General features: G+C 34.2%; 25 protein-coding genes, 1 long non-coding RNA gene, 1 other non-coding gene and 1 pseudogene across 56 annotated transcripts; 10 read left to right on the top strand and 18 right to left on the bottom strand.

Annotated features, from left to right (window-relative positions):
* Positions 1-9,765: 9,765 nt before the first annotated feature.
* On the top strand, positions 9,766-17,466 carry LOC18105842 (homeobox protein knotted-1-like 6). Its single transcript, XM_006374467.3, has 5 exons — positions 9,766-10,611; positions 11,224-11,349; positions 11,691-11,826; positions 16,813-17,051; positions 17,192-17,466. The coding sequence occupies exons 1-5, from the start codon at positions 10,228-10,230 to the stop codon at positions 17,348-17,350; spliced, it is 1,044 nt and encodes a 347-aa protein (XP_006374529.2). The 5' UTR covers positions 9,766-10,227; the 3' UTR covers positions 17,351-17,466.
* A 10,745-nt stretch (positions 17,467-28,211) lies between these two features.
* LOC7457753 (serine/threonine protein phosphatase 2A 55 kDa regulatory subunit B beta isoform) lies at positions 28,212-36,290 on the top strand. Of its 2 annotated transcripts, XM_024586951.2 has the most exons (14): positions 28,215-28,437; positions 28,521-28,624; positions 28,771-28,878; positions 29,000-29,119; positions 31,034-31,225; positions 31,342-31,433; positions 31,550-31,668; positions 32,316-32,439; positions 32,547-32,670; positions 33,224-33,292; positions 34,556-34,647; positions 34,745-34,822; positions 35,625-35,701; positions 35,780-36,290. In XM_024586951.2, exons 1-14 carry the CDS (start codon positions 28,323-28,325, stop codon positions 35,914-35,916), a joined length of 1,551 nt encoding a protein of 516 aa, XP_024442719.1. In that variant the 5' UTR covers positions 28,215-28,322; the 3' UTR covers positions 35,917-36,290. The 2 variants fall into 2 exon arrangements, with proteins under 2 accessions (XP_024442721.1, XP_024442719.1); XM_024586953.2 differs by lacking the exons at positions 35,625-35,701; positions 35,780-36,290 and having other exon boundaries at positions 28,212-28,437; positions 34,726-34,822.
* A 4,183-nt stretch (positions 36,291-40,473) lies between these two features.
* LOC7457754 (protein MICRORCHIDIA 6) lies at positions 40,474-55,149 on the top strand. Of its 7 annotated transcripts, none has more exons than XM_052447581.1 (22): positions 40,492-40,642; positions 41,058-41,153; positions 42,482-42,808; positions 43,047-43,121; positions 43,208-43,242; positions 44,182-44,260; positions 44,386-44,475; positions 44,552-44,627; positions 45,056-45,161; positions 45,628-45,759; positions 46,566-46,664; positions 46,877-46,978; positions 47,167-47,313; positions 47,637-47,729; positions 48,955-49,009; positions 49,117-49,228; positions 50,120-50,313; positions 50,451-50,563; positions 51,418-51,497; positions 51,779-51,821; positions 54,666-54,761; positions 54,895-55,149. In XM_052447581.1, coding segments are annotated over exons 2-21 (2,034 nt in total). In that variant the 5' UTR covers positions 40,492-40,642; positions 41,058-41,152; the 3' UTR covers positions 54,741-54,761; positions 54,895-55,149. The 7 variants fall into 7 exon arrangements, with proteins under 7 accessions (XP_024442453.2, XP_052303541.1, XP_024442451.2 ...); XM_024586683.2 differs by having other exon boundaries at positions 40,494-40,642; positions 54,666-54,815; XM_024586687.2 differs by having other exon boundaries at positions 40,494-40,642; positions 45,056-45,134; positions 54,666-54,815.
* A 5,035-nt stretch (positions 55,150-60,184) lies between these two features.
* Positions 60,185-67,752, top strand: LOC7457755 (altered inheritance rate of mitochondria protein 25). The gene is made up of 12 exons (XM_002321579.4): positions 60,185-60,351; positions 60,448-60,815; positions 60,955-61,041; positions 61,771-61,812; positions 61,935-61,979; positions 63,034-63,099; positions 63,209-63,265; positions 63,373-63,434; positions 65,929-66,049; positions 66,745-66,822; positions 66,928-67,034; positions 67,298-67,752. Exons 2-12 carry the CDS (start codon positions 60,474-60,476, stop codon positions 67,326-67,328), a joined length of 1,038 nt encoding a protein of 345 aa, XP_002321615.2. The 5' UTR covers positions 60,185-60,351; positions 60,448-60,473; the 3' UTR covers positions 67,329-67,752.
* Positions 67,753-70,574: 2,822 nt separating this feature from the next.
* Positions 70,575-72,445, bottom strand: LOC7457756 (40S ribosomal protein S4-1). The gene is made up of 5 exons (XM_002322139.4): positions 72,344-72,445; positions 72,170-72,247; positions 71,899-72,079; positions 71,363-71,460; positions 70,575-71,209 (listed from the first exon to the last, which is right to left on the bottom strand). The coding sequence occupies exons 1-5, from the start codon at positions 72,344-72,346 to the stop codon at positions 70,778-70,780; spliced, it is 792 nt and encodes a 263-aa protein (XP_002322175.1). The 5' UTR covers positions 72,347-72,445; the 3' UTR covers positions 70,575-70,777.
* An 8,956-nt stretch (positions 72,446-81,401) lies between these two features.
* Positions 81,402-84,997, bottom strand: LOC7453778 (uncharacterized). Of its 3 annotated transcripts, none has more exons than XM_024585918.2 (5): positions 84,709-84,996; positions 84,055-84,121; positions 83,286-83,419; positions 82,502-82,957; positions 81,402-82,133 (listed from the first exon to the last, which is right to left on the bottom strand). In XM_024585918.2, exons 2-5 carry the CDS (start codon positions 84,079-84,081, stop codon positions 81,719-81,721), a joined length of 1,032 nt encoding a protein of 343 aa, XP_024441686.2. In that variant the 5' UTR covers positions 84,082-84,121; positions 84,709-84,996; the 3' UTR covers positions 81,402-81,718. The 3 variants fall into 3 exon arrangements, with proteins under 3 accessions (XP_024441686.2, XP_002322176.3, XP_024441687.2); XM_002322140.4 differs by having other exon boundaries at positions 84,055-84,162; XM_024585919.2 differs by lacking the exon at positions 84,055-84,121 and having other exon boundaries at positions 84,709-84,997.
* A 2,324-nt stretch (positions 84,998-87,321) lies between these two features.
* Positions 87,322-96,935, bottom strand: LOC7453779 (protein MODIFIER OF SNC1 1). 2 transcript variants are annotated; one of them, XM_024586675.2, is made up of 11 exons: positions 96,588-96,935; positions 95,293-95,369; positions 94,801-94,884; positions 94,661-94,705; positions 94,119-94,494; positions 92,509-92,611; positions 91,923-92,000; positions 90,448-91,759; positions 90,099-90,363; positions 87,661-90,005; positions 87,322-87,583 (listed from the first exon to the last, which is right to left on the bottom strand). In XM_024586675.2, the coding sequence occupies exons 2-10, from the start codon at positions 95,322-95,324 to the stop codon at positions 87,741-87,743; spliced, it is 4,560 nt and encodes a 1,519-aa protein (XP_024442443.2). In that variant the 5' UTR covers positions 95,325-95,369; positions 96,588-96,935; the 3' UTR covers positions 87,322-87,583; positions 87,661-87,740. The 2 variants fall into 2 exon arrangements, with proteins under 2 accessions (XP_024442443.2, XP_002322177.4); XM_002322141.4 differs by having other exon boundaries at positions 90,105-90,363; positions 96,588-96,934.
* A 2,081-nt stretch (positions 96,936-99,016) lies between these two features.
* Positions 99,017-102,405, top strand: LOC7453780 (probable apyrase 7). The gene is made up of 2 exons (XM_024586031.2): positions 99,017-100,517; positions 101,377-102,405. Exons 1-2 carry the CDS (start codon positions 99,404-99,406, stop codon positions 101,913-101,915), a joined length of 1,653 nt encoding a protein of 550 aa, XP_024441799.2. The 5' UTR covers positions 99,017-99,403; the 3' UTR covers positions 101,916-102,405.
* A 533-nt stretch (positions 102,406-102,938) lies between these two features.
* On the bottom strand, positions 102,939-105,133 carry LOC7457757 (uncharacterized). Its single transcript, XM_002322142.4, has 2 exons — positions 104,869-105,133; positions 102,939-103,714 (listed from the first exon to the last, which is right to left on the bottom strand). The coding sequence occupies exons 1-2, from the start codon at positions 105,075-105,077 to the stop codon at positions 103,261-103,263; spliced, it is 663 nt and encodes a 220-aa protein (XP_002322178.2). The 5' UTR covers positions 105,078-105,133; the 3' UTR covers positions 102,939-103,260.
* An 831-nt stretch (positions 105,134-105,964) lies between these two features.
* LOC7453781 (CRAL-TRIO domain-containing protein C3H8.02) lies at positions 105,965-111,580 on the bottom strand. Of its 3 annotated transcripts, XM_002322143.4 has the most exons (6): positions 111,340-111,577; positions 110,920-111,075; positions 110,577-110,723; positions 109,713-109,865; positions 106,937-107,059; positions 105,965-106,244 (listed from the first exon to the last, which is right to left on the bottom strand). In XM_002322143.4, exons 1-6 carry the CDS (start codon positions 111,466-111,468, stop codon positions 106,158-106,160), a joined length of 795 nt encoding a protein of 264 aa, XP_002322179.1. In that variant the 5' UTR covers positions 111,469-111,577; the 3' UTR covers positions 105,965-106,157. The 3 variants fall into 3 exon arrangements, with proteins under 3 accessions (XP_002322179.1, XP_024441984.1, XP_024441983.1); XM_024586216.2 differs by lacking the exon at positions 110,920-111,075 and having other exon boundaries at positions 111,340-111,580; XM_024586215.2 differs by lacking the exon at positions 109,713-109,865 and having other exon boundaries at positions 111,340-111,579.
* A 2,568-nt stretch (positions 111,581-114,148) lies between these two features.
* LOC7453782 (plant UBX domain-containing protein 10) lies at positions 114,149-116,782 on the bottom strand. The gene is made up of 4 exons (XM_002322144.4): positions 115,774-116,782; positions 115,261-115,494; positions 114,998-115,180; positions 114,149-114,909 (listed from the first exon to the last, which is right to left on the bottom strand). The coding sequence occupies exons 1-4, from the start codon at positions 116,332-116,334 to the stop codon at positions 114,682-114,684; spliced, it is 1,206 nt and encodes a 401-aa protein (XP_002322180.1). The 5' UTR covers positions 116,335-116,782; the 3' UTR covers positions 114,149-114,681.
* Positions 116,783-120,737: 3,955 nt separating this feature from the next.
* LOC7453783 (uncharacterized) lies at positions 120,738-124,059 on the top strand. Its single transcript, XM_024586093.2, has 7 exons — positions 120,738-121,305; positions 121,420-121,506; positions 121,608-121,820; positions 122,309-122,473; positions 122,559-122,612; positions 122,704-122,850; positions 123,437-124,059. The coding sequence occupies exons 1-7, from the start codon at positions 120,913-120,915 to the stop codon at positions 123,812-123,814; spliced, it is 1,437 nt and encodes a 478-aa protein (XP_024441861.1). The 5' UTR covers positions 120,738-120,912; the 3' UTR covers positions 123,815-124,059.
* An 887-nt stretch (positions 124,060-124,946) lies between these two features.
* Positions 124,947-130,817, bottom strand: LOC7457758 (arginine-specific demethylase JMJ20). Of its 2 annotated transcripts, XM_024585896.2 has the most exons (9): positions 130,182-130,816; positions 129,764-129,934; positions 128,702-128,864; positions 128,429-128,546; positions 127,841-127,910; positions 127,671-127,751; positions 127,086-127,142; positions 126,873-126,984; positions 124,947-125,909 (listed from the first exon to the last, which is right to left on the bottom strand). In XM_024585896.2, the coding sequence occupies exons 1-9, from the start codon at positions 130,389-130,391 to the stop codon at positions 125,425-125,427; spliced, it is 1,467 nt and encodes a 488-aa protein (XP_024441664.1). In that variant the 5' UTR covers positions 130,392-130,816; the 3' UTR covers positions 124,947-125,424. The 2 variants fall into 2 exon arrangements, with proteins under 2 accessions (XP_024441664.1, XP_024441665.1); XM_024585897.2 differs by lacking the exon at positions 128,702-128,864 and having other exon boundaries at positions 129,811-129,934; positions 130,182-130,817.
* An 847-nt stretch (positions 130,818-131,664) lies between these two features.
* LOC7453784 (cell division cycle protein 48 homolog) lies at positions 131,665-136,329 on the top strand. The gene is made up of 9 exons (XM_002321582.4): positions 131,665-131,825; positions 132,121-132,286; positions 132,367-132,595; positions 132,708-133,474; positions 133,566-133,787; positions 134,285-134,356; positions 134,481-134,762; positions 134,923-135,282; positions 135,665-136,329. The coding sequence occupies exons 1-9, from the start codon at positions 131,782-131,784 to the stop codon at positions 135,962-135,964; spliced, it is 2,442 nt and encodes an 813-aa protein (XP_002321618.2). The 5' UTR covers positions 131,665-131,781; the 3' UTR covers positions 135,965-136,329.
* A 3,188-nt stretch (positions 136,330-139,517) lies between these two features.
* On the bottom strand, positions 139,518-143,904 carry LOC7457760 (leucine-rich repeat receptor-like serine/threonine-protein kinase RGI4). The gene is made up of 2 exons (XM_002322146.4): positions 140,686-143,904; positions 139,518-140,214 (listed from the first exon to the last, which is right to left on the bottom strand). Exons 1-2 carry the CDS (start codon positions 143,516-143,518, stop codon positions 139,706-139,708), a joined length of 3,342 nt encoding a protein of 1,113 aa, XP_002322182.4. The 5' UTR covers positions 143,519-143,904; the 3' UTR covers positions 139,518-139,705.
* A 7,740-nt stretch (positions 143,905-151,644) lies between these two features.
* Positions 151,645-157,022, top strand: LOC7453785 (kinetochore protein SPC25 homolog). 6 transcript variants are annotated; one of them, XR_002977985.2, is made up of 10 exons: positions 151,647-151,901; positions 152,056-152,121; positions 153,153-153,299; positions 153,912-154,025; positions 154,113-154,202; positions 154,358-154,480; positions 154,765-154,970; positions 155,426-155,471; positions 155,966-156,076; positions 156,628-157,022. XR_002977985.2 is itself a non-coding variant. In XM_024585908.2 (9 exons), the coding sequence occupies exons 1-8, from the start codon at positions 151,733-151,735 to the stop codon at positions 155,435-155,437; spliced, it is 927 nt and encodes a 308-aa protein (XP_024441676.1). In that variant the 5' UTR covers positions 151,647-151,732; the 3' UTR covers positions 155,438-155,471; positions 156,628-157,022. The 6 variants fall into 6 exon arrangements, 5 of the variants coding, with proteins under 5 accessions (XP_024441677.1, XP_024441676.1, XP_002321620.2 ...); XM_024585908.2 differs by lacking the exon at positions 155,966-156,076; XM_002321584.4 differs by lacking the exons at positions 155,966-156,076; positions 156,628-157,022 and adding an exon at positions 155,550-155,932.
* Positions 156,108-160,432, bottom strand: LOC7457761 (short-chain dehydrogenase TIC 32 B, chloroplastic). 2 transcript variants are annotated; one of them, XM_024585906.2, is made up of 9 exons: positions 159,816-159,963; positions 159,240-159,316; positions 158,440-158,671; positions 158,221-158,300; positions 157,362-157,515; positions 156,971-157,049; positions 156,790-156,880; positions 156,656-156,702; positions 156,108-156,547 (listed from the first exon to the last, which is right to left on the bottom strand). In XM_024585906.2, the coding sequence occupies exons 3-9, from the start codon at positions 158,616-158,618 to the stop codon at positions 156,365-156,367; spliced, it is 813 nt and encodes a 270-aa protein (XP_024441674.1). In that variant the 5' UTR covers positions 158,619-158,671; positions 159,240-159,316; positions 159,816-159,963; the 3' UTR covers positions 156,108-156,364. The 2 variants fall into 2 exon arrangements, with proteins under 2 accessions (XP_024441674.1, XP_002322183.1); XM_002322147.4 differs by lacking the exon at positions 159,240-159,316 and having other exon boundaries at positions 159,816-160,432.
* Positions 160,433-163,686: 3,254 nt separating this feature from the next.
* On the bottom strand, positions 163,687-165,285 carry LOC127904393 (uncharacterized). Its single transcript, XR_008057523.1, has 2 exons — positions 164,739-165,285; positions 163,687-164,378 (listed from the first exon to the last, which is right to left on the bottom strand). It is a non-coding gene; the product is annotated as an uncharacterized LOC127904393 (long non-coding RNA).
* A 14,726-nt stretch (positions 165,286-180,011) lies between these two features.
* On the top strand, positions 180,012-182,314 carry LOC7457762 (high affinity nitrate transporter 2.5). Its single transcript, XM_002321586.4, has 2 exons — positions 180,012-181,325; positions 181,714-182,314. Exons 1-2 carry the CDS (start codon positions 180,175-180,177, stop codon positions 182,087-182,089), a joined length of 1,527 nt encoding a protein of 508 aa, XP_002321622.3. The 5' UTR covers positions 180,012-180,174; the 3' UTR covers positions 182,090-182,314.
* A 570-nt stretch (positions 182,315-182,884) lies between these two features.
* Positions 182,885-187,413, bottom strand: LOC18110501 (uncharacterized). 10 transcript variants are annotated; one of them, XR_008057445.1, is made up of 6 exons: positions 187,322-187,407; positions 184,974-185,135; positions 184,356-184,501; positions 184,206-184,240; positions 183,302-183,382; positions 182,895-183,006 (listed from the first exon to the last, which is right to left on the bottom strand). XR_008057445.1 is itself a non-coding variant. In XM_052447457.1 (5 exons), exons 1-5 carry the CDS (start codon positions 187,351-187,353, stop codon positions 183,356-183,358), a joined length of 402 nt encoding a protein of 133 aa, XP_052303417.1. In that variant the 5' UTR covers positions 187,354-187,407; the 3' UTR covers positions 182,885-183,355. The 10 variants fall into 10 exon arrangements, 4 of the variants coding, with proteins under 4 accessions (XP_052303417.1, XP_052303419.1, XP_052303418.1 ...); XR_008057446.1 differs by having other exon boundaries at positions 182,896-182,969; XR_008057447.1 differs by having other exon boundaries at positions 182,896-182,975.
* A 17,924-nt stretch (positions 187,414-205,337) lies between these two features.
* Positions 205,338-209,969, bottom strand: LOC127904357 (lysM domain receptor-like kinase 3). The gene is made up of 10 exons (XM_052447448.1): positions 208,590-209,969; positions 208,280-208,477; positions 207,972-208,108; positions 207,798-207,887; positions 207,600-207,705; positions 207,312-207,463; positions 207,056-207,153; positions 206,778-206,916; positions 206,102-206,200; positions 205,338-205,734 (listed from the first exon to the last, which is right to left on the bottom strand). Exons 1-10 carry the CDS (start codon positions 209,257-209,259, stop codon positions 205,570-205,572), a joined length of 1,854 nt encoding a protein of 617 aa, XP_052303408.1. The 5' UTR covers positions 209,260-209,969; the 3' UTR covers positions 205,338-205,569.
* A 943-nt stretch (positions 209,970-210,912) lies between these two features.
* On the bottom strand, positions 210,913-211,407 carry LOC7453788 (oleosin H2). The gene has a single exon (XM_002322150.3). The coding sequence runs from the start codon at positions 211,405-211,407 to the stop codon at positions 210,913-210,915; it is 495 nt and encodes a 164-aa protein (XP_002322186.3).
* A 9,893-nt stretch (positions 211,408-221,300) lies between these two features.
* Positions 221,301-223,748, bottom strand: LOC7453789 (protein LATERAL ORGAN BOUNDARIES). 2 transcript variants are annotated; one of them, XM_024586466.2, is made up of 2 exons: positions 223,363-223,748; positions 221,301-222,273 (listed from the first exon to the last, which is right to left on the bottom strand). In XM_024586466.2, the coding sequence occupies exon 2, from the start codon at positions 222,266-222,268 to the stop codon at positions 221,711-221,713; it is 558 nt and encodes a 185-aa protein (XP_024442234.1). In that variant the 5' UTR covers positions 222,269-222,273; positions 223,363-223,748; the 3' UTR covers positions 221,301-221,710. The 2 variants fall into 2 exon arrangements, with proteins under 2 accessions (XP_024442234.1, XP_002322187.2); XM_002322151.4 differs by having other exon boundaries at positions 223,416-223,738.
* Positions 223,749-232,790: 9,042 nt separating this feature from the next.
* On the bottom strand, positions 232,791-240,387 carry LOC112324293 (putative pentatricopeptide repeat-containing protein At1g64310; annotated as a pseudogene).
* Positions 240,388-240,851: 464 nt separating this feature from the next.
* Positions 240,852-240,923, top strand: TRNAG-UCC (transfer RNA glycine (anticodon UCC)). Its single transcript has one exon. It is a non-coding gene; the product is annotated as a tRNA-Gly (tRNA).
* Positions 240,924-247,685: 6,762 nt separating this feature from the next.
* Positions 247,686-250,346, bottom strand: LOC112324319 (putative pentatricopeptide repeat-containing protein At1g64310). The gene has a single exon (XM_024586400.2). The coding sequence runs from the start codon at positions 249,577-249,579 to the stop codon at positions 247,918-247,920; it is 1,662 nt and encodes a 553-aa protein (XP_024442168.2). The 5' UTR covers positions 249,580-250,346; the 3' UTR covers positions 247,686-247,917.
* Positions 250,347-250,472: 126 nt separating this feature from the next.
* Positions 250,473-251,702, bottom strand: LOC7453792 (uncharacterized). The gene has a single exon (XM_024586807.2). The coding sequence runs from the start codon at positions 251,700-251,702 to the stop codon at positions 250,566-250,568; it is 1,137 nt and encodes a 378-aa protein (XP_024442575.2). The 3' UTR covers positions 250,473-250,565.
* Positions 251,703-252,306: 604 nt separating this feature from the next.
* Positions 252,307-256,343, bottom strand: LOC7453794 (histone deacetylase 6). Its single transcript, XM_002322156.4, has 6 exons — positions 255,649-256,343; positions 254,532-254,972; positions 254,289-254,431; positions 253,307-253,397; positions 253,080-253,213; positions 252,307-252,634 (listed from the first exon to the last, which is right to left on the bottom strand). Exons 1-6 carry the CDS (start codon positions 256,189-256,191, stop codon positions 252,583-252,585), a joined length of 1,404 nt encoding a protein of 467 aa, XP_002322192.2. The 5' UTR covers positions 256,192-256,343; the 3' UTR covers positions 252,307-252,582.
* Positions 256,344-266,365: the final 10,022 nt, after the last annotated feature.

The raw sequence follows: 266,365 nt of genomic DNA on the forward strand, positions 1-266,365 counted from the left end.
TCGAAAGCCAATGAAACTTACACCGGGATATATATTTCATTTTTAAATAAAATAAAATAAAAAGGGACAAGGCACATTCTTTCAAATTTCAATGTCTCATAAAGCATGTGTTCATAGTCGAGACCAATCAATGTTATATATATATATTTTGATTATTTTCTTTTCTGTGAAAATTCACTAGTAGAGGATAGATTGATTTTCTTCCTTCCATCACAAAGAAAGAAAGAAAACAGTTCCACGTGCATGGACGACCTTCCATGGACAGAGACCATGTTATTCTTCCACTGCAGTTAATTCTTTATCATCCGTCCCTAACAAACATGTTGTTTGCATTGCTAGCAGATTCGAACCACCAACCCCACCTTTTTTTATTTTATGTGACTCAAACCAGCTAGCTTCCTTGTCCAGAATCTTTGCCATTGATCATACTATCAATCATTCATATTTCGCTTGCTGTTGCTATGGCCATTGTTACATTAAAAACTTGCCATGCTGAAGGGTTCTCTTGACCAAGTTTCTGTAATTCCTCCCAAAGAAGGGAGAATCCAAGAAGTCAAGAATCAATTTCTCGACCAACTTGTTTCTTAACTTTTTCAGGGATATAATTATGAACTTCTTGTGAAATGGATGAAGGGTCTATGTGCAGTTAATTGGAAGCATTTACTATTTACCTCGAAGATAAATGCAAAGCCACAACTATTTCGTTAACCCTCGAAATGTTGTCCTCTGGTTGTTCAGGCGGGGAACCAAAGACAACAAATTATGAACTTCTTTACCCATCTCTCTAGCGACATATGAGCGGCGGTGGTTGTCACTGTGAGATAAACCAACTGTCTTCAAAGCTCAACCTCAAAAACATTATCTCTTTAGTTCAAGAATAGCATCCTCTGTCTTAGGCCATGGTGTCCAATTCTAACTCTTTCCAAGCAGAATCAAGAAGAAAAAACAAATAAAGAATAAATAGGGGAATAGAAAGAATAAAAGACAGGACAACCCTGAAGAATGTACTAGTAACTAAGGATAGAATGAGCTAGCTGGCCTCAACCACTGCAATACACCCATGTCTCGACATGGGTATTTGAGGTGCCTGACTTTATTGTCTGTGGTAAAAAGATATTCTCTTGGACAAAAAAAGGGACAGAAACGTTAAATCCCAGTCTAGGACAACACAAGAGTCACAAGACCATGGATAACTGGACCACAATCTCACTCAAAATGGAGGCACATGAGTGAAATATCATCCCCAGTTGATGACAAAACATGAACAGAACAGCCCATTAAAGTTGGTTAGGCACGAGACTAGGATAAACCAGGCCTTGATCACGGAAAGATCTCCAAAAGCCCGAACGATGCTTAGGTAAGGGCCATAGGGAAAGAAGACTGCAATGGTGGAACCCAGCCCAGAAGCTCTTCCTACAACCTCCAAGCGTTGAAAGTGCACCTTTTGTTCTCTCTATACAAGGTCAAAACTCGAACCAAAGTGAACCAATCTAAATGGCCATTGACAGGGTTGGGTGATGTAGTAAAGGTTCTTTCTGTTTCCAATACAAGGAAAGCAGCATCCGCCAAAGCAATATGAAGTGCAAATATTTTACCACCGGAAATTTCGATCGCTTTAACACCAATGATAGGTCCATGCTTTGCTCTCCAATTCTATTATTAGATGATGATGATGGAAGTGACTTGATCATAAGAGTTTGTGGAGTCCACAAATTATGCCAGAGCTGACATAACATACAGACCAGGAATAAGTGAAGAAAGACCCACGACCATAAAGAGATCCTAGCTAGGAATTAATAACAATTTCAGTAGTTGAATAAGAACAGATGAAAAGCAATGTCTGCTACTCCCATATGCGTAGGCGTCATAATGAAAGCTCACAAAGTAAACATTGAAGCATACCAGGACCCTTGTTTTAGGGATGGCTGCCTGAGCACTACTTTGAATAAACAATCACAAATACTGGAAATTTTTATTCTTATTTATTATGCTAACACGAAGGAGTAAGAGTTTGATGGCATGAATGATCCACACCCAACAAAATATGATAAAGCATCCCCAAAAGTAGCAGCAATAAATCTATCCAGAATTTAGTACGAAGATGTACTAAGTACTGTATCAAATTCATTAAACAAAACTGTTTTCTGGCATCTGTATCTGAAGAAGCTGGTCATAAAAGGAACAAGTCAGCTTCATAGCTGTTTTGTTTAACCTTCTGAGAGATAACTCCCCTATCTTCCATTCTGCTTGATACAGGTTTCCATCACTTCACCTTTCTCCTCGCCAATCTTGACAACTGCAAAGCCATTAATGTGCATGCAAGCTGCCAAGACCCGCGCCTGGTACATTTTGGTGGTGCTTGACTGTCTAAACTCCTCCCCCTCAACAAACTGAAGTTTCACTGACTGGTTTTGAAATTGATGTTACACCCCATACTAATCATAACTACCAGTGATTAAGATATTAGGACTATATCTCTTCGCAATGCAACAGGCACCCATCATATAGACCTTAGAATCCTAAAATAGCCCTTAGAAAGGACCATCCCTTAAATCCCAACAACTAGATTTAAAATCGTCTGAACCAGTGTATACCAACTCAAACGAAGCAGCCCGTAGCTCAAAATCATGTGCTTTCTACTCTTGAATTATATCTAATTAATAGGACTCCAGAAAGGTGATTACAGATACAGGACCATCTGAAAGCCTCACTAATATTGGACAGACCACCCTCATTTGTTTCTAAGAGTATCCATGTTAACGGACACTAACACTCGTAAGATTAACTTTTTTTTATCAAGAATTTCTTAATCAATGTTTATCATACTTAATCGAAGGATGCCTTTTTTTCTCGTAAATATTTTCATATTAACGAATTATTTCTTTCCTTTTGTTATGTAACTTGAAGCAAAAGTTCAAAATAAATTGAAAAGAAACATGGAAGTTATGGGGGAAAATTAAATTTTTATAAAGAATTTAAAACATAATTTAATAAATTAAACATGGAAGCATTGTTGAAAACATTAAGACATATAAATATTTAACCTCTCAATTGATATTCAACACTATTATGCACATAATTTAATAAAGAATCTAACTAACTAGTAAATAAAAATCTTTAACATAACTTTTTTTTATCAAGAATTTTTATTACACTAAAATTTTAATTTATATATATATATATATATAGCTCAAAACTTTGAAATTTTATTTGCTCCTCCAAGTGGGATGTTAGCCTTAATATATAGACACACACACACACACACACGAGATTGAGAATGTGTAGGGTTTTTTTTTTTCCTCTCTCTTTTTTGTTCTTTTCCTGCTCTAGTGGGCAACTAGTTATCATTAGAGAAAGGGAACATTGGAGTTTGGGCAGATATTCTAAGGTTTGTGGGGGAATCGGTTCTATTCTTATTAACATTACTGGTTTAATTTACGTTTGTCGGCCCCAAATTCAGCCATCTGCTTATTAAAAAGTTTAAACTTCGACTGCTACTTTACTGTCGTAAAATAAAGTTCACAAGTATTGCATATTCCTCTCATAAAGGTATGGAGAAAAAATAAAAAAGAAAAGAAAGGTTGCCTCCTGTGATTTTCATACATCAATGGCTGCTAGATAGCTACTTTAGGGGGAAAAAACTAGGTTTTTTAAAGGAGAAGGAGACGTGATGATAGCTTATTCACTCAATTAAGCTAATATCAAATACAGCCGAAGCTTCTCATCTCTAGTTTCTTGGGCAACCGACGGTCTTAACATAGAAGTGATGTTGATGATGTCTTTTTATTGTTTAATGGAAAGTAAGTTCCACTATGTGCATGAAGCAGCTAATGTAATGATGCAGCAGGTATTCTTTTCGTCAGCAGCTAATGTAGAGATATATTGTTAGAATATTTGTAATAAATTAATTTGATTTATAAATGGAATTTAAATCATAAAAAATTGATAAAAATAAATTAAATGAGAGATCTTACCTTCGATTTGCAAGTCAATTTCTCTAAAAATTAAAACTGAAAATAATATTTTAAAAATACCTATCGACACCCATAATCTTGTTCATGGCTAGCACCGAGAGTTCATCTGCGTATTTTTCCTCTGACTCCCAAAAACTTCTGATCAACATGAGATTACAGGATCCATCCAAGCATTGAAGAAGATGATCTTGAAGTGTGAGGTTATCATTTTCATAGCTATGTTCATGTATATAGTTAGAACTCAAGGGGAGAGCAGGGCCACCTCATTTCTTTAATAAATAAAGGGTCAAATGCGGTACAAACCGCATTCTTTGAATTCTGAATTTTTTTTTTATGTTTTTAAATTATGTGAATATCAAAAATAATTTTAAAAAATTAAAAAATATATTATTTTGATATATTTCTAAATAAAAAATACTTTAAACTACAATATTTACTGTTATAATTCCAAAAAATAACTAAAACAATCTAACCATGAACTGAAGAATTGGGTTTTTTACCTCAACATTTCAGTCCCAATGAAATGTCTAACTGCACCAATAATTTCTGGCCAATCTGTGCTGTTTTTTTTTTTTTTATGTTTAGGAATAAAAAATAATGCCCCTTTCTGATTCTCCCCCTCTTTATCATAGTGGAGTTTTGACTTCTTAGTAATGCATAAATTAATTGAAGCACCCATATTTAACAAATGAATTCAATTTGTCTTCTCAAGTTTTCAATTGTGTCAGTATCTCTCTCAAATATTAATCATATAACAAACGTTTCTCTTTCATTTAGAGAAACTCGTAAAAAAAAAAAAAAAACAGTTTAAAACTCTAAACTTTTTTTTTATGTTAAATATGTGTGTACACATGCATGAGTGCCTATGTATTTAATATTTTATTATAAGTAAATTAAAAGGTGCGGGGAATTTAAAAAATACAGTGTGGATCTCCTATATAACATGGTGATGGTGATGTGAACAACAACACCTTTTTTTATGCTTTTGTGTTTTAATTTAGCAATTATTGGACTAAATTGTAGGTTAATTTAGACTAATTTGTTAAGGAATGGTGAGATTGAAAGACATGAAGTCAAAGTGAAAACAAAGGATTGATTGGGTGGCCTTTCTAATTTTTTTTTTTTTTGGGAGAAATACCTATTCTGCCTAAAAAAAAAAAACATTATCTATTGAGGGTAATTTAGTAGTTTCACAATGGTCCATTTGGTGTACTAAAATTTAAAATAGATAATTATGTATTTTTGTTTTATAATGCATATTCAAAAGACCCTGATGTCATTGGATTCAAAGATATTTTCATCTTTTTTCTTTTTTATTGAACAATTAAATGACTTACATGCCCTTGCGAGAGGATTTTTTTGTGCCTTACATTCAAGGGCATTTTTTTGTGCCTTAAATTTAAGGGCATAATAATGTCCTTACCAGCTTAACCTATACATTTATTTCATTACTAAATTAATTGTTTTCTTTATTCACCCATTAACCATGGCGCTAATTATGTTGACCAGAGAACCATTTTTTACAATTGTTCATTAACCAAGGCACTAGTCTTGTTAACTAATGAACTAGTTTCTTCAATTGTCTATTAACCAGGAAGCTAGTTTCTTCAATTACCCATTAATTAGGGTACTAGTCAAATTAACCAGGAAGCTAGTTTCTCCAACTGCCCATTAACCAAAATACTATTCTCATTAGCCAGGAAACTAGTTTCTCCAATAATTTGTTATTTTCAAATATAATCAAGATACATTTTAAGAAAATTATGAATTACAATGTAAATAATATTTTAGATTTAAGGTGTTGAGCATCTACTTGATGTCTAAGTGCATAAAATAATCCTCTGCTGCTGGGTAGGTTTCGTGGCCTCCCTTATACCAACAGGAATAAAATATCATTTGCTATCGATTTACCATAAAAAGTCAATTTCATAATCCCTATATATTTTAAATTCTCAACAACATATACCCATTCAATCACAATACTAAACACACAAATAAACAAACAATTACTTCGATTTCCACCATTAATCATTCTTCTTTTAAAATGGTCGGCCATATCCCTCTATGAACACTGATTTCTTTCCTTAAGTTTTTATGCAATTTTTCCTTCATACATATTCATCAGACACTTCATATAACACAATCTCACAACAGTTTAAACTAACAAACTCAAACCCTCCAATGGCCAAAAATTCCTATGCAAAAAAGAGGCATGATGTTTTTTTTCAATTTTATGTTATTTCCATATGACTCAATCTTTTATTATACTCAAGAATTCATTTTCAAAGCAAAACCATCAATTAAAACATCCTAACACATTCAACTCAATTTTCCATAACTAAATTCCAACATATTAAGTTTCAAAACACATTAAAATTATGATCAATTAATGTATGGGTGATTCTTATCTCCTACTAACATGAATTTAAGAAGAAATTTGTAAAAAAAATAAAAATTTTCTTTATATATTCTCTTCCTCTATTTTGCTTTCACTTTCTCTCTTTTGAGCATCAAAACCCTCAAAAGACTTGAATTCTTTTTTTTTAATTCTCAAAAACTCCTTTTCTCTCCTTAATTTATCTTTTTTTTTTGTGTTTTTCTAATGAATTTAGTGAAAATTTTTTTTAAAAAAAAACCTTCTTTCTCCCATGAGCAATGGTGTCGGCCACAAATAAAAGAAAGAACATGTTTTTATAGTCTAGAGTTTATGTATTTACAATAATGCCCTTATGTTTAGTTCTGGTACTTTTTATTTAATTAGATACTTTGTCTCGGTCCACTTTTAACATATCAAGCATAAATATTTTTTTCTTTAAAAATTTATTTCTAATTATTTAGTACAATGTCATTTATATTTTTTAGTTGACCCATGTCATCTTCGGGTTAAATTTTGAATATTTCACTAATACCACAAAATTATTGCTTCAGTTAACCGGGGTTTACAAATTATGTAATTTAAAATATATAAAATTATTAAAAAATGGTTGCTGACGCATGCAAGCATGCATCAAACACGTGGTAGCCCCCCACCCTCTGAGCGGCTCGTGTTGTGATGCTCGTTGGTCAAACACCGCCTTTCATGACAACATTTGATTCGCCTTGGCTTCTCCTCCTTTCAGAGGCAGCGCATGTGACTAAAGGGCATCGGGTTTGGCGTCGACAACCTTTTCTTTCTTTCTTTTCTTCTTCTTCGCTCTCTCCTCCCTTGAAAACCAAGCTTGGCATTTCAAATTTAAAGGTAATCCCTTTCTTTGGGGATATTTAAGTATCAGTCCTCATTCTTTTGATTTTTAATTTTTATCCTTGACACTTTTATAAACTTTTGATTTGTTTTTAATTTTATCATTCAATAAATTTTAATTTTTTATGTTCTCAAATTTGATTATGATTCTATTTTTTTCTTCATTTTTTTTCTTGTCTCTTTAATAAAGTTTCAATTGTTTTCAATTTTATTATTTAATTAAAATTTTTAATTTGTTATTTTTTTAAGATTTAGTCCTTATATTTCTGGTGGTTTGTTTTTTAAAAATTTTTTATATAATTGATTTTTCTTTTCAATCTAATCATTCAAATATAAAATTACCCATCTTTTTCTCAAAAAAGTTTTTTATCTACCCCGCGGTGGAGTACAAGTTATACAGCTAGTATTTACTAGATTTTGTACATTATAAAATTTAAAATTAATTAAAATATTCATAATTTCTTAGTAAAATAAAAACACAAAGTGACGAATTCAACTATCTAAGGACTCACTATATCAATTAATTTATTGGTTTACTAATATTTGTTCATACATATACAGTTTTTTAAAAAAACAAAATATTAAAGCATCAATTGGATTGTATCAGAGCTTTTGATTTGATTTGATAAAAATAAAAACTCTTGATTTTTTGTCGTTCTATATATAATATAGAAATATATTTCAAAAAGCTTATCATTTTATAAAATTATCGGTATGGGAATTACAAATTTTATCCCAATAAATAAATAATAATGATAAATAAGACAACTTAAACTCAAACTATTACTTAAGCACATTAGGCAAATCTCACACATATTATTTTGTTAGAGGTATTGAATTAAGAACTCTTGTATAGAGTTCTTGTCGAATCTCACGATCCACCTTCAGCAACAAAAATCCTCTTAGGATTTTCTGTTTTCTGTCTTCTGTCTCGGATAGACAGACCAAGGGAAAGACTCGCAGTCTTCCTTGCAACCTCACACGCACCACCGGTGCAACTGAGACTGGGAGGTCATCTTCAACCTCAGGAATCCTAAAATTCTGTGATTTTTTCTTAACTTGGAACGTTTATAACCTCTTTGTTTCTTAACTTAGAAATTCATATAATATGCCATTTTAAAGTTTTATACGTCTACTTTGTAGTTATACTAAGTATACAACCGAGTTCATTATGAAAAAGGAGATTACCAGCCTCGAAGAACACTTCATGAACATAGATTTTTTACAGAAGTAACTTCGAAGTATTCATGGCAGACCTTCATTAATTATCTTAAATATATTTTATACTATTCATACATGTCAATTGGACTAGAAAACAAGCAAAATGTCTTTCATACCAATGTTGGAAACCTTTAAATGGATCAAAACTATACTTCTTTGAAATCACAGCCTAGATGAACCTTTATTGTAGAGATGAATCCCTTTGAGAGTTAGAGAGAGGTTTTTTTAATTTTTACACAAATTCTTCATCTTTGAATTCAAAAAATACGTATTGTCTTTTTATCCAACAAAAATCATGTACTGGATTAATTAACTCATCATGGATGGCCCAATATATTTTCCTTCGCATTCAAACAAAGCTAAGTTAAGGTTATATTTATTTTCTGAAAATTAATTTTTTATTTAGAAAATAATTTCAAGAAAAGTGGGTTATTTTTTTATATTTAACAGTATCATAAAAAATAAATTTAAAAATACTTTTTAGTGTTTAATTATGTCATAAAAATAAGTTGGGAAATATCTTATTAATATTTTTTTATTTTATTAGAAAAATAAAAACCAAAACTAACAAACGAGAAAGTTGAAAAATGATAAAATTGAAAACAAAATCTAATTTTATAAATTATTTTAAATAAAATAAATAATAATTAAAATAACGAGTATTAGATCTAACAGATAAAAAAATTAAAAGAGAATGAAAATAAAAAAATTAATTTTATAAATTATTTCAAATAAAATAAAAAATAATAAAAAATAAAAAATAAAATCTGATAAATAAAAAAAATTAATTAAAAAAACAAAAAATAAACAATAATCATAATAGACATATTTTTATTTGATTGTAAAATATTTTTTATTGATTAAATTTTCTAATACTAAATAAATTTCTAGAAAAATCATTTAACACACTACAACAGCTATAATAGACTTAAGACGTGATTTGAGAAAAAAAAATCGACATAATTAAGGAGCGTCTTAAGTTAATGGGCTTTGTCCAAACATGAAGACGCGAGCCCAACACGTGCTACGATTCTGGTCTCTATGACTGGGATTGGAGTTGATCGGCTAGAGAGAGTTGTTCGGGTTGGAGCCCAGAGCAAAACATAGATGGTCCCAACCACTATTTGTCTAGAGGATCCCAAGTACTGCTAGCCTGCTACAGAAGAGCTTATTACCGTGTATTCGTCATCTTACCACCACCATGCAGGCGGCAGGTTTTTTTTTCTTGCCAAGAGCGATGCTGTAATGGGGAATTCACTAGCAAGTATATAAAGAAGTCTCTTCGGCAAGTTAGGGCAACGCGCGCCATAATGGCGTGGAGGTTTATGCAAACTGGCCCTGGGCCTGGAGGGAGTGGAAAGAAGCAACTGAGGCTCGAGGGTCCACCATGCCTCAGGAACTTCTCCTTGTTTTTGTACGCTAAAATCACAATTTAAGACCACTTTACCCGCTTTTTGAAAACTCACTTCTCTATTTCGCTGTCTTGTTCTGATCATCATCATCATCATCATCATCGTCAGTTTAGAGTTCTTCTCCATTAATTTAATTAATTTCAAGCACCTGAGACTGAAAGTTATATCCCATAAACCCAGTCCTTTTTTTTATTACGTACTGTAACTACACTCTCCTCTCCTCTCACTAGCTCATCCACTACAAAACCACACTTCTTTCTCTATTTCAATACAGTTGTACCCAATATTTTTTTTTTTTCTCTGTTTCAAGTATCTACTACCACTGCTGCTGCTAACCAGTAGAAAACCCAGTTTGCTAAACCTGATTCTTTCTCTCTCAATGATGGAGCAACTGCACGGTCTTCAATCCACTGGCACTGATTACTCTTTGCAGGTGCCCTCAGAGAACGCGGGTGCTCCATTAGTGGCTAATTACTACCATCATATGGGGTTCCCATCCGTAGCTGGGGAGGCATCATTTCCTTTCTTTGGATCGGAGCAGTTGTTTTGTGGTTCTTCAGTATCTGATGCTGCTTCAATGGTGGTGGAGTTGCATCATCATCATCAGCAGCAGCAGCAGCAGAGAGGTGGTGGCGGCGGTTGTGTTGGTGATAATAGTAATAGTAATAATTCACAGGAGGAGGCTTCTTGTGCAATTAGGGCTAAAATTGCTTCTCACCCTCTTTATCCTAAGTTACTCGAAGCTTATATTGATTGCCAGAAGGTATATATACACTAATCTTTTTGGTAACCAAATGATTTGGATTTTGAACTACATGTAATGTTCTTTAAAATCAAGCAAACTAGAACAGTTAGGCCAAGTGACAGACGGAACTCGAAGTATTCGAGACTCTTTTCTAAACGAGCCAAACTCAGTGTGAAGTTCTTGAAAAAAACTAAGAAGTTTTGGGACTCTTGATTTCCATCATTTGAGTGGTCTTGATTTGAAGGATGTATAAGAGCCTCAATTTGATCCATGAAATGTATTGTGCGACGATTTCTGAATGTATTTTATTGCTATATCGTTGCAATTACATGTGTGTTCTCCTGTAAATTTCTTCTTTGATGCCCAGTATATTAAATTGATCAATTTCTTTGACATTTTTGTTATTATGTAAAGCACCACTCTTATGCAATACAAACTTCTGTTATCAGCTAGCCTAAAAAAATAGGGAAGCTGTGTAGACCATATATGCTGTTAGTCTTTTGAAAATCTTGGAAATTGGAAAGTTCCAATATTTATTGGTTAGTGCTCCATAAAGGGTATCGATAAGTCTACTGGTACTGTTGTTTTATTTGTTATCTTACTAATTTCTTTTGATTTCTGTGTTTTCAGGTGGGAGCACCGCCGGAGATGGCTTATCTGTTAGATGAAATCCGGGAAGAGAACGATGTTTCCAAGAGGTCCGATAATACTGTCGCCTCTTGCTTGGGTGCAGATCCCGAGCTTGACGAGTTCATGGTCTCTTTTTTTCTCTTAGTACTTACTCTCTTCTTGAAGGATCCAAAACCCTAATAACCTATTTTCCCCATCTCTCTCATCTACTTCTAACTTTCTCAGTTTCCATATTTGATGACCTTATTTAGTTACTTATTTAGACATGGAAATAGAGTCCCTACTTTCCTTTTCGGGACTCCTTTGTTTGATTTCTTGATTTCAAGTGAAATATTTCCTTTTTCTTTCTAGGTTTTCTTCTTCAAAATGGATTTTATCCTTATCTCCCTCCCTCTCTCCCTCCCTCCCTCTCTCTCTCTCTCTCTCGTTTCTTGACTGACATTACATGATGCTTTTTCTCTTTGTAGGAAACTTACTGCGACATTCTGATGAAGTATAAGGCGGATCTCTCTAGGCCTTTTGATGAAGCTACCGCTTTCTTGAATGATATTGAGGCTCAGTTTAATACGCTCTGCAATGGTGCTTCCAGAAGTCAAGTTCATGGTCTCAATCTCTCTCTCTCTTTTACTACTCAGTATGTTAACTAGTTTGTTGATGTTTGTGCAGTAGATTTTATTTATTATAATATAATCTTCTATGTTATGGGAACATGTGATAGCAATCACATAATGTGAAAGAGAGTGAGGCGCACGCTAGCATAAAACCTAGTGCATTTTAGCAGAACAGCCTGATCGCACGAGGAATAGTGGGAGTGGCTGTTTTCATGGCCAATTTCCCATATTGGTTCTGGACAAAAACCCTGCACCTCTAAGAACATTTATTCATATTCTTGCTGTAAAAACCAAGGTTTCAGATTTAGAAATGTCAAAAAAAAAAAACCTAGAAAAGAAAGACCCTTTTGGCTGTAATGGATCTGAATTAGTACTGCAACATGGGAGAACATGTAGAAAAGTTATCCATTTTAGGGTTGGGGGCATTAGGCGTTCATTTCTACTTTCCCTTTCCTTTCGTTTCCATCTTAAGGGAGTATTCAAGAATCAGAATTATTAGCTTTAAAGGTAGAATCCATGGAGGCAATAGCTTTTGTCATGGATTGCATCGAAGGATAAAAACCAATAGAAGCTTTTCTTTTCAACCAATATTAGATGCTTTCATTTGGTAAAATTATAATCTTAGTTTCAAACCACCTTGACGCTCCAAGTTCAGATTGTAGCTAGGAGTTATTGCTGATCCTAATACTTATTGATTCTGTAGTTACTTGTAAGCACTCCCATTTCCTTCTTATTTTAGCATGGGAGAAAGGGAATGGCAACACCTAAATATTGGAAAATGTTCTAGAAAAGGAATTATACTAAGGCACTTCTTTCTCTTGGGAAACTAATATATAAGAGCCTATGAGTTGTGAGTTGTTCAAGTGAGTCATGAATTAAACTCACTTTGTTCCTCATAATTGTCCTTGGACAAGGTTGAGGCAATACCGAATTGTGTTTGATTAAATGTTAAACGTTTCTGGTGAGTGTTTGGATGCTAATCCTTAGTGGTGTGGAAGCAAATGGGATTTGGTAATTCCCTTTTAAACAACTGGCTGTCAACTTTATTTGTATTGTGATTAGAGATTTAAGTTCCAATAAAGCACGAGTTGTAGGGCATGCCACGGGTGGGAATTAAAAACTATTCCTTAGGAAAGAAGGTCAGAGGATTGGATTGGTTCTGGCATCCATAGAGTGAAAGCCTTGGAACCGCTGTCTTAGCATATTAAGAATTCTTTGGGAAGAGTTGCAGGCTGTTGGAAATATATAAAATATAGCCCGAACTGAAAGCAAACCCCTTTTCTGCTTGATCATACACATTACTAAATCTATTAGATTACCAACTGAATCTCCCAATGAACTAGAGATATCATGGTAGGCTTAAGTACAAGGAGTTTGGTTTTCAAGATATCATGTTTGCTTTATGGCAAGTGAAGTAGAGAAGCACCTGCTGCTCGTGTTAGGATGTTCCTCTTGTCTTCCTTTGTCATCTATTCCTTCCTTTTAATGTACCAGATCACTCTTGATCTCCTGCTTTTGAGGCTTAATGTAATTCAATAATAGTTGAAACTACTGGCTTTTTTCTTTTTTTACTCTGTACAGAATACAGATGGTCTTTGTCGCCAAAATTGTTATTTTAGTAGCATTTCTCTGTGGTCAAGGCTACAAGCTCACACATATAGTATGGTTGCATGCTATTTTTAGAATCATTTTGAAAGAAAGCTGCTTTTCGTACACTGGAGGTTATGTATTTTGTCTGGGAATAAGAGCTTTAGATATGGATTGGTTGAATTATTATATTTCTGCATTCGTGAAGCTAAAGTTTCGATTTTAATAGAGTGCATGAAGATCCTATAGTGGGGCTTCACACTCTTTATGGTTAATTGCCTACCTGTACAGTGCGGATTTGCATTTTCCTTAGTGTCATTTTTATGCTTTATGTATGCCCTGATTAGAGACTTTGTCGTATCAAAAGGGATTCTTAATGCTGGGCACTGAATAAGAAATGACTTCACTTTTAAGCTGTTAGTCTGTGGATATCTTCGAGTATCTTTTGGTGCGTAGACTAGCTGGATTGATGACTTGTGTTTTCACGGTGTTGTGTTCCATATGAGGTTTCCTCTCTCTTTTATTATTATTGGCTTAGTTTGCTAAAGGATGAAATCTTGGTCAGTCTCTTGTTTACTCTATGATTCTATGACTTGATATGCATTAACTTCTTGTGAGAGGCTCCTCTATTTCCCATCGGTTTATTGTAGACCCTTCATATGAATTAGCTTTTGTATTTATTGAGCTATTTTTCTGCTCTTTATTCATTACCACAGCACAGTCTCATGGTTTGATGCATCATCGTGTCATTGGGACATTAGGATACAAGTAATTTGAAAATAAGCTCTCCTTGTTCTTAGTACCTTCGAGCATGCTTGCTCATCGTGGCTGGAATGCTTTCGTGCAGCTTGCTATCAGTTTATATTCATGAGTTTTGTTATAGATTAGAAGAGCATAGGCTTGAGCCTGTATTCCTTGTGCACATCAAAAAATTATTTTGCTGTCCATAAAAAGCTCAAGTATGTGCCAGAGCCCTAAACATGGGATAAGAAGAGTGCGATAGTCAAGAGTCATATCTTAGTGTCTCCATCTGCTGCAGCTGTATGCTAATATCTGGTCGTTTCCAATGCTTTAGCCATGTTATTTTCCTTCTATTCCATGAACTTAAGTGTTTTCCCTTTTATTTTCCTTTTATCTCAACAATCGACACTCTTTTTCTGAGTGTTGAAAGAAGTAGGTATAGCTTGTGTGCTTAACATTTATTGAACAACATTGCTGGCTATATGATAGGCCTTCACACACAAATCAATCGAGAGGAGGCATGAAATGCCCCCAGTGATGTTTCATTTCATGCTCAAAATGGAATGGGATTTGAGCTGTGGCCTTATCGTGTGAATGCTGTGAGTGATCATGAGGTTGTATTTTTGAGACTTACTAATCATGTTTTTCGAATGTTATTAGTATTGTAAATCATTGGATTGAGTCCCCTCCGTCTCCTAGTCTGTGACTGCCTGGGATTTCACTTTCATGATCTGGGGCTTCTGCTTGTTTGCTACGTTAGAAGTTCTTTGGCATTGCATTTTAAAAATGTTTTAGAAATAATTTAAAATTTTTTAAAATTTAAAATGGCAACATGCATGCTCTTTTCCTGTAATGGCCCATTCTTTGATACCAAGGAAGCGTTTATTGGCAAAAACTTGATTTTTTTTGATAATTTTTTTTTTTTGTTTTTGAATTGTTAAGGAAAAAAATTAATTTTAAAAAATAAAAATATATATATTATTTTAATATATTTTTAATTTAAAATTTCTTTAAAAAATATCCATTAAAAAAACTACCTAAATAAATCTATATTTGTTCACAACTTTCTAGCTATGGTGTTTGGGTTTTATGAGGGGTGGATTATGAATTTTAGGGTTTGATTATTAGTCTGGAATATTATTATTTTTAAGAAGGGGCATGTTTGGGGGTTAGGGTTTGGAGATGGAGGGGCATAAAAGGGATTTGGTTGGAAGAAGTTGGAAGCCACATTGGACGCCCGCTGCAAGCGCTGCAAAATCAGGTTCTATCTAGTAATTATGAAACGCTCACTCTAACTTTCGGTGGCTCTATCTACGATTCTAGCACTACAGTATCTTTCTAGTCTCCCATCCACTTCACTTCCCAAGGCTGTATGTTCCTTTCTGCTGCCCTGATTCAGCTCGACTCATTGCAAAAATATTAAATGCTGAACTGCAATTCTTCCCTCTGGTTACAATACAGAGTCAGTCCTTGTGATTTCTTCTTTATATATATATATATATATTGGGAGAAAATAGTGGTGCAGAAGACCCTTAAAATTCCCCGCCACTTCCTCTGTGGTTTTTCTTTTTTTATTGTAAATTTTGGGGTTTTTCCAAGGTCGAGGGAAGGCACTGTGACTGCACTTGTGAGAGGGTGAGGTGATTGAAATGAAAGCATCGTAAGGAGAGAAGGGAGTGTAGTCTAGTCTAGGGCAGAGCGTGCGCGCGTGCCATGCGCGTTGCCTCCTTTTTTAAGGAGCCGTACTCTTTTAAAGGCGCCACCTCGTCTCTGACTGCGATACGACACAACGAACCTCTCAATCTTTCCTTTCTTCCTCACACATTCCTACTTTTACCGCGCGCTGTTGTATACTATTATTTTCTATCCAAATTTCCTCGTGGGTCCCAAATTCTTAGTACAGCATGCCATGGTGTTAAATCACATCCATGGAGACATGGGATCATGCCTCCCAAGTGTTCATTATCCTGTGCCCCACTTCCCTCTTTTTTTTCTTGTTTCTTTTCGGTTGATTTTCTGCAGGCCCTTCAAGTTGATTTTGATCACCCCCGTGATGGTTTGTTGGGTGTGTTAGTCCAAACGTGACACTTTAGGACTTGTCCATCTTTCTTCTTAAGAAGCCTAGCTAGCTATTGGATTCCTCTGGAAATGTAAGGGAAAAAGAAAGGCGGTTTAGTTGTATGGGTAAAATTAAAGTAGCATAGCAAGGACCGTCTGTACCTTGAGGTAATGATAATACCAGAGCGCCTATGTGCTGTGTTTTGAAATTTTTTTCCTCCATCTTGTATTAGGATATTGTTGCTATTAATTTGTTATCTATGGAGTATGCTGTCTAGCTATGTAAAAACAAGATGGTTCTGAAGGCGGTTTGGGGTATCTTGGTTCAGATAAGCAGTGTTGCTGCTCAAAAGCAGTGGTGGTTTTGGCAGAAACTTCCATGGAATTTGTAAAATTGTAAACAGTGACAGTGAATTCGACATCGTAAAGTGAAGTCTTTCTTATGCACCTGCTCATGCATTTGTTTGTCGTAGGCAGCTGTTTATCACTGGCTCCTCATTGAACACACGCACACACATGGATTCTCTTTAAACAGTGACAATGAGTTTGGTTATATGTTTGTTGGCATCCTATTAATTCATTCACCTGCCAGATGAAGCTGTTGGTTCATCGGATGAAGATGCCAGTGGAGGAGATGCAGAGGTGCAAGATTGTACCCGTGCAAACGAGGATCGAGAGCTTAAGGACAAACTGCTATGTAAATATAGTGGTTACATAAGCACCTTAAAGCACGAGTTTTCGAAGAAGAAGAAGAAAGGAAAACTACCGAAAGAAGCAAGGGAAGTCCTACTTAACTGGTGGACCGTTCATTACAAATGGCCATACCCAACGGTAATTATTTCTTTGAAGCAAATATCGTCGCCAGCTGAAAACCCTAATCTATCTCTTGCTCTAATGTATAGCATTTTGTTGGAAAATCTGAATGCATGGTCAAGCCCTTTAATCGCATTTTATTGTTTTTGATATTTCAGGAAGCTGATAAGGTTGCTTTGGCTGAATCAACTGGCCTGGAACAGAAACAGATAAACAACTGGTTCATCAACCAAAGGAAACGTCACTGGAAACCGTCAGAGAACATGCAGTTTGCTGTTGTGGATAGTCTATATGGCCCGTTTTTCATGAATGATTAAGGTGGGGTATTCACTTTCCCCTCACTTTGCTTTTGTACATTCTTGGACAAGGCCTCATGCTGATGCGCCTAATGAAATGCTTACCGCTTCAATTATCTAACTACTTTTCCATTCAATTTTGTTTGCTTCCTCTTTGCTGAAGTGTTCTTTGCTGGTTGTAAGATTGTGCGAACTGAATCTGACTTCATCAGAATTATCACAAATATAAATAACCATTAAAACGATATGCTTGAAGGCCATGGGGTCGTGCAAGGCATGCGCAACCCTATTGAGGTCCTGCAAGGCATGTGCAGTACTGAAAAGAACTTGAGAGAGTGAATTGCGCCACCTTGCACGTTTTATATATATATATATAGCATTTAATGCCATAGTCATGAATTATCTGGAAGTCGTAGGAAATTATCTGAGCATGTACCATGCGAGATGATCTGGGAAAAAGACATGGAGGAGAAACAATCATGCAATTGCAAACAAAAGAAGTATTTAAGACCAGAACATGGGGGTTTATGTAGAAAGAAAGGAAGAAAATAATGCAGAAACAAACCAGTATTTAGACTGGTTTGACACTCACAATTTTTTTCCCCTATATTTTATCTTCTTGCTCTCCGCAACGAACTTTTAAATTTTTAAAGTGACCTTCTAATTATTTTTTTCCTTCATATTTTGTTTATATCATTTTAATTACTATTTAAATTAATTTTTAAAATTAATTTTTAAAAAAATTTAACCCCTAATTTTTCTATTTATCAAATTGTTTTTATTTTTTTATTTTTATTTTGAATAATTTTTAAAATTGATATTTTTAATAATTTCATTTTCTTCCAATTTTTATATCATATTATATTTATTTTTTATTATTTTGATTGATATTTTTTTTATTTATCCTTCGTCATTAAATTGGTTAAAAATTGATTCTAGGTTGCAAGTTTGAGAGATTAATTTATATTTAGAAAATTCACTTGAATTTGTTTTTTTTATTTTTATTTTTTTAAACTCATATTTTTTCAATTTTATCTTTAACTAAATTTTAAATTTTTAAAGCAACCTACCAATTATTTTTTTCTAACATATTTAGTTTGTCATTTTAATCACTATTTAAAATAATTTTTTAAATTAATTTTTTTAAAAAATTTATCCCTCATTTTTTCTATCTATCAAATTGTTTTTATTTTTTTATTGTTATTTATTTTATTTTTGATGATTTTTAAAATTAATATTTTTTATGATTTCATCCTCTTTCAATTTTATATTGTATTATATTTGATTTTTATTATTTTAATTGATATTTTTTTAATTTATTCTTCAACATTAAATTAATTAAAAATTAAACTTCTTAATTAAATCATGTCTAGGAATACATGGTTGCAAGTTTGGGAGATTAATCTATATTTAGAAAATTCACTTGAATTTACTTGTTTTTTTAAAACTTATTTTTTTTAATTTTATCTGTCAGCATTTATTTAATTAAAAATTGTGTTTTTTTTTACTTGCTTTCTATAAGATATTCCTCATTGATTTTAAAAATGATCTGAGTTATCTTGTTCTTTAATATTTAGTTGTTTGATATTTGAATTTTATAGTTTTATTTAATTTATTTTTGACAAGATTACCCCGATATCACAACTAGATAGTAGATTTTGCATATTGACCCATGTAGACTTGGTTAGGTTTTTTTAATTTTTTTGGATTATCTTTATTTTCTTTAATTTTGTTCTTAAATATTTTATTTGCTAAAAATCAAGCTTTGAATACTTTTTTTATTATTATGCTCTATAGGGTTATCATGTTCTGATTTAATTTTTTCTTTGTTATGAAATAAGATTCTTAAACATTTTTTATTTTTTATTTTAATTTCATCTTTTAACATTTGATTGATTAAGAATCGATATTCTTGCCTTTTCTTTTCAATTTACTTTCTATGGGATTATTCTAATTTCATGTTCATGATCACGCGATTAGCGGGTTAACTTAGCTTGACTCGAGTTTTTTAAAAAAATTTAAGTTTTGTCCTTCAACATTAAGTTGTTTAATAATTGAGTTTTATAATTTTATTTAATTTTTTTTATAGGATTATGTCAGTATTATAATCAATCATATATTTGATATACCAATCTGGATGTGCTTAAGTTAAATTGTTTTTACCTTTTTTTATTGTTATTTTTTCTTAGTTTATATATTGTTATTGTGTTTTTTTATTATTATTAAATTAGTCAAACTTATTATAACTAGCGGAACGATATTAAATTTTTTTTATTTTTCTAAAAATATTTACATCAATTTAATAATTTTTATGTTAAGAGAAAATTAAGACAGTTGCGGCCCAATACGGACACCTATTTAGTATTATCCATAAGTAGGAAAGAGGTTGAAAACAAGTGTTTGGTGTAGATTGATTCCTGCCTGCCACGTACTTGAGAAATTCAAGATCGGAGGATTTTCCAGTAGAGAATAATTGGAAGTAAATGTCAAGGATAATATCTTATACATTCCATTTCATAGAATTCATTCGAAAAGCATATAATGCATCGGAAAAATCAACTTTAATTTGCTGAGATTCCTTTCATGGTTTTGAAGATACTTAAGTGAGTATTTTTCTCTACAAACTTTGACATTTCAATTCTTGATTTTTTTTTAATTATTATTAACGTAGATGTTCGGGTCAATTTATGCGTACCTCGACTAATCCCACGGGTTCTAAAATTAACGACCATGTAAGCCTCCAGTGATCATCATATTAGTAATCACAAGGCTCGAATCTGTGATCACAGGGAAAGCAAACTCCTTAATAACATTCTCTTATTATTAGACCAGATACTATATGGTTAACTTCTTAACATTAGAGGAATTCTATATTAATGGTATCAATTTTGGACCAACTTTTCTAATAACATGTTACACGATTTAGTTCATAAATTAATTAAAAAAAATTAAAAAAAATGAAACGGGCTCTGCATGGTTTCTGTAAGAACTAAAATTTTGAAGAAGATTAAAAACAAAGTTCATCAATTTTATTCACGGGTGAAAAAATGTTTGAAGTTTGATTATGCTTTTGTGGTAGGTTGGTTCACGATCAATTTTATTGATGCTTTTGTCAATGGTAGCATTCCAAGCATGCATATATATATATATATATATATATATATAGATCGAGAAGAAATATATTCTTATTATATGATATTTTTTGTTGTTGCATTTTGGAATGTAATAATATTATTAGACCAATACGATAAAGAATATATTTATATAAAAATTATGCGTAGTGACACAGCAACCTCCGGTTGATCACACATTTGAAATGATTTTAAATAATCATACACCAAACGTATGAGCTTCAATTATTATTGAGCCTCATGGGTTGTGTGAGAGCTTGAAATGTTTTTAATTTAATTATATATTGCCTAAAATACAGAGCTTGAAGTGTTTTCATTGAGCTTTTGCTTTATTCGCTTTTAATCTGAAATAGCACCAACCTATGCATCATCCGTTGATGCTCTCAATGTGATCCGATCAAATCGTGTGGAGAATTTTATGCACTTGTCGACTATGCGATTTGATTTGAATTTTGTCTTACAAAAAAATCATTAATTATACTTTCTAAATAATTAAAGTTTAAAAATTAATTAAACTCTCTAAAAATTAAAAATAAAAAGTTTATGGTGATTCAATATTAGTATAATAGTGAAGCACCTCAATTTTGTTTCTTTTTCTTAATTCTACATTTTAAATTTTTTCCCTTCTAGTTTTATCTTTAAACATTTAATTAATTTTAAATTGATCATCGTAATATGTTTTAGTTTGTTTTTTATGAAGTTATTATAATTTTAAACAAATATTCTGATATTTAGTTAGTACTTAATTTTTTAAAAATCTATTTTTGTACTCTTTCCTAAAAAAATAATAAAAAGGTTATAGTGATTCATTGTTCATATAAAAAGTGAAGCACCTCAATTTTAAAAAAAAAATAAAAAAATTGTAAGCTAAGATTTATAAAAAGAAAAAGGAAAAAATGATTTTTTTTTCCTTTTTTATATAAGTTCTATAATTGTTTTTCTTTTTAATTTCATCATTCAATATTTTATTAATTTTGAATTGGTTGTTATAATTTGTTTCGATCTGCTTTTTATGAAGTTATTATAGTCTTAACATAATCATTAAATAAAAAATAATTTTTGTAAAAAAAAAAAACCTAGTGAAGTCCATGAACCAGGTTATGGGTTTTGCGAGTCAAACCATACAATTCAGATCGATCTAATATTTCGTTATTTTCAATATTAAAAAAAAAATGTTAGCTTGAAATTTGTTTAAAGTCAAACTACACTTTTACATGTCGTCCGTGTTGTTTTTTAATTCACCAAATCAACTGAGTCATGCGAAATCAACTCTCATGCAGGTTAATTTTAAATTAGAGCTGGGTGAAAAATCGAGTCATAAGTTTTTAAGATTAACCCACTGAGTCGGATTTAATGTTAAAAAAGCAAAGTTGTAACATATATTTGATTTGATTTGAATTTTGCCTAAGGTGTATGCATTAGCCCAATGTCACGATGATCTTTCTAGTCTCGATTGCAGAATCTGTCTTTGCCAAGCCAGAGTAAAGGTCCCACATTGTCTCCCTGCCAATTCTGCTCGTATATTGGAGTTTTAGTTTTGGTGTTACATTTTGCTTGCACATTGTTTTCTTTAAAAGCACATAGGCCATCGATTTCCTTATCCTGCGTAATCCATGTTGTAATACTGAAAGGGGAACTAAGTTTCAAAGTAACAAAATTAACTCAGAATCGGCATCTCAATTAATGTAACATGTCGGTACCATCATTTGTTGCAGGGGATATATGGCTCCTGAGTATCTTGTTCGAGGGCAGCTAACAGAGAAAGCTGATGTTTATGGTTTTGGGGTTCTAGTTCTTGAGACTGCAACTGGTAGAAAGAACAGTGTGTTCTCACAGGGATCGAGTTCAATTCTACATTCTGTAAGATTCTTATTCCTTTGCAGCAAAAATGTTCTTATTGAATATTATTTACATTCGATCATTGAGACCTTTATTAGCATCGTACTGTTTTACTTGAAAACTTCTTGTTTTAGATCATACAAAGTAAAAGGGGTTTTGCTTATTAAAAAAAAAAGGACAACAGATTAAACAAGAGAATCGATTATTTCCAAGAAATTTATACGGATTCAAGATGTGTTTGGCTTGACAATTAATCTCAAGTGTGATTTGTAATTTGGAGTGTTTTACCACTGGTTAGAATGTGTTACATGCCTGTTGACATCGTTTTTCTTCGTACTGACATCAGGTTTGGAAGCATTACAAGGTAAAGACAATTACAGACATGATTGATCCTGGCTTAAAAGATAGTTTTCCAGAGAAACAGGCAGAAACTGTGCTTCAAATAGGACTTCTATGCACGCAAGCTTCTCCAAGACTAAGACCGTTCATGAATGAAGTAGTTAGCATGCTCGCCAATGCCAAAAGTGAAATTCCCTCTCCAAAGCAACCTCCATTCTTGAATGCTAGCGTTCTTAGTCCAGATGGCAGCACAGAAAGTTGCATTACAGAAGTATCTTTTACATGTAATTCAGTCATAGATCAGCAAACAAAGGCTCAAGCAGTACCCTTAAATGACCCTCCAAATTCACAAGCTACAGATGGTCCCGGATCACGAAATTCTTCGATCCTAGAACAAACTAAGAGAAATTAGGGAACATTTGGGAACGCGGTTCAACCCGCGTTCCCAAAAAATTTGAAATTTTTTTTTTGTTTTGCTAAAATTTAATATGATTTGTACGTTTTGGATCGTTTTGATGTGTTGATGTCAAAAATAATTTTTAAAAAATAAAAAAATATCATTAGCATGTATTTTGACACGAAAAGTTATTTAAAAAGCACCCGTAACCATACTGCCAAACAAGCTCAGAGTTAACGAAGATACGAACCTAAAGGGGGTTCAGCAAGATTCCATTAGGGTCCTGATTATAATTTTCTTCGTTAAACTCCCTGATATGAGCAAGTAAATTGAGGAGTGATTTTACGTTAAAGCCATGGAAGTTGCAAAATTTTCTTGCACATGAAACGGATAGACAATATTGAATGGTGTAGGGTTTTTTTTTTTGTGTGCATTTTTTAAGTTCTAAATGGAGAAGAGGATTCAGATAGATTTTTATGAGGATTCAGGTAGGTTTTTATTTTTTTTCAACAAAAACTTTTGTATTCTTGGGACTTTTCCCCATTTGATGACATACATGTATATAGAGTGTAGACAACCTCCATACTCATTTTGTTTTCCTTCTGTTTTTATTCCACTCTCTGAGGTTGTCTCCTGATCTCCTAGATTCAAGATTGGACTTGAGGACTTGAAGATCTACAGCTCAGAATGACTCATTTCACTTTATTGAATGGAAACAGTTACAAGATTGTTTAGAAACAATTGAAGCTAAAAATGAAAACAAGAAATGACAGTTCAGAGAGAAAACAGAAGAAAAAACCAGAAAGAAAGAATGATCACACAAATGCATAAGATGATCTCTTTTTCCAGCAGTTCTTCTCTTAAAAAGGGATTACACGAACATGTGCTAAACTTTCTGCCCGCTGATACGATCAATAGCGGCGGATTGACTCGAGAAACATTAACGAAACATCAAACTCAGTGCACTGTAGCTGAAACCAAATTAAGCAACTGAAGTCTTGACTGAATTGTGATCAGCTTTCTGGACGTTCCACGCGATAACCAAGAAGATGGAGGCAACAAACTCACAGCATTTTATGGCAAGGCGAACAAAGCCAGTCTGTTTTAGACATATCAAGGGCCCAATAATTCACAGCAAAACTGATAGCGAAGACATATTTGATGAGCGAAGCTCGAAACTTAAAACAATGACAGATTGATGGGCAAAACAGAGCTGCAAACTTAAATTCGTAATTCGTAATTTATTATTTTGAAATAAAATCTAATAGTATATGTTTTCTAGAGAGGATTACAATATTATTTTATAGGCTAGAAACCAACATCATCATAATCCTAAACCGTAAAAGAAAATAACATGAAATCCAGTAAAATTAAGGAAAATTAGCAAAATAGGATCTTAATAGCCTGATTTTAGGAAATCCATTAGCCGAAGAGGGTTCTCCATGGAACTGGTTCTCAATAACCTCTTGTAAATTTGAGTTTGATCTAATTGTTAAATAAAAAGTTATGTAAATCCACACCTAACAATGACAAATTTATATCTGCTCAAAACCTCCGATCACTACATGTTACAAAACCAAACATGTTGACGATTGATGTTTGGTTTGGCTCTAACAAGCCATTCTTCTTCTTTTTTCTTTTAATTCTTTTTTTTCTTTTTGATTTTCATACCTAACACTCAAAAAATAATATTGGGCTGTTAAACTTTATTTTATATCAAATTTGATATTATTGTTTTTACAAAAAAAAATTCTAATTTCATTCTTTAATATTTGATTTGTTAGCAATTGAGTTCATTATTTTTTTTTTAATTTACCTTTTATAAAATAATTTTAATCTCATAATCCAAATTATAAATTTAAAATATTGACTTGGGTTTGCTCTTTCGGCCTCACAACAACAATTAAAGGCCATGTCTCTTCTAGTGTGTACAAACAACTCCAACTTAAGGAAGAAGCAAGCCAAACAAATGTGTAAAAAGAAGAGTGAAGCATAACCATCACGTACCCTACACAAATTGTTTTTATTGTCATAAAGATCGTTCTCCAAGTGGGCACTCTAAATGTGGCAAAAGGAAATCTAAAAAAACAAATTAGCATTCAATCATAATTATAAGAACAACCACCACCACCACAAGTGGTTTTTCGTTGGTTAAACATAGGGATGAGCAAATTCGGTTCGATTCGGTTTTTACCTGAAAAAACAGCCAAACCAAAAAAAATAGAAAAGAAGAATCGGTTTATTTTTTGTTTGGTTTTTTCGGTTAATTTTTTGTCGGTTTTATCGGTTTATTGATTTTTTTGAACACCGCTACTTAAACATATATTGGACACTAGTCTCTCAAGATACTAGTAAAAAATATTTTATCAGTACTTTATGATATAAATAGTGATGAAAATTTTCCATCCTTAATTGCTGATGAAAATTACAATTGAATTTGTTCCATCAGTAATTTCTAACAGGGTAGAAAAAATAAAAAATAATAAAAATCACATTGATAATTCCATCAGAAATATAACATGTCAATATTTTTTTTATGGACATTCCACCAGAAAAATTAATTGAAATATAACCCAACAGTTTCTCCCTTGTCTTCTTGTTCATCTTCCTACCCAAAAAAAACAGCAGTCCCTTCCCCTTATTTTCTTATAAATCTGGTCATCATCCTCGTAAATTCAGCCATCTCGAATTGCTAGCATCAACCTAAATCAACATTCTTTTTGGTTTAATTTTTATAATTGGTTATTCATCGTGAAAATCAAATCTAGAAGTCGTTTTCAAATTAAAGTTGTTGGAGATATTAATAATGAAGTAATTAAAAGAGATGATGTATTTCAAATGAATGAGCTAATTAAATCATATCAAGTTATTCTATCTACAAAGTTAAAAAAAATCAAATTTTAATGTTATTAAGAATATTTATATTGATGTTGATGAGTTAAATATAATATTGAGTACTAGTGAATATAGAAAAGTAAATAAAAATAATAAGATAGATCTTGAGTTCAACAAAAAAAAAAAAAAAGATGTTGGACATGACTACGAAGATAATAAAAAAAAGGATTATAATTAAAATATATTTAATTAATTTAGATGTGATGTTTCATTATATAATAAAATTGAAATTGTGTAAGATAATTATTGGTACTTTATAATATATTATGATTAGTTTGGCAAGAAAATTGTAACAACTACACGATAAATCTAATATATTTTTTTCAAACAGTGTAAATGTATTATTAGCAATAATAAATTCAACATTAAATCTACAAGTGATTAAAGGCTTGTCGTTCAAATATAAAATCACTCAAGGGTAAAAGTTTAGTTAGATTGAATGAATAAATGTATTATATATTAGTGAAAAGCTTAAAGTAGATGAACGTTAAATTTAATTAAGTATTTTTAATTATGCAAATAGTAATACAAAAATGCTACTTGCATCAACGTGATAAAATTTGTAGCTACGAAAATATAATTATAATAATTATGACAATACATAAACGAGATTGTGAAATATAATCAAATCACTTAAATAATTAATAATATACGAATAATCGAAATAATTCAGCCCCTTCACACATGAGCAAACGACTTTATGCATAATGAACTTTTTTTAAAATAAAATAAAAAGTAAAATCATGCAATAATATTGTTTTTTTTAGTTTTTAGTTTAACGTGGGTGTCCGGGCCAGCTTGCGCGCACCTCGACTAATCCCACGGGCCCTGAAGTTAACGACCATGTAAGCCTCTAGTGGCCATCATATGAGCAACCACAGGGCTCAAACCTGAGACCACAGAGGGAGCAAACCTCTTGGTCCCAAGCTTTTACTATTGGGCCACCACCTAAATGGTTACAATAATATTGTTTTGCGTGAACAAGTTATGGTCATCACCAAGGTTATCAAAAATATTTTTTTAACACGACACGAAAAATATAATATAAACTCGGATCATAAAGTCGATCGAACCGTAAAATCATAAGTAATTTTCTTAACTAATTATATATTGATAATTCTAGCCAAAAAATTAATTTACATTAAGATATGATAAAATGAGTCAATAATATTATAATCAATGAGTGATCTAAATAAAACGAGAGAAATAGATAGTATGAATCAATAAATTAATGACATGAAAAAATAAAAAGTCTTAGAACAAAATTTTTCAACACGGGAGAATCACTAAAATGTAGAAAGCACGTGTAAATCTAGTGATAACCTAGTTGTTCCCATCACAATAAGTTTTCATAGATCCCTTTTAGGTTGCAAGCTAATGAGTTTAAATCAGTAATTAACTAACATAAATTCAATAATGAAATAAACCCCTAAACAATGTCTAATGTGCTAAAAAAATCAAATTAAAAATAAATATTTATAAATAAATAAATAAATAAAATAGAATAATAAAAAAAGTCTTCATGTTAAAATTCTTCCATTTAGCCTGAATCTCTAATTTTTGCATATTATTGGCAGATTTGAGTCTTGATTTCAAACATGTCGTTCTCTCTTGTTTTGATGAATTATTGGGCTTACGATATATAGTTGGAAAATTTCAGATGTTTAGTTTATATCCCAACTTTAATCAAAGCAAAATTCCATCGGTAGCTCTCGATATATCCCAAACAATACATGAAGGTCTTGTTTGACATATTTGACAATATTAGTTTACTAACTTTGACCATATGAAATACTATGTTCTCTATCTCCATTTGACTTGAAAATTTACCAGAATATATTTTCATGTATATAATATTTCTCTTTAAAATTTCAGTTTTATCCAATATATAGTTTGAAAGATATGCTCAATCTCACAAAACAAGTAAGCATTAATTTTAAGGTCAAATTTAAACCTGATTTGATTCATATCACAAATTTAGTAAGCTCGTAAAATTGAACCGAGTTTACTAATTTTGCACGAGTTAAGTCTGATTTTACTAATTTTAAATTTTTAATCTGATTTAATATATTAAATATATATTAACTCGTAAAATTATAAAATTTTAATAATTAATTCGTATTTTTAACCACCTTCATCGTCACTACCTGCCAAGTGAATAAGCAAACCCAAGTAGCCTTGTATCCAACGTAACAAAACAAACACATAAAATAAAGCCCATCATAAAATAATAATAATAACAATAATAATTCCGGGAAATCCGAAAGGATAATAAAAAGAAAGCTGAGATCAGCAAGCATGGCAGAATCAGAATCTCTCGTTCTAGAACTTCGTTGCAACCAAAAAAAAATAAAAATTGAAGTGTTCAGCCGCGGCAGCTGAGGAAGAAAACATGAGTTCCAGCTCTAGAGACTCCTTTTCCTCTCTTACTCCTCCTTCTCCTCCACTAGACTGGAAGTTCTCTCAAGTCTTCGGTGAAACAACTCCCGGTGAAGACCTTCAAGATGGTTAGCTCTTACCCATTTCCTTTTAATTTTCTGACTCTGATGTCTCTGTTCTGTTCAACGCTTAATTCTTTCTTGTCTTGCAGTTGATGTTGTATCTTCCATTGGATTCGAGAAGAGCGGTGATTACCTAGCTGTTGGAGATCGGGGTGGTCGTGTTGTAATTTTCCAAGCAAAACATGGCAAACATGTCAGGATTTTTTTTTTCTTAGTAAATAAATGTGTTCAGTAAAACCAGCTAGATAGATGATTTTGGCTTTGCTATTTTTTTTTCTTTTTGTTTAGGATGGATAAAAAAATTGGGCTGTATCTGATCATCGTTTTACCCTTAATTAGACTCCGAATTCATTCCTTAACCGAAACGAGCTGGAGCGGTTGGATTGCGCCTTTACAACACATCCTGAATATCAGTACAAGACAGAGTTTCAGAGCCATGAACCCGAGGTATTGACATCCTATGATTTAGTTGTATGCCTTCTTTTTTTGTTTGGTTATGTGTTGCGTGCATTTTTGCACCTTTAAGTTTGTTATAAATGCTGATCGTGTTGTGTCTGTGTTTCGTTAGTTTGATTACTTGAAGAGTATGGAGATCGAGGAGAAGATTAATAGAGTAAAATGGTGTTCCACTTCCAATGGATCACTGTTTATCCTTTCAACCAATGATAAGACAATTAAATTATGGAAGGTATGAATACTCTCTTCTTACTCATGATCACTAGTAGTCAATTTTACGCTAAGATTAGATCAAATGATTGTTCATTGTTGCCATTGAAAGAATTTACCACCTGGAGTCGCTTAAGTTTTCTATGGTTGGTGATGTAGCTGTTGAAATTTATAATGGATTACTGCTGCTAGTGTGATCACTGATGGTTGTTTGGTCACTTGCTAGATTTTTTTTTTTCAGTCATGATGATGTAGGAAAAAAATTTGAGGTAGAGCATTTTAAGTTACCAGTTTGTGAGGCTTGAAATTGAGGGAAAATGAAGGGCTATGAAATTCCTTCGCTTTGACACAACAGGACTGTATGAGGAAAAATCATTTGCAACGAATTGACTGTTTATTATGGAGACGTGTGGTGGTGGATTTTTGCAGTGTCACATGCTGCATACGTCAAGTCATGGTGGAAAGTTATTGTTTCTTCAGACATATAATTTTCTTTGATGAAAGTTGTCATTAGTCAAGTTCTTTTGGATCATATATTGCATCAGTCCCTTTGTAATGGAGATCTGTTGGCGACCAACCAAACTATGAGGAAAGTTGACTATAGCTGCCAAGTCATTGCAAATTTGGAATATACCAGCAATTTCTGGGCTGAATCCAAGATATGAATGGAGACACAAAAAAATTCTTTCACAGAGAGAAGGAAGGATATGTAATTGTCTGTTGCAGAGAAACATCTCAACTTGTTAGCTGGGTAGGCAGAAAGATCTTTGTCCTGGTAGAAAGATCTTCAGCTTGTTTGGTGTTGTATTCTTCTTGTTTTTGTTCTTTTGACATTGCTGAGTAGTGAGTCCACTTCGAACTTTTCTTCCACTGGAAAAGTGTGGATTGTCATTTTAGAGAAACCTTAATGATTGGGTGCTCTGATCTTGTTTGAATATCTATGAACCTGATACTTACAGCACGAGCGTTGATGAAACATAATGGAGGAAGATGATTTTCATGGTTTTGATTATTTCTCCTCTACATCATACAATGGAAGGGTATCTTCCTTGAAAGGTCTCACACTTCTGAAGTCGCTTTCTTTATGTGTTTATGTTGGTAGATTTTTACATGACAATTGATTCCGAAGTAGGGAAAGATGGGGGATGTCTTACCAATGTTCCTGTCTAAAGGCCTGGTGGACTACTATTTGTTTTGGGATCTGCACATTCCCTCAATTGTAGAATATTTTGTTGACCTTCTCTTTGTATATTTGGAGGCTTTTTTCTGCTTGTCTCTTTCTTAATAGGTTATGGTATTTTAATTTAATTTGGTTAAAGTTTGGAGACAATTATTTGGAAACTATTTTTGTCGGTCATGTATGGGCATTTTTTGGAAATTATTAGGATTTTTGGCATTAAGGGAGTTACTAATGATCATTGGCATTTCATTCTTGCACCAATTAAATGGCCTAGTTACCCATATGTTTTGCACGAATCCTTCATTTTGCAATATGTGGCAGTCTCCTGTTTGAAAGGTTCCATACATCACCTTTTCTTTTTTCCAAAGAGGTCCTTAGAGGAAGATCAAATTGTTCTGGTCCTAGACTTTGATTCTTGTGTACCCTATATAATTGGTTGGGTTATTTATCATTCAACATTTCATTTTTAGTTTGTGTTTGCTGAGAGATGGGAGATGAATTTGCAGCTGTGTTCATTTTTCTTGCCTCCTTGATTGGTAATTCTTGGAGAAGAGGCGAATGCAATTAGATATGTGTTGCTGAACCAAGTGCCTTAAAATGAAATTGCATGTGGCCTCCTTCATTTTGCTCAAAATTTTGAATGGCAATCACTATTAATGGAATCCTAGATTCTCTCTACATTTTTATATGCATTTGACACTCTGATACAGTATTCTGGCGAGGTTTACAGTTAAATTGTGTGATTCTTGAGTCTAGGTTAGCGAAAAAAAGTTGAAAAAGGTAAGAGAAATGGAGCATCATTCAGTTGTGTGCTCAGAAAATGATCTTTTGGGTGAAGGAAGTTTCATGAGTGAGCTAGACAAACCACCTACCACTAATGGTTATAATCTCGACTGGGCAGAGAAGATAGCTAAGGACACTTTGTCATCTCAAGAAGTGCAAACCAAGGTATGCGTATGTGGCTGACGTTAAAATATCCCAGATTCTTCATGATACTGTTTTTTGTTCGCTGCATGAGTTTGCCAAGGATGTGGGATTGTTTACTAGTTTGTTGGGTAAATTAGATCACTCATACTGAAGAAGCCACTCGTGCAAATTGTCGGAAGGTGTATGCTCATGCTCATGATTTTAATATCAACTCGATCTCAAATAATAGGTAAATTTTTGAAGGGCATCTTTGTCTTGTATACAACATGCGATGTGATACCTTCTACATTCTTCATAATGCACAGGTTTTCTGCTTCTTTTATGATGATCATGATCTCTGTACAGTGATGGTGAGACATTTATTTCCTCAGACGACCTTCGCATAAACTTATGGAACCTTGAGATCAGTGACCAGTGTTTCAATATCATTGACATGAAACCATCAAACATGGAGGATCTAACCGGTAAACTCTCTGAATCATTTATGTAATGTAGTCAAATTGTCACCTTGTAGGCTCGTACATTTCTAATGCAGTGAAAGAAAAATTTTCATCATTCTATTTTTTAATTTTGTGATTTATCATAATTTAAAAATTATCTATTTGGCATTTTTTTTTCATCAGTATTCTTTTGCCTGTTTTTATTAGGACTTAGGGTTTCTCAGTGCCTATATAAAGCACCTCTTGTGGATTTCAAGGACTCCGCCTGGTGAAATTTAGATTTTCCATCTTTCCCGTTAATTTGCCTGCCTATTCTCATTAGTTTCTCTGGCATATTACCTGAAGTTACATTACATCGACTTCACAATGAATTTTGATGAGAAATGATAGTGATTTCTGTAAGATGTATCAGAGAAACTTTCTAACTGGAAATACGTGGTTGAATTAGCTAATATCACTTGTTGCAACCAATCAACAACAATATTGAAATATGCTGCTTAGGCTCTGCAGTTCGAGACTTATTCCATGTAATTTTCCCTGCTTGACTACCAATTAATTTATAAAGGGAAAAAACTACAAGATCATTTTAGGCCCATTCTGCTACTTTATTCAAGTCCCAATCATCTCCATTAATGACCTTTCCTAATTGAAGTGTTAAAAATTTTGTTCAGAGGTCATTACAGTGGCTGAATTCCACCCAATTCATTGTAATCTGCTAGCATACAGCAGCTCAAGAGGATTTACTCGTCTAGTTGACATGCGTCAGTCAGCAATATGTGATCATAGTGCAAGAATGTGAGTTTAGTTCATTTATCCGTTTCACCACTGAAGCTTATTTATTAGTAAATCTGGTATAAATTTGAAAAAAAATTTGTGACGTCATGTGGATTTTTACTATGCAGATTACAAGATGCAGAATGTCGTGGGTCAAAATCATTCTTTACAGAGCTCATTGCATCTATCTCTGACATGAAGTTCACTTACGATGGGCAGCACATCTTAACTCGCGATTACATGAATTTAAAGGTTTTCCGCACAAGATTTTTTGAATTCTTAAACTCATTTGATTCAGTTATATTTCTTTATATTGATTCTCCCATCCACTAATTAGGGAGGACACGATGATTAAAAAGCTTATATATGTCATAACTTAGTTTATGGTGGCATATAAAGAAGTAGTGATGTGACCATGGCTTTAAGCGGAGGTATTATTCAATTAACTCTGTAGCTACTGTCATTTGGAAATTCAGGAAGCAATCACTGAAAACATCTTATATTTATCTGACTTCTATCCTAGTTTTGAAACTTCTCTTTTAAAGCAAAAGGCATGTCTCAGTGTCTTTACTAGTTGAATAATTTATGTCCTTATGTATGGGTTTTGGGCCACATAAGTTTGTCATTTTCTGGTATGAAATCGTTAGTGTTTAGTTTAGTTCTGTGCTATTTAGTTGTTTTAGTTTATCGGATGAAAAAACTCATACTTAACTCTCATCTGGCATTAAAGTGTATTTCAATTTGATAGTGGTGCATATATCTCTGTTTCTCTGTAGCAACTGATGCTTTCATTTTTTTTCTATAGCTGTGGGATATGCGTATGGATTCGTCACCAGTTGCTGTATTCAAGATCCATGAGCACCTGCGCCCTAAGGTAAGAGCATTCACTATTAACTCCCTTGTTGAGGAACATAGCTCTATTGATATTTATGTTCAATAATGTAGATCATTTTTCTTTATTCTTTACCTTTACAGTGGTGTTTGCATCAATAATAGAGAGCCTAGTATTTGTGGAACTGATTAATCACTTTAAACAGTTTATATTCATACCCTTCCAATAGATTATCAACCGCATTACCTGGCCAAAGATTAGTGAACTGGTGTCACTGTTTTTTGCTTATCATGAGCTCAAATGAAGGACAGCTCTTTTTTATTCCAGTTTTCTGCTTAAAAGAAATATTTTTATTGTATTTCCTATTTATTTTAAAAGATCACTTGCTTGCACTGTAAGAACAGAAAAGATTTTATTACTCAAATTTCGACCTTAGCTCAGTGGCGAGAGCAGAGGGCTGATTCCTCTAGGTCGCTGGTTCGATTCCGGCAGGTCGAGTGGTTATTACCATGATCATCTTGTCTCTTTTGGTTCAGTAATTATTATCTTGACAAAATTATGGCCTTTTAATTTATGAGCCTTTAATACGTTCAAAAGTAGTTCTACAGTCTCTCCTCAATCTGTTAATTTTACATGCTGCTGTTATAAACAGATTACATGAAGCTATATATGGATGTATGATATTCAATTAAATAAAAACCATGTACTAGTGCATGTTATGCTTCTCTTTTTAAATGGTCTTTGAGTCATTAAATGGAAAATTTATCCAATTTATGTTCTTCTGGTTTGGGTCAGCGATGTAAAAGCAGCTTGTTATATTGAAGTAGAATGATATGTGAAAGGCTTCTGAAAAGTTATTTCTCCATCAAATGATTGATTAAAGAGCCAATTCTGCATAAAGAGAATGCTCCTCTGGATTACTTTAACAGTGAAAACGTAGACTGTTTTGTAATGTAGAAAAATAGGTGAAAGTCTTTCGAAATGATTATGTATCTTTAAAGATTCAGGGGAATAGGCAAGAGCTTCTTTTGGCTTACTTTTAATTGATAGGACAAAGTGGTCCAACTGAAAAACAGAGCAGAAAGCTTCTCAATGCTGAAGTTCTCATAATCTTTAATTGATGATAGTTCTTGATGCTTTTGAAAGAAGGATTGTTGGTGTCCGCTTGACTTTCAAAGTGGAAGAAATAAGTGATTTGTCATTAAATCCAGCTATAGGTTATATTGTATTTGCTAGTATCCTGTGTAAAATGTTTTACACAAATTGGGATGTCAACTTATAGCTGATTGGCTTTGTGTCCTGCAGTTAAGTGATTTATATAATGATGACTCCATATTCGATAAATTTGAGTGCTGCATCAGTGGAGATGGACTACATTTTGCAACTGGATCTTACAGGTTTGCCCGAGACCTCATACTCCAGTAACATGTTTAAGTCTTGGCCTTAACACATGTACATTGCACTTTAAGTGACAGATCTTGTGTGTTTTCTTAGCAATAATTTACGTATATTTTCACATGGTGTTGGAAATGAAGAAGGGATTACAATAGAAGCTAGCAAAAATCCAAACAGGTTGGTTCTTGTCTCTTCTCTTCTTGAAAAAATAAACTGTTGGACTAATGTTTGAAATCTGTTGAAAATTTTCTTAAATGGTTTATTTGAACTCTTGGCCAAGTTACCTGAAAGGAGCAGCACATGTTACCCTACTAATACACAGTATTATAGGGGCAGATTTGGTTTGCATACTATGTGTGTATAATTAAGTGATGAAAGAGTTGAGAAGATAGTTTGTTTTCACAATTAATACATTCCATTTTGATCAATTCGTATTCTTACATAATCTTTCTGTTGCTCACATGTCCTTAAGTTTTCTAGAAATAAATAGCTACATACTAGTAAATGTGACCGTGAATACTGGACAGAATTTTGAGATCGACTTTTGGGAATTCAGTGTATGAGCCATTAATTGTATCTAGATGACTGATTGCAGTAAAAAGATGGGGGGGTGAGGGATCGTACTAGCTGTGACTCATAGGCTTCTTTTAATTGCTAGATAGTCCTCATGAATCTACTCTTGGATTTGATTAGTCAAAGTTCCCTGATTATGAAAGTCCCCTAGAATAATTGCTTTCTCTAGTCTGTATTAGTGTACAGTGCACCATTAAGGTATGGGATGGTATTTCATTTAAACATGAAACTCGTCATACAAACAATGTCTTCAGTTAAATGCCAGTGTCTGTAGTGATTATCATTGCAGTGCTAGAGTTTCTTGTTTCCTGTAAATGCTTGCTTTTGCTGATGGCTTGACAACTGGGAGTACCAGAGAGCATGCAGAAGATTTTACCTTTTTCTTTTCTAAAAAAATCCACAACAGGAGATCAATACTCCATTCTACTTCAAGGCCAAGGAGATCATCCTTAAGCAACATGGCACGTGGATTTTACCGGCAAGGTTGTCATTATCTCTATTTTTAAGCTTTTTTGCTCTCATTGGATTCATGCATGTCTAATCTTTCAGTTGACTATGTAGGACATGAAAATTACCGCTCAGGCAGCAATGAATTTTCCTGCAACTTAAGCTCCAAGCTGCTTCATCTGGCATGGCATCCAACAACAAACTTCATTGCCTGTGCTTCAGGAAATAGCTTGCTCATGTATCATGCCTAGTGTATATTCGCTCTTCAAAAGAATCATAAGGCCACAGATTTTGCCTGCTGCTGTCCATGCAATTGTAAAGGAAAAAGATTTCAAGAATGTGCACAAACTTCTCATCATGGATAAAGAACCCAGACAAAGCTGGAAATCAAATGGCTTGACTACAACTCTCCATGTGAACTAGAAAAGTTCCCACTCTCATCTAAGGTAGTGCTTTAGTCTTTAGATGGAAACTTCTACTTGTCAAATATTAGGCTTCACTCGTTGCCCATTGTATGTATTATGTGCCATAATATCGAAGACTGCTGCTCCTTTTTTTTTTCTTACCTTGAAAAGTAGATTGTGGCAACTGATATGTGCATGGTGAATTTTGGAGAACATGTTAATCTTTTCTTTTGTGAGTTTGGGGAGGAGGAAAGATGGCAAAACTCCGGCGTCTGCTGCTATAGAGAGCCAAGCCTGTTTCGATGGGGTTGGAATTAGCGTGGCATGCAGCTATACGCAAGTTATTGGGAGATCAGTTGAGCTATTGTCTTTTAGCTCCGACGAGGAAATCGTATTCTAGATAGTAGATACAGGAAGTCTCTTGGTTAGCACTATATTGGTGATAAGCTATGCCGTGGTCCGTGCCAAATATTCAGTCTCTATTAGCATTTTGTTTAGAAGGAAAAAAATCTGCTGTTCGAGTTAGTTATATATTTGATTGAGTTCAATAAGTTAATAAATATACCGAAGTAAAATCATGATGACATGCATAAAATCAATGCCTGCCAATGTTCTGAAATGATTTCTAAAATCTTGCTTGATAACAAAATTAAAATTAAATGGAATTCAATAAGATAGCATCAAAAAATACATCTTTAATACACACACACACACACCAATCAATCAAAAAATACATCTTTAATATATATACACACACACCAATCAATAAAATATTAAAAGATAAAATTAAATTAAAAAAATATTCAATCTTTAAAAAAAAAATCCATGAGTAAACATTGGTCAACCTACCAACATATGTGTAATTTTTTGATTACGAAGTCCAATTCCAACTCAATGTTGAAGAAAGTAATTGGAAAAAAAATTAGTTTAAAAAGAATCTTAAAAAAAATCATAGTCAACTTGGATTAATTTTTCAAACCGTGATTTAAATCATGAGATCGAGATTACCTCATAGAAGGTAAAATCATAAAGCTAAATTCTCAATTAACTAAATATTAAGGGATGAAATTGTAAAAAAAAATCAATAAAAAAAGATAAAAAAACAAAACAAATAACAACCGAAAGAATGATGACCAAATTTAACATAAAAATAAATTAATCCAAATGTCGAGGGTTGAAATTTTTTTAAAAAAATCAATTAAGAAAAGGATCCAAAACAAAAAACAATCAAAAGAATGAAAATCAAATTTGATATAAAAACTAAATGAAACTAAATATTAAAGAATGAAATTGAAAAATAAAATTGATTCAAAAAAAGATTCAAAACAAAACAAACAGCTATTAAAATAATGAGAACCAAATTTGATACAAAAATAAAATAACAAGGCACCTTTCAAAGTTGACATTAATCCCGAGGAGATGAGAGAGAAAAAAGGGGAAAGAAGAAAAAAAATCGATAGAGGCTCATCGTCGCTCCTCCGTCAACATGCACTAGACCAACAGGAGGAGCTCAGCTTGCCGCTTTCCAACACCACCTCGGAAGCTAGCATTTGGCCATGAGGAAAGCCGCACAAGCCACCAGAATACAATAGGCTTCTCCCACCCCAGGACATATGTTGCACATACCAGCCATTTTGCCTTGCCAATTTACCTTATTTTTCATATTGTTTAGTTTTAATTTTGGTCTCTTAGCACTTGATTATTCTAAATTAGTCAAATTTTGTTATATTTGGCAAAATCAAGCATTGAGAATTTCCCTTACTAAATAAAAAGTTGAGGGACTGAAATAAAAAAAAACATGAAATTCTTCTATAATCGTGCAAATCAACCCCTGATGTTTGAAAAAAAAATGGACTAAAATTTTTTTAAGTTTCAAATTAAGTCCTTGAACTCTATTTATTTTAAATCATTAAAATTAAATTTTGTTTTGCTAAACCGAGCATTAATCAAATAATGAAATATTTTATCAATACCTTGAGATCTCTATACACATGATAAACAACTCGCCAAGACCAATTGCAAGCAATATTAAGGACCACATAAAAAGAAAAAGAAAAAGAAATCGAAATCGAAGAATCAAAACATTAAAAAAATCATAGGGACAAAAGGAACATTTTTCTAATGAATAACATTTCTTTTCCTGGGTTATTATTATTTTTTAAATAATAATAATAATAACAATAACAATAATTGTTTGGATTCCAGCGAAGGCTCATGAGTGATTTGAATTATGCAGGGGCCAGGGGGAAAGGAACAATTGATGTTGGTGTTTTGGTGCAGACGTTCCAGTCGATAATATTTTAGTTTCAAACTCCTCCTTTCTTCTGCAAAGATGTGCAAAGATTTATTGGGGTGATCATACTCTGTACTGTTTATTTTTATATTTTTAAAATATTTTTTAAAAAATTTAATTTTTATTTTATTTAAATTAATATTTTTTAATATTTTTAGATCATTTAGATGCATTAATATAAAAAATAATTTTTAAAAAATAAAAAAACATCATTTTGATACATTTCTATATTTAAATTTTTTTAAAAAAACAACCATAACCACACGCATAATTAGAGCGGGGTTTTATCTTCTCGACATTATGGTTGTGTTTAGTAATAAAAAAGTGTATTTCATTATAAAATCTCCTTCTACTATATTTTTAATTTATATTTTTTAATAGAAAATAAAATAAAAATATCAATTTCAATAGCTTCTGAATATTTTTTTTGTGATGAAAAACTAGAAAACATATTTAAATTAGTTGTTTTTCACCTCCCAAACAGCATGCTAGAACAAGAGAAATCAATGGATATTAATATTAATATTAATAATTATAAAGATGTTAATTAAATTATATAGTCTTTATAATTTAAAAGAAGAAAAGTATAAATAAGTTCATTTTTTCAAGATAAATGACCCATAAATTCTATGATATTTTGCTAGACCAATAAGTTCAGTTTTCAAAATTTTCTTTCAAATAAGTTTATTCTTTTTATATTTTCCTATAAAATACCTATCTTTTTTTCTTGAATATATTTTACAACAAGTTTATTATGTAGCCTTTTTAATTTATACTTTTTGGATTTTTTCCTAAAACATTTTTTAGATTTTTTTTTAAATTTAGATTTATTATCATGTAATTGTATTCTTGTTAATTGCTATAATTCCTATAAATTTTTTATATGAACAAGCTTATTATGCTATTGGTCATTAAATTTTTTATTTAAAACAAGCTTCGCAGCATGAAGAATTATATTTTCTGCTTTTACTATCATAATTTGATTCAAATATAATTAAAATTTACAATAATGGTAATATAAAAATAAATTAGAATTATAAATTATAAATTATTTTACAAGTGAGAGAAATTGGACATTAAAAAAAATATTATGAAAGGTTTTTTTTAAGAAACTAAGAAAAAATAGATTTATTGGTAATTTTTTAAGCATATGAAAAGGGTAATATCGGTAGTACAATTAGATATAAGCTATTTTGAAAGTTAAATTACAAATTGGCACTGTATTTTAAAAGTGTTTTTAAAAAAATTAATTTTTTTTATATTTTTAATTAATATGTTTTTGATATTTTCAAATTATTTTGACGTGCTCATCTCAAAAATAATTTTTAAAAAATAAAAAAATATTATTGATATACTTTTTTGAGTGAAAAACATTTTAAAAAGTAACCATAACTACACTTCCAAACACGCTTAAAGCTATTGTATTAACTATTGTTTTTTTTCTTTCTTATATTTTTTAAACAACTTTAAATTAATATTTGTTTAATTTAAATCGTTTTTAAAAAAATTTGAAATTTTTTTATTTGCTTTAAATTAATATTTGTTTAGTGTTTCCAGATCATATCGATGCGCTGATATCAAAAATAATTTCTAAAAAATAAAAAATTTAAAGATATTGTATTAAATACAACCACAACCACACTTCTAAACGCGCTTCAAAGATATTGTATTAACTATTGTTTTTTTTTCTTTCTTATATTTTTTAAACAACTTTAAATTAATATTTGTTTAATTTAAAGCGCTTTTAAAAAAATTGAAATTTTTTTATTTGCTTTAAATTAATATTTGTTTAGTGTTTCCAGATCATATTGATGCGTTGATAACAAAAATAATTTCTAAAAAATAAAAAAATATTATTTTGATATATTTTCAAGTGAAAAACACTTTAAAAAATAACCGCAACCACACTTTCAAACGGGCTTCATCAATGAAACAACCCATTAAATTGTACAATATTTCTATTTAATGTTTTAATTCTTGTATAGTTTTGTTTTTACTTATATTATTTTAAATTCTTGTTTGCATTGTGATACTTGATTTATGGTTTTATATTGAAAATATTTATGTTGGGGGAAAATTTATTTACATGGATGGGCTCATATGCGTAGGAAAAATTATAAACAATGGAGTGTTTATATTTGTTGGCCCAGAAAGCCTCTCAAAATCTGAGCATGCTGCTAGACCTAAAAAACCTAACCTAAGTGGAGGAAGTGAGAAGTGGCGGGGAAAGGAAGAAGAAAATTGATTTTCTCTCTCTTTTAAGTCGCGACTGCCGAAAAGGTAAAGAGCTTACATTCTATTACACTTGTCATTTCTATTTTATTTTCCTGATTTTTCTTTGATACCTTTGTGTTTGTGTGTTTGTTTGAGGTTATTGTTTCATGGGGCATTTGAGCTGTTCTGTTTGCCCTCACTGGAAAGCTTGACTTGAAGCCAATTTACTTGTTGCCTTGCTTTGATATGCTGCTTGTCTTGGAATTCTTGAACCTGCTGCTTTAAAATATTAGCTATGATTTTAAGAGTGGTTAGTGAATTATAATGGGGATTGCAACTCCTTTTTTTTTCAAATTAAAAATAGAAAACGGATTTTTCCAAGTAAATGGAAGCTATAAAATTGGTGTTGATCTCCCATTATGTGCAAATGGCGCAAATCATATTTCTTTTGTAATTTACATGTTTATTTTTTTCATTTCAGTGATCTGCGTAACATTTGATGAACAGGCCAAGTTTAAGCAAGGTTCTCTTTTTGCTAGTTGATCCATCTAAACAAGCTATGTCTAACTCGGTTCAAGTAAAGCCCCATTCTAACTTGAACCTTGACAAAATTTAAATTAGCAAAGATTGACTTTCACATCTTTGCTTGCCATAAACACAAGCCTAACTTTGATTTTGCTAAAATTAGACGAGTTGAGTCTGACCAATTTAATACTTGCACTGCTTGATGTATTTATAGATTTGGTGGTAGTGGTTGTTGTTGGGTAGAGTGGAGGTGGCCAGCTGGTGCTGCGAATGATGGTGGCTGCCGGCCAGTGAAAATGGTGATGACAATGGTGTTCGCTAGCTAGTGGTGCTGCTAACTTATCTAGTAATATATACCAAAGCTCGTTTTAGTAAACCAATAGGGATACCATGTTAGTTTTTATCTTTTTTTCTTACTAAACTATTGCCAAATTTTAGTTGCTGGATCATTTTTCCCCCCACTTAAATCCACACCATATTTGGCCTATCTCTATTCTCATATTCTTGTACGTGAACTGGATGATGTTTGCACCCTCAAGTCTGTGTGTCGGATATGACCAAATCATCTCAAACAGCCCTAGTCCTTGAGAATGTTCAGATGGTTTCCTACTACCATCTGAACATTCTAATCTTTCCTATGCTTATATTTTGAACTTGTAGGCTGTAGCTTCTCATCTCTCAATTCTCACTAGCTGAGTTGCAGTTTTGTAAAATTTAGTCTTCACCCTGCTGAGAATTTTTTGTATTTGCTTGATGTCTGCTTATGTTAATATGCCAGAAAGGTTTCAGAGGAACTGCAAGGGTTTGGATGTCCCTTTTATCTGGATTCTAGGATGGAATTTGGATTTGTGCCTGTAGCTTTCTTCTTTCTTTCAGTATTGAACATTTTGTACCAAATGGCAAGAAGATATAAAACGTGCTACACTAGAACTCGCACATGACAGATACTCCTCAGCACCCGCAAATGCCCCAAAACCTGGTTTTTGGTTTTTCTCACTCCAAATGCAACTTGTTTTAAACCCCTAAGCCTTGCCTTGAAATTTATTTTCATTACTGTAGAAGATGTTTGATTATTATTCCTATGGTATCTTTTCCCAAAACAAGTGAAATGATGTAGTGGCTTGAGCTATAGGGAACTTATTTTAAAAGACTAAAAAAATAAAGAAAAAAAGAGAGGTCATCGGTACAGTTACTCTTGAATTTTATACTCCCCATTCTGTATTAAAATTTTTGTATCTTGCTGATGCAATATGTTTTTTGTTTTGGTATGCCAATGTTTCTACCTTTATCTGTTCAGAATGCTTACTCCTCTTGCATAATCCATCCTATCTATTATTTGTTTGAGATGGATTTTACTAGCATTGATTTTTTTCGTGACAGTGGGCTTTGAAAACATGGTTATGAAAGCTACTGAATTGGATAAAGATGTTGGGGATCGAGTGCAAGGGAACAACTGCCTTAGAGGCCAACTAGCTCAGCATCAGAAGTCTGTGAACCATTCCAGAAGACAAGAATCTAAAGAAAATAAAAGCTCAAATGCCTTAAGTAGCGGTCAAAGTAATTCAAATGTATTAGAGCAGGGAAGATCTCCAGTAGATGAAAGTGGCACTTATTCTGAATTTATAAAATTTCCAGCACCACCTTGTCGTCAATTTTGGAAAGCTGGGGACTATGATGATGGGCCCAGTTCCAAGCTCACACTTCAAAGTATGCAGCTATCAATTCTTAATTATAATTTCATGATCTTCCCTGCTCGCTGAAAAGCAACTCTACTTATTATGCATTCTATTATAGATTTTCTGGTGCTACCTTCCTCCTTGTTTTTCCTTATAAGTTGGATGATAAAACCTTGTATGATTTGTCGAAGTATCTATTGTCCATGCTCTGTTCATACTTGATCAGCCATGCTCTGATTTTTTTAGTCCTTTTCTTTTTGGGATTTCAGATGGAAAAAATTATCTCCATGTCCACCCGATGTTTCTTCATTCAAATGCCACTTCACATAAGTGGGTTTTTGGTGGTATGTCCAGCTTATACAGAGTTCTATTCCATTTGCATTTTGTTGATGATAAATTTAATTGAGTACAGTTCTTTTCTTGTTTGCAGCCATAGCAGAACTGGTTGACAATGCAGTTGATGAGGTGATTTATAACGGAATTTTTTTTAAGTAATCAATTTTCCTTTTATCTGGCATGTAGGAGCCTGATTATCAGGCATTGTAGTGTTGCAAAGCTTGAGTGTATAGAATTTTTGAGATCAAAGTGGGCCTGTTTGCCTATATATTTTTGACATGCCAAACTGACAACTACTTCTTTATTCCTGATGGACAAAACAATTTACAAAACTGGCCAAGATCAATGAGATAATCTGCATATCAGGGGACTGGTGGGACACCAGTCCAGGTGATCTCCTAAAACTGGAGGTCATAAAACTTTCTTGTTTTGATAATATAGTACGCAACACTTTTTTTTTCCTAATAATTATTTCAAATGCAACCAGAGATTAGATCCCCTATCCCCACAAAAACACATTCACCATGACAATGAAACTAGCAACAAGAAATCTGAACAACTGCTCAATGTCTAGTGGATATGAAACCAATATTTATGGAACTTAATACATCACATGTAAGTTTTTTTATTTCTTCTACATGGTTTACTTAAACTTCTAATTTAAAAGGACCTCATATTTATTATTCAATGTGTGAGAATTTAATCATTATTTTATACATGTACATCCAAATATTTATTTTTAACTATATGAATTGGTGTGATGTCATGGCTTTACCCTGTTACTTAGTCTCCTATCTAAATCAATGAATGGGCTTTCTTAAGGCATCTAGCATTTTGATTTGACAATTTGAGTCTCAATATATGTTTTTTTTTCTTTCTTCTTTATGAAGTCTAGCTTCTATCACATTAACAGCCTTTCTTATGTCTATTTCTCTCTAATATATACTAATGTTGCTGGTCTTTCAATGTTTTGGGATGTTTTGCACCATTTATTTCTGGCTATCATTTTGCTACATCTTCAAGCTTCAAATTTTACTTTTCATTCCCTTTCCCTTTTTTACTTTTTAGATCGAAAATGGGGCCTCTTTTGTCATTGTAGATAAAATCTCAAATCCAAGAGATGGAAGTCCTGCACTGTTAATTCAAGGTGCTTGAACTTATCAATCATAAAGAATTGTTCTTAATGTTGTTTTGTAGTCTGTTGATGTAACACATCTTAAAAGGAATGAATACTGCCTGACAATGGTTTTGTAAAACTTGTACTCTGACTAGATGATGGTGGTGGAATGGATCCCGAAGCAATCCGGCGATGCATGAGCTTTGGGTTTTCAGATAAAAAATCCAAATCAGCAATTGGACAATGTATGCAACTTGTGTATCCACAAAGAAAATTCTACAATAATTTTATCTCACAGTTGTTGCTTTAATGGTCTTTCAGATGGTAATGGCTTCAAGACCAGCACTATGAGACTTGGGGCAGATGCTATTGTCTTCAGCCGCCATGCAGATGATAGGTATAAGTGTGATTCTGTAGTTTTCTACCGACTTGCTCATTTGATATTAAATGTTTACAATTGTCATGCAAAGCAAGTGAAGTGATTGTCATGGGTGGCCATACGATATATATGGTCTTATGGCAAACATACCAGCTCCATTACTCTCAAGTTTGTTTATTAATTCTATAAATCTCTAACCCATGCCCTCTATTCTCCCTCCATTTCAATTGTTTTTTCCCTTGTTTTGATGGTTGGTTCGCTGAACTGTTGAAATGGTCATTACATGCCAGCCAAAATAGGCATGCTTGGATTCCATAAATGAACAAACTTCAGTTCAAGGGGAAAAAAGATAAAGATTGAGGTTTTTTTTAGTTTTGTTTCTAATGTGATATGTATTGTAGTTTTAAATTCTAGCTTGTTTCCTTATCAATTTATATAATGAGCAGGGTATTGACTCAAAGCATTGGTCTCCTCTCTTTCACATTTTTGACACAAACAGGACATGACAGAATAGTAGTGCCAATGGTGGGTTTGACTTCCCTACTCAAATATGTTAGTCAAAGTTCTTTCTGAATCTAGCCTATTTAATTTTGGCAGTGTTCTGCAAAAGTTAACAATTATAAATTCATACACATCATTCCTACATCGTATCTAGCGTGTGCATATAGTGGTACCTCATGCATCCAAAAACAGCTTGAAGCTGAGGTTTGGCCCTTTTCTTTTCAATTGTTGCTTTATTTGATTATGCAACATTACCATGTGAAGTGATGAGAAGACCACAGGAAAAACTAAAGAGGGTTTAAAGAGATGATGTTATAGGTTTGCACATGTTAGGATCCCGGGCTTGTGACGGTGACGGATACTAGCAAACTGTATGTTTTAAATCTTGTTAATGAATAGCTGAATTAGTTGTCGGCTTTTTGGTCTCGTGGATGGGTAAACAGCTGCATCGGGATTTACTCACCTTTTCCATTTTTTTTTATTCTGGAGCCCATTTCAAGAGCTTGTCCTTATGCAGGTGGATTATGAGCTTAACACAGCTGGTAATTTGGAAATTCTAGATCGATATGGGAAAGAATACTTTATGTCCAACCTTTCCTTGCTGCTGCAATGGTCTCCATATTCAACAGAAGCAGAGCTACTGAAACAAGTAAGCACCTTTTGATATGTTCATAGTGCTATCATTTTTTGCATTGTATGTTGCTCCTCATTCAGATATTTATCGAACATGGATAGGTTTCAACAAGTTAATCTAGTTAATTAAGAGTAGTGCTCTTCTCATTTAATAATTAATTCCCATTGGCCTCTTTTACTCCCGTACAAGTTTTCGAGCAATTTAACACGTGCAGACATATATGCACAAAAAATACAACTGCTACTCCCCCCCTGAGATTATGGTTGCCTTTCATTAGAGTTGGATTTCTTAAAAGATGTTATATGCTTTAAATGATCATACATGTTAAACTGTTATGTGAAATGATGTATTCCATTTTCAAGAGATATTACACTAAAATTTTGGAAAGAACATGATGTTCAGATAAGATTATAGGTATAAGTTTACTGTGGTTGATGGCGAATTGTAGGATTATGGATTGATGTGAGTGGATTAGACACTCATTTTCAGCTGTCAATGTTGTAAAATTGGAATCTAAAAACTTTTCACTTAGCTATTGGAGTGAGATTGCATAGTAGAACTAGTAGTAAAATAGATATTGAGAAGGAAGGATTAAGATGAAACAGAAGAATGAGGAAACAAATCCTATGTACAAGCAATACCACTTAATCTTATCAAAAAGTTTGGTGGGACTTTGTATTTTTAATGAGTGAGGACTAAATGGAAAATTTCCTGGCTAGAGTATAATTCTTGAAAAGAATAACATTGGTAAATGCTCTGTTGATCACCTAATTAGTCCTCTCATCCAAGCTCATTTCCCTATGCATCTAATTTGGTTGCAGTTTGAAGACATTGGATTGCATGGTACTAAAGTGATTGTTTATAATTTGTGGTTCAATGATGATGGGAATGTGGAGCTAGACTTCGATACAGATCCTGAGGTTGAAACTTCTGTCTGTCTCTTCATGCTTGCCTTTTCTTTTAATTCTTTGTTACATGTTGACAATCTGTCCTTGGGACAGACATTTAGCAAAGGCTGTCTCTGTTTGATTTCAAAATCTTTCTCATTCCCCTCTTCAAGAGGAAATAAAAATCTTTGTTATATGCCACTATCATTCTCAATTAGGTGCTTTCTTGTGGAATGGGGTTGCAGGATATTCGTATTAATGGGGATATAAAAGAAGTGCAGACACGCCCTGCTTGGAGGACAGTAAATGAAGAACACATTTCCAACCGACTACGATATTCTTTGAGGGTAAGTGTTTTTTTTTTCCTCTCTTCATGTAAGTTCATATTATTTTCATATTCTAGCCTGTGCAATTTTTTCATGACAAGTCTCCTTGTCTAAGTTAATCATAGAGACATAATAGCTCACTCATACTGGCTCATCTAAGAATTATAAGAATTTAAATCTTGCTGATGCTGGTATCTTATGCGCCACAGGCTTATTTATCCATTTTATACCTGCGAATACCTGAAAATTTCACAATAGTATTGCGGGGGGGATTTGTCAAGCATCACAATCTTGCCCTTGATCTCAAATTTCAAGAATTTATCGTATATAGACCCCAAAGCAGTGGATGTATAAAGGTATTGCTTCGTGCACACTCTCCAAAATATATTGAGTTGCTTGGTGTCTTATTTTGCAAGTGGCACCTGATTTTAATTACCTGAATACATTAATGTTATTCTCTGTAGCAAGAACTCCTATTCACCTTTTTTGTTATTATGAGGTTTAAAAACTGCATGTTCAACTGATAGGATGTATAAAGCGAACTCGGTTTATTGATGGTATTATTAAACATTGCAACTGCCATCTTTGAGCTCTAGCATGTCCAAGTGATGCTTATGTTGTGAAATAGACATGATTCTTTATGTAATTACACTTATCCTCTTCTTGTTTAATAATTCAGGGTGAACTGTTAACTACTATTGGGTTTTTAAAAGAAGCTCCACAAGTTACCGTTCATGGTTTTAACATCTACCACAAGAACCGTCTTATACTAGTGAGTATCCACAAATTAATTTAATTAGTCTTACCTCTGCATTATTAGATAATTGAAAGGACCCTTGACCTACTGATTCTTTTTTGAATTAGTCTTACCTCTGCATTATTAGATAATTGAAAGGACCATTGACCTACTGATTCTTTTTTGATCCAGTCCTCCAGTCCTCTGTGTGCAGTTTTTATGAATGCTGTAATTGCTAACCGTGTTAGATTTGGTTGATGTCAGATTTGGGAGTGTAGTTGGAGTGTATATACATTATATGCTGTTAGTCACTGTTGATAGATCTGCTAGATATGGCATTTTTATGTCTAACAGTGAAATTTGCCTTTTTATGGAGTACAAGGTGTGTACGATGTGCTTCCGCCTGACATAGGAAGAGAAGGATGTGCAAGTATATATGCTCATGTGCACGTGTACTATTTATGATTTGAGCTGTTAGGGAGCAAAACCTTAACAGATTGGTTTGAATTGCCTGCCTCTCATTGAGATTAGCCTTTCATTTATATAGGGAAAATTGTCTTGTACACAGTAATTACAAAGAGTAATTCTAGGGAGCTATATATGTTAAGCTAGATCTAGGGAGCTATCTATGGTAAGAGAAATTTCCTATCTAGTATTTACAGCCTGCTTGAATTCAGCCTTTCTATTAACCTGTATACTGCTTGATTTTAGCTTTCTATTGACAAACCTGCCACCAGTAGGTATTGCACGTGCAAATTTATATGGTAGAAACATCATTGTTCTGGGGTTTGAATAATTTGAGGTGATGAAATCAGTTGAATTATGTCATGCATTTTAGTAGAGTAACTAGTTTTACAAAAGCAGAATGTTGCAACACCGGAACACCAGAAGATGATGAGAAGTGGATGCTCCATGGAACCCAGTTCCAAAAAAGAAGATCATTCCATGGAATTGATGTATGACTCGTCCCAAGAGAAATGGCAAGGATAACAGGCAAAGCCATACCACTGGTCATACTTAGTATTACATACAAGAACAATTAGATTGTTTGCCTTTACATGAAAATTTTGAATGAAGCAATAGACAATTTCTTTAATTTGGTATCTTAGTAAAATAAAAAGTTTGCAGCAGCCATTCTATCTGTACCCCACCCCCTCCCCTCACCACCAAAAAAAAAAAAAAACAAAACAAAATGATGCCCTTTTTATTGTTGAATCCAAATGCAAACTTCTAAAATCTGTTTTCTTTCTCTTCATCGCAGCCATTTTGGCCCATTGTGAACTATGGAAATAACAGTAGAAGTAGAGGAGTAGTTGGTGAGAAGCTGCTGAAACTTTTTTGTTTTTACCTGCTATGGCATTGATGTAAATTTTGGTCAGAATTATAATAAATGCTTGACTGTATTCTAGTAATGTTTCCTTAGGTGTTCTGGAAGCAAATTTTGTTGAGCCCACTCATGACAAACAAGATTTTGAGAGAACTTCCTTGTTTCAGAAGCTTGAAGTTCGGTTGAAGGAGATGACATGGGAGTACTGGTAAACTTTTCAATTTCCACACAAATAATTCTATTTTCTTAACTTTGCTATTTTCATTCTTGCTCTCTTTTGGGGCTCTTGACTTGTTCCCTGTAATTTATTTCGTAGACCTCTAGAACTATAAGGTTTTTGAGCAAACATCAAGTATACCTTCCATCAAGTGATCATGTTTCAATTTCATCCCCATACAAATTCAACCAAATTACCTTCCACCTATCCCAATTGTTACAATTTGTTCCCTTTATTGGAACCTGTTCAGTTACCATGTCAAACTGCATCTGCCAAGTACATGTTGTGCTTCCCTCCAACATAACTTGCCAAATACACAATTCCAATTCCATTTAGCCCCAAAAATCATTGCCCTAAAGTTTACCCTTTATAATCCAACTTCTCTGTTAAACAAAATTGTCTTTAAAAGTTTGCTTCCATGGAGAGACTTAATTATAAAGGTTCAAATGGTGAAACAATTTGGAGAAAATCTTGTTGTGAAGTTGGATTTCGAAGGTCAAATGGATTATAAAAGGAAAACTTTAGGGCAGTGCTTTTTTATTCTAAAAGGAATTGAGTTTGTGTATCTGGTGGGTTGTGCTGGAAAAAAGTGATGCATGGTTTAAATAACTCAACTCGGTAGTTTAATAGTGTTCTTACAGAGGAAACAAACTGGCACAATTTGGGGGGTGCTGGAACCTGAGCAATTGGTGGAGGGTATATTTGAGGTTTGCCCAAGGTTTTTTTAGGTCTGCTCACTCAATAAAATGATTAATGCACAATCTCAAACTGCCTTTGTTGTTAAATCTGCTTACCTGAATATATGGCAGCTACTAATATAAGTTTTATGCATTTGTCCATATATATGATAACTATGTGATGCAAATTATTTAATTTCAACAGGGATTATCATTGCGGTCTAATTGGTTACCAGGTCATAAAAAAGCTTCGACCAACCGAGCCTCCACCAGATTCACCTCTTGGCATCTCAACTAGTGACACATTGAAACATGGTATGCCAAATGGTGCTAAAACAAATCTTGCATTGAATCAAAACTACCCCTTTCTTGTTAGTGCAAACGCAGCATCTGCTGCGGGTATGCTGTTTCAATCTGAAGAACTTGTGTCCTTGAATAGAAACTAGATAATTATCATTTCTCATTGTGCTTGAATAAAACTTGATTGTTATCTTTACTATGCTTTTGTTGGAAATAATGCCTCTTGTTGGTGACAGGATTATCTTCAAAGAGGAAGGAACATAGTGATTTAGACAAACTTGAAAGCATAAAACGGCAGGCAGGGACTGGGGCCAATGCATTTTTGTCGGGGCACGGTTTTGAAACAGAGGTCTGCAGGGAACATGGATCTGAATATCTTATTAAAGCCGAACTGTTGTGTGCATGCACATTTCCCATTTTTTCTTAAAGCTTCGACCTTAAATCATCTCTAGCAAATTCTATTTGTTCTTTGCCCCTGTATCATGTAATAATGTTGCCAGGCCCATTTTGTCTCTTCTTTGCTTTGTGCTTTAGATTTTGATTTCAGTGTCCATAGTGAAGGTAGGAGAACAATGATATGATACCCAAGCAGAAAGTTTTAGTATTGTAGCTTCTGAGACAGAAGGCTGCAAAGCACAAATTTAATATAGTCAAACACACTTGCATGGATGCACACGCACAAGCACAGAAGGTAACTTCTTTAGTGTTGATGATGGATCCAGCCCTTTGGCAATATAATAAATTCAATCCCTTTTCATTAATCATTTTTTTAAAAAAAAAATTGATCCCTGCCAAATAAAAGGTATCTCATATTTTTCACCCAAAAGACATTTTCTCATTGTATTTAACCCTGAAAGGATGGAATGTTTCCTGCCTTCCCCATTAAAGAAAGACAAACGTGGTTTGTTATTGAAAACATTTCAATTTGATCCATAAGAAGATAATTTATTCATTTTACTCCCTGAAAAGAAATTCTTTAGCAAATATAAATGTTGATATCTATTATCCTAAATTGCCCCCCTCTCCAACTGGCCTTTAATTGTGGATCCATCACTGTTTAGTTTGGGATTGCTTTCATTACATAGGCTGCTTCATTATGTTATTGTTGCAATTCATTTGCTTGTTCTGATATATTCATTTGTTTGCACTATCTCATTTTCTTCAAAGAAATCTACCACTAATTTGGTTTGTGAACTTTTGTAGGTTGTCAGTGATATTAAAAATAAGCTGGAAGATCAGGATGTTGTAAACTTGATTCAAGTAAACAAGAATTTCCGTGCAAAGTAAGTATGCATGAAAATTGGTCTTACAGGGTCAATTGCAGCTTTCATTATGAATTTGCTCGAGTTGCTTTTGTGATTGATTGGATTGAGTGTATTGATATTTCATGCCTGGGATAACTTAGTGTCATGAAGTTAATATTAGACTAGCACCAGGTGAACACTAGTATAACATCATAATGCAATAACAGGAGAATTTACTAATGACTATAAACATTTTCCCCACATTGGAGGAATGTTTTAAGCATGGTCTTTGAAATATTGACTTGTGTTTTACATTTCAGATGCTTGGACTACAAGAAGAGGACGGAAGACCTTGATTTGAAGGTACTTAGTATTGCACTGTTACCTGCACATTCTATTATTTACTTCTGCTTTTTTTTTTCCATTACAAATATGTCTTTTATTTCTTTAGTTGGGCCATCTTGTTTGTATGCTTACAATAGCATCTTATTGGAGATATCCTGGGAGTTGCACCTAATACAAGTCTATGCTTGTCTTGTATATATATTGGTCAGTGGAGACTAGGTCATGAATTTACATTTTGATCCCATCATTCTGATTATAAAAAAAAATGCTTACGTTGACATGCTTATGAATAATACAATAGGATGGAATTAAATAGAGGAAATATCAAATTTTAAATCTTTTATCTAGAGTGTTGGGATATTATCAAGGATGACCTGAGAGTTTTTTCATGAATGTCAAGGGATTTGGGTAGTAACAAGGAGTCAAGGAGCATTATTCTACTCTTATTGCATTGATTTCCTGGAAAGATATTTCCTTGAAATTGAGATTTCAGGCCAGTTAGTTTATTTATAATCGCATGCAGGATAGTTATGGTGAGCAGAATCAGTGTGGAAGAGATATCATATAGAAATGGTTTTTAAAAGGCCTGCTATAGGGTAAATTGGTCATTTTATTAGGCCTATGATATGACAAATCTGTCCTTTTTAGATCAATGCTAAAATAAATATCTGTATAAGGTGGGGGAGATGGATCAAAGGGTGTTTATTCCATTACGGTATTCTCAGCAATTGTGAATGGGGAACCAAAGTCTTGGTTTCAAGGATTGATTCGCCATAGGCCCCTCTCACACCATTTTTTTTTACCACTGTGGTAGATGCTCTTAGTAGGATTATTAATAAAGTAGTGGAGAGAGGCATGGTCAGTGGATTGTTAGTGGGTTCGGAGAACATTTTTGTGTCACATTTGTAGTTGTTAGATGATACCATTCTTTTCCAGGATGATAATGCTTAGTTTTGAGAATGTTTTGCTATTAGTGCAAGTTCTTGGAGTATTTCAGGTTTGAGTATCCAGATGCCAAAAGAGTGGAGCTGCAGGGTTGAATTTGGAGCATGCCTCTGTGTTAAGATTTGCTCAAGTGACTGGTTGTTGTATAATGCAATGGCCTTTGAAGTATTTGGGATTTCCTTTTGGTGGACATTCTTGTTCTAAATCCTTTTTGGGATTCAGAGGTAGAAACAGTTTCTAAGAGGTTGGATGATTGGAAAAGGGAGTTTCTTCTCATTGGGAGGGTGGATGGCTCTTATACAAGCCTGTTTATCAAAGCATTCCTTTATAATTTGTCCTTGTTTCAGTTATTGGTAGTAGCAGTTGAACATGTATAGAAAATCATGTGTAATTTCCTTTGGTCAGGAGCAAAGGAAAGGAATAAGGATCATTTGGTAAATTGGGAAGTTTGTTATAAAACTAAGAAAGCAGGAGGCATGGGTTCTCTCCACTTGATTCATAAGAATATGGCTCAAGTGTATAAATGGTTATGGCGTTTTCCTTTAGAGGTTCATTCTCTTTGGCACAAGGTTATTCATTGCATTCTTTGTGCTTCCCCTAACGGTTAGAATGGCAAGGCTGGAACAACTTGTAGACATTGAAGTCCTTGGACATCTAGTATTTCCACATTTTATTCTGCCCATGAAATTCAAAGTGGGTAATGCTGGCTGTGTTAGGGTTTTTTTTTTTTTTTTTTTTTTGGGGGGGGGGGTGGTTATGGGTGAGGGTGAGGGAACTCTCTTTTCTATTGCTTTTCCTTGACTTTATTACCCTTCAATTTACAGTGCTTCCATCTCCCAATTTTATCAGATGGAGGGGGATAATGGTAATTGTGATTTCCACTTTTTCTATAAAAACCTAATGACACTGAAATTCAGGATCTCCTGATCTTGTTACTTTTATCATTTATGATTTTTCATCCCAAGAGACATCGGATTTTAGAATCTGAACATTAGATGGGACTGGAACTTGAACATTTTTCTATGTTATCTTCCACGAGACCCATACACATCCGAAGATCCTTTGGTTCAAACAATTTGGAAAGCTAAGTACCTTCTGAAGTTGAAACTTTCATTTGGATTCCTTAGCAAGATTAACCCTAATGATTTTTTTGCAAGTTAGAAGGCCACACAATGCTTATCTCCTAATACATGTTACCTGTCACCAAAATGGAGAATCTCGGGGGAACTTATATCTTCATTGCCGTATAGCTTGGGATATGTGGCAGAGGGTTTTCATTTGGGAGTGATCTTTGATGATCTTGAGATGGTTTTTGGAAGGGATAAAGATTGTAAGATTTTATGGAGATGTGCTGGTACTTTAATTATTTGATGCATTTTTTGGAGGATTTCAGGTAATCACTTGATTCCAAAACAGTTGTTGTGGGATGGGGTAGTCTTCTTGGCTTTTTTCATGGTGTCAAACTGCAGGGGCCTTGGAGGCGCGTCCTAGCTAATTTACAATGGGATGGGAGTGCTTTGTTATTTGAACCTTGATTGTTCTTTCTTTTCATAATGGCTTATTCTCCAATTTTGTACTATTCATTTCCATTTTGTTTTAATAAACTTTTCTCCTTTTATTTTATGAAAAATAAATAAATAAATAAAATAGGTAGTGGTTTTTTTTCCACTTCCAGAATCACTGAACTCTTGCCTGCATTTTATTTGTTTTGAATGGCACACTAAACTCTCACTACAAGTCTAACAGCCTCAGTAATCACAGAGTTTATGCAACTTGATTCCCATTTGGTGTCCAAAAAGATGCAACTAGTAATAAATCAAATCTAAACTGAATCTTGTACACAAAGCTTGCTTTGGAAATGAAGAGAGTTTCAATTATTCTACGAGCTGATGAGGGTTGCCATTCTTATTGATGCAGGTTACACGGCTAAGAAGTGAACTGGGACAAGTTCGAACGGAGTATGAACAGCTTATGGCTGAATTAACATCATAAGATAAGAGCCGAGAAAGAAAAGTGGGTGGATATGTGGATTTTGTTGCTACCTAGCCTTGGTTTTATCTTGCAAAGGTCATTTTCTCAACTTAGAGAGGGGATTTTTCATGGCTGTGTGTGTGAACTTGTCAAACTGTTAGTGTTTTGCTTGCAGGTCAAATGAGCTTTTATAGAAGAAACCAAAATGGAGCGTGACAGTTGTGAATTATCAAGTCAACATGCCCCTGTAGAATAGTTTGACGAGTTACGTCTGACTGTGGGTCAGCAATCTGTGTTTTCAGACCTGATATATGCATCTGCAATTTCGTAGGATTGGAATTTTAAAACTACTGATGTGCAGTTCTTTTTAAAGTTAAACCAATTTATATGTGCACATGTAGATGAAAAGCAAAAGATCCTTGTTCCTTGATGCCTCTCTGCCCTTGCATGAGTTCTTGTTTTTAGTGTATCTGGTCCTCTCACTTGCTTTGCACGTGTATTATTCAATTTATTTGATATTAATTAGTTGCATTTCTGCATTGCGTGTAGCATAAATGAGAAATATAAACACAAATGTAAAAGAGTGTCGTGTAGTATTATTATTATTTGAGTTATACATGTCCTTGAATATCAACAAGGAGAGAGAGAGAGAGAGAGAGAGGAGTATTTTAAAAATAGAGAGAAGTTGTGGAAATTCTTGCATAATTAAGAAGAGGAAGAAAGGATTAGTGTACCATGAAAGCACACAAAAAAATATATTGAAAATGAAAATGAAAATCCTATCAAAATAGAATCTAGTCTATTTCTCTCTTTATGCGATTACCACTGTTTAAACAATTATGCATGTTTTCTATGAAGAAATATGTGTGTTTGTTGTAGTTGTCATTGTTGTCTTTGCAAAATATCATTTATTTAATACACAAATGGTATCCCTTGTGTGTGTGTGTGTGTGTGTGTGTGTGAGAGTGTCAGCAGTTGAGCTAGAGTTTTTGTTTTCCTTCACTATTATTCAATATGTTGATATTTGGCAAATATGATAAAACTGATGGATGTAGCATATTTTATACACAATTTATTTGAGGCTCATGATTATAAGGATAGAAGTCAGGGTGATAAATATGTATAAGCTTGGTAGAATATCAATTCCTGGTGATGTAGGTTTAGTGGTTTAGTTTTATTTCCAGACATAATATCTTTGAGGTTAACTATGCACTGAAATTAAGTATACATGGGTCTGATAATATATCAAACCCAACACTCTTGAGTTTAGTTATTCGTTGAGTTTAAGTGTATTTGGGTCTTGAAAAATACTAAAACTTTTTTGAGCTCGGTCATGTGTGGAGTCTAAGATATATGGGCTTAGAAAAATAATAGACTAAATATTTTTGGATTTAAAATCATTCTAGATTTAAACATATAATAGATTGTCTTTATTGGTTTTATGTTGAGTCATAAGACTACCCTTATAACTCTTAACATGGAATGTTAAGAGTTTATATATTCTTAGATGTATAAAAATTATCTAAGAGTCGACTATATTTTAATTGATATTAATACTACATAGTTATTTCCATCAATATTAGTATTGTGTACAAAATAAGATATAAAAATCTTCTATAACTCTGTTGTTTTTCCATCAGTATTAATGTTAATATAAAAAACTTTTTTCTTAATAATATATTCAAGAGAAAAAAATCTTTTGGTTTTTAAGTAAACAATAAGGTTCAAAGTATAAGGACTATAAATACCGTCAAAATTATATATCTAGATAAAAGATCACGATCTTTATTCTCTTATCATATATACTAAAAATATTTATCACACAAAAACTAAAAGCAAATACTAATTGTTTTAGAAGTTAATGCTTATTTATTTGTTTATTATAATTTTTTATAATAAAATTATTGATTTAATTATTTAAAATCTTTTTAAAAAAAATTGTTTTGTAAAAACTAAAACTTTTACCATTAATCATTTACTTTTTTAATTTTTAAAAATATAAAATATTAACATAAACATGTGAATATCGAAACACTCAAATCCTATTCCTAAACATAATGAATCATTGAAGATCATAAAAAAACGTCCCATCAAAACGAAGATGCCTTGATAGTTTAACTTTTATCTTTCTTTTCAACTATTTCTGAGAAATCTCAATAGCAGTGCTTGAAAATTGTTTCACAAAACCAGGCAGCATGCTTTCTTATCAGCCTCTCTTTGAAAGCAATTTAAGAGTCCTTTACATTTAAAAATTAAAGCTTGTATAGATCCGGATAGTGCCTAAACAATTCCATTCTACGCTTTTCCATGAGCTTCCTCCTAGTCGTTTATAGGATTTGTAATAAACATCATTAATAAACTTTCATGATAAATTATTAGCATTGAGAGTAAAAAGAATGTGAATTAACGTATATTTGATGAATAGAGAGGAAAATAAAAAAAAAAGTATGTTTTATGGTTAGAAAGAACTACTGTATTGATAGTGGTGGCTTGTATCAGGAATAAAAAAAAAAAAAATTTAAATTACGGGGATTTTTTTGGAATTGTCATGAGACTTGATATAATAGTTTAAACTTCGAGAAATTCTAACCTGATTATCTTTTTAGCTTGAATTTTAAATTAAATCATGTAAGAGTTGTTTTAATATAATTTTTTTATTGAACAGGATAAAAAAAAATCAACCGTGCATAGAAAGATAAAATTCAATAAAAAAAACTTATAATTTAAATGGAAGGTTTAGCTCGCGACCTCCACAGTCCACCCAACTCCCATGCATTGCATTTATTAGCTCAGTTTATTGTTTATATAAATAGTTAAACCGACCCGGTACCTTTTAATTGTTTATTAATAATTATAACTAAAAAAATCATTACAAAAGTTCATAATTAGTATAATGATTATTTTTTCTTAATTCATTTCAACCAATATTAGCTGACAAATACGTATGTTCGGATTGAATAAATTTGATATAAAATATGTTTTGAACTATAAGAAAATAATTCAGATGTTAATACTTTTGTATATAAACTTTAGAATTTATATAGATCAATAAGCATTTTTTATAAGTATCGATTTGTTAATGTTTCTATTTAAATATACAAGAATAACACAAACAAAAACAAATATATTAATTGATATAATGTTTTAATAAAATCATTGTACAAATATTGATATGGTAAAATATTTATTTATTTATAATGAAATGACATGTAGGGATTGTTTTGACTTTTTCCTTTTAGTAGCTTAATAAAATGATTTCATTGTTTTTTTAAGATCAAATTATCTTTAACCTGCGTTCAAGGGTTTTCTAGTCTTTTTATTATGATTTGTTTGAGTTGAATTAGGGACAATTTGGAATTTTAGCATATAAAAAATATTATTTAATATTAAAAATGGATGGTGCATATTGTTCAAGCAGTCACGTGTGTTTGTCTGCTCTTTTTGGATGATGCATGTGTTGTTTATTAGTGACCAAACACTGACTTTCATCATGGTGTTTAGATCTTCACGGCATTCTTTGGGTGGCATATGGGACTCAAGGACCTTTGGTTTGACATTGATGATATTTTTTTTTTCTCTCTTCCTCAATTTTTGTGCCTAGCCTTATAAATCTTCAAGATGATATGAGAGATATGTATGATAAAGTGACAAATAGGTATTCATTTAAGATAAATAGAAGACCTATAACCCTTGTATCTTTGATACTTAAGCAAACATACGAGGAGCAACTGAAATTAAAGAAGGGAGAGATTATTAAAAAGGAGAGCTTGTATATCAATGGGACTTTATTTTCTAACAAGATTCTTTTTTGTTTTGATGATAATGTTATTCTTTGACTTGGTTCTGATTTGTTAACCTTAAAAGATTTTTTCCATAATACAGATTCAAGATCAAATCTTTTTAAAGAAATGGAGGATGATATGAATCAAGTCAGGTCCGAATTTGACCTTAAGATGTTTGCCAACCAGTTTTGCAAGATTAAACATATCTCTCGAACTGTACATCAAATCAAGCCAAAAATATACAGGGAAATACTAGACACATGAAACTATATTGTGGTAAATTTTCATATCAAATAAATTTCAGAGATATATTATTTCAGATGGTCAAAATTACTAGATAAATCTTGTCAAATCTGTCAAACTAGATCTTTGTGTACTGTTTGGGACATATCTAGAGCTACAAGTGGAATGTTGCTTTGATTCAACTTTGACCGGAAACTAGACATCTCAAGTTTTCTAACCATATATGGTAGGCCAATTAATTCATCCAGACAAGAGAGAATGATATGTTTAAAATCATGATTGAAATCTGCCAAGAATGTACGAAAATTAGAGATTTGAGCCACATGAAGGAATTTTAGCATAAAGACTTTGTTATTATTATCCTATTTTATTTATTTATTTATTTATTTTTGAATAATTTTTTTAATTTGGGTTTGTTTGGGCCTATTAGACATTGTTCATGTGTTTATTTCATTGTTGAACTAATGTTAGTTGGTTACTAGTTTATGTCCATTAGATTGCAACCCAAAAGGAGTCAATTAGTATTAGTTATAGGATACTATATTATGTATTTTAAGTTGCAAGTTTAGGCAGCAAGTTGGAGAATAAACATGAGTTTTGTTTTTGTTTGTTTGTGACAAAACAACCTTTCTTTGCAGGGATAAAAATAGTACACTAACTTATCGAAGATTAACTAGTTTCGTGGCGTCATTCGCATACTTAAGGTTCTTAAATACAAGATTATCTCCGAGTCCAAGTCTTTTTCAATACATTTGATTCTTAGGTACAGACCTTTTGGGTTGTTATTTATTTTATTAGGGATTGCATAACCATATAATTAAGAGGTTCACATCAATATAGACTAGTTGAACCTATATAATTGGAGTAAACATCTAGATTATAGAGTAATTTATTTTCAATTTCAAATTGAAACTTGTTTTCATGCCAAGATGGAAGGGGATAACATGAATGTACAAAATGACGTACGAACTTGGTGGATATGTTAACTACCACTAATGAAGAATACAAGTTGGGGTAATTTCGACCCACAATAAATAAATTCGTGGTATGTTTGGTATCAATTGATAATAAGATTATATATAAGATAAGATTGATATATATATATATATATATATATATATATATATATATATATATATAAAAGTCAAATTTGAATTTTCCCTATATATTTATTATCTTTTATTCCATTCCTTATTTATCCAAACAAACTTTTAATCTTGACTAGTTGAATGCACGTGTTCTCACTGGCTCTTAACATAAACAAACGGCGGGGGCCAATTTGTTAATGCTTTGATAGGTTGAGCTACTCCTTGAGAAATTCCATCGGCTCAGGACTGACTTGTCAAACCCATTATATATTGTGGACTGATTTGTAGTTATCCCAAAAAACAATTAATTAATTTTTATATTTTTATATTGTGTTAATATATTAATGTCAATATATTTTTTAATAATTTTATTTTTTAAAAATAACTGTTACTACAGGATTAAACAGGCAATTACACAGTAACAAACTGTAACTGAAACAGAGGGAGAGGGAAGAAGAGAGAAAAATTGAAGAAGGGGAACACAGAGGAAGAACTCAAGGAAACAAACCCACTCGTGAAGTCAGTTTTTTTTTTTTTTTAATATATTTTTAATGAAATTTAAGTCTGCTGTTCCTTTTCAATTTCATTTTTTGTGTATTATTATTTAATACGCAGGCGGCTCTGCCCTGTGAGAGTGAGAGATGAATTGGGCAAAGCGTTTGCATTTGTTTGCCAAGACTTACAAAACTGAATCGTGGAAAAAAAATACCATTGCTTCTCACCGATTTGGACATACTAGTAATGTTACCTCCGATCCTCACTTGAGTAGAAAGTTTCTAGCACAGCTCTGGGTTGCTGATAAGGAAATGGAAAAATTTTCTAAAAGAAAAACAACCCAGAAAAAGATTGTTAAGAGCAAGGCTGCTGCTGCTGTATATGATTCACACCCAGTTGGAAAATGGTTTTCTGATGCAACTGTTACAGAAAACCCTACTCGCAGTCAATCTCTTTCTGGGTTTTTTGAGCCAGGATTTCCTGAGGAGGTGAGATGATTTTTCTGCTACTTCTTTTATTGCATATCTGATGCTTCCGTGTTGATTTATACTCATAAGCAGATTGATCCTTCTTTAGTTTAGTATTGAAATGAGTATGTAGATGACCAACTCTTTCTTTGTTTCATAGGCACGGGTAGCACCTCTTCTGGCTAGGTCCAATTTGCTTATTACCAGGGATATAGAGTGGGCAAATCTTGTACTTGGTTTTGAGCAGGTGATTTTTCTCTACATTAGCTTCTTTCCACCTTCTTGCTTTAATCTCATACGATTCTGTGGTTCAAGCTTTTAAAATGCCAAGGTATTGTCTTGTGTATTTTATATTATTTAACTTCACAATGCTGATCTTTTCTACTTTTATGTATGGGATAATTTGCTGTTTTTTTTTAAATTCAAATATCAGACAACCGTAATTTGATTGGTTGCATGCAAATTTCTGACTTTTTCCCGATGGTCGGTGATTTCTTATGTTGCATATAGAGCTTTGATGCTGCCTTTATAATATCATCATGTCCTAATGGTAATGTTGCTGTTTCAAATGTCATTGAAGCTATGCATATTGTTATTAAAAAAATAAGGCATGGTTTTTATTACCATCATATTTGGAGTATTTGGCTTTGTAGATGCTGACTGTAATTTTATGAGTTAAATGGCTGGTACTTTGCTATTGATTTACTCAGAATCTATATTTATGTATTGGTTCTTATCTTAATGTTTCTCAAGACTATTGTTGGTAACCTGCTTGTTTTTCTGTCCACTTGTTGCGTTGTGGTTAATTTTATGAGGTCTTTACCATAATGATTGATGAGTTATGTTTGCATGCTTGTATTTTGGAACTGACTATGAGGTTTGTTTATTGCCATAACTGACTATGAGGTTTGTTTTTGATATAGTTTGTTTTGGCTTTTAATTGTCAATATTGCTAATTGTATTATTATGAGTGCAGGAGAACCGTTATGCAATAGTAGACGTGTGCTACCCCAAGTCAGTAAGTAATCGTAATCACAATTCCTTCTATATTTTTGAATATGAAATTTATATCTAATAAGAAAATATTGTTTTACAGTTGAATTCTTATCAAATTTGTAATATTCTATGCTTCTTTTGTAGCCTGTAGGTTTTATACGTGAGCAAAGTAATGTAATTGCCAGACAGGTATTCTTCCTTTCCCCCTTGTATCCTTCATGATTTTTTTCATGTTCTATCAGAATTCTGAACTTTCTATTGTGGCCCTCATGCTGATTGAATTTGTTTCTCCAAAGCTGCTAGTTTATAGAGATGCCTATAGGAAAGCCGGTATGTTGCATGAAACCTGCTGCTATCATACTCTTTCATGCATATGATTATATTGAAATACAATAGTGTCTGCATGGTTTGATGAAGTTTCACTAGATAGAATGTTTAAGTTGATTTTAAAGCTTAATTTAGCTGACTTATTCAGTATATGAAGTTGAAACAGGATAATGAGTTAATAGTCTTGGAATCATGCGTTTCGATCTTCTTAAAAGATTCCATTTAGGTTTACATGCTGCCAATGCTACATTTTTCTGGCTGGATCATCTACTTATGAATTAGGGCATTACACATACTATTGTATATTCAATGTATTGTATTAGTGGGGTGGCAATTTTTCTTATAACTAAATAGCAGAGAGATTTTGGGTCGTCATTTTTCGCAGTAGCTGATTGGTTGGGAGATGTTGTCTGTGTTTGTTGGATGTGGGGAACATTGACAGAAAAGTAGAAAATTTCCTCCAAGTGCATATGGTGGGTGTTGGGAGAAGAAGTTAATGTAAGAGCCTAAAAATATATGCAACGTTTGGTCTGAATTCACTTGTTCAGTGTGGTGTTTGTAGTGAAGTCTAATTTTGGAATTTTTAAGATTCCACTCAAATGTTGTAGGTTAGGAATTTTTTTTTTGGCCTCTCTTTGGACTATCCTCATTGGTTGTTTAGCAGAGGCTTTTTGGGGGACAATTCAGGTGGATTGGCCAGCATTTCTGATATGATACCTGTCTTTTCGTGTTTTCTTTCATCTTGGAGGATATATTGCTGTCCTTGTAGTATTTATTTCACTTCTTCTGAAAAACGTTCCTTTTGTGTGTATGTATGTTGAAGAATTATTGCAGTTTCTTCTTTATTTTGGAATTGAAATACTTGAAATTGTTCCCTTGCTCATTTAGGTTGCTGATGCTTGTTTTTTTCTCACAGCTCCTTCGCCTAAGGCGCCCTTTTGTTGCTTACATAACTGATTCTATGGGTAATGAGCTGTTTAGGGTGAGTGCTTTCTACAAATTCTCCTTTGAACCATGTGACAAGTTGCCAGGTGCTAGAGTTTTGGATGGGCTGTTGTTTCATCTATAAGGTTTTATTTCATTAAAATTAGGTTCGGAGGCCTTTCTGGTGGTTAACAAGCTCAATTTATGCAGAGATTGATGGTAAGGTGTGTCAATATAACATATCTCTGCTTTGTTAACAATGGGCTATGAAACTGTGAGACTGAAATTGCATTCCAGTTTTCATTGATCTCAAACATCTGTTCCTTTCTAGGAAATTGGTGTTGTTCACAGACGATGGCACTTGTGGAGAAGGATATATGATTTGTACTTGGGGTAATTTCTGGCATACCATTGCCCAAGTCATTTCAATATTATTTATAATTGTAGTGTGCAATTAAGGTTAGTGGCCTTGCTGTAGGGAAAATTGGAAAAATTAATTAAAAAGGGACGACAGTAAGTACATTATGAAAACACAGTACTCTCGAGCTAATTAACCTTGCTGTTGACTGCTCAACTTTTACAAAATTACCCCTATAAAAAGCAAAATTTCAGAACTACCCCCTGATAATTTAGATCCCAAATCCTACAATATTAGCTAGGAAAGTATTTTTTTGGGAGCCGGTTCCAGTTCAGGTCAAGCCAGCCAAATAGACATGCTTGCTTTAGCATTAGATTTCTCCCTTGTCTAAAACAATCACATAAAGATATATGAAATCTTTTTTTTTTTGGTTTCTAGAGTACTTTGGGACTATAGCATAGTGAAAAAAAAAAACAAGAAGATATAATAATGTAGTGCAAAAAATATTTAGAAAAATAACATGGTTTAGAGAGTCACAGATGTCATCTGCGATTTGCGAGTTGCAAGTGTCATCTGCGCCTTTCAAATTGTAAAATTGCTGGACACAAGATTCAATAAAGAGAGAAGAGAGAGGAGAGAGAAAAAAAGGAAAGAAAAAAAGACTTTGGAGGCACATCGAAACTCCTATGACGACACCACCGGTATCGTTAGAAAGATATTGACGAGATGAATCCAACAACACCAAGAAAGGTCATCAACGATGATCGGAGTGGGTCAGACGAGCAGCCTAAAAGCAAGTGAGCCTCGACACCTTTGGACGGTTTGTGTGGCACATTCCGTTCATCGTTTATGATCTTCTTTGGTGTTGTTGGATTTGTCTTGTTGAGATTTTTTTATGGTATTGGTGGTGTCATCATCAGGGTTTCGGTGTGCCTCCGGGTTCTCTATTTTTTTTTTACTTTTCTCTCTCTTTTATCTCTTCATAAATAACGAGGAGAGAGGAGAAAGAATAAAAAAAAGAAAGAAAATAACCATAGAGGCACACTAAAGCTCCGATGACGACACCACTTGTACCTTAAAAAAAATCTCGATAAGAAAAACCCAACGACATCAAATAAGGTTAATAACAGTGAACAACGTGGGCCACACGAGCCGCCCAAAGGTGTCAGGGCTCACCTACCTTTGGGCCGCTCGTGTGGCCCACTCCGGTCACCATTGGTGACCTTCCTTGGTGTTGTTGGATTAATTTTGTTGAGATCTTTTCAATAGTACTGGTGATGTCGTCATCGGAGTTTCGATGTGTCTTTAGAGTTTTTTTCTTTCCTTTTTTTTCTCTCTCCTCTCTCCTTTATTTATTGAATCTTGTGTCCAACAATTTTGCAATTTGAGAGTCGTAGATGACACTTGCGACTCGAGAAATACAAATGTCATTTGTGACTCTCTAAACTATGTTATTTCTTTAAATACCTTTTGCACTGTTATTTTATCAATATTTTTTCTACTTTGCTAAAATTTTAAAAAACTCTTGGTTTCTGCATCAAAAGCCTTAAACACATCTAACTGCTCTACTGAATTTATGTAAACCACTTCAACTCATTTACTTCGAACTGAATAGCTAGCAAAATGACAATTTACTTCCATGTGCTTATTTCTTTCATTGAAATTGGATTTGAGGAGACATACGTGGCTGCTTTATTTTCAGAAAACATCTGCATTGGCTTGTCATATAAGAATCTCTTGTAATATGGAGGATTTTCTACTAGGTTATCTATAAATTAGAAAATAGATTTAGTATTAATCAACTCCTAGGGGTCACTCTTAATTAAGATATATGATTTGATTCTGTTCTTGATTCAGAGAATACTCTCTTGCAGGAGAGACCTGACCAATATCATTTACATGCTCTATAAGCCATAGCTATATGCTCTCCCTCTGCACTTCAACTTGTCACAACACAATCAGCATAGGAGAATATAGGAGAATCCTACGTTGTTCAATGGATTATTTCTTGAACAGTAGCCCTTACCCAGGAGCTTGAGAAATTTTAAAATCTGTAAACCTTCCCAATGAGATTGTAGAGGACTTTGCATGAGTTGACTAAGCACTCAAAGACAAATGTTATATCAGGTCTAGTTATTTTCAAGTAAATAAGTTTCCCAATTAACATTCAATAATTCTAGGATTATCAACTCAGCATCTTTTTCCCCAGACTTCACATTGGGATCTATTGGGGTTACAGTTGGTTTGGCTCCCTAAAGTACTGTCTCTTATAACAAATTGGCAACATACTTCCATTGAGAAAAGCAATACTTTACTATGGTGTGTGCATGTGTCATTCATTTCAGCGTTAGATTCTTTGTTGTACTTGCTTAACTTGTATAGATTGGATATAGCGTTTCCTTCTATTGTGATTTGTGATTCTATTCAATTACTGCTCTATCTAGTGGTCCATTGCCTTAAACCTTAATTTCTTACGTGAATCCATTTTTCTCCCATTTAGAGAATATATGCTAACAATATTATTCACAGAAATAAGCAGTTTGCAGTAGTTGAAAATCCTGGTTTATGGAACTGGACCTTTACCCTCAAGGACATTAATGGTGAAGTGCTGGCTCAAATAGATCGTGATTGGAGGGGTTTCGGATTTGAGGTTGTCTCCATTCCTTGTAACATGATGTTTCCGACTATCATGTGGATTCTCATGCATTTTTTGTTCACTCCCATGACTAACATCTACCTTGAAATGTGTGCTCAGAACTTGTTTCCTTCAGAGAACTTAAGGTTCATATTTACTTTGGTTCTGTAACATGATAATTGGGTTATTTTATCTTAATATTAGTTTTGCCAGGGATAAAAGCTGTATGATGACATATCCATGCATATATAGCTTCATGTGCCATAAGTAACATTGTTATGATTCTTATCATTATTGCGATGCAAAATACTAGTTTGGTGAATATGCTTACAATATTGATTGAAGTGCTTTCCTTCTATATGAATTGAACTTTTTTTGATAAAAAAGATTGAAGTTCTTGTGGCAGACAAAAGCCAGATTTATGATACTTGAATTTGATTTAATACATTTGCTATCAATAGCAAGAAAAACAGGTTTTCAAAAATTATTCTTTAATCATGAGACAATAACAGATCTTATTAATATATGTTCATATTTTTATCACCATACTACTCAGCTATGACTTCCCCATCAAGCATTGTAACCAAAGTAGAGTTTTGCTGCCAAGGTTTTGGCTAGAAAGGCTTTAATTGTTTGCTGCCATCATTTTATGTTGCTTTCAGCAGCTGAATGGAAAGTAAATGTTCACATTTTTTGCCGATGCAATGTAGATCTTTACTGATGCTGGTCAGTACGTGATAAGATTCGGGAGTTCAGATCCCAACTTGAAAACTGGCCCTGCTAGAACGGTAAAATAGCAAACTGATCTCACTATACTCTTAATATGTTTGTCTAATACCCAATTTTCATTTTATGCTTTTTTGTCTGTGCTTGTTATTCCTTTTCTTCCACAGATTCAAGAGTTGGAAGTAACCCGTCCACTGACTCTGGCAGAGAGAGCTGTAGCTGTTGCTCTTGCTATTTCATTGGATAATGATTACTTCTCAAGACATGGTGGCTTGTAAGCTTGTTTGCTGAATTTTTACAGGGACTCATTTTATATATGTGCATTCTGTTCTCTTCATAACAGCAAGATAATCTGGATTTTATAAATTTCTGGTTTGATTATCTTCAAGCTCAGCTACTCTGATCCATTCCCTTGCCTCCTTTTTTATTTTGGCATTCCTATTGAAATTCAACTTTGTTTTCTGCCTTGATAACGCAATTTTTATTTTGTGACCTTGCTTTGAATATATATTGATGACCCTTTTTTTTTGGTGTCAGTGGACTTCCTTTTGTTGAAGTTGGCGAGTAGATTCGAGCGTGTTATAATTACTGAAACGTTATGGTTGCTTTCCAATTTATGTAGCATGAGGGTTCATTGACTAAGACCAAGGAACTTGGAAGCTCCTTCAAGGATTTCTAGCAGAGATCTCCGCTCTTGTTCTCTGTCATTTCAGCGTGTTTATGATTGGAACTACCCATAATAGTGAGTGATCTCTGTAGCCTGTGCTGTGAGAATGTATTTGACTGTTAAGACCTCTAATCTGTTGAATGAGGACAGTTTTGGGGGTATATTTTCATGCGGTTTCCCCGCACTGTCTCTCTCTCTCTTTTTAATTTCTCTTCTTTTCAAATGATGGATACTCTTGTCCATGCATCTTGCTGTTGATGCTTAACAAATTAGGAGTCTGTCTCCCTCTCTTTTTAATTACACCACCCACCATTCTTTCAGTGAATCTTTTCTTGTTGCGAGTGTGCTCACCTTTTTCTTTGTTTTTTTTCCTTCTTTTTGATAAAAAAGCTGTTATTTTGGTGATGAACTGACGAGGATATAACTGATACCGAGTACCTTCTAACTTTGTTCTTTCATTGTATTTTCATGGCAATTTAGTTTTAGTAGAAAATCTGGAGAAGTTTTTCCTTGAGTGCACTTATAGCTGGCCGGCATTCGAAGTAAAATGGCTAAAGCAGGGCTGCAGGGGGCATGGCTCTCAGTGCATCTAATCATTGCCAAAATGAACTAGCGATCAAAAATATTTTCACTTAAATGGAATTTTAATTAATTAAATTTTATTTTCTTAATATGCAGGATATTTTCCCTATAATTTTTCCTTTGTTTAATTTTCTATTTGTTTTTTTTTTTTTTTGCGTAATCTCCCGTATAATTTTTTAGTCCCCACTCTTTTCAGTCCATTGTTCTCTCTTTCTTCTTATTTCACTCTCCAAACTCCCTTTTTTATTATTATTTATATTACTATCATAATAAAATAATTAAATTCTGAAAATTAAATAATCAGGGGGGTTAAAATGAGTTTTGACATTGTACATGGATATTTGCTATACATAAACTGATTGACATGTAAATAATGTATTGACAACGTATTGTAAAATGTTTATGTTATTATTTTTAGAGATATATTGGACATTATTATCCATGTCAAATTATCATGTAATATTTTTCAGAAAATAAGAAAAAATTAAAATTAAAATGACTGTAGAAGAAGTTAAACGAGGATCCCCTAGGTTATGAGTTCAGATCGAGCATTTTAAACATTAAATAGTGTATTTTGGTTTTGATTTTTTCAAAAAAAAATTCAAATTTAGTCTTCACTCACTTGATTTTTATTTTTATTTTAGACTATTTTGTGAATTTGTTGATTTAGGAATTATCAATTTTTCCCTTTAGTTTAATATTTTGACTTGGGCCCTCAATGTTTTAATTCTTAATTTTTATTTTTAGTTTTTTTTATCAAATTTTAATTTGTTTTTAACTTTATCTTTTGATCTATAATCTTGATTTTTTTTTTATTTTATCACCCGAGTTTGCTAGTATTTTGTTTTTATTTTTTTTATTCATTAATTTTTTTTTATTTTATCTATCATTGTTTTCATTATTGGGAATTGATAGCCATAATTTTTTTCTAGTTCTCTTTTTGTGATGTAGAGTCATTAAATGTTTTTTTTTAAACACATTTACAATGCTTAAATACAGTCTTATTATGTTAAAAAAAAATAGCTCAAGCCCTCAGTAAAACATGGACAAACTAGCTTGAGGGTAAATGAGAGTGTAATAAAGGTTATTTTTTAAAATATTTTTTATTTAGAAATACATCAAAATAATTTAAAAATACTAAAAAATATATAAATTTTAAAAAATAAAATAAAAATTATTTTTTTTAAAATACAAAAACAAATAACATCAGTGTATTAAATACGTGAGGATAATAAACTGTCAGTGTAAGATTTACGAGAGTCATTATTAATGGAGTAAAAAGCTTGTAGCTGCTTTGCTCTCAATAAAATGTGAGGGAAGCTGACCTTGTGATTGCCTCTCTAACAAGCTTGTAAACTTGAGCTCTTTTTTCAAAACCATTTATCTCCATGCCACGTTGCTTTACATCACTATTAAAGTTTGTTTGATTTTATATTTTAAAAAAAATTAAAAATTGTTTTCTTAATTAATATTTTTTTATATTTTCAGATATTTTGATATATATTTATATCAAAAATAATTTTTAAAAATAAAAAAATATTATTTTAATATATATCTAAACAAAAAAATAAACACTTTGAAAATCTCTGTCAAAATCACGCTTTTGACTAGCTCTGTCTTTACATCACCATTTATCTCCACGCCAAGACCCCAAGTGGTGCAAGCAAACCAGCAGTTGTTTGCTGCTCCTCGAAATTGGCCAACAAAGAAATGCAGCTCCACATCCCAGCATCGAACCTCCTAAGATGGGTGCGTTAACATCTGCTCTTGCGGACTTCAACTTGCTAACATGCCTCAATCCTTTTCTGCAAGAAATTCAGGTGGCATAAATATTGTCTACTCACAACCATAAATATCAGAACTTGTTATACATAAGAAAGCTTTTGTTTTCGGTAATTGGCCAGACCCCAAGCCAGTTCTAGCATTTGCTATGGTGTTAGTACGGTGATGGTTCTTTTGAATCAAGCCATCCAGAAGCCTGATTGTTCTTTCTATAGATTTGAACCAATATAGTTCAGCCAAGTTGGAAAGAGAGTGATTGGTATATGTGTTATCAACGGGTTCTCTTTGCCTCGATTTCTTCTTCTTCTCGGCAGCGTGGTGCTGTAGCCCCTGAAACTGCCTTAGCTGCCATTTCACCAACTTCTGCCCGAGCTTGTTCTCTTGTGAATTTTCTTATGAGTTCACTAACTCTATCAAACGTTATGAGTTCACAGCATGGAACAAAACATGAAACAAAAACATAGTTTGAGGGCTTGTTTCTCTAGCTCTCGTTACCGAAGATTGATCAGAATCAACAATTCAAAACCTATAGAATCATTAGTTGGCAAATACACAGCCAACCACAACGAACGTGGGTCAAAAGACCACAAATCAGAAATGTGGAAGGAAGAAAGCATTTGCTATGGTTGCCATCATGCTGGCAACCCGATCACTTGTAGTTTTGAAAACATTTCTTAATGGCTAGTAAATTCCAAACACCACGGGGGAAAACCTCCGGGAAAAATCCTTGGTTTTAGTTCGCGAAGCATGACAAAATTAAAGGAAAGGGAAAGGAAAAAATCCTTGCATAAACAGGCAGAGTAAGATTCCTCGGAATGAATATTTTTAATGGTACAGAAAACTTCATGCCTAATCTGTCACATACATCCCAAAAGTTTAAAATGAATGTTAAAAATAAATATGCTTCAAAATTTTGCACTGAATTGTGCAAACAAAACAATAACATAACTAACCCCGGGAGCATAATCCAAGTAAAATCATGAACTTCATGCAGCATTTTGGGATGCTGCAAGCCTCTTTTTAGCCTCCTCAATGATAGACAACTTAATACCCTTGCCCTTGGGAAGAGAAACCCATGGTTTGGTGCCCTTTCCAATGGTGAACACATTGCCCAGGCGGGTGGCGAACTCATGGCCAGTGGCATCTTGAACATGAATTGTCTCAAAGCTTCCCTTATGCTTCTCCCTGTTCTTGATTACTCCAACTCGGCCTCTGTTCCTTCCTCCAGTGACCATTACAACATTCCCCACATCAAACTTGATGTAGTCTACTATCTTGTAATTCTCTAGGTCGAGCTTGATGGTGTCATTGGCCTTGATGAGTGGGTCTGGGTAGCGGATAGTGCGCCCATCATAGGTGTTCAGGTAAGGGATGCCTTTCTGCCCAAACTGAACAGACCGAACTTTGCAAAGCTTAAACTGCACAAGCATTACAAAAAAATAACAACGAATTCAGAACCTACCATGATACCATTCTCAGACATGAAACTAAATACAACACATCTACTCATCAAAAAACAAAAATTATCAGAATTGCAGCAACAAAACCACAGAGCCAAGAGTATCACAAACCTTGGCCTCATCTTCTCTGAGGGAGTGGAGACGGAAGCGGCCTTTGGTGTCATAGAGGAGTCGGAAGCTCTCATTTGTCTTTGGGATTGATACAACATCTATAACAGAGATCGAAACTAAATGAACAGCCCATATGAAGATTGCAAAATTCGAGGGAGAAAAACAAAAAAGAAAGGATCTTATAAACAAAAAAGGGCAGAAAGCTCATCACACATAGTGACCACTTCCAAACAAGTATAACGGAAAGATGGCAGGCAAAGGCTCTTATAACCTACCTAATGTTCACTTGCCAACAAGCATTTTCTGCATTGCATTCTCAGGGCCACAATTTATTAATCATATCATGCCAGCCAACAGATAAAAAATCAGAATAACAGCAAGTTCATCCATTGCTCTAATTGTGATTAGAACTTCTTGCTACCCATGTAGAACTAACACCAAGTCATTGAAAACACAAACTCCAAATCCCATTTAGAAGATCCGCATAAAAAAAATCATAAAAGTTGTAGGAGTAAAGAGAGAATATTTGCACATACCCATGAAACCAGACGGGTAAGTTTTATCTGTCCTGACCTTGCCATCAACAAAGACATGTCTCTGCATCAAAATGGCAATTACTTCACGGTATGTGAGAGCATACTTTAGCCTGTTTCGCAGAATAAGAATGAGAGGCAAGCATTCTCTAGACTTATGGGGTCCAGAAGATGGCTTGGGTGCCTGCAAAAACAAGAAACCATCGAGTCACACACAAACACACCAAGGAAGAGGGCAGGGCAGGGTTAAAGATTAAAGATTTTGGTAACATACAAATGCACCACCAAGTTTGTCAAGCATCCAATGTTTAGGGGCATTGAGCCTCTTCAAGTGCTTCTTCAATCCTCTAGCCTGTCATGCGTCACAAAACCAAGCACAATCATACCAAAAACACATAGACCGGGACTTTGGAAAACACAAACAAGTTCTAATAGTGTTAAAGCTAACCATTTTGCTTCGCTGAGCTCTGCCGCGGCTTCCAACACTCTGGTCTGGACTGGTTTAAAGCGACGCAAAAACCCTATAAATTCTATGAATGGGGTTCTTATTGGATCCCATGTTTATCCGGGTCAGATTATAACTGTTATTGGGCCCATTATTCCTTGGACTCTTGTTTGAGCCCGACTATTTTCCTTTGGCAAGTGTCAAAACGACAAAACAGAAATTCCTCAAATCCCAAAACAGCAATCCTAGAACATTTCTCCTTAATTGCCATATTAAAATTAAATTAAAATAAAATAATAAAATAAAAGTCATCAGTAAGTACTCTTCTCGAGCAAAATCATTGAATTTGTTATGGGAGGTAATATGGTTTTTTCTTCGGGATTCGTTTGTTATTGTCAAATTAATCAAAAAGAAATATGTTTTATTTTTTATTTTTTTAGCACATTAAAATGATTTAATTATTCTTAAAAAAAAAAATTTTGCTAGCTTTTAGGGGATTTTTAGTCTTTTTCATTTTCAAAGCACTACAGAATGACTATATTATTCTTAAAAGCAAAAAAATTAACTTGCATCCAAAGATATTTTTGTATTTTTATCCATGTTTTTTTATAATAGATTTGACTGAGGGACACTTTAGTATTTTAACAAACATTAAATATAATTTTTTAAAAAAAGAAACAAGTGAGGTATCATCCTGTAGCAAACATTAGCTTCCATGACCATATTGGAAGCATCGTAGCGCCTTCTTCCATGTGAGGAGGTGCGTATAGTGGTTTAGGAGACTGTGTATCGTTGGCGGTCTTTTTTTTTTTTCTCTCATCCCCCGAGATTCATGCTGACCATTCAAGATTTCAGGATTGTCCTCTCAATTACTTTCTATTTAAACTTTGGTTCTTATTTTTTTATATATATTTTTTATTCTCAATACTTTTATCAAATATCAACTTGTTTTAATTTTATAATTGAATCCGTAATTGCATTCGTTATGTTTTAAAATTTGAATTTTAAATCTCATTTTTTTTATTTTGATTTCTTGTGTAACGTCTACATCCTTAAGAAAAAATGCATTTTAATCCCTAAACAAACATCCCTACAATTAAAAAATGGGGTGCTATCATCATCTAATAGGTGGCCTAGTGGTAAGAGTTTAGGACTAAGGGGTTTGCTCCCCCTGTGGTCTCAGGTTCGAGCTTTGTGGTTGCTAATATGATAACTACTAGAGGCTTACATGATTGTTAACTTTAGGGCCCGTGAATTAGTCAATGTGCGCGCAAGCTGGCACGGACACCCACGTTAATAAAAAAAATTAGGGCGCTACAATATGATGGATGTCTATTATGGTTGCTGATGAGTTATGGATGGTTCATCGTGTTCGTAAGTTGGTGATTTCTAGTGTTTGTAGATGCCTTAAGGTCGAATTAGATACCTCGAGTATTGTTCGATTCATGATTAGCATAGAACCGGCCATTATCATTTTCATTGCACCTTGATTTAAGATATTCGAAGTTTACCTTGGTGATAGCCGAGTCTTGAGAATGGCATTCAAGGATTTTTAATAGGATTTAGCTATTGTTTAAGTTTTTATCCTAGCTTTTGTAACAACAAGAACAACATTAATAATAATAATCTAAGATTTCTATCTTACAAATATTTTAAGGTTTCATTCATGATTGGATTATGAACATATGTGGTATTCATATGAACATATATATAGAGATTTATCAAGCATATAGAGAAGGGGAGAAGTTTTGTTTTTTGCAGAAGAGTGTGGGAATGTCGGATGAATGAGGTCAAAGGAAGATATTGGGAGAATATGAGACTTTCAGAGGGAGAGTATATGTTATAATTTAATGTATTTATTTGTATTTTTCATCACATATTTATCAATATCCATTAATCGATGTTAGAGAATAATATAAATCATATCTTGGAGCCTCACCTAAATGCTTAAGCTATTGGGGTTTAATTGATTTTTTGACATGCTATCAGAGTTTTGATAACTAAGCGGTCACGAGTTCGAATCTCATCATCCCTATTTATTTGATAAAAATTAAACACAAGGTAATGTGAGATTGTGCAAGTTTCAAGCGCAAAGGGCTTTCACTTGAGAGGGTGTGTTAGAGAATAATATAAATCATATCTTGTGGTCTCACCTAAAAGTTTAAGCTATTAGGGTTGAATTGATTCTTTGACAATCAATGTGTTATGAATTTACAAATCTTAACTATCATTCATCTTGTTTAATTTACAAGTCAGGTTGGAGAGACAATTGAAAGCAAATGGACCACACATTATTTTTCTAGCTTTTTAGGTAAAGTGCAACCAGAATTTCATTAAATTTTTTTTTAAAAATCAATGTTTTTAGTTCGTTTTAATATGCTGATGTCAAAAATAAATTTTAAAAATTAAAAAAAAATTATTTTGATGTATTTCTATGCGAAAAACACTTTTAAAAACTATCATTATCACTATCACAAACATTACATTTCCCCTATCTATCTTTACTCAAATTAATAGTAATATGATCCATCAATTTAGCAAAATCTAAACTTATTAATCCTAAAATCAATAACTTGAGTTTCTTCATATATATATATATATATATATATATATATATATATATATATATATATATATATATATATACACGAATTATTTTTTTAAAAGAAAAAAAATCTAACCACCAATTTATTCTGAAAAGAAGACTTTAACTATTGAAATCCAAACCAACATCATGAATCATGTTAGGAGAGTAATCCATGGTATGCCTTTACGCATACAAATATAGATTTTAATTTAATTTCTCTTTATTTTCTCGACGATAATAATATACATGAATTAACCTGTATATTAATTAAGATTAAATATCTTTTCAAACGATACTAGCTAAATATATAACAATCCAGTGTATAAAAAAAAAAGAATATAATGAGATTCTCAAAATATTGATCCTAAAATTCACGTCCTAAAACAATAAAACGACGTCAAATCCTTGAGATCTGTTTTCTCTTTATTGTCCAGCTCTCCGTCATGCACGCATGATATCCTGCTGCAAGTCCAGCAACTCCCCCACTTGTTGCTGGCAAGTTGCACAGCAAGAGATAACCTCAACGACAACTTGCATGAAATTAATTCTTTTTTAACACAAGAGCAAGAGCAACCGCCCTGCCCCAACACGTACCTGCTAGGTAGGTTTTAATCTGCCCGTTGCCCGAAAACCTTGCACCAGGGTTTGCCCTAGAAGAGCTCAGAACCTCTGTATAAAAGCTCGCTAAGGCCCTTTTCTGCATAGCCTCTCTTCTCCCTCCTTCTAGCCATCTCTCTTCTCATCCTGTTATGTCTGCTGTAGATTTCCTTCCTTCCTTCCTGGTCTTTACCATCTTGTTTCTTTAGTAGGAAGTCTTCTCCTCCTCTGTGTGTGTGTGTGTGTGTGTGTGTGTGTGTGTGTAATGATCGGTTATGTTCTTGCCTTTTTACTGACAGGGCCATATATGGTACTGGCATTTGAGGGAAATTAACTCTGAGCTTAACTACCTACACAGCGAGAGGCTTAAATCCTAAATCTCTGAGTTAGATGAGCTATAAGTTAATTAAATGAGTATATATATTACCATGTTTTTCTCTTTTTCTGCATTGATCGATTGCACATGATCATTCTTGTGTGTTAACGATGAATCTCGGTTATATGTGCAAAATACTTCCATCCGCATGTGACTCATTGTGAGCAAGGCGGCCATCTTTTGCGCACAGTGGAAAAGAAAGCACCACCATTTATGGTGTACTTTTTGCTGTTCTAAGAGGTTGTGTATTGCAAGGTATACATCAACCTTTTAGATTAGCATACATTTATATATTAACCAAATTATCTTTATTAATCTCCCTTGTTCTGATAATCACTGTGCTTTTCCATGGTTTAGTTTGATAACAAGTTATTTTAAATCTGAATATTTAGTTTATTATAGCAAATACTCTAAACATAATGGCCATAAATCTGTGTTTTTTGACCTCAGATAAAACAAATTTAAATGACACATGGAAGCAGAGTACTTACCAGGTGGCTTCAACTAAATTTGTTATGCAGGGACCAAAAGGCTTCATTATGCTAATCCCCACTTTAATGGCAGATCTTTACACTGATTGACAGATAAGATGGCCTTTAATTTGGTATTATGTTCTCCATGCTTGTTTTGGTAGCAAACTCTTCTTCAAAGCCCCAGCAAACTGGTGATGTCTGGATGTAAAACTACTCAACAGGAGATCTGTTATCTTGCCCATCATGTCCCAATCTGTTCTTCATTCTAAAGCCAAGATGCAGGTGATTGATAAATGGATCCGACTAGTTAGACTCAAGGGTAACAACATGACTGCAATATGGATTCAGTCAAAGAAACAATATAGTAAAATCAAATTTAGTAGTAATTATTGTTTCTAAAGCACATAAATTAAACACTGGGATGGAAGCTCCCCACATGGTTACATTTACAAGTTCAAAAATGCTTTAATGAGAAGCGCACAAAGGGGACAACAGTATATGAAGACAACCTTTGGACGCTTCAAAATCTCAATAACTCGTTCTGGCAAGAAGATGAGTTCATGGGTATAAATTAGCCAAAATGACTTTCGAAACATTCTATGATATGAAAAATCTTGAAGGAAAATGATATGTCAAGAATAATCTCAATTTAATAGTTTAATTCAATAGTTTAAGCTTTTAGGTGAGGTTTCGAGATATAATTTATATTATTTTTTAACATATCTTTTCAAGTGAAAGCTTTTTAGACTTGAAACTTATACAAGTATATTTTATTTTGTGCTTAATTTTTATCAAATAAATGGGGATGCCGAGATTCGAACTCGTGACTGCTTGGCCATTAAAGCTCTGGTACCATGTTAAAAAATTATTTCAACTCAATAGCTTAAATTATAAATTTTCTAACAGTAAATATATGGTCGACGAGGGCAGTGCTGTCTAGCATCCTGATAGTAAGATCAGAAACTGTGAAAGAACTGTAAATTGAAGAACTCACAGCATTGCAACTTTTAACAACACTTCTCTCCAGTATATGTCTTCATTCAAATAACCCCACAAGTGCGATTTTCCACCATGCTTGGGTCTTCGATATCCACAGAGCTCCAAATACTCACCATAGAGAAGCGTAGCTCAAAGAAGTCAGAAATTCATGTATATTAGATTTACCTGAATCAAGCACCGGCATTCTATTCAGCAAAGCGATGACAACCATACCTTCTCTTCAATGTTCAAGCATCACTCTGCAGTCCTGGCAAAGTCAACTGGGGAGTAGAGGTTCTGTCATCATTTACAGCAGATGCTGGTTCCACAGGCCTCCTTAAATGGTCTATTAGCAGAAGAAAAGCCACAACACCACAGCAGAAAAAGAGCTTCCATGAAGAACAATAGAAGGAAATCTGCATGTAGATAGTGAAGGGATGTTCAAAGAAGAAGCATATACATCTTCCAATTATACCAGAAGCACAAAGCAAAAACTTAAAGAAATGTCAATGAAACATAGAGCTTTGATGGACAAACTACTAATCATTCTGACACATTCACAGCCTAATATTCAGAAATGCCAAAACACTGAGCTATTTATTCCTCTATTTGCTATCCATTATCTTTAGAGCCACAACATTTTTTCTGTTTTTTTTTTTCGTTTGCATTTTTGGAGGATTGCTGACTTACATCAGTTCTTAGACCTTGCATCAACGTTCTTCATCCATTCAGACTTACTGCCCTTCCATTTTTTTCAGATATTCATCTGTACAATCATCACGGTGGTACATTCACTATGTCTTCAGCCTCCATCTCGGCTAAGAGTGTGTTTGGTATTGCGGTAGCTGTTGTGATTGTGATTTGAAAAAAATTATTTTATAAAAAGTATTTTTACTTGAGGTTGGTTTGAAAAAATAGATGTTTGGTTAAAACTGTGGTTAAAATTGAAGTTGAAGAAAAAATAATTTAATGTATTTGATTAATAATGCTTTTAAAATTAAGGTTATAAAATAATTTTAAAAATATATATTAATATTGATGATTTTTAATTTAAATATTGTGGATTTAACTATTGGTATTATATCATAAAATAAATCATACTTTATATAAAATATTTTTTATTATTCCATGAAATCATTTATAATTTCATTACGTACGAAATACATCCGACAAAAACTACCGTTTTCATAATATTTTTAGCATGTAATAAAATTAGATAAAATATTATCAGGTATAGAATTCACTCTAAACTAGTTTTTTTTTTTAAATAAATGTTAAAAAAATTAACACACTACTTAAAAAAAAGAGTTCACGCAGGCAAGTGAACAGTGCAAGAGAATTGCACTGTTCACTATTTTTAAGTGAACAGTGTACACTATACACTGTTCATGTTAATTGCACTGTTCATTGAACAGTGCAATTAACATGAACAGTGAAAAAAATAAGAAATTATTGTTTTTTTACTGTATTTTTAACACAGAAATTAAGTAGGACTCAACAAACAGTATATCAATTTTTTCCTTAATCAAATGATTAAAAACTGTGTTTTAAATAAAAAATAGTCACAACTGCATAGCCAAACAGGCTATAAATAAACCCTTAAATGTCATTTTCTATTTCTTGAAACAGTAATTGTTATTTAAGTGACATCAGAGACGTCACATCCTAGAACTTTGATAGAATCCTCTGACACCACCCTCCATTGATATATACTTTGTATCTCGTCTTCCAAGTTGTTAGCATCAAGTCATCAACTATCACTTCTGCTTTACAGCTGTCTAAAATAAATGTCAGCAGAAATCTCTAAGATGGTCCTTGGCTCTTTGCAAAGAAAAACAATTATATGTGACAAGATAAACAGGGAGATCGACGAGACCATACCTGAAAAGAAATCCGTAAGAAATCTAAAAGCATTTTGATATCAAAACTTGAAGTTATGTTTTTTTATTTTAATTATTTTCTTAATTAATTTTGAATTTTTTTTTTCTTGCTTAGATTAAAAATTTTAATTTAATTAATATTTTACTATTTAAAAATACTAAAACTGTATGAATTTTACTAGTTATGAAAATTTTGGTTAAAAATTCTTTTATTTAAAGAATTAGAATTATTATAAATAGAAGATGTCTTGTTTATTTTTAGAATATTCAAATTATTATTTAAATTTAATAAAAAATATTAATGAATTTTCTCTAGATTTCTCTATAGTTATATCTGTGATTCTAAAGTTTAAGAATCCTAGTTTTATCTTCATTATACGCTGCATCAGAAGGTATCAAAGCAAGTTAATATTTGAATTGATGGCGAACAATGAAGAGAATCGGGGGACAATTGGTGACAACCATCTTCGTGATGGTGATTATGGGATGCAAGTTATTTGGGATCAGCTAGATCGTCATTCAGTAATGATAGCAGCTTTAGAAGAGAAACAGCAAATTGAGTTTGGCGACATCAACACTAGATTTGATGGCCTTACATTTAGGCTTGAGGCACTAGGGTTGCATGCAAACGTGAACCAAGAAAGAAGAGAGGCACTCACCGAGAATGACACTCGTGGCACCTGTCCCTGAACCAATTTGTGCAAATCCCCGTGGTTAATATGACTATGAATATTCATTTAATGAAGAAGATCGAGGTAGGGTTACTGGAAATAATATGTATGATAAAAAAAAATATCATATGAAGGTTAAGATTTCTTCTTTTAGTGATAATTTAAAAGGGGAAGAATCTTTTGATTGGTTAGCTAAATTTGATCAATTATATGAGTATACAAGAATTTTATATTCGAGAATAGTAATAAAAAAATGTAGAGTTTAAATTGAAGCATGTGGTTTTATTTTGGTGGGATATGATATTAAAGGCTACGAGGCGAGAGGACAAAAAACTTTTTAAGACTTGGGAGCAAATAAAGCAGTTGTTGAGAGGTAGATTTTTGCCCCTTAATTACGATAAACTTTTGTTCCTTTTATCACATACGCGCGCGCGACTTGGTGGGACATTAGAGTCAAGGAGTCGCCACCTAATTGTTTGATTTAAGATCACCAAGAGACCCGAGTGGACTGATCTTATTTGAAATTTCAGGGTAAGAAACTAATTGTGGTTAGAAAAGGTATTGATACCCTTAGTGTACCTTACCTGAGGTTGTTCAAAGACTAAGACAACTTAACACGTAAGAGGGAAACGAATTAGATGTATCACTAAATTTTACAATTAATACAAATTACTTCAAGTAAATAAAATAACCAACAATATAATTAAAGTACTTAAAGTAAAGAGTTAAGGGAGAGAATTCGCTGACTTGTTTTTAATATGGTTCAACAAGCTTACATCCACATCTCAAGTATCAAACCGTACTTAAGTATTGTATTCCTCAACTTGTCCAAGCTTTAGAGTACAATTTCTATTTGATGAATCCACACCAGATTTTTTACACCACTTGAAGAAATCCCTCTTCAAGATTTTTTTCTTAGTGGAATTTCATCACCAATATTAAAAGTTTTTATCTAACTCTCAAAGGTTTACAAGGATAATTTATTTTTCACAACAAACTTTCTCAATAGAGTGAATAATACAATTGAAGCTTTAATATTTCTATATATCACTAGATAACACTTATAGGAATGAAAATATTTAAAAGTAGGGAGAAAGAGATTAAATACTCTTTATACTAGAATATGATGGTTTAATAGCACAAATTAAAGTATGATGAAGAATTAATAATTTTGTAATAGTTTTACTATTAGAATAGCTTGCATATCATATTGCTAGTTTTTTTTTTTTTTTCACACCCAAGAAAACATCACTCAAAATTTCCTTCTAAAAGACTTGTTTTTACTCATTAGACTTCAACCAAGTTAGCTTTGAATGTAATGAGATTATCCCTAATTTTTACAAAAAAAAAAAGCTCATAGGAACGTCATTGACAACTCAAAATCCATAGCTGCAGCGAAGCGCTGGCATCAGAACTAGTGTAGTTTAAACCAGCAGACAACCAAGGAAAATTATCCCATACTACCATTTCTATTTCCCTTTTTTTTTTTTTTTAAGATATTGTTGAAAACATACAAATTCTCATTAATAACCGAATAATAGAGTTGAAAAACTTTCATGCTACTATGGAACCTCAAAGAACATAATACAAAAAGGAACAAGATGACGGGAATCTCGTGCAAGAATGCCCTATAAAATTACATAAATCGGAAAAATCAGCTTCTGTTATGATCCTTGACTTGCCTGATGATACTAGAAGCCCAGCTAAAATGGGATTGGCCAGCACTTTTTCAAAAATCTCAAACTCTTGAAACATTTCCCAAAGAAACTCCAACCTCAACACTTTGCCCTTGCCTAAAATTTTAACGTTACCAAATCTAAATCAGATTAGCCCTCTTTAGAAACCTGATTGCCCTACAATAGTAGGGCCATATTGATTCCACATAATCTAGGTACTTCTCCATACACCACTCTTGCAATTCCATCATCTTTTTTCTTGAAAACTCTTTGCGGTCCAAGTTCTTAAAGCTTTGCAGAGGTTGCAACACACGAGCTTGTATGTCTTCTTTGAGCTTCCCTTGTCTGATATAGCCGTAGGCCACGAGATAGTAGGTAGGTACATTTTTGATAACTTTAATTGTCTGCCTAAAGCTGAAAACATAGAGTGCCCACAAGCCCTGGAGTAACTTGATGTAGAAAGCAACAATAAGGGGACCCAAAATCCACAATGGAGTCAATTCCTTTGACACTCCAGCTCCATACACCACATTGACGGCCAGGAACAAAGGAATGCTGAAAACGAAGCAATGCAGTTAGAAGCTGCCAGAAAATTCTCAAGAAAATAACAAATATTAAAAACTAAACCCAGAACTGTATACATAATGTATTCGTTTAGAAATCAAGCATTGGAAGAATTCTTGTATTGCTAGTAGATTATCATATAGCAGTGTAGCAAAAGGAGCTCAGTTGATAAAGATAATTGAATACTGGTTATGCCAGACAAATAATTCAACAAAACCTCATTGCTTCATAGCAGTTGAGTCAGCTAAATGGTGAATCCTTAATCTTTGAGCTATGTTTGTAGCCATATTTTTCATCAGAACAAGTAATGACTAAAATTAATTTTTCAATAACCGTGTGGAAGAAGCAATAATACTTACAATGTCAGTATGGGTATCTTTATTGTTGCATCCAGATTCAGGAAGTGATACCAAACTGACTTTACATTATCAACTCTCTCCTTATTTTGGGTGGTATTTTGAGCTTGTTGCAATTCTTCCCTTGGAGGAGGTCCTTCTTCCAGAATCTCATCTGCAACTTGACTTGGAGATTGTGTGCGCAACATGCTGAGCCATTTCTTGAATAATTTATTAATAGCAGGGGATCCTGCAATCCTTTCATCTGCTTCAGAAGTATAGGAAACTGGAATACTATGCACCTTTGAAGAGTCCATCATGGTCTCCCCACTTTCTTTTGGCACATAAGAAAGTTTAACAGATTTTTTTGAAACTTTGGATCCATTAGCTCTGCCTCCTGATTCATCATTTTGTGCACTGCCTTTAAAAGCTGAAACTCTCAAGAGCTTTACTTTAGGTCCATGTGAGAAAGCCCCTGCACTGTGGAAACAATGCAGCTCAATCTATATGCTTGAAATTCATTAGATATAAACAAAATACAAAAGTGATTTCAAAGGACAAGTTTGCGCCAATCACATAGTCTACTGATAGAGAAGCATAAGAAAAATAAAATTCCAAATTATCATTAACCAAGAAATATTCTTGAATTGCACATCAACAAGTAATCAGCCAGAGCCAGGAAGTTTTGTACCATCTTCTCAGAACAAAGTAAAACAAATAAAACTGACTGCAAAATCCAATATTAAGCAATTTGGATTTGCAAAGACAAGCAGCTGATCATGAATTCAATTATATAGGAAAATTTTACCTTAAACGAAGACTGTGTTTTACTGAAAAACACATATCTGTTCTCCCTACCATCTGAAGTTCTGTTACACGTTGCTTCAACTTCACCCCTTTGCTCCAAGATAAAGGCCTCGAAGGAAATGTTGCATAAGAACCCTATGTGCAGCAAACAAAGCAATATGATGTTATAATTACAGTATATAGGAGTGCTAAACAATGGAGATTGCAAAACAAAGTGAAAATATGATATTACGAACTTGAACTAGCATAGCATGGGTGAGCATCTATGTTTAGCTTTTTTCACATGTACCCAAACACTTTCAACAAGGCAAGTACAACTGCTGTGATACAAGCACAAGATACTATCAATTTCACTAAATTTCACATCTCAAAAACATGGAAGGAAAACCAATTAAAACAGTAGAATAAATCATCTCAGCTACCTAGAACATTTTAGCAGAGTAATTCATCCACTACATCATCAATTTAAGTATATCTTCTATTAACACAGCCGTGTGTACCACACAAATGACTGATTGAACTTCCATAAACCCAACAGGGACATGTATCAACACTCTAACCCTCAAGTTTAAAAGAAAAATAAAAGACAACTGATAAAGCCCCCTTAGACCCTTTAATATACACAAAAGGTCCGTACAAGCAGAATTGATAAAATGACATGATAATTTGATTGCTGTGGATTAAGGCCTGGTTGACTTGAAAATAACTGGGGGGAGAAAACGGTAACACTCTTAGAGCACAAGCTCTGCACACAATTATTTTATAAGTACCTGCATCTGATGGGTCACCAATGCCATTTTCTCCACTTCAAGCACCCACTCATTAACTCAACAGCGCCTTATTCAATACAAAGCAACAATGCCTTATTCAATTCAAAGCTAAAAAAATAACCAGAAAGATATCAGCGAAGCTGAAAAAAATATCATTTTTTATTAGTGGCATCACTAGGATGAGGCATCAAAAACACTCATGATCCATTCAATTGCAAGAAACCGTAGGAAAAAGAAAATACAAAAGTTTGTTTGTTTGTTTGTTTTTTCTTTTGCACTGAATCACCAACAGTTCTATCGTCATTAGTTTCAATAAACAAAATGAACAAGTTGAATTATGCCTTCAAATTATCTGAATTAACCTCGCTTTATTATTTTAGCCAAAAACCCAAAAACTTCAAATTCCTCTCCTTTTTATACCTTCAAATTTCTGAGCAGCAACCAAACAGACAAATAAGCTAAACAGAGCCACATCATCTCTAACATTCACATAAAAACTAGGCAAATGCAGAAGGTTCAAGCCTTTCCCTGAAATTTTCATAGCAACCAAATAACAAAGAACCCACAAAGCAAAAACCCTAACCAAAGCAAGGTAGAACAGATTGAAGCTAACAAGTGAAGAAAAAGATAGAAATTTGATTGTAACACACTAACCTGTCCACATGAATTCATGAGAATAGCTCTACAGAAAGACAACCTTTATGTGATAATTTGATTGAAAAAGAGAAACCCTTTTGTTATCTGATTGAAATCTTGAATTCCTATGGATGGATAGAGAGAAAGAGAGGTATCTCTTCTCTTGTTGGTGAATTTTTATAAAAGGGGCTTCTTTTTTATTTTATTATTAACAGACTAACAGTGGTCGTGGATAATCAATTTCGCACCGCACCATAAAAAAGTGAGTCAGGAGGTTTTTGGCTACGGTTCTTTATTTTCCTTTTCCCTTAAATGGGAATACAACAACTGAAATAAAATAATATTAATAGATAGAAAAACTAGTGGCTGGGCTTTTATAGAACGGCCCACTTAGGCCTGTTCAGTGGCACCCGCCCGCCTTTTCCCTTCTGGATTTTTTTTCATGTATTTTATTTATGATACAGATTAAATAAATAAATTAATAATTTATGTTTTTTGAAAATAAAATAAAATAATTATTGATAAATATGTTTCAATAAAACTATTTTCAAAATTCATCATAATAGAAAAATCATTCTATTTATGAAAATAAATATATTAATAATTAAATTTGAAAATTACAAATTATTTGTTATTATTCATGACTTGAAAATAGTTGAGTCTCAAGAAACTTATGAGATAAAATAAACATAGAGAGATTTAATATTTTTATTTATAAAACTAATAGAATTAAATTAAATACTATAAAATGAATTGTTTTTAGCATAAATTAATTATTTTATTTATAAAACTAACAAAAAACTATTTCTATAATCAATAAAGAAATTAAACATTTTTTTATTTACAAAAGATTGGATTAGGATATCATTCATTGTCTTGATATTATGATCACCGAATGCTTTTATACTACGATCGGAGGATACTAATAAATTGTTTTGTATTGTGATGGTTTTTTTTTTGCTCAATTATAGAGAAAATATTGTTTAGTTAGGCAAATAAAATTTCGTTTCAAATATTGATTTTAAAAATGCTGAAATAATATATTATTTATTTATTTATATGTAAAAATCTATCTCTCAACAATTTTAATTAAATATATATTTTGAAAAAATTACTTTTAAAGAACTGCAACTAAGTGTTTTTTTTTAATCCACAAACACACAAAAGCTCCCACTTGTCTAATTCAATCTCGTTTCTTACTAACTAACTGTCTGGAATCAAATTAATTCCACATGAAATTTAAATTTAATTAGTAGCTTTTTCTGTATATATACTCTTAAATGTGATTTAAGATGGCTATTTTCAAGAGCTAAATAACGAGGAAGAGCCTGTAAACTCGAGATCCTTAACACTCACACATTTATATGTAGATTGAAGATATAAATGATAGAATTCAAATCAGGAATGTCATTTCTCTCTAATTAATTTTTTACAACTTGACTATTGTCAGTTGAGCTACTAACTTAGTTGTTATTTAATTGATAACTTATTATAATTTTAATGTTTGGAATACTAGAAATTGAATTTATTTTATTTTAATTTTAATTCAAAAATCATATATTTTTGTTAAAAAAACATTTATTTTTTTTATTAATGTAAAAATAGAATCCAGACTTAATTTTGTAATGTAACATGGGAAGTAGGTGTCAACATTATGTGAAATGCATATGGCCACACATCTTGATTACCAATCCAAACAAAAAAGGAATAAGGAGCATCTGGTTCAATAGATTAAGAGTTTCCAGCAATTGTATGCATACTTGACCAGGTAACATGAAAGACTTAGAATGTATTTGTTTTTAAGGTTGTTTTCGTGGTTATGCTTTAAAAAAGTAAGTTTGAAAAAAAATACGGTTAGTTCGATTTAGATATGTTTTTTGTAAAAATTATGGTTGAAGTTTATGTGTAACAAAAAAACACGTATAAAATATTTGATGGAAGTATGATTACGATTGTTTTTCAAAGTGTTTTTTACTAGTAAATGCATCAAAATAATATTTTTTTTTATTTTTTTAAAATTATTTTTGATATCAGTGTATTAAAATGATCTGAAAACACCAAAAATATATCAATTTGAAGCAAATAAAAAACATGTAAAAACAAAACAAGATTTTACGAAACTCAATTAAAAAAACATGTAAAAACTGCTGCATAAAAATTACGTAAAACTTAATTTTTTGACGGAATCCGCAGTACAAAATATGAAAAACAAACGCAGCCTTACTCGGGAAGACTCTCTCATAAGCAGTCAAAACATTCCAGACTTCACGAACAAGAAATTCTACGGTTATTGCTAGCAAAAACACAGCAATCAACCCCTTCATTTTCCGGAAGCTTTTGACAGTTATGCTTTCCTACCTCTCAAGTAATTTCTCTGGCCAAAAACCCAAAGCTTTTGTTGAAGAAAAGAAAGAGATAGTAAATTCACATCCTGCTCCCTTTGGGAGAATCTATAATCTCAAATTAACTTTCGAAATAGTTACAGCCAGAGCACATTCCCTTCATGGGCAACTTTTTTTTCTTTTTTTTTTAATACCGTGTCAAGAAGAAAACCTCCAAGAGCACCATAGCAGAGACTTAATGAAAACATGAATAAATCTAGGGGCACGTCACACGCTAAAGAATGGAAGATTGAGATAAAGTGGGAGAACCAGAAAAGCTCCTCTACTTCATTCTTTCTAGTGTTCATATAAAGGAGGAATATTGATCACTAGATACACCGCTCAAAACATATCTAGGGTTCCACAGCAAACACACTGCGACAAAATAACACTGTTCTGATCAAATACATTTTGAAAAATAAGAAAATAAATCAACCATATCCGAGTGCCTCCTGCCTGCCTCTCTATCTTTTCTTTTCTTTTTTGCGATGCCATTTTGTTTGCTCCAAGCCCTGCTCAATTACCATGCAATCAGTTGATGACGATCCAATATTATTTACAATTGAAAATGACTACCTGACTAAAATACCTGAGTACGAGAGATCATCTCAAAACTTTTATTGGAGGCATGGTTTTTGACACACCAGAGCCCGTTCAAGAGTTTCACCCCTAATCATAATTGGCATCACCTCGAGCACCACCAGGTTGCCGCCCATGAGAATTCCCCCCACCACGCCTTGAGTGACTCTGACCTCTCTCCCTGGACCTTGCAACAGAATTATGAGAACCATCTTTTGAAGATTCATAATTGTTAGCTTTGTTATTATATTGAGGCCCTACTGGCTGGTACTCATAATGTGAATTCTGTCTCTGCCTTTCACGGTTATGGTGCTCGTTATCTTTCCCAGGACCACTCCACTCGCCACCACGAGAATCATGCTCTCTGCCAAAGCGGCTGTTTTGGTTTCCATTTTTTCGGAACCCTGAAGACACCCGTTGTTGAAAATCCATATTCAAAGGAGATGGTTCAGCCGGATGTCCTTTATGTGATGCTATCTTCCTTTCCTTCTTAACCTCTTGATGCCCAGTGCTAGGATCTTCTTCCAAATTGCTCCTTGCAGACAGAGAGCCATCAGGATGGGACTGGGCCTCTGCAGCAATATCCTTGTCAGGTTGAGGCAGAACTGGCATACCATTTTGAGAAGTGGAATCCTTTTTATTACCCCTACCAACTTCAGAGCCTGTGTTCTGACCACCACTGGCCCTGCTTCCTGGATTAGTAGTTGCTGAAATTGCCTGGGATTTGGGTTGCCAATGAGATGCTGGTCGTTCCCCAACAGCACGATTTTCTTTTGAAGTTGCAGCTGAGTCTGCTTGATGCATCTCTGAACCTAAGGTTTGGACATGAACCTTTTCAGCGTCCCCAGTATGAATTCTCCTCTCATCAGGATCATGGCTACTTTTATGTCCCCTGTATGATGGCCGCCTAGCTCTGGCTGTTGCACCATGATCTTTTATAGCAGGGACAGTGATGGGCACCTCAGATTTTTCAGGAATGTTCCAACCATCAGAGTCGCTCCATTCATCATAATGACCCAGTTGCTCTTTCACTGAACTTACATCAGGTTTCTGGACTTGATGCTCAATTGATTTTTGAACATTTTTACTTGTAAAAAACATAGTTGATTCAGACGAACCCCGTTGGCGCCATGATCCATTCCTTTTTCCTGACTTATTTTGCCTGCCATCCCCATTCTTAGATTCTAAAATGGATACTACCTTTCCCATACCTGTGGCAGGGCTTTGAGAACTTTCATTGCCCAGAGAACGAGATTCAGGTCTTCCAGCAGTCTCATCTGGAGTAATCTGATTGATTAATGGCGCCGCTGAATGGGGACTACTTCCTTGCTGAGCCATTTCTTTGGCTACAGACTTTGGAATGTATCTTTCCATTTCTGCCCGTTTATTTCTTGTATTATTCTGCACTTGCTGATCACTCTTCATGGGTTCACTAATGGCATCAGCCAGAGTCTTCTGACTGGCTTCATCAGTAGCCTCAATTTTATTGTGTGACCGCACAGGAGCCCAGATAACAGCATCACCACTTTGGAATTTCTCAGTTGATTTATTAGCTTGTGGATTCCTCGGCATCCTGCGAGAATATTGAGATTTCCACTGATTATTTACTCTGCCTTGAACTTCTTCATTTGGTGATGATGTGCGATGATCCAAAGACTGATTTCCATCTCTAGAATCAGTCTGGGAGCTTGGATCTGACACAGATTCAGAAGCCTTGGACTTGCTACTTTCAACTGAAATGTCTAAAGCAGTTATTTCTTTTGATAGGGTTGGCGTTACAACTACTGCCATAGATGATGCCTCCTCCACTTTGTACTTGTTCTTTCCATTTCTGTTCTTTCTTCTACCATGATGTACTGAAGACTCGGTCGTGGCAGTTGGGTTGATGGGCAAAGTCGATTCAGGGCTTGTGGTCATTTCAGTTGCACCCTCGATAGAAACAGGAGCATTGGCTGCTACATCAGTAACATTTTTTGGTGCCTCAATTATAGAAGTCATTAACTTATCATTGCAAGTCTTTTCCAAGGGACCATTCTGCTTTTGTCTGTAGCTCACACGCTTCTGCTTAGAAGCTCTATTGTCATAAGTCTGTGGGGCATTATCAGGGTGATCACCATCAGCACGACTAACATCCTGTTGCAATGGCTCCAATTGGTCATGTATCACAACAGATTCCTTGTGGGTAGCCTTCGGCATCCCTGGCAGAACCTCGCTTAAACTCTCCGCTGCCTTAGTCCGCTTATTCAACTCTGCCAATTTTGCAAGTGCCTTGGCCTTTTGATCTCTAGCACGTTCCTCCTCTTCCTTCTCGCGTTGTTTAACCCGTTGAATGGCTAGCTCTTTCATCTTAGCACGCTGATTAAAAAAACAATAGCAAATAAAGATGCTGATAGATAAAAAAAGGAATTATATAAACAACAGAAGGTAAAAAAAATAAAAAAATATTACTTGCACCTGGCTATCACTGGGATCAGGGTGAGGTAGCACAGATTCTCCATCATCCTTCCCTTGATGATATGACCCAGACTTTTCAGTTGCCTCTGCAGGACTATGGTCTTGCCTATGAACATTAGAACTTTCAAAATGAGAAGACGACAATACACTCGACAAGTCTGCAACATGAGATCTTCTCCGCCACCCTTCAGCCTCTTGGGTACTGAATCTCCCTTTACCATGATGATCAGGTCTCCCATGCATACCATGAGTTGATCTCCTGTGAAATTGTACATTAGTGTTGTCCACCATTGGAATAACAGATTCATTGTCAATAAAAGCCTACAGGAAAACACACACACACCTGGAGCTTGCTGTTCCGATAGCATCTGTTACCTCATGGCTCTTATCTGCAGCAGAAATGCGGTCTTCATGGGAAGCAGTGTCGCTAATGCCACAGACATGAGTTCTTTCAAGAGATGCATAACTATTACCAGCTTCATTTGCAGAATGATTAGACCTGGCATTACCACCTTGTAATCTATTCTTATGCTCCTCCCTACTGGAAGAAAATTTAACTTCTTGCCTTCCATCAGAGGCCCTGGCCTTCGCATTTAAACCTTCTATTTTCCTGATTAGACTAGGATCCTTTGGGGCGGTTGAAACTTCTGGAAAACCAGATGCTGCAGGTTCCAGTTTCTTAACTGAACTGTCATCAGCTGCCTTCCAATTTCCTACATGTTCAAGAGGTTTTACTTTAACACCTCCTTGGTTGCCATTGGCCTCGGAAGAAAATTCTTCGCCAATTCTTCTTGTATTCCTCTCTTTATTGTTCTTCTCATCTGCACTCCAACCATTCTCCCATGATGACTTTCTTTGATGGCCTGCCTTCCCAGGATAAGATGCATTGGTTGCCATCATGTCATCCCACTTCTGTTCTTTGTCTTTTCCCTCTAAACCATCATGCTGCTTCAGAAGGACTTTGAATGGTCCACGAGTATCTTGTGGATGACCAGATTCGAGTTGTTCTGGAACCATTGTGTGACCACTAGGAGGACCATATCCAGCTGGCCTTCCATGGGAATTTGCAGGATCAGGAGCATTTTGACCTGAAAATCTGTTATATGGAGCAGGACCCACTGCCATTCCCATAAACTGAATATCTCGATCATTGGAGTTGCAGTAGCCCATGTGAGAAGCGTAATAGCCCTCGTAAGGAACTGGTCCAGGATAAAAGCCAGGACGAAATGGCATGCCTGGACGCATAAAAGCATCATGCATGTGGGGTCTGTACATATCTCCATTTGTTGGATGGGGTCCTCTTGGTCCAGGTCCTGGTGGAGGACCTTGTTGTGGGTTGGCAAGAGCAGTAGGTGGAATCTGCGGACAGTAATAAGGAAATGGCTCCATGGGAAAGCCACCAGGTGCTATTGGCGGTGCAAAAGGTGGACCACCTGGAGGTCCTCTGTACCAAACACCACCTGGAGGATTATTTACAGGGGGGCCATGCCAAGAATCATAATTCTGTGGGCGAATATTAGAATTAGGATACAATTGGTGATCAGGGTGCCACTTCTCCATGCTAGGCCTCAACCCATCTTCACCACACATGGGATTCTCTCTTCTCCAAGAATTTGCAGGTTCCATCTTTGCATTTGTGTTTATAGAAGCATCACCTGAAAATTAGAAGGAAAAAAAAAAACAGTATGACTATCGTTATTTAGCTAGGAAGTGGCGAATGTCACATTTAAGGCATGCACACAAACATGCAAGATTACATCATGAAAGAGACGGCAGCATGCCTATAAGAAATAAGTGTCTGGTGCCAAAAATGCAAACCTGCAGAATTTTCAGCACTCTCTTTCCCTGGAGCTACTCCACCCGATGATGAACCAGGACGACTGTAAGAATCATGGTCTGCAATTAAATAGTTCATGAAGAAATTAACATCATCATTTATGTATTTGACAGATCATGAATGGGAGACATGTCATTGGAATAGACTACAGCATCAATATGAATAAATCTTATGTGTGAACATTATTTGAGAATAAGATTGGCCATCCAAATTTCTTCACTGATGCCAAAGAAAAAGAAAAATTGCCAATTCAATAAGTCTTCCCTCTGATCCTCACTAGAAAATAAAATTTACATGAGCTTTTTTAAATCAAAACAAGTAGCATTACTTTGATAAATATAAGATCTTGGAATATCATCATGCCATTTAGATAATATTGAATACAATTTGGTGATACCTACCAAGGAAATTGAGCTACATGTGATTAAAAGACTAAAACAATGACAGGAAGTTTTCCTGGCACTGTAAGAAGCACTGCAGGTCTAAAAGCAATGAACCAATAATAGAATGAGCACAAATTCTTATTGTGATTCAATAGTATTAAAGGGCAAGGCAATAAAAGTATACCTTGGGACTCCGTGTTTTTTCCAGAGTTTTCTTTCTCTGAACCAAGTGTTGGAAAATCTCCTGAAGTCAAAGAAAACCCCTCATTCTTAGAGGATGTCCCTCCCTGCACGTATAGCAGTTATAACAGTGAGAAAGGCAAGTCAAATTAATAAAAGAAAAGCGCAAAAGCAAACCCAAGAAACCCAGATAAAATTTAGTTTGGCCTTGGCTTGGGTTGTTGGGAATGGTCAAGCACATAGAATGTGAGTTACATGAACAATTCTGTGCCCACACAGACCAAATGGCCCAACCCAATGTTTTTAATCAGTAAACCAAATCTAACCTCCTTGGAAAATCTTTCTCCTTGTATCAACTACTATTCCTTCAAAATATCATAATAATAACCACGATTTCTAATGTAAATGACTAAGACTTTCTTCGTCGAATAAAATATGAAAAGTCGTACACAAATATGACACAGCACACTCAATTATGAATCCAATTATGCTTTATTCCCCATCTTTTTAAAGTGTTTGCCCTTTAACCCTAAAATTACCATGTTGCAACGCCTACCATTCTATAGTTTATATAGAAATAACACTTTACATCCTCCAAAAAAGAGTGTTCATTAACAAATTGGTTAAAGGATCTTATTATTACATAAATACGATCAATGAGTAAAAAAAAGGTTTACAATAACAAGCAGCCCTTTGCAGACATGTATGGGAAAAAAAACTGGTAATTACAGAGAGTAGATAAATGTAGTGGCATTAGATCAATAACAATTTGAAAATTCATAGCTCTCCAATGGGTAGGGAAGCCATAACCTTGTTGTGTGGATAACTTTTAACTGATCAATATGGATTTCTACTGCGAAAACATGGGGATTTCTAGCTACAACCATTCGATCTAGCATGTGGATGCCCATCTAAGAATTTTGAGTTCATTGATTGCAATTGTAATTTAAGAGATCACACAACATGCATTCATAACACAAGAAGAAAGCAATCAACAAATGTATTAAAGAAGAAGCTTGATAAGAGAGGTTTTAGGGAGTACGGCTACAAATTGTAATTCAAACCAACAATGAACTTCACATGCATTCAATTACAATACCTTTTGATGAATGTAATCCTCCATATGACTTAGAAGGTCCTATTATAATCAATTCCAGTGAGCTGTTGCAGGGTTTACCAACAGAAAAACTCTACAATTTTCATTAATATCTCATGGCTACCATTCTAGATATTACTAGCTATATAATCAACTAATTTAAGAATCTGTTGCCTACTACACTCGAACAAGCACCATTTAGCAGCAAGTTACTCAAGCAATTCAGAAACCTATTGCCTGATTGATGCTATTTTCCCTTTCACTGCATTGGTTTCAGGATTTGTTTGAAAGGTTGGGTTCAGTAGAAACTGCCCACTTGTACAAAGAACTGCAATAACAGCGAAAGTGCCAAAAATGAAATGCACAAACTTCACCAGCAAACATTACATAAACAAAAATATATTCCATATGTTGATGATAATTATCCAAGCAAATTCTTGATGACATGAGCAAAAAAAATTCATTTCAAAGTGATTAGTATGAGATGATATAAAAGGTGATCTTTAAGAAAACCATACCAACTTTTCTGCCGTTCCAGTTGCAACCCAAGCAACTGAATTATCAGATAAGGGCTCAGCGAAACGGGATAACTGCGAGCTACCAGGTCTTGTTTCTGCACTGCAAGGACGCAATGATGTAAATGATGTTTGATTCGATGTCAAAGCTCCTGATGCTGAAGATGGCCTAGAATTTGTACCCCATGCACTAGCAATGGGATCGTGGGTTCTATCACTGCCTGCAGTTGATGGTCGAGTGCCACTTCCACCAGATGAGGGGCGACCACTCAGATGGCTTGGTGAACCACTACCACCATCAGTATTTGGAGACAGCGTTGAAGAACCCCAGGCATTAGGAGTGGAAGAAGATGATCTGGTTCCCCAGCTATAGGTACCCCTGTGAAGTTTAGGAAGCAGTTAAGGATCAAGTCAAGCTATATACATCCATTCATACTGAAGAAAAAAAGTACTGGCACAAAGGCATTTCATAAGGAAAAAGAAGAACAATGGCAGGAGAACCGGAAAAGGGCATCAAAAAACCAGAAGGTAGATAAATTACTCACTTGGGCACAATTTCGACATTCGGGTCCAGACCATGATTTTCTAACCTTGAAACATCAGAGTGGAAACATAAAAATTTATTGGAGGTAAACCAAGAGCCTCATCATACAGAACCACAATTTATTCAGCAGAAACCTAATACCTTTGGCTGGGTAGGTTTATTGGTTTGGGAACAGCGATTTTCCCCAAACTTGTCATGCCACCACCTCTTCTTGCAGGAGCATATCTGCAGACACTCATTTTTAGATAACAATTCATAAATTTGTTGGTTATACCCAATAATTTCAAGATCAAAACCATTCATACATAGAGGTTGGAAGCTGCCAATAAGCACAAACGTAAAACATAAATAAAGATGCCCACACTGCCAAATCCAAACCACAACACTTTTAAATGTGAACATGTCAAATGCAATATAAAAAATGCATGGATTTTATGAAGTATGGTACGCCAAACAATCTTTTGATAAAATGGTAGTGCCCCTCTAAGCCAATATTGCACAAGTTTTAGAGGGGTAATATCAATACCATGAGAAAAAACTGTCTGTCCTCCCACTGGCCCATGCAAAACCAAACACATGCTTAAAGATGATAGTTTATTTTGAAGGAGATGAAAACACATATAAACCCCATACCTGCGATCTCCGGTCAACATACTTGATGTCATAATTCAGTAGTCTTAGCAAGGTCATCCAAAAGACTTTGACACAATCTAGGAAGATAAAGAAACAGATAAACTACATCAAAATGATGCATCACCATAAAGACCATGGTAAAAGGATGGTAAGCATTTTATGTGCAGTGGATAATGATATACATGATTTTGTCTTCAATAAGAGGGGAAAAACGGGGGGCTACCAAAGCATGCACAAAAAAAGACTGAATCGATTCTGAAATCTAAATCCGTACAAAACAAATTTCTGGAATCTTAGTCCACACAAAACAAAACCCAATAAACACACACTCATTGCTCCCTCTTTGACATCCAAATTATAATTTTCATGTTAAAGTTTCTCCTTAACTACTATCGATAGACCATTAGGATCTTCCTTGAATCACTACTCTGTTACTGATTACTAGTGCCTAATTTCCACTAAAGCCACTAAACACTTCTTCTCTCACTCATTCAAAATTTTAATCAAACAAAACCAAGAAAATGCACAAACAAAACAGCATAAATGTCTGGAATACTATTCCATATGAATAAAAAAAGATGACTAAAATTGAATCAATTGGGCATCAAAAACTAGTGGTTAACTAATAATCATAAATTTTGATTGCTATAGGACGAAAAGAACTCATGCAGGCAACCTGGTATAGTTTGGTGGGGAACATAATTAGCAGAGTTGAGTGTTCTATAGAGGAAAATAACACATGCGACATTTCCTTGATAATGCATTACAGAAAAACTTGCTAAATCCAAATAGTTAACTAAGCATGCATAACCTCTTCGCAACATTTCCAACTTGATCAATTAACAGAATTTAGATTTCTCAACATTCTAAACCCTAAAATCATGCCCTATCTTATATTCACTTTTGATATTCTGAACCCAAAATGCAAAAAGGTTCCTCTCTTATCACCAAAATATAATTCCAATCTACAGTTTCGCTTTGACTACAATCCATTGAAAATTTAAAAATAAGCCAAAAAAATATAGTATTAATTTATTTATTTATTAGAGCTAAGAGAAATTAGAAGATCAAGTCACATATTCTACAGAAAAATCTAGGAGACTCGCTCGAATAAACAACGAATCGGATCAATCGTAATTATAAAGCAAACAGAAACTAAAAAACACACAGGCTAAGTACAATTTTTATTAAAAAGAATAAAAACCATTCTATTTTCCTTCCTTTTTCCGGCAATTTCTCGGCAAGCAAACAGACACGTATATTAATAACAAACAATAAAATAGAGAACTCCTTGCCTGAGATTTGATTCCTTTCGTTCTATTTTTGCTTGATTAGTTTTTTTTTTTTTGGAAACCCTAGCGGAGAGTAAAAGGTGGGGAGAGAGAGAAAGGAAAGAAATTTCTCTCAAGGGCTTCGTATGAGATCGGGAAGGGAAAAGAGATCCGTGCAGGGAGAAAGCAACGATTGAAAAGAGTGAGAGCTCGCCTTATTTATTTATGTTTTATATTTTTCATTTAGATCCGCTAGAGAGAAGAAAAGGAGAGAAAACTAAAGAAGGGAAAGAGGAAGACCAAGCGAGGAAGGTTTGATGGTTGTGGCCCTGATATTTGACATGGAACCTTTTTCTCTCTCTCTCTTTCTTTCTAACTCGAATAAAATAAATAAATACAATGGATTTGGATTATTTTGATGGTGAATAAATGAGTGTTAATGTTTGGTAATTACAGATAATGATGATAATCGAAGTTAGCTCGCTGGAGAACAAATAAAGCCGGAGGGAGGAAAATTAATCGGGCTAAGAAAACAATTAAAAAAAAAAACAATATATTTATATATATATAGAGAGAGAGAGAGAGAGAGAGTAAAGGTAAAACTACGAACCAACAGAGTACACGTGTCGGGTATAATTTCATGAGGAAATCAAATCGGATTGGTGTCTACATAGCACGTATTCTAATTTGTACTCGTATACAGAGCGTTACCGAGGCAAGTTCCACACGTACATTATCCAGTATGATATCTAATTTTAACACGAGAGACAAAAATTTGATTAACATTTTATTGATAATTATGTCGTATGCTGCCAGGTTAGATTAAATTTTTAATAAATATAAAAATAATATTTAAATATTGTTAACATATTTTTTAGTAAAAAAAATTAAAATGATAATTACAAAAACTTTTTTATAATTTGTTTATTTTACTTTTCCTCTATATTTTCATAAATTATATTTTATATTATTAATCAAATAAAATACATTGTTAAAGATGTAAATTATTATTAAACATATAAATTATAGGATGTAAAATATAATTTATGAACGTCTAAAGAGAAATTAAAATTCATATCAAACTATAGGAGGGTTTTTATAATCATCCCGAAATTAAATTACGTGGAGGTTAACTTGATATGACATAGTCGACCTTGCAGGTTAAAAAATAACCCGAACAATCAATTAAAATATAGTTTGATAAAAAAAATCAAGACGATATATTTTTTTTAAAATATTGAGACGACAACTTATTAGATCTACTTGAATCAACTCGGATTTACTTGAATCAACTTAGATTAACATATCAAATCTTCAACTCGGGTCATGAGACCCTGATAACCTGATAGAAAGAAATAAAAATTATTATTCAGCTCAATTCTTAATCAACCCTATTAAATGACCAGATTGAAAACAAAATTTAATTAGAAAAATTAGTCGAGTTAACCCTGGTTAACCTGTCAAACCCGAGTTATGAGATATGGATAACCACATAAAAAATTAAAACAAATTATAAACTCAATTCCTAATCAACCCAATATTGAAGAATAAAATTAAAAAAATCAATTAAAAAAGAATACATAAAAACACTTACGTCAACCCGAGTCAACCAACCAAACTCGTGACTCGAGTTGTAGGGCTTTAATAACCTTATAGAAAGCAAACTGAAACAAATTATGAAATTTAGTTCTCAATCAACCAATTATTAAATATTAAAATTGAAAATTACAAATTGCATAAAGCTTGTAAAAAAATTATATATATATATATATATATATATATATGAGGCTAACCATGGTATTCAATTGCTAGACAATCTATTTATAGTACTATAAGGATTGGGTTTCACATAAGTTATAAATCATAGTCTTATACAAACTTTCTAGGCAAACATTTGGGGAAATTTATTCCCTTAAATACACCAGGTTTAATATAAAGATGGTATGAAAAAATAGATTTAATTTTAGTTGATGCATAAACTAGTCCAATAATATTTGGCTAACTGGTAAAATGACCTTTGAATTATTGGTTAAATTCAACTTAACCCTTAACCTTTTGATTTTCTAATTTGGTCCCTCGAACTATTAAGTCAAAATAATACAGTTTCTATGTTAGATACTAAAAAAAAACCATTTTATTGGCAAATAATATGCTTCCACATGTCTCTATTTATTATTTTCTTGGGAGGAAACCTAACAAAAGCGATGGATTGCTTTGACTTGACAGTTTGATAGATTAAAATCAGAAAATCCAAAGATGAGGGGTTAAGTTAGATTTGACTAATAGTTCAGGGATCATTTTGCCAATCAACCACCCCTCCCTTATCACTGAAAAAAAAAGATATTTACAAATATAGGGACTGAAAAAAAAAGGTCATTACATGTGCTAATGGTAACGGTAAATAATTCAACGTAGTCCATTAAATTTGATAAATTCCGTATAAGGGCCTGTAAAGAATAATAAGGGTAGATTGGTTGATTTTCCTTAAAATGAAAGCCCAAAGAAAAATTCAAGGTAACAATCCAGAGTAGACTATGGTGATTGTCAAGCAAACTTAACGACCTTCACTTTCAGAGACAGGACATTGCAAAAACAGAAGCCAGATTCTTTCAATTACAATGTAAAAGAGGTAAAAAGTGATCTGATCTCATTTCTAGTTAAATCTGAACATAATCTATTTCATAAAAATAATGTCAGATTGAATTTGCATGCTTCAAATCAATGTTACTGCGTAGTTATGATGCTATTAATGAAAGTGAGAATGAGGGTTTGTTAGGATTTGGAATATTGAGAATTCAGCTATGGAACCCAAATCACCTTCCAAACTTTAGCTCTCTATCATGGGTTTTTCTCATTATAAATGGATTTTGAAAATATGTGGAGTTTGTCTAGTGATTTTGTTGCTGCTGCTTGGTGTTTATTTTGCATCTAATAAAGCTGGGAAAGCTGTAGTGAAGAGTGGTTTTTATCATTATACGGTTGTTGTGGATTGTGGAAGCACTGGGACGCGAGTTAATGTGTATAAATGGTGGAAACCAGCAAGTTTAAGTAATTGGGATTTGCCAATTTTAGTGCATTCTTATCCTGACAATTCAACTCAGAGTCTGTCTAGGGGAAGTTCTTGCAAGTATCATTGTGTGCAAACAGAGCCAGGTTTAGATAAGTTTGTTGGTAACTCCACGGGAGTGAGGCTGTCGTTAGAACCATTGATCCTATGGGCAGAACAGTGGGTGCCTCGTGAAAGACATGGAGACACTCCCATTTTTGTCTTGGCTACTGCTGGACTGAGGAGGTTGCTAATTGAGGATGCTAGGCAGGTTTTGGATGACGTGGAGGATGTTGTTAACGAACACTCATTTGTTTCTAAGAAAAGTTGGATAAGGGTCTTGAGTGGGAAGGAAGAAGCGTATTATGGTTGGGTGGCTTTGAACTATAAAATGGGGAGTCTAGGGAATTCCTCAATAGGGCCTACGTTAGGACTTCTTGATTTGGGAGGTTCATCGTTGCAAGTTGTAATGGAAGTGCATGATGGTGGAAGAAATGATGCTAATTTGATAAGATCAAAGATTGGATTGGTTGAACATTATATTTTAGCATTCTCATTATCATCATTTGGTTTGAACGAGGCATTTGATAGGACAGTTGCCATGCTTGGTCAGGTCCAGCCAGGTGGAGGAGGCAATAATGAAAGATATGAAGTTAGGCATCCTTGTCTTGGTTTTGGTTTTCAGCGAAATTATACTTGCTATGTCTGTGATGGGATAAATGTCCCTTATCAAAAGAATTTGAGCATTCAAACGCATAAAAGTGAATTTACTAATACTCAACTGGTTGGAGACCCAGATTGGGAGATATGCAAAGGGATTGCAAGGGCTGCTGCTCTCAACTTAAGCAGTTTGGATTGGTCACAGCCAACTGATCTCAATAATTGCAAAACTGGCCTGTCTTCATATGGTAAGTTCAAAACTTTATTTCAGTTCCCACTATTCGTTGTTTAAAATAAGTTTGACACTTAAATGCTGGTGAATATGCTGCTGTGGTTCTCAATTTTCACGTGATAATGTCTTGAATCATTACCACCTCTTTCAGTATCATATGCATGTATGAAAAATAATTACATCTTGGTGCTCTTCATTGTAATAGTCCTATATAGTTTTCTAAATTTGGTTTCTTCTGGTCAAGGATGTGGTGTTTAAATTGTTGAAATGGGGAAGCCTTGTTGTCTAGCACCCATGGCCCCTCAATTACATGACAAAGAAACAAACTAAGTGATGCTTGAAAACTAGAAGAAACTTTTTCCTGGATTAAAAAAAGAGAGGAATTCTCTGTACAATTTTGCTTGCATTAGAGCTGTTTATTCATCCAGAAAATATTTGGGTTTGAATTGTAACATGCACCTGCTAATATAACATAACCCTTATGTAAACCCCTGTATTTTTATGTACCAAATCGTAGGAAAATAACTATAAATGCATATGAAAGTATGGGGCGTTACACCTTACATCTGATAAAAAAACATTTACAGTTTAGGCTTGCTATCTTGCATGTCTAGAAGAAGCATCAAAGAAGCATGATTAATGCATATTATGTATCAGGCTGACTACAATTTTACTTGACTGAATTTTGTCAATTGTTTCTTAGAAGCTCAAGTAAAACTTGCTCATTGAAGAAATTTTGTTCTTAAATTGGTCTTTTCCAACAAGAGGTTTTATGCAGTATGCTTCTTTAACAATGCTTGCCATCTCTGTTTGAAGTAAACTTAGAGATATACATGCAAAAAACTGTTTCTGTAACTTCCATTTGTGTTTTGCAGGTAGTGACACTCTAAATTTTATAGCTGGAACCCACCCCTCAAGACGATTTCATGCTTTATCTGGATTTTTTGCTGTTTACAACATGTTAGATCTGGCTCCAATAGCTAATTTGACTAAGATTTGGGAGAAGGGTCAGCAGATGTGTTCAAAATCATGGCCTGACTCGAGCAACACTTCTGGAAACCAAAACAACCTTGGCAAATATTGTTTCCGGGTGCCTTATATGGCATCGCTCATTGAGGATGCTTTGTGTCTTGGTGATAAAGAAATAGTGTTTGGTCCTGGAGATCTATCTTGGACTTTAGGAGCTTCACTAGTTGAAGCGGAGAAACCATGGCCAAGCTCTACCGAAACAACCATTTTATCCCTGAAAAGTAAGGAGGTTCTATATTCCTCCGTCCTCTTGTTCCTTCTACTTCTGTTTATTTCATTTATTGTTTACTATAAACAAATAAAGTTGCCTATGACGGGCAAGAAGATTCCTGCTGTCAGACTATCTTTGCCATCTTATGTTCATCCTAAACTCCGTCCGAACTAATGTTTGGCCACAACAACATAGGTAACAGAATTGTCAGTGGGATTTATGGTTCAAGAATGACTGTAGAATGCTAGCTTTCTAAGGTGAAGCGTGTCTTGATTGGAAAATGACTGTGATAGCTGATAGGCAACGATGCTATTAAGTATAGCAGCACGAAACAAAAATTGAAAGGAGCAGATCAGCCTACGAAACAAGATATTGTTAAATAGGAGAATATCAGCACGCAACAAGATATTTCAAACAATCGCTTGAAGTGCTAATCTGCTTTCCATGTTGCTTGCAACCGTGTGAATGTCCTGCTTTGTTGTAGCATGCATATGGAAATCTCTCCTGATTTCCTTTTAATTTGATTTCATCTGTTACTTTCCTTGTCGGGAATTCTGTACTGCATGTGGTACTGCATTCTGAACTCAAGTAAAAAAGTTTGTGAATGATTCTTTAAACTCAGGTGGAGAGGTTAGTGAATGGATTTTGATGGGAAGTTGGTCTGTGTGTTTGTGTTGCGTGATCATTAACCCTTTTTTCTTTGCTCTTTTTGGCGGTTGTTGCTATCCCAGCCACTCACGGGTTAGCCAATGCATTTTAGCAGTCCATTATTCAAACTAGCAACCTCAGGACAAAATTCTCAGAAACTCACTGTTAACAGCAAGATTACATGCTCGAAATTTTCGGCTGAGGATTACGTAATGACTTACATAATACAAATGATCCTAAGTGATATTCATTATCCAATGGTTAAAAACCATTTCTAGCTGTCCTTTTGCAGGAATTAGCAGGTCTATTTTTGTTGCTGAGACTGCCTCAGTGTTCAAAATGTTCACCTGGAAATTGCTTAATTTCAATTTTATCCTTGAAATTGGCAATTTGCAAGCTGGTACAATAAATCTCCAAGTCTTTGCGGTGACGTAAAACACCCCTCTGATGCTGATCAAACACAAAAATAAGCTTGATTCTCTCAGCAATGCTCTGTTGAATGAAGTTCACCGTCCACAAACCAATATATTTAACAAAGAAAGATGCTAATAAAAGACAAAAATATCTCACAGCCATTAAGTTTATATGGTATCGACATACAAGCTGAACTGAAATACGTTGGACAGCATGTTTTACATATAACTCGATAACATATTTACAAGGATAAGGAAACTACTATAGTACATCCTTTGTATTTGATCCTTTCGGCATACAAGCTGAACTGAAATACGTTGGACAGCATGTTTTACGTATAACTCGATAACATATTTACAAGGATAAGGAAACTACTATAGTACATCCTTGGTATTTGATCCTTTCGGCATTAGAGAAACAGATTCCAAACTTTCATGCCCATCCAATCTACAATTCGTCAGTATGAGGCTATTACACCGGATTGGCAACCATTTGCTCCGGGTGCTTTTATATCCGCCCATACTTCATTGGTACGATGGATAAACTGGAATGGAGAATCGTACTGAGCAATCGAATAGGAACAATTGTTTTCAGTAGAAGTTACGTTGACCCATGGAGACATGCTCAAGCTGACAGCGAGTCTTTTTGCTTCTCTTGCAACATTCTCATCCTTCGCATATCCAGAGAACTTCCTCACAGCAACACAACGACTGTTCCATGTGTATGGTTTCAGGTGCAGTTCATCAAGGGGGACTGGTGGGTCAGCTTGGAATTTCACAGGCAAGTAAAATCGAATGATGTAGGCTGATGATCGAAAGGGCCCAGCTCCTGGGACTATGCTAGTCACAACAGGAGCTGTCATTGCAATCCTCGAAGAATTTAGATTGGCACCTTGGATGTATTGAAACAACCTGATAAAAGAACAACAGGATAATATCAAGCAAATGAATTAGACTTCCAAAGGAAGATTAGAAATTACAAAAATATAGAAAGAGAGGTACAACCAATCCCAAATAAACCTTAACCATTCTGCTTTAAGGAAGCAGCTATCATGTTTTTTTATATTGTTCCTAAATGCTGCTATTTCCACCCTGTCCTCCTAAAACTACATTACTATTTGCTGTGGTCTGTGGCTCCAAAACGGGGAGAGGTTTGTGCAAGCAAGTTTTTACAAAAAGCTTACTTGGCTGAATGAAAAAGATGAATGTTTATTTTAAGAATTACATGTTGGCGCATCTTGTTTACTGTATTCACAGAAAGCCATTGAACATCTGAACTGCAATATTAGAATCTTTAAACCGATCAAATTACATATCTACTATCTAGATCAATTTGGTGTTACCTGTTGTTATGCTTAGTCATTCTTTACTACTTTAGCCTGTATCATTTTTGGTCCACCCCTCATTCCTAATTCTTCCATTGAGGTTATAGTAGAAGCAGAAACATCAAAACTAATGACTTCAGTTACATCAAGATGATAAGAGATCAAGGAAAATACAAATTCAAATAAAAAAAGAGTTCCAACATGGAGGGTCAATTAGCTTATTGCCATCACTACTTTCTATTTTTTGTCAGTCAGAAGAACATAGTCAAGAAATGGTAGCTCCATGAGCCTGGAGGAAAATTGCAACCTATACCCAACTATTCTAACTAGTTAAATTATTATAAAATCACGTGCTAACATTTACCTCTCAAGTCACAGATGATTAAAATCACAAAATCGAGATTTGAAATTCTATCTTCGTCATCCTAATCATCAAAAATCAAAAGTAACAAATTCCCAAAATCTGTCTCAAAACACAATACCTGGAAGAAAAACAAAACCCCATGACTCAAAATCCCGAATTTATTCATTTTCCCACTTTCTGTGCAACCAAACATAGTTCTTTCAACAATCTTATCCTCTACAATCATGAAACAAGTGAGCAACCAAAAAAATATCTGTTGTGAAAGTTAATACCAACCAAACCAAAGTCTTAAAAGAATCAAACTTTTCTCAAAGCAATCAAAGGATCAAACTAGATATGCATATAAAATTCATGGAGTTCTTGAGAATAGGAGTTACCTGTGAAAGCCAAACAAAGTGGCTTTCTCAAAGGAGAGTTCATTAACTGGAGCAGACATCCATGTGGAATTCACATATAATCTGACCTCAAAATCTGATTCCGCGTGCACCACTGCATACTGTGGCGATTCGATTGCCTTGCAAAGACAAACCAAATCCAACACTACAATACCAGGTAACAGAAACAACCACCACCTTGGTTTCTCCATCGCACTTTCACTCTCTGTCTGTCTGACTAAAGGAATCAAATGGAAGTTTTTGTCTGTTTCAAATTTTCAATACTAGACTATGTCTGGAATACGAATTTACAACTTTGTCCCTAGTGTTGTCTGTTCTGTTTGACTTTTGCAATCTGGGAAATGAGCACACAGAATTAAAATAAAAGCAAAATGTTTCGGTGAAATAAGATATTTTTAAAAATAGTGTTTTTAAATAATTATTGGAAATTATGATATTTAATTGATGCTATGGTTTATAATATCGATATATATTAATTTTTTTTTATAAAAAATATAAAATTATATTATGAAATGAATAATTACTCAATTTTCAGTTCAATAATTCCTTGATTCTAATTTTGCAGTAAAAGTCATTTTTTTTATTTGCATGCTGTAAGAACAAAAGGCATATATTTTAACATGAAAATATACTATGCAAAGTCAATTATTTATGCTCTTTTTAATTATTAAAAAAATAATATAAAAAATGAATTTTCTCATAAAAAGTTAATAAATATTGTTATTAAAAATTATGATATCAATTAAAATTATATCTTATATCGTGAATTAAATATCATAATATCATATCATGTTTCCAACCATGACATTAAAAAAATTGTTATTTAATTAAAAAAATTTACTTTTATTTTGATTTTATATGTTAATTTTCTAATTTATCCCATTTTGTAGCCATACGGCTAAACTAGGTTGCGTAGTGTCTAATGTGATATGTTTAAGAATGATGTTTTTCTGCTTCATTTGTTTACATGTATGGGAACAATGATGGAATTATCCACCTGCTTTTTTAGCTTTCCTGGTTATCGTTCCAGGGGAGCTCTACCTTCCTATTGATTGATGCCATTTGCTTGGGCATTGCATGCAGACACAAGAGACCCTTCATACTTGATACAGACATTACATTATATCCCACTGTTCTATCTATTTATCATTTAAAAGAATCATGAATAAGATCAGATTGGTTCAAGGAAGTTTCTCTTGTCAAAACGTGTACTGTCAGCACCGTTCAGTAAATACAACTCCATGCCCCGAGCCGCATGGAAGTTCAGTGACTCAGAGTGTCTTTTCTCTAAAGTTTGCCGGCAAAGTTTCTTCTGTAAAGTATTCCTTCCTCACCGTCTCCACAGAACAAAATCTCACCTTCAGAAAAAAGCAAATAACTGAAATCAATAACAGCATGCAGAAGCCAGGAGCCACAATAGCACCAAACACGGCAACAGCTGCGGAACCCTTTCATCTAAACTAGGTTTCATATTACAAAGCACTATGCTAATCCATATGTGATGATGAAACTCACCTTACATACATCGGATATTCCGCTAGTTCACTACCAAATACACGAGAGATTGTTCATTGCTAGAACTTAAATTTCTCATTAATGAAATACTATTTTTGTTTAAAGTATGTACATCTGAGTTTCATGACTTCAAAACGAAACCGACATGATGTTGAATAAGTAATACTTTGTGCATAAGTTAGGGAAGAAGAGAGTTTTAAGCTGATATTCATACTACGAGTGCCAATAAAAACAGTTTGCCTCGAGTCCGAAGATCAATTGCTTTATAGTTCTATTGTAATTGGTATTCAATAATCATTACTTGTATATTCAAACAGTAGGAAAATTCAAATACACATACACACACCTTTATTTATATGATTATGTATCTGCAAAGCATAACTTCCTTTTAAAAAAAAACATCATATATCTGTACAGTATCGCAACCGTATTCTGTACCTATACCCATGTTTTCTAGGTTTAATATCAAGTTATTATCTATCAATTTGATATTCAAACTTTACTGGAGAACAATGGAAAAATAGGAATGACATACCAGAGAAGTATACGATCTTAACAGAGGCTTGGCTACTTGCCATATTGGCTTAAATATAAAAGGGGCTTCCACAAAGAGGACTTGGCCCAACCGCTTCGGATAATAGTAGTAAATTACATCAAACTGCCAAAAGTTAGAGTAACCAATTAACCCATGTCATCAACAATATAATTGCTAGGCAGTTGCTGCAATCATATTTCAACAAGGTGATAGGGAAAGAGAAATTAATATTCATACAGGAAAGGAGGAAACATTAAAATATAATTTCAGACAACATTAAATGAGAGAGATCCTGAAAACTTTTACTTTAGATATCTTTCATAACAGAACCAGGATCTCTTTAGCAGCAACGATATTAACATTGAAGAACACAAAACCAAACACGGAAGCACGGGCTGGATGCAGTTGAAATATGCAAACCAACTGATGTAGAACCAATACGAACAACAACACAAATAAGAGAGCTAATTCAGACCAAAAACCAAAATTCCACCAACAAGAGAGACACATTCAGACTCAATTTTGGAGAATATTCAAAATCTTTATTTCAATCAATAATAATATGTTCTAAATAACTAATGTCTAGGTGCTTATTTATATGCACCAAACCAAATAAAATTAAAAAACCTAATAAGTCTTAATTTTAGAAGGAAACTAAAATCCTAATTTAAATACTAAATAATAAAATCTAGAATAATCTTAAAATATTAAAATTCCTAAATAAATAAGTTTTAATTTTCATTGTTGCCCTTCACCCTCCATCATTCTCCCATGGGTGGTAAAAACTCAACTAAGTGTCGAATTAATAAAAATTCCAGAAACTTGCATGCACTCCATAGCTTGAAGAATTTTTTTTTATTTTTTTGCCATGGATACTTATCATTCTTCTTCAATTTTGTCAACAAGATAGTCTTCTCAGCTACAAGATTGAATTCAGAAGGAATTACAAAGTCAATGTGATCACCCTCATCTTTAAACTCTTTAAATTGTGACACTGTGAAATCTTCTTGTTCAAGATCCATTGTTTTAACAACTTCATCCTCAAAGTCATGCCATCTTGTGTTTGCACGATCACAATTTCCTCTAACAAGTTTTCTTCCATGTCATCTTCAATGCAATCATCAACTTTGACAACAACTTCTTGATCCTCTAACTTGAACTCGGATTGGTCATGTTTGATCTCCTCACCTTCAGTCAGATTGTCACTTTACTCCAAAGGCTTGGATTGTACATAGATGTCAGCGACAACTTTATTATAGTGGCCAACAGGAAAGCCTAATTGTTGCGCTGCTTTATTCACGTAAAGAGTAAGCTCTGAAATGCAATTGACAAAAACACTCTCAACTAGCTTAAGTGCACTAAATGAGACAACTTGGTTATCCAATCTCATATTGTCCAAAAGAAGAAAGACTAGTTCCATTGGAATTTTATGATTTTCCTAGAAAATCTCAAACATCATATACTTCATGTGAAAGAACATGCCTTTGGAATAGTTGTCTGTGAAACTTTCCACAAAACACCTGAGCATATCCACAACCAGAGAGTCACATTTGAGATCTAGCATCACAAGATAAAGTTTGATCCTAACAATAATTTCAAATATCCAAGTGCACTTATGAGCCACTCAATTTGAAATATTTGAGGTATAAGGAGCATTTGAGGTAGCTATTCCCATTAAAAGTTCCTTAGCCACTAATGCCTTTGTAGTAGGACTTAACGCCCTTCTCATGGAACTAGATAGAAATGGGTCCACTTTCACTAACCCATTCACAAGTCGATCAAGCCAATAAAGCAAGTCCATAAAAGATTGAAACCTATGAAGTGTATAACCAGCCACATATGTATCTTCCTTTAACTCTCTATCATTCAAAGACATTTTGTTTAGCCACACACTAAACTGCCATTAGTTTCAATTGAAAATGCAGAAGAACTTCCCCGCAAACCCAAGAGTAAAGAAATCCACACGGAAATTGAATTTGCTGCAAGTTGTTGAAGAAAGCTCACTACTGGATTCTTGTCTGCTGCTGAATGTTTATTGTCCTAAATTCCCTTTGCACACGAACCCGCAACAGTAGCAATCAGTTCCCTTCCTTCAACTCTTACTTTTTTTTCTTTTATATATGATATACCTCACCACATGGTGGGTGCCAATTGATGCAGAACCAATACAAACAAGATCACCAAACAAGAGAGCTAATTCAGATTAAAAACTGAAATTCACCGACAAGAGAGACCCACTTGATCTTGGGGATTCGTCACAAGACAGACACAATCAATCTTGGATAATATTCAAATTTTTTATTTCAATAAATATTAATACGTTCTAAATAACTAAGTCTAGGTGCTTATTTATAAGCACCAAACCAAACAAAATAGAAAAATCTAGTAAGTTTTAATTTAAGAAGGAAACCAAAATCCTAATTTAAGTACTAAATAATAAATACTATTATTCCTAAATAATAAAATCTAAGATAATCATAAAATTCCTAAATAAAAAAGTTTCAATTTTCATTGTTGCCCTTCATCCTCCATCACCAACCCATAAAATTGCCAGGACTCTGCTGGTTTTTCTTTAGGAAAAAGAAGGGGGAAAGAGCATTTTTCTCTAAATGTTTGGAAGGTAGACAAATTTGTAAACCATTACCTACTTACGTATTTGTTGCCAGCATAATAAAAGCACTAGTTTAATGCCCAAAGCAGCAACAAATAATCACACCTGAGAAATTCCAAGTTTCCAACTAGTCATCAAAAATCACCAGCTGATTGTGAAAATTACCAGAAAGGTCAAGAACTTAAGATCTGCGTTCCTAGTACTAAATCCCCGGAGATCAATAATTCCTAATATTTGTTCTTTCCCAGCTGCGAGCTTTCTCAATGCCTTCTCAATTAGAAAAACACACAGTTTCTCATCCTCAACGGGATCATGCACCTGCCATCAGTAATAGAAACAATGACAAAAGACAACAAATAACAGCAGATCCAAATTAGTCTTTGTTAGAGTTAAAAAGATTGCATTAACAAGACATGGTTAACATAAAGCCTTCATCAAACCATGAAAACTCTATGATCATCTGAGAACATAATTAGAAGATCAACAGTAATTCACAGAGTATGATAATGTTTCAGAGGAGGGGCATGAGCTCCTAAGTTGATCAAAGAAGAAGCAAACAAATCTTATCAAAACTCATTCAACCACTGATAATCAGAAGATCATCTGAGATCCTTTTGAAATTCATTGTTGGCCTTGGGATTCTAATATGAACTTAGAAAATAGAAGATCTACTGTAATATGCACGAGTGATGATCATTAACATAAGGGGTGGGAAGAGCTGGCCCTGTCCAGGAATCTACAAATATATCCTACAAAATTCAGTCATAGAAATGTTCTCTGTAGTCTAACATTTTCCAAACTTAACTCTCACTAATGAGGTTTGTATTTTGGCTAATGGTCTCTAAAACTAAATGCAGGGGGGGAATATCCAAGGCATTCTTGATTTAGCAACACTTCACATATATGCAAAGCAATCACAACTTATTGTTTCTTTCAGTGACCGTAGGGATGATTAACTAGCATTGTTTATCATGTGAAAACTAATAAGACTTGTAAAATATGAAATGTTTACTGAACTTAAGAACTTACAGCAGGAAGGTGCTTGGATGCCACTACTATAAGCACTGGCTTTCCATAAACATCAAGAGAATCATGCACGTAGGCTTTTCCAGTGTCTGCTATACTTTTCACTGACTCCTCAGACAGTTCCGACACTTTAAATTCCTCACGCCATTTCTAGTAAGTGTAGAAGGAAAACTACACTTCAGTACAGCAAATACAGCTTCGTGGCTGTTAACTTGGCAACTTGATACTTTCACTTCCACATTTCCACTTATCAAACCATTCAATAGCAGCGGATTCAAAAACTTTAAAGATACAGTAAACTTTTGACCATTGAAAGAAAAAAAAAAAGAGCAACATTTTAGGATACAATGGCTTTGGTCAATTTTGAAACAGCTTCATCCACAGAAAATTTCCGGTCTTTCAGAAACCAAAGGATCATTTCTTCATCATCTCGTCCATTTTTCCCTACTGGTAGACTATGGTAATCTCTTCCAAGCTTCTCCTTTACTTCCACAATCAGTTGCTAAATCCCCCCAAAAAATCCACCGAATTAGAATCTACTCATAAAAGATTGTAAATACAAGTAAAAAATATTTATTTAAAAAGGAAATGAATTTAAGCTTTCAAAACAATAAAAGAACTTCAAGAAACAAAACAATTTCTTGGACTATTAAATGCAGGATTCTCTTTCAATTTTTTTTTTATATAATTTCTAAGAAAACAAACAAAACCCATTAAAGAAATATAAAGAAACCAGGAATGGAAGTGAAGAATTTTTATTAACTACCTTGTGGGATTGATTAGAACTTAAACTGCAACTCTGAACTGAGAATTTGCAGTTTCGAGAGGGACTTTTAGTCAAAGTGACAGGAGCAATTTGTGGACGGCCAAGATTGAGACACGTGCGAATAGCCATCTCTTAAAGAGTTCACTGCTTTCTTTTTCTCTAGTTTCTATTGTTTTATGGATTCCAGGTCGTGGTGCCAACGATAATAGTGTTTCTTTCAATTCTGTTTGTTTCCTGGGAAAATGACCGGAAAAACGACAGCAAGCAGTTAGCAGGGATAATGGGCTTTAGTGCAGGCCCATGTTGTTGTGGTCTTTGAGTTTCGGTGTCTCTTTACAATCTGATCCAGGGCATTACCCAGGCCCACATATTTGTAATCCTCTTGAGAGTCCATGGCCACATTAGCCCAGGCCATCAAGGAAAAACAATTTCAAAACCCTAAAAAAGTTGATGATCAATCATGATGATGGTTATATAGAATGATGATGTATTAGGAGAAGAAGGGGATACAATTTAATATTTTTCTTGAACAATGTTATACTTTACATTATTTATATATATATATATATATATATATATATATATATAACAAGAAAAACAATACTTGAATCGCAAAAACTTATCAAATCAATCTTAACTGGTCAGATTTTAGGTTTGTTTCTTATAGGTCACCAGTTCGAATCCCACAAACTTCAGGGCCACTGGAGTCTTACATGGTTATTAACTTCAGGACCCGTGGGATTAGTCGAGGTGCATGTAAGCTGGCCCGGACACCAACGTTAATAAAAAAAAATCAGTTTTTTCAAAAAATAAATCTTATTGAACTAAATATGGATTGGTGTATTATATATTTTTTATTTGTTAGATAAATATCAAATTTGTATTAGAAAGTAATATAAAATTATTATTGAAATATCACCCCATTCATTAAAAATTGTTTTTTTATATAATATTAATTTTTTATCAATTAAACAATAACAAATTTAAAATGGTAAACATAATATCAAACTTTGTTAATTAAACAATTATAAATTTGAATCTTATTAATTCTATTTTTTTAAACTAAAATTAATTAATAATGCGATGTAAATAGTTTCAGGCTTGGAAAATATTATAAAATTATTTTTGAGTCATCAACTTAAAATCTGTATTAAAATATTATATTAGCAAACTATAGCTATTCATCTCTTGGGACTCACTTCCTTGTGTATTGAAATATTTTTTTTGTGTCGATAATTATTTTTACAGTATTTTTTTAATTTAAAAATATATTAAAATAATATATTTTTTTAAAAATAATTTTTAATATGAAGCACACCTTCATTAATTTTACATGAAATTGACACAACATCATCATCGACCAAGAGGACCATACCCATGCTTTACATAACCACCGTATACAGCGACACCTTTCGGTGGACCATCTCTTTGCAAGCTATATTTTGAATATTATTCTCTCTTTTTTTTTTCTTTTTTTTTTTGGGCCCACAGAAATTCGCATGCTTATTGTGAGACAAGAATGTTGTTTTCCAATGTAATTAATGCCGCGCCAACAGTACATATTTGTGAGCTTCTTTGATTTCTCTGGAGGGTTTCTTTATTGTTATTTTCATTACCCAATTATGATTAGACTGGACCATATTATAAAACAAAATTTATTTAATGTTTACAATCGATACCATTTATTTTTATTCAAATATTTGATAATTTAATAATAAATAAAGTTCAATAAAAGCATTTAGAGAATGCTTAGGGTGCACGTTAGCTTGTGCCAAGGAGAACAACGGAAAGGGCATTGATTTCTTATTTGGAGATCGGTGACGGTGACGGTGACGGTGACAGTCAATAAAATACAAGGGTATAAGCTATATTCTGGTGATACAGACTCCATTTTCTTAATCAAGTTAAGAGCTTGGTGATCACTGCACATCATTCAATGCCTGAGGAGAAAGAAAACGATAAGGGAATAAAGTAAATACATGTCGGTGTGAAGTTACTGGGCTCCAAATCCTAACCTGTTGACTTAAATGCGCCATTGAATTCATCAGTTAGACAAAAGTAAGGTGGTAGAGAAGATTTTATGCGTCTAAAGATGAAAATCCTGGGAGCAGAATGTCAAGATTATGATTGCAAGTTAGATCTCGATCATAACTTGACTTTCAAGACAAGTATTTTTCTGTTCATGCCACTTTCTTTTATTCTGTTCAATATTTGACAGAGGCATCATGTTATGTATCCATATATATATTCTCAATCTGGGACCTTTCGTGAAGTTATTTTATTCTCTCCCAATGGCTGTAGAGGAGATATCTAGCAACTACCCACTAAGCAATTCCTTTCACTTTCCAATGACTGTATTCTTTCACTTTTTCCAAGTAGGTTCAAGAAGAATTCAGCCCTTTTAATCTAAGTTTCCACCATGGAAATCATGTCTTGGAAATATGCTTCCAGAGAAATTTGACCCAGATGTCATTAGTTTGCGTTGTAGTCAAATCCAGTCTTCATGCCCTTGATTTGCTATCTGGTTCACACTGTTGGAAGTTTAGTATCATAGAAAAATATAAATTATATTTTGTGATCTTATCTAATAATTTAAGCTATTAGATTAAAATGTTAGAGTTTTGATAATCAAGCGGTAACGAGTTTGAATCTTACTATCTCATTTATTTGATAAAAATTAAGCATAAAGTAATATAAACTTGTGCAAGGAGGGTGTGTGTTATAGAATAATATAAATTATATTTTAAAACTTTATCTAACAGTTTAAACTATTAAATTAAGATGATTATTTCACAGTTAGGCAGAGAAAAGAACATGAATGCAGTGATATATCCTCACCGTATCAGATTCATATCTTTGAAGGAAGCATAAGGTTTATAGGATATGAACTTCCTTCCACGTTCCAGTCTTGTTCATGATGTCTAACAGGAACAAACAACAACAACAACAGTTTATTGTCTAAGTTCTTAATAACTGTAGTTGTCTAGTTTCAGTAAACATCATGGACTGTTGAACATTGCCGCCGAGTTCTATACAAAATGTGGTTTAGGACCTACCGTTGCTATTGAAATTCACTCCTGGAAAACTTTTCTCCATAAAGACAGTAATTTCTTGTAATCAACTACTGTTGTTGTACTTCATTATGGTGTCATTTAGGACCAAATCGCAGTGGACCTCAGCTTAGAAGAGGTCTATTGGTCAATCATGAAAATGATCCAATATCTGATTTTTTTTTGGTGGTAATTAGTAAGTCGCATCATTGAGATGGAATTGTCATAAAGACATCATGACATATATGAAATCCTGAGTAAATTTCCTTGATTTGTTTCGACACATGTAGTGTCAAAGAAGCTCCAGGAAAAGGGTTGCTTTAGGGTGGAGGCCAGCATCTTTCAGAGTTATTCCCATCTGATCAACACTGTAGACTCTTCGAGGAAAGCTTGAGATTAATCTGTAGTTGCCAACGCCTGGTAGCCCTAATGAATCGATGTATCTGTAAACCGACTGGATCTTATCTGAGCAGGAAAAACTCTGCTCTTTTCTTTCACCATTTGGAAACCTTATCAGAATCTGAAAAATCATCGAGTATTTGAATCATTATACTCAGATAATCAAACACTGAACAAGATTGTTTAACCAAAATTGAAGATGTTAATACCTGTGTTGCTTGAGAATCTTTGGACCCGTTAGCTGTTTCTCTAACAGTAGAAGCTTCTTTTGATTTACCAAACTGTTTCTGACTTGCATTCTGCCTTAGCTTTTCATAATTTGCTTTATTTGAAGAATCAGCTGGTTTCTGAAATTTCCTCTCTGGAAGCAGGCTGTTGAGTTTTTCCTTTTCCTATAATGGAGAAAATTATGGTTCATTTTCAATTTAATTTTAGCCTTAAAAGTTCAACTTAATGTCATATAGGCACACACCTTATCTATCTTTAGAGCTGCAAGATATGCTGCGTCTTGTTCTTCTCTTAGTTGACGATCTGCTCTCATCTTCTCTTCCTCTTTGGCCCTCGCGCCTTTTCTCTCTTCCTCTTTGGCCTTTGCTCTTGTTGTCTCCTCTTCCTTTGCTCTTGAATTGCCAAATGCCAACCCTTGCTCCTCCACTGTCCTCTGCAGAATCTCAACCAGCTCTGCCGGGGAAATCGGCCCTTCCATCTAAAACAAAATCAATTCAGTCCTAAACCATCGCTAGTAGTGGATCACAAATATGCAATTTATGAAAAAGTACCAATAAAACTGTGGAATTTTAGTACTAGTAGCTATATATTTCATCTAATACTTAGGATATCAATTATATATATATATTTTTTTTATTTTTTTTCTTTTTCAATAACTCTCTATATTCCTATGAGAAGATATAAAGAGGATGCACCTAAATTTGAATAATCTAGTAAAGTTCTCAGGGCATAAATTTAACTTCAAATTCCAACCAACCTGTTGCAGCACTGCTATGCTATTGCCAGCAGCAGGAGCTATTACTGCACAACATGGAAAGCTTGCGGGCTGCAATGTTACAGCCATTTGCAAACCCTCTCCTCTATCAGCAAGTGCTCCCCAACAAACAAAGTTAGCATCAAGAAACTGGACCACCAACTCTGAACATAGAGTCTCCCAACAGAAAGAGGGAGTGAAAGGGTGCTGCGGAGAGTGAAGATACATGAACATAAACTTGTGCTCATCTTCTGCTGTCTTTAAGGCTTCCATGAATTGGCAAGCATAAAAGAAAGGATGTGTTGAGCCATATTGCTGCTCAAAAACGGATAGAAAGGTCCACTCTTCTGGTGCAATGAGGGGCTCTTGAGGAGGTTGCAATGGGAAGTTTGGTATTGGATTTTGATCTCTTCTACCTCCTATTCCTATGCGACCTATGCCATGACCCATAACTCTATAAAACCCCCCTGCAATACTCCTAGGGAGGTTCACCATACGTCGAACAATTCCATTGAAAGAAACCTCTCTCGTTGCTCTTGAACTTTCCCTCATTGACCATGACATTCTGCTTTATCTACCAGTATTCCTCAAAGAACAAAAATTAACGAAAAGGAAGGAACAAGAGAGGGAAATTTAGACTCTACTTGATTCTTTTTAATTTTCCAAGGCTAATTCCATGTGGAGTTCTGAAACTGTATCTTTGAAATTTGTAAGATCACTTGCTAAAGATACTAATGGAATGTCAAGTTCTTGACGAAGGTTCAGGCATTTATCTTGCTGACAAGAGAATTTATTGCTTTCAGACATTCGACTACACAAATACATACATAATTCCTTTCTTTTATTGAGCTTTAATCAAAGTAGCATAAAGAACATCGCGAAAGAATGTGAAGATGCTTCCAATTCTTCAATTCCACAAAGCTTGAACAAGATACCTTGCTTGTGATGAAATCCACCGTTGGTTTTAGAAGAGATTCGCATTATTATTGACCGTAATTAAAAAGGATTCAAAGATAGATAGAGACCATGGTGGATGAAGAATCAAATTCTTGCTCTTGCTACTTTTCTTTTTTATCATTCCAAATTTCAGGATTGTTCTATGCATCAACATCAAGACTTCTATGAGATACCCTTGCATAAGCAAGAGGGGTGAGGTCTCAAGTTTGATCCCCACCTTTGACAATTCAACTCTAATAAAATCAGACCACATCCATCCAAAACAAACAAACAAATGGAGAGTGAAATCGCATATTTTGGTCAAATTTTTAGTCTGAATTTAATTTGGAAATCCAAGTAAATTAAGAACCTGCAGAATTGTTATGAATCATTTATGTTATAGAAAGTGAACTCCTACCTACCAACTATAACCAAGTACAGTTGAGCTGTAAAAAGGCATCAACTTGTTGAGCTCATCATGATCTAACTCGTGATTCTAAATAATAGTGGCTAGTTTTGCAGCACAAATGGCTATATCTGACGGATTGCTGGTGCTGAGAGTGGAGATTATTGTCCTCATCACTAGATTGGTGCCTTGACTATCAAGGGCTATACCTCAACTGTGCATTAATTTCTCCTCTTGGTTCTTTCTATTTGCAAGACAGTCTTATCTCAGAACATTTTCTAAGTGAAATGAAATGACTTCCCATCCATGATTGAGCAATAGGACAGAACTTGTCGAATAGCTTCATAATAAAAGCCTTGAATTCCTTCAATTATCCTAAGCATCATTGCTGCCTCATTTAAATTGTCAAATATGGTGGCAAAAGTTATTGAAATTAATGACTACTTTGGTTGATTGAGCAGATTGTTTCTGAAATTTCCAAGTATAGTTTCTTAGTTATCCATTTCATTTGAGAATAATGTTATCACAAGAACTTTTTGACCCACATAGCCATATTGTGAAAGTGTACCAATAAACAATACCAAGGCTATAACCATCATTGATGATATATATCTATATAGCCATGTGATACTCTCCCAAAGGCCAAAGCTTATGTCCATTCTTGCTAGAAAGGTTTTCTAGCTTACCTTTTAGAAAGCTACAATATTTTCAGCTAATTCTTCCCCAAAAACAGTGAAAAGAGTTGTATATTTTATGTCACTGAGAAAACAACACATGGTCTCCACAACCGCAACAGATGACCCATTTCTTCAACTTCATCCATCAAAAGTAGGCTCTAAGATGTGGTGGTCTTGCTCAATTCGCACATTACTTATTGCTGAGGCAAACATTTCTCTACTAGGACCACATTGCAGTTGTGCTACCAAAATGGGTGATTGTGGCCTAAAAAACACAGAACTAATTAAATAGCTTATTGCTGTATCTAGAACCCTCATCACTACCCAATTATGTGTTCATTATTGGTTTGTTGTTTAATACTTGGAGCCTATTTGGGGACTAGCACAGGAATGAAAAAAGAAATCGAAACGAGAGCTTAAAAAAAGGTATTTCACTGCAAGCTCCTGCTTCAGCCTTCAGTGTATTGAGAGTAGCAGTTTTTGAGGCATGAAGTCACCATTTCATGCCTTACTTTCATGTGAGCTTTGAATTTCTATTTATTTATTTATTATTCTTCTCCTTTCAAAAAATCATGGCGTTGGCAGCCTTACTATTTAGTAGCAATAATCAATAGACATCATAAAATACCTTTCCCTTTTATGGATGCCACCAACACAAGTTTTAAGAAGATGATGTATCCACACAATACATGTTATAGCTCCATTCAATTTTATTTTATTTTTAAGAAAAAAAAAGTCTTGTGCACATTCTTTCTGGATTGTGGGGATGGAATCTATTCTCTTAGATCAACTTTACAAAGGAGCATGCTCCCACTCAAATACCTTAATAATCTCACCGCCAGTTGTTTCTTACGAGAGTGACCATCAGTGGACCAATATCCTTCACCAGTTTTTCTTTTCTTTTATTTCTTGCAGAGGTGGGTGTGACTGTGGGTGGATGGATGTGTGTGTACGTGAAAAGAAGAGAGAAATAAAGTATAGGATAGTAAGCAATTAAAGCGAAGTATTTGAAAGTGGGAAGCACCATACCCCAGAACTCTATAAAGAGAACCAGGCTAAGGGCCCATGCTTTTATGCTCCTATACTCCATGTCAAGGCTGTAAAATAATCATGTTTTGTTCACTTTACTTCAAGCTGCATGCCTACATTACATTAACTTAATTACTAATTGTACAGCATCTTCTGATTACTCCTCTAAATCCTGTAACTATTAGCTTTAATCATGTAGGATGTCATGCTAATTTGAGATTAAATAGTATAACGAGACAGTATAGGAGGATTTCTTAGAGCAACTCGACAACAGAGCACTTCGACCCCACTATCGTGTGATACTCCCTGGCCAGTATCAATCCTTGTTTCACCTTTAACAGAGATTTGAAGTTAATCACAGTCTGCCATGGTTAATTGACCATGACATCACATGACATAGATGGTGATGCCATTGCCATCAAGGGGACTGGCCTGGTGATTAAAGAGATAGGTCCCCCGTGCATGCAACATCCGAAATTCTTTCACCTAACTATAATGTGTGCCATATACACATATATTCCAGGTTCAATGGTACTTTTCATACCAGAAATCGGTCTTGCAAACCAGATGATGGGTGGAGTAGCTTCTGCTTGGACATTTTACCATGACTGGTGCACTCCTGCAAAGCAAGGGTGGTCGAAGGTCAGAGTTTTGAACACTAATAAGCAGAGATGTGCCTGTAGAAGTAGCTGAGAAGGGTAGGAGAGTGAAGCTAATTAACTTGGCTTTTATATATGGTTCTGTAAAGTATTAGTAGTTGGTCGGGTCTACCATGAAATCATCACAACGACCTCTTTCATTGTCCATAATTTGATATCAAGTCAAAAGGGATTACTCGTTATGAACCATATAATCCATCATCATGAGTTCTCTAACATTCGGCCCACCAAATCACAAAAGATGTGCTGTGAATGTTTTTCCCGCTTGGTGGCAAAGTTAACCGAAGGATTATCATCGGTTCAAATAATTCGGTTTGGATCAAAAAACCTAATTAAATTGATTTTTTTTTTTAATTTTGAACTGAATTGAATAACTGAATTGGCCGATTTTTTTTTAAAATCAAATTAGCAACATGGAGTTGGACTGTTCTTAACAGGTTTCAGTTTGATGAGTCCTTAGTTTTTAGTGATTTTTTTCCGCTTTGATTTAGTTTAGTTGGATTTTTTAGTTTTGATTTCTAAAGTCGAAATTAAACCAAACCGAGTTTTATTTCAAGTTCTTTTAATTGAAATTATACTAAAAATTTCATAAACCATGATTGTATTAATTTTCCCACGCCTAATGTTAACAGTACAATGAGTAATTCCTTCTTTTTGAGTAAGTCCAGTGGTTGAATCCCCACCTTTCATATTCCAAAAAAGAGCATAATATGATCACAAATCTACTGGGACAATGCTAAGTGATCATACCAGCTACTTGCAGACATTTGAAGCCGCCTGGAAGTGGAATGATCCACTAAGAACATTTCATCAGGGTTAGAAAAAAAGGGAGACAGGGTTAGAAAAACAGAATGAAGTGTGATGCCCACTTTTGACATAATTGGAAACCTTTGCTTAACCTGGTAAGAAAAAAATAGAAGGAGGAAAACAAAAAAGAAGGTCCAAGATTGAAACCAAAGGTGATGTGTGATTCTCTTTTCTTTCCCTCCTCGGAATCATACCAGGGAATAACACGCTGCTAGATCCATCTCATGAGATTTACTGCTAGTTTGATATTACGGCAGTAATTCTTTTTCAAAGTTTTTTTTTTTTTCAGAAATGCATGGATATTCTCTACCATGTATACACCAATTCTTGGCTTGTTAATAAAAAAGTTTGATAGTTGTTTACTTTGACCACAACCTGCTATGGTTAAAACTTTTACTAAAGTACAGGTCTGCCCAACTAACTAGGTGGTCTATTTTAATAAGCTCAAGCCTGCCTGAAGTTTATTGTGTGTCAGACAGTCCACACAAAACCAAGACAATAGAATCTGAGATAGAGGAGAGAAAGTGGGTGTGGGTTTATATTTATATATATATATTGGAAAATGGTGAACTAGTGAACAAACCAGCTGCAGTTTTCTTACTTTGAAGAGTGATTCGATTTTGTTGACATGAAGTTAGATTCATTTCCTTGGACAAAACTCGAGAATTTTGAGCCATTTTGTATTCTTCACACAACAAGACAACCCCAATGTATACAAACAGTAGTTGTTTCTGCAATAAAAACAACAACAATACAGAGACAACAACGACACAGACATTCCAAGAAAATGGCTGCTTCTACTTCTCTTAGCACTCACCCAATGATACCTATTTTTGTTGCTTTCCTCCTTGTTTTTGCTTCTTCTGTTTCTCCTGCCTTGTCGTTACCAGCTCTTGTGTCGGATTCCGGTAGCCGGCTATTAGCCAATCAAACTTTCAGGCCAAGTAAAGAGGTATTGAGACTAAGGAGAGCCAATGCTTATCTCAAGAAGATCAACAAGCCTGCGGTCAAGACAATTCAGGTGCTACTTTCTTTTGACTTTTCAGTTTTTTCTTTCCCTGGAATGTTAGTTGAGCTTCCCTGGTTTTGTTGTTCAAGCTTTTTAGTGATCTGGCTCCTTGTTTTTGTGCTTTAGAGCCCTGATGGTGACGTAATACATTGTGTTTTATCTCATCTTCAACCAGCATTTGACCATCCAGAGCTTAAAGGAAAGAAACCCCTGGTAATTTTTCTGCTTTCCAGATTTTTTTTCCTTCTTGATGTTTTGTTGGTATTTGAAAATCTCATGATTCTGATCTTTGTGATCTATTTACATTGATTCAGGATCCACCAGAGAGACCAAGAAGCAATGAAACAAGAGAGACAGTGGCAGAGAGCTACCAGCTATGGACAGATTCAGGTGAATCATGCCCTGAAGGAACTGTTCCAATAAGAAGAACCACAGTAAAAGATGTTTTAAGAGCAAGTTCTGTTAACAGATTTGGCAGAAAATTAAGAAGGCATGTAAGACGAGACTCAACAGGGAGTGGTCATGAGGTTAGTTCAGAAATTGCATATTCTTAAAGCAATATCATTAGTGGAACTGTTCAACAGAAAAAAATGATGAGCTCGTCATTCGATGAACATCTTCCTGGGTCATTTTTCTTTTTCTTTTTCTGTGGATTTGTTGAGCCATAATCTTAGTCATTACTCGCTGGAAAATCTATCATTTCTAGTTATTCTCCACCAAAAAAGACGACTTATTTTCTTTTTTTGGTTAAAAGGGCTAATTTCATTTCCACTAATTTTCCTCCCAAATTAAACAGTGAATAATGACTTGGTGAACAAAAAAAACAAAATAAAAGAGTGGCAGGACATTAAATGCTGAAATTGTTTCAAATTACAGAGCACTCTGCCATATGTTACAAACATTTATTTATTGCACCGAAAAAGGACAAAAAAAGTAATGGACCTTGAAAAATGCTCTACATGTGCTTATAGAATTATCCTAGTATTGATATTGATAATGTTATGTGTTACTACAGCATGCAGTTGTTTTTGTTAATGGGGATCAGTATTTTGGAGCAAAGGCAAGCATAAATGTTTGGTCACCTCAAGTAACCAGTGAATATGAATTCAGCTTGTCACAAATTTGGGTCATCTCTGGTTCTTTCGGCAATGATCTTAATACCATAGAAGCCGGTTGGCAGGCAAGAATTTTCTTCATACTCTAGAACATGTTCAAAAAATGGTCTCAATCATAGGGTTTCTAAGAATATCTTCATGTATCTTCAGGTTAGCCCAGATTTATATGGAGACGGTTATCCTAGATTCTTCACGTACTGGACAGTAAGTCTTGTTATTTGGCTTTAACCCTTAAGTTCCTTCCATAGTTTAAGGAAATGTGAACTAGTGCCTACTGGAATTGATGGTTTCGCAGACCGATGCATACCAAGCTACTGGATGTTATAACTTGCTGTGTTCTGGATTTGTCCAAACCAACAACAAGATTGCCATTGGAGCTGCAATATCTCCAAGGTCATCTTACAATGGCAGGCAATTTGATATTGGCTTGACGGTTTGGAAGGTGAGCTTTCTTGGTCGCTGAATGGTTGTTGAGAATCGCCTACAGTAGTGCATTATTTTAGTTGATTCTACAGCATGAAACTTTCAGCTTGAAGGTAGTTCTTACAGTTAACTCGGTAAACTTTATACTTTGCTTCCTTGTAATGAGAAACAAAGCATCATCATCAGGCACAGTAACTATTGATTATTAAATTGTAATGATCTCTTCTTTTATTTTTAATTGTCAAAGGGTTTTTACCTAGACGGGGGGGGGGGTCAACTTTTCTTTGATGTCTTTTTTATTAGTGTCTTTAATTGCTCGACCCCAACTGGCTTTAGGGTCTTAGAGGGTAAAGCCACAGAGTTTCTTCTTCTCTTGTGTTTCATCTGCATTTTCTGTCTTATTGTTCTGTTTACTGTATACAAATTTCTACTTGTGTTGTAATTAACGCTCCATGATAGGACAATTTGGCTAACAAGGAAAGTTCATCGTGTTGGCCAAGTATGTGATCAATCACATTGTGAGATATATAGAGAGAGAGGACTTGAGGTGATGATACACACAAATCATTTACAGTACTAACATGGACAAATATATATTGATGTAGGACCCGAAGCATGGGAACTGGTGGCTGGAATATGGATCAGGACTCCTGGTGGGATATTGGCCAGCATTTTTGTTCAGTCACTTGAGAAGTCATGCAAGCATGGTACAATTCGGAGGGGAAATTGTGAACTCGAGATCAGCGGGGTACCACACATCAACACAGATGGGCAGTGGTCATTTTGCAGACGAAGGATTTGGAAAAGCATCCTACTTTAGAAACTTGCAAGTTGTGGATTGGGATAATAATTTGCTGCCTCTAACAAATCTTCATCTCTTGGCTGATCATCCAAACTGTTATAATATAAGGCAAGGCAGAAACAATGTTTGGGGGACTTACTTCTACTATGGAGGTCCTGGGAGGAATGTAAGGTGTCCATGAAGATAATGAAATAGGATAGAGAGTAAAAGCTAGTAATTTTGGGTTTTTTTTAAGTAATTAGTTGTATTTCAGGCAATTTTACACTCTATTTTTCTATATATATAAAAAATATATATATATGCCCAATTTTGGGGATTTTTCTTTTCTTTTTTTCTTTCTTCCCTAACAGGAGAATCCGACTTCTGGGAATTATGTATATTTTAGGGAAATACAATTTGTCAATAACAATAGGTTGTGTGCTGTCCGTTGACTCTTGCACTCTCTTTTTTTAATACCTACAAAGTATTTTAAAAATCATAGGTAAAAGGAGGAAAGAGGCTTGGAGCCCCCTCAAATGGCAGAGACTCCCTTAACTACCTTGCAAGAGGCAATTGGCTCGCTAATGGCCATCTGCCCACAAGGCATTGCTGCTAGCAATTTGAAAGCCCGCACTGTATCAAGGAAACTTCGATGCACTTTCCTTTTTATAGGCAATACATCCATCCTTTCTTCAGGGCATTGCATGTGGGAGCATTAATAAAGAAAGCAAAGTTCAGGCCAAACGGACTTCTCTTTGTACTACAATATCCTAACGTGCAATTCATCTTTTGGGGAATGGAATAAAATACAACAATGTATGATGTAACCGAGTAGCCATTATAAAATTAGTCAAAGACAGCACCGTTAACTGCAGCTTGTCCTCTTCTCCAGCCATGGATTTGAGCTAACATTGATTAAATACTATATTGTAAGATTTTCGATTTTTCTACTACATCTTCTGTCCCTTGCCATTTCTTGGAAAGACCTCTGGCCCTAGCCCTTCCTAGACAGACGTCCTTCCTCTAGAAAGTCAAGCTAGCAACCCCTTTCTTTAATTCTCTCTCTGCCGATCCTCAACTATAACAATCTAATGCACTGTTTTTTTTATTTACAATTATCAAAGGTGATGAAGAATTTGGCAAAACAAGCGTTGGCTAGAAATAGGATGCTTTGTTAAGATTGCAATGACAAGGCTGATTTAAACTGGAAATGTATGAAAAGCAAAGAAACCAGCGTTATGTGGGGCTAAACCAAGAAAAGCAAAAGGTGGACAAAAGCTGGTCTCTCACGTGCCTGCCTTTCTTCTATTACAAGACAATGCACCATTTACCACTGAGAAAAGGAAATTATGAGATAAAGTAGAGAGAAAAATATCGAGTTCTTTCACTTTCTGCTTCCCACTAAGACGTACTACAGCAAACTTTGATTAATTCTAGCTGTGGTCTTGAGAGGTTAAACATTACAAAAACGTAAAAATTACAGAGATGCAAAGAAGAAAAACTGAAAAAGAACGAATATTTTCCCCTGACATCTAAGTATTGATGACCGTGAGTGATAACCAGCTTTGGCTTTTGAGTTCCCTGTCTTTAGCTACATTGTATCAAGATACGTACATTCATCCCAGTTCTTCGTTTACAAATTGGGCTATCATGATCTCGTCTTCATCTCCTAATTTTGCAAGCAAGAATTTCCACTTCCTACTGGTCTTTCATATTGGCATGCAGCATAAGGTCAATATGGACCTCTCTCAATAGGTCTTAAGAACCAATAGTTAGCTTTGGTTTCCCAGAGGAGAAAATTGTCAGGCCTGATCATTGATCTTCAAAGAGCGGCCAGTTGTTCAATCCAGACAACAAAAGATTTTCCTCACAGAAACTAGCACTGAGTTTTGCTACAGAATAGTCAATGAACTTAACAAAATCTTCAGGATTGCGTATATGAGAGCTGTAGTCTAAAAACTCAACCATCCAAGCTTTCTTTGTGTCACAACTACAATTCTGTTGCTCGTGTATTTTCCCATATGCTCTGCCCACATCAATGAACAGTTTAAGAAAATTGGGATCATCTAACGTTTCCATCAGATCCAAGAAGAAGCCATGATTTCCAGCTACAACATCCATGCTTGTCAATTTCAATGCAATCCTCCGTATAGATGCTAAATTAAAAACTAAATGCTTAGCCATTTTAGACGAACTCCAGACTGAAATTCCTTCTTCTCTAAGTTGACAGTAGAGTTGGAGGATATTGGCCGAGAAGAAGCGAGATAGGAAGATAAAAAAATCCGAAAAATTCATTCCTGTTAAAAACAACCATTAGTAAACAGTGTAAGATTTAGATAACCTCACCAGGCATCTTCTACAGCTACAATTGGCATTATCACATGCAATGGACATAATAAAAGTTTACAATTGAATCTTGCATCCAAAAAATATGTCCCACTAGATATCTTGCCATTTATTTCCAATCAAATCAAGAATAGTAGTAGACATTGGCTCGGCAATGTTTCTTTTAAGTCATTGCTGCAGCAAGAAATTCATCTTCTACGCCAATTAATATTTTGAGCCAGTTCAAGCATTGGATAGATGAATAATTTCATACCATGCTTTGAAGATGCCATATTTCCTGATTCCCACTTACCGAACCTGGGGATAGAGTATATTTCAAGTTATACAGGCCTACATTGAGCTGGCAACACTTGGACACTTGATGACTTGCACCGTGTAAAATACCCCATAATGCAGGTCTTATTTCATGCCAATAGAAAAGAAAAGAAAAGAAAGTTTGGACTCCAGCAGCAAAGACAACGTAGAGGAGCTTTTCCTTGGAAGCCAACATTTCCACGCTATGATGAAATACTAACCTACTTCCCTGTTTTGAAAAGCACTATAGGAATTTCATTCCAGCCCTATTTTCTTCAACCATCTTCATCGTAAAATCAGATCACAACTAAGACGGTGGAATTATTGTTACTTGCTAATTATTGTTGTAGGCCTACTTGGCCAAAACCTTTTTTATTTCTCACGGGAGTACTTTACTATTGCTTTTTAAGTGAACTGAATCAATAATTTCCTCTGGCCCATTGCAGTAGCAGCTAGTCACATTGGCAGATTAGATATAAACCTGATAACATTTTGCAAAAAAAAATAAAAAGCTAATAGCACAGGTGATCTGACCATTGAATTGGAAGAAAGGCTGTTATAAAAGTCAAAAGGACTCCAACAAGCATGTACTAGTATGTTTCTTCTTACAAATAGTTTACCTGTGTTAGCAGCAAGATTGCGTTGGCATAGACCTTCAAAATCATCACAGATATCACGGATGTCTTCTATGTACTCCTTAGCTTCCTTGTAGTCTCTCGAAAGCAAATCCAACTAAAGGAATGAGGAAATTAGTGGGGCAAGGTTGGCTTCCCTAATTTTATTCAAAGTTATTTTTTCCTAAATGAATAATTTGGCTTTACTGCTGTACTTACCACCCATGAAAGATTATACGCATTGAACCAGTTGTGATTTATTGAAATTGTATCTTCCTGAAATCATTTTTTGTAAATATTTTTCAATAAAGAAAACAATTAATAAACTCACAAATAAACAATAGTCCTATGTTAAAATGCAGTGTCCATCAAATCTGAATGATTAAGTCACATTTGACATCCATTGAAGACTAAATAAACAAGACAATAACCGGTCATGACTGTACTGAAGTGTCCTCAGGGGATTTGGAGGCAGTCCCACCTTTCTGAAATTGTCAAAAAGTGTTGTTATAGACTTAAACATGCAACCTTGTGGTTGCAAGCCCACGACTCTTAACATTACAGCAAGCAAGTTTCACACTGCTCCAGCCTAACTTGCTATAGTGTAAAAATAAGGCAAAAATGCAAATAGAAACGTGCTGGAGTTGTGCTCACAAGCCATATGATTTGGATCAAGAAGCAGTCTGATGTTTCTAGAATATCAAAAGCTTTTTGCTGTGAGAAGGGAATTAAGCATGAAGAAATCATGTTTATATATCCATATCATCAATAATTAGCTGAAACATAAAAGAGAAAGTAAGGTACCATATTATGAACTTGATGATACCATCCACTAGGTACAAAGATAATTTCATTCTGTTCTTGAGAGCACTCCAACCAGAGAGCCTACACCCATGACATGAAAACACAGGCAACATAAGTACAGAGTGTCTTTTAGGGAGCTAACAATCTGAAGATTGAGACCAGCGACTTACTTTCTTAAAACCTGGAAAGTTTGTTTCACTAGCATCATCAAAAATATCATAAACACAGCTTTTAAAGCCCCTGAATCAAAATACGAACGGAGGTTCAAGAGAAAAGAAGTTATGAAACAAAATAGGTAGAAATTAAAAGTTCCTTGTAATCATTCACATATTCATACAATACATACATACTTAGATGCTCTGTTCTGTAGTGTTAAGTTGCAGGGCTCTATAATTAAAAAAGAGTTTCCCAGGTAAGAAATTGTTAGAAAAGATCATGCAAGCCAGATAGTTGCCACTTGCAATTTGCTGTGGCACACAGGTGTATAATTGCTAAGGTCAATGTTATTGTTTACTCTAGGCTACAGCCTACATGTGGACAAGAACCAATCCATCAACCATCGAAGCCCCATATAACTAAAGAAGATGGATGCTGTTGTTGTGTTTTAATTTCATCTAGTACCATAACTGACAGTTCCATTTCAAGAGACAGTATTTGAAAGACAGAGGTCCTGATTCCAATCCACAACCAGAGCTAAGCATGGTGTGCTCTTTTAATAGCATGTTTTTCAAATCCATAAATAGGATGTCTATGCATACCTGTCAAAAACAAGATGACATTGAGAAGGAGGTAGAAAAAGCCATTTCTTCTTCCCACACACATTCGCTGACCAACTATATGACCTGAAAACATCAGCATGAAGTGGAGTCCAGGATCCTGAAAAAATGAAAAGGAAAGAAAATGTCTAGGTTAACATTCAACCAAAAAAAAAAGGAAAGTAAATGTATGTGCTGACCAGAGATAAAAATATGTTTACAATGATATTTAATCTAACAAGAAAAGGTAGAGGATTCATGACATCAATGAATGACCTTTTGCTCCCATATAAACAAACCGATAATCAGAGCAACTTATTCCATCATTCTCTTGACAAGTATCAGAATCATTATGCATGCGATAATGGTCGAGATACAGATTGAGCCAATCATCGCAAAAAAACAGAGGAGTTCTGTATGCTACATATTCTGGGTACTCCTGAGAATCAACAGCAAAGACGAGCAGAGAACAAGTGAGATATTCACACTACTAATGCTTCAATATATGCACCTTGGAGTGACTCTTAACATATAAAGTTGACATGATGTACAATTATTTGCCTTGCTAAGCAAAAGAAAAACTTTAAACCATGAATAGAGGGAATGGGGAGAGCCAAGTAAACTTGGAGTTGGAAATGGCAAAATACTCACCCAAATACATGCATTGAGTTTTTTGTAGTATATATAATGACTACTATATTCCTTTAAGTTATTATTTTTTCACCACAAACCAATTGGTTCCACATTCCTTGATTGGTCGGTTCTATATTTGATTGTATTCTGATTGACAAGAAAAAAAAAAAGTCATATTCTAGAATGAGACAGTTACCAATGTGATAGATGCCCAAAATGATTGCTCGTTACAACCCTATAATACCCCATGAGTCAATCTGACAACAGACTATCTTCTGAAGCTTCCTTAGCCTTCAAACAACTAAGCAAGTGCCACAAACAGGCTAATCTTTACCGTCGTTGCTTACTTATCCATTCTCTGTAGAGTCTCCCATTTTAGAAGTTGCTTCTGTGCTATGAACCCTACTGGAGTAAAGGCTTCAAAGCTTTCACTCATAATTAAAATGTATGTGTCAATCATAGAATCAAAACTGGTCATTTGAAAGAGCAATCACAAAGGGTTTGTGGCTTATTGATGCTAATAATATACGTTAAGAATTCACTAAAACATTCATCTATGCCTCTACTCATGGAAATTCATGCATTTGACACTCAGAATCCTTGCAGACGTGGTAACTCTGTCAAGTACATAATAAACACTAAAATCCCAAATGCAAATAAATAAATAAACAAACATATAGAGAAACTAAACTTAAGAACTTGTACCGTTACAAAATGCCAGTCCTTTAAATATAGCACTAACTTGTCATTACCCTCTTGAAATGAATTTGATGCACCACCACACTCTTTGGCATCAATCCAATGGTCAATAAACTCAGAAACAGTCATTTCTACTCTCTTCTGATCCGTAAATTCTCTAGTCCCACAATCAGCAACCTAAGAGCAATAACAAAACCAATATAGCACTTTTTAGCAGAATCAAGCAAAAAAAAACCATTAAAAGAATAGCTTCAACATTCCCATTACATTAACATATCAACTAAAAAGCCCAAAGAAACCAACCCAATAAAACATACAAAACAAAACCAATAAAAAATGAAACTTCAAAAATTCACAGAATTCTTATTCCAGTATGATAACAACATATGTAAAAGAATAAGTGAAATTTGAGAAGGTAAATTACCTGAACTTTGGAATTGCCAAAGTGAGTCGAGAAGAACTTCAAATTGGGTTTTCCACTATCAAAGACCCAATCTTTGCAAGCCTTCCAATCATCCATTAAACCTGTTAAAACAACTGGTTGGTTCTTCGCTAAATATCTCTCCACAAACTCATTATAACTTATTTCTTTCCCATTCACCTTCTCTATTGACCCTCCAATTTCGATACCCATTTCTTTAATTTTCCTTTCTCTTTCAGTTTGGCCCCAGAGTTTCACACCCTGTGTTTCATTGATTCAGAGCCCCAAAACCCTGAACTGCATTCTTGTATTGCTTAATTAAACCAAAAATTAGACCACGACTAGATTTTAAAGGTCTTAAAACCATGGGTAAAGTGCATTTTAAACCCTTATAGTATTAAGAATATTTCATTTAGATCCCAGTCTCAGTTGTTTCACCATCGATAGTGTGTTCTTTTGAAGAACGTGTTATTGTTTCAATTCCAATTATATTATAACTATAAGAAAAAAAAAACTAATTAACTTGTAAACAAATCATATGAACAAAAAAAAATTAACAAACAACTGGAAAAGAAATCTAATTAACTTATGAGATAGAGTGAGAAATAACAATCCTTCTAAAACTAAGATATAGATGGTTGAGGAAGAAGACATCATTATTGTGGTTGTTTCTCAGGTTAATATAATGAGTTATGAGAAAAATTGGGTGGGAGATCTAGTGCCACTAGACACACATATATAAATAAATAATTATTCTTCATTTATACATTTTTTGAGATTGGAGAAGAAATGGTTTCAATTTATTTTTGAAACTCGAGAACTACAAATATTCTTGATAAAAACAAAATCCTTATAAAATTAACTTCGAGCAAGATAGTAACTTTGAATAAGATGCTACATGTCCCTAATATAAAAGTAAATTTGATTTAATTATCTAGATGGTGGCCTAGTGATAAGAATTTGAGATCAAGAGGTTTGCTCTCTTTTTGGTCTCAGATTCAAGCCTTGTGGTTGCTCATATGATGACCACTAGAAGCTTACATGGTCGTTAACTTCAGGACCCGTGTGATTAGTCGAGATACACGCAAGTTGGCCCGAACACCCACGTTAAACTAAAAAAAAGAGTAAATTTGATTTTTGTTGCTTTGTTAGGAATAAAAATAATATATTTACAGGGAAATAATATTGTAACCATTACATTTTTGCACATTAAAAAATAAATTTAGAAAAACAACAACAATAAAATAATTGTTGATTTAAAAAAAACAAAACCAAATACAGAAAAGGGTACAAAACAAGTTCAAATAAACAGTTTTTAATTTACTTTTTAATTAAGAGTTTAATTTAACATTTTTATTTTTTATTTACCAATGAAATTTGGACTTGCCCAAACGCGCAAGGCATGTCTATATTACGTGGAGGAATATGATAGGTTTCATGACTAGATGGTCGAATGTGATTGGATTTCCAGTCCACCTCCAACACTGCAAATATATAATATAAATATTCACCCCCCCAAGGAGAGAAGAATTCAGGCAAATCGAACATTTGAATTAAGACGACCACTCTCAATTTCATTAACCCTAGCAAAATCTCAAAATCAATGGAGGATCCAAGCTCTAGCCAGCCCTCCTCTTCCACTGACCCGTATGTTTCCTCTACATTTTTCTTTTGTTTATGATGTAATTGTTAGTTTGTTTACAAGTAATCAGAAAAATCCATAACTTTTGTAATATATGAGGTTTTTTGTTTCTTTTTTCGAAGAATGATTGTTGTGACTTGTTTGGTTTATTCTTATGAGCTTATTTGCCTTGACTGTGTTTTGAAAGAATCGAGAATGAATTCGTTGCACTAGATGATCATTGAGTTTTTGGTTACTGGGTTTTGATTTAGTGTCTTTACTGTGCGGTAACCAAACTTGTTTATGCGTAAATAATTATAGGAAAAGTGGTAAGAAAGATTTTTCGACTGCGATTTTAGAGCGAAAGAAGTCTCCCAATCGTCTTGTTGTTGACGAGGCGATCAATGATGATAACTCTGTGGTTGCTATGCATCCTGCTACAATGGAGAAGCTTCAGTTTTTTCGTGGTGACACTGTGCTAATTAAGGTAACTTTGGCTTTCAGTGGGTTTATAAGGTGTTGTGTTTTACTCTGGAGAATTTGTAAAATATGTTTGTTGTAATGTAGGGAAAGAAGCGTAGAGACACTGTTTGCATTGTTCTTGCTGAGGAACAATGTGAGGAACCAAAAATCAGAATGAACAAAGTTGTCAGGGCTAATCTTAGAGTCCGTCTTGGTGATGTTGTGTCTGTCCATCAATGTCCTGATGTGAAGTATGGGAAGCGGGTTCATATCCTTCCTATTGATGACACTATTGAGGGTGTTACTGGCAATCTTTTTGATGCATATTTGAAGCGTAAGTTTGCACCTTTTTTTCCCCTGGCAATCACCCCGTCTTGTGTTGCAGGTGATTCTACAATGTTATGTTTTATTCTAATGATCTTTTCTCTCTCCTTGTGTTTCAACAGCATATTTCTTGGAATCTTACCGCCCTGTTAGGAAAGATGACCTTTTCCTTGTCAGGGGTGGCATGCGCAGTGTCGAGTTCAAAGTAATTGAGACAGACCCTGGTGAATACTGTGTTGTGGCACCAGATACCGAGATCTTTTGTGAAGGAGAGCCCATCAAACGCGAGGATGAAGAGAGATTGAATGAAGTGGGCTATGATGATGTTGGGGGTGTTAGGAAACAAATGGCTCAGATTCGTGAGCTAGTTGAGCTTCCTCTTAGACACCCACAGCTTTTCAAATCAATTGGTGTGAAACCACCAAAAGGTATATTGCTGTATGGACCACCTGGGTCCGGTAAAACTCTGATTGCAAGAGCTGTTGCTAATGAGACAGGGGCATTCTTCTTTTTGATTAATGGTCCTGAGATAATGTCAAAGCTGGCTGGTGAGAGTGAAAGCAACCTGAGGAAGGCGTTTGAAGAAGCTGAAAAGAATGCACCATCCATAATTTTTATCGATGAGATAGATTCTATTGCTCCTAAGAGGGAAAAGACTCATGGTGAAGTGGAGAGGCGTATAGTTTCACAACTTTTGACTTTAATGGATGGCCTTAAGTCACGGGCACATGTGATTGTTATGGGGGCTACCAATAGGCCCAATAGCATTGATCCAGCTTTGAGGAGATTTGGGAGATTTGATCGAGAGATTGACATTGGTGTGCCAGATGAAGTTGGACGGTTGGAGGTCCTCAGAATTCATACTAAAAATATGAAACTTGCTGAAGAGGTGAGTCTCTTAACTACTGCTTCTCGTGCTAAATTCTATTCTGCATAACAATGTGAACTCATGGTTTTGTGGAATTAACGTTTAATTCCAGGTTGATCTTGAAAAAGTTGCAAAGGACACCCATGGTTATGTTGGTGCAGATCTTGCAGCTCTTTGTACTGAGGCAGCTCTTCAGTGTATTAGGGAGAAAATGGATGTTATTGATTTGGAGGATGACACAATTGATGCCGAGGTGTTAAACTCAATGGCTGTGACTAATGAGCACTTCCGAACTGCATTGGGAACTTCAAATCCATCAGCCTTGCGTGAAACAGTGAGTCTTTTACAATACAATTTTTCAGTCTGGTTTTCTTATTTGGTTTCCTACTATGTGTCTTGTCTCTTAAGAGATTTTTTCTGAACAATGCTTCCACACATTCTACATGTTTTTTTTTAAATGCACAACTTCCATTTAAAAGTAAAAAACAAGAGGTTATAGCCCTCCCAAGCAGCCGAGGAAGTGGTCCCTTAGCCCAATTCTGAACAAATCAAGCTTTTAAACATGCTAATTATCAATTGTTTTGAGGAAATTTGAATGAAATAATTGAATGCTTTGACCAGAATAGTGGTGGAGCATATGGATGCCCTAGCTGTAATTTTATCTTTTTTGGTTTCCGCTCAATCCTTACTGGAAAATTCTTCTTGTATTTTCTTAGATTAACTTACTGATGTTTGTCATAAATTGCTGAGAATGACAAACATGTATGTGTGTGTGTGATGGGTTTTCTATATGCTTCCTGAGAATGACATAAATATGTTCCTGGTTGATAGGTTGTGGAGGTTCCTAATGTCTCATGGGAGGATATTGGTGGATTGGAGAATGTTAAAAGAGAGCTTCAAGAGGTTTGCCATCTTATCTCGATTTAATATTTTGCACGTGAAATATATTTTAGACGTACTTCAGTTTTTCATCTTCCTTATTTCTTGGGTTTTATTTATATAAATTCTTGTTTCTGGCTGATGGCAGACTGTCCAATATCCAGTGGAGCATCCTGAGAAGTTTGAGAAATTTGGCATGTCACCTTCTAAAGGTGTTCTCTTTTATGGACCTCCTGGCTGTGGTAAAACCCTACTTGCAAAGGCAATTGCTAATGAATGCCAGGCCAACTTCATTAGTGTCAAGGGTCCTGAGCTTCTAACCATGTGGTTTGGAGAAAGTGAAGCAAATGTGCGGGAGATATTCGACAAAGCACGGCAGTCAGCCCCATGTGTACTTTTCTTTGACGAACTTGATTCCATTGCTACTCAGGTATGCATGCTTTTAACCTTCAGTGAAAAATGCTCCTACTTGTACTTAGAAACTTGTATACTTGTAAAAATATTCTCCTACTTCCTTCACCAGTGCCTCCTTTTGTCCAGTACACTATCTGTATCTTGTTAATTTATTTTTCCCTTCTTCCTGCTTACAGCGTGGCAGCTCTGTAGGAGATGCTGGGGGTGCTGCTGATAGAGTCTTGAATCAACTTCTGACGGAAATGGATGGCATGACAGCAAAGAAAACAGTTTTTATCATTGGAGCAACAAACAGGCCAGATATTATCGACCCAGCATTGCTTAGGCCCGGGCGTCTGGACCAGTTGATTTATATTCCTCTTCCGGACGAGGCTTCCCGTCTTCAGATATTTAAAGCATGTTTGCGGAAGTCACCTGTTTCTAAGGATGTTGACCTGACAGCTCTTGCACGATATACTAATGGTTTTAGTGGTGCTGATATCACTGAAATTTGTCAACGTGCCTGCAAATATGCCATTAGAGAAAATATTGAGAAGGTAAGAGTCTCATTTGAATTCTTATTTTTCATCCTTAAGTTGAACGAGCACACCTGCATTGAAGTTCTGTTCTTATTTTGTCTAATCGATTTGTGAGCCTGTACTGCACTCAGGCGTGTGTGAACTGGTGTCTGAAGTTGAGTCTATTTATATGTTTTAATCCTTGTGGCTTTTTAAACAATATGTTTCTCATTTTGGTTGGCCTTCCCTAAATTTTGCTTTTATTTCGTTAAAATTTTTTGTGTTGAGTATTTTTGTTAGTGGGCCTGATTGTTCATAACTAACCTGAAAAATGGGAAGATAGTCAATGAAAAAGGCTTTGACAAAGACTTGTAGTCGCTACTTGTATTTTTGTTCTTCATGAACCTTTTGGGGATGGCAGGATATTGAGAAGGAGAAAAGGAAGCAAGAGAATCCCGAAGCAATGGAAGAGGATGATGTTGATGAGGTCCCAGAAATAAAGGCAGCACATTTTGAGGAGTCAATGAAATATGCACGACGAAGTGTCAGTGATGCAGACATCAGGAAGTACCAATCTTTTGCTCAGACCTTGCAGCAATCTCGCGGATTTGGTACTGAGTTCCGGTTTCCAGACCGTCCTGAGAATGCTGCAGATGGAGGAGCTGCAGATCCTTTTGCTTCAGCAACTACCGCTGCCGATGAGGATGATCTATACAGCTGAACTGAAACCAGTGCAAGTTCTTGGCCATTTCGCTTGTGTAACATCTAACACAGCACGGCAATACATATTGCCATATCAATTTGCTTTTTATTCGCAAAGGAATTGAAGTTTTATGTTTCGTGCACCCTGCGGATTATGTCAGAATTTGATGATAATCAGCCCATCACGGGTTGGATCCTCACATGAGGTGGAAAAAAAAATGGACCCTCTGCGTTCTGCTTAATTTCTTCCTTTTTTTTCGCTCAAGTTTTTGCGAACTAGGGAGTTCTGCCCCCCGAGAATTGTAAGAGATGTGCTCAACATTCTCCCCCTTTTATTTCAATATGCAGTTAACCCCTGGGATTAAAACAATTTTGATTCCAAAACGCTTGTCAATTCCTAACAAATCCCATTCAGAACGGTGTCGTTGGATATATCATCTTTTCTTTCCATCTTTTTCTCCTCAATGCCAGTAAAATTATTCAGATCATCTTTACTTGATGACTAGCTCTTCTTTGTCTGCCTGACGACGTCGTGTGGATGAAAAATAGATGATTTTTTTTACCTTTTTATTAAAGCATGTTTTTTGTTTTTACAAAGACTTTATTTATTAGCATTATGTTTTTTAAGAAAAAACTATATATCATTAAAATAAATAATCATAAAAATCTCAATTATTCAAATGAAGGATAGAAAATATCTCTTTAATTAAAACTATTTTTTCTTCTTCATGAATATATATATATATATTTTATCATAATCATTGTTTTTCAAAACATTATCATGATTGCAAAAACAAGGTTCAATAATAATAATAATAATAATAATAATAATAATAGTAAAATTATGATTCAATAACTTGGAAGCAATAAAAGAGAAGGTTAAAAAGAATAATTGATCTAAGAAAATCATGTAAAAATTTAATAATAAAAATTAATAAAATAGATATTTTATTTTCAATTAAAATTCATGAGCATATTTTTTATATATAAATTCTTCATATTAGGTGATATATAATAATTCACAAAGTACTTGTTAATATTATTATAAAAAATATAATTTTATTTGAAAATTATGACAAAATTGGATAATATTTAAATTTTTTTTTAATCATAATTAATTTAATTTTAAAAAATAAAAAACAATATAGAAAGAGTTCAAGTGTTAAGCTCATGAAAATAATTTTTCAGCACACATGCCTAGCCAGAAAAATAAAAGACTAGGAGCACTTGGCCCAAAATAAAAGCCCAAGTGTATTTTATATTTATTTTAAATAGATAAATAATGTGTCATTTGTTTAATTTTTTAAAAAATAATAATTTAATGGGCATCGTGTCATTTGCCTGGAAAGATGGCGTGTTGTCACCCAGTTTAAATTCTGACAATCTCTAATAGTTCAACTTTTGAAGTATTGGATTTAAAACTTGTTTTCATCTTAAAAAAAATATAAAAATTAATATAAATTTATTTGTAATCATAAAACACCATAATATATATATATATAAAATGATTCAAAAAATATTTTCCAGGTATTTTTTTTTGTAAGATAAAAATTCTGAACTGCCTCCATGAACTTTATTTTCCAGGCATTTTCCAGGCATCAAGATTAATTTTTTTTATTGTTGGAATATAAACAACCACCTAACATTTTCTCTTTTTCCTTGTCATTTTTCCAACAACTTTATCTCTCCTCCCTCTATACATGAATTGAAACACAAAAAATAAAAATAAAAAGAAACTTCAAGGACTAAATTGTAGTTTTTTGCACCCATTGAACATTAAAATGAAATGTTTTTTTTTTTTTTCTCAATTTTTGTCCATGTTTTTTTTTCCTAACAACAATATTTTTTTTTTCTTGTATAAAACCAATGGTTGATTAAGGTAGTGTTTAATATTGTAGTAATAATTATTTTTTAAAGTGTTTTTTATTTAGAAATATATCAAAATAATCCACTAACACCAAGAAAAAATTACTTTTTTAAAAAAATACAGCATATCTACGACCAACATATTCTAATAGAGAAAAACTTCCACGAAGACTCTCATAGACCTCACACATACGAGATAATGCAAATAAGAACTAATGATGACAAATAAATCAATGCAAACATCAAGAGTAATGATAAAAATAACAAAGATGTAAAGTTTGAGGAGAGAAAGAAAGGCATAATTTAATTAAAAAAACAAGATAGCTTATAAAGTCACATATCCAAAAATAAAAAATAAAAAACAGAAAAAACCCTCCAGTATACGAAGACAAATTCACGAGTAAAAGCAGGCTCTGTTATAGTGTTTTTTATTTATTTATTTTAATTAATTTAAAGGGTGTTCAAGTGTTCTCTTTCCGGTCTGCAGAGCAATTATTGAGATTTAACTTATCAGAGTTTGGACCAGTCCGAATTTTTTAGTCGAACTAAATTCCAAGCAGAGGATTTTCCTTCCTCCGAATTCAAGCAGAAGGTGCCGATTCCAAATTCATCATCATCTCTTTACGTAGCCCAAACCGAGCGTCGAAATGGCAAAGCGTATTGAGAGTGATCATTATCACCGACCATTATTTTAAAAACCAGAGTGTCTTGTGGGATCCGATCCCCCAATGTATGTGGATGGACCTTGCAGCCTTACAAAAATATTAGTCTCATCATCTCCTTTGGGAATCTGACATAACAAAATAAAATAAAAAGAGGAGACGAAAAGTTTAGCAAATTTGAAAGAAGCCTCTGTTAATGGGTTTCAAGCTTCTGTATTTTGTGTCAACTTGCATGCGCGCATGTGAGCACAGAGAAAAACACAACCGCAGTGGTATCTTTCCTCGCCAGAACCCACCTTTGTGGCGTTACATTGTTGGTATGTGGTGGATTCACCGTCACTCCTCCTGCCAATGCCTCCCTTGCCTGGAATTCTTCACTCTGAAAAACACAGGGACGGGGAGATTTCTAGAGACATCTTGCTTCGCCCCACCTAAGGAAACTAAACGAGAAGGGGTCAAGTACTTTCCACTCCCTACCAGTTTCTGTGGTATACCATTCCTCATAGTCTTACAATAGATTCAGTAATTTTTTTTATTTTCACGAGGCAGGCAGCCACCTTGGTATTGGTTGATACCGAGAACTACTACTTTTTATGCCTTGTCTCTGTATGTCCAGTTAGTACTTTCCTATAATTCTATTATATCATCTTCACGTGGTAGGGACCTTGACAGATGCATGAAACCAAGGAAGAAGCTCTCTTATCCTTGATGGTCGACAGAGAGAGAGAGAGGCTACTTCGAGACGACACCCTCAATGATTACCCCACATTTCCCTATGCCCACACATACACATATCTGTCTCTGTATTTCGCATCCCTAAAGCAAAATCATCCTCGAAAACGCTTCGAAAACCTCACAGAAACAACACCACACCACACACATATTAATCAATACATCCACATCCTCCTCCCCACATAAATTATGGAAAATGACTTCACATTGAAGCAAGATGTGTAGCTTGTACCCCCCTCTTCTCTCCCTGTCACTTCTTTGTCAATGCTTGTTTGTATCTTTCATTGTTTAAAATATTGTCTATATAACAGGTTAATCACAATAATTAACACCATTTACTAGAGAGTAGAGACAATAAATGCAAATTTCTATGTACTCAAGTTTATCATCTTGGTACCTCAATGCAATAACACCCTTGTGGTGCTAACACCTTATGCATTTCCTATTCTAAAAAACAATACTGATGCTAGAATAAATCTCGATACTACACAAGGAGTTCGTTATTGATTAGCGCTTGACGCGATGCTAGCTGATGAAGATGAGTAAGCGAGCGAGCAACGAGAAGACCCTTGTTGAAGCATCAACAATTGAGCTGGGGTCACCGAGGATGATGAGTACGATGGATTGGTTCCCATCATTTTCGATGATTTGTTAGTCGGCTTGTGGGCGTCGCTTCCTACAGTCGGTTCTTGTCGAATCTCCCTTAATAATACTGCGACATCTTTCATTGTCGGGCGATCTTCAGCGCGATTGCTTGTGCAAAGAAGAGAGATTCCAAGAGCTTGAAGCATTTCCTGTATCTGTGTGTCTGGGTGGCCTTGCAGTTTAGGATCAAGTATTTCAACTGGGTCCTTCTTGCACTTCAGGTGGTCTCTGACCCATTGGACAACATGTTGGCCATCCGGGAATGATGGATCCACCGGCTTCTTCCCCGTTATTATCTCTAAAAGGACTACTCCATAGCTATACACATCACTCTTTTCAGTGATTTTAAGCATGCAAGCGTACTCTGCAAAAGCATTGAAAGACAAATTATCGTGTTTGCAAGATTAACAGAAGTGCGCAATGGAAACAGGGCAATACTGCAGCAAGTTCACAGGTATTCATGCAGGGTGAATGACATTGCACTCGAAGCAGAAACTTTTTGCTAAAAGTAGTATTCTTTGTGCATGCAAACCTTCTGCCGGTTGCCTATGAAAATAACAAGTCACGAACAAAACAAATTAAACAGCTTGGTGGCATGCCTGATGTGATTTTGCTACCTAATTACAACCAATTAAGGCCTTGTGATGGTTACACATGCTAAACCCATCTCCTAACCTTGCTTTAAGTCTCCATCATCACTAATCCCAAACTGGCTTCTCTCATAATCGAAGATTTGTCTCATCCTATTCCAATTAACTGTCCAATAATCACTCAAGAGAACTTAAAAAAAATGCCAATTATCACAATCGAGTGAGAGTGAAAAATGAAAACTCACCTGGTGCAATGTATCCATAGGACCCTGCAAATTGTGGACTTGCAGAGAATGATCCATGCTCGTCTTCAACCTCCCTAGCGAGCCCGAAATCGGCTAAACATGCCTCATACCGGTCCCCAAGCAAGATATTATGAGATTTCACATCTCGGTGCAAAATCGGTGGCACGCAATCATGGTGCAAATAAGCTAGCCCCTCTGCCACCCCTAATGCGATCTTGATCCTCATCTCCCACTCCACCAACCCAACATCATTCGCTTCATGCAACAATGTCCCTAACGTGCCATTAGCCATGTAATCATAAAACAACAGCTTTGTTTTTTGGTTTGCTCCCCACCCGAGTAACCGGACGATATTCCGGTGCCGAATTATCGCCAACGTAGCAATCTCGGATGAAAATGATGCTGCTGAAATCTTCTCTGCTGACTTAAACCTCTTAACTGCCACCATCAGCCCTGACGGGATGGCAACCTTATACACCACCCCGGACCGTCCTCGCCCGATCACATTGCCAGCTGTCAGCGATCGTGCCACATCAGCAATTGACAAGTCTAGTTTCTGGTATAAAGTCACTTCCCAAGGCGGCCTCATCTCCAAGTCATCATCACGATCGCACTCTTGGGCCCCACGGCCATGCTTTTTGCTTCGTAGGATATTGTAGAGCGCTGCCAAAAGAAGAGCACACGCCGTGCACAACAGCACCACCATTGCCACACGTGCTGCCGTCCCTCGCTTCACGCGCTTGTCATCGCCATCACACTGGCTATCGGAGAAGCAAAGAGCGGGATTACCGGTAAGAACACTGAGAGGAAGCTTGGAGAAGAAGGGTGTGTCAGGCACGTGACCCGAGAAATTGTTGTGCGAGACATTAAGCACGACGAGATTTGGCAATGCTGCGAGATGTTGAAGATCGCCAGATAGATGATTATAAGAAAAATCCAAAATGGCAAGCTTCGTTAGCCCAGTGAACTCTGACGGAATCTCTCCGTTAAGTTGATTCAAGCTGAGATTCAGAGCGATTTCCAGTGACGGAATCTTTCCAACACTCGACGGAATGTTCCCTGATAACTGATTTCCACTCAGGTCCAACAACTGTAACTTGGAGCAGGAACCGAGTTGATTCGGAATGGAACCTGAGAGCTTGTTCTTAGCAAGAATGAGCTTCGTGAGTGAACTCAGCGAACCAAGACTTGCACTCAAAGTTCCTTCAATCAAGTTATTGGAGAAATCAACAAACTGGAGTGAAACAAGCTTGTTAAAACTCTGTGGCAAGTTCCCAGATATAGCATTTGAATGCAAATCCAAAAATGTGAGATTCTGACAACCCGAGATTTCTTCCGGGATGTCTCCGGCAATCCGGTTCGATCCGAGATCCAAGAAGTTCAAATTCTTCAAATTTCCAATCTGGGGTGGAATTGTTCCGGCAACCTTGTTGTTATTAGCTCGAAAACGAATCAAAGACGAGCAGTTTCCAATCTCGGGTGGTATTTCACCAGAGAGATTGTTGGAAAGAAGCAAGAGCTTGTTGAGTTTCTTCAGCTGAAAAACTCCTTTTGGAATAGGTCCCACCAGGCCATTTTGGGATAAATCTATGGCTTCTAGATTTTGACAGTTGGAAATGGAAGGCGGTATGTTGCCTTCGAGTCTGTTCTGCCATAAGTAAAAGAGTGTGAGGTTTGATAAGTTACCTATTTCAGGTGGGATTGAGCCACTGATTTGATTGTTGTCGAGTTCGATGTGAGTGAGCTTCCGGCAATTTCCAAGTTGCGCAGGGATTACTCCGGAGATTTGATTGAGGCTAAGCTGGAATTCTTGAAGTTCAGTTAGATTGCCAAATGATTGAGGAATGCTTCCGGTTAAGGAATTCATTGATATGTCAATGACCAACATTTGGTTGCAGTTTCCGAGCTCTGGAGGGATGACACCAACCAAGTTGTTTTGCCAGAGCAAGAGGTTTTTAAGGTTTTGGAGTTGGCCTAATGTTTTCGGGATTGATCCAGTGAGTGAGTTTTCATAAAGGTATATGTCCTGGAGCTCGGTGCAATCACCAAGTTCTGGAGGGATTTGGCCGGAAAGGAGGGAAGTGTAAATGGCAATGGTTTGGAGTTTTTTAAGGAGGCCGAGGCTTGGTGGGAGAAAACCTGAGATGCTCGTCTCTGCTAGGCCTAGTATCAACAAGTTGCTGCAGTTGCCAATTTCTTGAGGTAACGAGCCTTCGAGATTCTTGTTGCCACCAGCTCTAATCACTTCGAGATACCTCAACTTGCCTATGGTGTTAGGCATGGAACCACTAAGTTGATTGTCGTAGAGGATTAACCTTTTCAAGCTAGTGAGGTTTCCGATTTCGATTGGAATGGAGCCCTCAAGTTGATTTGAGTTGAGAAGGAGTTCTTCAAGCGTGATCAAGACACAAAGCTCACTTGGGATTTCGCCGGTTAAGGCATTGTCACTCAAGTCTAAGTGAGTCAACCGAGGAAGAGCAGTGCCAATCTCTTTTGGGATTGAACCAGTGAGATTGGTTCCAGACAGAATAAGCTTGTTTAAGGAAAACAGTGAGGTAAAATTGGAGGGTAGTTTTCCAAACAAATCAACATACCTAAACTCCAACGATACAACTTCATTGTTGAGATTGCAAGTGATTCCAAACCATCCACATGGAGTTTCATTGCTTGAATCCCAATTATCCAACCCCTCAGGTGATCCATTCAAGCTTCTCTTCCATGAAAGAAGAGTTTCTCCTTGTTGGTTGAGAGCAGAAGCTGTAAAAGGAAAGAGAGATACAAGGGTAGAGGAGAGGAATAAGAAGGAAAAGAAGGTCCATGGATTTACAGGCATTACAGCTGCAGAAAGGAAGAGGTTTGAGCCTAGGGAGGAGGGACAATGGGAGGAACCATATCATGTCCTGCGGGCTAATGTTCTTTTGTTAGAAGATTAGTAAAAACAGTAGTAGATGTGTAATAGCATTAAACTAATTGAAAGAAACCAAGACCAGAATCTCTGGATCCAAGAAACAGCTAGGCCACTATGTTTTCTGCACAAAGAAATGGAATTTAGATGGGTTTTTTTAGTATTTCTTTTTTCTTTACAGCAGAGTTAGAGAATAGGTTAGGGGGGAAGAGAAGACATAACTGTTTTTTAATTTCAATGGGTGGTGGGTTAACTGACTTTGTCTTACACCTTTTTTAGTGTAATCTTTTTCATCTGCCCTTCTACAGATTTCTCTCTCTTGTGTTTTTTCATAACACGATTACAAAAAAATAAAAAAAAATAAAAACTAGATTTATTGGCAGCTTATTTAGTATCAGCCGTGGTAATAATTGTGTTTTAAATTATTTTTTATTTGAAAATATATTAAAATAATATTTTTTTTATTTTTAAAATTTTATTTTTAATATCAACACATTAAAACGATTTAAAAATAAAAAAAACATCAGTATTTTCTGCAGATGACACACTCAACTCTTGCATTTTCTGCAGATGACTTGTAGCTTGAATGTGAAAAGAAGATCATTACCCAAGTAGGCACAAAATATTGGGATGAAAATGATTGACAAACTTCTTCGAGCTGGTTGCTCGAAGTGGCATCATCTGTTAGTTGAACTCATAATTTATACACCGCTAATATATATTCTTAGAATTTTGATTGTTTTTTTTCTCTTTTCATCATGAATTCAAACATATTATCTGCAAAAGGCCCCTCTTTTCCCCAGATTCTCACTGTAAAGCCCATTTAAAAGCTGCAGGGAAAAAAATAAAAAGCTCCATGTAAAAATAATCTGGTGAAGGTTAAATTGCAGTGCTACAGAGAGAGAGAGAGAGAGAGAGAGATTGGGTCTTGAACAGTAACGCATATTATTAACAATATTAAGAACAGAAAGAGATGAGATTCAGATCTAAACCAGAGTTAGAGAAATATATTGGCAGAAAAAGGGATCGATCTGTGACATGATCCATCATAGAAAACAGTTTTATTCAAAAGCATGCTCGTATAAAAAATCAAATCCATATATTATTAACAAAATAACACTGCAACCACCAACAAAATCAGATCCCATTTTGAAAAACAAATCCCATTAAGGTTTCTAGCATGAAAAATAAATCCCTCACGAGATGTCGTGTGACATGGAAGACCAAACTGCAACAACCATGGCTTGGCTAGGTTACAGGGCAATGCATATATATAATCTTACAATCCACTGACACACAAACACATATTGCTTGCCTCGTGACCATGTTCTGGATTGATATTATTTTACTCCAAAATCATCTTACAATTCAAGCGTGAATGCCTGATTACAATTAAAATAATCTATTTTCAAGGGATTTATTATACATTACAAGATTTGTAATTGATTGGGGATACCATGCCCCTTTTTTAAACCACAGTGGAATGCCTTTGTTGCACTCAAAAGAAAAAAAAATTGTATAACTTTCTATTAAGGTTATTTTTTGTCTTTTCAATATTTTTTGCACAGTAAAATTAAGTTGATACATTAAAAAAAAAAAACAATAACATGCATCGAGAGAGATTTTCATCTTTTCATTTGTTTTTAAACAATGAATTGATCAAATTTTTCTTAAAATAAAATAAAATCTAAGGTTGGTTCCAAGTATTTTTTTTGTCTTATTATTATTATTATTATTATATATATATATATATATATATATATATATATATATTGTTATTTTGATATTCACTTGGGGATTGTTTGATAATTTTAAAAAATTAAATTTTATTGAAAAAAATTATTGATGTGTGCAACGCACATTCATGGCTATCCCATAACAAAAATCAACCAATCATGACAATGTTTGGAATAATGTGTTATCTTCTTTGCATTGGCGGGGCGATCCACACATCAGATATGTTGTTGGGCTCTAGTAGTTTTTTTTTCTTTTTCTCTCTCATGGTCTGGAAATCCATGCCAGCCCTTCCAAAACTGACCCTCCAATTTGTATTTCTATTAGGGGGTGTTTGTTTGATGGAAAATGCTTTTCTGGAAACCACTTTCCAAAATTTTCTGTGTTTGTTTGTTATTAGAAAAATTGATCAACGAAAAACACTTTTCAATCAAAGAAAAAATTGATTTGATTTTCAGGAAAGTGTTTTTCTTTTATTTTGGGTGGAAAACACTTTCCAGAAGTTGTGAAAAATTTAGAAATTTCATATTATTTGCTGATTATATCAACTTTGGCCCTCAAACTTTTAATTGCTATATATATATATATTGTTTTGAATATATTTTTCAATTTCATCCCTTAAAATGTAATTTTTATATTAACTTTGGTTCTCATTTTTGTAATTATTATTTGTTTTTTCTTATTATTTTTTAATTGAAATTTTTTTCTATCAAATTTGGTTCTCATTCTTTTAATTATTATTTATTTTATTTGAAATAATTTTTTTTTCTATTAGATTTGTAATTGATTGGGGATACCATGCCCTTTTTTTAAACCATAGTGGAATGTCTTTGTTGGACTCAAAAGAAAAAAAATTGTATAACTTTCTATTAAGGTTATTTTTTTGTTATTTTAATATTTTTTGTATAATAAAATTATGTTGATATCCTTAAAAAAAAAACAATAACATGCATCGAGAACAATTTTTGTCTTTTCATTTGTTTTTAAACAATGAAGCAATCAAATTGCTCTTAAAATAAATAAAATAAAATCTAAAATTGGTTCCAAGTATCTTTTTATCTTTTTATTATATATGTTTTTTTGTTATTTTGATATTCACTTAGGGATTGTTTGATAATTTAAAAAAATTAATCATTTTCCAGAAGCTGTGAGAAATGTCATATTATTTGCTGATTATATCAAATTTGGTCCTTAAATTTTTAATTGCTATATATATTTTGTTTTGAATATTTTTTTTTAATTTCATTTCTTAGAATTTAATTTTTATATTAACTTTGGTCCTTATTTTTATAATTATTATTTGTTTTTCCCTTATCATTTTTTAATTGAAATTTTTTATCTATCAAATTTGATCATCATTTTTTTGATTGTTACTTATTTTGTTTGAAATAATTTATGGAATGGTAATTATTATTATTTTAATTTCTTCATCTTTCAATTTTTTTATTTGTTGGATTTGATTTATATTATTTTAATTATTATTTATTTTATTTGAGATAATTTATAAAGTTATATTTTTTTTTTCAATTTCATTCATATCCAACTTTTTAATTTATAAGATTTATTTCTCGTTATTTTAATAAACTTGAAAAAAATAAAATATTAATAAATTATTTTCCAGCTTATTTTTCATGACATAACCAAACACTGAAAAGTGTTTTCTAACTTATTTTCTATTACACTAATTCATTGACACAAATTAAATTAATTCGAATTAACTTAATTATTAATATCTAAGTATTGTTTTATATTAAAAAAATTAATCCAAATTAAAATATAACACGAGATACTGACCTAGTGAAATGTCTAATCAGCGCGAGATGGGGAGGCTAGCAGCACCAAACCCATCCATGGTCCAGGACAGCTTTTCTTTAGAATGAGTCGTTTTGTCGACGGGCAATGAGGAAGAAACAAGCAAACCCACCCCTGTATACAAATATGACAACAACTAGAGTATTACCCTTTGCTTCATCTATTTATATAATATTTACAAAAACTATTAAGGTGGGATTTTTATTATAGCATAATAGTGAAAATATTATTCATTGAAAATAATGTTTTCATGGTTGTTCCTTTCCATCAAATAAAAAAATTAAAAGTAGCTATCAGAGATATTTAGATCTTTTTACATACTTATTAGTCATTATTAAACTAGTAAAAGATAAATAAATCTGTCTGTATTTTAAAAGCATAATGAAAGCACCAAAATATCATTGAAAGTAAAAAAAAAAAAAATTGCCCTCAATTGGCTTTTTAATCTATTCACAATGGTTTTTTTTTTTTTTTGTAATTATTAAGTAAGATGGGGAGCAATTTAGTATTCTTATCTACTATTATTTATTAATAAAAATAATATATATATATATATATATATATATATATATTTGAAATATGTATATATATATATATATATATATATTAAATGATAAATATTATTTATATATCTGTGTTTTATGTTAATATTAAAATATGCGTATATCATATTGTATTAAAATAATCTAAATATTCTACAAATATATTTATATAATATAAATATATATTTTAGGTTAGATTTGAACGACTTTCGAGTTAAGTTTGATAATATATATATCCTACCTATTATCCATCGAATCTAAAAATTTATATTTATTTAAATAAGATCAGATTAGGTCGGTTCAGACCGGTATTCATTAGTTTCGGATTAAATTATCTTCTCTATACTCACAACGTTATAAAGGTTTCTACGGGGGACAAAATTGAGGGTTAAGTAAGGATGATGATTACGACATTTTAACTTTCGAGTTACATGCCATGCCATGCCATGTCTAGCTACTTTGTCTTAAGATTTCTTTCTTAATACGCACCTTGTCTTAAGATATTATTTCTAACCTTTTCAAATTTCAAGCAGCTTTCATCGAGAAAACCAGCACCACCACCACTAAATTCCTACATACATACATACATACATACATGTATCCAAATGGAAAGTTTTTTTTTTTTAATCAGCGAAAGAAAGTTTAAGATCCTATGTGCTTGATGATGGACGGAATTTCATATCATCCGAATAAAGGAGAGATTATTAAGTATGTCTAGGGTTTGTTTGGCCTTACCGTTCTTTTTTCTTCCTTTTTTTTTTCTTTTTAGTGTAAAAAAACATCAAATTTATGTCTAACTACTCTAAATTTATGCCTTTTAATGATCTTAATATCTCCATATTAATTAAAACCATTCGAAACGACATAAAATTATCACTAAATTCAAAAAAAAAAAAAAAAAACAATGAATACCCATTACCAAACAGATCGAAACCTCCTATATATGTTGAAGGGGCATTGATCATGCGCAACATCTCATCCCTTGTCCTTGTAAAGGACAAAAACCTCTTGTCTCGTTTAACAACTTCTTATGCTTCTTCTTCTTCTTCTTGGTTTTTTCCCCTCCGAATTTCTTGTAGCTTGCTAGCTCCCACTACTGATTGAATGCCCAGAGCGATTAAAAAAAAAGAAAAAAGAAAAAAAGAAGAAGGATAACAGGTTGTGATTGTAATCAATGTTTCTTTTATTTTTCCTCTTTTAAATATCGATTTTTTCTTTCTTTCTTACAATATGATCATTCCCTTTTGTTGCTGGTTTAATTTATTGATGCTTGCCGGTGGGACGGGTAGCAGTCAAATTCAAGATTATGTGCTTTGATTCCGGTCGACAATCTTTCAAAAGAGAGCATTATCTAGGCAAAGAAATTCATATGGCATGTTTAGAACATGAAAGTGAACATGAAGAGAGAGAAAAAAGAAGTAAATATATATTATTAATTCATTAAAAAAAGTGAGAAAATCATGAACAACATGGATCCATACCAATGATCACCACATTTGAGCTCCTTAATTTGTAAACTCTCAATGGAGACCCCATGATTAATTAATTAAACCGATAAATTATTTCAAGGATAATTAGCATTTTTTAAGTATGAAAAGCACATTAATATGCGCTAGTCTTAGATGCAATTAATTCTAAAGGCAAATCAAGAGCAACATGCAAGATGATCGTGCATTCATGCTGTTTTAATTATAATTATATCCAAATCATTAGCCATTGTTGCTATTTAATCTTATCCCTGTTTTGTTTTCTACGCTTTTGGTCCATTTCTGCATCATCAGCTTGATTGATTTATTTATTTAATTAATCAAGAAAAAAAGAAACTTGATTATTAAACTTTAATGGTGTAAGATTTATGCACCGACAGCTTAATTTACTGTGGAATTCCAAATCCAGTACTAATTATATTAATAGCATCTCAAATTAATATATTAGCCAGCCAAGACAGGTGAAGAATTTTGAGTTCAGGTAAGCTCCAGATTGCACTATATAATTAACTCATTTATTAGAAAATAGTAACTGTCTTAATTTATTTCAAATTTTTCTATGTTGTTTGTGAGTTTTTTCGTAAGTTGCAGACATCATTTGGATTGTAGTTCCTGAAAGAGGAAGGAGTTCTAACGTTGAGTCACGGCATAATTAAAATTTATTTGATACGTGGTGAATATTGTTTTTTTAAATATTTTTAATTTAAAAATATATATTTTTTTTGACATCAACACATTAAAACGATCCAAAAAACACATAAAAAATTAATTTAAAACTAAAAAAAATATTTTTTTTTCAAAATACAGTTAATGCCAAACACCACGTAAATGTACAAAGTAAAAGTGTAATTGATGTCTCCTCCTGTGGTTTCAGATTCGAACCCTATAGTTGTTAATATGATGACTACTAAAGTCTTATTTAATCGTTAATTTTAAGGTCATAAAATATTAGTGGAGCTGATTCAAATATCAATATTAATAATAATTAAAAAAAAAGTATAGTTGATGGCTTTCTTTCGAGCAATAATTGCATGGATACACGAAACCATCCCTATGAAAAGAAGGTTCTGTAAATCATCAATGGCTAGTCAACTATGAGATCATTTAGACCAAGAAACATTTTTTAGGCATGGCCCTCTCTTTCTTCCACAACACGGGGGGCCGTAGCCACAAAACTCCACACAGCACGTAAATTTAATGAAAATAAATGTACTTTTTTGTTCTTGTTTTTAATTTAAGCACTTCAATTATTATTCTTTGCTTGATGATGGAAAACTGGAAATTATACTTTATTTTGGTTTCATATTGGATCACCATCAGACAACCATTTTATAGTACCACTTGTTTCTATGTTGGAATGCTCTTCCCTTCTTTTAAGGTTAATGCCCTAAATGGCTTTTCTTCTTTCGGCTCCAAAGAGAGGTATTAATTAATTTTCATGTCACGAAAGGCAGCTTATAGTAATGGTTTTTTTTTCTGTCGTTTTTTTTTTTTTTCTTAGAACTGTCATGCGAAAGGTTTCTTATGCCAGTCAGGTTTCGTTTTGTGATTCATGCAACGTATTTTCATGCAGACCTTAAAAAAAATGCTTGAATTGTTAGAAGATGCATGTCTAATTATTTCTAGTATTTTCTCCTGGGAAACATGCGGAACAATTAGATGTTCAATTATTAAACCCGGTTCAACAAGTCAACTTAAAACCCTGTAAATTTAGGTCTGTCTAAGCTTAATTTTTTTTAAATAATAATTTAGAGTTGATTCGGATGATGAGAGAACTAGAAACCCAATCGACAAGTTAAAACTAAATATGATTATTTTTTTCAAAATAAAGTCATTTTAATTTTAAAAAAATTAAAATAATATTTTGATTTATATAAATTAACTCGTAATTCAGATTTTTAAGTTATCATAAATTAGATTTAGTTTAATAATTTGAGTGGAAGGAAGCGGAGTTTAAAATCCTTCAATTTTCGAGAAAAATGGCTTGCAATATCATCTTGATGGCCTTTTCATATCTATTGCTGGATGGGTTCAAGTGTAGTAGTTTCCAGTGATTTTATAAGTCAGTGTATGATTTTTTTTTTCCCTGCAAGTTGTTTTTTTTTTACATGTTTTCATTTTCAAAAAGAAAAGAAAAGGCCATCCTTCAATTGCTATGGAACTAGCCCAGTGGAGATATACTCAGGGCCCAATAACCACCTCGTAGAGTGTGAGCTCCAGCCCCTAATTAGCCCAAAAGAAAATAGATTACAACCCTTGAAGGGCAGGGAATGAGGATTGAACCAGTAGAATAGCCTCCGGCAGTCCAGTATCGGTTCCCAGAAAAGTCCGTAGCCCATAACACAAAAACACGCGTTCCCGGCCTGCGGAAAGGGCAAAGAAGTAAACGCGCAAAAAGATGAGAGAAAAAAAAATAAAAAAAAGGAAAACGAAAGTGTGATTTGCAAAATCAAATTGGGCCGCCTAATTCATTTAATTCAAAAGTGTTCGATAAAAGCAAAATTTAAATTAAAACACACACTCTCTCTCTCCCCCTCCCCCTCCCCCTCTCGCATAGCGCAAAGAAAATGGAATGGAAAGCGACGGAAACTGTACGAGCAAAAATGGAGTCCTTGCGGTTGATTTGCGACAGAGATGCCCAAATCCAACTGCAGAAAATGGACTCCTTCACGGCGTCGTTTTCCAACTCTATGGATTCAGTCAAGGCCAGAGCAGAAGAAACTGTGCAGAATCAAGGTCAGAAGGCTTGCATTTTCACTTTACTCCAACTTGCTTAAATAGAAGCTTGGGTTTGTAGTGTAGTTAGTTTGGGAAGTTAACTGTTCTACTTGTGGATGGAATTAGAACGGTTAGTGCTTTGGAAATTGTGTGATTTTTGTTTTGTTTGCAGGGAAATTAGGGAGGTTGAAATCTAGCTTGAAAGAAGCTGATGGTGAATTTGTTAAAGTTCTGGCAGGTTTCTCTCTCTCTCTCTCTCTGTTTTCTTCTTACCTGTATTTGGAGGTGAAAACCCTCAGTGAATTTATGCTGGCAATTTTTAGTGTTGTAAAATCCTTTAATTTATTAGATCTTTTGAAGTGGCTGGTTCATAATTTGGATGTGAAATCTGAATTCAGGTGTTTCGGGCATTTAAAATGCGAGTAGTAATTAATTAATTGATGGAGAATGTGCATATTGCAAGTGATTCACTGACTGAACACTGGTAAATGCTACTATGATTTTAAGTTTGTAACTAAACAATCTAATATTGATTGCCTTACAACGAGCGATCGTCATTACCGTTTTTGATTGAAACTTTAGGTTTTGGGAGGGCTGTATTGTTTGCTTGCAATTACAGCTAGTGTGTTTTTCTAGTTAATTTTATTGGTTTAAGCATTAATCTGTAATGGAAGACAGAACATATTGATTTGCTTGTTGAGAATTAATGTTTTTGAGTAAATCTTAACCAGGATTTGCATTTTCTTTCCATTAATTTTTATTTGCTTCTACACGCTTAAAATTTCAAAGAAATAACTTACTCCCGGTTCCAAATGTGAAGGTGGAGTTTAACTTTCACCAATCATCAATTATGATGTTTTGTTTTATTTACCATTTGTATGCTTGAGTTGATGGATTGCCACGCTATTTTGGAAACCCTTAACTAAATAAATGATCAACTAGTGGCACATAATGTTTAGGGGAGACAAAGATATGCTATTTCGGAGAGTAAAGAAATGTTATAGCTTCCAAAATTGGTCTGATACAAAATTAGCTGAAGAAAGAGCAGCAGAGACTTGTATTTGAATTGAGACTTTTTGGTGTCTTAATAAGAATGCTGGAAGTGAGTAAAGATTGATAAGGGAAAATGTGTGTCTTTTCTTCTCTAAACAAATCCACTCTCTGCTTCAATTTTTATTTATGTTTTGTGTGATAAAATGCTTTAAAACTGATTTCCATTAGCTTTCAGATTTATTTGTTTATTATTTTTTAATTTGTGTTCTCGTATAGTTAAGACTCAGAAAGAGGCCAAGCAGCTGGTAACAAGGGACTCCATATCTGCTACAAGAGCTAGAATACAAAAACTTCAAAAGAGTGTTCAAGTTCAAAGGGCCAGGAGGGATGAGCATGCAGCAATCATGTCCCAGCAATCTCTAGGTAATATTTTTTCCTGTTATTAGCTAATTGTTAATTGTTTGATTGTTAATTGTTCATATCCTTTACTCCATTGCCATACTTACTCTCGTGAAAAATTGAATAGTGCATTTTCCTTCAAATATTGTTTCATTAACTAACTTGATTAAGATGAGATTTCTGTCAGTTTGGGTTATGCCTGTGAAATTGATGGTTATATCGTGGTTCTAAACATGACTAGGGTTAGATCTTGGTTCTGATTGAGTTGGAAACAAAGGTTGGAAAGGTGGAGATTTGTAGGATGTGTTTTCACATTTTCCTGACATGTTAGGGCACTATGGGAACTTATGCAAACATCCATTAGGATGGGATCTGAACTGTACAATTCAACTATTGGTGGTTAGTTTGAATGCAATACCTGGACTGACTACATAACCATGGCTCATCTTTGATTGGAAGAGGAATCACCAAGTCTGAATTCATATTGTTGATGAATTTAGAGTTTGTACATCCTCAATTGTAGCATGCTGTGATATTTCTTATGTTTGTTTCTTTGTCAGTTGCCTTCGAAACCATACTTTAGTTTTGCTTATTGGTCTCTGCTCTCTGCCCTTTTCTCTTTGGCATTGTTTACAGCTTTGGCAACATCCAAAGAAACAGAACACCAAGACATCGACCATAGAAGGGAAATTCAAGAGGCAATGTTATGGTACAATATGGTTCTTGGCTTCAAAATTGAAGGTGGCAGGGGTAATCTATGCAATTGCATTTTTGAATAATCATTCTCTTTTATTCCTTTATGTAAATTCCGTACTTACAAATTCTCGATATGTTTAGGGGTAAAATTCACATTCAACAACATCAATTTGAAAAATCCATACAAGGAGTACTCTTTCACCATTCGCTATGAAAATGATATGTACACATGTAAGTAATGGATGCATTTGGATTATAAATTAATTTCAGACCTCAACTCAACTGAGTCTTTGTCCATTCCATTTCTGATATGGGCTAAACTTTTCATCATCTGTTGTTTGAATATATTCTTATTATATTTAAAGTTTTTTCTGCCTAATTTGCAGTGTTGGCTTGTGATCCACAATTGAATGACACCAAACAGTTGATCCATGAGTTGAATAAAACCAATGGCTTGTTCAAATTTGTCAGAAAATTAAGAGAGAAGTTTCAAGAAGCTGCACCACTTGGTAGAGTTTTACTTGTGTTCCTTTAACCTGTGTACTTGGGATACTTTCTGGATAATGGGCACTTGCTTTCTCTTTTGTGCATTATTTTCCATGGAATGGTTCATTATTTCAGCAAACATAAATGTTGGTTCCAGACATGACCTGAATGTGACATGCTAGTTGCTCTTCTGGGACAACCACTAAAATGTGGAGAAGTTTGATGAATAGGCTTTCAGCTCGGCTGTTTACGAGCAATTTCAGTACTCCTAAACTAAACTATTGTATGTTCAACCTTAATGCATTAGGATTCTTGCCTCAGTCCACAACTCTTCATCAAGAGACAACAATATCTGTGTCTGCTCCAGTTTTTAGTGACGTAAGTGAATCTCCATCAACGACAAGCCAAACTTCAGATGAACTCAAAAGAAATTCCAAGAGAAGTAGGCATGGAAGAGGAGGGAGACAGGCAATCATGTCTCCTGTATCTGTTCGCCGGTCCCCACGCTTTAAGGTAACTTGATTTTGATTGCATAGGAAGTTCAATGTTTTTTACCACCTCCAAATACCAACTGGATAATGATTGTTTTTTTCTTGCAATTTAACTCTAGGCAATTAGTGGTGGATGACAATTGAAAAAAAAGGCTATAAATTGAGTTTGAAATATGTAGACAACATGATGTAGCCAGTATTCCTCCTAGCATGTCGAGTTTGTCACTATCATTCCTTGAACTTTCTGCATTCTGAGATTACCAAGCAAGGCCTATAGGTTCTGTGTGGCAACTGTGTTGTGGTTGTTCTCCAACGTTCTTATCATGCTCTTGTGTAGCCTTTCTCTCTCCTTTTCATTCTCAAATAAAAGCATTCTTGCTCATTATGTATTTATTACAATTCCCCTTTTAGTTCTTTGATATTTGTGCTATACAACTTCCACTGATGTGGATTTTCTTGTTCTGAAATTTATGTCAGGGTAAGAAATGAAGAAGTGGAGGCAGTTTTTGTCACCTTTAGTTTGGTATGATTGCGTGCCCTTTTAACTTGCTTGTGTGAAGCTGGTCATTGTTTGTGACTAGGTTGCTTTCTTGCTTGATAGTCGATATGTGAATCAGGCCAATTTATCATATTAGTGGAAAATTAACTGAAAGGGAATGAAGACTCTCCAACAGAACGATTACTACTCACCTGGCACGATGACCTCAACAAGGAGCCCAAGCTGCTTTAGTGTATTATGCTGTACTTGTGATCTTACTCGATGACCGATGTAAAGGGCCAAACATGATTGTCCCTTTTGTTGATGTCTAATCTATGGATTTCGACCTATTAGAAGCACACTGTGTTTAGTTTTAGATATCATTTAATTCAATGTGATGCGCTGATGTTCTTTGAAACGGATAATCGGGACAACTCAGTTTTCATAAGTTTTCACATTTTATGCTTTTCCTGAACTGGTTTTCATAGCTATGATCTTATGATTGACCCCTTGCTCTCCTTCCCCTTCCCTAAACACAGAGTCTCATATACGAGAGGAGGGCAATCCAGCCGGTTAGAGGCTTTTCTCCCATCTGGCTTGCCCGTTCAAGTCATCTCTTGTCCCTCCATTGAGATTTTTTTTTGCTTAAGGTAATAAGAACAAAATAGCTCACTTGTAAACTTATGCGAAGGAAATAATCCCTTTTATTAATGTCATAAATTGAACTAAATCTCATATCCTCTCCTCTATTATACAATGATGTGCCATCACTATCTCGTTATTTAAATTTGTCAACTTTGAATTATCCTTTACTCTTTTTTTATTAGCTCCTACTCTTATAAAATCCCTTTCTTAAGTGTATGTACATCCGATAGAATTTATAACTTGTAAATATACATGACTCCTAAATATGTACTCTCATCACTAGGAAGAGCATGCTATGCTGCTGGTAGATACAGATATCTCTGCATCAGTGCATGGGTTTGCATCCACAGTTTCTGTGCTTCAGATTCATCATTTGCCAGAGTTGAACATTTACTTTCATTACAGTCTGCGAAGTATTTGCCACTCACACCTTCTATTTGCTGACTCAAAGCAACATAACATGTGGTTGATGCACCCTGCATATCATAAAAGCACACTCGCTCACCTAACTTGAAGTCTCTGTGTCTGTCTGTATGTACATGAATCTTTTTGACAGGGGAAATGACAAGGGAGCGTTGACAAACCTGAGATGTTGATTTTAGTAACTTGGACGCAATGAAGTAAAGGGAATCTGCAGATAAGATTTTTAGTACTTATATTAGATTGTTTTTAATTTTCTTCCATGAAAATACTCCGGGAGGAAGATAAATGAAGCTACCTGTGAGGAAGCCCTTATAACTAGCTCTCAATATTCCAGTCTTCACAATGCCTGGATGTACCGCATTGATAGTTACTCTTGCATTCCTTGCCTGCCAAAAAAATCAAAATTTACCTTGAGCTTTGGTGTCTAAAAGGGAAGAGAGAAGAAGTAAAGGGGCTGATCATGGGTGGCATTTTACCCTGAGCTGTCTGGCTATTTCCTTGACGTGCAATATATTAGCCAATTTGGACTGAGAATATGCACGTGTCCCATCATAGCTGCAAAATGAGAAAACCAAATCTGAAGCTTGATTTTTTCTTACATAGCAATAATTCCCTTCATAATCATGATTACTCCATTTGGGATTTTCCTACAACTTGCTAATGACTGTTTAATCGATGCTGATTAGATTCTTGGTGGTTGTTATGTTATCATTAGTATCTCTTTTAGTCTAATCACGTATCATTTGAGAGGGTGTAATTTTAGCCCAAGCTCTTTACTAGATATGGGCTCATGGCACTCAAATGATGCCGCACGATTCCTTTTCAAATGTAATGTTACTGAAATTAAGGGAAGGAGAGGGATCTTACCTCTTCGGGCTTAGCATTTTCTGGAGGCAAAAAGCATCTCTCTTCACCCAGCTGTGAATTACAGACGAGAGATTTATTATTCTTCCTTGGATGCCTGTCTGCTCTGCTGTTTCTATCATTTTCTCTAACAGCAGCTCTGTCATCAAATAATGCCCTGCAAAAAAAGGTCTCAAGATCGGTCGGTCGGTCTTGATGGTAGTAAAAACTTGATTTTCCCACCACCTTGCCACATCTTTTTGATGTTTTAGGGCCCCAAATCATCATCTTAAAACTTCATAATTTATTTTTTGTTTTTTATTATTGATATTCTCAAATCCGTTAGTATGCTAATCAAAATTAAATCCCTTCTAATGAACAATCTTGATTCTTGAATCTAACAACTAGCTATGAGTGTAGAAATGGGGTCCCAAATAAAAAATACAACCACACTCGAACACTGTTAGGGCCTATAGAGAGGAAGGCCCATTGTGTACATCTTCATGTAATGACTAATCCCACCATGCCTCTAAACATCTTGATAACACTAATTAGACCTGCAATCAAGGTTGACAAACCACTTTTACTTTTTTTTTTTTTGGGTTATTAATTAGTATTATTTTATTATTTAGTGGTCTAACAAGGAGGTATTATCATAACCATAAAGTTAAGCATAATAGTTAGCCGTGTCTTTTCTGCTTTTTCATTATTTCAATGTAATCATGATTTTCCCCATTTTTATTTTTGATTCTCATGATTTTCCCCACAACACTTGAGATTGTCAGATAAGTTTGGATATGTTTTTTTTTTAAAAAAGAAAGATACCTGCAATATCATAATTACGGAAAGAAGAAGAAGAACCAGTAAGAGATTCAGTGTTTACCCAAGTAATTCGTAGCAAATGTCATTTCGATTTTGTCTTCAGAGAACTCCAATTTCTGAGAGTATATTCCAGCATTATTTCTGCAATTAAAGTGATCATACTCTTAGCAACTATTCTCCAAGATTTCGTACGTGTTCATGAAAACATTGCCGGTCAAAAAAATACAAGAGATCAAGAATTAATTGATATATATATATATATATATATATATACACTCACATGAGGATGTTCAGGGGTAGTCCAAGAGCAAGAAAACCAGAACAAAATCTCTTTACAGAAACAAACGAGCTCATATCAGTCTCAAATATTATTATCTCTGCATTTGGACTCTCTTTTTGTATCGCTTCCTTTACTCCAGCTGCCTTTTTCAAGTCCCTTGCAGGAATCACTATTCTCATACCCTTTTTAGCTAGTGCTCTTGCTGTTTCCACTCCAATACCTGATGTAGCCCCTTTAAAGAAAAAAAACAGCAAACGAGTGGTATAAATTAAAAAATACCTGGTAAAGTCAAAACATTACAGATAATTAATTAGAGCGGGAATAATATATATATATATATATATATATATAGAAGAATGTTGTGAATCTTGTGATACATTTTTTTATTACACAAATAAATTAATAGCACTATATTAAGATTAAAAATTCAAAAGCTACTCTTATTTTTTTATATATGAGAGTTACATTCTGTATATATTTTGTTTTTCTGATCGGGAAACGTAACATCATTAATTGTCTGGTTGAGAATGTATATATAATTAAACTTGTGCAAGTTGAGAATAAATAATAAATGCATGGAGATTCATGGATATGCTTTTTGAATAAGATCGAAGGAAAATCAGTTCAATAAAAAAAAGCAGGTGAAAAACGATGAAAGTATATAAAACAAGGGCATGATTCATGGCTGAGAAAGAAGTGATCAAGTATGAACCAATCAGAGAATATATATAGATAAAAATCACTCAAAAGAGACAAAACCCTATCTCGCAATAGCCAGAAAGGGCCACTAGTTAAATAACCTTCGTAGAATATACTGATTGTTGGGAGGATAATACAAAAACTATATGCTCTTAACCTCAGATCGACTACTCATTTTCTGCAGCACACGCCACACACAAAAAGGGCCATGAAAACCATTGCCAGAAACTATAGGAAAATATGGAAGAGATCAATATGTTGAAGGAAAAGAAAACGAAATGGTTGCTGATGGTGCGAGACATGGAGTGATGAACCATTTGGTCAAATCTTAATTTGAAAGTAGAGAACGTGAGAGAAAAGAATTGAAGGTAAAATTAACCCTTGTAACTCACTGCACTCTGAAATAGGAAAAAAAGGAGAAAAAGAAAGCAAAGAAGTTGATAATGTCTTGAGGAAGAAGGGAAAGGGGTAGCGAAGGAAGATGAAGAAGGAGGAAATCTCACAATCTCAAAGGGTAAAACTCCTCCAAGAAAATGAAAAGGAAAAGGGAACAAACCTTTTTCATCCATGCTTATTCAGGAAAAAGGTGGTGAAAAGATGAAAAATAATTCCCAACATCAAAATAAATAAACTTGTGTATATATCTTGGTGGTTAAAGATAAAATCCGGAAACTAACCAGTGATGATGGCAGTTAAATGGGGAGGGACTAAGCAAGCAGAATCTTGAATAACTTGCTCAGCAGTTGAATTTGAGCCATAACCACTTGGGCCTGCAATGCCTGCTAGATATCTCCATGTTTCCTTCATGGGGTTGGTGCCTTTGAATCTTGGAGAGCAAGAGAAGCAGTTTAGCCTAGAGACCACAAAACTCTCTCTCTCTCTCTATATATATATATATAGAGAGACGACTCTTGCTAAAGATATGCAAGAAGAAGGGATTTTCTGGTGATCAAAGGATTATTTCAAGCTGGTGGTCATGTCCAAACAACACCTGACATGTGTCACAATGGCAGAACTCTACTGCACTACATCATTGAAATAATTGGTTGAGACAGGCTACAAAGGATGGTCAATGGGGTAGGAGATGTCTTAAGCTTTGTGGTTGCAGTACCATTATTTTGTCCCTTTCTTCTTCCTCATAATTAATGGAGAAGCATTGTGCTTGTCGAAATGTACCATTATCATGTGTCTTTTTATTGTTATTTCCATTCTCACTACTGTCTTTCCTTGCCGCTGGGTGCTTGCGCTATCTATTATTTCCCTACAGGATTTCTAATGTCAATCTATGAGGACATTATCAGAGCATGAAAATTCACTCAAACTGGTGAAATTTGACTTCCTTGTAAATAGTTTTGGAGCACTGTACGTTTCGCTTGCTTTAATTTAGTTGGTTGGATCTGACACAGCTCACAATTAGTCTATCATACATGACTTTTTTGTTAAGAAATTAATCATGTCTTGATCAGACATTAGCGTACCTTAATTCCCATATCAAGGGACAAGACATGTTGCTTGATGCAAGGAAAATTGACAGTCAAAAAAATTAATGATGGTAAACATTGTGAAAGATTTATGAAGGCACAGTTCCAAGTACATATTGGATTTAAAAAGTTGCGTTTAATCTAGGTTTCTTGCAAATGATTTTTTTTCCCTCTCTCGTTACATCTTGCCAATGATTAATTAGTCATGAAGGTCTAAAAAAACCTGGAACGTAGGATTCAGAATTTGTTGTGCTTCCATAGAATTCAGATTTCTCTTCCTTCGCTTAAGCTACTTGCTTTCTGAAAGCACCAAATCGACCCGCTACCTAGTGAGAGAGACGCTGCTGGGACTGGCCAGCGATCGTTCTAGCAGCAGTGACTGCTACTTGTATAAAATTCATTCACTAAGAGATCAAAAGGCAAATATTCCATGGAGAGATAGGCTGTGCTACCGCGCATACCATCATTTTACTTTCAAATCAATTCAAACTTATATAATTACTTACCCAACAAAATCGATGTCCATGTAGTATTCACACGTGTGCATCTGGAAAATGAAAACCGAGTGATAATTGCATGCAATATTGAGAAATATATTGGGTTTTATCTCGTGAGAAAAGGGCTAAGGATTTCAGACAAAACTGCTTTTTCCTGTGCAAGGCCGTGTCATTCACTTTTCCTTTTGGTCTCCACGGCCAATTTTTTCAATCCATCACTTTGAGAAAATGATAGCCGTTGTTGGAGGATTGATGGACTAAAAGAGAGCATTGAGGTTGACTCCTCAACAATGGAGTTGTGAACTTGCTATGCACCGGGGACCCAGTGGTTCCCCAAGCTGCTTACACTTCTCATCAAATTGCAACAGCATAGTGAAGCACTTCTGTTCTAGTTTCACATGTGATCTTGCCTCCCTTTGGGTTCATTCTCTCATTCATGGCATGCTCACAAAAAGTGTAAAGTAATAAAGGTTTGATTGGAAGGCCCTTTTACTAGCCATAAATGCTTGTTGGAAACAAAAGGGAATTTCCCATTATTCAAAAGCTAAAGAGGGTAGCTTCTTGTGCCAAAAATCTAGGGCAAAGATTATGCATTTAAACAACCTTTTTTTTCCCTTTCTTTTCTTGAAGTTTTGCTCCTATTAAGAGTGAAGTGTCTCATGAATGAATAAGACTTGAATTCCTTTTCTAATAACTTCAAAATTAATCCTACATCAAATTCTCGAGACAAAAGGGGAGTTTGGTACTGATTGATATTCTTGTTCAGAGTCACGCAGAGTAAAAGCCGTATATATCCTCTTCTAAAAGAAATTTAAATTCGAAACTCTCCTTTATAGAAAAAAAAAAAAAAACCCATTTCCGTATACTTCCAAATAAAGTGTCTTGGCATAAGATCCGAATATTTAATAAATATATATCCACTTATGGAAGGAAGGGGAAGTCAACCGAGCAAAAATAAATTAAATAAAAAGTGAAAACATCCGAGAAAACATTCTCATTGAAGAATTGAATCAAACAACCGGACCAAATTCTCAACCCACCGCTTTCTTATCCTATCTGCTTTTCTCAGTTGAAAGATAGGTTTTAGTCTTGATGAACGCTATCAAATCTCCAACAACTCCACCGAATCGCCATTTGAGAACCCAAGCAAGTCCATTAGCCACCTAACCATAGATTTCCCATTTCTTTTCTATCGATATATATGATCCCAAGAACACCTTTTCAGTTTTTAATTCTTTGCTAAGCACTAATATATATTAAATTAAAAGAAGAAAGAGCGTTGTATCTCCTATATACCACAAGTTATCTAGGGCTAAAATTAACAATATTGCAAGAAAATCTCCCCCAAATTAAAGAATTTATGAGGGACCAATCGTTGCCTCCATGTACAAAAGTTTCCTACCTGAATTGATGCATCTCAACAATGCAAATTAAGCATGCAACCATTGCCGACAAACCCTAAGAATCTCTCACATCACTTTGCCAACCTGCCTTTTGTCATCCATGTAGATCAAGTTTACTTGAAAGAAAATTATGTATCATTTCCTATGAGTGCTAGCCACACGTATGTGCCATAAGCCTTAAGATGGAGCCAATCATGGGATGACATATGGCCCCATGGAGGTGCGCCATAAGCCTTAAGATGGAGCCAATCACGGGAGCGAGTGGGACATGGCCACATCTAGTGTTTGCCTTTTGTTATACCTAAAACATAGATTACTGGATTAGCTAGCCATATATTATTGACATGATGATCGATGCTAAGTACTAAATAACAATAGATCGTCATGTTTTTGCTTGCTTTAGTTCCTTGTATGAGAAGATTTGCAGAAAAGGTTGTTTGTCTTCATCTTGGCAACTATATCTAACCTAAAAGACACGAGGGGCTGGCCAAATTTTATATCAAAGTTGAAAAAAAAACGAATATTGAATTGGAAATCGAGATTTGACTAAGAATACGCACGCATATGTGTGTGTGTGTCTATGTATATTAATCTCTTAAAAAAATCCTTCTTAATTAAGTGATGATTATATATTTGAACTAGTTAAGAGAAATCCATGTGACGGAAAAGGAATATAAGCAAAAAAATCTATTCAGACAGTATAATGTGTTTGCCATTCTTGGTGAGTGGATGACAATATGGGCTGAGCATAGTCTTCGTGGTTGAATAAACAGTTTTAAATCATAGTTTTCAAAGCTGAAATGATGAATTATTTGCTCCAAAGTTTCACATTTGGATCTTAATCAATCTTGAGATATGATCAGATGACAAAATTATATTTGATTGATCAGAAGTCTCTTCCTTTTAAAAGAACGTCTCGGCCTTCTATATGCTCCAAGTCTAGAATAATGGTCCTTTCTTGTCCTAAATCTAACAGCATGCGTACTTTTTAGACATTTGGATTTCGGGGCTTCACAACTTTCATTTACAAAGAAATTATCAGAAGAAACACTAAATTATCGTGTTTGAGACAAAAGAAACACTAGATTATGAGCATGATCCATTGTTAAATCAGGAGTTGACAATCGATTAATTAAAAAACAACAATGTCAAGCAATGCCAATGATATTGAGGAATATTAGCATGATCCATTGTTAAAATCCGTTTTGATTATGTTTTTTGATAAGCAATACGTAGTGGCCGAAGGAGGCTGAGAGTCCAAAAGGTAGCTTACATAGCCAGAGCAGCAACAGCCATAGAAGCAATACAACCTGCAACAATATTAATGAGCAGAAACTTCCAAGGTCAGCCATGGAGTTAGCTTCCCGGAGGGTGTGGCAGAAGGAGACATTGCCCAGACCTGAAGAAGACCTGGAAACCAGAGCAACAAACTCATGAAACTTCCAAGGTCTGGAGCGGGGATTGTTCAACCAACTAACCACAGAAGCAGAGTCTGATTCTACCAAGAAATTGAGCCCCACAAAATCCTTGTTTGATGAAGACAGTTCCATTGCTTTGACGACTGCCAGTAGCTCAGCTTCATTCGAGTCCTTGTTACCCACTGAACAAAAGAAGATACCTCTTAACAATCCCTAGATGATCCCTTAACACACCACCAATACCTGCAGGCCCTGGTTTTCCCTTGGAAGAACCATCAACATTCCATTTTAGTGTTTGATCATCAGGGGGGTTCCATAAATAACAATGGAGCTCGATTGCTTTTCCCATTCGTCCAATGCACAAGACCTTAATATGATAGCCATAAATCTGATGCAGAGTAAGAGAAATCTGAGTAGATCGCTCTCAACCATGAACATAGCCTTGTCAATATCAACAAGAAAATAGTATCATAGTCAGGGACCCTGTTATTGAATACCTTGTCATTACGCATAAGCCATACTGACCACAGGACTGCAAAGAAAAGCATGGTCCAAACCTTCCCATGGCTTCTTTCAGTATAACCGTTTTGTTCATGTGTACGAGGACACATTAATTACTTTACGATTTTCTTTTTTTTTAAAAAGAGTTTAATTTGTGATATTCACCATCCCAATCACTCTAAAACATAGTTTTTTTTTTTTGTGGGAAAATTACTGTTACATACCCGCAAGGAAACATTTGAAATTTGCATTTTGTGTACCATAATCCATAATAATCAAAGCTCTGGTTTGTTAGTTTACTTGGTTCAAACTTCAAAACCTTTCCAAAAGAAAGTGGATCAAATTGTTGCTGTCAATTAGAAGCCTGTCTCTTCCTTTCAAAGTAGCTGATTGAGACTTTCCAATGCACCGATGCTATAAAATAAATTTGAAACATATTTTTTTTTTGTTGGATAAGATCTGAATTGCCTGTAAGAGAAAATAAAAAAGTGGCATGCGTGCTTATTTTTTGTTGTAAATCCAATTATTGGCTTTGTGTGCGTGTCGAAATGCTTGTTTGCCCTTTACTCCTTTTATCCACAAGATTCTATGTTTTTGTATTCACAGCCCATTGGTTTTTCTGGCATGCTTTCATTGAAAGATCTTGCGGACAAGATAGCAGCAAAGTTGCAGGACACTTTGTTTATAGGAGCCGAAGTGCAAGGAAAGAGAAAGAAAGGTGATCTCTGCCCTTGCAAGATATGAAAAGGTACTGTTAAGACCAACCGAGTGGTATTCCCCAATTGAAATTGCAGGACACTTTGTTTATGTCATTTTGCTGAATAGTCTGGAATCATTTTATTTGTTTCTGTTTTGCATAATCATATATGATCAAAGGAAGCTCATTGCTTTTTTTTTTTAAATTGAAAATTACTACGAAAATTTCATGAGCAATTATGTTGATAATTTCTGATGCGTTAAATTGCTAATAGAGTTTGTCACGGCCCGAATCCTGGATCCATGACCGACAACGTAGGAGCGGTGTTGTAAGTATTGGGAAAACCAGGAACAGCCAGAAACCAATTTTTGCCAAATCACAAATCACAAGTCCCAATTCTTTTCCCTCTTTGTGCAATCAAAATTAGGATCAAACAATCAACAAAATAATGCAAACAATCACATAAATCAATACCAAGATTTTTACATGTAAAACCTGATGCGGGAAAAATCACGGGACCGTAGTCCACCTAAAAACTTTCACTATCAACAAATAATGGATTTATAATTGTTCTTCTTCATATTTAACTAAGGGCTACAACATACATATCATTAAGAACAATATATTCTTGGAATACAACAAGAAGGGAGAAATATTTGAGAAAAACTCACAATACTGACAGCCCAGGTTTTTGACAAAACAACCAACTTATACACCACCAATCTTCGATCCAACCGTTCAGAATGAAGAGTAACGTGTCTAGAAGCTGTTGTCAAAATCTCAGCCCGATCCAACGATCAACGAGCTAAAAAAAAAAAAATGAAGACAGAGTTCAACTGCCTTCTTTTCTTTTCTTTCTCCCGTGTTCTCTGCTCTGCTTTGCTCTAATTAATTGCTGAAGCTACAGAGTGGCAGACCTATTTTAATTTTAAAGAGCCAAGCCATGCTCTCTTGACAATTAATGTCTACCCTTATTATATGTTGCAGGACCATAAACAACAGCAAGAACACTTTATCTATACTAAATTTCAGAACGGACATATCAAAAAAAGAAATTATTTAAAAATATATAGTATTTCATAATCTTTCAAAATATTACAATATTCAAAACTAATAAAACGAAATGATAGTTCAAAACTTCTAATTAATAATTAAAACAAAAAAAAACCATAATACTTTTTACATTGTCAAAATCTAAACTTAATTAAAATATGGTAATAGTGGAGCGTTTAAAACATTAAATCAAAACTAAAAGAAAAATCTCGCAAAATAAGTAAGACATACCAACCAAAACACAACATAAAAAGAAGTCAAGTTTTGTAAATGCAACATTTATTTATTGATGTGTTTTCTAATTGCGATTATATATACAGACCCGTGACAAGCACAAACTGTGCTATTTTACTAATATGTTTTTGCGGATATGTTATGAAGTCAAAATTTTAATTTTTCTACGTTAATAGCCCAAAATAGTCAAATATGATGCATTGTACGAATTGAATTAAGCCATTGATTCGACATCGATTTCCTCTTAAGAAGATTATTGATCTTCCAATCAATGAAGATAAGATGGAAAAGATGGCATAGAAGATTCCATCAACATTACAAGAAAGAAGTTAAAAAATATACAGCGTCAAACTGATGGTGAACCCACCAAAATACTCCCAGCATAAACAACAGCCATGCACACAGCTGCTAAAACTGTTGTTTCTAAGCCCCCAAATCCGGCTTATAGAGACGAGCGTTCCTTTGCGGCTGTGGTGTCAAACGCAAAGCCTTCTGATGACTCTCACAAAATTTTATCAGTGACTTATGTGCCATCATCATACGACAGAAATTGGCTGGTTCGTAGTCTTATTTGAACAACTAATGAAGGGGTAGACTACGCAAACACCGGGCAATTTATCTTAACATCAATGGCAGGCGTGGTTGGTTTTCGTTTCTTGGGCGCCACGAAAGCAATCATCACTTTCAACAGCACGACATCATGCAGAAAGGGATAGAAACATGAATCACCCCATGGAAATCTATTTTCAGTGACATTAAACCCTTGGTTAGAGAGGATAAAACAGACGATAGGTTTGCATGGGTTATCATTCTTGGAGAGGATATAGCCTTTTTTAAAAATACTTTTAAAATATAAATCGAGCAATCAAAATCTGCTAAATGAAAAAGAGAGCTGGGCTGGATAAATCAGAAGATTTGGAAGCGCATTTTATTTCAGGAGAGTCCATGGATAAGCTGGATGTTTGGGAACCACTATTAGAGAATGATGAGGCCCATGCCGATATGGTGGATAATGTACCAGAAACTTTGGAATGTCCCTGTGGCCCATATGCTGGAAACTATAAGCAATCCTTTGCTTCTTTTATTTCCCCCATAGCTGACCCGTATGAGCTCCAAGAAATGGAAGCAAATCAGGAAAGGCTGCATAGAGAAACAAGAAGTCAGCTAAAAGGGCAAGGGACAAAATCAAATTAGCTGCTCCTGTTGAAGTTGACGAGGTCAGCTCATTGTTTCTTGAACCAAATAACAGAGTGGAAGACAGTCAAGGCTGCATTATAAAGCAGCTTAAGGGAAATGGTAGTTTGGGGGGGGGGGGGGGGGGTGGTGAAGATATAGAGACAGTACACCAGATTCGGGGATTCAGATGGGGAATGTCCGTTTTTTAAAAAGGGAAGACAATATAGAAGATGCAGATCAAACAGAGGAGCTTAGACTTATGATCTATGCTGGGAAGCTTTATACTCCTAAATAGCTTCATGGGAGATATTAATACTCAGATAACAAGGGAGAAAGAGGATTGGCGAGCTGCTCAATAGCTTGCCCCTTTACTTTGATCAATTAGTTATTTCCTCAATTTTTATAAATTCTTTGTCTTGGAATATTAGAGGTATGTGTTCTTTGGGGAAAATGAATGCTTTGCCAAAGTCTCTTTTGCATCATAAGATTGATTGTTGCTTATTGTTAAAAACAAAATTGGAAAATTGTACTGATGCTATGGTGTACAGAATCTGGAATCATTTAGATATCAAATGAACTGCTGTTGACTCAGTTGGGCGTTCGGGTGGTTTACTGGCCAAGTGGGATGACTCCAAGTTCAGAGTCACCTCGGTTGATTATGGCAATGGGTGGATTGCTCTTAGCGGAGAAAATGTCCATACCAGTTTCAGATTTTTTTGTTAGCATCGCAACTTAGATTATGGAACACTAGCACCTACGGGAATCAAGAGAAGAAACTGATGGATATTCAGGTGACCATTGCAGATCTCGTTAGGTGAGGTTAGTCAAATTGTGGAGAGTATCTCGTCAACAATGGTGTAGTCTCAGTGATCAGATTACTAAGTTTTTCCACTTTATAGCGAAGAGACGGGGCCGTAAAAAGTTCATCATGGAGGTTCGTCATGCAAACAGGATTCACAGAACGCCAAGTGAGATAAAATCAGCAGCTTCCTCTTATTTCACCAATTTATTTAGCAGACCAAATATGAGAAGAGCAGTTATAAGGGATATGGGCTTCAGGCGGTTGAGTACGGGTCAGTCAGCCTTTTCAGAGAGACCAATTACTCTTGCTGAAGTTCATGAGGCGGTTTGGGATTGTGACAGAGCAAAATCACCGGGGCCGGATGGTTTCAACTTCAGATTTACAGGAAAGTCCGGCACCTTATCTGTCATGATTTGTTTTCCCTTGTAAATGAATTTTTCAGGACAGAACGAATGCCAAGAGGAGTCAATCATTCGTATATAGCTCTGATTGCTAAGAAACTGGAAGCAACTTCTTCCTCGGACTATAGACCGATTAGTATGGTGAGTGGTGGTATCTACAAAATATTGTCTAAAATTCTTTCCAATCGGCTAAAGGGTGTCATGCAGGACTTGATCAGTGATAACCAAACAGCCTTCATTGCCGGAAGACAAATTGTAGATGGATAACCAAACAGCCTTCATTGCCGGAAGACAAATTGTAGATGGTTATATGATAGCAAACGAGGTGATTCATTCTCTTAAATTAATCATCAGGCCACTCATGTATGATTTTTAAGGTGGATTTCCACAAGGCATTTGACTCTCTTCTCTGAGAATACCTTGTGGATATTATGGGTTATATGGGGTTCAGTGAGAAGTGGAGGAGCCTCATCTACTAGTGCTTTTCAACCTCGAAACTCTCTCTGTCCTTATCAATGGTTCTCCTACTCAAGAATTTGGTGTGCAGTGCGGGTTACTTTAAAATAAAACTCTGTCCTCATCTATGAGATTTTTTTAGTAGATTTTATATATTTGCATTTTTATTTTCAGCCTTTGTTGAATCTAGTATTTTTAAAAGGATTTTTTTTAATTAAATTAAACTAATCACGTGAATGTAAGCATGAAATTTTGTTTGATGGTGTTTCGTTTTGTTTATTTTTCGAGTCATTATTCTTTCAACATATGCAATCTTTTTTATTTACCGAATTCTTAGATTCTTTTACTCATTTTAAAGCGTTGCTATTACATGATCATCCTTTTATATCTTGGTAAAAAATTAAACCGGCACACAGTACAGTGCAAGCTTTTTATTTAGTATAAACTAAAAGAGATGGTGCTTTTACTATGCACCAATTCACAAAACACTATTCATTTTAATATTTTTTTTAATTTTATATTTAAATATTTTATTGAATATTAAGCTTTATAATTTATTGTAGTTTGCTTTATATGTAGTTAACTCGGTCTTATAACTTGCATCACATGTTTGACGAGTTGATTCGGTTGACTCGAGTTTTTTTGTTGTCTTTTTTAATTGATAATTTTTTTTCCTATTATATCCTTCAACATTGAGTTGATTGAGAATTAGAGTTCATGATTTATTTTGGTTTGATTTCTTTGAGGTTATCTTGGTAATCTAGAGTTTAGCGGGATCAACCTAGTTGACGAGAGAGTGTTTTTTTTTTAATTGATATTTTTTTTTCTATTTCATCATTTAGTAGTGAGTTAATTATGAATTATGTTTTATGATTTATTTTGGTTTGCTTTATATGAGATTATCCTGGTCTTATGACTTTAGTCACGTGTTTTGCGAGTTAACCCGGGTAAACTTAGATCGTTATATTATGTTCTATTTTTAGATTGAGTTTTTTTTTCTTCTTTTTCAATATTTAACAATGAGTTTATTGAAAATTAAGTTTTAATTTATTTTGATATGCTTTTATGGAGTTATTACAGTCCATGACCTTGGTTGCAAGTTTGACAGATTAATCCGGGTTAACTTAGGTCAATTTTTTTTATTTACTTTTTATGAGATTATCTTGGTCTCATGACCTAGGTCACGTGTTGGTAGATTAACTCAGGTTAATTTGTTTTTGTTATTTTTTAATTATTTTTTTTAATTATATTCTTTAACATTGGGTTGATTGAGAATTTAGCTTCATAATTTGTTTTAATTTGCTTTATATGATGTTATCATGATCCGGGTCTTGAATTTAGCAAGTTAACCCGGATTTATCTAATTAAATCCATCCAATATGTTGCTGTTTCAATAATTTTTTTTTTTTAAATGTTGATTTTTTGCCAATCAAATTATGTTTTTACAAGTTGTATAGGTTAACTTTGAGTCTGTCAAATCAAATCAATATCAAATCAACTTTCAATCTCAACACTTGGAACTGAAAAGGAAAATCAAGATTGTGGCTCGAGGAAGAGAATGAATAACCACAAAATATGGTTTTTGTAGCTGATGAATTTAATGAATCCTGCAAGGGATATTCTTGACAAACTTAAACTATCATATGTTTATTTTGAATTGTACTCGTTAAGGAATGTCAAATTCAGCTTGATTGCCTACAGAGATTGGTGCGCCACTTAACTGTCTATCTAACAACTCAAGTCGTCATCAATTCAGGTATTAACAAATGCTGAAATCATGTCCAGAGGGAAATATGCTATTGGGGCATGCATTATTATGAAGTTATAAAAAGAGATTGGTTTAGCGTTAGGAAATTCTAAATATCAGGGTGTTTGTATAAATAGTTGCCGCAGGACAGAATTTAATTTCTTTCTTAATTACAAGGGTTTAATAACGGGTTAGGGCTCTGAAAATTGGGGATTTAAGGGTTTAGATTAAAGAATAAAGGGATTTGAAATTTGAGTTAGCTAGAGATGAATGAAGGGTAGTTACTAGATTCATACTAGCTGATTTTCTAGAAATCAGCCCTTCTAGGAAGAAAACCAAAGCATCACATCTAGGGTTCTTAGGAACCACACCTGATACAGATTGCAATATGCAACCTTATAGCATAAATGGTGGATATTTTATTCATGAACTCTTCTTTTCTCCATTAGGCATTAGGAGCATGGATTTTTATGGACTCAGCATGCTCTTTAGCCTTTATGTAGTTGGATTAGTACTAATCCGACAAGGACTGACTCCTACAGAAAATATAACGTTAGCAGTGGATCAAGACATGCTAATCTCTGTAATGCTATCAGGTTGATAGAGTTCCATGAAATGAGGAAGATAAAATCAAGTTATTTTTCCTGAAACTGGAGAAAAACCTGGAAAGCGAAGATTTTTAGTTACTGCTACTCTAATCAAAGCTTGTTAAACATGGCTGAGATACATACAGAACAGGCGAATCATTTCTTTGCAACTTTAGGCTCTAGCTTCAATTCAAACCTAGCAAGCGTACAGCCGTTTAGTGTCCAAATCTGACTTGTCTCAAAGCCATAGCTTAACTAACCCCGGGTTTCTCTAAACTCTCTAAACTCTAAGTTCAAGCTGCTCAATCATTGTCTCCATCGGGTTTCTATCATTCATTTTTGGTGCATTTCTCTTCTTCTGTTTCGTCCACAAGCACTTTTTTTCTAAATTCAATACAGTACTCCATGGTCTTGTCCTGTAGAGGAGCATAGAATTTCAAGCTCCGTTGTACACGTGTGAAAGCACAAGGAGCCAGATGGTTTGAACCATAGTTTTTAAACCTGGCCCGGTCTGAGGCCCGGGTTCCGGGTTTTGACCGGGTCACCGGGTCGGCCGGGTCAATCCTTATTTTTAAAAAAATTCAAAACGATATCGTTTTAGTTAAAAAAAAACAAAAGTCAACGGGTTGCAACCGGGTTTTGCCGGGTCACCGGGTCAACCCACCGGGTCGGCCGGGTTACACCGGGTTATGACTTTTTCTATTTTTTCATCAACCCGGCCCGGTTTCAGCCCGAGTCTGCTGGATCCTGGGTCGACCCACCATACCTAACCGAGTTTTAAAACTATAATTTTACCATGCGCTCCATTAATTAATCCACCAAGCAATTAGTCACCCATTTCCTCTTTTGGCACAATTAGACAATTGCAGAAGACCGAAGCCAAAGGAAGTTAACGTAAGAAACGAGAAGATTGTTAGTAATATAACTTAATAAAAAAGACAAATTAGTCTTTTATTATTTTGGAAGAAACATTATTCAAAAGACAAATTAGTTATATATTGTATGTATATATGCGCGCACCAAATGTTATTCTTGTTTTTTATTCCTTTCCTTTGTGCTAGGATATTTCACAAAGCTTAATTTCAGTCCTTTTATTTTTTAAAAATCTATTTTAGTCCTTGTATTTTATTTTTATTTACAAATTGGTCCTTGCTTGGCGATTCTTTTAGTCCTTATATTCTATAATAATTATAGTTTAGTTCAATTAATTAGCTGTTGCATGATTACACACGATCATGGAATTAATGGTTCCTTGTGTAGGTCATTTTTTTAAATATTTTTATTGCAATTATTGATTGCTTATATTATACACTACATATAATCAATCATTATACTATAGGTCAAACATGCCATTAATTAGTACATATTTTCACGACGAAATAATTTATTAAACTATCATCGACCCACATGACTAAATTACAACCATGATCGACTGATCAGATTTATAATAGTTGTTTCTAATTCTTCTGTTGCTTAATAATTCCTAATTAATTACAACCAGCAAGAATCGACACAAGGCTTGAAACTAGCCAGGTTTTGAATGAGATGCTATTTGAGGTGTTGGTTCCATGGTCTAAATTACTATGCATATCACTCTGTAGGCTGTAAAATTAAAGTTATTCTTTAAAAACCCATTAAAAATCATCTAGACATACATGGAAGGATAAGCATGGTTATTAGGTTTAGGTCAAATTTGTCCTCGAATATCTACTACAGGATCCTGAAAGATATTTATATATTGAGCTAAGTTGGACGTATATATATATATATATATTTCGTTGTCATCTCTGTATTTTAAGGATATTTTTATCACTTAAAACTTTGAGATATCCACAGTTCAGCTGGGTCTTTAACCACAGTAAAAGAAAAACAATAAAATATCATTATGTTTTAGTAGTTTTATAATAATATCTACTTTCTATATCTCAACAATATTAGAACTCTAGTTGTTATAAAAACCAAAAAATTAAGAAAACCGAAAAAACAAAACTGTGAAAAAAAACCGATTAAAATTTTGAAAAAACAGACCGGTTCGGTTTCGGTTTTATAAACCTGAAACTGAAAACACCGAACCGAACCTAAACCGAAAAAAATTGGAAAAAAAACCAAGCCAAAACCAAGCCAAACCGAAAAAACCGAGCCAAAACCGAGCCAAACCGGTTTTGTCCAAAGTCATTAGTTACAAAGGTTAATGCGGGTTAACTTTTGTTTTTTTTGTTCCTTTTTTAAATTGATTTATTTCAATTTTATCCTTCAACATTTAATTTATTTGAAACTGGTCTTCTTACCTTTTTTTTTCTCTCTCTTTCCTTTCTATTAAGTTATTCTGATCCTATGTCCATGGTCATGGGGTTTGTGGGTTAACCTGTGTTGACTTAGATTATTTTTTCATTGCTATAGGATTAGTCTCATATTCATGACTAGAGTCACTGATTTTAAAAGTTAACGCAAATTAACTTTTTTGAGTTCTTTTTTTAAATCGATTTATTTCAACTTCATCTTTCAACATTTAATTTATTTGAAAGTGGTTTTTTTTTTTCTATTGGATTATTCCAATGCTGTGCCCATCTTCGTGGGGTTTACAAGTTAACTTATATTGACTTATATGTTTTTTTCCATTGCTTTTTTAAATTAAATTTTTTTTTTCATTTTCATTCTTCAATATTAAGTTGTTCGATAATTGACCTTCATGATTTTATTCAATTTTCTTTCAAACATGATCACCCTAGTATCACGACCGAGTAAGAGATTTTGTATCCTAACCCGGGTGGGATCGGATCGAGTTTTTTTACAACTTTTTTAATTATTTTTCTTTAATTTTCATCTTTTAACATTTTATTTGCTAGATATTGATATTCATATTTTTTTTTCTTTTCATTTTTCTTTATATGAAGTTATCATATTCTCATTTAATTTATTAAAAAATGGTCTTTGAACTTTTTTTCCTGTGTTTATTTCTATGAGATTATTTCAATCTTATATTTATGGTTGCAAAGTTTGCGAGTTAACCCTATTTGTCGCACATGGGTGAGAGGCGTAGGAGGGTCGTTGGATTCGTTACCTAGTGGTTTGTTTAACGGTCGTTAGGAAACTCGAGTGTACTGGTTTTATAAAAAATTCTAAGGGTAAGGAACTGATTATAGTTATGAAAGGTATTAACACTCCTAGCAGACCTTACTTGAGATAAGCTGCACTGTGTGATTTTGAATGTGGTTTACAGGTTTTGATGGATTCTTAACTGGTAGTCTATCTATTGACTTAGAATTGAGATTTATTCGTGTGAATAAATTTGGTATTAAGAATTTATTATGGGCTTGTGTACCTGAATAAATTCCTATAAAAAGGGTTTTTCGTAATTGATATTGCGATAGAAAAATACTCTCAATTAAAATTATTAAAATATTTAGAATAACTCTGAGAATTTTTTAATCAACTCCTAATATTCAAATACCAGCCTCACTCGTAGGTCCAACATTCTATACCAGAATATTGACCATTAGTTCTTATGAATTAAAAAAAATTAGATATTTGAAATATTGACCAAATTCTTATGGATCCAATAAACTGGTTATTAAACACAAAATGCATACTAAAAAAATATACCATGTATTTTATTTTTTTCTTAAAAAAAATATGATTTTTTTGTATATTGTTTTTAGAGAATTGGTCGTGTGTAACACACAAGAAGAAACAATTTTTTCTTGAAGTGAAGACTACTCAAAACAAACATAAAGGGTATTTGCCAAACACACCCTTAAACCAAATAAACCTTCTAAATCAAACCAAACAAAGCCTAAAGACTGACTCAATTTTGAACCGTTTAGGTTGACCCAAAAACAAACTAGAACAAAGACCCAAAACCAAAACAGATTAACCTCATCAAAAACATAAAAATTTAAAAATCTTTCAAACAAAATGGATCAAACACATGAAAAACAAAGAACAAAAAGAGTATTTATCAAGAACCAACAAACACAACTCTTAGACCAAACCAGATCTCGAACAATAAAAAGCATGGTTTTGTTCTCAATCATGCATAGAACAAGAATCAATGATCCATTTGCTTTGATTATCATCAAATCAACATGATTTTTATAAAAGAGGTTTCAGTCTGAAACCAAAACTCTAAGATTAAAACACTTCAAACGTGTTATTGATGTAAAAAACAATCTAGATTATTTGGTAGCAATGTCGTGTGAAGGTAAACATGTCAACAAAAGAGATAGAACATGTCCAAAACACCAAGCTACAACAATATTCATGGGAAGAACATGAAAGACGAAACTCGAACTTGCCCAAAAATGCTTATTTGAGGCTACTAAACACACTATTCTTAACCTTATCAAACCACATTATCATAGACAAACATATTTGAGTAAAAAACACCAGTAAATAACACCAAATCACTAAGAAACATGCATATGATCCAAAGTTCAAAACTGCCAAATCATCACAACTTTCTTTTCCATTAAATTTGAATCCAAAACTAGCTTTAGAAACTTATTTTGACCATGACCAAACTCATAAACCCAAAAAGCTTATATGTTTCAATTATTTGGATATTACTCAAAATCAATAAAAAAAAACTTTATTTTATCAAAAGAATAAGCTTCAACATCTTTTCATTGCATCAAAAACAGTTTAAAAAGAAATTAAAGGAGTTCGCAAAACAACAGAATCAACATCATAACAATCTTACCCAAATTAAACATTGAAACCAAATCATGCTCGAACACCAACTTTTTCATATCCAACACATTAATGTACTAAAAAACATTGCACTACACTATAAACATAATGATTTTGAATCCAGCACGCCTCATGGACTTTACCTTCAAAGTTTAAAAGTATATTTTTCAAGCATGAAATCTTTAATGAAGGTAGGTTTGTGCTGTTGTCTGTCTTTATTTCTTTTTATCTCTAAACCCACTAAGGCCAAACCTAAACCAAAGCTTTGAAATCCTGCTGGATTGGATTTCTTGCACCTTACCTAAAGTTTCTCTTTTCTTCTCTCTTTCTTTTCTTTCTTCTTCCCCTTTCTTTTATTTTCTTCCTCCCTTTTCCTCCTGGTTACCTCTTATTTTATAGGTGGATTCAGAGCTTCTAGATGAGTTTGTTAGGGTTCTAACAAACCAAAACCAAGATGGTTTTACCACATAATCAATGGTTTTGGGTTTATGTGGTATTGTAACAAACTTAGAGGCCAAGACGAGGTGTTTTTGGCCTTTAGATATAGAGATAAAGGTTTTAAACCCTTGATAAGAACCCTTTGTGGGGTTTCTAAATGGGAACACGCAAAAGAGTTAAGTGGTTTCTGCAAATGGATATCTCAATCAAGGCTGACCGAGTTTGTCACTTTCCTGGCTTCGCTAGAGTAAATCCAACATCAACGTTACTTGAGACCACATGCATTTGGTAGAGGAGGTACATACCTTTTGATCGGATCCATTCTTGCTTAATTTGAAGGTCTATAGCTCCATATTCATTCGTTTAAAAATGTCAACTCAGTCGGCGTAACAACTGAAACTACAATGATAGATGACCAGGGACAAGATGTTATGGAGATCAATAGAGAATATAAGATGTAAACGTTTGATTTCAAAGAAATGAGGTTGTAGAGGGGGGGTGTTTCTTAGTTAATTGATGGTGGTTGTAGCCTTCAAAGTGGTCGGAAACACCATATTCATTCGCTTAAAAGTGCCTACTTGATCAGCCAAAAATTGAAGAAGAAGATGCATAGTATCCTGAATGGTGCTGTTTTGGCTAAACCTTATAAATTAAGTTTTTTATTTTTATTTGGGATGCGCAGTATCCTGAATAACACTATTTTAGCTAAACACTACAAATTAGAGCTTTCTGATTTGGGATTTGGCAATCTTTAATTTAATTCCTATTCTTCTAATTACATTTAATTTTACCTGTAATTTCTCCATAAACTCCTAATTTCATGCAATTGCACCCTTGCCAGATTCAATTTGTCAGCCTTAAATTTGAGTGCCTTTTACAAGTTGGTCCTTGGTCTTTGATTTGTTCAATTGGACCCCCAGATGACCATCAAACTTTTAATTTTCTTCGATTTGACTCCTGATTTCAGTGCCCAAAGTCGCACGCCTTTTGCAAGTTGTTCTTTAGTTCATAAATTGTTCAATTAAGTCTCTAATTGCTCATCATACTTCAAATTTTATGCAATTAAACCCCTAATTTGACCACTTAAACTTTTCAAGGTCCAATTTTAGTCCCTAAACTTCGATTTGTTTCAATTAACATCCAAATTAACTCCAAAAGCTGATTTTCCTTGTGATTAAGTCCTCGCTAAATTTAATTAAACCTTTCAAAAATTCAATTGAGTCCTTAAACACCCAAATAAAACATTGTCATTAATAGGGTCCTTTGTCAATCAAATTAGGTTGCTAATTTTGTCAATCTTGAACATTTTGGTCTACCAACTTTTTCTTGGTGTTTTGGTCTTTCACAAAAAACTTTGGTCCTTTTTAGGCTTTATTCATGTGTATTCTCTTGTGTGTGTGTGTATTTTTTTTCTAGGGTTTTAAAAATGGGCAAAAACACTGTTTAATTAGGGTTTTTTTTTTTAGTTTCGTTTTTCAACAAATGAGTTATTTGATATTCCAAGTAAGCTCATTTTGAGTTCTTTCTTATTTTTTTTAATTGTTATTTTTTTTATCAATTTTTTAATTATTTATTGCTGTTGTATTTTTTAAATTATATTATTTAAATTACTCGGTTCTCAGGATTTCATTTCCATAGCATTCTTTTTTTATATTGAAAAATTCTACCCAACTCACAGCAAAGCACATGTCACAAATGTGGTCACCACGAAGAAACTATGAAGTGAAACAAACTTGTGACCGCATATTATTGGCCAAATAATTTATTGAACTACTAGTATTGACTTAAATAAACAAACAATGTTGACTGACAAGGATTGAATGATTATTTCAAAATCCATGTTTTGAAACAAGCCAAGTAGACTGCCCAACATGGTTAAGTAGTTGTTCGATGTGTTTGTTTCCTTCAAGCTCTGAAATGACATGGACACGGTTGGGCGTGAAAAGTTATATTCATCTTGAAAATCACAGAGGAACGGACAAGAATTCGTCCCTGTACTATCAGGGAACTAAATTCGAAGACTTCTTAGCAAATCAAAGAATGCGATTCCTTGTTATCTATTCCATGGTCGCTTTCCAAAACCCCATAGTCAATACGTAGTAGCTGGAGGAGTACAACTTGTTCCCTTCATATCTCTTTCCATTGGCAGCTGTCGCCTAGCAACTTTTTCAATTCCACGCAGCCTAACTTCCTTTCGTTTTGTGAGCAGGCACCGTAGAATAGGATAAATGGGACTCGGCGGAAGTATAAACCTCCAAGTTCCAAACCTTGCTTTTTCTTTGCTACAAAGAGCCATTGGTTGGCGCTTTTGCGCAATCGCCAAAGTCATAGACTGTGGCGTGAAGTAATAAATTCACACGAATTTCTATAATGCATGTGGATGCATAAACCATGGTGGACACATACGTGATCTCGTGTGTAGAAAATGAATTGATCGTTTCAGCTATGATAAAATATTGATGCATAAATCTTGATGGACACATGAATGGTCACATATATAAAAATGAGTCCGAAAATAACGATGATAGATCATTTAGCTATGACAGAATGTTGATGCATAAATCTTGGTGGCACGATAATGAACGTTGATCAACAATAATAATTATTCAGTCAATATCATCAAATAATGATGATATATAGATCGTTTAGCTATGATAAATGATGATGCATGAATCTTGGTGTACATGAGAATGGTCAACTGAAAGATTAGGATAATTAATCGATCGGTCAACGCCAACAAAATAGCTAGAGTTCGTGGGCATGTTCCATGAGAGAGGCCACATCGGTGCTCAAATCACTAAGTTTCTAATGAATGATAGTAGATAAGAGCAGGAAAACAAAGAGTATAATAGTACTAGGAGTTTCTCACTTGGAGCTAGCTCAAATGCCTCTAATCGTTTAAATATCAAAGTAGCCTTTGGTAATTTTATGTATTTAAACTATAATAATGTCAATATTGACAAACGCCAGTGTCTGTCAGATAGTTGGATTTGACCACATATACTTTACCATTCTAATCAAACATGATGACTTTGGAATTTACAGGGACTAAGAACCAAGCATACTCGTTATTTTTCACCCACACAAGCCACCGTAAAAGGAACGTCAGCCTCCAAATATCCACTCTTCATCGATTTCTTTTATTATTATTATTATTATTAACGTGAATCTTCGGACTAGGCTGAAATTAACCTGAAATTTACAGAACTCAAACTCACTGCTTCTAAAAAAATAAATCTAAAAACTCACCATTTAAGCTACTCCAATTTCTTCGTGGTTTTCTTTCTTTGCCTGGTCAATGCGCTTCTCTTACATGCAACGAGCCACCAGCTGGTGACCAGAAGTACTATATATAATAGGAAAAGGCTGACCAAAGGAATCGGTTATTTCTTTCCTGCACGAAGGTAAACTAGGAGCATCCCACCGTGTTTCCCTTTTTCTTTCATAGACAAGAAGATGGAGATAGAAGGGCAAGCCACTGTAAAGGAATCTCAGCCTCCAAAATTCGCTCTTCCAGTGGATTCAGAACACAAGGCAACTGAGTTCCGGTTGTTCTCAGTAGCTGCCCCTCACATGCGGGCATTCCATCTGTCTTGGGTTTCTTTCTTTGCCTGTTTTGTCTCTACTTTTGCTGCTCCACCCCTTCTTCCTATCATACGTGACAACCTCAACCTCACTGCCTCTGACATTGGTAATGCGGGCATTGCATCAGTGTCAGGTGCAGTTTTTGCTCGAGTTGCTATGGGGACTGCTTGTGACCTTTTTGGACCCCGTCTAGCCTCTGCCTCATTGATCCTCATCACTGCACCAGCAGTTTACTTCACTTCCATCGCCTCATCTTCTACTTCTTTTCTCCTGGTGCGTTTTTTCACTGGCTTCTCTCTGGCCACTTTTGTCTCAACTCAATTCTGGATGAGCTCTATGTTTTCAGCCCCGGTAGTTGGCACGGCTAATGGCGTTGCAGGTGGTTGGGGTAACCTTGGCGGTGGGGCAACGCAACTAATCATGCCCCTTGTGTTTGCCCTCATCCGTGACATTGGAGCCATCAAATTTACAGCTTGGAGAATTGCGTTTTTCATTCCTGCCCTGTTTCAGACACTATCGGCATTTGCAGTCTTGATCTTTGGCAAGGACTTGCCGGACGGAAACTTTAGGCGGCTGCAGAAAGCAGGGGATAAAACAAAAGATAAATTCTCAAATGTCTTCTATCATGGAATAAAAAATTACAGGGGGTGGATCCTGGCGCTCAGTTATGGGTATTGTTTTGGGGTAGAGCTGACAATAGACAACATTGTCGCAGAATACTTCTATGACAGATTTGACCTCAAACTCCATACAGCAGGAATGATTGCAGCAAGCTTTGGTCTAGCAAACATTGTTTCTCGACCAGGTGGTGGAATGCTCTCAGATGCAGTAGGGAAGAGGTTTGGAATGAGGGGGAGGTTGTGGGCTTTGTGGGTAGTGCAGACCTTGGGAGGTGTTTTCTGCATCATACTTGGACGAGTTGGATCTTTAGGCGCGTCCATTGTGGTGATGATTGTGTTCTCTTTTTTCTGCCAAGCAGCATGTGGACTCACATTTGGGGTGGTGCCTTTTGTCTCACGAAGGTAAGATTTCTCCCATATGTGTTAACACCGATATTATCTGCAGCTCAAGAAAACAACAGAAGTTTTTGGTTAGGATTTCAGAGTTTTCTGATTGCAATTAGAGTTAACTAAATAAGAGCAAAAAGTTTTGTCTCGGCCAAGCTTAGAATTGATTCAGTATAAATTTCACCAAAGTTTTTTGAAAGATGCTCATCTTGTATATTCCTTCGGTATGGAACTAGACAGGAGAGTAAACTTTGGTTGAGATATCTAACAATACCATTATGCTTAATGAAATTCCATCACAACTAGCAACATCCTTGGATCTGCTTGTAGAGGTTAATGACACTAAAGGCATATTTTTTCTAAGAATTCTTTTCCTGACTCCATTCATATTTCTTATTTTCAGGTCATTGGGGCTGATATCTGGTATGACTGGAGGTGGTGGAAACGTGGGTGCGGTTCTAACTCAACTAATTTTCTTCAGAGGATCCAAATACTCAAAAGACAGAGGGATAATGCTCATGGGTGTCATGATTATATGCTGCACTCTTCCAATTTGTCTTATATACTTCCCACAATGGGGTGGAATTTTTTGTGGTCCATCATCTACAAAGATCGCTACAGAGGAAGACTACTACTTGTCCGAATGGACTTCAGAGGAGAAGGAGAAAGGCCTGCATCTATCAAGCTTAAAGTTTGCAGATAACAGCAGACGTGAAAGAGGTAGAAAAGAAGATTCTGAAACCAGGCCAGTAGATGAAAGCCCATCAACACAAGTCTAGATCATGCCTCATAGCCATACTTCTCTAGTGTCTGCTAGCATCCCAACAGGCGAGCAAGTAATGTGCATTATATCTATAATGCTCAAGTTTATGGCTGCTAGCTCTCAGAGCATTACAAAATTTATACATTGGACATGTAGACCTCATAGTCTGGATGAAAATGTTGTTTAATTTCCACAGTAAAGTCATCAGAAGCAACTCTATGGAAAACGTTAATTTATTTTACTTTACAAAGCCTTAACTAATCAATAAAATGTGAACAAATACATGGTCATTATCTCAGAACCATAGAACAGAAAATTTTAATTTGGTAATTTGAAGAAAACAATGAAGGCAACAATTGTATTCGGTAGAAGATTAAGATATCCTACTAGTATATTTGGTTCCACAGGTCTCCTAAATCATTCATATGTCATCTCATCAAACATCATTCCCATGAAAAAAAAAAAAAAAACTCCTCACCAAGGAAGAAATTCTGAGAGAAACTGAATCTTATTAAGAAGAATAGAAAAAAGGAAAGGACCTTTTTCAGTGAAATTCTAGATTATTTGGTCCGGATCTCTTATTTCAAACAGCAATAAACAAATAACTATCTAAAACAGCAAGCAAGACAAAATGCAGCTTTCACAGCCGATCTACATAAACGATGTGGCTGTTGAGCTGTGAGATAGCAGTTGAAGATTGTATTCTGTTACAGTTGGTTATAACCAACGGGAATCTTGTATAGATAATACCCAGCTAAGCTCATGTATAAATAGCAACGATTACAAGCAAATAACGTCATGAATTAGAAATCATTCACTTACCCATTGTTTCTCTTCTCTGTTCCTCTCTTCATTATTCTTCTCTGCAAATCTTCTTATTACTTCAACCATATTCTCTGTCTCTTCACAACATATGGTATCAGAGCCATATCACTAAAATCAAATAAAGAACATCAAGAAACTGAGTTTTCTTGAAAAAGAAAAGCAAAGCAGAAAAGATCAATCAATGACAACAGAATCAAACAATTTTGTGCAGGCAGCAATACCAAGATTTGATGGTCATTATGACCATTGGTCTATGCTTATGGAGAACTTTCTTAAGTCCAAAGAATACTGGAGTCTAATAGAAAAAGGGATTGGTGCAGCAAGAGGAGAAGGAGCACAATCAGCAGCACAACAGAAAGTAATTGAAGAAGAAAAATTGAAGGATTTAAAGGTCAAGAACTACCTATTTCAAGCCATTGACAGAACCATCATTGAAACTATACTCAATAAGGAGACTTCAAAGGCCATTTGGGATTCCATGAAACTGAAATATCAAGGATCCACCAAAGTGAGACGTGCCCAGTTACAAGCACTTAGAAGAGAATTTGAAGTTCTTGGCATGAAAGAAGGGGAAAAAGTTGATGAGTACTTTACAAGAACATTAACTATTGCAAACAAAATGCAAGTGCATGGAGAAAGTATGAAGCAGAATGTAATTGTTGAGAAAATTTTAAGGTCAATGACCTCAAAATTCAATTATGTTGTCTGTTCTATTGAAGAATCTAATGATTCTTCAACCATGTCAATAGATGAACTTCAAAGCAGTCTCCTAGTTCATGAACAGAGGATGCAAGGTCAGAAAGAAGAAGAGCAGGCTTTAAACATTACTAATTCAGAGAAAATGGGAGGAAGAATTGAATACAGAACTGAAGGGAAGGAAAGATTTCGTGGTGGTATCAGGGGAAGGGGTCGAGGAAGGGGAAGACAGCCCTACAACAAAGCCTTGATCCAGTGCTACAACTGCCAAAAACTAGGACATTTTCAATACGAATGTCCTGTTAGAAACAGAAATGACAGGAATGCATATTTTGCAGAAGTAGATGAGGAAGAAGAGATGTTATTAATGGCCTACAAAGATGAAGGGGATCATGAAGATATACAGCAAAAAGAAGAAGTTGTATGGATTCTTGACTCAGGTTGCAGCAATCACATGTGCAGCAACAAGGAATGGTTTTTTGAATTTGATGACAAGTTTAGAAGAACTGTAAAGCTTGGAGACAATTCAAAAATGATGGCTATGGGAAAGGGACATATCAAGCTAAACATCAAAGGAATTACACAGGTATTCACAGAGGTATATTTCATACCTGAATTGAAGAACAACCTCCTGAGCATAGGCCAGCTGCAAGAAAAACAGTTAGCAATTCTTATCAAAGATGACAAATGTAGGGTTTATCACCCTAAGAAAGGTTTGATTATGCAATCTCAAATGTCATCTAACAGAATATTTCCCATACTTGCTACTGTGATAACTCCAATGGCTAGTTGTCTACAAGCAACATCTGAAGATGTCACCAATCTATGGCACTGTCGATATGGGCATCTAAGCCTCAAGGGGCTGAAAACCTTGGTTTCAATGGAGATGGTCAAGGGTTTACCTGCACTGAATGACTCATTAAAAGTCTGTCAAGATTGCATGAAAGGAAAGCAGCATAGAGAGACATTGCCAAAGAAAAGTCTGTGGAGAGCATCCAAGAAACTACAACTTGTCCATGCAGATATTTGTGGACCCATTTCACCACAATCAAACAGTGGGAAAAGGTACATAATCACTTTTATAGATGATTATAGTAGAAAAACTTGGGCATATTTTCTATTACACAAATCTGAAGCACTGTCTATATTCAAGAAATATAAAGTGAGTGTGGAAAAAGAAAGTGGTGAAAGAATCAGTTGTTTAAGAACTGACAGAGGGGGAGAGTTCACCTCAAGTGAATTTAATGATTTTTGCAGCACACATGGAATCAAGAGACAACTTACCACAGCATACACCCCACAGCAGAATGGGGTTGCAGAGAGAAAGAATCGCACCATAATGAATATGGTGCGCAGCATGTTGTCAGGGAAGGAATTACCAAAGCAATTCTGGGCAGAGGCTGTAAATTGGTCCATCTATGTGATAAATAGAAGCCCCACCACAGCTGTTCCCAATACTACTCCTGAAGAAGCTTGGAGTAACAGGAAGCCTAGTGTTGAGTGTTTCCGTGTGTTTGGATGTGTGGCTTATGCTCACATACCTGACAATCAACGCAAGAAGTTAGATGACAAAAGTTTCAAATGTGTGTGGTTAGGAGTAAGTGAAGAGTCTAAAGGGTACAGACTTTATGACCCTGTGGGAAAGAAAATCATCACTAGCAGAGATGTAGTATGTGTGGAAAATGAAAAGTGGGAGTGGGACAGAAGTGCAGAAGAGTTGAAGCATAAAGAGTTAGAATGGGCAGACATTAATGAGGAAGAAGACAGTGAGATCAGTGGAGGTTTTGAAGGTGTAAACAGTCATCCTGAACATGCTGATGGTGTGCACAATGATAACTCATCAAGTAGTCTTGTAGATAGTCTACCTGATGGAATATCACAGAATGACAAGCAAGAAAGGTGCAGAAGAAAACCAACCTGGTTAACAGATTATGTGACTGATGAAGCACTATCTGAAGGAGAAGAAGAGGGAGGACATAATCTTGCAATGCTCATCTCTACAGAGGACCCTGTCACATTTGAAGAAGCAGTCAAAAGTGAAAAGTGGAGAACAGCAATGGATACAGAGATAAAGGCCATTGAAAAGAACAATACATGGGAATTAACTGTCCTACCAGCTGAAGCAAAACCTATAGGAGTGAAGTGGGTATTCAAGACCAAATTAAATGAAGAGGGAAAGGTGGACAAGCACAAGGCAAGGCTTGTGGCAAAGGGGTACTCCCAAAGACAAGGAATTGACTATAATGAAGTATTCGCACCAGTAGCTAGGTGGGATACAATCAGAACTATCCTAGCATTGGCAGCTCACAAAGGCTGGTATGTTTATCAGCTGGATGTTAAGAGTGCCTTTTTGCATGGAGAGCTAGCTGAAGCCATATTTGTTGAACAACCACAAGGATTTGAGAAACAAGGAGAGGAGCATAAGGTGTACAGACTGAAAAGAGCATTATATGGACTCAAGCAAGCCCCTAGGGCTTGGTACAGCAGAATTGAGACTTACTTTGTCAAAGAGGGCTTTGAAAAATGCTTCTGTGAACATACATTATTCACAAAAACCAGTGACAAAGGCAGTATGCTAATTGTAAGTCTATATGTGGATGATCTTATCTTTACAGGAAATAGTGAATGCATGTTTAAAGGCTTCAAAGACTCAATGATGAGAGAGTTTGACATGTCTGATCTTGGAAGAATGAAGTACTTTTTAGGTGTGGAAGTCATACAAAATGCAGAACTGATATTCATCTGTCAAAAGAAGTATGCTAGAGAGGTGTTGGGAAGATTTGGAATGGAACATAGTAATGCAGTGCAGAATCCAATTGTCCCAGGATGCAAACTTACAAAAAATGAAGAAAATGCAAAGGGTGTAAATACTACAGAATATAAGCAATTAGTTGGCAGTTTGCTATATTTGACAGCCACTAGACCCGATCTTATGTATGCAGTTGGGTTAGTCAGTAGATATATGGAAAGACCCACTGAAATGCACCTTCAAGCTGTCAAAAGGATACTAAGGTATCTCAGGGGAACTACAGAATTTGGGATTATATACAGAAAAGGGGATGAAGGACAACTAAGAGCATATGCAGATAGTGATTATGCTGGGGATGTTGATGACAGGAAGAGTACATCTGGGTTTGTGTTTATGCTTGGTACAGGAGCTGTTTCTTGGTCCAGTAAGAAACAACCCGTGGTGACATTATCTACAACAGAGGCAGAGTTTATAGCTGCTGCATCCTGTGCTTGTCAAGGAGTTTGGTTAAGAAGAATTCTGGGCAATATTGGCCTTGAACAAGTGACTAGTACAGTGATCTATTGTGATAATAATTCTGCTATAAAACTTTCAAAAAACCCAGTACTACATGGTCGAAGCAAACACATAGATGTCAGATTTCACTTCCTAAGGGATCTTACAAGAGATGGGGTTGTGGAACTAGTATACTGCAACACACAAGAGCAAATTGCAGATATCATGACGAAACCACTAAAGCTAGAGGCTTTCTTAAAGCTAAGGGACAAATTAGGCATGGGTATGATGCAAAAATTGAACTAATCGACAAATTAGTTCAAGGGAGGATGTTGAGCTGTGAGATAGCAGTTGAAGATTGTATTCTGTTACAGTTGGTTATAACCAACGGGAATCTTGTATAGATAATACCCAGCTAAGCTCATGTATAAATAGCAACGATTACAAGCAAATAACGTCATGAATTAGAAATCATTCACTTACCCATTGTTTCTCTTCTCTGTTCCTCTCTTCATTATTCTTCTCTGCAAATCTTCTTATTACTTCAACCATATTCTCTGTCTCTTCACAACAGTGGCCATTTTAAATTTGCCAGTTCAACAAGCTAAACTGACCTTAATGCAATTAATCTTTGATGTCGCTGAGAGGAATTAAGACAAGTTCTAGCTGAGATGACCTTTCGTCCCTGCAAGACCATGATGGAATTTCTTGTTGGAGGATCTCTCCGGTATGTAAGCAAGTATTTGAAGGTTAGTGTTAGTCTAGAGACCATACAGGAAGCTCATTTACACTATAGGGTTACGGTGTGTGCTTCTCGAGAGTAAGGACTTTACTTGCTTGGTGGAATTAAGTATCTATACATAAGACGTATGGATTAAGAATTAAAAAAATAATAACCTGGAAAGTTATTATTACTACCTGTATTGAAAAATAATACATTGGAAAAGATATTTATACCCTTTGATGAGTAATTAAGGGTATAAATAAGATATTTTGGATCTTGTCATATATTTTGATAAATATAAATAGAAAGTATATATATATATATATATATATATATATATATATATATAAAGAAGTTCTCTTGAGAGAGAACCATAAGAGAAGAAGAGGGGAAGAAGGAAAAGGAACAAAAAGAAGGAGGAAGAAGTGAAAGTTAGGGATAAGGGTTTTTAAGGTAAGTTTTTATGCATTTTAGAGTTTGAATGATTTAAGATGTTTAATTAGTGTTTTAAGATGTTAGTTTAACTTAAATTGTTTTATATAAGGTCTAAAATTATGGGTTTTTGAGGAACACATGTTCATTATTTTAAGATCTGTAGTTTTGGAGACAAACAGATTGAGATTTCTGAAATCCTGATCAACTGGTTGACTGGTTGGATTGAACCAATTGATCGGTTTGCCTAATGTTCTCAATCAATCGGTTGACCGAGCAGTAGATGTTGATTGGTTTTTTTAGGTTTGATCAGTTCAGGATATGTTCAGGATCAATTAAGTGGATCTATATCGATTTCATAATTATAATTTGGTCTCTAATCTTATTTGAGATGACATTCATTTTCTTTGATAATTATACAAATATCTATTATGTTTTGATATCAGGATATGTCAGAAATTCCAAACTAACAGAAAGTAGTTAGTCTAAGTGCATATAGTAGTTTGTATACCTAGTTAATGAGAAAGACATTAACCTATGACGACTGATCCTCTTATAACTATCGAACCCGCAAACCTCTTCTGTTATGAGAACCTTAGGGTTTCATTTGTTTTCTTACATGTATTCCACTACCATATATCTTAATTCATCGATAATATTGTCAGTAATTATTTAAAAAATATTTTTAAAAAAAATTCTATTATTTAACAGATGTAGAAAAAATTATAATAAATTAAATTAATATAATAGTCAAGAACTGAGTTTCTTGGAAAAAAGAAGAAAATCAACCCAAACAAATTTGCAATAACAACAACAAATAAATAAATCAACAAAAAACCTAACCTAGAAAACCTATTCCAAAACCCATCATCCAGCAACAAATAAATTAATTTAATAGAAAATAAACAACAAAATTAAAAAAACAAATCTAACAAAATTGATCTCATATGAAAAAAAAATCCTACAACAACATTCATATGATTATTTAGAACATAAAACTTTAAAATAAAATAAAAAAACAAATATAATGAAAAAAACACAAAAAAAGAGAAATCTTACTTTAATTTAATTGCGAGCAAAGCTGAGAAGAAAAAAAAATAAAAAAGTATGTTAATTAAAAAAAATTGAGAAGAGAAAAGAAGAAGAGAGGAGAAGACATACCTGCACGTGGAGGAGAAGAGAATAGAAAAGGAGTTGAAAAGATATGAGAAAGAAAGAAAGAGACGTTAGTGTTTTTTACAAATGATGAAGAAGAAGAAGAAGTCCATTTGTTATCAAATGAGGGATTCTGGTCTTTTAATTGGGACGTTTCATTGATGGATAATTAAATATTAATATTTTTAATCATTCCATCGGTGATTTCATCTGTAATATTTTATTTAAATTTTCAATTTAATCAAAAAATTTTAGAAACCCTTCAAATATCACTGATAATTTTTCAGTCTGTCTGTGATTGCATCTGTAATATTTTATTAAAATTTTTAATTTAATAAAAAAAAATTTAGAAACCCTCCAAATATCACACACTTTTCAGTCCGTCTGTGATTGCATCTGTAATATTTTATTTAAAATTTTAATTTAATAAAAAAAATTAGAAACCCTCCAAATATCACACACTTTTCAGTTCATCGGTGATTCTGTCTGTAACATTTAATTGAAATGTTCAATTTAATCAAAAAAATTTAGAAATCCTCCAAATATCACCGATTTATTTCCATCGGTGTAAAATAGTTTTTGTTGACAGATTGTACCTGTATTTCTTATCTATCCATCCTGCAAATTCTTAAGATCATAGAAACATATACAACACAATAACACTAGTTCCATGTATACGAATAAAATCACATAAAATAAATGTTTTCTTGTAATTTAATAATAAATGAACGTCATTGTCATTACATTAAAGTTAATTTTGCTTAGAAATATTACATTATAGTTTATAGTATTACAGATTCGTGTTATGCAAATTAATCATAATTGTCTTCTTCTTCTTCAATTTCATCATTGTCATTTCCATCACAATATTCTATGTTGATTTCGTCACTATTATCATCTTCATCGACTTGTGGATATCAGCTGGTTCTTAAAACATTATTTAACTCCCCAACATCAACAATAACAAAAGTATCAACTAACAGTTTTTGGATTAGATAGTGTGTAATTAATAAAATCTCGAACCTTATTACTATTAATGTATCTATATAGAAAATATTGTAGTCATATTCTTGTGTTGTAACATCACCATTACTATTGTATATTGCCCTACACACATATAAAAAAGGTTGGCTAACCAATAGGTCAAGCCTCCCAATTATTCTCAACTATTATAATTATCCATCATATGCATCACTTCGGGTGAATCTTGATACATCCATGAACGATCATCCATTAATTATATCAAACCTATATAGAATATTGATGACAACATATATTAATTAATTATGTGAACTAAATAAATTTGCAAACATTGGCTTAACTCAAACTTATTCAATCTTTTTTAATATATAGTATTCTTAATTCATTATCAATTATCTATATAATTTCATATTTCTATACATTTACTGAAAATTTGAACTCAAAAATAAAATTAACAAAATATAAAATGGACCCGTTAAATAAGTCATTATTTATTTTATCACAAAACACCTAAGTCACAAATTCGAAATGAATTTCATCAATTTGCAAACAAATAAAATTTTACAAAATCTCGAACAAACCCTAACATGTACGAATCGTACATTCATACAACAAATTTCTATAAGAAAAAAGCTATAAAACAAGTACACACAATCTTAAGAGTTATATCTTTAATATTATCAACGGGTTTACTAACAGATTTTACCGATGGATTAATATTGTTGGTAATAATGTCTATATAAATGACATGTTATCGTACTTTTTTATTTTTTTTAATTTCTTCTTTTTCCACTATAATTCTTTCGATATATACCGGGAGAATAATTTTATCAGTGTTTACCGATAGATAGAGTGAGGGAATGTTCTGTTGCTAAAATTCACTATAATCTACCAACAGAAACATTCTGTTGGTGTTTTTATTTGTATTTGTTAATTTTCTGATAGTGTTTTTTAGGGTTTTGTTGTTCTAGGATTGATGAGATTATTGCATAGTTTTGAAACCCGACCCGGTGGTCGACCCTGTCTAATGACCGGGTCACAGGTCAGATGGGTTGACCCGGGTCAACCCAAAAAAAAAACCAGCAAGCAGAAGGGGTATTGAATTCAAGTATGGGCCTTGGATGTTTAAGAAAAATCAATACATTGACTTCTCAGTGGCGCTTAGAGCAAAGTGATCATGAAACATGTGTGGGCCATTCCCCAGCGTGGCTGATCTTTCATGTTCTCTTCCATAAGCATCTGGCTCATTCCCCAGCGCGCACACACACACAGCACACACACACAGAAGAAAGAAAAAAAAATAGAAAACCCAGAGAGCAAGAGAGAAATTAATTAACTTTTCTCTCATAGCCGCTGGTGACTTCTTCTCCAGCAACAGCACCTTGGTCACATACCAGCTCAACCATTGTGATCTCAAACGTGAACAGTTTCCTTCTTCAGCAGCAAGTAGTCTCTATCAACCGTGAGCTTCAATCACGCCAATAATAGCATGAGTTCATCCCCAAGCATCAACAACTTTGCTTTCAACTAAGAATCTCATCCCCAACATTGGTTTTGGTCAAGATTAGCGGCAGCTCAGCCTCAGCCATATCTATCAACTGTGAGCCTCAATCATATGACCTTAGCGCGTCTCTTTTCGTTCTCTTTCCTGTCCGTGAAGGTGGATCAAAGAAAGGCATCTTGCTTCTCTCCTGGAGATCCACTTTTCCGACTAATGACAGAGCCCCCCCGGCTAGGAGGCATTTATTCGTCTTCATCGTTTAAAACGATGTAGTTTAATGTGTCTGTATGAAAAAAAAAAAGAAAAAAAAAAGAGAGAGACCGGGTCTCAGCCGGGTTTACCCGGATCGCCTGGGTTCCGGGTCGACCTGCCGGGTCGACCGGGTTTTTCCGGGCCAACTTCCAAGCGGGTTTTTACTTAGACCCGGACCGGTCCCAGGCCCGGGTCGGCCGGGTCCCGGGTCGACCCGCCGGGCTGGTCCGGGTTTCAAAACTGTGGATTATTGTACCAAAATTGGGTATTTTTAGAAAAATTAAAAGAGAGGTTTTTTTTTTATTCAACATTATCAATATTTAACAACCAAAAAAAAAGCACTTGGTGTGAATTTCGACATCTTGATATGTAAAAACTATTGGTTGGGTTGAATCTCATACGTGACATTTGCTAATTTCCAGAAGAGAAGATACATTGAGTACAAAGAGGAGATTTTGTTTTGATTTGTATTTGATTTTCTATTCGTGGAGAGGGAGAAAACAAGTCACGGAGAAAAAAAATCAAAATTTGTGTACTCTATGATGCAAAAGCATTGACTAGGTTTACAATGTGTAATCTTTTGAAAGACGGAGGGAAATGTTATCGCATTCTAATATAGGAGTCCCGTAATAATTTTTCGATTTAAATATTATATTTAAATTCAATTGAAGGCTGTTTTTGATATTGGAAATATTTGTTTTTGGCACACAAGTCGGTGGTACTTTTCATGAAAGAGAAGTTTTGAAATTCATTCTTTTATCAGTTCATGGCTCATGCACTACTGATAACTTGAAAATTAAAGCTTTTCTGAATGTCCGATTGCTACATTAAGCTATTCAGTATATTAATCAAATAAAAGGTTATTAGTTTGCTTGATTTTCTCTGTACCGTAGAGATAGAAAATGCATTTAGGTGTAAAGTTTCATTTTCTTATCGAAATCAATCAGTTCCATGCTTGGTAGCTTTAGTTTATACCACGTATTTATACCATTGTTGCTAAGCATTTTGAATCTCTTGCACTGCTCATACAGGACTGTACAAAAACATGGATGGCCTGACAGATGATGTGGAGAAGTCAAATGAAACGGTTATTATCTCTACCACCATTTCCTTTTATCATTTTGAGTAGCAGCATAGATTTGTTAGGGTTTATGGACTTGATAAGTTAATGGTTAATCATTTTTGCAATGCATTGCTTTTGTCCATCATCCCTGTTAGGAAAATCCTGCATGCATCCAAGAGACGAGACCGCATCAACATCTCTCTTTCTTACTCTTGTGTACTAACCTGTCAACCTTCAACCTGAAAGAATCATCGCTCCAGCACCTAGGATCCATTTTCTAGCTTCTTTAATTAAATGCTATGCCCGCTATCAATGTTTTTGGTCAGGTGCTTGGAAAATATCAAGCAGTCTATATATTTTCAACTCTCTATTGATTAAAACATTGTTTATACTTTGATTGGATTTACTATAACAAAGAACTTGATACTTTTGATAAGATATATAAACTAATATGAGGATCGATAAATGTTGAGCACATCCATGGTATATATATATATTTTTATCACAGGCTCACTGTTACTCTTACATAAGTAAGAGGGTGAGGTCTCAAGTTTGAGTTTCACTCTTGTCAGTTCAACTCTAATAAAAATGAATCACACTGCCAAAAGATCTTCTAAAGAAAATATTGAACAGAAGCCACTTGCATACAGTATGCATATTTTGAAGGTAATGCAAATTTTGTTCTCAGTCATATTATTAGAACTGGTTTTCTGTGATGTTTTTACCTTGTGAAATGGAGAAACTGGTTTGATTTTTTTCTAGCGCACTATACAGCCATCCTATACTTAAATATTGTTTCATCTGCAATCTTGCTGGCTAGTCATGTGAATAGACCAGTTTGTTGGGAGAAATAGTAAATTGTAGTTGAGATATTTCTTACAATTTGACGCTATTTTTGGCATTAAATGTCTAATATGAGAGTCAACTCTTATTATATTTCATAGTGGCTTTATCTCTGGAATAGTTTTAGCATTGCTATTATGTGAAGTGAAACGATATAATTATTTCAAGTGGAATGAAATTTAGAATGATAGCGTACTTTGTACATTGAATTGACTTTTTGTTTTTTATTCTTTTGCGCACGATGTTTAATAGAAAAATGCATATATTCAAGTCCCATTGCAAGTACTGTACTTGCGAGAAAAGCTGGATTTAAAAAAAAAATAACACAGTTTCAAAAGATTTAAGAGAAAATGACACCATTTTTTTAAAAAATAAGAAAATGGTATAATATATAACTGTTATTCTAAATCGTGTGCGTTAAAAAATCAAGGCAGAATGAGAACTGTAAACTTCATGGATGTTCAAGTGCTAATGGATGGACAGCATGCATGCGAGGGTATAGCAAGAGAATTACGTTCAGCAACTCCACATGATATTGATATTCTCTCATTCAGTGGTCGAATGGAGCTTGACAAACAAGATGATCACTCCCTCTTCGACACAAGCATTCAGGGTGAAGTAGAAGCGTGTCAAATTCTTGAGGACACAAGTTTCCCTATATCTGAGTTGGATACTCCAAGCAATCTTCAAGTGATTGTTGAAGATGGTCCTATAAATTCTGCCTTAATTAGGGGCTTCAATGGAAACAAAACATCACTATTCTCCTGAAACAGGCTTATCTGGCAAAACAAAATCAAGAGACAGCCTTGGGAAGAACAGGGTTAGGGGAAAGGTCGAGGAATTTGTTAAAATCTTCAACCAGGAAGTTCCAGAAAAACCCAACTTTGATCTTAATGACTCACAACATCAAGATTCTAGACGAAAGGAAAGGAGCAAATTCAGGACTGAGGATACCACAAATTAATGAGAAAATGCACTCGAATAAAGTGTACGAGGAAAAACATGCCAAATGCTTCAATCCTGGTACTCGCCTGAAAATGATTTTGCATTTATTTTGTCAGATTTTAGCAACAACAGATACAATTCGATAGTTTTCTGGATGAGAGTTATGTCCATCTCCTAGTGTATCTAGAATATTCAATTATTATTATCATTATTTTGCAATTTTAAGGTGGATGAATGTCTTAGGCAATCTCACAAACAACATCCTGCTACAATGGCTATTACTATTAAAAGTTTTGAACACAATTGCTATTACTATTAAAGATTGTTAATAAAACCCTTATTTTTTAATAGTGGTTGAGTAAAATATATGTTATTTTCTAAATGTTTTTTTCATTTATGTTATTTCTTAACAATATTTATTAAACTATCGATGGAGATTTCCATACCGACATATAATAAAGAATTACTGATAGAATGATATATTTTTTTTATTTGTGATCATGTCAGTAAATTTTATACAAATAAATTGTGAGTATAAATATTGATAGAAAATTCCATTAATAAATCTAAAGGTGAATTAACCCCGACTAACTATTCAAGTTTACTATGGTAACAAACCTTAACAAATAGCAAGGCTTAACTTAGGATTTTTATTTGATAAGTTTGCTTCAAGGTCTAAATCACTATTCATATGATCACTAGGTAGTCAAAAATTCTTGATTAGTCTAAAAATCATGAAAGGATGAGCAAGATCAGGTTTAGGTCAACTTTTACTTAAAATTCTAGAAAGAAAATTCAAAGAAAGAATCTCTTATTGGCTTCAGAAAGATATCAAGTTAGGTTGAACTGTTATCTTTATTTTTAAAAGGGATTTTCACCACTTGATAATTTGAGGAAGATGGAACAGCCGAGGTGAATAAAATAGATATTTGCAACTTCATGAAAACTGAAGTAGTGATGTGATAAATTGTAGTTGAAATTCGAGTTCAAAACATTAATTACTAGCACTAAAAAACTATGAAGTGAAACAAACTTCCACGTTATGAATATCAAGAAGGACTGCTGCATATGCCCGTTTCCTTCGAGGTCTAAAATCATATCTACACGGTTGGGCGTGAAAAGTTTTGTTCATTCGAAACCCTCTTGAAAATCACTCACGGAGGACTCTATATGCCTGATTTTGTTAGTATAAATATATTTAATTTATTGATTAAAAAAATTAATTTTTAATTTTTATTAAATATTTTATTAATAAATATAGTATTTTATTAATGAATCTAGAGTAAAAATAAAATTCTAGGAACATAAATATTTTGCAAAAAAAATTATAAAATTGTTATAATTATGGGATTCCTATTTCATCAAAAAATTGTTCTTAAATATTCATGGTCAATGCTCTATTAAGACTAAATATTAATTAGAGCTATTGAGATTCGTACATATTATGTTCTTTCCTTTATAAAATGTAACAATTGTTCTCATAAGTTAAGGTATAAGGAATATCTAGAACTAATACGTAGGTACTTGTTGGGTGACATGTACACTGAACTAACTCGCATGAGAATTTTATATAAAGAGATCACTTGTATCTATGAAAAGGTTCACATGACAATTGTGTAAGTGATCCTTAGACTTAAGATCACTAAGTTATCTTATATAAGAAGTGCTATGTTTTGATTCTCCTACACGTTATCTTAATCAAGGCTAATAAATTGACAGATATTGAGTATAATATGAATTATATAAAGGTATTTAAGTAATCAAGAGATGATTTATCACCTTAGGTGAATTAGAAAAAATATTTCATATATTTTTAAATAATATTGATAAATTATTGCGCAAGGTGGAATAAGATTTGAAAAAAATTTCAAATTTTATTCAAATAATCAATGACTATGGTGTTGAGAACAAACATGATTTGATAAAATAGACACACTCCATGCTAAAATGTGTAAATCATAATATTTTTTATGAAGGGATAATAATTATACTGAGAAATTGGTTGTTGAAAGGTTAAGTCAAACCAATTATGAATATTCTAATATTTAGGGGATCATAACATGTTGCTAGACATTGTACTTGATTTTTAAATAGAAATCAATCCATTATTAAATTGATAATGAATTAATTTATTTAATCCTATTTTTTTAAGATTGTAATTTATATTTGGGTCAACTTATAAAGGAACCTAATGGATTGCACGCATAAAAATCATTGGTCAGAAATTAAAATGAGATGATTAATCAAGTGTGATTTAATTGTAAATAAGTTTTAAAAATTGAGAACTATGATGTAATTAATATAGAGGATTACAATTCTAGATCTATAAATAATCAAATAAGGACTTGATCGAATACGTTTCTAAAATTAATATAAAATAATATATGTGATATTATTTAAAAGGTAAATTAATATTTTTCTATTTATAGGGTTTTTAGATTTTTTTTAAGAATAGAAAATTATACTTTTTATTTTTTGTGAGTAAAGTATAGTACAAAAATACTTAAAACACAATAAAAAAAACTAGTACTCAAAGGTATATATAACAATCTCTCTTCTAAAAGGAACTAGGAAATTTATATGATTCGTGTATATTATTATTAATTGTCAGATATTTGAATAATATAATTTGAAAATAAATATTCATAATTAAAAAACAAATCTGATATTCAGATATTTTTTGCATAATCCAAAACAATTATTTAAGACTCCTACCAAATTCTATACTTGTTTCGAGAAATCTAACATGGACAAGTACAGGATCAGTACAGATTCTTCCTTGTACTCTCTGGGAGCAAGATTCAAAGACTTCTTAGCAAATAAATGAACGCGATTCCTTGTTATTTATTCCTTGGTCGCTTTCCAAAACTCCAAAGTCAATACGTAGTAGCTGGAGAAGGGCAACTTGTTCCCTTCCTATCTCTTTCCGTTGGCTGCTGATCACTATTTAGTTCCTTTAACCAGCTATTAAAATCAAATTTCAACGCCTGTCGCCCAGCACCCCTTTCACAAGTCCATGCATTAATTCTAACTTCCTTTCGTTTTGTTGGCAGGCACCGTAGATAGAGGACTTTTAATGGGACTCGGCGGAAGTATAAACCTCTAAGTTCCAAACCTTGCTTTTCCTTTGCTACAAAGAGCCATTGGTTTGTGCTTTTGCGCAATCGCCAAGGTCATAGACTGTGGCGTGAAGTAAAAAATTCACACGAATTTCTATATTGCATGTTGATGCATAAACCATGGTGAACACATACGTGATCTCGTGTATACTGTATAGAAAAAAAATATTAATCGGTAATAATACTTGGTCAGTCAATATAATAATGATAGATTGTTCTGTTATAATAAAATAATGATGCATAAATCTTGGTACACATGCCTGTCATGAATAATAATGATAAATCATTCGGCTATGATAAATAGTGATGCGTGAATCTTGACGAACACAAATGGATGGTTAAAGAAAAAAAGTTGATCAACAATAATAATCCATCGATCAATAATGATGACAGATCGTTTGGTTATGATAAGATGTTGCTGCATAACTCCTGGTGGGCATGTGGATGGTCACTTGCATAAAAAATATTGAGTTGATCAGCAATGATAATGGTAGATCGTTCGACTATTAATAGAGTGATGCATAAATCTTGGTGAACACAATCAAATCCGAGTCTGGAGCAGATTTTTACAGAAAAATGTAATGGTATAATATTGAAAATTGCCTTGACTGTGCTGAACTATTCCTGCAAATTATGATTTGGATTCCTAGATAGACAACATGATAACACAGTCAAGATGGTCAAGACCTACAAAATAGCTAGAGTTCATGGGCATGTTCCATGAGAGAGGCCACTTCGGTGCTCAAATCAGTAAGTTTTTGTAATAAAATGACAGTAGATAAGAGCAGTAAAACAAAGAGTATAATAGTACCAGGAGTTTCTCACTTGGAGCTAGCTCAAATGCCTCTAATCGTTTAAATATCAAAGTAGCCTTTGGTAATTTTATGTATTTAAATTACAATAATGTCAATATTGACAAACGCCAGTGTCTGTCAGATAGTTGGATTTGACCACATATACTTTACCATTCTAATCAAACATGATGACTTTGGAATTTACAGGGACTAAGAACCAAGCATACTCGTTATTTTTCACCCACACAAGCCACCGTAAAAGGAACGTCAGCCTCCAAATATCCACTCTCCAAGGGTTTCTTTCTTTGCCTGGTCAATGTATACTCTTGCTTCTCTGACATGCAAAGAGCCACCAGTTGGTGACCAGAAGTACTATATATAATAGGAAAAGGCTCACCAAATGAATCAGCTATTTCTTTCCTGCACAAAGGAAAACTAGGATCATCCCACCGTGTTTCCCATATTTCTTATTCGCCTATCCACAGCCAAGGAAATATGGGAGGCTGTGTCGAAGACCTTCTATGATGGCTCAGACGAAACTCGTCTGTTTGAATTAAATCAGAAATCTTTCTCTATCAAACAAAAGGGTAGACCTGTGTCTATTTATTACAATGAGCTGGTGGCTCTTTTTCAAGAAATTGATCACAGAACCGCCTCTCAAGGAGAGACAGTTGAAGGAGTGGTCCAGCTGCATTCAACAATGCATAGACTTCGTGTTCATATATTTTTGAGTGGCCTTGATTCTGAGTTTGAGCAAGTCCGAGGAGAAATATTACGCAAAGATCCAAAACTGGACTTGGAGAGTACATACGCATGCATAAGGAGGGAGTTTCAACAAAGACAAACCATGGGGAACTATCGAACAACCAGTGAGCACTCCGTGCACTCTGCCAGGTTTACAAACCAACCCCGTCAAGGACCAGCTTCTGGAACAATGAAGAACCGAAATAATTCATCTGCTGGAAAATACACAGGCCTCGTCTGTGGGCATTGTGGTGAATCGGGACACTCAAAACAGAGGTGTTATGAGATCATTGGTTATCCTGAATGGTGGGATTTCTCAAAGAAACCAAGGAAGAAATTTGCAGGAAAAGCCATGATGACCACAACTGAAGCTCAAACTACCGCTGCTGATAAACTGCCTGCTGCTGATAACCTTCCGCCGACTGTTAATGTTGCTCACTCTAGCAGCACTGGTAAGGCAAATACATTCTCTGTAATTACTAAGGATAATAATTGGATAATTGATACAGGTGCATCAGATCACATGGTTAGAGACACTGGTCAGTTACAATCCCTCCACTCTTCCACACATTCTTTTATTTCCACAGCTAACGGAAGTACCTCTCCAACTGTTGGGGAAGGCACTGTCATCTTAACTCAAAATCTCACTTTAAACTCAGTTCTAGTTGTCCCATCCCTTGAACATAATCTGTTGTCAGTTGGCCAAATTACTTCTGCTCTTAATTGTACAGTAACCTTCTGGCCGTTATTCTGTGTGTTTCAGGACATTCTGACCCGGAAGATTCTTGGTTATGGTGTTAAACGTGGCAAACTCTATTATTTAGAACTTGCAGAAAATGGAGGACAGAGATTCGGACAAGCACACCAAACTAGAAGTTCAGATACAGATCGAGCCACAATATGGTTATGGCACCGACGTTTGGGACATCTTTCCTTTGGATATCTTAGAAAATTACAACCGCATCTTTTTAACGTAGTTCATGATTCTAAGTTTCATTGCAATATTTGTGAAATGGCTAAAAGCCATCGTATTACTTATTTACTGAGTTTGAATAAAAGTTCAGAACCTTTTGCCGTTATACATTCTGATGTATGGGGTCCTGCAAAAATATCTACCATATCGAAAGCCCGTTATTTTGTCACATTTATCGATGAATGTACTAGAATGACTTGGATGTCTTTGCTACACAAAAAAAGTGATGTTTTTACAGCTTTTCAGGAATTTCATCGTATGGTGGGTACTCAGTATCAGAAACAGATTCGTAGTTGGCAAACTGATAATGCTATGGAATTCCTGGATACCACTGTTCAGAAGTATCTGCATCACTATGGAATTCGGCATCAAACTTCATGTACTTATACTCCACAACAAAATGGGTTGGTCGAACAAAAAAAAAGGCAAATTTTATAAGTGGTTCGTGCATCTCTCTTTGGCATGCATATGCCACGGTACTACTGGGGAGAAGCTGCAAAGTCTGCTGTGTATCTGATCAATCGAACACCTTCTCGAGTGATAGATTTTCAGACACCTCAACAGCGGATGCAATCCTTATTGTCCACCCCGCACCTTCCAAACCTTGAGCCAAGAGTGTTTGGGTGTACTGCTTATGTTCACATTCCAAAGGTGTTACGAACTAAACTTGATCCATGTGCCACTCGATGTGTTTTTGTTGGATATTCAGACTTACAGAAAGGATACAGATGCTATGATCCTCACACTCAAAAGTTACATGTCACATTGGATGTCTCCTTCTGTGAGACTGAATCATTTTATTCAAAAGAAGGTTCCATCATTTCCTCCCAGGGGGAGCAGTCCAGCAATGAGCATTTGCTACAAGAGAGTGACAGGAACGAATTTGTTGAGTTGGAAAACATAATTGAACAGTTTGGGAGCAGTGGCACTAATGAGAAGTCACGGGGCAGAAGCAGTGAAGAGGAGTCACCAACAAATATAGAATTGCCTTTGTTAACACCATTAACCAACGAATCTTCTCAGAATGTTGAATCCCAGGTACTCCTCCAACCTATATCTGATGAGTCAAATATATTTCCTGATATTTCTTATGCCCAAGATGTTCCTCCTGCTACTGCAGCCCCAAGATGTTCCCAAAGATCAAACAAGGGTGTCCCAAAGAAACAGTATGAACCCGATCATAGAGTCAATATCCAATATCCAATCAACAATTATGTCTCTAACCAAAGGTTGTCTGAATCATATGCACTTACTGTTAATCAATTATCCAATATATCCATCCCTAGTAATGTGCAGGAAGCTTTGACAGATCCAACTTGGGCCAATGCAGTAAATGAAGAAATGCAAGCTCTACAAAAGAACTCAACTTGGGAACTTGTCTCCCTACCTGAAGGAAAGAAGACAATTGGGTGTCGATGGGTGTTCACTGTGAAACTTAAAACTGATGGCAGCATTGACAGGTATAAAGCCCGGTTGGTTGCAAAGGGGTATACACAAAAATACAGCGTGGATTATACTGGACTTTTGCACCGGTTGCCAAGCTTGACACAATCCGTATTCTCATATCTATAGCAGCCAGTCGGGAGTGGCCTTTGAAACAGTTTGATGTGAAAATGCGTTTCTCAATGGGGACTTAGAAGAAGAAGTGTATATGGACTTGCCACCGGGTGTGCAGTGCAAGTCTGAAACTAGGAGCAAAGTCTGTCGTTTGAAGAAATCTCTGTATGGGCTGAAACAGTCCCCTAGAGCTTGGTTTGGGCGGTTCTCATCTGCAATGACAGCATTCAATTATAAACAGAGTAATGCAGACCATACTCTGTTTATAAAGCACCAAAATGGGAAGGTAACAGCCCTTATTGTTTACGTGGATGACATGGTGTTAACAGGTGATGATCCAGAGGAGATGCAGCTGTTACAGGAACATTTAGCTGCTGCATTCGAAATGAAGAGCCTGGGGCAACTCAGATACTTCTTAGGCATTGAAGTCGCCAGATCAGCTCACAGGATTTCCATGTCACAACGCAAATATGTGCTTGATCTGCTGGCAGAGACCGACATGCTTGCTTGCAAACCAGCATCAACCCCTATGGACATCAATCACAAGCTTGGTATATTTCCCAATCAGGTTCCAACAGACATGGGACGCTATCAACGGTTGGTTGGTCGACTGATTTATTTATCCCATACAAGACCGGACATCGCCTATGCCGTCAGTGTCGTAAGTCAATTTATGCATGCACCCAGCGAAGAACATTTGCAGGCAGTGAATAGAATTTTACGATACTTGAAGGGTACTCCAGGCAAAGGTTTGTTATTCTCAAAACATGGGGTCTCTAGCATTGAGGGATATACCGATGCTGATTGGGCTGGGGATCAAACAACCAGAAAATCTACATCAGGCTACTTCACTTTTGTTAACGGAAATCTGGTTACATGGCGTAGTAAGAAGCAAAAAGTGGTGGCCCGGTCGAGTGCGGAGGCAGAATTTCGAGGTATGGCTCATGGTGTATGTGAATTATTATGGATTCAGAGGGTCCTGACAGAATTAGGGATTCACTATACAGACCCAATGACTTTACACTGTGATAATAAGGTGGTCATTTCCATTGCGCATAATCTTGTTCAACATGACCGCACGAAGCATGTTGAAATTGATCGTCACTTCATCAAAGAAAAATTAGATCAGAAACTCATACAATTTCCCTTTGTCCAGTCAGCATATCAGTTAGCCAATATTTTTACCAAGGCCGTTTCAGGGCCGACATTTCAGAGAGTAATTACCAAGTTGGGCATGACTGATATCTATGCTCCAACTTGAGGGGGAGTGTTGACATGATTAGTTGCGATTCGGTAATCTGATTAATTATAGGAACTAGATTAAATATTATTTTGTAATCTGATTACTGCCTATTCAGATCAAATCTCGTATAGGCAGTAATTATGTGAATCTGATCAATTATAGGAGTCATATCAAATCTTGTACAAAATTACTACACTTTCTTAGAATAGGATTGTTACCTATTCAGAGCTCTGCCTATTCAGGACATTGCCTATTTAGAGCTCTGCCTATATATTTCCTCCTACTAGAAGAAGAAAACTAATGAAAAATTCAGCTAGTAGACACCATTGTTTTTTACATACAGCAATTTCAAGATGGAAGCATAAGTCCGAACCTTGACCATAATACTTGCACAACAGGTCTTTCGCCTACGCTATGCCGTGTATCATATTATTCTTTTAAATTGTAAAAACAAATATATAGATATTATTAACGTATTTTTAACAAGATTATTGTATAAAAATGCAAATAGTTTTTTCTTACACAGCCTAGTACTAAACCAACTCGTTATTGTAAGACGAAACAAGAAAATAAATAATTTAAAAAAAAAATAAAAAAACTAGAGTCAATCTGGGTTAAACTGATGAACCTGTGACCCGAGTAATGAGACTGAAATAACTTAATAGAAAGTAAATAAAAAAAATCACAACTTAATTCCCAACCAACTAAATGTTGAAGGCCAAGATTGAAAAGATAACAACTATTTTCTTTAAAAAAAAACCCAAAAAAAGAGAGAGGAGAAGAAAAAGTAATTTTATGAGATCATAATAACCCTGTAAAAAATAAATCAAAATAAATTATGAATGTCAATTATTAACAAACATAAAGTTAAAGGACAAAATTAAAGAAAAATAAAATTAAAACAAATAAAAAAAATAATTCGAGCCAACCCGGTTAGTTCTTCAAGTCTCAACCTGGTAAATGTTATAATCAATGGTTAGACACTAATTTCATCATTAATTTACTGGTAAAAAAACAAAATCTGGAAAGAAGAGAGTTGCAAACCTGATTTATTTATAAGATAAAAGACGAGTTTTCCAAAATGCAACCCAGTGCTTTGAAAAAAGCACTTTGCAGCAAACAACGAGGCCATGATCTTTCATGACTTTAGGATTTATTTAATATTTATGAGTCTATTATTTTTGCTGATGAGCTCAAGTTGAAAGGTTAAATAATTGATGACAGCAGGGATCAACCGGCTCAAGGTGTTGTGATGATGTATCCTGTATGTTAGGTTAAAAGCTTCCTAGCTCTTAACCAATGAAAGAAGGCATAAATTAAGGATAGATACTTGGCATATCAAGATTTCTTTCTTTACTTTACGACACCAAATCCATATTTTCAATTTTTTTTTAAGGCCCGGGTAGAAACAACTGATTTGAGCTGAAATCTGAGCCCAAATGCTAGGCGTGTCCAGTAATTCTAATGGGCTCAGGCGCCAACCCGAACCTAAGTGTTGGGCACGCCTAGTACCTCTGACAGGCTCGGCGCCAACCTGAGCCCAGGTGCTGGGCATGCCCACACCTTTCATTAGGCTTAGGTGCTTGGTGTCTCCAACACTTCTTTGTAGGCTCGGTGCACCATCCAATCTCAACCCTCAAAAGATATGTCTTAATCTCTTTTTAAACCGAACACGTGTTTTTTTTTCCTTTCCTCATTAATGATTATGTAAAAGATATTCTTCTCCATTAATACTCATTACTACTTGTGTGATAGATATTCTTTCCCATTGATACTTATGTAAAAGATATTGTCTCTCATAAAAGTTGTCATGATGAAATTACTCTCTAACTCCTTCACTCAAGAAAAAAAACAAGGTCCAAGGGCTATAAATACCTCTTGAATTACCAGGTAAAAGATAATTTTTTTTACATTAAAAAGATACAGATTGAATACAAGAATAACTAAAATCTTAAAATTTAAAGCTTTTTAAATATATTTATCACTAATTTTCTCCACTAAATTGCTAATTTTACCATTAGAGAGTTCTCAAACATTCTAAAATAGATTTTTTTACAGGTATTCAAAATCATTCATAAAGAAAATTTACTTTAATATAAAAAAAAAAACTATTTATAAACACTTAAACAATTTATAATTTAACCACCAAAAAACCAAATCCTATTAATCCTCCTAATTTTAACACCTCATCGATACTTATTTCAGAATAGAAGGTTGAAGACCAATAAAATTTAGTGTAATCGATTGAAGGAATGCCGCCTGACTCCTCGTATATATGATGCACGTATATTTGAATCCTAGTTATAGAACGAGCATGTTTTGATTACAATTGCAGCTTGTGCTTTGATTGTTACTATGAATTTTGAAGTGAGGAACTTGTCAACCATCTCCATGAAGAAACTGATTCATCTTCCATCGAATAACCTGGTGAAAACTTGACTGCTTCCTCCAAGTGAAGCTTCCCACTCAATTGAGGACATCAAGATTTTACAAAGTTTCTGGACAATTTCTCGCATCTCCGGTCGATTTGTCGGGTCTTCATTCATACAATGTGTAGATAGTTCTGCCATCTGCAATATGAGGGTAAGAGGAGGTGTGATACACATATAGATATTGTAAGACATGAAGCTTAATGCAATCGGATTGGCCATGTGGACTTGTCAGCAATGCTCGCACAATTGACTGTATATGCATGGATTTTGTAGAGAGGGGATGCCTATGCCCTTCCATTCGGTAATAGATGAGATCATTTAGCTTCGAAGAATGTATTTTGCTCTGTTTCTGCCTAGGGCTAGGTTCAAGCACAGAGTTGCCTTTTTGAGTTTTGGTCCATCTTTGATCTTTCTCTAGAATTTCTGGTTGTTACTTGTCTGACCTCTTGGCTTCAATGTGAACATAAAATGTAAAGTGGATTGATAATCTTGCAATTACACTGACCTTGTAAACTTCATCCATTGGGTAGCTTCCTTTCATGTTTTCATCTATATTAGCCTCCAAAGCTGTCTCCGGGTCTTGATCTCGGAATATTGCTGTCATCTGATCCAATTTAACAGAAGATATTAAAACAAAAAGGGTTAGATGGCTCATCCATGAAATGTCAAGTAAATATGAGATTGAAGAGGGGGTTTTGGGATGTTGTTGGGGAGGAATAAGCTGAACAACATGAGAATATGCAGAAGAAAAAAGGCTTGTACGCCTCTACATGCAAATGTTCAGACATCGAACACTCCTTGAGTTTCGATCAAATTATTCATAGCAGATGTAACAAGGCATACACTCCATTGTATTGAACCTTGCCGCCTCAGAATTTGTTACATAGCTTGGATACAATCAGGGGATTGATTAAAAGATAAGAGACCTGACTTAATGTAACACAAAACAGATAAAAACAAAAAAACCAAAAGAAGGCAAAACAGCTCATTGGGGATAAACTTGTCTGTAAAATATTTATGAATTGGATATAAAAAAATTGATCTGGATGCACTAGGCTACAGATAGTAATGACTGGAGATTGATGTGGTGAGTTTTCTAGTTAAATAAGGATTTGTAATCTAAGCAGTCAGTGGGAACTAGTAGACCACACAACAACTATGTTATTGAAATCTGAACTTACAACTGCTACCAGTACTTTCATCTTGTTCGGTTGCCCGTTGTCGCGTGCGAGCGCTCGCTGACCAGTTATTAGCTCTGCCAGGACCACTCCGAAAGAAAACACATCAGTTTTTGATGTCATCTGTAGTTCACGAACAGATCTAGCAGAAAATAATCAGATTGGAACATTACAGTTAACAACCATACAATGGAAAAAAGCATCTTTTGTTTTTTTAAGTGTTGGAATGCAGTGAACAAGAATGAGGCACAAATCTAAGGAGTTATGAGCTCAGGACTTACTCAGGTGCAATGTAACCTGGCGTGCCTACCAGCCGTGTTGCTACTGCATCTTCTTCATTTGATCTTTCTACCAATCTTGCCAGTCCAAAATCTGCAACCTGTGGTAAGAGCATTAGCTAGTACAGTAAGGTGAAGCTAGGAACGGTTTTATGCAACTGCATACATATGCCTAACAACGAGCGAAGCAAATATGTAACAGAACCAATTAACGACAAACATATATTCACACCCTCAAAATGAAAATGGTAGCAAGTACCTTTGCTCCGAGTCCCTTATCAAGTAGAATGTTACTTGTCTTTATATCACGGTGAATATATCGCGCTTTTGTGTGATCATGAATATATTCAATTCCTCGTGCAGCGTCTAGTGCTATTTGTGCTCTTGCAAGCCATGAAAGGGGCGAGTGACCTGATACCATTTAGTGTCAGAACCTTGTAGAAGCAATATGCTGCATGATTTTAGCTTTACCATTCTTTCTAAAGACAGCTTCACTCTCTAATCGGTTCTCATGAGCTTACTGTTAAAGCGTTTATCACACTAATACCTTTTAGCAAAGGGTCATGAAGGTGATCATTGAGTGATCCATTCTGAATATACTCGTATACTAAATAGAGGTGATTATCCCCTGTTGCATATCCCAGCAGCTCCACCTAAGGAATAACATTTTGTTCATTAAAACTATCACATAATCCTTTGTTTTTTAGGGTGTTCTGTACCCTTTTTCTGGAAAAGAAATCCTTACCACATTAATATGATGTATCTTGCACAACACTTTTAGCTCTGAGTAGAATTCCTTTGATCTGGAAGACTTCATTTTCTTAATTGCAACTTCCTGTACTTCGATTTAGCAACAAGGTTTTGTTACTTGATTTAAATTTGTTCAAACTATCAACATGTAGGGGAAATCATATCATACCCTTTCTTTCAGAGTACCAATGTACACAATCCCATATCCTCCCGCTCCAATTTTCCTGCTTTCGTCGAATTGACTTGTGGCCTCATCTATCTCCTTCAAACTATATACAATTGGTCTTTCGGATTCAAAGGTTGCATCTACACCAAGAAATTTAGTTTCACATGAGCAATCGCAATGGAAAGTTACACCTTTCGACTAATTGAGTTAATTTCTATAAGATACTTCCTCAAATTCAGTTATTTTTTTATAGATTTGTCTTGAAGCCAGATTGCTCTGTAGTTGCTTCAGAGTCACGTTAGGAGACTGACCTTCTATGTACTTTTCACGAAAGTGAGTCCTTAAGGAAGTCCTCGTGGGACTTTGGGCTTTGTTGACAACTTCTGGGTCTTCTTTTCTGTTTTTATGGTTTCTGTTTCTTCTGTGGAGGAACAACAGCAATGAACAAACTGAAAATAAAGTCACAGCTGACAGTGTACCAAGGATTATTGCCAAATTGTGTTGCTTTCCTGGTTTGAACAAGAAGAAGCCAAGAAGTTACCTATCATTTAAAGATTATTTTTTCCATACAACTAGAACATTTAGATTCTGCAAGAAGAATTTGAAGGGTTAATTGCTGACCTTGTTTTGGTGCTTGAATTCCATTCTTCTCTCTGGGAACGAATAAAACCCATCCGACATCAATCAAGTTTGGATTTCGAGTAAATCTTTCATTTAGATTCTCAATCCCAGTCAGTTCTGCAGATAAAAGTTCTGCAATCCCTGTTAGGGTATCATTTTCCTGAACTGTATATGTCACAATCTCTTTAGCCTCTACTTCTAAGCATCCACATACAAGATGCACACTAATCATATCTCCAGCAATAAATAGCCGTTCCACTCCTGGAACCTCCCAAGCTTGCCCACTATAGAGAACCCATGTAACATTGGTAAATATGTCACCAGATTGTACACTATAGAAGGTATCGTAGAAGTAGCCTTGAGTGCCATTCACATCCTTGCAAGTGCATGGAACTGATACAAGATAGTCTTGTTTGAGGCCATGAGTAATGGGCTCAACATTGGATGATTTCACTGAGTAGAAAGAAGCTATTTGCTCAATGGAAAGGCCTTCGGAGATGTGATATAGATAGGAATCACAATTCTGAACCTGGTCAGAGCAACTAAAGGGGTACATGGTGCTGCTTGACTCGATGAAGACATTGGAGGAGAGAACATGAGTAAGGATAATTGCTAAGAAATAAAGGTGGTGGAGATGGAATTGGCGGTTGTTTTGGGCAGCCATCTTCATGACAGAAAATGAATAGCAGGATCACATAATAAACATATATCTTGCACCCCTTTATTATATTTCTGGTGGCCTCCTGATAAGGGATCATCAGCTCATCACCTTACCAACAAATATGCCATTTTTGAACGCAACAAAGTTGCAACTCAAAAGTCATTGACTTGGCTCATTTCTCCTCTTGTATGACCTAAGCAGAATTCGAAAGTTTACCAATTCTGGCTAGCATGCTTTGTCTCCATGTATATGGAACCACATTAGTGGATTATATGTTAATTATTAGTAATTGAAATTGTTGGTGACTTCATTCCTTTCCATGTGTTGTACTTACAAGCATAAGCATTTTTATGAAGACTTTTTCGTGGTGAGGTCATCGTTCATACCTGTTATTCGAAGGGATTAAGCTACAAGTTGTCGCTTTCAGCAAGAAGTTACAGTATTTGTATCATTCCGCAGGTGAACTATTTGGCTGGTCAACAGTAAAATTAAGCATGACCTTTTGCCATCAAGCGACGTCTTCGACCTACCCTTTGAAGTAAACGATGATGTGTAGCAGTACAATTCTGAGAAGTTTCTGGTTGCTGTTTCACACAAGACATGATAATCCCAGATGAGTGTTCATGATCCGTCAAGCTCCAAGAAATTGTTTTATCTTGAAGAATCAACTTCTTTGCATGACGGATCCTGAGCAAAAACCTTCTATTTCGGAGTTGAAAATTACAATAATATCCACTTTGTCGGAGGTGAAAAAAAGAAGAAAAGAAAGTCAAGCTCTGTTGAAAATTGTGTGTGATAATTGAAAGGACATTTCACCAAACAAGGCACTATAGGAAATACACACAGCATTATTTAGAGTTTAGTGGTTCGGTAATCATTGCGCAACCATACGACGACAGCAAAAAGGAGGTGGCCGGCAGCAAATACTTCCAGCCAACATTGAGTCATGGTCTGGCTCAACAGGCCTATTAGCCCGTGAAAGCTAGCTTCTTTTGAGCTTTGTCAATTAATTATACCAAGTCAACTTTTAAATATTTCTTGTAAAAAAAACACTCAACTCAAATTAAATTTCGGATCAATTTGTTAAGTCATGTTTATTAACTATGCTTTTTGCCACCAATGATAAGATGCAAAAGATCATTTAAGACACTTCATATTTAGAGAATTAAATCTTTTTATATATATAATTGAATGGAAAAAAAGAAAAAAGAAAAAGAAAAACCAACCTTGAAGGATAGTCCTTTCTTATTACATTCGTAGAAAAGTTATTACTAGAACTCGAAAGGAGCAAGACATACAACTGCTTGGGAAAATATACTAAATCCTTCTTCATGATGTAAGAATGGAGAATAGAGAAAACTTGTTGTCTCTAAGACTTGACCACCATGTCTTCATTTACTAATGAGATAAATAACTTTAGCAATTAATTACACATTTTGTTACTTATTTCTGGTTTAACATTTTGCTTTCTAACAAAAAAAAAAAAAAACTTATCCAACATCACTTTCTCAAGGTATTAATGCTCATTTTACTTGGACTAGTTTTCTGCAGTATTGTTTTTTTAATATCTAACAGATTCTTTTGAATTATTTATAAAGAAATAAGCTTCAGTAGGCCTCAAAGCCCAATATATCAATCATGTCACAATCTTGAAAACCCTTTTTATGTCTTCCCACCCTCTTGACCACCCTTTGTCACCTCTCGGGCCTTGCTCTGAACAATCTGGCCCGTCTCCCTAGCTTTCTGGCCCACTTGTCCTGCCGTTTCCCGTGTCCTCCGTTTCGCTTGATCCAATTTCTGTGGCAAGGGACCTCTGATCAAGCTTCGAATATAGCTGGCCATCCATGAGAGCGATGAGAGTGCGGTGACCCCAAAAGCACCAGACGTTAAGAATCCAAGCACGCCCAGCCCTATGACAAGAGCTGCAGGGACCAAAGCTGGGCTAAAAATAACAAAAAGTGGCGTTGCCACAGCTAGCCCAATAAGTGTCCCTACAAGAGTGAGACCTGCAAGGAAGAGAAGGGTGCCACCAACAGGCAACAAGGTCACAACAGCTAAAACCTGGGAAGTTGAAGCACCCTTTCCAGGGAGGAATATGCCCGCTGTGCCTTGACCACCAGGTCTCAGCTGTTGCTGTTGTTGGCGAAAGTCAGCCATGGAGAGGCTGCTGGGACTAGCTAAAGATCAGCTTGTAGATTATTGCAGAGATGGAGATGGCATGCAAAAACGGAGAGCACAGAACGAGCGTTATATTTTTGGAGACGGGGGAAAGGACACGTGGTATAATGGGGTGACACATGATTGGTAAGTGGGATGTACAAGCTTGCAGTTGCATGGTGAGTGTGTCTTTCGTAGTACGTGTTTGCAGAGTCAGCGTGGTGTTGTGTTCTGTAATAAATGGAATGGAATGGGGCTCATACAAGCAAGCAGTCCCAAAGCTTGGAGCTTCGCGTTGTTGGGCTATTTTGCTTGGGGGCCTGATTAAAACAGTGGGTTGATTTATTACCCAAAAGACCAATAGAAGTTGGAAATTATTCATTTATGGCTGAATTTTCCATGATTGGTGAATGATTTCATCGAAATTGATATACAGTCTGTAAATTCTTAGTAAAGAAATGAACTAGTAGGGCGACAATTTTGTTATGTTGACGATGGAAATTGACATGATACGAATATTAACTTAGGTTTGGTAATAATAATTAATGACATGATCGATGATTTATTATTTGTTTAGATTAATTTACAATTAATATGGTTAAATATATTGTTAGCAATATTAATTATCATAAACTAAAAGTGGAAGTTCCAAAAACATCTACCTCCATTGTACGACAATACAAATCCTAAAATATGAAAAAGTAATTGATAATTATTTATCTAGTCTATCCAATATCTTATATAATCTACATAATTAATGGAGAAATCACAGGGTTTTTTTGTTAGACAAGAGACTCTTGTTTTTCTGTGAAATTTCTCACTTTGAAGCCTTTTTTTCCCCATAAATAAAGGGATTATAACTACATCTTGCTATCACCATGCAATCTCAAAAGAAAAAATAATTGACATGGAGAATTTAATTATTTAACTATTAAATGGGCAATGGCCCATCAAATAACATTTTAATTTAAAAATTAAAACATAACTAATATTTTCTTACTTGGCCCTTCCAACGTTTAATATATACCTAATATTGAAAGACTTTAAATTGCATGAATCATGCCAATAAATTCTTTAGAGCAATTATTAATTATCTTTCACGAATTACAAAGCAACTTTTTTTTTTTTTAAGGAGAACTGGTACATATCACTTCTAAATGTTCATTCATGTTCACCAAACAAAATTCAAATATGTATTGTTATTATCTAAATTAACTTCATGTATACAACCACATAAAAGAACACAAATATGAAATTAATGAAGTCTTTTAAATCAATAAAATGCAATGAAAATGCAAAAGAGTATCTCAATCACATAAAAAAACTATATAATAGAATTGAGTCTCATATGCTCAACATTTCTCTTATAAACAATAGATGATAATGGATCAATAATCATGAATCTACTACTGATATGCTCAACAATCACTTTGTTTGATTTGATATCTTCTCAAATAGCTAGATACTTAATATTGATGAGCTTACTATGACTTTCTCTTTTATTGTTCTTAGACGAATAGCTAGTGGATTTATTGTTATAAATCCTTAATGACTTGGAAATTTCATAAACAACTTTAAGTTCTGAAATAAAACTCCTCAACGAAATAACTTGTGATGTCATTGCAAAACATGATATATGATACTCTACTTCAGTTGTGGAAGTAGCAACCAAAGATTGTTTGTACTTCTATAAGAAATGGCTACTCTAGCTAATTAAAAAAACATATCATGATGTCGATTTTATTAAGTCAAGACAGCCAATAAAGTCAGAATTTGAATATCTAATCACTTCTTAATAATCATGTCGTCTATATATAAGTTTTAATCCTTAGTCCCTTGAAGGTATCACAAGAATTTCTTTACAACTCTTCAATGTTTAAAACCTGGGTTACCTTAATTATATCTGCCCAATATTCAATCTACATATGCAATGTTAGGTCATGTAAGGAATGTTCATTATTTATTTGTCTCTAAATAATTTATTGGTTATAAGAGGTTAATTTATATTTAATGGAAGAACGACATCATTCTTATCATATTATTTCAAATGAAATGTTATTTTTTGTGTGTATTTTCTCGTAAATTTATTTTTAATTGCCATAAGTGTTTATAAATTTAATTACAGTATATATGCAATTTACGTTTTTAGTTTAATTCAATATCAATCATAAAATATAAAAAAAGTTATTAATTTAGGTCATTCATGAAAGTTTCAACATCAATCCCTTTTAAAAAGGAACTTGTTGAATTGACTGTTTTTTTTTGGAAAAAAATAAACGTTGGACTCATAAAGATAGTTAAACATTGAATTAGACTTTTTCCCATTTATATTGACCAGTTTAAAACAGGTGTTGGTAAAAAAAAAAAACCTTTGACTATTATTCTTTTGGATATGTGTAAAACCGGCCCGACAATATCACTCACACTCATTAGACTATCAATTAAATACCCATTTCTCAATCAAGATTAACCCACCATGATTATTCTGGATCACACAATCAATCAAGAAATTAATTAGCACAATGGCTCCTCTTATGATTTGAATTAAAACCTTGCTTGGGACGACGACCTTCGAGGGGGCATCTTGATATGTTTGAAATACCCCATAATTAACAATAGTTCAACTTTATTTGATATTGTCATTTTCGACATGTCAAAATCTGGCAAAATATTCCATGAGGGACACTTTCTGCGCATATGATTAGAGAAGGTATTCCTTCTCCGCATCCTTCAAAGTAAAAAATTTAGAGAAGCCACCGCTACGAACAACTAGAAGATATTCTTATTCTCTTCATCAAATCTAAATCTGTACTACAATATCTTGGTGTATGAATTAATATAGTATCGCCCTCTTTCATTGTAATTATATAGCCATTGTCAAACATAAAATACGTATCAAGAAAAGCGTACGTATATAGTTCTTTAATCCACAATCTTGTAGCGCCATGGCAACCACCATGGCCATCATCATTGGTGAGTTGAAAAAGAAATACTCAAATTCAGTGCATGTAAGAAATAAAGGCACGATACAAAGAATATATATGTTGTATTAGGCTATTAGCCACTTATAAAGCCCTTTTTTCTACAACTCCTTCATACATGCGGCCAGCAGGAGGCAGTACTGTTGTATGGGGGATAAACATGGTCTTAATTATTGCTTAATCCCCCTTGATTGAGCTTAATTATGCGTGCAGAAGTTTTGGAATTAAAGCATTCCCTTCTTCTTTCATGCAGAAAGCTCAAAAGCATGCCCAATAGATCCGGGTCATGATGCATTTTGTGGGGCTAAAGCTACTACACAAATTTTATCCGAAGATGGGTAACATGATTAATTAGTTGAGAAATCTTTAGATAGCTTAAAATGCCTTTTATTTTATTTTTTATGTCCAATTCATTAATGTTTGCTCCTTTCTTAGGTTCTTTGAATGTTATCTTAGGAACAAAGAAATGTTCCGTGGCTTCGCTTGCAAACATTAGAACTATATCTAATCATTTCTACCATCCCGCTCCCAAGAAAAAAAAAAATGTAGTGGCTTGGACTCGTGCCCTTGGAAGGATAATTGGGGTCAACGAACCTAGCTAATGAACTTGGAAAACACCAAAATGAAATGGTTTTGATGGCTAGGATATTTTCATAATGGTGGGCAGAGAGGGGTGCAAAAAAAAATCAATAAACTTGGAAAGTATTTTTTTTTTTACACTGTAAGTTTTCTTTAATCAGTTTATCATTTATTTTAATGATACTAACTAAATATTAATAATATTATTATAAAAAAAACTCGAAAAGTTAAATTATATACAAGGATTAAATAGAAAATAAGATATTATAAGAGAGAGAGAGAGTATATTATATTTTTAAGAGGTTGAGTTGGAGTTTTCAAAATTCTAGGTTGGTTGTGATCCCTAAGCAATGTTTAGTTATGTGGTGGCTTATAATATATATTAGATTTTAAGAACTTGGAATGAGATATAAGGTATGATATCAAATATCTACATGTAATGGAAATGCATTTTGGGTCACTAGGGCAACAAAACTAATTTATGAGTGGTTTGGAAGTGTAGTTGTAATTGCTTTTTAAAGTGTTTTTCACTTGAAAATGCATCAAAATAATATATTTTTTTATTTTTTAAAAATTATTTTTGACATTAGCATATTAAATGATTTGAAAACACCAAAAAAAATTAATTTTTTCAAAAGCGCTTTTGAAACACAAAAACAAATATGCTTTAGTGCTGTACTTTTAAGCGTTGAGATTGTTTAGGTTGATGTTTCCTGTACTTAAGTACTGTTTGTGACAAAATAGGATTAGTATCGACCGTAGTTGATTCTGAGAACTAAATGCTATTCAGGGTAAAATGCTATACCTTTAGAAGTAGCTTTTATGTATCATTTAGTTATTGTTTAGGAACATAAATGATATAAACAGTAAAGATTAATATATATTTGATTGTAGAAACAGAAACAATGAAATAAAAATAATTATATTCCTTGAACAATTTTCAAATGAGTTTATGTACTTCCAAAACAGGAGGTAGAAAGAAGATAAGTCTTCAAAAACAATATATTTTTTTATTTTTAAAATATCCTTATAAAAAACTCTTAATTCTAAAATTGTTCGACTAAGACATGCAATGAAAAAAATAATTATTATCATAGTTTTAAAACTCAACTCAACGGTTGATACGAGGTAAAGCCTAGGTCACGAATCAAGAGAGTCAATTCATGTTGACCCGAACATAAGAATAAAAGAGGTTATTATTATAGTTTTAAAAATCAATTTGAGGGTCAACCCGAGGTAAAGCATGAGTCACAGGTCAAGTTGATCATTGACTTGGATCAACGTAAAGATAAAAGTGACAATTATTATAGTTTTAAAACCTGACTTGGTGATCGACTTGGGACAAGAGCTGGGTAATAGGTCGTGACCCTCGACCCGGGTTGATCGGATCAACCTGGATCAATGTAAAAATAAAAATAGTTATTATCATAATTTTAAAATCTTACTCGAGGGTCGACCCGAGGCAAGGCTCGAATCACTGGTCAAGAGGGTTAACCCGGGTCAATGTAAAGATAAAAGTGGTTATTATCATAGTTTTAAAACCTGATTGGGGGGTCAATTCGGGGCAAGGCTTGAGTCACAGGTCAATATGGTCAACCCGGGTCAACAATAAAAATAATTATTATCATAATTTTAAAACTCGACTCAGGGATTAACCCGGGGCAATGACTGAGTCACAGGTCAAGAGTGTCGACTCAGGTTCACCCGAGTCAATGTATGTATAAAAGTGATTAATTATTATTATAATTTTAAAACACTATTTGAAAATCGACCCAGGACAAGACCCGAGTCACATATCTAGAGGGTTAACCCAAAATTTTCTTAAAAACAAAAGAATCAAAGCAACATCATTTTGATCAATTTTTTAAAAAATTTTGTGACCCATATTTTATCTTGGGTCATTATGATCATTTTTTTAAAAAAAATCAATTTTTTTGACTCATTAATTCTTTATCCCAAATTGACCCGGGTTTTGATCAAATCAGGTCGAATCAGTCATTTCTTTATTTTTTTCTTAAACCTGGAGCTATCTAGGCCTAAGGTCAACTCGTTGAGAGATTTTATAATTACACTTATTATAATGTTATTAATTTCACTACTCAATATAAACTAAAGTAAAAAAAAATATCTTATTATTTTTTAAATTATGTAAGTTTGATAATAATACATATTAAATGTAAATTAGATTGTTTAATATTTTATTCTATCTTATTTACTATAACTAAAAAACAAGATATAAAAACAATCAATATATCTTACACACTATTATCAAATATAATTTTATCTATCATATTTTTTTTATCTTATTTCATTTATCTTCACTATCTTCATCTTTTTCATATGAGAATAGTAATCTAACATTAGCCAGAGTGATCTCCTGAATACCACACTATCAAGTAAGGGTGGCGTGTAAGCATAGGTCGACAGGCCATGGCCCCTCAAATTTTTCAAAATTACTTCAGTACTTGGATCTTAGGTATATTTTCATATAAGACTCTTGAAAATTATCATCAAACCCCCACCACTCCTCAAAGAAATTTATAACATTCCTAAAGTAAAGTCTCTTGATATTTTTATCTTGCTTACCCCTCTCTTCACCTAACAATTCAATCCATCCTTCGCCAGCACTATCAAGAGCTTAATCCTAGACTGAAATTGAGGTGCAACAAAATTAAAAATGAAAACAAATATGAAATCCAATCGGTTGGTCATGAATTTGGATACATAAAATATAAATAATATATTAAAAACTATATACATCAAGAAATTCTTTTTAGATAGTGAAGAGTACAATAAATTCAACTTAGACAATGTTTGGAAACGCGTTGAAACTGCATTTTCTAAAAAAAATAATTTTTTTATATGTTTTCATATCGTTTTAATGTGTTAATGTCAAACCTGATTTTTAAAAAATAAAAAAAATATTATTTTAATGTATTTTTAAATAAAAAATATTTTTAATCACAATTAATACCACACTTCCAAACACACAGTATTATAATAGCAGACCTTACTGTGTTTAGATTGCGCAGATGGACCCTTCTCCGGGTCTTGGTTGTTCCCTTAAAATGGCCCGTGGGTGGTCTCTAGGGAAGTCACTTCAATACTTTGTAGAGAAAATCTTGTGGAGAGGAAGTGTTGGATCATGAGTGATGCTTACCTTCCCTATATGTTTACGCGGGGTCGGCCATCACGGAGGGGTTTTACCATTGATGAGGGCAGATTTTCCTCCCAGATTGACTAAGTGACTGTGCTATTACCATCTCATGATTAGCGATAGCCTAATCACAACTTGGTTTCATGATCACTAAGTTAACTACGCACGCTTAACCAAGTGGTTTGTTTCAAGTCATGTGGATCATTTGGTGTTTGACTCTCATTTTCCTTTTCAATGCATCGTTGTTAGGTGTGAGTAATTTCATTTTTGAGGAATAGAGATATATCTGTGTGATTTTTTTTATTAATATGGATACGAATCAGCTTGCGTGTATCTCGATTAATTTTATGGACTTTGAAGTTAACAACCATGTAAGCTTTTAGTGATCTTGAGAGGACTCAAACTCGTTATTATTGGAGAGCAAACTCAAAACCTGACTAGTTGAGCTACCTCTATAAATATATTTTTGTAAGGATATATTTAAATAAAAAATATTAAATTAATATTTTTTAAATATTTTTTCTATATTTGGTGTTTGAGGTTCAGATTGCACTGTAATAGCAATCATTTGATGCTTCTAGAGAGGTTGAGATGCATTACAGCCACGATCTCGATTCCAAACAGATACTAAATCATATATATTTAAAATTAGTTAGGTTAGATTTTTTGGAGACCCATATTATTAGCAAGAATTAAGAAAATAAAGATAGAGTAGATAATATATATTTTCAGCTCCAGAAAAATAAACAGGGAGAAATAAGGATTTTTATAACTGTTATAATTCCAAATTTGTTGAGGGCATGTGTGGGAATGAAAGTGATAGAACGACGAAGACATCCCACCTGAGCAACTCACTTGGTGTCTCTCCCAAAACCCTACAACGAGGGGGATTAATAGATACACACACGTACACACAAGAAAGAAACAAATGGTGTGTGGGCACAGGCATAGACCCCGGCCCACTCGCTGTTAGGTTAGATTGTCCTATCTATGCCTCCCTGCAGCTGCCATGTTTCACCAGTTCCTTGCTTCTTTCTCACGTCTTTGAAGTTTTTGTTTCTGATAATATACATACATGTATATCAGAGAAAGATTGATGATGGGTTTGATAGATTCTGAATCACTAACTGTTACAGTTTTCTTTTCTTTCCATATATTAAAGAACACAGCATTGAGTCCAGAAAAATCCTTACTTTCCTTCCATTCTGACTTCCCTTCTGATCCTACAGTACATACATCACAATTCATATACATGATAAACTCTTTTCAATATTGGTTTTTGTCTGTGTGCACATTCCATAATATTTACTACATATTTTTTGAATATAATTAATTATGGTGAAGAAATCAGGAGGGGGTCAGACACTAGATTTTGTTCACCAAAAATTCCAAGGAGGATAGAGGTAAGGTTTTGGTGATCTCGAGAAAGGTGGCTGTGGAGGCGATGAATTGGAGGACAAAAGTGGTGACTTAATCTCTCCCTCACACCATGAAGCTGCCTGACCCAAATCCAGATCATACGATTGAGAGAGAGAGAGAGAGGGGGGACATTAATCTTTTTATTTTTTATTTTTTCCCTGATGATTATGAATGTTACAGTGTTTATCTGTGTGCCTGCAACAGCGAAAGAAAGTAAGCATATAGTATGTCATCTAGAGCACATCAGTTTGTGTGTGTGAGAGAGAGAGAGAGACGAGTCTGACAAAAAGTGAAGTTAGAAACAGAAGAGATGGACGTTTTACTGATCAAAGCTTTGTACTGCTACATTAAAACCACATATGAATGTATGAGAGAGAGAGAATGGAATGAAAAGCATTAGTCAGTCGAAGAAAATAAGGAAATTCATAGTCATCTCTCACTCTCTTCCACCACAAAAAACATATAAAATAAGTAATGAAAATTCCATTTGTTTCTCCACACTCATACATGCATGCATACATACATGCATACATGCATACATGCATACATACATACATACATACACGTGTGTGTGATCAATAAAGTAACACTGTTTCTTTAGCTTCAAACTTTATGTATAGTAGAGAGTACTGATCAAAAACCGAATATGGAGACATGCCCAACTTGTGCCTTAATTATTTCTTTTTTTCTTGGAAAAAAATAATTCAGAGTACTCTAGAGAACATGCTGCTGGTCAGATCAATAATGACGTGCAATGTGAAACCCTAATAACTTCTATAATTTTATGGGTTTAATTTAGGGTTTTCTTTTTCTTAGACTGTTCTTTGGGATTTCTTTTTTCTATAAGAAATGGCTGTTCTCATTCTTCATGCATGATTAAGCACACGATTGTGTGTGTGCGTGTGCGTGTGTGAGAGAGAGAGAGAGAGCAGCGAGAGTAGGCTGCTAGGGTACTGTTAATATCTTTTAGCTTACAGGGGTATACTGTTTTGTCTACAAATATAGGGGATGAGAACAGTTAATGGTGAAGCAAAAGCTGAAAGCCATTACATGGGAGAACGATCACTTTATGAAACGGATCCAATGAAACCAAAAAAAGACTGTGAGTTACTGTTTTAGATATTTGAAATAGAAAAACCATAGAAACAAGAGGTGGGTGCCTTCACGAGCTGAAAAGGAGAAATATACTATAGAAATTAGAGTCCACACATATATTCACACACCGTACCCTCCTTTGCTTCAGCTGGTAGCGAAACATGTACCTTCACACGCTGGAATTGAATTTTTCAAAAGAAGCAGAAAAAGTTACAGCTGCTCATCAAACTCGACTTGTTCTGCTAAATGTTAATTGAGTTTGCATTATATATATTGAAAGTGCGATTACGCTTTAACATTTCTTCAGAACTGCGCTTCATGTACTGTTGCGAGTCGCCATTATGATAATATATATACAGGCCTCGATTAGAAAAACATGAATGATATAGTTATGCAAAAGAGAAACTTTGAGCAGTTAGGTGCAACTTTCTCTTTGAACAACATAAAAACAAACACGTTTCTGTAGTTAGATGCAAGCCGGAGGATCAATTTGGACATCTTTTATACGTATGGGTGTTTTCGAAACCTATGGCTAAGAATTTGTTGAATAAAATTAGCAGAAAAAGTTAACTCAGTGGTCCCCTGGAAAAACGCAGAAAGCTAGAAGTAAGAATATTTAAGTGCAAAGGAGGACTAAGCCGTAGACTTAGGCTAGAGAATCCTCTTTAAACTTATTTAAGTTTGATATCATTTATTCTCAAACATAAACAATGACAGAGAAGTAGCAACTCCACATGCACATGCCTAGAGTTGCACTAATGACTCAACAAAGGTTTCACACACACCATGCTCTACAGCCTTATTTAGGTCCCAAATAACCATGCTAAGACCACAAGCAGATTACTTAAGTTCTTGGTTTTAGCAGGCCATGTGTATAATTAATTACCAAACCGACCAAATAAATTACTATGTAACAACTAGAAGAAGTACTTAATGAAGTATTCTAGCTAAAGAGTCCATGTGAGGCTAGCTAGCTAGAAACCTTATAATACCACACCAAGATGACTCCCTGCAGGCCATGCGCCCTCAAGGTAGCTATAAACCCTACATGGGGTTTCTCTCTCTCAATTGATCACATGTTCCCTTCTCCTCCTCCTTCATTGGAATCCCCTGAAGGGTTATCATTCCAAGGAAGAGTATAAGGTATTGGCATGCCTGGAGCTTGATAGTAACCCCCTTCATTGCCCATCCTTCTATTATTATATTCAACCGGCCTTTGACGAGGAGCCATTGATTGAATTGAGCTTGCCCCTGGTGGTGCAGGCAATGCAGTTGGGATTTCATTGCAGGCATAGCGAATCAGATCAGCATTGGCAGAATCAAGTTCCTTCTGGAGCCTATGAACTTGTCTCTGGAGAAAGGAGATAGCACCAACACAGCCATAAACCGGGTCCCTTACTCTTGCCTCGGCTTCGTATGCAAGGGAGTTCACTGCATCCTCTCTTTGGTGAGGGAGAAGCTCATTGAGGAGCTTGGTCACATTGCTTGCTCCAAAGATCTTGTGAACATTGGCAAATTTTTGAGGTTCCTCTGGTGGGAAGTAAGGTGCAAAAATGCAGCCTGGCATGCATTTCCTCCTCAAGAACTTGCAGGCAGCACAGGGAGAGTTGTAAGAGCTGGATGAAGCCATTTTCTCTGCACAAGGAGAGTATACATAAACTCCATCAGGAATTTTTTGTGATTTTACATAATTGAAGCTCTTTGATCTTATTTTCCCACCTCCGATTTTCAGATTCATCTAGAATGTTATGTCAGGTATAATTTATTTGCAGCACTTTTTCCTTTTCATATAGATGTTCTCTTTAATTTTTCATCTCTTTTTCTTTCCTTGATTTCCCTCTTCAATTCATAAAGGACTTGTATACTAGGTTTAATATGAGGATTCTGTTAGGTCCGAAAATTAAGTAGAATCATCCTAAATTACTTTACCTAGGCTCTCTCCTATCAAACTCAAATTTGAGAAAATCTCAAATTTATGTGTGTTTGTGTCTGTGCATCCCATCCCACATCTCACTTTCTCTCCATCTGGCAGACACAGAAATCCCTTGTTCTTCTCCCATAAAGAGAGGGAAGAAAACAAAATCTTTGATCTATGCATGCACAGCTACTGAAATCTGAGAATTTACTGACACTTCCCTTTCTTTGGTAACTATATATACTTAACTACCTCACACTCGTTTTCTTCTTCTTTTTTTCTCTTTCGGCCCCTTCTAATTATGCCTCCCTGCCTTTCTTTCTTTATTTGATTTTCTGTTTAATTCCTCCTATTTAAATTCTGGAAAAAAAAAAAACATTATTTCCTTCACCTCGTCCTCAAAACCACCAAAGCAAGCTTTCTGCGTCTCCTAATTTAAAATTTGGTTCAGAATTTGTCTTTTCTATTTAGATTTCCATGCCATTAACATTAACTCTCTTTCTTCTTCTTACTTCTTCACACATATTCCAGGCTGCAACTTAATTTAGAAGAATTCAGTTGCATGACAATTTTAAAGCCATAATATCCTTGTGAAATTTTCTGAAAATGGGATCTGAATAGTGAATTCATCATAATTGTATATTCATGTCTTTTTTTATATATAGTACATATGAACATAGCAAAGCCCTAAACCAGAGGCTTTAACCCAAAGCACTCTAGTATCTTTTAGCCTTTAGCTTTCCAAAAACAACAAAAACAGGAGAGAACTATTAGCATAGTGAAGGGTTAAAGGAGCTACAAATGCTTACCTGTTTGTGATCTAGCTAGGTTTCTTTGATCATGTGAATAAAAAGAGAAGTACCTTTCTTTTTTCCCCGTGGAGGAGCTAGATGTATGTTCTTTGTTCCCTCCCAAGATAAAGTACCTTAGCCAATGAAAGGGAGAAACAACACAGATTTATGGCAGGTGATCCCTCATAGAGAGCAAAACCCTAAGTACTTGGTGTTGAGAGAAAGAGAGGGAGAATGTATATAGGAAATTAAGTAAGAGGAAGAGAGCAAAGAACATTTAGTGAATGGAGAAGGAATGGAAGCAAAAGACAAAGGTGATAAATGAGAGGTACACTATAAAAGAAGGACTATGACCCTGCATCTAATAATAATATCGAGGATGTGGGGATGTCTCCCATTTTCATTCCATCATATATCCCTTTCTCATGCACTACGGTAATACGTATTTTTATTATAAAAAGGAAGAACAATTGACAATCTAATCAAGAACATTAACTAATTAGATCCCTCTTTTTGCTGCAACATAAGGTGTTATTAGTAAAGTGGACAAGAATACTGATTGCGTGTGGTTGAATGGATCAAACTAATAATCATAAATGTGATGACTTTAGGTTTTTTTCTTAAATTATTAACCTGGAAGGAGAAAGAACCTTCTGATTTTTTTCTCTCATATCAGATCCACAAACAGTATATGTACAGGATGAACTATAATTACACAATTATGATTTATATCTCATTTGGATACCCTAATCCAAACCCTAATACAATAAGGTTTTTCTATAAATAATTTTTTCTTTGTTTTAAGCCCCATTGTTTCGTTGATAATTATATAAAACACCAATCCAAAAGGTATTAATATAGTGTCTAAGAACCACTTACCGCAAAAGCTTAAAAGAGAATAAGAATAGTGGAATTTTAAGTCAAATTAAACTACTTGGTTGATGAGATTTCGAATACAACATGAAAGCGAGCATTTTAGTTAACAAGGAACCTTTTCGGGAGCTTATACACCGAGTGTTAGGTGAAGGCCTAAAATAGGATTTCAAGATTTAACACAAGCATCTCGAGCTGCTATTCCTCTAGATTAATCATTCTTTTGTCTTCTTATAACATTCAGAATATATGAGACTTATGGAAGATGAACCCTAAAGTTTTTATAATCGCCACCCATTTTCATTTAAAAGATTTTAATTGGTGTGCCAATTGGGAATGAACAATCCAAATGAAGATTTCCTAATCAGATACCACTCCTGCAGAACTTGATCATATACCAGAATGGTAGCACCTATTATTGATATTATTATTGTGGTAAATGTCTATATACTCGTATTTGTGTGAATGTTCCTCTTCACTGGGTAATTCTTTCACTATAGATATATGCCCTAGCAAGGACTGGACTTGCTGCAGTCTGTACATTTTATATACCTGTACAAACTCGGTAAGAGTGTACAGTTGGCTTGTCTTCGATCTATATTCATAGGTGTGAGCTACTTTGCAATGGATTAACACAAAGAATCAACAGCTGAATAAGCAAAATGAGTGCCGTATATATGATTCTTTATATGCAGTACGGTGGAGTCCTATAAAATAAGTCCACAATCAACACTATCTACTTAGTTTTGATCCGTCCAGTCCCAACAAATTACCTTTTTAGCTCATAGCACGCCAGTCAATAATTTACAGAATCTGTGATCACTAATGCCTTGGTATGTTGTCACAGTACGTTTCCATGTGGTTAACATTCAAACTGGTTGTCATTGATGACCATGGAAGCAAACCATATCTTCCGAGTTTTCTGTGTGTTCTTCATGAGAAAAACATCTAATTGACGCTTACAGTTTTTGTCAACCAGCCAGGCTTTGGAGAATTATGAAACCAGAGGGATCATGACAATGCTAACTGCAGTGACTGTCACGTTTTAAGATTGAAGATTTCTGCTTTTGGAAAAAATGGACTGTGACCACTTTTGTAATCCTCAATATCTAAATTACTTAAATATTTTAATTATTATAAGATGGAGTCATTTAATCTATAAATAACACTCCTGCGTTTTGATTTTTTTTTTTTATCAAATGAATCAAATGCTGTAATTAAATAAACAATGTCAAATACAAGACCAAAGTTTATATATGACATTTTGTTTTTTGCTAAAGATTCTACTTTGGAACTCACAAGAAGTAAAGTGAAAAAAGAGATATTATTCTATGATGAAATGTTTTTAAAATTCAAGTGTTTGAAGGATTTGAAGAGTAACCATCTTATACTAAATTTATTAAGACCATTTAATAATCGAATGTATTAATTAAAAATAATCATTCAAAAGATATATATATATATATATATATATATATATATATATATATATATATATATATATATCTAAATCAATTGATTAACTAGTTATTAAGATTAGATGTAGAAGAGAATTTATGGGTGATTAAGACACAATAAAAATTGAGATTATTAATGATTATGGGTATATGTAGATTCTATGCATAACCTTAACATCTGTCTTTTCACAATACTAAGGTTTTGGAGAGTAGACGTTATTTTGGTTTTACTTCCATTCACACAAGCAGTCTTTTTTAGGAGACTAAATCGCCACCAAGTCTTTCTTCGGACTAAGTTATTTTCACAGTGATTTTAGATCGAGTCCTGGTGGTTAAAGAAGAAACCATCAAGTCAACCCCCTCATGTTCTTGAAGAAGAGATTTGTGATGATATCATAATTAAGCACTTCAAGCCATATTTGAGGACTTTTTGTTATTATTATTTACCAAAAACTAGTGAATCTACTTAGATTTCTTGTAACATAGATGAACTTCAGTGAGGATGTGATGCCTTAAGTTATTGTAGGAGAATTCCCTATCAACTGTGTGCTTCATCAGCATACATGTTTCTGCGAGCTCTTTTTCAAACCACTAGCTATCTAGGTGGTAGGTGTCGTATAGTGGTCCAATGGTTTTTAGGGTTCCCGACACGAATCGGCCGGAATTCTGATGATAGAGCCATGGAAATGACATGATTCTTACATCCAGAGACTGTGACTCTGAGTTTTTGTTACAAATTTAAAGTTAAGGTCCCCCTTGAAAGTGTCATGGCATGGCTATATATTTCTAGGTTATGATGGTTCTTTTGTAGAGGTAATTTGGTAAAGTAGCATCTATAAGGGCTTCATCAGAGAGTTCTTGTGAAGATAAGCAGTGGATTTTGTACAACATAATTCATCAAAGTGAGCCTTGCTGCATGCTAGAAAAAGAAAGATAAGTGCTTGCTGACTTGGTCGAAGAATTTAGTGTGTCTAAAAATGGAATTGTCGTATTAAATTATGTTCAGTGTTGTGGTAGATCGAAGCATAGGCCAGCTGATTACATTTTTTAGAAGCATATGCTGATAACAATTAAATTATTTCATTATACAAACAATTTCACTAACAATAAGCCTCTAGCCTACCGTATGGAGATCAAGTTTGAATTATTTCCATAGAGTATTTGAATATTAAAAAAATACACAATGTTATGTGATTCAGAAAAATTAGTAAAAGTGCTAATCTCTTGTATATATTATTCAATTAATATAAGTATATTGCTGCTTTATTCCTTGTTTTCTTTTCCTTTTATTTTTTTTGGAATAAGACGATATATTGAAATGGTTAATCAGAAGGTAGCCAAAAATAAAAAACACGAAAGAAAAGCATAAAAAAGAAAAGAAAAGAGAATTACAAAAACAAAAGACAAACACAAAAAAAAATCAACAAATACATAACCGAAAAGGTATATCAGGATTGAAGAAGTTAATACGTCATGCTTAAAGCCTTAATTTGGTGTTAGACCAATCTATAAAACCTTCAAGTCCCATAATTAAAGTAGTGTCAGTAGCCATGAAGAACTTATCTGCAGACTTGAGCTAATTTAAGAGGCGATAAAGAATTAAGGAGAAACTATCTTTGAAGGTCGCAGTTCCATTATTGAAAATTACCTTGTTCCTCATAAGTCAAATACTCCGGCTAACACAACAAGAAGACATAGACCAAACCTTATGCTGGAATTTTCTAAACACTAGGTTTTTTGTCCTTTTATATATCTTAAGATATCAATAAGAGGATTGAAATCTCCATGTCCATTCTAATTGCTTTGCAGAAGAAAACATTAGTGAATTATTATTTTTTTCCTCGGAAAAGAAAACATTAGTGAATTCTTCTAAATGTCAAATTCTGATTAAACTTGTCATAGATCAGTTGCTAATTAACAAATTAAAGTGACGAAGTACCACTAATTAACAAGATTATCAATAAGAGGGTATATTTGATTTTGAAAAGACTAAAACAAAGAAGGCTATTTAGTTTTGAAGAAACTAACATAACACAAACACAGCCATTAATCTTTAAAATAAAAAAAAATCTTTTATTTTATTCAATAATTCAATTATCTAAATTTAGAGATGTACGCAGGAACCAAAAGAAGGCTTTCGTGGAAACAAATTAAAAGAACCTCAATAATTAAATACCTAACTAGGGTTTTTTTTTATGTAGTTATATATATATATATATATATACACACACCAAAGCAAATAAATATGATAACCTAATAGATTTTAATTCTATATGAAAACTAGGATTATAACTAAGAATACATAGTATAAGAAACAACATTAAAATTTGTAAATAAATTGTTGTCTTCATTATTACCTGCAGTGATCATAGAATATAATAATGCTCATGAGCTATACTAAATACAAGAAGGGGCAAAGTATCTGTTTGAGCATGAGAAAGAATAACAAGGGACAGTACTACAGTCTTCCAGGGAGTGGGGCATTCATGAGAAGGATAGATGTTGTTGCCTCTTATAACTAGTGTTGTTGTTCTTGGTCTCTTTCACCTCTCCGACCATTCTTCGTCGGTTCCTGTTCGGAATTAGTGCCCTCTACCCCCACCCTCCTCCCTCCAGGGATAAGAGTTTTCGTTTTTCAATCCCCATGTCTCCATGTGTAATGTGTAAGCTAATCATATGAGAGAGAAAGCTAGCATAAATTACAAAGGGCTGGGGGCCATGGCCCCTCCATCACCAAATTTTCTCAGTCACTCGATCCTCCTCCTATTCAACTGTCAACTACCCCTCCAATTAATTCCTACTTATCAATCAACATGTCCCCCTTTCTTCTCTTTCCCTCTCTTCTTATGCAAATCATATTCAAATAAACATAAAAATGAGCGGGTGATACGAGAGAGATTGAAGGATTTGATAGTTCTTATCGGCCACACATCTCTCATAATTAGACTATACATCATGAAACATATTAAACTTGATTATAAACTAGCTAGTGGAACAAGGCTAAGATTAAGAAGACACATATCCGTCCTAGATAAACAGTCTTATATAAAACAAACCCCATCATTTTCAATTAAATCGTGGGATAAATCTCAAATTCAATCAATTTTTTTATAAAATTAGTTCTTTAGAAGGATTGGATGACGGTTATAACTAGCTGAGGTCCGAAAGACTTTTAAATTAAGGTTGTAAAATATTGTTCGAGTCATTTTTGTTATTTTTTTTATTGTTAATTTAATTTTGGATTTTTTGTACCGCTACATCATAATAATATATTCTAGTTGGATTTTAAAATAAATAAAAGTTAGCATAAAATAAATCACCCGTTCCCTTTAATTGATCAAAAATTATCAATTAGTTTATATAACATAGTTGTAAAACTCACCTCGAAAGTCGACCCGAAACAATGCACAGGTCATAAGTCGGGAGGGTCGTCTCTTAAATTTTTTTTTAAGAAAATAAAAGAACCAAAATGATGTTATCTTGATTAAAAAAAAGAATTTCTTTTCAAAAAACCAAGTCAACAGGTTAAGGGTTGGGTTTTTACCAGATTAGCGAGTCAACTCAAGTTTTTGATCGAGTCGGCCTGGTTTTTTTTTATTATTATTTTCTCTTCAACTCAGACTAGTCCAAGTCTCAAGTCAACAGAGTTCAAAGTTGATCCATCAGGCCAATCCAGATTTTAAAACTATACTTAATAGTATCAAACCTAGTTAAATATACTCTCTCAAGAGGACCAATGATGATGATTCTTAATTTAGATTTTTTTTCACAAAGCGTGTGCCTTCTTTTCATATCATATTTCCACATTAACAAAAAAAACTAAAAGAGAACGAACATTTACTGTAGTATTTTTATTGTAGCTTTAGACTTATTATCACTATAGATTAATGGAACAATAAAATTATAATTTTGCCCTTCTCAACAAAAGAATTGGTCTTGGCAGTGAGGGTAATAAGGTCTTTTGTTGTTTTTAGTGCAATGAAATAACCGAAATGTTGTTTTAAGCAAAAAAATTAAAATGAATTGGCATGAAGGGGCATTAATGGCTTTTCCTTTTTATAGGATAGTAAAATAACTAAATTTCCCTTAAAATCGATTTATCATAAGCTTGCATCCAGGGGCTCTTTGGTCTTTTTATTATGGTTTTTTATTATTATTTTCTATTTAGATCATGGGAAATTTGGTATTTTAGTAGGCATTAGATATTATTTAATATTAAAAAGTTATTGGTGCATTGTATTCACGCGGTCGCTCGTAGGTATGTTCGTGTTATTCAGGCGATGCATGCAGCGTCATCTCCGCAGTGACTTTTTGAATCTTTATAGTGACCCTTAAAAATCACCGAGCGACGCATGTGCCCAACTTCTTTATGGTTTGGCTTCAGTAGTCTTTTCTGTATTTTTCCATTCTCTCTCTCTCTCTCTCTCTCTCTCTTTTAATTGATTTCCATGCCTTGTTGTGAAAAGTTTCAAAGCAACCCTTTAATTTGTTTTTCTTTCAGAGTTGATCCCTGTTCTTTTTATTATAATTTTTTTTATTTTAAATAATTCATGGAATTGAAATTTTCTTTCAATTCCATCCTCCTTTTATTTTTTATATCTATTAGATTTGGTCCCTATTATTTTGATTACTATTTTTTTTATCATTTTCTTAATTGAATTTGATCCTTATTCTTTTAGTTAATATTTTTTTTTTTGTTTTATATCCTTTCCTATTCAAACTTTCTTTTTTAATTTCATCCCTCGATATTTTGTTGATCGGAAACTTGGCTTCATGATATTTTTGGGTTTGCCTTCTATGAGATGATTTTTGTCTCAAAATCCAAGTCACGAGTTTGAAAGGTAAGCACGGGCATACTTGAGTTTTTTTATGTCCTTTTTGCAATTGATTTTTTTAGATCACATTCTTCTACGAGGTTATCCTCAATATTGGCCTTGTATTAAAAAAATTATAAATGTAAAAAAAAATAGATTTTTTTTAAATTAATTATTTGGGTCAATTTCAATTTTAATATAGTTAGTCTCTTGGTCCTTTCTTTCTTTTTTTTGTTTTTTTCTTTTCTATAAAGTTTTTTTTTTATTAACATGGGTGTTCGGGTCAGTTTACACGCACTTCAACTAATCTCACGAGCCCTGAAGTTAACGACAATCTAAGTTTCTAGTGGTCCTGAAAGGACTCGAACTCGTGATCATTGGAGAGCAAACTCAAGACTTGACCAGTTGAGCTACCTCTCAAAATTCATATAAAGTATTTTTCTCATTTGGTTGTTATTTTTTATGTGAATGGTACTATTAGTGTCATTAATTATTCAAATAAATTAATTCCCACGGAAGGAATTATATATAATAGAAATTGTCAAGGCTCTGTTTTTCTTGATTTGCACCGACTTGTTAACTAATATGGGGCCCTAAGAGATTATAATCTACCAAACTAATGATTAATATTTACATTTAATATTGCAAGAAGACTATATTGTTATATCATATCATGTCATATAACACCAATCCCTCTCCTCCCATTATAATATTGTCTTATTCTAGTCCTTAGCTAAGATTTAGACCCAAAAAAGCTACAAACTGTTGTAGCATTAGCGTGCCCTACTGCCTCTCTTCACTCACTCTTCTCATTCAACTACATGTACCACATACCCGAATACCTTTTATTATTATTATTATTATTATTATTATTAAGTTCTTCACCTCTACTTCCCTTTTATTCATTCAACTTGTTTTGTGTCGAGAGCGTCAAAGACTAAAGAGACTGCCATTTTTGCACGCCTGCCGACTTGCTATCCTTGTTAAATGTGGGTCAGATGTGGTTAATTAACAAGAAACACTTTATTGAAGATAATTTTAATGAATACATACCAAAAAGAGAATGTTTGAGAATGTTCATACTCCATACTGCGTGCTTGTTTACATGCTTCATATGTAGATGACATCGCCCATGTATATAAGAAACTTTGATAGTGTTTTAAACTGTGTTAGTAGTTGTTTTTTAAAATATTTTTTATTTAAAAATATATTAAAATAATACTTTTAATATCAGCACATCAAAACATCAAAACGATATGAAAACATTAAAAAAAAGTTTAAAACAAAAATAAGATTCAAAATTTTTAAAAAATGCTTTCAAACCGCAAATACAAACATAGTAGTAGTAGTGGCCCCTTTGATTTTGAACCAAAATTATGGTTATTCTTGACAAGAAATAAAATAATATTGTGCCAACGTCTTTTAAAAAAACTTGTTGATGGCTTTAATGATATGATAATTATCTTTAGTCCATAGATTATCTGGTACATTGCATGCAGAGTAGCAGCACTAGATAGATTATGTTCCAAAAGTAATTGAACTTATCAAGTTATCATTTAGCATATGGTATTCCAATGATATCCTCGGAAACAAAAGCAGAGACTCGGTTTCAAGTTAAAAAGAAGAAAGAAAAAGAAATCGCCATAGAATTGATGAAATACTTGATTTTCTTCCCAGCTAGCTGGGCTCAAAGTGGGGATGAGCTTGAGCTCATTGGTTACTATATGGTCTTACACTGAGCTAAACAAAGCTTAGTTAACGTTTATGGGCTGTCCTAAACAATATATTCTCGCTTCCAAGTCCTTACTTTGATAGTGCATTAAAAAACCCATCATTCTGCTATAATGCTCTCTAATTAATGAGCCTCTCAAGCTACCTGAAGGGGTTTCTAATAAGCTGACGACCTATAATCTTAACCCCTTTTATATTCAGTAAACAAGATTCTGATTCTTTTTTCTATAAACAACATACAGATTAGTACAGGAAAAGGAGATTTAATGTACCAGCTACATGCTAGTTTGCAGTTTAAACCCTTTCAGAATGTGCACAAGATGAAAGGCCCGCCCGTAAGTCAGTCTTGGTAAAGCACAACGAATTTTCAATGAGACTGACAATGGACAAGAGAGGAGCTTCGCCTCAACAAGTTTTCAGACGCGAGAGACTCAAACCAAACCTATCTTATTAACTGATGAGGCTGCTAGCCCTGAAAGCTTCCCAACTTGTACTTCTAAAGTTCTATTCTCAGCCGTGAAAATTTAACAGAAACTTAATGCAGCAAGTTTTTTATTAAAAAAAAATGAGAGGAAGAAAAGGCAAGACTTTCAGCAAATAGATAGCACAGAAATTAGAATCAACAAGCAGTTTCATGGCAGAATGACCGGCATACCACAATTGACAGGTCAAGAAGCCAAATCCAACATTCCAAGTATAGCAAAGAGAGTGCAGTATACGTTACTTGAGCGTATGCTCTGAAGATTTTCAGCACCATTGCTGTTTCGTATACTGTTTACATGCTTTAGTGAGCTTAAATCATGTATACAATCCTAGGAAGGTCTGACAGTTAATCTGATTTTGATGTTCACATAAAATGCCCAGCTAAATAACCTCAAAACTTTTAGTTGTGGCAAAACCAGTAGCATTCACTATGATAAGTCTCCTCCCAGTTCCACATGACAATCTCAAGTTTGCTCAACATATCTGTTGATAATATGAAAATAAAAATAAAATCAGCATTAAGAATAGGAAAACTTCAGAACTGAATATGACCTTTGTACCGACACTTCAATGAATGGCATGCCTGAGTTCTATTGAGTTTGATTTACACAGGTACTTTTCACTACTCCATGCAGACTAGAAAAACTAAAAGGGCTCTTCTGGCCATTAACTTAATTTTGGCAATTGACTCTCTCCAGCAGTTGGCAAAGATAAATAGAAAAACAAGAAGCCTTTAAGATCATAAGCTCATAAAAAAATAGTTAGGAAGAACTAACGCATTAAAGAAATTTGGGATGCAGCAGCAATGAGTCAGACATAAAAAAGTTCATGAGCTATGAACTGTATGTCCTTACATATTTATTGTCCAAAGTTTCTCAGAGCCACACATAGGTCTGAAATTTTTAGGACATGCACTACTTGCACCCAAGTGAAATCATAAGTGGTGCATGCTTTAGCTCCAAGAGTGCAATTTGAAAATAGAAGAAATTCACTAACCATTGAAAGAAGAACCTGTCATGCAACCCTGCAAGTAGATGAAAGAACACAAAATGACTCGGACAACTAATGTTAGCAAAGACTGAATATAATACAGATAGTATTCAAAGGTGCTGAGATGTAGTAATGCCACAACTAATGCAAGAGTGGCTACCTTAGGATATGTGTATTGTGCGCTTCCATAGTTTGATGAAGGCTGTATTGGAGGTTCATATTCGAAGAGGAGTTATATGGTAATACAAGCAGCTACCAGTGAAATGGATCAGAGTTGAGAAAGTACTGTCATTTGGAAGTCATGCTTTATAGGTAATGTTGGTAGTTCTGCCATTTTAACATTGGGACTTTCAATAAGCAAACAGGTCGCTCATAGTTAAGGAAGAATCTATCAATAATACATGTTTTATATGGTGAAGCAAAGGTCATGACCATATTAATCCCTGTACCTTGTTTTGCCTCCGTGCAAGAGCCTGATAGGAGAGCAGAAAAGCTGGGAGGCAAGGTCGCACATGCAGCTTCTGAGTGATGAGCAGGTGCAGTTGCCCCGAGGAAAGTGCACTGCAAACTTTCAATACTGGATAAAGACTGTATTGGACGATCACAAATGCCAACAGGACTTGCATTGCTTAATTTCTCAGCAGTTCTGAATAAAGATTATAAGCATCAATTTCAATCTTACAACATGAATTCTAATGTAATTTTGGATTATCTAGACACAAGTCCGCTATCATGCATTAGTAGACATGATTTATTCATCACCTGTCCTGAATTCCATTTGAAGAGATATGCTCAGATGGAGGTGAGACATCTGATCCAAGTTTGCTGCTTGGAAGCCCAACATTTCTGATATCCTTCAAACTTTCCAGAGAAGAATAAAAATTGCAAATTACCAGTTGATTCAAATAGCCTTAATCTTATTGAAGATAATAAATTGCTATACAATCTGTGTTTGGATGTCTGGAGGATAAATTGGGTTAAGCAGTTTTTCTAGGCATAAACTTAGCATAATCCCTACAAAATAATTGGAAGATGGCTCTACCACAACTTTGTCCAACTTTTTGTTTCTTATACCTTAAAAGTATTCCAAATGCTATACAACTGACGTGGAGTAAATATTTCATCAAAAACATTCGAATGATAGACAATCACACAGTAATAGGGTTCCAAAGGAAATTTGAACAAATCACGAATGGGTCATTCCCTTCCTTTACACCCTTACTGCTCATGTACCAAGCAGCAAATAACCTTATTCCAAATGGTTTTCTTTCATATCTAACTCTTTTTATATGCACTAAAGTCCTCCATAAAACATACCGGTATAACATTGGGAAGAGGAAGGCACACCTTCAAAAAAAAAACACATGAATGCTTCAGAGTCAGAAAATGCTAAAAAGCACATGGCAAGCTTTTGGACCTACAAGTAATAAACGTAATTGATAGCAAAGCATAAAAAATATTTCAAGTACAAACAAGAGCTAACAACAAACAAATGAAAAAAGCTGGATTTTATATGTAGGTTTTCTAACTAATTTATTTGCAAGTCAAAAGTTTCATATTAAACTCAAAATACCCAACCATGCAACAACTAGCTTACGCATCATAGGAAAGAAGTTTGTCTGGCCTAAACCATCTCTGTAACTAGCAAATACAACTCTGCTACCTCTAACAGGGCATGCCTCCAAGCATGACACCTGAGGCCAAAAGAAAACCGGCTTGGAGATTTAGTGTTCTTCCTGTCAGATATAGACACATTAGCATATTCAACCAAGTCAATAAAGAAAGATAATTAAGATAAATTTATAGACAGTAAAATAATGTGATTAACATGGACTTCTCTGTTTACTAATGAATTTCAAAGCATAAATTTAATCAATCTAGATGCAAATGAAGAGGGTAATTCCAATTCCATTTCGGTTTGATTTTACCCACAACCAAAATGTAGCCATAAATTGGTATGGTCCAATGTTATAACATGAGGCCATAAAAATGGAATCCAACAAAAACAACCCTAAAAAGGAAAAATCCCTTTTTAAATCTAGAATCAAAACACAGAAATCCCAAAAACCATAAATCAATTTTATTAACTAGCATTATTAGACCATTTTAGAGAGAAGAAACATTAGCAACTAAAAAATAGAAAGAATAGGCAAATACACTAAAACCCACATAAATTTTGCCTTTAAAAGTGACAGTATTTTTTTTTTTTTATCAAAGATGAGTTGCACAGAGGCCATTGAAGAAGCAGAGACCCAAACACCAAAAGGATTGTCTTTCATGCACCCATCATGAATAAAGAGGCCGAGGCTGGAGAGTGTGACATGTTGATGATGGGAGAGAAGGGAAGATGAAGAAGAGAGAGTAATGTATCTGCCATTGCTCTTTCATGGTGATAGTGGTTAGGGTTCCATCCTTCAGGTTTTGCGTTCCCGCCATTTCATGCACCCACAGTTATACTCTTGTTAAAATCTTCATTATTCAATTTTTGTATTAGATTGACGGATCCTGCAAAGTTTATTTGGCAATATGCCAACGGAATTTCGATCACAAAGGCATAAAAGTCAAGAATTTCTCATCTTTCGTTGATGCCTTTCGCTATCATTGTAGACTAAGAAACAGTGAAAAGGAGAATGACCTATAAAACATAAATCATTAACCTATGTTTTAATATCTTCTTAACTTTGAGAAAACCCAGTGTTCTATAGAATTCAAAGAAATGGAAGAGTCTGGAGTCTCTATTACTTCGAGAGACTGAAACCTTCGCCGAACTTGAAGATCAAATGTAAAGGATAAAAGGAACAATCATGGAGATCAGATGTTTCTACAGAGATAGAGGAAATACAGAAGGCAATGCTGCTTTTTCTAGCTAGGAAACTGAACTTAAGAATTTACATGATGACTTGGATGATCACATCAATTAGTTTGTTATTCAGATAGATCAGCAATATGGGTTGACATTGACAGATTGCTTCAGAACTGAATTGCATAAGGTAAAATCTAGACTTGCTGAAACCATTCACGGAATGGGAGAATTCATGAATTCAAGCACCATTGAAGTTGGGACGGGTAAAAAAATAAAAAGAAAAGATAGCAAAGAACAGTCTCATGAAAAAGTAGAAGTTCAGACAGAACTTGATTCAATGGCTGGTGAAGGAGAGAAGCAAGAGAATAAAGGTAACAAATAACAATCTCATCAAAAAAAGGTCAGACATCTGCTGAGTCTTCCTCTGTCTCATTCAGATTAAAATAAAATAGCTTACCTTATTACATTAGATCTTGCCTGATGTATTGTTGCATCTTCCCTGAATAAAGGGGAGATTGATTCGGTTGTTGGGTAGCCAAAGGTCTGATACAAGAAAAAGCTGGTCAAATATAGGAGGATGCAGAATAAAATATTAATGAACTGGTGAGCCAGGGAATGGTTCAAGTAGATGATGAACACCAAGAGAATGGAACTAAAGTCACTGTTTCCTCTCCTTAACGTGTGTTTCTTTGCAATAGCTACATAACAGCTCACCCCAATTCAGATTTTTCCATCCCACATAAAGCACGCTGTATTTTAACTCCAGATATGACAAAAGTTGCACAGAGTTTACACAATATCTGACCCTGGTCTATATTCTTGTTTGGGAAGCAAGAACTTTCTGAAGATGGCTGGCTGAATTTCAAAAGGGCAAAATTTATGCAGGTGCTAGATATAGAAGATGCCAAGATATCAAGAGACTACAAGTTGAAGTAGGAGACTTGATTCACCTGACATTCTTGGATTGAAAAACAATGACATAAACAAGCTTCCAGGCGAACTTGGTAATTTGCGAGCACTATTAGACTTTGGATATCAGAAGGTGTGGGGACTTGAAAGAAATATCAATTGAGATCCTAAAGCTTGTAAGACTGAGGCACTTCTAAATGTTAAAGAACAAAAAAAATTAGTGGGATGAAGCTACCAGAGGGAATAAGTAGATTTGGAAGTCTCCTCATCCTCACTGGTGTACATGCTGGTGGTGACATTGAAGGAGAACTAGGTAAGCTGACGCAGCTCAGAAGGCTGGGAGTGATGGATGTTGCTGAAGAGAATGCAAGGAAGCTATATGCTTCCATAATGGAGATGCAGGGTTCTTTCCTTGTCTCTAGAAGCAAAATATAATTTTGACCAAGGGCAACTTGTCCTCTGGGATTCATTGTCACCACCGCCTCTTCTTCAAAAACTTTGGCTAGAAGGACCTCTAGAGAAAATACCAAACTGGCCTGGTTCAATCAATAGTCTTACAAAGCCAAGGCTAGGTTATTCACATTTATCTGAGAATCCAACATCAGTTCTTCAGGTCCTACCTAATTTGAAAAATTTAACGTTGTGGTATGCTTATGATGGAAGGTAGTTGGGGAAAGACTTCTGCAAGGCTGGCGGATTTCCCAAGCTTGAGGTTCTCATCATCGCTTTTCATGTTCTTGAGGAATGGACCTAGCTTGAGGAGGGAGCACTACCAAGATTACAGTACCTTCACTTCCATAGCTGCTCACATATGAGGATGCTCCCTGAAGGTTTGCAATTTGTCACCGCATTAGAGCAATTGGTTTTACTGCCTTTGCTTGATGAACATGAAGAAAGATTGAATCCTACAGCAATGGTAGCTTTTACAAGATTAGGCACATTCCAAAGAAAACATTCATCCCTACATCAGTGGTAGCTTTTATGTTCAATGAGCAATTCAGCACTTTCCCCCACCCTCCACCCCCCGGTGACAGATGAATATACAGTTTTATGCAGGTTGGTTCTAATTTACATATTAAACAGTAGTGTATTCAGAACAGGCCACTATTTTCAGTAACCTCCTTTCATTAATGTATTCATGTGTTAATGTCATCTATCTGATACCTATTATAGTTAAGGGGAAATTTTGGCAAGTGCTATTTTGAGATTCATGGTGAATTACACAACTTGATACTAAACATTTTACCATATATCCAAAACCAATCAGATCCTAATGCATGAACCAGCAGAAAAAGAGCACTAAGTTGCATTTTACATCATTACAGTTGTTTTGCATGACTCAGTCCCCATAAAAGTGTTAGCAAAAGAGTTTTTTGTTATATCATTGCTGTCATCATCGTTGTTGTTGTTTCTTGTTTTTGTCATTGTTTCCATTGTTTATGAGAATGTGGAAACAAGAGACTGAGCACAAATTATTGAAACTCCCCCCCTGTAAAGACGTTAGTTGAAAATATACACAACACATATTACTCTTAAGAAAATATAAAGGATGCTCTGAAAGGCATGCGCACAAAGAGACTATCTTTATTTCAAACCAACTATTCCAATTCAAAATACATCCATCTAGACAAGTAACAGAAATGTAAAGGAAAGAAAAATCTACATTCCAGTTTGAGCCAACTTTGCTAATATTCATATTGTTGTTTGAAAATCATAATGAGCTTTTGAATGAGAATGTGGTAGTTAGCTCTGACCTTTATCATAGATTGCTAGATGGTGGAAATAAACAAAGGCATCAGGAGTGAGAATCTGGACCGATTTTAAAAGGAATTCTCAGTAACACGTATTTATCTTTTCAGCTCCAACCCAACTAATAGCGGGCATTTTCCTTCAGCATTTGTTATATATGACTCGCCATCCAACCTCCTATCCCCATCATAAATGTTCGAAAGCATAAATCTGTAAGCGCCACATTCAGCTCATAATTGAAAAGCTTCTGGGTTACAATTTCTCCCAACTCAGAATTCCCATTACCATTTACACCATGGCATCAATGCTACCTGCATGCCACAATCCAATGGTTGCTTCAAAGACAATAACATATGTTCCACATCCCCCTCCATCCGGAGAAGCTTTGCAATGTAAAAATAATGCTCAATTCTATCGTGGGAGCAAAACTCATCCTGTCATCCTCCAAAAAATCTCCCAGCCATCTTTAACCAGGCCAATATGGCAACAGGCAGAAAGAGAGAAAGTAGCCTGATATGGTTTAAACCCGATTTATAGTATCTCCTAAAACATTTCAAAAGCTTGGGAAGCAAGGACGTGGAAGCCAAGACCGAAGCTAAGATTATTGAATTTGTAGGAAAGTATATTTCTGTTTGGGATATTCTTAAAGACACGAAGCCCCAAACCCACAAAACCACGCTAAGAATACATATCTATAAGAGCAGGAGAAACCATAATATTTTATTCAAATCCATGTCCATGGTACATAACCATGCATCTCAGTAGCAGACCCTACATTTTCCAACTGAGTGGCTACCACCAATACACTAGAAATCAACACAGAATCTGGCTACTTACCTTCCAAATTCTGACTCCTGTAGAAAAGCAATGGCTTCTTGTATTCTCTAGACTAAAATAAGTTATCAAAGAAGACCATATTACTAAATCAGATAAACTAAACTTCTAAATACACCATATGTGCAGAATTCATGCACCTAAATCTTGAATACATGCTCACTCACAAAACGCAGTGCCTACATTATCATTACAATCAACAAACCACTTTCGAAGCACAAATTCCTTGGCCAACTTACAGCAAGCTAGAATCCAATAGTCCCCGAGATTAACCCAACAAAAGTATTCCCAACTGGTTTATGCTTTCCATTGCATCTCACTTCGTTAAAAAATTGCAACCCTTTATACAAAATCCTCATAGAATTCCACTATACTAAATCCGGCTCAACCCCCCCCCCCCCCCCCCCCAGAAAACACCCTGCTTGCTTCACCAACAAAACCCGTTTTTCAAAAAGATGGCACTACGAAACACAGAATCCCATTCCAACCTAGAAACTATTGCTGCTCCTCCATGAACAATTCTGAATACTTCCTCATAGACATTCATATAATTAGCGACGTAAAAGTAAACTATCAGGCTTGATTTCACCATTAACAATCTTTATCTTTATTAATAATGCATCTTCAAATATGTGAGCCTGTGCACAAGCTCTGATCATGGAATTTCCATAGCAAAAGCTACTTTGAGGAGTTTTATCGAACATGTTAGGAGTATTGTGTAGGGCAGAGGTGGATGGGTAATTGAGAGTTGTAAGCGAAGAGTGAGATTGAAAGGTCATTTACAAGTTACTTTGGTATGCTCAAGTTGCCATGATTCTTTACAAAATTATACAATTAAAATAGAAAAAAAAGATAGCAACAATCGCGTTTGTAGTCCAACGGTTAGGATAATTGCCTTCCAAGCAATAGACCCGGGTTCGACTCCCGGCAAACGCAATTTTGCAGAGAATGAGAATCCCCATTCCCCAAAAAATTAGTTGCAAAATATTTTTTAATATTTATTATATTATGAAAAATCTTGGCGGTCGCTCTACTCTTAATTAGGTATTCCCAACAGAAAGTGAAATGGCATGCTTCCTCTTCGTATCTTAACTGGGCAACCTTCTCTTGCAAACAATCCCTTCGTCGCTAACACCGGTAATGTTGAAAATGATTTATTAACATTTAATTTTTTAAAAAAAAAACTTATTAAAAAAATTGAAAGAAAATAAAATTAAAAAAAAAAGTTCAATTTCAAAAATTACTTAAAATAAAATAAATAAAAATAAAAAAAATATTAACCAAATCTAATAAATAAAAAATTTCAATTAAAAAAAACAGATAAGAAAAAAACAAATAACAATCAAAAAAATAAAAACTAAAATTGATATAAAAATCAAATTTTAAGGGAAGAAATTGAAAAATAAAATATTCAAAACAAAATATATAACAATCAAAAGATTGATGATTAAATTCGATATAATCAACAAATAATAATATAATCAACAAATAAGATAATTTTTATTTTCTTATAACTTCTTAAAAGTGTTTTCTGTCTAAAATAAAAATATTTTCCTATAAATCAAGCTAAATGTTTTATTTTCTGAAAAGTGTTTTTCATTCACCTACTTTCTCGATGATAAATAAATACTAAAAAATTTAAAAAATAGTTTTTAAAAAACTATTTTCTATAAAATAAACAAGGCCTAATAACCTCTCACCTCACTTTTACTATGACACCCACTCCTAGAGTGAGTCATTATTTGACATATAATCATTAACAAAAATACTAAAAGATGAGCGGTTTTTATTATAACCCTCCTTATAAAATATTATTTATTAGAATAGTATCTTGTTTCCTTTTTTTCTCAATCTATGTTTTTTTTTTTTCAATTTCAATTCCATCTTTAACATTAGTTTTATTGGAGATTGGACTTCATAATTTTTTCAATTTATTTTTTATGAGATTATTTCAGTCTCATAATCTAAATCGTAAGTTTAATGAGTTAACTTAGTTGACTCAAGTTTTTTCTCTATTTCTAATTGATTTTTTTTTTAATTTCATCCTTCAATATTGGGTTGATTGAGAAATAGGCTTTGTTATTTGTTTCATTTTGCTTTTTATGAGGTTATCCTCATCTCATGACTCCCGATTACGGGTTTGGCAGGTTAACCTAGGTTGACTCGAGTCATTTTTTATGTTCTTTTTTAACCAAATTTTTTTTCAATTTCATCTTTCAACACTATATTGATTGAAAATTGAACTTTATAATTTATTTCAATTTATCTTATATGAGATTATCTTCATCTCATGACTCCCGATTACAGGTTTGACAAGTTAACACTTCCAAAGTCATCAGGGACATTAGAGGTATCAACCAAGTGGTAATTCTGGTAGATGTACAAGTTTTGGTCAATAGAGTTATAGTTAGCATCATAGAGTTCAGTGCTAGTATTATTGAGTTCGATACCGGCATAATTAGCAATATTTTAGGGGGAAAAATCATATGGTTTATACTTGTCACATGCATATTTTTAATTATGTTCATATGAGACACATGATAAGAAATTATTAGTAGGTGAGGCCAACAAAGAAGAGGTTGTGGAAGTATAAATTTTGGTGGTAGAGTTCATATATCATTTAGGCATGAACAAGCTAAAGTTTTTGCAATTACTAAACAGGATGCTCAATCATCAAATGCAGTGATGTCAGGTATTCTTCATGAACGAGTTGATACCAGTTCTATACATTTTTTATGTCACAATACTTTGCTATCCTATTTAATAAACCTTATTTCTTAGAATCCTCTTATCTATTAACACTAAACTTACTATTCTTGGATTTTTATGTAATATTGGGAATATATTGACTGTCTTCTTATTATGTTTCTTTGGATTATTGGAGTAAAACGATGATATTTAGACCACCGAGTAAATCAAAATTTATATTGATTATAAAAGGTTTAATTGGGTCACTATTCAGAAAAAATTTTATTTTGGATAAAAGAGTAATATTTATTATGAATAGTCATCTGATTCAATATTTTTATAATTAATACAAAGTTGCATAAAGCAATCATTTTTCTTCATAAACAATATTGGTGTATCCTAAAGTGAAACACTAAGATAAATGAAACTCTTATCTAGCAAATTGTTTATTTAGTTATTTTAACTCTACAGACGCCATTCTATAAGGCGTCATAGATATAGGCTCGGTTTCAAGCACCAAAGCAATACAAAGTCTTATTTTTATATGGTGGTAACCTATATAATTTATAAAAAAAAATCAAGAAATTTATTAACCACTAAAATTTGATCTGAATTTTATAATCAATAAAATGGTAAGTTTTTTGGTACCCCATATAATCTTTACACTTTCATTGAGAAATTGATCAAGAAACATATTCTTCATATGTTTATGCATGTGTCTCTGCAACCTTCTCATTCTTCTTAGGCTCATATCATGATACCACCACATCTCTTTTCAACTATAAAGATGTCTAAAGAACAACACAATAGTCTGTAAATCCCAAAGCGTCACACCTTTTCTGTATCTCATCCAAAAATCATTAAAGGTCTTCTAACAAATCGACACCATTAAAAGTAGGAGGTTTTAATTTGAAAAAATTGATCAGTTCATTGCTCTAAATTTGTTGAGGAATCAGATGTGCTATTTGGTTTCTTTATCTTTTCTATTCAACAACAATATCAACTATTTTTACACTACTTGAGTTACCCTATATAGTCCTTCAACTAAAACATTTATTGTAATACCACCACTAGAATTACTCTATATAGTCTTTAAATTAAAACATTTATCGAATTACTAGCACTAGAGTTTGCTTCTTGCTCCTCCTCCTTGTTCTCTTTAATTGGTTCATTTTCTTAACCTTCCACTTTAATTTCTTATAAAAAAATTTACTAACTTTTAACATTTGGTTCTCTCTTGAAAAAGATCAGCAGATTTACCACCATTCAACTGAAAAACACCCCCTCTACAAAGATCAGTTACTCTCATCAAACATTTACTTTCCATTTTCTTAACCAAACTCAATAACATCTTGTCCCCGATCAATCATCACCGTATTTTTATATTCTAGGTTGATTGAGTTGACACTTTTTAATGAATGAATATAAAGTTATAGTCTTTAAAAATAAGCAAGAATGAATCCAAACAAAGACATATTTCTTCTTTACTAAGATCAAGTAGTTTCTGATGATGTTTACATCGAAGTTTCTCTTACGAAGTCTCGAAAGTGGGTAACTTAATCGTCAATGGTTGTGATACCTATTTTGCAAAACCACTAATCTTTTTCATGTGTTCACACTTTAAGCCTTCTCAATGGGTTCATATCAAAGATTGATCACATTTCTCTCAAGATCAAAAGGCAAAAAACAAGCTTCTTGGTCTTCAAATTTGGAAAAACCACCAAAATCTTCAAAAACCAAGTTTGTTGCAAAACCATCATTGTAAAACCAATATATGTACAAAGCTCGCAGTCGTAAAATGTACCCAAAACTCTTTCATTTTGATCAAAGGGCCAAGCTTTGATGAATAAAGATCAATCTTTGATTAAATTCATAAAAATCCTAGCTTGAAACCTTATAAATAGCCCCTAAAAATCAACTAAAAAAAGAGGAGAAAAAGAGAAGGAAAAAAAAATAGGAACAAAAATAAAAGAAAAATATTGATAATGAAACCCTAAGTATGAAAGTTCAAGAGTCTAGCACCAAGTTTCCTCAACTTTGAGAGAAAATAACAATCTTGAAAAAGAAAGGGCAACAACCATTGTTAGGTCTTGGAGGGTATAAGACATTAATTTAGTCTAGTAGATGATGTCCATGAGACACATTTCTAGCTTGTTCATGCATGTTTAATGATGTTTCCAAGCATTTTTTGTATCACATTGATTGTGGTTTTGGTTTTGATTAGTACATAAAATGCTGTCATTATTGTTTAAATCTTGCTTGGAGTTGTTGTTGATGTTACTGGATGCCAAGACATTATGTTTGTGACTGATTTTGATAAAATAAAATGGTTTTTATATTCTATCAAATATGACAATAGATGTGTGAAGTCTTTTTAGGGCTTACTAATGCATGTTATGGGTTCCTGAGTTTTGATTAAGTTCTTTTGAGTGTTAAAATGTCAATTTTGAATCCCATATTGTTGAATATATAGGCTATTTCAAGTTGGCAGTTTTGAAGTTTATAACTTCTTGCATAATTTTGATGTTTTGATATTATTTGTTAGTTTTTTTTTATTTTATTCAAACATGTTTGATTATGGTAATGTGATTTATAAGGACTAAAAGTAATGTGTTTAGAGGTCTAAAATGCCAATTTTAGAGGCTTGACAATGGCTAGGTTTTCTAAGGCAATCTTCTTTGTGTTCTTGAAAAGAACATTGTCTTAGTTTTATGGTTTGGACCAATTCTGGTTCATTCCCTTGCATTAAACACTTTGTTGGACTTTATTAATTAATATTCTAAGCTTTATTGTATCAATAATAAGTTTTTTTTTTTAGTTTTAATCATAGGTTTCAGTTCAAAACTGAAACTCATTTGACAAAATAGTATTGATTCTTTAATAATCAAAGAGAATGAATGATAGTTATTGATCCTTGTATGATTTCCAATATGTTTATTGCCTTGTTTGTATCTGGTCGGATTTGGAATCCACGTTGCTAGGTTTGCCTTGGATATTGTTCATGTTCTTGAATTTTCTATGTTTGATTCGTTATTGGTTAAGGTTTTATTTTGTGTTTTTATATTATTTTTTTTTTGAAATTTGATTCGTTTTAAGTTTTAGTTTCAATTTTGGTTTGGTTTTCAGGTCAAACCAGTGCTTTTGATTTGGTTTATAGTCGAACAAAAACTTTTAGGTTAACACGGCCGGGTCAAAATCAAGCCAAAAGGTTAAGACCCTGTTTGGCTTGTAATGTTTTTATTGAAGGTTTTTTTGGGTTTAAGGGTGTATTTGGCAAACAATCCCTTGTGCCTATTTTGATAGTTTTGGTTTTAAGAAAAATAGGTTTTTGCCAAACAAAACCTAAATAAAAAAAATAAAAAATACATTTCTTTTCTTGTACATGGCAAAAAATTCCTTAAAATTATTTGAGATTTTTTTAAAAAAAGAATCTAAAATACTTTGGCATGCTTTATAAAAGGTGTTACATAGATTTTACAATAAATTTGTGAAATTCCAAAGAATTTTGACCTATGTTTAAAAAATATTAAAATTTTATTTTTGTCAAGAATATATTATTTACTTTTAAGATAACAATAAAAAAAACTTAAAAGGAGTTTTAATATCCAAAATATTTTATGAATAATAATTTATTATTACTCACTTTAATAAAAAAATAAAAAACTTATATGATTCAAAATATTATTGAGAATGATACAACTCATTCACTCATAATATAAAGATAAAAAAAAAATTACTAGAAATTTTATCTGAAATATTATTTGGAATGACGCGATAACAAAAAATTCCAAGTTTATTTCTAAAAAAACATTAATGATAATTAAGGACATTTTACCATTACAAACCATATTCTTAACTAAGAAAACTAATATTTGTTCATCCTAACAAACTCATTATGATAGATTAAAAAAAATAAAAATATTATCAGACCATAAAAAAATAAAAATAAATAAATAACACAACCTCCCTCGAGTAAAGTATCAGTTAGCAATTCTCTTAGACCAGGAAATATCGTCCTGACACTGCAAGGAGGGCACGGCAAATACATCATTTGCACGCCTCCACATGCACACATCAATTACATTATTTGCACACCATGCAAGCACACATTAAAAAAAAAAAAAATTGGGTTATACAAATATCCATCATTCATAATAATTCACAAAGATATATTTATATTAATTACTTGGAGTTATACAACATGTATGCAAACCATAGTCTTGAATCACTTTCTTATAAAGGAGTGGTATATATATAATACCAAAACTAAGACTGGGTTTTTCTCATCTACTGAGAATCCAGCATTAGTTCTTCAGCTCCTACCTGATCCAAAAATCCAACCTTGTGGCATGATTACGATGCAAATAAGTTAAGGCTAGGTGGATTTCCCAAGCTCGAGGCTCTCATCGATGCTTCTCCTGTGCTTGAGGAATTGAGTCGATTGACAGAGCTTGAGGAGGGAGCCTGCAAAGATTACAGTACCGTCGCTTCCATAGCTGCTCGAGTCTAAATATTCTTCTGGATGATTTACAATTCGTCCCCACATTCAAGCAATTGGTTTGCTGCCTTTGCTTGATGAACATGCAGAAAGATTGAAACCTAATGGTAGTGAAGAAAATTACAAAATTAGGCACATTCCAAGCATATAATTCAATCCTAAAGTAGTGGTGGCTTCTTTCCAATGAGCAGTTAGCCCACCTCCAAAACCTTGGTGACACCGAGAATAATGTCAAGCAGCACAGCAACATTTTCTGTAATCCCAGAAAATACATTTCGATGCAGGAGGTTCTGATTTACATGGATGTTTTAATCATTAGAGCATTGCATAATAAGTCATCCGGTCACTCCAATTTTAAGTGACCTTGTATTCACAGGTTAATGTCCTTTCTCCGCTGCCTCTTATTGTTGAGGAGAAATTTAGGCCTGGCTATTTTGAGATTCATGGAGAACTGAAATAACCCAATACCAAATATATTGACCATCTTCCTCTGCTGCCTCATACCAGCACTAAGACGTAATATCAGATTTTTTTTATAAAAAAAAAAATAAGAAAGTAGCTTTCAGTTTGAGCCTCCTCTGGTAATATACATGATTTTGAAATTCAGACTTTTCGATTTGATGACAACATGGTAGTTAGCTCTTAGTTTATTCCTGGATAATGCAAGACTGCCAGTGATGGAGGATGAACCTGGTTGGAAGAATATTCTCTGGAGCATGAAGTTATCTTTTCCCTTACTTAAATTCAATAACTTCCAATCCTACTAAGACCAGGCATCTTCTCTGCTCCAGCAGTAGTTATATAATCTCTCATCTTCTCAACATCAACCCATCTCCCATCGCCAGCATATACGTTAGAAAGCATGACTCTGTAGGCACCCTTTTTGGGCTCGCCGTCAAAAAGCTGCTGGGCCACAATTTCTGCCAACTCAGAATCCCCATGAGCATCGCAGCATGACAGCAATGCTCCCCAAATGCCAGAATCTACTGGTTGCTTCAAGGACAGGATAAAATTATATGCCTCGTCCAGCTCTCCTGCCATCCCAAGAAGCTTTACAATGTGAACATAATGCTCTGTTCTAGCTTGGATCCAAAACTCATCTTTCATCCTTCTGAAAATTTCCCTTCCATCTTTAACAAGGCCAGCATGGCAGCAAGCACAAAGGAGAGCAGAGAAAGTAGACTCATCAGGTTTCAATCCTTTCTCTACTATCTCCGTAAACATGTCAAAAGCTTGGGAAGCAAGTCCATGCAAGCCAAGACCTGATATTATAGAATTGTATGAAACAATATTCCTGTTTGGCATATTCTCAAAGACACGAAGCCCCAATCCCACAAAACCGCACTTTGAATACATATCTATTAGAGCAGAAGAAACCATGACATGTGATTCAAATCCATATCGAACTATGTAACCATGTATCTGAGCACCAGGCCCTACATTTGCCAATTGAGCTGTTGCCACCAATACACTAGCAATCAAAACAGAATCTGGCTTTTTACCCGCCAAATTCAGATTCTTGTAGAAAAGCAATGCCTTCTCATGGTCTCCAGCCTGAGAAAATCCAGTTATCAAAGCAGACCATGTTACTAAATCGGGCTGGCATAAACTTCTAAATACACTATATGCCAGATTGATGCAACTAAATCTCGAATACATGCTGACAAGTGAACTGCCTACATGATCATTAAAATCAAAACCACTTTTCAAGCATAACCCATGAATTCCTTGGCCAAGCTCAAGCGAGCTAGAATTTGCTAAACCCGAGATTAACGCAACAAAGGTATAACCATCTGGCCTTTTATTCCCGTTGTCTCTCATTTCATTAAAAAAAAGCAACCCTTTATCACCAAATCCACAATAACCACAGCCAGAAATCATAGCATTCCACAGAACCAAATCTGGTTCAAAAACCCCACAAAACACCTTGCTTGCTTCACCAACAAGACCCATTTTTGAGTAACCTGTAACTAATGCACTGCAAGTAACCGAATCCAATCCCAGACCGGAAACAATCACTCCTCCGTGAACAATTCTCAACCCATCCACATAAAAATCCTCACAACATGCACGTATAAGACACGCATACGTATACTTATCTGGTATTACATCAAATCCAATCATCTTTGTGTACAGCAAGAATGCATCATCAAATTTATGAGCTTGAGCATAAGCTCTGATGATGGAATTCCATAAGAAAACACTGCGTTGAGGAGTTTTATCAAACAGGTTACGAGCAGAGGAGAGGTCATTGTTTAAAGCATAGAATCTTACAAGTTTTGTTGCATAAAATGGGTCTTGTACGAGGTGGGTTTTGGTTACTAAAGCATGTAATTGTTTGGTTCTTGATAGTGTTTGATGGGTTTTTGAAAGTTGTAAGAAAAGTGACTGAAATTTAATCAACATTTATGAAACTTTTGTGTGGTCAAATCCCCATTTTTGTCAAAAATCGACAGGAAAACAAAAGGGAAGATTTTCTGGTATATCTTGTGAGTGTAACATTGTTTGAAGAAGGAACTGAAAAGAAACAGGATTGACTGCTTGGCGTGACTGCCACTATTTTTTATCACCTCGAAATTTCAAGGTAGTTAGGGGTCGATGCCCACATTAACTGTCGTCTACAAAAATAAAATAAAATTTTAAAAAATCTTTGTGTCATGAGTCCCGCCTTTCAACAGTGACAGAAATGTTAAGGACTCACCTTAACAAACAGTTGTTTAGAAAGAAATTCGAGGGAGAAAAAGAAATTAGAGAGGGGAGAGTTATGCAATTTCTATAATTTTTCTTGTATTATTTCTTATTATAATTCTAATGGCCGGAATAACTGAATTAAGTTATTTTAAAAAATTTCATACCCCAATAACTTTGAAAAGTTCGAACAATCATTCTTGGAAGAAGTTGAACTTGGATGATTAGCTTTTGTATGTACTGATTTAATGGGTGAAAGAATCACCAAAGTTAATTCTTTTGATCCTCATTGTCTTGTTCCTTATTGAAATGTCCTGAAAGTATCGGTCCTTGGACAAATGCTCCCCATCACAAGACATACTACGGTGATCACTGAACATGGATGGGGAAACTTGCTAGAGATAAATTAAAGATCATGTAGTTGGCTTTAAAGCTTTGGCTTAGTTCTGGGTTATCAGTATCATGTCTATAGCAAGATGCCTAAGGAGTGCTCCTTCATAAGAGAGTTCGGACAAACACTCAAATGATCTTAAAGCATTTTTGGATTTCCCCCCCTACAAAACGATACTGTCATTTCTTCTCCAATTTTCCACAGAACAAATGCAAGGACGGAAGGGAAAGCACAAGGATAAATATAAGTATTGATTCGTACAGGAATAAACACAAATACCATAACAGCATTCAAGCACTGCCCGGCATGCGCACTAAAGACTAAGGGGTCTCCACATATCAACATAGCAGCTCAAAGATCTGGGAAGCACCTTCTTCCAAGCATCAAGATCCGGCAATTTACCGGTGAGAGCGAGCGAGCTATCGTCCTTTCGATTCCCAAGATTCAATACAAAAAGCCTATCACCGAAAACCTGGTGCATTGCCTTCAAAGTATCTTCCATAACCACCTTACCATCCCTTCTTTTATCCTCAGCCTCCACACAACTACCCCCAACATTCACCATGATTCGCCCGCCTTTCCTCAAACTCTTCCTTAATTTCTCCCAAGTGTTTGGATCTTGAAGTTCAGGTATCAAGCTTCCTTTACAAAACAAATCAACAAGAATCCCTGAGAACCCATCTTTAACTTTAGCAGATAATGCATTTCCAACGTAAATAAAAAGCCTATCTGGGTATTGTTTTTCGAGCTTTTTGAGACCAAAAAACTCTCTCCCAACATCAATCACCGATGAGTCAAGCTCCCATCCATGGACCACCACTCCTGGATACAATTCTAGCAGCAAACGAGCTGCGGAACCCGCTCCGAATCCGAGAATGGCAATGGGTCCAGGGGGTATGATGGGGGGCAAAGCAGCAAAAACGTCGAAATAAGTGTTGGTTAGTGATTTGAAGAGGAAGGAAATGCTGTGAATGTTTCCAGGAGCATCTAAGAGGAGGAGTCTAGAACCTGCAAAAGGGTGATCAGCTTTTCGAGAGATTTCGAGGACCCGAATGTAGTTGTGTCTAGACTTGAATTTGGCTATGATTTTGACATCTTCAATGGGGATGCCATCCTCTTGAGTCCTGGTTTGGGGGGTGAAATCGTGGTGGGTTTCTTGAGATTTGGATTTTATTTGGAGAGGTTTTGAAAGGGTTTTGGAGGAGAGTTTGATGATTGTACGGTAGGTATGGTGAGATATTTGAATTGGGAAGGGGGTAAACGGTCGAATTTGAAGAGCTGTTAGAGGCATTTGCTCTGTCTCTTCGCTTTCTTTCTGGTTAATGGCTCTTAGTGGCAAGTGGCAGCGAAGCGAAGATTTATTATAAGGCGATGACATGAGAACAAAAGGATACGGACAACGGTGTCGTTTCATGCACATAGATGCTCCCCTGAATAAGAACATTAACATGGCTTTGTTTGTTCGTGAGATTTTTGGAACAAAGCTGTTACTGGTATGCTTGCTTGACCACCTTGCCACACCGCACACCCACCGTGAAAACGTTATTGCTAAGCCCAGAAAAACAATTATGGAGGGCCTTGCTGACCTTTTCCTTTTTTGGAATTCTATACTGAGGGTATAATTAACTAGTTCTTCAACCGAGATCATGGGAAATGAAGATCAGAGGAGAGAAAAAAACACAGACATCCTTGACCACTTGACCTGTTCATTGGGGTTGGTAATAACATGAACTGCCGAAAGAACAAAACCTAGAAGCTCTTTAGCATCGCAGTAAAAAGCTCCGAATAAATCATGGCTCACCACTTACAGTGAGCGAGCCATCAATACAAAGGAAACGTGTTGCCAAGTTGCTCGCATAATGACTACAATTCCTTCATTACATGACATGACCTCAGAAACATGTTCAAGGAGAATGCTTAGCCAATAGCCACCATTGTTACACCACTATCAGTTGCGACCAATTCAACTTTACTGCATCATGTGTATGTTACAATAGGCATGCGAACATGGCCTAGGTTGGTCCAAAGTCTAAGTGTCTCTTGCTTGCCCAGTATAGAGAAAAAGAACAATCCTATCAATTATGTTTGGCATGATCTGAGCTCCACAAACAAGCGTGCGTAAATTATGCTTGGTTATCAACCACAACTAATTGTACAACACAGTAATTTAACAAAAAGACTTTGCAAAACTAGGAAATATTACCATTTGCAACTGCCTATTCTAATGATATTTGTCAAAGGTATCTATATGGTTGGTGGTCCAAACATAAAATCCTTCGCTACGTGTTGGGGGATAGGACTGAAACTAGAAGATGACTGATCTCCGTGCATCACAACCCTGGATGCTCTTTCTTGTCTTCTTCCATCGCATCCACACCATCCCTGCATTAAGATTCAGAAATTTCCATATCAGATGAAGGGGCACGCATGTACCAATTCACTTTGGAAATACTACGAGTGATGTCTCTCAGGGTCTCCCTTTATCTCAAGTAATCAAAGCATCTAAAAGCAACAGAGAAAAATTTAACAAACATGACAAGCAGGTGTCATATAATCCCACTCTTGGATTCAGTTGCAGTCACATCGTATGCATGACCCTCGCAAACTCTCAGTGAAAGACAAGGAGAGACAGAAAGAATGAAAGAAACTCGCATAAGAACAACTAATGAACTTCCTCCCATATTCTACCACCAAGGTACAAGTGGGTGAAGTGTGAAGCTTTGAGCAGCTTCAGCTATCTGCAGATATAGTCCAAGGGGAAGAGCACCAGAACCGTCTTCCAGAAGTCATTTGAAGTTCAGTTCAGCAGACAATTTAAACTTCTTACCTTATCTTATTATTTGGCTGTGCATCAGCATTGAAAAATCTAGGTCCAGGTTTCTCATCTTCATCATGATCAGACTCAAAATCCTCACCATTCCATATGCGACGCTTTGGTCTTTGATCCATGTCCTCTTCAGCCTGCATCCAACGAGTTCATAAAGAAAAGAGATGTAATCCAAGAAGTAATGACAATCCAACCATGTCAAGAAAATTTTTCCACTGCCTACTGACCTCTTCCGGAACTTCAGTTGTGGGTGGTGTTGTTTGAAAAGGTACACTGGGAGCATTGGGCAGTCGAGAAAGTTGCTCTAGCAGTATGTTCCTGAACAAGTTGCAAGTCACACAATTGTACAAGCAGACATAATTACAACAAAGATGGAAGGACACATAACGAATGCATGTACAAAACATTGGTAAAGCTATTTTTATCTACAACCAAATTTAGATGCATACTTAAGTTTTATGCATGAGAGAGAGACAGGGAGAGATTATTCATGCATGTGTGTGAGAGTTGCAGCAAACTGAATTAAGTTTAAGCACACAGACATTTTCTTAGAAAATTTAACCACAGCATGTACAAATAGCAGAAGTAAAGAATATTAGAACAGATGCATAAAGCAGTGGTCATTCAACAAGAAAACCAGAATGCCAGGTAACAGAAGCTAATTTTTAGGCCTCATGAAATAACAGACCTCCAAACAGACATTTTAGTCATAATGCATGGGTTCTCAGCTAAATGGTTGTCAATCTGATTGTCAGTCCCATTCATAAGCTTCAATTCAAATAAAACAATTGACTTCATTCTTGTAACTATTGAAGAATATAGGAGGAATTTCAAACAGGAAACTTATCAAAGAGGCAATCAGCTACTAAATTCAAAGTAAGAATGAGAATATTTAGCATAGGATTGCACCATGCTTTAAAGCATAGGAATTTCAAAATTGGAATTCTGACTCTAAGTTCCAAAGAAGTATATGAGAAACCTTTATTTGATATGAGCATTAGAAGGGGCAGATCAACAAGAAGTAGTTATGCCCTGTTTATAGATTACAGAGTTGGTATTTACCAAAATGACAAATGCAAAATGTTTTTTTTTTCTTGTAGGTTCCAATCTCTAAAAGTTGTATCCTCAATTTTGAAATGTAATTCTAAGAGTTAACATGGCACTAATAACAACATTAGTCATAAAGAAGTAAGGAAGTCTGAAATTCACCTTATTCTCTCCATATCTTTGGGTGAGTTTAGGTTCTCCACGTTGGATGGCTCAACATGAAGTGTATAATCAGGGCCAAAGTACTCAAAGTACTCATTGTAAGGCAATTTATTATCTGGTTCCACCCCAACTGCAACAGCTGTCTGAGACAAAGTAACAGGTGCATTAGTAACTTATTAGCATTTTAATGGAATTGACATGCCTGTGTGCATGCACACACACGTGTGAGAGAGAGAGAGAGACCTCATAGCACCAGCAACGGGCAACATTCCTGATAGTATAGCCACCCCCACCCAAGACCATCAGAGGAACATTATAAGATCTAAGAAAACGAAGGCAGTCTGCATGGCCCTTAACAGACAAATTGAAACACCCCAACCTATCACCAGACAACGAATCTGCACCACATTGGAGAACAACTGCATCAGGTTGATAAACCTCCATCACTTTTTGGATTAGAGGCCGAAACAGACCACGGAAATTTTCATCATCCATCCCATCATTCAATGGAATATTCAGGGCATAGCTTTTCCCCTGCCCAGCACCAGTGTCTTTAATGTGCCCAGTCCCTGGAAAGAAATCTCCATATTTATGGAAGGACACTGTCATAACCCTGTCAGTAGTGTAGAATGCCTCCTCAACACCATCTCCGTGGTGGACATCAATATCTACATACAGTACACGCTGCCCAAATACATTCAAATATGGCATTCAGAAAACGTTGAGAAATCAGAACATGCAACCATGTTGATTCGCAAATCTTGAACGATAAACAAAATTTCTTCAATTAAAACTGAATAAGATCACATGTAAAAAGAAGAGGCAGACCTAACATGGCCATTCAAAATTGATCATATCGCAACTAAAATTGGAAATGAGCAGATATCAAAAGCACTGACATCATTTGTACAAAAATGCTCGAATACAAAGAAACTACTGTACTTCAGGAAAGGCATATATAAAAACCATCATTTTTACTCCCAATCTGAATAACTAGAACGCATAAAATTTGTGCTGTCGTTTGCATCTCATTAAGCAAGTTGATATTTCGATACCACCTAACCCGAATTTCGAGTCTCAAATAACAACCATTACATTTTCTAAAAAATTAAGCACACAAATAAAATATTACCAACCAAAACATTGCTTAAAATACATAGCTTACTGGAGAGAGAGGAAAAAAAGACTCAACTAAGATGGAAAAAAAATATCGAACACAAATTATGATTTTCAAAATAAAACCCAGATCAATAAACAAGTATAAAAAAATAATAATAAACCAAAGCAAAGCAAACAAACAATAGCCAAAATACATGAAAAATAAAAATAAAGGAGAGAAAAGGAGGCATTAGTAATTTACCCTGTGAACTTTGAGCAACTCAAGAATGCCAAGAACAATATCATTAACATAACAAAACCCAGAAGCCTCACTCTTCTTAGCATGATGTAAGCCACCAGCCCAATTCAAAGCAATATCAGCATCCCCTCTATTAAGCTTAACAGCAGCACCAATAGAGCCACCAGCAGAGGCTTGGCAAAACCCAAATAACCCATCAAAAACTGGGCAATCTTCGCCAACATTAAACCTCTTCAACTGCCTCCCAAATGCTGGATCACCCACAGATTGTGGCGACACTGAAGACAAGAATTCCACGTACTCATCAGAATGGAACTTTCGTATGTCTGTAGGACCTGCTGGGAATGGACGGTTGATTTCCATCCGACGGTGGAGAGCGTAGTGGACTATCAAGTTGTGGGCCATACGGATTCTATGGGGTTTCATTGGGTGGCCTTGACCGTAGTAGTAGTCGCCGATTGTGGGTTCGTAGAAGTAGGTGACTCGGCGTTTTTTTGCGTCTGTTCCTGTTGATGGTAAAGATGCGCCTCCGGTGATGTCCTCCATTTTTTCAAACAGAAAAAAACTGAAAATCACTGAAGAGGAGGAGGAAAAGAGGAGGAGGAGGAGGAGGGAGGGACTGCTTCGTAAGAGGAGTTGAAAAATGGGGTGTGAAATACCTTCTTGTAAGCTTATGTGTAAAGACAAACACGTTTAGAGTACCGATTTTTCCAAATCCTTTTAAAACCCGACTCTTTATATATATAAAATTGAAGTTTAGGATTAAATATACATAAAAGACTTTCTAACATAGAAAAAAAAAATTAAAAGAAAATTTAAAACGTGTGTTTTTTTTTACTGTACATGTACTTTTGTTTAGAATTGTAATAGTAAATGGAGAATTTTATCCTCTGAAAAACACTAATTTGAGTGTTTTTTTTAGAATAAAATATTTTTTTTATTCGTTAATTTTTAATTATTGAGGGGTGTCTTGATGTTTTTAATTAATTTTTTTGTACAGTTAAATGATTTTATTATCTTTAAAAGTAAATAAGCATTTGGCTGTATTTGATGGTCAAAAAATTAATTTCGTTGTATCTTATATTTGTTTTGGTTTTTTTTTCTTTTTATATGACACATGTACTTGTTGGACCTCCGATGAGTCGCTGATATATTTTTTTCTCTCTCTTTTCTCCTAGAAAATCATGTCTGGCCCTCCACATTTTCATGTCAGCCCTTCAAGTTCCTTTTCTTTTGATTTTGTCCCTGATTTTTTAATATCTATTTGTTTTGTTTTAATTCATTTCTTGAATTTTCTTTTCTTTCAAATGATGGTATTAATAATAATAATAATAATAATAATAACAACAACAACAATGATGATGATGATGATACTTATTAATAATACTAATAATAGTGATACTTTTAATAATAGTAATAAAAGTAGCAATGATAAAAAGAATAAAGATAATAGTAGTAATAGTAATAATAGTGATATTTCATCAATCGATGTTATATTTGATAGGAATTGAGTTTTACTGTTTTTTCCTGTATGGTATTTTTATTTTAATAACCTGGGTTATGAGTTTGAAAAATTTACGTGGCTCGGCATCCTCTTTTATTTTTTATCTTTTTGTTTTTTTCCTCAATTTTATCATTCAACATTAGTTTTTAAAAATATAAACTGGTCATCTAGGTTTCCTTTGAATTTATTAAATAAACCAATTCACATCGAGTTAGCTTTTATATAGTTTTATTGGAAACTTGAGCTAGGCAAAGATCCAAGTCAAGGAATTTCAAGATTTATCTTCTTTCCCGGGTTTAATAGCATTGCAAAAACATCTTTGCGCTCGTAGTGTTCTTTTTTATGTTTTAAAAAAATGGTTCAACCCACGACAGAGCGTCAATCAATAGACTAGTTAAATCTAAAATTTAAAATCAAAAAAATATATAAGGCATGTGTAATATATTGCAGTTCTAGACACATATTATAGTGAATTGTAATAGTGAATTGATGATTTTTCCCTTAACCAAATCAGCATAGAAGACTAGGCTCAAGGGTAAAATGGTCTTTTTCATGTGACTAATTTGTCATTTTTGTTTTCAATGGAGGTACAAAGGTATTTTCACATTTTTTAGAAAAGTAAAATACTTTCACTACCCTTAAAAGAAAATCAAATAATTGGTTGCTAGGGCTTTTTTTTATATTTCACTTTTTTAGCATGGTAAAATCACTAACTTACATTTAGAATAAAATCTAACTAAGGCCTTTGGGAGCATTTCTAGATCTTCACATTGCTTTTACATTATAACTAAATTAGTAGAGGGAAAATTGGTATTTTGTATTAATTAAAAATAATTAAAATTTTGAAACTATCAAGTGAGTGTCATGCACGCAGTGTGTATGAAAGGGTTTTGTCACGCTTCAATTGCGCATATGATATCCTTCGGAGGTAAACAATTATCTTTCATAGTGTCATTAGATTCCACACAACATCCTCTTCCTCTATTGGTGGCTCGTGTTTAGTATTTCTGCATGGATTTTAGTCAGAGTCGTTTTCTTTTTTCTCTCTTTCCTCCCTTGACAATCATGCCTAGCAATTAAAATTTCAAAGTGGTCCCCTTTGTTGGGAATATTTGAGTATCAATCCTTATTTTTTTTTATTTTTTTTTATCCTTGGTTCTTTTGTAGGTTTTTGTTTTGTTTTCCAATTTTATTTTTCAATCATTTTTTTTTTCAAATTTGATCCTTGTTTTTTTTTCTTTTTTTTCCTCTCATCTCTTTTATAAATTTTCAATTGTTTTCAATCCCATGTTTTGATTGTTTGCTTTGGCCAACAGGCCTCACGGTTTTGTTCTTGGCAGCCACGCATATCCCCAAAACGCGTCTTACTAGTCAAGGTGAGCATGCTCATATAAGGCCCTCCCCTAAGTCCTCACCCGCCGATATGGGATATTACAAGAATCCTTAAACATGAAAGTCTCTTTACCTGGCTTTTAAGGGTTTTGACAATTTTTATCATTTGGTGATTCCAAGCAAGAGGATTTTTCTTAAGTATTTTGTACAAAGGTTAAAATATAGTTATAAAATTTGAAAAAGAAATAAAAAACATAATTGAGGCATCCCAAAAACCTTTGAAGCTGAGTTTTATCTTTGATTTCATTTGGAAATTTATCTGTAAATTTTATTGATTCAGGTTATTAATCTTTGGTATTTGTTATATCCTCAAAATCTTGTTTTTGAATATATGTTAAAGATGTTTGATTTCATATGGTTATTGATCCTTAACATAAATTCATCTCTAAGGTTAAGACTTGGGATGTTTGGTTATTGATTGTAAATTTTGAATGTGTTAAAGATGTCATTCATTATTTTCTAAAATTCTAAAGGGGTTTTTTTAGTCTAAAACGTATTAATTCCATTCATAATAACTGAATGAAACTATGAATATTATTTTGTAATGATTTTTTTCATCGATTTGAACTTGCCAAAATCCTAACTTTATATCAAATATTGAAAATATTAAAGAATTATAGAATCTAGTAATAAGATCTCTCTTATTGGGTATTGGGTATTGGATATATAATCCATTAAAGCTTTTATTAAGATGTTTATAATTTATGACAAGTTTTGATGCACCTCTTTCTATTTCAGCTTGGTTTTGGATGTAAAAGGCAATAAATAACTAATGTGATTTATTAGGTCTTATAAGACCTTTTTTGAGTAATTCATTGATTTTTGTTTTACAATATTTAAATAGTTCTTGATTCATTTAAATTTTTATTGCCTTTGTAGGGTTATATTTTCATCAGAACCTTTTTCAAAAGCTAAATAAATCATATGTTATTCTCTATTCCAAAAAGCATTAGGTAAGTTGGAACAAACTTTCTTTTTAACTAATTATTAAAATTGTTTGATTTCTCTTCATTTTGAGGGAGTTTAATATCTTCTCATATTTTTTTATAATATACTTCTTGATTTAGAAAGTGCAAATGTTTCTTTTTTTGCATTACAAAATTTGATTTGTAGATTGCCTTGCTTTCAAAAGTGTTTGTCTCAATGGATCTTGGTGATAAGATGAATCTAAAAATTATTTCTTGATCAAATATTTTGGTTTTGAATCTTGGATTATTTACTATAAAATGATATATTTGAGTTAGAAAGGGAGTTTAGAGAATGATTTGTTGGATCATATCTTTGATAAGTATAAATATATTCTTAAAACAAATTTCTTGATTTCATATATGAACTTTTGATCATTTGTAATTAATTTAAAGGTTTTTACCATTAGCGCCATTGTATTTTTTGCATAATATTTCATTGGTACTAATCATTCTTGAATGCAATTTTGATCTTCTCCAGAATCCACAAGAGCAATTGTTTTAATCCCATGTTTATTATTGATAACCAAGGTTATTTATATGTACCATTTTTGAAATTTTATTTTTTTTATCATATTTATTAATATTTGATGTGAGATTTATGTAATTTCATTTTCTTAAGATGTTAAAGGTGATTTTTGGTTTATATAATCCTCTTGAGATGAAAAATGATCTTGTTTTTTTAGTAGCAATTGTTTAAATTGAATTTTGTTATGATCATGTTAAAGTTATCTTAATTCATCTTTGATTTCTCTAATTTCTTTTTGTAAATCTATAATAGAAGTTGGGCTTTATTATTTAGAAAATCGATTTAAAATTTATTAAAGATTGTACCATTTTATTTCTTTTGACTTTTTCTTATTTGAAACTAGATCTCTTAATTTAAGAAGGTATTCTCATTTAATTTCAGGGTTTGAATTTTATCAATGATATCTAATATCAAATACTTTTCTTGATTTATTACATTAATTTGTTTATAAAGACATGGACACATTGTTGGATTATAATTAATTTCATTGTTGTTTTCTTGTTCACTATTGGATTCACTTAAGGTTTTGTTATTTTGAATGATTAAAATTTCATTACTATAGTTTCTTATATATCAGTATCTGTTTCTGAATTGAAATTAGTGAGGAGTTGATTTTTTTTATTTTATCTTTAATTTCTAGTTCTCGAGACTTTGTTTTTATCATTTTACATTGACTTTTATAATGATTTATTTGTCCACTCTTATAACAAGTTGGCTATTTTGAAGTTGTTTTTTTTTGTTATACAGTTTACTTGGCCATGTTTTTTTACATGGAGATGTTTTTTTTATAATATTTTACTTTTTATTTTTTTCTTCTAATCTATTAATGTTTTCTTGAGAGGGCAAAAAGAGTTTCATAACCCTATTAAGCACAAAACGATCCTTACTTCTTTATACTTTCAAAGAGTTTATTTTTCATTTTGGCTCTAAGTTTAAATTCAATGCAAAGAGTTAATACTTCATTATTGATATGTGTTATGAGGTCTTCATGTGATGGATTTTTATAAGGTATTGTTCCATTATATAAATTTTAAATTCTTGATCTTACTTTTTCAGTAAATAGTTTTGGAATTCCAGATTAAAAAAATCTTTTTTTTCTAGAAAAGATGCTAACAATCTTTTCTAGTAAAATTTTTTGACATAAATATATTGTTATACCACCTAAAATCTTGAAGTTTAGAATATTTTAAGTTTGAAAGGATTTCACATGATTTTTCTTGAAATTGTTGCAAGTTGTCGCATCTTGGTGGATGTCATGGCAGGAGCCTAAATAACTATAATGAAAAATTGAGAGTTGACACCTAATAATTAGAGAAAAATATGAATCGTAAAGATAAGCGATAGTTCCAAAGATTCTGATAAGGGGTTAATTATACTTAAGTAAAGAACGACGCCACCTTTACAACATCTTTTTTTATAAAAAGATTACATTTACTATGTGTTTTCTCTTCAATTTATTTTTTGTATTGTCATTAGTTGTCTTAATATTTGTTGTTTTTTTTCAGAGTATTTCTATTTTTTTTTATGTTGGTCCCCAAAATATAAAAGATATGTTGATTTAACAATTTGTAAAAGAATTTGGCATCTTTCCTTTTAAAAAATATGCATAAAGAAAACTTTGATATCGATTCTAAAAAAAGAGACTTATCGAATAGAGAATAAACCAAAATTATGAAATTTTGACAATTTTATTTTTATAAGGTACTATTTGTTTCAAACAATTTTTTTTTTAAGGAAGTTATTCCTTTTCTTTTATCCCTTGTTTTTTTTTTTTTTTTGAGGAAGCTTAGCCCAAACCCAAAACGCATAGCCTAGATAAACCTGTAGGATTTAGCCTAGATAAATCATAGCCCAAAACGCATCATTACTGGGCTAAGATGAGCCGAGCCAGACCCATCTCTTCACTTTGATGAACGTAGGATTTAGTTTTCAAGACCCAGAAGAACTAAAGCTTTTGCTTTTTTATGAACGCCGCCAGATTATTTTAAGTTTCTTTAACAATCATAAATTGTTTCCAACAAAAAAAAATTATTCCGGTTAAAAAATTTCTTCAATGACTCTATTTTTTTCAATGATTAAGTATATATTTTGATTCATTTATGTGTCAATAAATTTTTTTTAAAAAAACATTTTAAAATCAAACCCTTACACGAGTCTAATAATTTAAAGGAAATAAATTCATCCAAAATGACCTCAAAATTCAAATCAATCAGGAAGTTGTGATAACAAAACATTTCTTCTCTCAAAATTCTTTTTTTTTTTTAAATTCTTAGTCTTAAAGCCAATCACTTGAGAAAGAGGATCAGCCCAATTACTAATCTTACAAACTTAAAATAAATAATTACTTAAAGAAAAGGTTGGTTCACCCTAATTACGAAAAATATTTCAATTAGGGAAATGGGCTCCCGTGTAAGCCCATAGCCATCACCAATTAGGGCAACTGGATACCTTTTTCGGACACGGGCTCCTCCCTTTCCGAGCCTATTTTATCACAATTACAATTTACAACTATAAAGCCCATACCCTCGCCCTCTTTACACTTCTAGCCCCAAAATGAATTAAAACTATATATTATATTATATAGTGGCGTGTTTGTCATTTGTCTAAAATTATATTTTTTTTGTTTAAATTTAATTTTTAGTTTTTTTGGATCTGATGTTAAAAATAAATTTTATAAAATAAAAAAAAATTAGTTTAATACATTTCTAAATAAAAATAGTTTAAAATATAATATTTATAACACTTTTTTTTTTGTTCTTACTCAGGTATCCTCACACCCTTTTAAAGAGTGAGACTAATCTCGTTCGGGGTTTGTGGCTGCCCCTCTTAATAAGTACGCTTTTTAGGGATCAAACTTGTGTTATCAGTCTTGTAGCGATATAGCAGTATCTTAACTACTAAATCAACACTTCATTGATTAAATAAATGTAAAGTATTTATAACACTTTTAACATACTCACAGTAAATTTTCATCCAAAAAATGAATGGAGAGGCCAACTTTAAATTCAGTATAGGGTCTCAACTATTTAGCAGGCTCTATCTAGCCCAATTATATCATTTTTTGTTGATGTTCTACAGCAGATTTCAGAACAACTCCTGTGGAATTTTTGTTTTGGTTTCTTGGGCATTAATTTAAAGAATTTTTTTTCAGGAAAAGGCTGTATGTAAAATAAACAGCCCTCGTATTTATATTCTTTTCACTGGTAATGAGGTTATATTTTTTTTTAATTAACGTGGGTGTTCGGGTTAGCTTGGACGTACCTCGACTAATTCCACGGGTTCTGAAATTAACAATCATATAAACTTTCAGTGATCCTGAAATTTGTGAGACTCAAAATTTAATATTCCTCTATAATTACTATTACGATAAAATTTCTTTCATAATTTTTATTGTAAATAAACCATTAGAAATAATAGAGGACTGTAAATTTATAAATTCCTCAAATTAATGAAGATTGACCATCATTTTCTTATTCTTTCTTTTAGAAGGAGACGACAATGGAAATCTTTTGAATTTAGAAAAGGCGTCAATTCTGAATAAAATGATGATTGTAGTCGTCGTCGGCAGCTCTTACTTTTATCAGTAGTGCTTGATATATATATATATATATATATATTCTCTGCACCCAAATTAAGCAAGAAATTCTACATCCAAAAAGAAAACCGACAAAGCACACAGGCATGATTTCCACAAAGACGGTGTAAAATCTTGATCTTTTTTATCATATCAGCTTAAATTGACATTTTGATGTATGATATTTATAATATATTTAGAAAATAATATAAATTATATTTTAATAATTCACTTTATAATTTAAATTTTTAAATTGAATTAGTTCTTTAATCTTCTATCAAAACCTTGATAACTAAACAGACAAGAGTTTGAATTTTACCATACTTATTTATTTGATAAAAATTAAACACAAAATAATATGAATCTGTACAAGTTTCAGGTTCAAAAAACTTTCACTTAAAAAAATATATTAAAAAATAATATAAATTATATTTTAAAATCATTTCTAATAATTTAAACTGTAGAATATAATTTAATCTCTAACAAACATATATGGAAATATATGGTATGCTACAATATGTTTGGCAGTGTGGTTGCGGTTGCTTTTCAAATAACTTTTCGTGCTGAAATGCATGCCAATGATGTTTTTTTATTTTTTAAAAATTATTTTTGACATCAGCACATCAAAACGATCCAAAACATACAAACTATATTAAATTTTAACAAAAAAACAAAAATTTGAATTTTTTTAAAACGCAGTGCAGTTTCGTCAAAGATAAAGAAGCTTTTTGCAGACAAGAAAATATTTGGCCATCATCCATCTTTCATCTTTCATAATGCAATAATGCAAAATCATCAGCTCTTGAGAAATTATGAGGAAAGCTATGTCGGCCTGTGTAAACATCAATTATAGAAGGCACTGGGTCGAGGCTAGTCATGAAAGGAATATGTTGGTCAGCCATTTTAGTCATGTCTTACATTCAAAACGTGAGATTTTTCTAATCTTTATTGTATACATCAATACATGCATCAAAGCTATTGGAAATTTGCCTTACGAACATGTTTAATGTGTATAATGGAGGTAAAATTTAAAATTGATTCCATTAAGATTTTATTGAGAATTATTCTTTAATAAAAGTTCTCTAATATAAAAATTATCAAAGTTAAAATAAATTAAAGCTCTCCATCTCATATTAAAAAAATACAATATATTTTTTTTTATTAACGTGGGTGTCCGGGTCAGCTTGTGCGCACCTCGACTAATCCCACGGGCCTTGAAGTTAACGACCATGTAAGCCTCCAATGGTCATCATATTAGCAACCAGAGGGCTTGAACCTAAGATCACATGGGAAACAAACCCCTTGATCCCAAGCTCTTACTACTAGACTACCTATTAGATGATTTGCAATATTTTCTTATAACTTATACAATGAGAAGTTAAAATATTAAAAATGTATAAAACATTAAATCTTTTAAAAGAAGAGATCTTAAGTGAAGTAGGTTTTGAGCTTAAGTCTAACACCCGCTTGCTTGGCTTGGGCTCGGGCTAAGCCTCAATTTGAGTTTGTTGCAGAATTGTTTTTTGAGTCTTTTTTTTATTTAGATTTTAAAAGAAAATATATAATTTAAAAATTAAATTGTTTGTGTGTGTATACGCTAGAATATGATATAATTATAACTTTGAATATTCCACTATATGTTTATATGCCAACAAAAATCTTGCTATAGCTTTATTAAAAGTCTCATGTACTTCGATTTACAAAATTATATGCAAACTAAACAACTGCTATCTATAAAATCATTAGCAACAACTTCAAGGTAATTTATTTTTTGGATTATTAAGTAGCTGTGGATCAAAGGTTGATAACACACGTACTAAAAAGCTACAGTATTTCAATGTAACATTGAGTAGTGAAATGTCAAGATTTTTTTCATTTTAATTCTTAATTTTTTTTAATTTTTAATTTCATTCCTTAACATTAGTTTTTCTGGATATTGGACCTCACAATTTGTTTTAACTTTCTTTCTATAAAATTCGATTTTTTTCTATTGACTTTATCTTTCAACATTGAGTTGATTGAGAATTAAATTTTATAATTGTTTTTATATTTTTTTTCTATGAGGTTATCACAGTCTCATGAACCGAGTCACGAGTTTTGCATGTTAACTAGATTGACTCGATTTTTTTGTTCTTTTTTTAATTGAATATATTTTTTCAAGTCCATCTTTCGACATTAGATTAATTGAGAATTAAACTTTATATTGGATTGATTGAGAGTTGAGTTTCATAATTTATTTCGGTTTGCGTTCTAAGAGGTTATCCCGTGTCATGACACAAGTCATGGATTTAGTTGGCTGACTTTGGTAGGTTTTTTGTGTTCTTTTTTTTAATTGATTTTTTCTTTTAATTTCATCTTTTAATATAAAGTTAATTGAGAATTGAGCTTCGTAATTTTTTTTATTTATTTTTTATAGAGTTATCCTGGTCTCATAACACAAGTTTGATAGGTTAACCCGGATTAACTCGGTTCATTTTTCTTAGTTGAATTTTATTTTCAATTTCATCTTTAAACATTGGATTAATTGAGAATTAAGTTTAATAATTTTTTTATTTACTTTCTATAGGGTTATCAGGGTCTCATGACCTGTGTAGTGGATTTGACATGTTAACTCAAGTTGATCCGAATCAATATAATACATTGTCGTTTCAATATTTTTAAAAAATATTCTGTTTTTATTTTTTTAGTCAAATTATATTTTTATTAGTTGTCTAAGTTATTTTTAAAATTAGAAAGTCAGATAGATCACATCATAT

Source organism: Populus trichocarpa, chromosome 15 (genome assembly GCF_000002775.5).
Source record: "Populus trichocarpa isolate Nisqually-1 chromosome 15, P.trichocarpa_v4.1, whole genome shotgun sequence".
Lineage (NCBI taxonomy): Eukaryota > Viridiplantae > Streptophyta > Magnoliopsida > Malpighiales > Salicaceae > Populus > Populus trichocarpa.

Excerpts from the sequence above, each read along its gene's own strand:
- LOC7453785 (XM_024585908.2), top strand. The coding sequence starts at position 151,733 with ATGGAATGGAAAGCGACGGAAACTGTACGAGCAAAAATGGAGTCCTTG. Across the intron at positions 154,203-154,357 it reads TGAAAATGATATGTACACAT|TGTTGGCTTGTGATCCACAA; the intron begins GTAAGTAATGGA and ends CCTAATTTGCAG. Across the intron at positions 154,481-154,764 it reads TCAAGAAGCTGCACCACTTG|GATTCTTGCCTCAGTCCACA; the intron begins GTAGAGTTTTAC and ends TTAATGCATTAG.
- LOC7457757 (XM_002322142.4), bottom strand. The coding sequence starts at position 105,077 with ATGGAGAAACCAAGGTGGTGGTTGTTTCTGTTACCTGGTATTGTAGTG. Across the intron at positions 103,715-104,868 it reads ACTTTGTTTGGCTTTCACAG|GTTGTTTCAATACATCCAAG; the intron begins GTAACTCCTATT and ends TTCTTTTATCAG.
- LOC7453781 (XM_002322143.4), bottom strand. The coding sequence starts at position 111,468 with ATGGCTATTCGCACGTGTCTCAATCTTGGCCGTCCACAAATTGCTCCT. Across the intron at positions 110,724-110,919 it reads CAAAATTGACCAAAGCCATT|AAATGGCGTGAGGAATTTAA; the intron begins GTATCCTAAAAT and ends TACACTTACTAG. Across the intron at positions 106,245-106,936 it reads TAAGATCGTATACTTCTCTG|GTGAGATTTTGTTCTGTGGA; the intron begins GTATGTCATTCC and ends TTTTTTCTGAAG.
- LOC7457758 (XM_024585896.2), bottom strand. The coding sequence starts at position 130,391 with ATGGGTATCGAAATTGGAGGGTCAATAGAGAAGGTGAATGGGAAAGAA. Across the intron at positions 128,547-128,701 it reads TGTTTATATGGGAGCAAAAG|GATCCTGGACTCCACTTCAT; the intron begins GTCATTCATTGA and ends TCATTTTTTCAG. Across the intron at positions 125,910-126,872 it reads CAATCTTGCTGCTAACACAG|GAATGAATTTTTCGGATTTT; the intron begins GTAAACTATTTG and ends TGTTTTTAACAG.
- LOC18110501 (XM_052447457.1), bottom strand. The coding sequence starts at position 187,353 with ATGAAGAGAGGAACAGAGAAGAGAAACAATGG. Across the intron at positions 184,502-184,973 it reads CTCTGCCCAGAATTGCTTTG|TGCAGGTAAACCCTTGACCA; the intron begins GTAATTCCTTCC and ends TGAGTCATTCAG. Across the intron at positions 183,383-184,205 it reads GAGGTTGTTCTTCAATTCAG|TTTCATGGAATCCCAAATGG; the intron begins GTATGAAATATA and ends TTGATATTTCAG.
- LOC7453792 (XM_024586807.2), bottom strand. The coding sequence starts at position 251,702 with ATGTTAATGTTCTTATTCAGGGGAGCATCTATGTGCATGAAACGACAC.
- LOC7457761 (XM_002322147.4), bottom strand. The coding sequence starts at position 159,945 with ATGAAGGAAACATGGAGATATCTAGCAGGCATTGCAGGCCCAAGTGGT. Across the intron at positions 157,050-157,361 it reads AAAATGCTAAGCCCGAAGAG|CTATGATGGGACACGTGCAT; the intron begins GTAAGATCCCTC and ends CTCATTTTGCAG. Across the intron at positions 156,881-156,970 it reads AAATAGCCAGACAGCTCAGG|GCAAGGAATGCAAGAGTAAC; the intron begins GTAAAATGCCAC and ends TTTTTTTGGCAG.
- LOC7453782 (XM_002322144.4), bottom strand. The coding sequence starts at position 116,334 with ATGTCATGGTCAATGAGGGAAAGTTCAAGAGCAACGAGAGAGGTTTCT. Across the intron at positions 115,495-115,773 it reads GCATAGCAGTGCTGCAACAG|ATGGAAGGGCCGATTTCCCC; the intron begins GTTGGTTGGAAT and ends ATTTTGTTTTAG. Across the intron at positions 115,181-115,260 it reads CAGCTCTAAAGATAGATAAG|GAAAAGGAAAAACTCAACAG; the intron begins GTGTGTGCCTAT and ends TCTCCATTATAG.
- LOC7453784 (XM_002321582.4), top strand. The coding sequence starts at position 131,782 with ATGGAGGATCCAAGCTCTAGCCAGCCCTCCTCTTCCACTGACCC. Across the intron at positions 134,357-134,480 it reads TTAAAAGAGAGCTTCAAGAG|ACTGTCCAATATCCAGTGGA; the intron begins GTTTGCCATCTT and ends GGCTGATGGCAG. Across the intron at positions 134,763-134,922 it reads TTGATTCCATTGCTACTCAG|CGTGGCAGCTCTGTAGGAGA; the intron begins GTATGCATGCTT and ends TCCTGCTTACAG.
- LOC18105842 (XM_006374467.3), top strand. The coding sequence starts at position 10,228 with ATGATGGAGCAACTGCACGGTCTTCAATCCACTGGCACTGATTACTCT. Across the intron at positions 11,350-11,690 it reads CCGAGCTTGACGAGTTCATG|GAAACTTACTGCGACATTCT; the intron begins GTCTCTTTTTTT and ends TTCTCTTTGTAG. Across the intron at positions 11,827-16,812 it reads TTCCAGAAGTCAAGTTCATG|ATGAAGCTGTTGGTTCATCG; the intron begins GTCTCAATCTCT and ends TTCACCTGCCAG.
- LOC7453788 (XM_002322150.3), bottom strand. The coding sequence starts at position 211,407 with ATGGCTGACTTTCGCCAACAACAGCAACAGCTGAGACCTGGTGGTCAA.
- LOC7453779 (XM_024586675.2), bottom strand. The coding sequence starts at position 95,324 with ATGACATCAAGTATGTTGACCGGAGATCGCAG. Across the intron at positions 94,885-95,292 it reads ATGTTGACCGGAGATCGCAG|ATATGCTCCTGCAAGAAGAG; the intron begins GTATGGGGTTTA and ends GAGTGTCTGCAG. Across the intron at positions 91,760-91,922 it reads GAGTGCTGAAAATTCTGCAG|GTGATGCTTCTATAAACACA; the intron begins GTTTGCATTTTT and ends TCTAATTTTCAG.
- LOC7453789 (XM_024586466.2), bottom strand. The coding sequence starts at position 222,268 with ATGGCTTCATCCAGCTCTTACAACTCTCCCTGTGCTGCCTGCAAGTTC.
- LOC7453780 (XM_024586031.2), top strand. The coding sequence starts at position 99,404 with ATGGGTTTTTCTCATTATAAATGGATTTTGAAAATATGTGGAGTTTGT. Across the intron at positions 100,518-101,376 it reads AACTGGCCTGTCTTCATATG|GTAGTGACACTCTAAATTTT; the intron begins GTAAGTTCAAAA and ends TGTGTTTTGCAG.
- LOC7457762 (XM_002321586.4), top strand. The coding sequence starts at position 180,175 with ATGGAGATAGAAGGGCAAGCCACTGTAAAGGAATCTCAGCCTCCAAAA. Across the intron at positions 181,326-181,713 it reads GTGCCTTTTGTCTCACGAAG|GTCATTGGGGCTGATATCTG; the intron begins GTAAGATTTCTC and ends TCTTATTTTCAG.
- LOC7453794 (XM_002322156.4), bottom strand. The coding sequence starts at position 256,191 with ATGGAGGACATCACCGGAGGCGCATCTTTACCATCAACAGGAACAGAC. Across the intron at positions 254,973-255,648 it reads AGTTGCTCAAAGTTCACAGG|CGTGTACTGTATGTAGATAT; the intron begins GTAAATTACTAA and ends GTATTTGGGCAG. Across the intron at positions 252,635-253,079 it reads CAGCCAAATAATAAGATAAG|GGATGGTGTGGATGCGATGG; the intron begins GTAAGAAGTTTA and ends ATCTTAATGCAG.
- LOC7457755 (XM_002321579.4), top strand. The coding sequence starts at position 60,474 with ATGAATTGGGCAAAGCGTTTGCATTTGTTTGCCAAGACTTACAAAACT. Across the intron at positions 60,816-60,954 it reads AGCCAGGATTTCCTGAGGAG|GCACGGGTAGCACCTCTTCT; the intron begins GTGAGATGATTT and ends TTTGTTTCATAG. Across the intron at positions 63,266-63,372 it reads ATGCAGAGATTGATGGTAAG|GAAATTGGTGTTGTTCACAG; the intron begins GTGTGTCAATAT and ends GTTCCTTTCTAG.
- LOC7457760 (XM_002322146.4), bottom strand. The coding sequence starts at position 143,518 with ATGCCTGTAAATCCATGGACCTTCTTTTCCTTCTTATTCCTCTCCTCT. Across the intron at positions 140,215-140,685 it reads CTATGGATACATTGCACCAG|AGTACGCTTGCATGCTTAAA; the intron begins GTGAGTTTTCAT and ends ATGCTTTTGCAG.
- LOC112324319 (XM_024586400.2), bottom strand. The coding sequence starts at position 249,579 with ATGTTGATTAAATTTCAGTCACTTTTCTTACAACTTTCAAAAACCCAT.
- LOC7453783 (XM_024586093.2), top strand. The coding sequence starts at position 120,913 with ATGAAGTTAGATTCATTTCCTTGGACAAAACTCGAGAATTTTGAGCCA. Across the intron at positions 121,306-121,419 it reads CTGCGGTCAAGACAATTCAG|AGCCCTGATGGTGACGTAAT; the intron begins GTGCTACTTTCT and ends TTTGTGCTTTAG. Across the intron at positions 122,474-122,558 it reads CCATAGAAGCCGGTTGGCAG|GTTAGCCCAGATTTATATGG; the intron begins GCAAGAATTTTC and ends ATGTATCTTCAG.
- LOC7457753 (XM_024586951.2), top strand. The coding sequence starts at position 28,323 with ATGAGTTCCAGCTCTAGAGACTCCTTTTCCTCTCTTACTCCTCCTTCT. Across the intron at positions 33,293-34,555 it reads ATGAGCACCTGCGCCCTAAG|TTAAGTGATTTATATAATGA; the intron begins GTAAGAGCATTC and ends TGTGTCCTGCAG. Across the intron at positions 35,702-35,779 it reads ACGTGGATTTTACCGGCAAG|GACATGAAAATTACCGCTCA; the intron begins GTTGTCATTATC and ends TTGACTATGTAG.
- LOC7457756 (XM_002322139.4), bottom strand. Across the intron at positions 72,080-72,169 it reads ACAAACTTGGTGGTGCATTT|GCACCCAAGCCATCTTCTGG; the intron begins GTATGTTACCAA and ends TTGTTTTTGCAG. Across the intron at positions 71,210-71,362 it reads TCAGAGAAGATGAGGCCAAG|TTTAAGCTTTGCAAAGTTCG; the intron begins GTTTGTGATACT and ends ATGCTTGTGCAG.
- LOC7453778 (XM_024585918.2), bottom strand. The coding sequence starts at position 84,081 with ATGGCATTGGTGACCCATCAGATGCAG. Across the intron at positions 82,958-83,285 it reads AAACACAGTCTTCGTTTAAG|TGCAGGGGCTTTCTCACATG; the intron begins GTAAAATTTTCC and ends TTGTTTCCACAG. Across the intron at positions 82,134-82,501 it reads AAGATACCCATACTGACATT|CATTCCTTTGTTCCTGGCCG; the intron begins GTAAGTATTATT and ends CTTCGTTTTCAG.
- LOC127904357 (XM_052447448.1), bottom strand. The coding sequence starts at position 209,259 with ATGAAGATGGCTGCCCAAAACAACCGCCAATTCCATCTCCACCACCTT. Across the intron at positions 207,706-207,797 it reads AGATACATCATATTAATGTG|GTGGAGCTGCTGGGATATGC; the intron begins GTAAGGATTTCT and ends GTTATTCCTTAG. Across the intron at positions 206,917-207,055 it reads CCAGGTTACATTGCACCTGA|ATCTGTTCGTGAACTACAGA; the intron begins GTAAGTCCTGAG and ends ATTTTCTGCTAG.
- LOC7457754 (XM_052447581.1), top strand. Across the intron at positions 45,162-45,627 it reads TGACTTCCCTACTCAAATAT|GTGGATTATGAGCTTAACAC; the intron begins GTTAGTCAAAGT and ends GTCCTTATGCAG. Across the intron at positions 50,314-50,450 it reads AAACGCAGCATCTGCTGCGG|GATTATCTTCAAAGAGGAAG; the intron begins GTATGCTGTTTC and ends TGTTGGTGACAG.